The 288,358-nt window shown below is 45.0% G+C and overlaps 2 protein-coding genes across 3 annotated transcripts; both read left to right on the top strand.

Moving 5' to 3' along the window:
- The first annotated feature begins 294 nt into the window (after positions 1-294).
- LOC120989839 (alcohol dehydrogenase 1-like) lies at positions 295-60,746 on the top strand. Of its 2 annotated transcripts, none has more exons than XM_040418193.1 (9): positions 295-418; positions 4,879-4,980; positions 6,793-6,934; positions 8,970-9,057; positions 40,045-40,264; positions 43,429-43,689; positions 43,860-43,995; positions 56,712-56,850; positions 60,541-60,746. In XM_040418193.1, exons 1-9 carry the CDS (start codon positions 401-403, stop codon positions 60,563-60,565), a joined length of 1,131 nt encoding a protein of 376 aa, XP_040274127.1. In that variant the 5' UTR covers positions 295-400; the 3' UTR covers positions 60,566-60,746. The 2 variants fall into 2 exon arrangements, with proteins under 2 accessions (XP_040274127.1, XP_040274129.1); XM_040418195.1 differs by lacking the exon at positions 60,541-60,746 and adding an exon at positions 58,501-59,147 and having other exon boundaries at positions 56,712-56,887.
- A 31,360-nt stretch (positions 60,747-92,106) lies between these two features.
- LOC120989840 (alcohol dehydrogenase 1-like) lies at positions 92,107-212,855 on the top strand. The gene is made up of 9 exons (XM_040418196.1): positions 92,107-92,226; positions 102,846-102,947; positions 103,815-103,956; positions 116,889-116,976; positions 150,447-150,666; positions 184,232-184,492; positions 185,434-185,569; positions 188,430-188,568; positions 212,335-212,855. Exons 1-9 carry the CDS (start codon positions 92,209-92,211, stop codon positions 212,357-212,359), a joined length of 1,131 nt encoding a protein of 376 aa, XP_040274130.1. The 5' UTR covers positions 92,107-92,208; the 3' UTR covers positions 212,360-212,855.
- The last annotated feature ends 75,503 nt before the right edge of the window (positions 212,856-288,358 follow it).

A 288,358-nucleotide genomic window follows, 5' to 3' on the forward strand; every position in this document is an offset into this window, starting at 1 on the left:
TAATAGTGAGCCATAAAACATGAGACGTTGCATGGCTTTTATGCCTTATTCACACAGTGTTCGGTCAGTGATTTTCATCATTGGTTGCCAGCCAAAACCAGGAACAGGTCTAAACGCAGAATAGGTGTAGAGCTTCCCATTATACCTGATCTGTGTAGTCTCCACTCTTGGAAATCATTTACCAACTTATCGTTGTCCTATCACCGAATCTACACAAATAAACAAAAACATTCTGCAACTACATGTAAGTCTATAAATGCTGCTTTCAGGCATATGTCCTAGGCACTTAGCCATGTAGAAGGGGAGGGAATGGGAGGTGTAATTTGGATCTTTTAGTAAATGAAAAGTGTGAAAATGATTCACATTAACTCCTGGAAAGGTTTGTGGAAGGAAGTGTAATATGGCTACTGCTGGAAAAGTAAGTAGGAGTACTTATGTGTTTAGATTTTCCTAATTTATAAGTTATGACAAGACACTAACTGCTCACCTTTATATATTTGTATCTATGTTTTTTCAATTCATACATAAAGTGAAATTAGTTTTATGTTACATTGCTCGATGTTTTACATGTAAAATGTTGTTGGTTAATACACTTGCTTCTCTAAGTCTACGTCCAGTTAAATGTATTGCATGTTTTTGCAAAACTAAACAGCACTTTTCCCATTAGCAGTCACTACAGAAGACTAGGACTTTGCCATTTCTGCAAATTCTGGAAAAAAAAGGACAATAGAACATGTTATGCATTACTATTAAATGCTTTGTAGATAACATTGTGAAATTTTAACCAGGGATTTAAGCAGTCATGCTGTTCAGCAGAGGGTTTGAACCCCAGCCAAAGATTTCTCTTTCTCAAAATTTCAAAAATAGATAATTTGCTATTTATGGTATGGCTACAATGTCACTTGACAATAAGTCTTGCGATAAAAAGTGTACAACCTCGTACACTACTATATGTGTCGTGTGACCTATATGTCGCACAGCATTTTATGTAATATCAGTCTATGGTGTGGTGCTGCAACGTTTGACATGCTGCCACTGAGACCAACAGTATAAAAAAAATTGTACTTGGATTTTTGTGCAAGATTCAGATTGCAGTCACGTCACATGTGACAGTGTGATACCATAGACCAGGGATGCTCAACCTGCGGCCCTCCAGTTGTTGCAGGACTACAACTCCCAGCATACCCTAATAGCTGTAGGCTGTTCAGGGATGCTGGGAGTTGTAGTTTTGCAACAGCTGGCGGGCCGCAGGTTGGGCATCCCTACCATAGACTATTATTGCGCAACATTACTGTGACAAATAATCGTGTGATAAATGTTATTGTGTAACCCTGGCCTTAACCATTACAGCTGCTCTCTTTGGATTGTAAGTGTGTGGAGCTTTCAACTCATGGAACCGATCTAGGAACATATTACAATTGAGAATATGCATTGAAGAAAATGTTCGTTTTGCAACCAAAGCACCTAAAATAAAAAAAATAAAAAAAATAATGCCAATTGTCTTCTTTAATATTTCTTACATATACAGCTCCTATGCACAACTATGTGTCTCCTTGGTGTCAGATTATAAACAATCCCAGTGTGAGGTTTTATCCTTCAGCCATACATTACTTCATTCCTTCTGCCTCCCTACTTCATATGTTAGAAAAAGAGTTTTTAAGATTGTACATGAAAAAGATGGAGCGTCATGTCTGTGTTTAAAATACCCATATATTTCACAATCCAGCTCAAGCACTGTAGGCATTACCAAGTTCTTCTTTCAGACTTTAATTATTTTTTATCCCAGAATTGTAGCTAGGATTTCCTTCCTAGTTCCTACAGGGCAGATTTACTTAGATACACTAACCTACACTAATCAAATACCCTAGCCAAGGTAGCATTTCCTTGAGTTTAGGCCTTATGAATCTTTTTAAAATTTAAAGGCTATGTACACCTTCAGAGGCAATTTTTGTTTACTGATGCATTTTACTAATTTTTGGCTAGAAATCATATTTTCAATTAGTCTTTATTAAAAAATATTGAGCCATTCTGTCACAAAGAGTTAACTGTTTGTCTAACTGTGTGACTGGTACTTACACTTTGTGCCGGTCATCCAATAACCCTCTTCTCTAAACTAATAAGAGGTCATAACCACTTATTTAAACCACATTCTTATCAGTAAAATAAGAACTGAGCTATAATCAGTGTTTAAAGAATTCACAGTTCTGACAAATTCCCGTCAGGGGATCCAAATAATAATAGTGGTGAAAAGCAATCTAATTATTCACAGACCGCCACCATTAAGACATCCTTTATTGGATACATTAAAACATACCATAAAGTACCTTCTAAAATAGGGCTCAGAGTATAGGGAAGAGGGAAATAAATCTGAACCCTGATGTTTGCCTAATCTTTATACCCTGCCTACAAACGTAATGGCCGCCCGATAGATGCGATCCTGTATCAGAAGCCTCCTATATACCCTAAGAATGCCCTGACATCAGGATAGAACCCACCACCGTTTATACAGGTGAATATGTGATTATAAAAAATAATTTAAAAAAACAGGTGAATATGTGAAAAACAAAAAAAAACTGACCCGAACTATCTAGGAGACACTCGCTCCACCGGCACCGGAGGCTCCTCTACCTGTTTTCCTTCCACTCTGTTACAGGACAATGCTGCAGACCGAGCTGAGTAACATGTTTGGGGCACGCAAGAACCATGTTATTTAGGATGTACCCCCTCTGTATTGAATATCTATTGGGGATCATTTACAACTATCTACAGTTAATTGGAGGGCTATTACCAATACTGGTGATGTGATTATGGCCTACATTAAGCATCTATAGATGTCAATTTGTATATGATATGGGTTTTAGAGGTATGGTGTGAGTAGGTTAAGGTTGATATATTGGTACACCTATTTAGCATTGATCCATGTAAAATCATAATAGTCCCCTGATGAGCCATTAGAGATGATGGAGGTGAAACGCGTTGGAACGACTACATCACATGAGGTTAATTGTTGATATCTAAGGTAACCACCTGGGACAGACTAAATTATTGACTAAGTGGATCTATTTTCATTCTGTATATCTTTACGCTCTCTGACATATAGATTTTTTTGGGTATTGGCAAATTGTGGGACTTTGTCTCCTTTTTAAATATTTTTTGTAATCACATATTCACCTAATTAAGCGGTGTTGGATTCTATCCTGATGTCAGGGCCTTCTTAGGGTATATAGGAGGTTACTGATACGGGATCGACCCATTCCGTTTGTAGGCAGGGTATAAAGATTAGGGCAACATCAGGTTTCAGATCTCTTTCCCTCTTCCCTATACTCTGAGCCCTATTTTAGAAGGCACTTTATTATTTTTATATCCAAATGCAATAATAAAAAAAATTGCCTCCAAAAGGTGTACATAGCCTTTAAAGAAACATTCTAGGCAAAATTTATAAATTATGTTATGTCAACTGGAAGTCCTAAAAGAACTGTATGTATTAAAAAATAAATATATGTTTTCAACATTTGGCATTTGGGAGAAATACCAAAAGTAGAGACTGACTAAAGAGCGTAAATCTGTACTGTAACACATTAATCTGGTGCCACCTACCGACAACTTATTGAACAGTAATTTCTTTTTTATGGGCAAATAATAAAAAATATCTCAATATACAGTACAGACCAAAAGTTTGGACACACCTTCTCATTCAAAGAGTTTTCTTTATTTTCATGACTATGAAAATTGTAGATTCACACTGAAGGCATCAAAACTATGAATTAACACATGTGGAATTATATACATAACAAACAAGTGTGAAACAACTGAAAATATGTCATATTCTAGGTTCTTCAAAGTAGCCACCTTTTGCTTTGATTACTGCTTTGCACACTCTTGGCATTCTCTTGATGAGCTTCAAGAGGTAGTCCCCTGAAATGGTTTTCACTTCACATGTGTGCCCTGTCAGGTTAATAAGTGGGATTTCTTGCCTTATAAATGGGGTTGGGACCATCAGTGGCGTTGAAGGAGAGTGATTGGGTGCTGCGCCAGATGACCTGGCCTCCACAGTCACCGGACCTGAACCCAATCGAGATGGTTTGGGGTGAGCTGGACCGCAGAGTGAAGGCAAAAGGGCCAACAAGTGCTAAGCATCTCTGGGAACTCCTTCAAGACTGTTGGAAGACCATTTCAGGGGACTACCTCTTGAAGCTCATCAAGAGAATGCCAAGAGTGTGCAAAGCAGTAATCAAAGCAAAAGGTGGTGAAGAACCTAGAATATGACATATTTTCAGTTGTTTCACACTTGTTTGTTATGTATATAATTCCACATGTGTTAATTCATAGTTTTGATGCCTTCATAGTCATGAAAATAAAGAAAACTCTTTGAATGAGAAGGTGTGTCCAAACTTTTGGTCTATACTGTATATATTTACTAGTTACAATTTAAGTTCACCATATTTGTGGTGTCCAGTGTATACCCCAGGAAAATCTTCCTATTCATGCCCAAAATTGCTCATTCACTTTTAATGCATGGTCATACAATATATTATTAGGTGTATAAACTCTACAGGAATGCATCAGACTAATATAAATCTATCACCATACTTGCCATATTGGCCATGAATATTCCCTGGTATATAGACCATTAGAAAAATGGTTCAAAATAGAGCTAATTGTGTGTACCGGATTAAAAAAAGAAAAAAAAAAACAGTAGTCTGGCAGTAATGTTTTTTATTTTCTACTTATTTGTTCTTGCACAAAATATATGATTTATCTTACAACTCTACAATTATACAGAAAATGGGGTGACCAATGTGAATAAAAAAGTAAGTGGATACTATTCTCAACTTCTGCAGCTGAAGAAGTTCAGTCTTATTATTATTTCACATTCAGGTAATCAAATGTAAAGCTGCGGTGTGCTGGGCACCTAATCAACCGCTCAGCATAGAAGAGATTGAAGTTGCACCACCAAAGGCTCATGAAGTTCGCATAAAGGTGATATTTCTACTTGAAAACAACTTTATTTTATTTATAAGATTTATTATAACAATTTAGTTAAAAGATATTCCAAATCTGCAAGGAATGTGCAGAAGTTCTAATATTGCAATATCAGCAAAGAATGTTCTAAGTATAGCCTTAGGGCACATGCACACAAAATTTTTGGTCTGCAACCGATCTGCATTTTTTAAATTAAATAGGGCTGTAAAAGATGTGGACAGCACTCAGTGTGCTGTCTGCTTCCACACATCCGTTCTGTGCCGTTCGCAAAATTATAGAACATGTCCTATTCTTGTTTGCATTATAGACAAGGATAGCACTGTTTATTAGGGCCAGTCGTACCGTAAAATGCGAAATGCACACAAACGATATCGATGCAATTTGCAAAGCGCAAAACAGCCAACAGTCGTGTGCATGAGCCCCTAAAGTGGTTGTACAGGCCATACATGTTAATGACCTATCATCAGAATAGGTCATCAATATCTGGTCAGCGGGGGTCCGACACCCAGCACCCCCCATGATCACCTGTTTGAAGAGGAGGCGGCACTCAATGCGAGCACTGCTTCCTCTTCATTATTCTAAGCATCATCTCCCTTGTAGTGGCGGCATAGTGTAATTACAAGTACTCGCTCCATTTAGGTGAATAGGTGATAGCATATTGCTAGTATATACCGTCATTTTATGTTTTGGTGGATTCCAACCTCAGTGTTATAATGGTAGCTCATGTCTGTCACTGCCCCACTATTTCGATTTGCCACAAATCAGAATTACCTAGCGATTCATGGTAACAAATCAATTTTTCCTGAAATGGTGATAAAAAAAATAAAAAAAAACACTCACCTCATCCATTTGAGTGTGAAGAGGCTGTCGTGGCCATCTTCATTGAAGAAAATGCACCAATTCTCACATCACACATCATTACGGGGAAGAATTGGTGCGTTTTCTTCAATCAAGATGCCCACGATGGCCTCTCCCCGACCAAATGGATGAGGTGAGTGTATATATTTTTTATATAGTTTTAACCCCTGATTATCCCCCCTGATTGATGAATGTGACTCTCAGATGCCACAATCAGCATTAAAGGTGGCAACAGAGGGTTTAAATGCCAGGAGGTGGCACAATCACCGTTCCCAGTCATTGCACCTGCTCCATACAATGGAATATGATTTGTTACAAAGTAATTCGTAACAGATCCAATTTTTTGATGAAGTTCGGCAAAGAAGCCAAATAAAATTTTTGAAAACTTTGCTCATCTGTAATCACCAGGATAATGTCCTTAGGATTAGACCGAACGCAAACCGGTTAGTTGGTGTAGTGGGTCAATAACTCCATACCCACTTCCCGTTACACTTTGATTTGGTAGGATTCAAAGAGGTCAGTCACCCACTCCCCCTCAATTATAAAGGTATTGCATCTTTTTGTGCTATGCTATCACTTTAGCAGATGGGTATACCACTTTATAGGGGTGCAAAATTTTGAAAAAAAAGTATGCTTTCTTCCACAATCAGCACTTCACCAGTACCAGGAGCTCCACTTATAGATGGGGCTTCGCTGACAATTTAGATTACATGTGAATTTTGATGTGGATTTTGTTGCAGATTTCATTCTTTGCATTGCAACATATCCACAATGTGTGGATGTACCCTTAGGGTGTTATTACAAATTGCACCCAAGTGATTGTAACAGCAAGTGGTTTATCTTTTACCTGTACTGCACCCGTGCTTCATGTGAAACCACATCAAGGAGAAGCATGACAATTAGTGGTAATCCACTCGTGGTTAAAATGTTAAATCTTTTGTGTTCCTACAGATTGTGGCAACTGGAATTTGTCGTACAGACGATCATATTTTAAAAGGGGAAATAAGTGGCATAAAATACCCTCTCATACCTGGCCATGAAGGTGCTGGGATTGTAGAGAGTGTTGGTGAAGGAGTAACAGATCTGAAACCTGGTAAGGCTTGTAATAAAAAGAAATATAAGCATAATGGTAAAAAGTTGATATGGTTTGTCAAGGAAAGCTTTAAAAAAAAAAGTACACCTTTATGACAGATTTTATTATTGCTTAAAGTTACAGTAATTAAATCTTTGATTAAAGATTTTGTTTATGAGTAGAGGTTTTGGGAGCACTGTGCTATACCCTATACAGAGATCTGGATATCACTGCAGGGGAGCCACTAGGCCAATACCTCTTAAAATGGTTGATTGCTGACCCACATTGGTCAGAGAAACCAATGCAAAGCATTGAGGGATCAGGCTATACTTAAATTCTTTAACAGGCAGAGTTCAGGGCAGGCAAAGTTCATGTGAAACTGTGAAACTAGTCCATGAAGGGCAGGAAGCAAAGGCTCAATATGATAAACATGCACAGGTCAGGTAAGGCAGCAGAAGGTCAGAATCGGTAAACAAGCAGAGGTAGTTACACAGGGAGATGAACAGAATAGCAAATTTTCACAGTTATCTAGCAAACTAGACCTTGCCAGTTAACTAACAAACCCTATCAACAGACCTGAAAGGCCTGGCGGGAAAGCTCAGGCCACAGCCTGCAGCAGTGAGAAACATGTGAGATGCTGGTGGTTGGATCAGCTACTGGTGGGTAGAGGAGGGAAAGTGAGTCTGGATCGTGGGGACTTTAAAGGGACCAGATGGGTTAGTAAGTTGTGGCCTATGCCCACTTGGTGGAGCAGGACAGTGGCAGGCACATTAAATATGCGTTGTCTAAAGGGCACTTTTCCTTATTATGGAGAACCCTTAGTATTCTGAGTATGTAATTATACTTGCTGCTGCACACCAAGTGGGTAAACAGTAAAGAGAACACAGCAGCAATTTTCATTATTTTCACACAGCAGATTGGCAGAGATGCCTTCCTTCCTTCCTTTTCAACATGCTTATGTAGCAAAGCTGGAAAAATACCTTATTCAGTCTCAATTCTGCAACTAGTTCTTTCAGGACAAAAACGCTTTAAAAAAGCAGATGAGAACAACATTTCTATTTGCAAAGCCTTAGGGGGAACCTCTGGGTGGGTACTATTTCTATTATGGAGTCCAGTTGATATACAAGATATCTATTGTAGGCTAGACAATGCTCCTCTGGGTTTCTGGATAAAATATATGAAAATTATCATGTCTAACATCTGCCAGCATCAATTAGGTTTAGGCAAGCTAAATTGAATATGTTTTCCAGAAACCCAGAGGGGCATCGCCTGGCATACTATACTGTGCGCACATAGTCGGCATACTGGGGGCATCGCCTGGCATACAATACTATGCATATGTACTAATGGTTCTCCATAAAGAGAAAGAGTACCCTTTAGACAATGCATATATTGTTGAGAAAAACACTAAAGGGCACTTTTTCTCATTATGGAGAACCCTTAGTATTCTGAGTATGTAATTATACTTGCTGCTGCACACCAAGTGGGTAAACAGTAAAGAGAACAGAGTCTTTGACTCTCTCTCTATTTCACCCTGTCTCTCTCTCTCACCCTGTCTCTCTCTCACCTTCCCAAAGCCATAATTATTTTATTTTTCTGTTCACATTCTCTTCACAAGGGCTTGTTTTTTGGCAAAACATGCTGTACTTTCTAATAGTACTAGAAGTTTATTACTGAATCAGATTCCACCTTTAATTTTCCAAATGAGCTCAGAAAAATAAAAGATAGAATCTCATTGGTTGCTTTGGACAACTAAGCCAGTTTTATTTTACATCAGTTTTGGAAAAAATAATAATTTTGTGTACTAAACTGTAAATGTAAGGGGCTGTGCCAAGTTTAGAAGTTATCCATTACCCACAGAATAGGGGACAACTATTTGCTGGGGGTCTGACGCCTAGAACCCCTACTGATCCTGATAAGAGGCATCTGATGAAGAGGCAGGTGAAGCATATGACTTTTCGCTCCATTCATTCTCTATGGAAACATCACTCCCAGGATTGATGGGGGACCGCCTTAACAATATACAGTAGTCATTCTTCTATCACCTTTCTTACAGGAGACAAAGTCATCCCATTGTTTATGACTCAGTGTGGAAAATGCAAATGTTGTGTAAGTTCTGACACAAATCTTTGCAGCAAAAATGAGTAAGTGTTTACTTCAGAATATATGAAATATTTTTTAATATGGTTATTCTCATAATAAATGTACAGTATGTCATATATATCTTTGTGTACAGAAGTTATATAGTTATTAGGAAGTTAAAGGATAACTGTCGTATATTTTTTTTTTGGTCGATTGGATTGTGGTGATTAATATCACCTTGGTGGCCCTATTTCAACCTTTCACTGTGTATTCAATTACCCCTTAATTCCACATTTTTGTTCCCTGTACTGCCTACTTTTACCTGTGCTTAAAATAGGGTTGCTAGGCATGGTCCGTCTATCTGTTGAAGGACGGAGCACGCAGCGTGCAGGCTCACATTACTGACAGCCAGGGACTGTAAGTAAATGATTAAAGCCAGGTCCTACCCAGCAGCTGATAATGGTGCCTGGGCTGTGTGCACTTCTCCCTGTCCCTGCGCTTGGCAGACGCTCCCTCACTCAGCAGAGCTGGAGAATGCAGAATTGGAGTAGTGCACACCAGGGAAGGGAGATCTGCCATCTGCTCAGTGTATAAATGAAAGCAACATGTGGTAAGAGGACCCCTTTGTGCTGCAGGAGATTAACCCTTTAGGGGGGAGGGCTCTGGTTACTGACACTTTTGGGGGGCTATTGTTACTGGCTAGTGAGGGCAGGCGGGATTAGCCTCAGGGTGAGGGCAGTGGCGGCCATCTTAACTGAATAGTGAAATTGCAGTTTTATGCAGACTGGTTGCTAAGGGCTGAATCTTATTAAGTATGGGGTAAGTCAGTCTAATAGTAACTGATTTTGGAATATCATATTATTAGTAACTACATATATGAAAATTGAAATTAGGGTCTAAATGTGACAGTTATCCTTTAACGTAGTTTTGTAGTTATTGCCAGTGGCATAGCCATAGGGGTTGCAGAGGTAACAATTGACACCAGGACCTGGTGCCTGATAGGGTCCAAAGGTGTAGGAGCGTTAAAAGGGTTTTTCGGTTGTTTGAAGTTATCCCCTATCCACAGAACCATTACATCGCATCACTATCTACCGTAATTAGGAGATTACCAATGGTATAACTTAAAGAGGTAGTCTGGTTGTTTGAAGTTATCCCCTATCCACCACTGATCATGAGAACTGGAGTCCCATACTTCCTGAAGCTCCCCCTGAAATAAACAGAGCAGCGGCTTACACATGCGAGTGGCCACTCCATTAATTTCTGTGGGAATTCCTTTAGAAATGAATGTAGCGCTAAATGCATGTTCGTCAGGCCCTTCCGTTTATCTTAGGGTGCTGCAGGGGTTGCGGGGCCCCCATTATCATTATTGTTGGAGTCCTCCCAGTAGGATCCCCATCAATCTACAGTAATAGGGGATGAGAGGGCAGGGAAAAAAAAGACCTGCTTGTGATATAAACTCCTATAATACTAAATCTGCATGTTGGTTATGTGAATCACACTGAGCCTAATAATTTAAGCCGACACAACCAACACTATATATATATATATATTGTAAGGATTCGCTCTGGTAGGCAGATTAGTGGACGCAGTACAGAGGCAAAAGCAAAGTCTTTGACTTAAACAATGCAGTGTTTATTCACACATAAACAAAAATGACAGTCATCTTGGTGTTCATTCACACCATGGCAATTCCACAGAACAAAAAGCATTCACCTTGTCAGCGTTTTTTGGTAGTAGCAGTCCCCAACAGGCTTTAGGGCCTGCTTCCCAGAAATGCGGCTCTCAGCCCTTTAGCACGGCCCACCTCAGGCAGATCCCAAAACCACAGAGTCTCCACAGCTTCACTGTGAAATGGAGGATAATCCACACACCTGAGACTGCTGGCTGGGCTTTATATCCCTACCCAAAACCCGGCCTGGAACGTGAGGAACAGCCACCCACCCTGCACTTTGGCTGCTCCCAGTAAGAGCCGGCCCGGATCGGCTTTACAGCCACACTAAATAACCAATAGTGTCAGTCAGCACTAGCTGCCGCTGACACCTAAAATTACCGGCTCTTACCTCACCGAGGCCAGGAACCTCGGTGACACATATCTTCCTTGCGCTTTTCTACAATATACACTCACCTAAAGAATTATTAGGAACACCATACTAATACGGTGTTGGACTCCCTATTGCCTTCAGAACTGCCTTAATTCTACGTGGCATTGATTCAACAAGGTGCTGATAGCATTCTTTAGAAATGTTGGCCCATATTGATAGGATAGCATCTTGCAGTTGATGGAGATTTGAGGGATGCACATCCAGGGCACGAAGCTCCCGTTCCACCACATCCCAAAGATGCTCTATTGGGTTGAGATCTAGTGACTGTGGGGGCCATTTTAGTACAGTAAACTCATTGTCATGTTCAAGAAACCAATTTGAAATGATTCGAGCTTTGTGACATGGTGCATTATCCTGCTGGAAGTAGCCATCAGAGGATGGATACATGTTCTCATTCTGTTTACGCCAAATTCACATTTTTCCAGTCTTCAACAGTCCAATTTTGGTGAGCTCGTGCAAATTGTAGCCTCTTTTTCCTATTTGTAGTGGAGATGAGTGGTACCCGGTGGGGTCTTCTGCTGTTGTAGCCCATCCGCCTCAAGGTTGTGCGTGTTGTGGCTTCACAAATGCTTTGCTGCATACCTCGGTTGTAACGAGTGGTTATTTCAGTCAACGTTGCTCCTCTATCAGCTTGAATCAGTTGGCCCATTCTCCTCTGACCTCTAGCATCCACAAGGCATTTTTGCCCACAGGACTGCCGCATACTGGATGTTTTTCCCTTTTCACACCAGTCTTTGTAAACCCTAGAAATGGTTGTGAGTGAAAATCCCAGTAACTGAGCAGATTGTGAAATTCTTAGACCGGCCCGTCTGGCACCAACAGCCATGCCACGCTCAAAATTGCTTAAATCAACTTTCTTTCCCATTCTGACATTCAGTTTGGAGTTCAGGAGATTGTCTTGACCAGGACCACCCCCCTAAATGCATTGAAGCAACTGCCATGTGATTGGTTGACTAGATAATTGCATTAATGAGAAATAGAACAGGTGTTCCTAATAATTCTTTAGGTGAGTGTGTATATTTATATATATATACAGGTGAAACTCTAAAAATTAGAATATCGTGCAAAAGTCCATTTATTTCAGTAATGCAAATTTATAGGAATTGCATTAATGCAGCTTAAAATTTGAATTTTGTGAAAAGGTTCAATATTCTCGGCTCAAAGTGTCACACTCTAGTCAGCTAATTAATCCATACCCCCTGAGCAAAGGGTACCTCAAAATTGAGAATTTGGGGTTTCATAAGTTGTAAGCCATAAACATCCAAATTATAACAAATAAAGGCTTGAACTATCTCGCTTTGCATGTAATAAGTCTATCTCATATATTAGTTTCACCTTTTAGGTGACTTTTAACTTTGCACGATATAAATTTTTTTGGAGTTTCACATATATATATATTATAAGAAGGGACAAGGAATCATCGTGGATGATAGGTACGTGTCACCGAGGTTCCTGGCTTTAGTGGATTAAGATCTGTTTTTTATGTGTCAGCAGCAGTTGCTGTTTGACACCTTAATAGCTAGTATGGCAGTATAACTGATTCGGGACGGCTCTTACTGGGAGTAGTCAAAGTGCTGGGTGGGTGACTACTCCCCATGTTCCAGGCCGGTTTTGGCCAGGCCTTAAAACCAGCCAGCACTGCTAGGTGAGGGGGATTTCCTCAGTCTGACAGTGGAGCTCAGGAGGTGTGTTTGCTGGGATCTGAGGCTTGTGCCGTGCTAAAAGCCTGCTATAGACTTCTGGAGGCAGAACTGCCAACAAGGTGATTTTTTGCTATGTGGACTTTCCATCGTGTGTGAACTGACACAAAGACTGCAAAGTGATGTTTTGTTTTTGCTTTATGTGTGAATAAACACAGAAGTTTGATTTAAGAACTGGTAATTTGCCTCTGTACTGCATCCGCACACCCTGTCTACCAGAGCGAATATATATATATATATATATATATATATACAGTACAGACCAAAAGTTTGGACACACCTTCTCATTCAAAGAGTTTTCTTTATTTTCATGACTATGAAAATTGTAGATTCACACTGAAGGCATCAAAACTATGAATTAACACATATGGAATTATATACATAACAAACAAGTGTGAAACAACTGAAAATATGTCATATTCTAGGTTCTTCAAAGTAGCCACCTTTTGCTTTGATTACTGCTTTGCACACTCTTGGCATTCTCTTGATGAGTTTCAAGAGGTAGTCCCCTGAAATGGTTTTCACTTCACAGGTGTGCCCTGTCAGGTTTAATAAGTGGGATTTCTTGCCTTATAAATGGGGTTGGGACCATCAGTGGCATTGAGGAGAAGTCAGGTGGATACACAGCTGATAGTCCTACTGAATAGACTGTTTGAATTTGTATTATGGCAAGAAAAAAGCAGCTAAGTAAAGAAAAATGAGTGGCCATCATTACTTTAAGAAATGAAGGTCAGTCAGTCAGCCGGAAAATTGGGAAAACGTTGAAAATAAGGGCTATTTGACCATGAAGGAGAGTGATGGGGTGCTGCGCCAGATGACCTGGCCTCCACAGTCACCGGACCTGAACCCAATCGAGATGGTTTGGGGTGAGCTGGACGGCAGAGTGAAGGCAAAAGGGCCAACAAGTGCTAAGCATCTCTGGGAACTCCTTCAAGACTGTTGGAAGACCATTTCAGGGGACTACCTCTTAAAGCTCATCAAGAGAATGCCAAGAGTGTCCAAAGCAGTAATCAAAGCAAAAGGTGGCTACTTTGAAGAACCTAGAATATGACATATTTTCAGTTGTTTCACACTTGTTTGTTATGTATATACAAACCGGATTCCAAAAAAGTAGGGACACTAAAAAAATTGTGAATAAAAACTGAATGCAATGATGTGGAGATGGCAAATATCAATATTTTATTTGTAATACAACGTAGATGACAGATCAAACGTTTAATCCGAGTAAATGTATAATTTTAAAGGAAAAATACGTTGATTCTAATTTTCACGGTGTCAACAAATCCCCAAAAAGTTGGGACAAGTAGCAATAAGAGGCTGGAAAAAGTAAATTTGAGCATAACGAAGAGCTGGAAGACCAATTAACACTAATTAGGTCAATTGGCAACATGATTGGAAATAAAAAAGAGCTTCTCAGAGTGGCAGTGTCTCTCAGAAGCCAAGATGGGTAGAAGATCACCAATTCCCACAATGTTGCGCAGAAAGATAGTGGAGCAATATCAGAAAGGTGTTACCCAGTAAAAAAATTGCAAAGACTTTGCATCTATCATCATCAACTGTGCATAACATCATCCAAAGATTCAGAGAATCTGGAACAATCTCTGTGCGTAAGGGTCAAGGCCTTAAAACCATACTGGATGCCCGTGATCTCCGGGCCCTTAAACGACACTGCACCACAAACAGGAATGCTACTGTAAAGGAAATCACAGAATGGGCTCAGGAATACTTCCAGAAACTATTGTCAGTGAACACAATCCACCATGCCATCCGCTGTTGCCAGCTGAAACTCTACAGTGCAAAGAAGAAGCCATTTCTAAGCAAGATCCACAAGCTCAGGCGTTGTCACTGGGCCATGGATCATTTAAAATGCAGTGTGGCAAAATGGAAGACTGTTCTGGAAGACGAGTCACGATTCGAAGTTCTTTTTGGAAATCTGGGACGCCATGTCATCCGGACCAAAGAGGACAAGGACAACCCAAGTTGTTATCAACGCTCAGTTCAGAAGCCTGCATCTCTGATGGTATGGGGTTGCATGAGTGCATGTGGCATGGGTAGCTTGCATGTCTGGAAAGGCACCATCAATGCAGAAAAATATATTCAGGTTCTAGAACACCATATGCTCCCATCCAGACGTCATCTTTTTCAGGGAAGACCCTGCATTTTTCAACAAGATAATGCCAGACCACTGTCACGAGGGTGTCAAGAGCCACGTCTGACTCCGTTATACCCGGGGTCAGGAAGTCGCAGCGGGTGGCTGCGCGTTCTATGTATAAAGACAGTGCTGTTTCGTAATGGGAAGGCCCTGTCCAAGGGAGAGGGAAAGGTGGTGACCCCTGACTCACCTTGCGGCTGGCACCTGACTGCCCTGACGTCCCTAGACGGGTTCCTCACCCGTACGCCGATCACGTGCCTAAACCCTGGCTTTCCCTAAGAGGAGCCCTATGTAGTGAACGGGGCGGTGGGATCACTAGTCCGCACCACTGACACTAAGAGGAAAACACCAAGGAGAGGACAGACAATACAGACAAACATATAATCCCAGGTGGGCGACAACAGCAGACCACCAAGGCCCACAGGGATCCGGAGGGTAACGTTCTGGAACAACAACCAGGGAACACAGCTACACAGCTCCAGTGGGTCAGTATAGAAGTCCAGGCAGGAAGCTCTATATCTGGCAACCAGAGAAGTGAGAGAGGGGAATATAAGGAGGTTAGAAGTGCTGGACAAGAAACAGCTGAGGAGAAGAAGCTACGGATCCCTGAGTGAGCCAAAAAGGGTTGCAAGGCAAACCCAGAAAGCTACCATTACGAAACAGCACTGTCTTTATACATAGAACGCGCAGCCACCCGCTGCGACTTCCTGACCCCGGGTATAACGGAGTCAGACGTGGCTCTTGACACCCTCGTGACAACCACATTCTGCATCAATCACAACATCATGGCTGCGTAGGAGAAGGATCCGGGTACTGAAATGGCCAGTCTGCAGTCCAGATCTTTCACCTATAGAGAACATTTGGCGCATCATAAAGAGGAAGGTGCAACAAAGAAGACCCAAGACGATTGAACAGTTAGAGGCCTGTATTAGACAAGAATGGGAGAGCATTCCTATTTCTAAACTTGAGAAACTGGTCTCCTCGGTCTCCAGACGTCTGTTGAGTGTTGTAAGAAGAAGGGGAGGTTCCACACAGTGGTGAAAATGGCCTTGTCCCAACTTTTTGGGGATTTGTTGACACCATGAAATTCTGATTCAACATATTTTTCCCTTAAAATGGTACATTTTCTCAGTTTAAACTTTTGTTCCATGATTTATGCTCGATTCTGAATAAAATATTAGAAGTTGGCACCTCCACATCATTGCATTCAGTTTTTATTCACGATTTGTATAATGTCCCAACTTTTTTGGAATCCGGTTTGTAATTCCACATGTGTTAATTCATAGTTTTGAAGCCTTCATAGTCATGAAAATAAAGAAAACTCTTTGAATGAGAAGGTGTGTCCAAACTTTTGGTCTGTACTGTATATATACAGTACAGACCAAAAGTTTGGACACACCTTCTCATTCAAAGAGTTTTCTTTATTTTCATGACTATGAAGGCATCAAAACTATGAATTAACACATGTGGAATTATATACATAACAAACAAGTGTGAAACAACTGAAAATATGTCATATTCTAGGTTCTTCAAAGTAGCCACCTTTTGCTTTGATTACTGCTTTGCACACTCTTGGCATTCTCTTGATGAGCTTCAAGAGGTTGTCCCCTGAAATGGTCTTCCAACAGTCTTGAAGGAGTTCCCAGAGATGCTTAGCACTTGTTGGCCCTTTTGCCTTCACTCTGCGGTCCAGCTCACCCCAAACCATCTCGATTGGGTTCAGGTCCGGTGACTGTGGAGGCCAGGTCATCTGGCGCAGCACCCCATCACTCTCCTTCATGGTCAAATAGCCCTTACTTTCAAAGTTTTCCCAATTTTTCGGCTGACTGACTGACCTTCATTTCTTAAAGTAATGATGGCCACTCGTTTTTCTTTACTTAGCTGCTTTTTTCTTGCCATAATACAAATTCTAACAGTCTATTCAGTAGGACTATCAGCTGTGTATCCACCTGACTTCTCCTCAACGCAACTGATGGTCCAAACCCCATTTATAAGACAAGAAATCCCACTTATTAAACCTGACTGGGCACACCTGTGAAGTGAAAACCATTTCAGGGGTCTACCTCTTGAAGCTCATCAAGAGAATGCCAAGAGTGTGCAAAGCAGTTATCAACGCAAAAGGTGACTACTTTGAAGAACCTAGAATATGACATATTTTCAGTTGTTTCACACTTGTTTGTTATGTATATAATTCCACATGTGTTAATTCATAGGTTTGATGCCTTCAGTGTGAATCTACAATTTTCATAGTCATGAAAATAAAGAAAACTCTTTGAATGAGAAGGTGTGTCCAAACTTTTGGTCTGTACTGTAGGTCTATCCTGGCTTGCAGTTAAACTTTAGGGACAATGTATCTCAGTGTACATCTCTGTGCAGTGCAGCAACATGCATAGCTAGTTCCTTCTGAAAGCAAAACAGTTACTGTGTGTCAGAACGACAGGCAGGACACATACATGGACATGCCCATCAAGGTTCTTTTAATCCATGTTGTGACAGTGCAAACACATGTGTTTGACTCCCTTCTGTTAGCTGTTAGCTGTAGAATAACTGTGTGTCACTATTAGGCCGAATGCACACGGCCGTGTTTCACGGCCTGGATTCCTGCTGAGAGCGTACGAGTGTATTACTGTAGTGCAGTGGCGGTATGAAGCGCACGGCGTGCGCTCCTGCTCTCAGCCGGAATCCAGGCCGTGTTACCACGGACCGCTCACGGTTCACACTTCACTTATTTGATAAGTTAGTCTAATCAGTTATTGTCAGCTCAAAGCAGGTGCAGGTCAGAAGCACAGAACAGGTGCAGATCTATTCATGATACCTAATCCAAGAGTTGGCTTTACTCCTGAATTTGGCTCAAAATTAGTGATGGAAATAACTGACAAAATAACAGAAGTGTGAACTCACAGGTCAATGAGCCTTACAGGTCAATGTTAGGCCTCCTGAACACCACCGTATTTTTTTCCCGTGTCCGTTTAGTTTTTTTGCGTTCCATTTGCGGTCCTGATGCGGAACCATTCACTTCAATGGGTCTGCAAAAACATCGGAAGGTACTCCGTTTGCATTCCGTTTCTATATTTCCGTATTTCAGTTCCATTTAAAGATAGAACATGTCCTATTATTGCCTGCAAATCACGTTCCGTGGCTCCATTCAAGTCAATGGTTCCGCAAAAAGAACGTTTCCGTTTTTGCAGAACCATCTATTGAAAATTTTATACCCAGCCCAATTTTTTTTTGTACTTACTGTTTAAACATTATTGTATGCATTATTGTAGGCGCCACATCTTCTGTCCCCTCGCCAATCAGATTTATCAACATCCCCTCAAGGACGTGAAGTAGTGGAATGACATCATTCATCCCGTAGTCCTGGTGACTGACAAATAAAGTGGCCTCCTCAAAGGGCCTGAGCAAACAGCAGGAGTCACACATGAGCTGCCACTGTCTAACATCAAAGTTACACCGAGGAGTAGTCCTGTCCATCTGCATCATCAAGACATGGGTCATAGGTTTCCTCTGCTCATACAGTTGGTCCAACATGTGGAGCGTGGAGTTCCAATGTGTGGAAACGTCACATATGAAGCTTTGTTTTGGAGCCCCATTCTGCCTTTGCAGGTCCAAGAGGGCATGTTTTGCACGGTAAGAGTGGCTGAAGTGCATGCACAATTTACTTGACATTTTCAAGACGTCTTGCAGTGGCTGGAAGACTTCAAGAATCGGGTGACAACCAGATTGAAGACGTGCACCATGCATGATGCATAGGTCTGCCCTCCCTGACACAGTGCAACAGAATGTTCTTCCCATCTGTGACTATGGTTCCTATCTCCAGTTGGCAAGGAGACAGTCAGAATTCGATATCTTGGTTGATGATGTGGAGGAGTTCCTCCCCGGTGTGACTCAATTTGCCCAGGTTGACCAGGTGTAGAACAACGTGACAATGCCATGCTCTGTATAGGTGGTATGCTGCAGGACCACTCTGAACTGTGCCTACGGTGGAGGCTGAGGACAAGGTGGAGGATGAGGAAGCAGAGGAGGACATTGGCACAGAAATCCGAAGATTACAATGCAAAGACGGCATTGCGATCACCTTGTGCCTGGGCCAAAACCATATTTATCGAGTGAGCTGTAAAGGACATATATTGGCCATAGTTACAGCAATATACATCAACGGTGGCATGAATTGTACCAGACACTGACAGGCTTGGGACTTTCCATCTTGAGTGGGCAAAAGCTCTGAGTTTTCTGAAATGTTCAGAGTCCATGATATGGAAAGGGATGGACTGTATTACCAGCAACTTGGCCATGTACACGTTCAGCTTCTGCGCAGTTGGATGAAAACATACTGTTTTCTCTTTGCAATCACCTCGGTGATCGATTGGTGGCAAAACACGTGATGAGGAGGAAGAGGAGCATCAGGAGCAGTTAACAAAGGGAAGGAACGACAGTTTCCTTCTGCTGAGGTTGAGGAATCCTTACTGCTGGAGAAGGCATGCGGGCCGCTGGCAGATGAAGCGGTTGCTGGGTCAGGCTGTACCACTACATTAGTGCCACAGTTTTACCAAGGCACTTTATGGTGACGCTCCACATGTTAACACAGTACTAACATTAGCACCCTGACTGTGCTTCAACTTCTGCCCACATATCCTGCATACTGCCACAGTAACGTCCTCCAGCGACTTGATAAAAAATTCCCACACTGCTGAGTATTGCATTTTACTCCCACCACTTCATGCTGACAGCCTGCTGCTTCCTTTATGAATCCGTACACTGCTAGTTGTTTCCTGACAAGTAGGCTCCTGAGTATCAGACAGTCTACCCTGGGCGCGTTTGGCTCCAGATCTCCAACTAATTCCACCCTGCTGAAACATAAGCCCGCTGCAACCCTGCTGTTGTCTTACTGGCCTGCTGTCACCCTCACCCCTTGGCACACCATTTTTTCTTCATCAGAGAGTGTTTTTACATCATTTTTTTGTTCCATCCAAAGCAAGTGACAATGCAATATAATTGGCCAAAAAGTAAAACCCCAACGTTTCAGTCAGCAGTCGACCTTTATCAAGGGATCTGTGGCCTAAGTCGTTTCAAATTGTGCTCTGGCATTTCCAGAGCACAATTTGAAACGACTTAGGTCACAGATCCCTTTGATAAAGGTCGACTGCCGACCGAAACATTGGGGTTTTACTTTTTGGCCAATTATATTGCATTGTCACTTTCTTTGGATGAAACAAAAAAATTATGTAAAAACCACTATGTATTAAAAACACTATCTGATGAAGAAAAAATGGTGTGCCGTGGATTTCTCCTAGGAATCAATTGACGCATGTCCTCTACGAGCACCCACTACCCAGGGTGTGCAGATCTCATCTCTCTCTTTTTACCCTCACCCCTTGATGATGATGATGCCCCCTCTTCCTCTAACTCCCACGTGTGATCGGCTACATTATCATCCAGTACTAACTGTTGGTCACTTATGTGACCCTCACCAGTTTCATGGCCACGTCCCTGATTGCTCGTAACATGCGATCCCACCTGCCTGCCATCATGGCTAGTTGCACACCTAAGGGAGGATGCATCAGACCTCTCCTCCAAATCTTTGCTGGCCTATAACTGCTGACTCTCCCCACTAAGCTTGCCCTTGCTGAAGAGTGGAGCAGACCCTGCAGCATGCATTACTTCCTGAACAAAAGGAGCAGCAAAAGAAAGAAGCAGTTGCAGGACATATGAGGGCACAGAGGGTATTCCTGGGCCATGACAACTAGGTGTGGTGTCAGAGGAACCCACCCACCAATTCCTGGCTATGTGTATCTGTTGTCACCTGAGATGATGTTGAAGAGTTAGTCAACCATTCCAGTACAGCTGGATTGTTGGTCAAAACATGACCACTGGAGAATAGTAGCAGCTCTGGCTTGTTGCTTCGGCTACTGTTACTACCACTCTTTTTTCTGCTGCTATTTGTGCCAGGTATAGCAACATTTTTGCCACGGCCCGTTCCTTTTGAGTGCCCAGGCAACTGTCTGTAGGCCATAGTGTACAGTAATTGAATCAGTAATTTAACAGAGTAAGTATGAATGGTGCAGCAAATGTACTAGTTAAACGCACCTATATATTAGACTGCCTGTCGAAACTAAGTCTGATGCACAGTAAGTCTATGTATAACAGAACAGATTGAGTATTAATAGAGCAGTAAGTGTACTAGATAAGCATGCCTATATATTACACTGCCTGGTGACAATGAGTCTCTCATGAACAAAGTAAACTTGCCTATACATTAGACCACCTGTTGAGAATAAATCTGATGTACAGTAAGTCTACAGTATGTATAACAGAACAGATTAAGTATAAATTGCGTAGCAGATGAACTAGATAACCGTGCCTATAGATTAGACCGTCTGTTGACAATGAGTCTGATGCACAGTAAGTCTATGTATAACTGAACAGATTAATAATTAATGACACAGCAGATAAACTAGGTAAATGCACCTATATATTAGACCGCCTCTTGACAATGACTCTGATGTTCAGTAAGTCTATGTATAACAGAACAAATTAAGTATAAACGGCGCAGTAGGTGAACTAGGTAAACATGCCTATATATTAGACCATCTGTTGACAGATTAATTCTTAATGGAGCAGTAGGTGAACTAGGTAAACAAAAACTCACAGAAAAAAGTGGCCTAAACGGGTGAAAATGCTCCAAACCCAGACACTGTGGCGTGTCTATAACCAGGGGAGCAATTCATCCGCATGTGGTCCGCAGACAATGGCAATCCCCAGCAAAAAATGCGTACAATGGAGGATGCCGGTGCGGACCGCATGCACCACAAGAACATCTTACACAAAATGATACATTGTGCAGATGAAAAAATATACATACACAAATCACTGCAAAAAATGCACCAAAATGATACGCAACTGACAATACTAGCTAATCCCTCAGGCCGATGTTAAAAGCTGAGAACTTTAACTTTATTATTTAAAAGAGGACAATTGAATACATAATACAGCAAAAAAAAATGCATATAGTGGTAGCAGTGCAGGAATGTAATGCGACAAGTATAAAACCACTATCCCTCCAACAATTATAACTCCTATGGTTCGTTTTGCGCAGTCAATGGAAAGACTGCACACCAACAATTAACACAAATGTTGTGTAGAAATCACATATAAAAGGTATAAATAGTGAGCAATCTGAGACCTTGACCGTTATGTCATAATAACTAATCACTGAAAAAAATGCACCAAAATGATACGCAACTGACAATACTAGCTAATTCTTGAGGCCGATGTTAAAAGCTGAGAACTTTGCCAATATCTTCCAGTCAGGAACATATCGGAGCCCCTTTGCATTTTTTGCAGTGATTTTTAAATGTATATTTTTTTCATCTGCACAATGTATCATTTTGTGTAAGATGTCCTTGTGGTGCATGCGGTCCACCCCGGCATCCTCCATTGTACGCATTTTTTGTTGGGGATTGCCGTTGTCTGCGGACCGCATGTGGAGGAATTGCTCCCCCGGTTATAGACACGCTACAATGTCTGGGTCTGGAGCATTTCCACCCGTTTTTGTCTCTGTGTATGGAATGTGCCACTTTAATTTGTTGGTAACATTCTTTTGCACCTGGTAGCTTCTGTGTCACATGGTCTGTTGTCGGTGCGGCTCACAGCTTTATCCTACCTCACAGTGCATTGATGATACCAATATGGAGGCATGTGAGAGTCTGGCTGTGAGTTGGTTTCTAGCATTTGTTCAGACCTTGTTCACACACTATGGGTAGTTGAGTGGTAGGACCCCATGCGTGCTGAGACACTGTGATGTGGTGCATGAGGGGCTCCGATATGTTCCTGACTGGAAGATATTGGCAAAGTTCTCAGCTTTTAACATCGGCCTGATGAATTAGCTAGTATTGTCAGTTGCGTATCATTTTGGTGCATTTTTTGCAGTGATTTGAACTAAGTAAACAAGCCTATATATTAGACCGCCTGTTGAGTCTGTTGCACAGTAAGTCAATGTATAACTGAACAGATTAAGAATGAATGTCGCAGCAGATGAACTAGATAAACACGCCTATGTATTAGACCACCTGTTGATGCTGAGTCTGATGCACAGTATATCTATGTATAACAGAACAGCAAAGAAGAAAAGTGCACTCTGAACACTATATAGTTAAAAATATCAGCTTTATTGTACATCATAAGTAAAAATCACACATATTTGGTAAAGACAAAAAAAAAAACACATGACAAAACACCTACTATGGTCAAAATAAACACAATTGGACCAATACAATACAATACAGATACTTCATACAATGCAGGTAGCATAAGTAACAAGGCCACAATGGAGGAATACAGACACACAGACCAAGTAGGTGTCACAGACACCTGTGCCAACACATGTTTTGGCTGCTTCCTCAGGGGAACAGAGACAGAGTGAGGAGCACATACCTCTTTTATACCCAGACCTGGCAACTGGATCATGACGACACAGCTTCTGTGTAACAAATGAGTATTCAAGTCCAAGGAAAACCAGTACATTTACTAATTCAAGGCATTAGGATACCAGATGGCAGACACTCATTTTATCGCAACGTGCAGTTCTAGGAGTACACATAGGCATTAGGCATTACATGACATGGGCATCTTCATTTTAAAAAAAAAAATCATCATATAAATAAATAGGGAAAAAACTTTTCGAATGTCCAAAAAGAAGGGGAAGACCCGGAAAACCAGGAAAAAAAAAGGATGAAAAAAGAAAACAAAATGGTACATAGTCCAAAAAACAGGTGTCGTTCATCAAAACAAATGAAATAATGAAGATTTGTGTACTCATACCATCTTATATTACATTAATCGGATATATATTTATACCGTCCCTAAGTATTATCTACACACACCCATCAAAAATTCCCTCTCCCCTCCTCCTTGACACCTGTTTTTTTTTTTACTCACCTTGCACTGTACACTGCAAATGTCACTTGTCTTCAAATGATGTGCACTTAAATTATAAATTTTATATTTATATGTACGTACACATGTATTTTTTTATTTCGCCTCCCCTTCCGCCAGCTTGGAGAGGCTTCTGGTGCAGTTCCCTATTAGACAATATAGATGACATGCTCGTCTGGGCGGCATCTGGTAGGCTAATGCTTGTAATTAGTAAATGTCCTGGTTTCCTTTGGACTTGAATACTCATTAGTTATACAGCAGCTATTTCGCCATGATCCAGTTGGCAGGTCTGGATATAGAGGTGCGTGCTCTCACTCTGTCTCTTTCCCCCTGAGGAAGCAATGTGAAACATGTGTGGGTGATGGTGTCTGTGGCGCCTACTGGGTCTGTGTATCTGTATCCCTCCATTGTGGCCTTGTTACTTATGCTACCTGCATTGTATGATGTATTTGTATTGGTCCAATTGTGTTTATATTGACCATAGTAGGTGTCTTGTCATGTGGTGTTTTTTGTCTTTACCAAATATGTGTAATTTTTTACTTATGATGTAAAATAAAGCTGATATTTTTAATTATATAAATCTTCCCTCCTGCACCTGCAAGGATTGTTAAAGGGCCCATTCTTTATAGGTGTTTCACTATGTATAGCAGAGCAGATTAACAATGAATGGCGCAGTAGGTGAAAAAGATGCACAGGGTGATTACACTGAGCCTGCACTGTCCCTGCAGTCTCTCTATGCTCTCCCTATGCTCTCTCTACAGAATCTAAAAACTCTCCCTATGATCTCCCTACACTGTCCCTGCACTCAACCTATTCAACAATTAAAACCTTGCTAAAAATGCTGTCCCTGGCGCTTGCCACGTCTCTCCCGATGCCCAGTTCACAGTAAAATAGCGACGACAGCTCGAAATGAGGCTTTTATAGGCCTGCGACATCACAGAGGATGGCTATCTGGATGGCATTATGGTCATATTTAGAGTTGAGCGAACACCTGGATGTTTGGGTTCGAGAAGTTCGGCCGAACTTCCCGTAAATGTTCAGGTTCGGGATCCGAACCCGAACCGAACTTCGTCCCGAACCCGAACCCCATTGAAGTCAATGGGGACCTGAACTTTTGGGCACCAAAAAGGCTGTAAAACAGCCCAGGAAAGAGCTAGAGGGCTGCAAAAGGCAGCAACATGTAGGTAAATCCCCTGCAAGCAAATGTGGATAGGGAAATGAATTAAAATTAAAATTAAAAAAATAAAAATGAACCAATATCAATTGGACAGAGGTCCCATAGCAGAGAATCTGGCTTCACGTCAGCAGAGAATCAGTCTCTTCATGCCATAGCAAAGAATCTGGCTTCATGTCAGCAGAGAATCAGTCTCTTCATGCCATAGCAGAGAATCTGGCTTCATGTCAGCACAGAATCAGTCTTCATGTCATAGCAGAGAATCAGGCTTCACGTCACCCACCACTGGAACAGGCCACTGTCACACATTTAGGCCCCGGCACCCAGACAGAGGAGAGCGGTCCCGTAACAGAGAATCTGGCCTTATGTCAGCGCAGAATCTGTCTTCATGTCATAGCAGAGAATCAGGCTTCACGTCACCCACCACTGGAACAGGCCACTGTCACACATTTAGGCCCTGGCACCCAGACAGAGGAGAGCTGTCCCGTAACAGAGAATCTGGCCTTATGTCAGCGCAGAATCTGTATTCATGTCATAGCAGAGAATCAGGCTTCACGTCACCCACCACTGGAACAGGCCACTGTCACACATTTAGGCCCAGGCACCCAGGCAGAGGAGAGAGGTCCCGTAACAGAGAATCTGGCCTTATGTCAGCGCAGAATCTGTCTTCATGTCATAGCAGAGAATCAGGCTTCACGTCACCCACCACTGGAACAGGCCACTGTCACACATTTAGGCCCCGGCACCCAGACAGAGGAGAGCGGTCCCGTAACAGAGAATCTGGCCTTATGTCAGCGCAGAATCTGTATTCATGTCAAAGCAGAGAATCAGGCTTCACGTCACCCACCACTGGAACAGGCCACTGTCACACATTTAGGCCCCGGCACCCAGACAGAGGAGAGAGGTCCTGTAACAGAGAATCTGGCCTTATGTCAGCACAGAATCTGTCTTCATGTCATAGCAGAGAATCAGGCATCACGTCACCCACCACTGGAACAGGCCACTGTCACACATTTAGGCCCAGGCACCCAGGCAGAGGAGAGAGGTCCCGTAACAGAGAATCTGGCCTTATGTCAGCGCAGAATCTGTATTCATGTCATAGCAGAGAATCAGGCTTCACGTCACCCACCACTGGAACAGGCCACTGTCACACATTTAGGCCCCGGCACCCAGACAGAGGAGAGAGGTCCTGTAACAGAGAATCTGGCCTTATGTCAGCACAGAATCTTTCTTCATGTCATAGCAGAGAATCAGGCATCACGTCACCCACCACTGGAACAGGCCACTGTCACACATTTAGGCCCAGGCACCCAGGCAGAGGAGAGAGGTCCCGTAACAGAGAATCTGGCCTTATGTCAGCGCAGAATCAGTCTTCATGTCCTAGCAGAGAATCAGGCTTCACGTCACCCACCACTGGAACAGGCCACTGTCACACATTTAGGCACAGGCACCCAGGCAGAAGAGAGAGGACCCGTAACAGAGAATCTGGCCGTATGTCAGCGCAGAATCTGTCTTCATGTCATAGCAGAGAATCAGGCATCACGTCACCCACCACTGGAACAGGCCACTGTCACACATTTAGGCCCAGGCACCCAGACAGAGGAGAGAGGTCCTGTAACAGAGAATCTGGCCTTATGTCAGCACAGAATCTGTCTTCATGTCATAGCAGAGAATCAGGCATCACGTCACCCACCACTGGAACAGGCCACTGTCACACATTTAGGCCCAGGCACCCAGGCAGAGGAGAGAGGTCCCGTAACAGAGAATCTGGCCTTATGTCAGCACAGAATCTGTCTTCATGTCATAGCAGAGAATCAGGCTTCACGTCACCCACCACTGGAACAGGCCACTGTCACACATTTAGGCCCAGGCACCCAAGCAGAGGAGAGAGGTCCCGTAACAGAGAATCTGGCCTTATGTCAGCGCAGAATCTGTCTTCATGTCATAGCAGAGAATCAGGCATCACGTCACCCACCACTGGAACAGGCCACTGTCACACATTTAGGCCCAGGCAGAGGAGAGAGGTCCCGTAACAGAGAATCTGGCCTTATGTCAGCGCAGAATCTGTCTTCATGTCATAGCAGAGAATCAGGCTTCACGTCACCCACCACTGGAACAGGCCACTGTCACACATTTAGGCCCAGGCACCCAGGCAGAGGAGAGAGGTCCCGTAACAGAGAATCTGGCCTTATGTCAGCGCAGAATCAGTCTTCATGTCATAGCAGAGAATCAGGCTTCACGTCACCCACCACTGGAACAGGCCACTGTCACACATTTAGGCCCAGGCACCAAGTCAGTGGTGTAGTACAGTCGATATGAACCACATGAAGTTTTACCAAATATCTAGTCTGCAGGTTTGCAATAGGGTCATACCAATATACAGGAGCTGCAGCAATGATCACTTGTTAAATATAGTTCCATATATTCATAAGCTGTTAGCAGAGAGTCAGGACATGCTAAATAAACCTCTTCAAATGTGCTATTAGATAACTGAGGAAAGTTTTAACAGACAGAGTCTTTACAGTGGACTCTTCCAGAAAGCCCCCTGTGTATTCTGCTACTTGGTTTGGTCTCCTCAGTGCAGACATTTACTGTGAAGGAGGTAGGATCTCTGTCTAAGTTCTCTAAAGCTAAAGTTCATTTATCTATTGTAAAAAGTTATAATATATACCCATAATAGTTCTGTAGAATGTAAAGAGGTGACTGTATGTTTTTTAGCAGCCTTTAAACCCTGCAGCACATGCTAGGCTGAGTAGATGATGTACAGTTAAAGAGACATGTGTTCTTCCTAAAATGGCTGCAAGACATGCTGTATTCCAGGTCACCCTGCTGCAATATCTTTGTAAATGATTTTCTCTTGTTCATTTTTCTGTATGCTTTGTTATATCCTGTAACATGTATGTGGGAATGTAATATAATGACTGCCTGTTATGATATAGGTGGGCTGGTGACCTGGCTGTATACCACATAGTGGCAGTGTTTCCCTGTTGTATTACAGGCTCCAGCCAAGTGCACTACACCTCAATAAAGCTTTAAACCACAGAAGACCTGAGTGTCGTCCCTTGGAGTCCACTTAGAGTTTATGCCTGTAGGAGCTGGTGACCGAGTGAGTGTGAAAGCTGGAGGTGTCGCAGATGGTGCAAGGAAAAGAGGGTTACATTTGGTGCCGTGACTCGGATGTCATCATTCTGCTCAAAGTGACCAGTGAAGATACCTAAAGTCACCAGTGTGCGAGTTCTGAGGTGATTGTGCCACGGCGGAGCTGCTAGGCGGCAGATTGACCTTATTAGCGGTTTATATCCTCTCAGGAATAGAAGATGAGTGGACGAGCCAGAGCCCGCGGAAGAGCACGTGCCAGGGGGAAGCCCAGCCAAGGACAGCCTGGACAGGAGCAAGAGGCTCAAGAACCTAGACGCATTGAAAGACCCCAGCAGCCACCAGCCGAGCCTTTGCTTGTGGGAAGAGGGCGCCAGAGAGGCCCGCCAGTAGTGGAGAGACCTCCGACTGATGTTCTGCAGCTTTCAGCTGGATTTCAGGACATATCCCTCGGAGAACGGGGTGGCCGCAGGCGTGACTTCCATGACCTTGGAGTGAACACCCGGCAGACCATTGAATAGAAATGTGAGACCTGTTTTTTTTTTGCACTGTGTGACAGGTTAAGGTTTAAACACAGAATCAGACTTCTATCTGCACGGTAGCGTGTGTCTTAGGTTTTTCTGAATGACACTATCAGTACCTTCAATGTAAGATATCCTTTTTGGGATAGATTTCAAGTAGGCCTCAAATACCAGAAACTAGTTATTTTGAGAGTGGCAAATTTGGGAATAGTTTTTCAACCCAGAAAAAAAATAGGGCTTTTACGGTCGCTACAAATAACTTGACCAGATTAAACAGTACAGATTTGCTTGAATAGAAATGGGAGACCTGTTTTTTTTTTGCACTGTGTGACAGGTTAAGGTTTAATCTCAGAATCAGACTTCTATCTGCACGGTAGCGTGTGTCTTAGGTTTTTCTGAATGACACTATCAGTACCTTCAATGTAAGATATCCTTTTTGGGATAGATTTCAAGTAGGCCTCAAATACCAGAAACTAGTTATTTTCAGAATGGCAAATTTGGGAATGCTTTTTCAACCCAGAACAAAAAGTCTGCTTTTACGGTCACTACAAATAACTTGACCAGCTAAAACTGTGCAGATTTGGTTGAATAGAGATGTGAGACCTGTTTTTTTTTGCGCTGTGTGACAGTTATAGGTTTAATCACAGAATGACACTTCTATCAGCACGCTAGCGTGTGTCTTATGTTTTTCTGAATGACACTATCAATAACTTCAATGTAAGATTTTCTTTTTGGGATAGATTTCAAGTAGGCCTCAAATACCACAAACTAGTTATTTTCAGAATGGCAAATTTGGGAATGCTTTTTCAACCCAGAACAAAAAGTCTGCTTTTACGGTCACTACAAATAACTTGACCAGCTAAAACTGTGCAGATTTGGTTGAATAGAGATGTGAGACCTGTTTTTTTTGCGCTGTGTGACAGTTATAGGTTTAATCACAGAATGACACTTCTATCAGCACGCTAGCGTGTGTCTTAGGTTTTTCTTTTTTTTTTGTATATTCTTTATTTTTGAATTTTCAATGAGAAGAACAATGTAATATGACATAATATGACATACATGTATGGCCTTGAAGAATCAACATCTGTTATTACAGCTGGTCATCAGACGGTGGTCTGAATATTAACAATTCCGGATTCTTTATCTTGTACAATCATGAGTACTTCTCACAGCAAGGGAGGCTGAGTACAGAAATAGCGTAGGATGGAATAATACATTCCCTCAACCCCCTTTGCTGGTGTTATTAAAGAGAAATATAGATAACAGGCCAGGGCATTAAAATAAATTAGACAATAATGAAGGAAGAAAGACTATAGAGGGGATAGACAGGGAAGACAGGGAGGGGAAGAGGAGGGGGGGGGGGAGACATTGATCCATTGTGTTTTCTCCTAATTTATAGAGTTGCTGTTGCTGTCCCAGGGGTCGCCTCTTTCAGAGATATCCATGGGCCCCACATATCCAAATACCTATCATGAGTCCTGTTGATCCAACTGCTCATCTCTTCAAACTTACAGATTTGATTAACCTTGGCCTTCCATTCAGATACGGAGGGGGGATCCGCGTCTAGCCAGTGTAGAGGAATTATTATTTTTGCAGCTGCAAGAAGATGAGATACTAGGTTCCTCTTGGATGGTTTATATTCAGATGTGGGGAGAGACAAAACTATGGTTTCTAGTTTAAGCTTGAAGTTTGGTGTTGTAAATTTTTGGATTATTACTTCTATTTCTCCCCAGTACTTTTTTATGCGGGGACATTCCCACCAAATATGTGATAATGTACCTACTCCCTCTCCACATCTCCAGCACTCTCTTGCATCCGTTAATCCCCTCTTGAAGAGAAAATCAGGGGTTCTATACCATCTTGATAGCATTTTGAAATGATTCTCCTGTAGGCGAATACATGTTGAGAATCCATGCGAGTGTGCTAGCACTCTTTTGACCTCAGCATCATTAAGAACCTTGTTCAATTCTTTCTCCCACTCCCTAAGATATATTGGTTTTGGTGATTCGCCCAGGCCTACTATCAAAGGATAGAGCTTTGCAATCTTCCTTGTGCCAGCAATTGGTGAACATATCAATTTCTCAAATTCAGTCAAATGCCCACGTACAGAGTACTGCTCTTTCAATTCCCCGCACACAGCTCTGATATGTGACTTCGTAAGGAAAAACCCAGATGAGTCTACGACTGCGCTTGGGAGCACTTCAAGAATGGAAGATTCCACTTCAGGTGTGACATCTCTAAACCTGACTGATGTAAGGTGCGACCATACCTGCGGTTTGTCCCTACTACTTTTATCTAGAAGGTCCGGGATAAGGCATACTGGCATCAGGGGAGATGGGTTGGGTGCAAGTATTTTGCTCAATTCTCTCCAGACCTCTCCTAGCCCTCTAAGCATGGGATCTATCTTCATGTCTCTGTATGAATGTTTATCTGGTAGCCACAAGTGTTTCTGGAAGCTTTGACCTGTACTATGTCTGCAAATAGCATGTACCTCAGGTTGCCTTGCAGGATCTACTAGTTCTAGCCACCTATTAAGCTGTATTGCTTTATAATAATTAGCAACATCAGGTAGTCCTAGTCCTCCCTGTTTCTTACTTCTGATCAGAATTTTATGCGAAATACAAGGTTTCTTCCCGTTCCATAGGAATTTAGAGAACATACTCCTTACACTCGCAAAGAAGGATTTAGGGAGCCATATTGGGACCAGTTGCATAATATATAAGATTTTGGGCATAACATAAGCTTTTAAGATGTTTTTCCGACCCATCCAAGAAAGGTAAGGTAGGTTATAAGTCTGAAGTAGGCTTTGTATTTCTTTTAAGAGAGGGGTATAATTATGCAGATATAGGTCATTGGTGTCTTTGGGGATTTGGATCCCCAAATACTTAATCGGCCCTTTAGTCCACTTGAATGGAGTCTGGCTGCTTAGGGTAGAGGCTTTGGCTGTCGGAAGGGATATATTAAGGAGTTCGGATTTGGCATGGTTGACTTTAAAATCTGAAAGTAAGCTATAGGTGTCTATTCTGTCCATCAAGGGACCCAACCCTTTTTCCGGATCTTTTACCAAGAATAATAAGTCATCTGCAAAAGCAGTACATTTCAGTTCTTTTTGATCATAGCTAACTCCTGATATGTCTGGTGATTGTCTAACTAGTTGCAGAAGTGTGTCTTAGGTTTTTCTGAATGACACTATCAATAACTTCAATGTAAGATTTTCTTTTTGGGATAGATTTCAAGTAGGCCTCAAATAACACAAACTAGTTATTTTCAGAATGGCAAATCTGGGAATGCTTTTTCAACCCAGAACAAAAAGTCTGCTTTTACGGTCACTACAAATAACTTGACCAGCTAAAACTGTGCAGATTTGGTTGAATCGAGATGTGAGACCTGTTTTTTTTTGCGCTGTGTGACAGTTATAGGTTTAATCACAGAATGACACTTCTATCAGCACGCTAGCGTGTGTCTTAGGTTTTTCTGAATGACACTATCAATAACTTCAATGTAAGATTTTCTTTTTGGGATAGATTTCAAGTAGGCCTCAAATACCACAAACTAGTTATTTTCAGAATGGCAAATTTGGGAATGCTTTTTCAACCCAGAACAACAAGTCTGCTTTTACGGTCACTACAAATAACTTGACCAGCTAAAACTGTGCAGATTTGGTTGAATAGAGATGTGAGACCTGTTTTTTTTTGCGCTGTGTGACAGTTATAGGTTTAATCACAGAATGACACTTCTATCAGCACGCTAGCGTGTGTCTTAGGTTTTTCTGAATGACACTATCAATAACTTCAATGTAAGATTTTCTTTTTGGGATAGATTTCAAGTAGGCCTCAAATACCACAAACTAGTTATTTTTAGAATGGCAAATTTGGGAATGCTTTTTCAACCCAGAACAAAAAGTCTGCTTTTACGGTCACTACAAATAACTTGACCAGCTAAAACTGTGCAGATTTGGTTGAATAGAGATGTGAGACCTGTTTTTTTTTGCGCTGTGTGACAGTTATAGGTTTAATCACAGAATGACACTTCTATCAGCACGCTAGCGTGTGTCTTAGGTTTTTCTGAATGACACTATCAATAACTTCAATGTAAGATTTTCTTTTTGGGATAGATTTCAAGTAGGCCTCAGATACCACAAACTAGTTATTTTCAGAATGGCAAATTTGTGAATGCTTTTTCAACCCAGAACAAAAAGTCTGCTTTTACGGTCACTACAAATAACTTGACCAGCTAAAACTGTGCAGATTTGGTTGAATAGAGATGTGAGACCTGTTTTTTTTTTGCGCTGTGTGACAGTTATAGGTTTAATCACAGAATGACACTTCTATCAGCACGCTAGCGTGTGTCTTAGGTTTTTCTGAATGACACTATCAATAACTTCAATGTAAGATTTTCTTTTTGGGATAGATTTCAAGTAGGCCTCAAATACCACAAACTAGTTATTTTCAGAATGGCAAATTTGGGAATGCTTTTTCAACCCAGAACAAAAAGTCTGCTTTTACGGTCACTACAAATAACTTGACCAGCTAAAACTGTGCAGATTTGGTTGAATAGAGATGTGAGACCTGTTTTTTTTTTGCGCTGTGTGACAGTTATAGGTATAATCACAGAATGACACTTCTATCAACACGCTAGCGTGTGTCTTAGGTTTTTCTGAATGACACTATCAATACCTTCAATGTAAGATTTTCTTTTTGGGATAGATTACAAGTAGGCCTCAAATACCACAAACTAGTTATTTTCAGAATGGCAAATTTGGGAATGCTTTTTCAACCCAGAACAAAAAGTCTGCTTTTACGGTCACTACAAATAACTTGACCAGCTAAAACTGTGCAGATTTGGTTGAATAGAAATGTCAGGTCTATTTTTTAGGCGCTGGGTGACAGGCTCAACTTGCCCCTGATGTAATATATGGCCAAAAAATAACCACACTGTTGATGGTTAAATGCACTTGGGTGACACAGGCTCAGCCTGCACCAGATGTAGGATATAGCACAAAATAACCACACTATCGATGGTTAAATACACTTGGTGATAGCTCGTGCTGGCGCACCACAAGTCACAAAATGGCCGCCGATCACCCCAGAAAAAAAGTGATCTAAAAACGCTCTGGGCAGCCTCAAAAAAGTGAGCAAGTCAATATTAGCACTTCAATGATCCACAGCTGCAGATCGATCACAGAATGAAGTCTTTTGGAGGAGTCAATCTGCCTAATCTCGCCCTAACGTCGCAGCTGCAACCTCTCCCTATACTGATCATAGCAGAGTGACGTGCGGCGCTACGTGACTCCAGCTTAAATAGAGGCTGGGTCACATGGTGCACTGGCCAATCACAGCCATGCCAATAGTAGGCATGGCTGTGATGGCCTCTTGGGCCAAGTAGTATGACGCTTGTTGATTGGCTGCTTTGCAGCCTTTCAAAAAGCGCCAAGAAAGCGCCGAACACCGAACCCGGACTTAAATGTTCGGGTTCGGGTCCGTGTCACGGACACCCCAAAATTCAGTACGAACCCAAACTATACAGTTCGGGTTCGCTCATCCCTAGTCATATTCCTTTCTCAGGCTTTTTACTTTAACTTTGTAACAGATGTAGCTGCCATTTTAGAAAAAAAAAAAGATTTGTTACCATGAAGCGAGAGGAAATTCAGATTTGTGGTGAATTGAATTTTCCCTGAAATTTGGATCAAAGTCAATCCGTTTCACCAGGCTCGGACTGGCCCACCGGGGAGGCGGGGGATTCCTCGGTGGGCCCCCAGTCTCCTGCGTCTGAGATAAGATGGAGGAGTAATTATTTCTCCTTTTTTTAGGAGAGATAATTATTGTAACCACTATCTACCACAGATCTATGAATGTGTGCTGCTCGCTGCAGAGTTCAGAGTGTAATTGCGGGGACTCTGCCCTAGGCTACCCCCAATGCCTCTGCTTTAGGTGCACTGCCATAAGTGCGCGAGCTTCAGATGCCCCCCAATGCTCCCACTCCAAAAGCACCCCTAATATTGAATCTTCTCCAGTTGCCACCCTAATACCCATGCAACTGCTCCAGAAACCCCACTATTACCCTGCCTCAGGCGACCCTAATGCCTCTGCTTTAGGTGCACCCCCATAAATGCCCCAGCTTCAGATGCCCCCACTCTAAATGCACAACTAATATTGCCTCTTCTCCAGTTACCCCTGCTCCAGGATCTCGACTATTACCCTGCCTCAGGTGACCCTAATGCCTCTGTTTCAGTTATGACCATCCGTTTGTGCTCTTTGCTCACATTGCTCCTCTAGCACCTTTAATTGGGCTTTGGTAAAGGTTGTGACCTGCAAAGGGGGTTGGACTTATGCCTAACAAAAATGCTGCACAGTGCGTCATATTCTCCAGTATTGACACATATGGTTTACATGGCGGCAGTGATGATATTCAGTATTTACAGGCATCACTGCTGGAATGTAAAGAGATACTGGTGGTGGAGTGGTGGAGGATTTAAAGGGGTTGTGCAGGTTTTCAAGTTATCCTCTCCACACCATAGGGCATAAATATATGAATAGTGGGGTCCAATTCTGCGACCCCCACTGATCCCAGGAACGTGTCCTGTTCCCCCTTTTTATGCTGTGACAGGCTACACATACACCCTGCTGCTCCATTCCTTCTCTTTGGGACCACTGGAATTAGCCAGCGCTGTACTCCGCTATCTCCGGCGACCCCATGGAGAATGGATGGAGAGGCAGGGCATATGCTTGACCTGCCAGTCAGTCAAGAAGGGGGATCAGTGGGGGCTCCAGCGTTCAGACCCCTACGGATCACTTAGTTATACCCGATCCTGTGGATAGAGGATAACTAGAAAAGTGGACACAGGCCCTTTAACGGGCGACCATTTCTATTTTAGTTTGACACATATTTTGGGCCAGATTTGTAATTTTTATTTACATTTTTTTTTACACTCAAAGAAAACCTTTAAGGATAGGGAATATGAAAAGGTGAAACAGCTATGACACGACAGGTGCTAAGTGTCTGATTGGTAAGGGTTTGACTGCTGGGACCCCCATGATCAAGGTAACGTGGTCTTAAAGGGGTTGTCTCGCTTCAGTAAGTCGGATTTATCATGTAGAGAAAGTTAATGCAGGCCACTTACTAATATATTGTTATTATCCATATTGCTTCCTTTGCTGGCTGGATTAATTTTTCCATCACATTATCACTGCTCGTTTCCATGGTTACAACCACCCGGCAATCCATAAGTGGTGGTGGTGCTTGCACCGTAAAGAATAAAGCACTAGCCTATGTGCGCTCCCATGGTCCTGGCCACCAGAAAGGTTGACGCTTTTGCCTATAGTGTGCAAGCACGACCACCACTGATGGATTGCAGGGTGGTCTGTAACCATGGAAACGAGCAGTGTATAATGTGATGAAAAAATGAATCCAGCCAGCAAAGGAAGCAATATGGATATTAACAGTATATTAGTAAGTTGCTCGTATTAACTTTCTCTACATGATAAATGCCACTTACTGAAGTAAGACAACCGCTTGTGTACATAGATTGGCGGTAATGTAATTAAATGTCTCAGGACCCCTTTTTTTAATGATGAGTGGGTGTTCCGGCAGTCAGACCCCAGCAATCTAATATTTATCACCTATCCTGTAGATAGGCGATAGGTCATTATGGTAGGATAACCCTTTTAAATATACTGTAGATCAGGCATGCTCAACTTGTGGCCCTCCAGCTGTTGCAACACTACAACTCCCATCATTCTTGCACAGCCTACAGCAGGGCATGGTGGGAGTTGTAGTTTTACAACAGCTAGAGGGCCACAGGTTGAGCATCCATGCTGTAGATCATGTGCAATCTGAGGAGGTTAAGATTTGATAAATTTCATGCCAGACATTTATGCTTAAAGGGGTTAAAGGGTTTGTCTTACTTCAGTAAATGGCATTTATCATGCAGTTAATACAAGGCACTTACTAATGTATTGTTATTATCCATATTGCCTCCTTTCCATCACATTATACACAGCACGTATCTGTGGTTATTACCACCGTGTAATCCAGCAGTGGTGGCCGTGCTTACACAGTATAGGGAAAGGCTGGAAGTGTGCATAGGCCAACACCTTTACCAATAGTGTGCAAGTACGGCAACCACTGCTGAATTGCAGAGTGGTCAAAACCATATATATGCTGTGTATAATGTAATGGAAAGGAGGCAATATCGAGAATCAGAATACATTAGTAAGTGCCTTGTATTAACTTTCTCTACATAATAAATGCCATTTGTTGAAGTGAGGCAGCCCCTTTAAGTGTTCTACACTTAATAGGGTGAGGCAAAAAATGTCTTGGTGCGTGCATTGCATGTTTCCTATGTGTGATAGGAACTGCATGTGTCTTGTTTCTGACTGACTTAAGAGCAGGATATCCATATATGTGTAAGGGCTCATGCACGCGACCGTATGCCCTCCGAGACATACGGTCCGTGAGCGGGCCATATGTCCCAGAGCGGCATACATCATGCGCACGGGAGTGCACAGCATCATAGGTTACTATGATACTGTGCGCATCGGGCCACCTGCGGGACTATTGTCCCGCGCTCATATGATCTTATGCGTGCAGGACAAAAGCCCCGTGGGCGGCCCGATGCGCACAGTATCATAGTAACCTATGATGCTGTGCACTTCTGTACGCACGATGTATGCCGCTCCTGGACATATGGCCCGCTCACGGACTGTATGTCTCGGAAGGCATAAGGTCGTGTGCATGAGCCCTAAGGCTACTTTCGCACTTGCGGTAAAAGGGTCCAGCAGGATATTCCAGTGGGGGAACAGCCTGCCAGATCCGTGCTTACGCTAGCCCACCATGCCGCCGGAGTTCTGCTCCGGCCCTATTCACTATAATGAGGGCGGGCCGGAGGTCCGGCCGCAGCGCGGCAAACATGCCGAGAGGCGGCTGGAAAAAAACTACAGCAGACTTCTGGCGGCACAGTTGTCTAGCGTTAGCACGGATGCGGCAGGCTGTTCCCCCGCCGGAAAATTCTGCCGGACCCTGTTACTGCAAGTGTGAAAGTAGCCTAAATTCTGCCACATGTATGTTTGCATTTTGCTGTGAGTGTCTACCATCATACTTTATCTTTAATATTTCTGTTATCACTGTAAGTGCTCATGAACACGACTGTTGGATGTTTTGCAGTTTGAAAATTGCGGATCCGCAAAACATGGAAGCCGGGTGTGTGCATTCCACATTATGCGGAACAGAACAGCCGGCCTCTGATAGAACAGTCCTATCCTTGTCTGTAAAGCCAACAATAATAGGACATGTTCTATAATTTTGTGTAACGGCCAAGCGGACATACAGACACGGAATGCACATGGAGTCATTTCCGTTTTTTGCAGACCCATTGAAGTGAATGGTTTCACATACAGGCCACAAAAAAAAAAGTTTGTTTGTGTGCAGGAGCCCTAAGGTGGGCCCCCAGAATCAGTTACACTGGTGGGCCCTCGGTAACCCAGTCCGACACTGCGTTTCACTTTGATTCACTCAACACTAATGTTATTGCATACATTTTTTTGTTCCTGGACTCTCCAGGATGGAAAAAGCGTAGTATACTACTCTTTTGCATCCCTTTTTTTTAACTATACAGGGAGTGCAGAATTATTAGGCAAGTTGTATTTTTGAGGATTAATTTTATTATTGAACAACAACCATGTTCTCATCGAACCCAAAAAACTCATTAATATCAAAGCTGAATATTTTTGGAAGTAGTTTTTAGTTTGTTTTTAGTTTTAGCTATTTTAGGGGGATATCTGTGTGTGCAGGTGACTATTACTGTGCATAATTATTAGGCAACTTAACAAAAAACAAATATATACCCATTTCAATTATTTATTTTTACCAGTGAAACCAATATAACATAGCAACATTCACAAATATACATTTCTGACATTCAAAAACAAAAAAACAAATCAGTGACCAATATAGCCACCTTTCTTTGCAAGGACACTAAAAAGCCTGCCATCCATGGATTCTTTCAGTGTTTTGATCTGTTCACCATCAACATTGCGTGCAGCAGCCACCACAGCCTCCCAGACACTGTTCAGAGAGGTGTACTGTTTTCCCTCCTTCTAAATCTCACATTTGATGATGGACCACAGGTTCTCAATGGGGTTCAGATCAGGTGAACAAGGAGGCCATGTCATTAGATTTTCTTCTTTTATACCCTTTCTTGCCAGCCACGCTGTGGAGTACTTGGACGCGTGTGATGGAGCATTGTCCTGCATGAAAATCATGTTTTTCTTGAAGGATGCAGACTTCTTCCTGTACCACTGCTTGAAGAAGGTGTCTTCCAGAAACTGGCAGTAGGACTGGGAGTTGAGCTTGACTCCATCCTCAACCCGAAAAGGCCCCACAAGCTCATCTTTGATGATACCAGCCCAAACCAGTACTCCACCTCCACCTTGCTGGCGTCTGAGTCGGACTGGAGCTCTCTGCCCTTTACCAATCCAGCCACGGGCCCATCCATCTGGCCCATAAAGACTCACTCTCATTTCATCAGTCCATAAAACCTTAGAAAAATCAGTCTTGAGATATTTCTTGGCCCAGTCTTGACGTTTCAGCTTGTGTGTCTTGTTCAGTGGTGGTCGTCTTTCAGCCTTTCTTACCTTGGCCATGTCTCTGAGTATTGCACACCTTGTGCTTTTGGGCACTCCAGTGATGTTGCAGCTCTGAAATATGGCCAAACTGGTGGCAAGTGGCATCTTGGCAGCTGCACGCTTGACTTTTCTCAGTTCATGGGCAGTTATTTTGCGCCTTGGTTTTTCCACACGCTTCTTGCGACCCTGTTGACTATTTTGAATGAAACGCTTGATTGTTCGATGATCACGCTTCAGATGCTTTGCAATTTTAAGAGTGCTGCATCCCTCTGCAAGATATCTCACTATTTTTGACTTTTCTGAGCCTGTCAAGTCCTTCTTTTGACCCATTTTGCCAAAGGAAAGGAAGTTGCCTAATAATTATGCACACCTAATATAGGGTGTTGATGTCATTAGACCACACCCCTTCTCATTACAGAGATGCACATCACCTAATATGCTTAATTGGTAGTAGGCTTTCGAGCCTATACAGCTTGGAGTAAGACAACATGCATAAAGAGGATGATGTGGTCAAAATACTCATTTGCCTAATAATTCTGCACGCAGTGTATATGTTACACAAAGGGCATAAAGTTAATGTGAACGCACTCTGACATGTAGTAAGAACAACGTAGAAACTCAATATTTTTTTGGTCACAGTAATTTACCTACCAAATTTTCTTATTCTGGACAATTAATAGTGACAAGCACAATACAGCAGATAATGGCTTCAAGACAACTACTGTATTTCCTTCCATTTTTTAAACAGCATTGGAAAATATAGTGGAGTGCTATTGGACAACACCACCAGATTTACCTGCAAGGGGAAACCTGTTCATCACTTCATCACTACCAGCACTTTTACCGAGTACACAGTGGTTGATGACATTGCTGTTGCTAAGATACGCCAGGATGCCCCGCTGGATAAGGTCTGCCTCATTGCCTGTGGATTCTCCACCGGATATGGCTCTGCTGTGAAAGTTGCTAAGGTACAGTAAGTACTAGATTTAGCTCTGTCAATCTTCACTGTACAGTGGCAGGCAAAAGTTTAGGCACACCTGGTCAAAAGGGGTTGTGCAGTGATTTATATTGATGACCTGTTCTCAGGATAGTTCATTAAAGTGTAACTGCCGTTTCATTTTTTATTCCCTAATGGTATAGTAGACCCTGCTGTATAAGTGCTTTTGTGCTTTAAAATTTGATCATTTTCAGTTTTACCTGCTAATAACTCCCACAAATGCATGGTACTTTCCTATTCAGCAGCTCTAATCTCACAGCGTTGCCATGTGCAGTCCGTCTTCTCAGTATTATAACAAGAGACGGATGAGCTCTGGGAGGAGGAGCTCAGCCCTGACAGCCTGGAGCTGGGCTGAGGCAGAAAGTGGAGGGGATAGGGCTGCTTTAGATGGTGATATTTTCTCAATGGTAGCAGCTAGAAATATGCAACTGTTCTTTTTTGAAAGTCCAGGCTTTCATACAAGACCAGAATGACAGCTCTAGCCCAAGCAACAGAGGAAAAATCACTGTGAGAAACAGAGTCTGGAATAATCGCCGGTAAAATCTGCTTTTACTTTCACTTTCAGCTTCATTCACAGCATCCCAATTTCTATAATTGATATCTTCCCCTGTGCTGAACAGATTTATGTCATTCTAGACTGAAAGCTTGGAATGTCAGCTTTCAGACAATACAAAGCCCATATTTCTAGCTGGTACCAAACCAGAGATATAATTAGCCAAAATAGCTTCCCCCCTCCCTGTTAGGCTGGAAGAGAATGCGGGACAGCTGGCTATTAAGAGGTTAAAAGAAATGCTTACTAATTTAATGTAATTTCATGGCTTGTCTCTGGTTACCTGTATGTGAGGATACACACTGATCTGGGTACTCCGGGAAGTTATCTGCGTTCTGATTGGTCCTGCTAGTTCATGTGAGGAGAGCAAGGGCTTATTGGAAGTGAGGGAAATATAGAATGCCTCAAGGAATGGCAAAGATTATCAGAGGAAGAGCAGCAGAGGCCATCTTAGGAAGTTGCTGAAATAGAGGCACAGAGAAATATGGTTGCTAAGGGCTGAATGCAGATATCAGAAAGATACAATTAGCAGAAAAATGCAGCTTCATGAATATCTTCCCTTCAGCATCACATATGTTAGTAATTTCATTTTTGGTAGTGAAATGGCAGTTACACTTTAATATCTGGTTGGTAGGGGACTGACACCAGGTACTCCCCCCCTGATCAGATGTTTGAAGATCTGGCTGCCCTCCATGCCAGCACTGCTTTCTGTTTATTACACTACCCGTCGTCTTGGAAGTGCAGTGTAATTACAAGTACTCCCTCCATTCACTTGAATGGAAAAAGTGCTTGTAATTACACTACGACGCCCCTTAGGAGACAACATGTAATGTAAAGACTAGGAAGTTGCACTCACATGGAGTGCTGCCTCCTTGTCAAACAACCGATTGATGAGGTGCCGGAAGTCGGACCCCCACTGATTAGATATTGATGACTTATCCTAATCACTGCACAACCCCTTTAAGCAAGTTGAAGGTGAAATGATCTCCAAAAGACGTAAATTTAAAGATGAAACTTACTTTTTAACATTTTAAGCAATAGCAGTTAATTATTTTGGTTTTGTACAATTTAAAGTAAAAATAGAAAGTGAGTCTTGCAAAAGTATGGGAACTCAAGAAGATTTGTGCACTCAGATAACATTGATCAAGGTCTCAAACCTGTATTACACTGCCCGATTTTTTGCAGATAATCGCTAATGAGTCCTAGTCATCTCGTAGTGTAATACTGCCGCAGATTTCCGGTTGCACAAGTAAATGCTCAATCATCAGGCAATCCAAATCTTTTGACGTTAAATGATTGTCGTTTTCAGGTGGCAGATCGTGGTGTCTAATAATGATCTGCCGCTAGCAAACCACTATACAGCATGGGGACAAGCGATGGCATAGCGATCGCTCCTCCCCATGCTGTGAAGAGAGGAGATCGCTGCATGTAATAACAGTGGTCTCCTCCAATAGCAAGAAGCCGATTGCCAGGAGGAAAGCCTTCCTTTCGACAATCGTCTGCCACATCGGGTTGTGTAATACGGCCTTCAGACATTAAATAGCCTGTTAGGGTTAAGGTTTGTTCAAAATCATTATTAGGAAAGGCCAGGTGATACAATTTTCAAAGCTTTTGAAAAGCCCAGGCTGTAACCTTGTTCCAAATACATTCCTTGGGTTGTTCTAAGTAGCTGCCTAACACTCTGAAAATGAAAATGGTTGAGGCCCACAAAGCAGAAGAAGGCTATAAGAAGATAGCAAAGCATTTTCAGGTTGCCATTTTCTCAGTTCGAAATGTAATTAAGAAATAGCAGGAAGTCAAGAAAAAATCTGGAAGAAAATTTTTAGAGACAGCTACTCTTAGGGTTGCTAGAAAGGCATGAATTTCAGAAAATTCTGGAAGCAAAAACAACACAGATTATAAAAAAGCTGAAGTTGAAAAGACAATGGCTAAGGAAGAAGATATTTGTCAAAGGGGGTGCTAATAGGTACTAAACATTAAGGGTGCCCTAAGTTTTCCTTCGGGCCCTTTTCCTTTTTTGTTATTTAGAAAATGTAAAAGATGAAAAAAATGAAAAAGGTTTTTGCTTAAAATATTAAGAGAATGTGTCATGTTTTGCTTTATGCCTTTTGGAGATAATTCAATCTGTAACTTGCTTAACTGTTTACAGTAACAGTAATTTTGACCAGGGGTGCCCAAACTTTTGCATGCCACTGTAGCTAAAAGGTGCTAGAGCTAATCAAAAATTGTTGGCAATGTAGTCATGAGGACTTTAAACATAAAATAAGTGGCGCTCACCTCCATTGATCCAATATTTTAATAGCAGAGAATTACTAGCTGCCTTTATGTGATGTCCCTATTCATTGTATACCCTAAGATGTATTGATACCAAAAGGTCACAGAAAATTGTAAGATATGGCAATCACAATGACTGGTGAAAAACAAAGTCTTGTGTATTAATTATTGCCTATATAGTGTGTTCTTTGGGATCATGAAGCAGTTTTCTGAGACAGCTAAAAGTGAAGAGAAATAGAAGAAGGTAATGTACAGAGTTCTATCTTTATACCAATAGTTACAGCAGTGATTCTACTGTTTATTTATTTCAGGTTAAACCCGGATCTACCTGTGCAGTATTTGGCCTGGGAGGAGTGGGTTTGTCTGTGATTATTGGATGTAAAGTAGCTGGTGCTTCCAGGATTATAGCAGTTGATTTAAACAGTGACAAATTTGCAAAAGCTAAAGAGTTTGGAGCCACTGATTTTATCAACCCTAAAGATTATGACCGTCCCATCGATGAAGTGCTGACAGAGATGACTGAGGACGGAGTGGACTATGCCTTTGAGGTCATTGGAAACACCGGAGTCATGGTACGTTGATGACAAAAACATTTGGAAAAAATTACATAATTATAAAGTACACAGTACATTTTAGCCATCTTTCTCTGAAAATGTGGGTCTTGAACCAATATTGTCTGCACTGTAACCATATTGTCATATTTCTCAATGCTGATCTGCATTTTATTGTGTCTTTCCATTAGACATCTGCTCTCAAATCCACTCACTTTGGCTATGGAAAAACTGTGATTGTAGGTGCTGCTCCTTCCACCGCTACCATGACATTTGATCCAATGCTAATTCTAACTGGACGTGTTCTGACTGGAGCTTGTTTCGGAGGTATAATATTCAGTTCTGGAGAACATGTACTATATAACCTGTTTTTAAAGACTTTTAAAGATATTTATTTGTACTGTATTATGCAGAAGACCTTCAGTCTATGTTGGCCATAGTGTGGGGTAACAGCATGTGTCACTCTGATTGCCAATTCAGTGGGCAACAGTGAAGCAGGCCACTAAATCATTTAAATCATTGGGGTACACACCTATCAGCTGGCACAAATAACTGAAATTGACCAAATATTCAAAGCATTAGAGCAGATTTTTCACAGATATCTGCTTTCAGTTTGCACCTGCCATGAGCTTTGTGTTACAAAAGTCACCAGCAATGTGCAGGAAATTGTCTAAATCTGCATTTTTAGCTATCTGAAATCTCTGGTGTATTGTAAAATGAACCTTAAACTACCAATATATAAGTAAGCTAGCCCACCTTTTAAATTTTACATTTATTGTACAGATTAGAGATGAGCGAATATTTAAAAAATTTGATTCGGCTGGTTCGCCGAATTTTCTTAAAAAATTTGGTTTGATCCGAATCTATTCGCGGCAAATCACATTAAAAACTGCTATTTCCTGGCTGCAGAGAGCCTTTATAGTGGTGTAGAACACTGTTCCTTGCAGTAACATGCATAGGGATTCTGCTGTAGTAGTGAAACAATACTGTGAGTCAGTATGACATGCAGATGACAGGCATCGCTTTTAGAATCACTGCAAACTTCACTTATTTGGGCAATCACGGGGCCAAAGCTGACCAAATAACTCAAGTATGAACTCAGCCTTACAGGTCGATGTTAGCGTCAAGAAGAAGCGCACTCCTTTTACACCGTTGTCAGCTGATTCCATATAGAATCTAAGCGTTCTGTTAAACGCTTATACAAGTAGAGCCCCCCCGACAGAGTGGAGAGGGTGTCAGCAGTAAGTTTGTGTTGACGTCACTGATTATTTTGCCCTTCCTCTTATCCGTCAGAGCAATAACCCCCAAAAAACGGATCCTGTCTTTTGAGCATCCGCTTTCACTCGGTCAGCATTTGGTCAGTAATCCATCAGTATTGCTAATGCCCAAAAAAATTGTAGTGGATCCAAAACAGAGATGACACGTGCATGTCTTCTGTGTTTTGTACCCACTCCTGCTTTTGGCTACCAAATCACAAGCCAATTCTGATGGGAACATACAGGCCTTGCTACACAGACAGGATCCATTGTGTGTCTAATTTTTACTTCCTTCTGACAGATCAGAAGAAGATTCAAATAAATGATGATGTCAGCCAGGACGAAAGGCAAAATAGTGGCCCAGTTATGAAGTGGGGAGGGTGGAAACAGCATGAGAAGTCCACAGAGTGGCCTTATGACAAAGTGGTAAGGTGGAAGCAGCATGAGGAGGCCACAGAGTGGCACAATGACAGTGTGGAGGTGGCGGCAGCAGAATCAGGAGAAAGTCACAGAGTGGCACAATGACAGTGTGGAGGTGGCGGCAGCATGAGGAGATCACAGAGTGGCAAGGTGACATAGTGTGGAGGTGGCAGCAGCATGAGGAGGCCACACAGTGGAAAGGTGACATAGTGTGGATGTGGCAGAAGCATGAGGCGACCACAGAGTGGCAAGGTGACATAGTGTGGAGGTGGCAGCAGCATCAGGAGGCCACAGAGTGGCAAGGTGACATAGTATGGAGGAAGCAGCAGCATGAGGAGACCACAGAGTGGCAAGGTGACATAGTGTGGAGGTGGCAGCAGCATCAGGAGACCACAGAGTGACCCTGTGACAGAGTGGGGAGGTGGGTGGAAATAACAGTACCCGCTGATGATGGTGGGTGTAAGAAGGAGTACTTGGCATCAGATGTGTGGCATCAGGCGGGTGGCAGCATCAGAATAGTAGCTGAGGCAGGTAGCCAGGTTGCCAAAGAAGGTCTCTTTTGTCAAAGTGTTGGTGTGGCACCATGGATGATCTAGTCTGATGCATCAGACATTGGTGGGTGGAAATCCTGGCTGATCCACGCCTGATTCATCTTGACAAAGGTCACTCCACATTTTGGGTGGACAGGCGAGTTCTTCTTGGAGTAACTATGGCCCCTGCCGCACTAAAAACCTGCTCTGATGCTACATTACTGGCCGGGCAGGACAGCTTTTCCATGGCAAACTCTGCCAGTTGCGGCCACCAATCCAGTTTGGCTGCCCAATAGTCCAGCGGATCTTCAATGTGGGGTGGCAGGGTGCTGTCCAAGTATGCCATCACCTGCTGGCACAGGTCCTGCTCTATGTTTAGCTGCTGGTGAGTAGTTTCTTCACTATGCGGGTGAAGAAAGCTGCTCATCAGCGACTCTAGACTCAGGCTGCTGCTGATGGAGCTGGTACTGCTCCTGCCACCCCACCTCTCCCTAGCAGCCATAGCAGTGGAACGTGAGCGCAGAGGGCCCCCCGGTCATACCTGAGTGATGATGGACGATGGCGCAGATTGGCAGCGGACAACTGACTGCAAAGAATATCCCTATAGTCCCTTTCAGCGGGTGTAAAAAAGGCCCCCATTTTGGACCGGTAGCAAGGGTCCAACAAGGTGGAGAGTCAGAAGTCATCCCTCTGCCGAATGGTGACAATTCTGCTGTCACTACTCAAGCAAGTGAGCATGCATCGGGCCATTTGTGCAAGTGACTCGGAGGGAATCCCTGCCTCCATCTCCACTGCATACTGCCACGGTGTGTCTGGGTCCTCTGCCTCATCTTCCTCATCGTCCTGTAGCTCCTCTAACTGCTCCTTCTCTCCTGTCACCTGTGTAGAAAAACCACCCATTTCACTACACATTGCTTGCGCTCCAATGTCCTCCTCCTCCTCCAGTTCAGCCCCCACAAGGCTCATGTGGCCATGAGATCTAGACGCCACGTCTCCAGTCCCCTGACCAGCCAGATTTACCAGCATCTGTTCCAGGACATGAAGCAGTGGAATGACATAGTTCATCCCGTAGTCCTGGCGACTGACAAATAACATGGCCATCTCAAAGGCCTGAACAAACGGCAGGTGTCACGCATGAGCTGCCACTGGCAGACATCGAAGTTATACAGGGGAGTACTCCTGTCCGCTTGGATCATAAACAAATCATTTATGGCCTTTCTCTGTTCGTATAGTTGGTCCAACATATGGAGGGTGGAATTCCAATGGGTGGAAATGTCGCATATCAGCCTATGTTGGGGGATGCTGTTCTGCCGCTGCAGCTCAAGGAGGGTGTGCTTTGCGGTGTACAAGTGGCTGAAGTGCATGCAAAGTTTCCTGGACATTTTTAGGATGTCTTGCAGATGGGTGGAAGACTTCAGGAACCGCTTGACAACCAGATTGAGCACGTGTGCCATGCAGGGCGCATGGTTCAGCCCTCCTTGACGCAACGCCGAAACCATGTTCTTACCGTTGTCAGTCACCATGGTTTCAGATTTTTAGTTGTCGCAGAGAAATCCAGGATTCGATTTCTTGATGAAGGACACAGAGCAGTTCCTCTCCTGTGTGACTCCGTTCGCCCAGGCAAACGAGGTGCAGAACAGCACATGTGGTACAGTATGCTGGAGGGGCACTGTGAATTGTGAATTCTTTTGCCAGTAATACACGCCACAAAAGGCTTTAGAACATATAACTGCACCGCTGAATGGCAAATATATTTGACTTTTGCCATTAATCCACGCCACAAAAGGCTTTAGAACATATAACTGCACCGCTGAACGGCAAATATATTTTACTTTTGCCACTAATACTGTACATGCCACAAAAGGCTTAAGAACAGGCATCCTCAAACTGCGGCCCTCTAGCTGTTGTAAAACTACAACTCCCACAATGCCCTGACGTAAGCTGATACCTGTAGGCTGTTCGGGCATGATGGGAGTTGTAGTTTTGCAAAATCTGGAGGGACGCAGTTTTTAGGATGCCTGCTTTAGAACATATAACTGCACCGCTGAACTGCAAATATATTTTTCTTTTGCCACTAATACATGCCACAAAAGGCTTTATTTAGAACATATAACTGCACCGCTGAACGACAAATATATTTAAATTTTGCCAGTAATACATAGATATGGTCTTGCAGTTCACCCGGCGGTCGGTCCGCGGCGAACTTTGCGCGTTCGCGATTTGCCGAACATGTGAACATATAGCGATATTCGCGCCCGCCATATTCTTTTACATTGTGAAGAACTTTGACCCATGACACATCCATCAGGTGATACAGGGCAGCCAATTGAGACGTTTCAGCACATGGACATACCCCCTACCTTATAAATAAACCTGATCTGGGCACAATTTTACATTCAGTCTTTTGCCAGTGTAGGGAGAGGTTGCTGTGTGAAGCATGGACAGACTGTTAGGGACACAAATCGCTAGCTAATAGGGCCACAAAGTCCTTTTAAGGACTGGTATAGGTGTGCTATCGATAGATGTGACATACTGAGGGGTGTAATATACTTTGCTGCGTTTTACCACATCTACACAGAGTGAAAAACACTATTTGAATAAAATTATTTCTACTGGTGTGATTTACCAGTTGCCCCCAAAACACTGATTGAAGCAGGGGTGTTATATACCAATATATATGTTCTATATAGTGCATTTAGGTAGTGCAGCATTTGTCTGCGGTTTTGCTGCGTTACCGCATCTACACAGAGTGAAAAACACTATTGGAACCAATAATTACTAGTGTGATTTACCAGTTGCCCCCCCCAAAAAAACTGATTGAGGCAGGGGTGTGATATACCTTCTTCCACAAATACTGCTCTTCTATAGGGACTTTTGTCACAGAGTAATTTTGAAAATGACAGACAGAGGAAGAGGTAGGCCATTCCGCAGGGGTGGTAGGGGTTGGACAGGTGCACCAGGCCGGAGCCTAAGTGGGAAGTTGCAGAAGGTGCGTGCGATTGCGTCAAAGGACGCACCAGACTTGGTTGAGTGGCTCACTGAGCCTTCCGCTTCTGCACCCTCCTCATCCTCTCTATCTGCACCCTCTTCACTCTCTGCTGTGTCCACCTCCAAAGACACCACCACCACCACCATATGCCCTCCGCTCGAGTCAGAGGAATTATTTTCCCATACATTCCAAGACCTTACCGATGCACAGCCATTCTTGGCATCGGATCAGGAAGAGGAGGTATCAACGGTCGCCACCCAGCAGTCTGACGACAGTACCCAGATCATCCCAAGGAGGGTGGGCCCCGCTGTTGCTGCCTACTCTGAGATCTCTAGTGTCAGTGGTGGTGAAGGTGACGAATCCGGTGGTGACGTGTCGATGGACGTCACGTCGGTGCCCACAAGAGATGAAGAGGAGGGGAGTTCAGAGGGAGAGACGGAGCAGCAGATAGGAAGGACAAGCAGACAGAACCTACAGTGCACAGGAGGCAAAAAGCAGACTGCTAATGTATCTGGAACGAAACAGCCACCATTCACGGTCACATCTGGTGCTCCCAGGACGCCGGCACATGGCTCCGCAGTGTGGGCTTTTTTTTATGTGTTAGCTGCTGACAATAGTGTTGCCATCTGCAGCCTGTGCTGTCAACGCATAAGTCGTGGTAAGCCCAACACTCAACTAGGGACGACCACCTTAAGAAGGCACCTGGCCTCCCATCACCGAGCCCAGTGGGAGCAACACTGTCAGAACCCACAAAGCCACACTCCCGGCGCTCACCATCCTGCCTCTCCTCCTTCTCTTCTCTCCTCCCAATTATCCTCCACTCCACCTTCCACAGTGCCATCATCGCGTTCATCTGGCACAAGGCAGGCTTCCTTGCCCCAAATGTTTGAGCGAAAAAAGATGATGACGCTGGATAACCCTCTTGCCCAACGGCTGACCGCTGGCTTGTCAGAACTGCTAGCCCGCCAACTACTGCCATATAAACTGGTGGACTCGGAGGCCTTTAGAAAATTTGTGGCCATTGGAACACCGCAATGGAAGGTCCCTGGAAGGAAATATTTCTCCCAGAAGGGCATCCCAGAGCTATATGGCCACGTTCAGCGGCAAGTGAATGTATCTCTGGCACACAGTGTCAGTGCCAAGACACGTGGTCTAGCAAACACGGGCAGGGAAGGTACATAACTTTTACTGCCTACTGTGTGAACCTTCTGACGGCCGTCAAGCATGCAACCTGTGGCACCAATGTAGATTTAGTGTTACCGCCACGGATTGCATGCAGGCCTGCCTCTTCTTCTCCTCCTCCTACTCCATCCTCCCTCTTCTCCTCGGGTGACTCCTCCTTTTCCGCTGCTACTGTCTCTTCCTCTGCGCCCCCCAATATCCTCATAACCTATTCGACGTGCCAGGTGAGGCTTTGTCATGCTGTGCTGCGTGTGTTGTGCCTGGAAGCCAAGAGCCACACCGGTGCCGCACTCCTTTCAGCTTTGCGGTCACAGGCAGATTAGTGGCTAACCCCACTCAATTTGACAGTTGGTAAAGTGGTGTGCGACAACGGTGCCAATCTACTGAGCGCGCTGAAACAGGGCAAAATGACACATATCCTGAACTCAGTCGTGCAGCGATTTGTTGCCAAATACCCCGGGGTCCAGGACGTCTTGCGGCAGGCCAGGAAAATCTCTGGCCATTTTAGAAGATCTTACACAGCCATGGCTCGCCTTGCTGACATTCAGCGGCGATACCGCCTGCCCATCAGACGTCTGATTTGTGACTGCCCGACGCAATGGAACTCCACCTTGTATATGCTTGATAGGCTGCTCCAGCAGAAACGTGCAGTTATTGACTACCTGTATGAACTCTGCGGCAGGACAGGTTCTAGGTAACTTGTTTTTTTTTCACCGCGCCAGTGGCTGCTCATGCGCGACTCATACAGACTTCTGCGGCCATTTGATGAGATCACCAAACTGGTCAGTCGCAGCCAGGGCGCCATTAGTGACATCGTACCTTACGCCTTCTTTCTTGTCATTGATCAAGCCGTCAAGGAACAGGAGCAGGAAGATGAGGAAGTCGCAATTCTGGATGAATTCCCAGGGGGGGGCTACTCCATCTGAGACAAGTCAAAAACAGGAGTCTGAAGAGGAGTCAGATGAGGATGGTGCCGGAGCGGAGGAGGAGCAAGAAGAGCATGCTTTAAAGTTTCTGGGATCCCTGGTGTTGTCCGTGGATGGGGGGAGGAGAACGAGGATGACATTATCCTGGATGATGAGCAGGAGCCAGGCCACTCCACCACTTCCAGTTTAGTGCAAATGGGGGCCTTCATGCTCCAGTGTATGAAGAGGGACCCCTGTATAAAAAGCATAAAGGGCACGGACCAGTACTAGGTGGCAACGTACTTAGACCCCCGGTACAAACACAAAATGGCACTTCCAGGCCTTGCTTCGAGAAATGCTGCATTCTGCTTTTGCGGGCGCTGGCAGAGGAATTTCCACTCGCAGAGAAACAGTTGCGGGTACCAATTCAACAGCGCATGGAAGAAGAGGGCAGTTTGAAGATGTGTTGGTCACTTCGGATATGAGATCATTCTTGCAGCCAATCTATCGACAGCCGTCCTCCGGATCCAGCCTCATGGAATGCCTAGACCGACAGGTGTCCGACTACATCGGGTTAACGGCCGATGTGGATGCTCTGAGAAGCGATGAACCCCTGGACTACTGGGTGTGCAGGCTTGACCTGTGGCCAGAGCTGGCACAATTTGCCATGTAACTCTTGGCTTGCCCCTCGTCCAGTATCCTGTCCAAAAGAACGTTCAGCGCAGCAGGGGGGATCGTGACCGATAAGCGCACTCGCCTAGCTCACGACAGTGTGGACTACCTCACATTTCTAAAAATGAATGAGGCATGGATCTCGGAGGAATTCAACACGTGACGAGTCGACCATGTTTGATTGAAATTCCTCATGACAGCCCACAAATATCCGCCACCACCCATAACAAATCATGGTCCCTGTCTTAGGTAAACACAGCGGCATAAAAGGCCTTTTATGTCCATTAAATGCCTAATTTTTTGGGCCTGTACTGACCTACAGTTACATATTTATCCTGTGAACGCCTAATGTACCTTCAGCCACAGAATCCCAAATTCTTTGCCGTCCGGTGAACGCCTATTGGCTAATTCTTTGGGCCTGTACTGGCCTACAGTTACATATTTATCCTGTGAACGCCTAATGTAACTCCAGCCACAGAATCCAAAGTTCTTTGCTGTCAGGTGAACGCCTATTGACTAATTTTTTGGGCCTGTACTACTCGACAGGTATTAAGGCATTTGCCTGGATTTGTGGGAGGGGCTGAGGTCCGCCTCCAGCCTATTTAGGGCACCCCCCTTACCTGGCTCCTGCACCGTCTGAGGTCTGAGCTTTGAGAGAGGAAGTCGCTTGTGGAGTTTCTGAAGAGTTACCTGCGAGCCGCTGAATTTCTGAGAGTTTTTCGTTGCCGTCTGTTTCTGGATTTGGAAGCATTTCTGTTCTATTTTCCGGCTTCACTCGGTTCACTGTGGGTCGCGTTTGCCCGTTAAACTGTGAGTCATTCATACAGTGCAGCAGGGCCTCACGGTTGCCCCTGTACCGGTTCATATCATTTCACCAAACGCTGCACCAATGTCACGGTTTCTCGTACAAGTCACCAGTATTTCAATTCTGTCACGCCTTGTTCATGCAATTTGTACACACCGTACCACTATTCCGGTCGACACCCCTGCTCCATGCGGGCAGTGGTTCTGGGCTAATCCCCCATTTCTGTTCATTTCATTTCATCAAACGCTGCACTGATGTCACGGCTTTCTCGCATAAGTCACCAGCATCTCATTTCTGTCATGTCTTGTTCAGGCATAATTCCACCTACACCGTACCAACACTCCGGTCAACACCCCTGCACTCCAGGCAGTGATTCCGGCCTCATCCCCAATTTTTTGTTCATTCCATATCACCCCAAGATCGTTTACATTCATGCCCCCCCCCCCCCCTCCTCATGCTTCATGTTGCCGCTAAACGGCTAAACGGCAAATATATTTTTCTTTTCCACTAATACACGCCACAAAAAGCTTTAGAACATATAACTGCACCGCACAAGGGCAAATAAGACGTAGAAATATTTACTTGTAATAAACCCTGTTAATGACTTTAACACCCCAATGCCAAGAACGGTTTGCTGGAATTACATAGCTGTACAATGGCAATTTGGGTCCCCAGTCAGTGCAGCAAGTTGTAATAGGATTGCTCCTGTTACCCAGGCTGTAACTTCCCTTACTGAATCCTGTTCAACATTAATGCTGTGGAATGATCCCTCCCTACCCTTTCCCTACGCCTTGAATAATCTTTCCCTGAACTTGTAAATTGTTTTTTTAGCACAATGAAGTTTTTTCTAGCACTGTCCCTGGCGCCTGCTGACCTCTCTCTCTGCACTAAGTACACTGGAAAATGGCAAAATCCAAGATGGCTGAGGCTATTTATAGGGCTGTGACATCACAGGGCTGGCTGGCTGCTGATTGGCTGCATGCATGGTATTATGGGTGATCCCACCTTCCCAGAGTTCCTTGCACCATGTCCTCACATGTGCAGCAGCCATTTTAGGAAAAAATGCGATTCGTTACAACGAAGCGTGAGGAAATTCGGATTCGGTGCGAATCAAATTTTTCCTGAACTTCAGATCGAATTCCACTATGTCAACTTCGATTTGCTCATCTCTAGTACAGATCATAAAAAATTATGCTGGCGGACACACGCTCAGTCACTCTCCCCACTGCCAGATCCTCTTTCCTTTTCTTGGCATAGAGGTTTTCTGTTTACTGAGGAGCAGGCCATGCAAAGAGCATCTTTACTGCTTGTCAATAAAGTACTGTACCAGAGCCTAGACTTTAACTCAACAGAATACAGCAAAGCTGAGAAGACTGCTTTGAGAGCAAAGAATTACTACTGGGTACTATATTTACAGCTGTCAGAGGGTAAAGGAGACTAACTAGGAAATTTACTGAGGACTATATTTACAGCTACAAGAGGGGGAATAAAACTGACTGATAGTGATGTAGAGTATGAAGGAGTTCATGCCAGGGTTTTGAGTGCTGTAGACAGAAAACATGTGTCATATAACAATGCTTAGCAGTTACCCACAAAAACACAGATTAGCGGGGGGCTGGGCAGACATAAGTAAGATAAAACATCTCAGCACTTCAATGGAAATTCCATAAAACAATCTGGATAGGTCATCAGTATCTAACCAGTGGAGGTCTGACACCTGGGATCCCCATGATCAGTATGATCAGTTGTTTGAGAAGGCCATGGTGCTCACAGTAGTGCCATGGTCTTTTCTCTGCTCATCAAGCACAGTGTCATACTGTATATTGTATAGCAGCTGTGCTTGGTATCTCAGCTCAACATTCATTTCAATGGGGCTGAGCTGCGCTTAGGCCATGTGATGAATATGATATCATATGGCCTAGGCAAAGCTGTGAGAAGGCCACTGTGCTATTGCGAGCGCCGGTGCCTTCTCAAACAGCTGATCAGTAGAGTCTCGGGTGTCAGACCCCTATGATCAGATACTGATGACCTACTGTATCCATAGGACAAAAAAAAATCATCAAAGGTTATGGACACCTTTGGCAGCAATTTTGTTAATTACTGCATTCTATTCATTTTGGGCTAAAAATAATTTTTTAATTGTTCTTTATTAAAATGAGTGAGTTGATAGACCAGCTGTCTGACAGATTCTCTGTGAAGCAGAAAGCAATTGCCTGCCGATGCCCTAAAAGTGAAAGCTATAGAGCATGGGTGTCAAACATGCGGCCCGCAATGAATATCTTTGCGGCCCGGCAGTCTAGTATCTCTGAACATGAGCGCTGCTATCGGCGCGCTCATGTTCTCTCAGCAGCACGGGGAGAAGGAAGCTGTCCTCCCTCCCCCTGTGCTGCTGCCGCTGCCACCAATGAGAAGAGAGGGGGGGGGAGGGGCGGGCGCACTGCGCCACCAATGAGGAGAGAGGGGCGGAGGAGGGGCGGGCGCACTGAGCCACCAATGATAGGACTATTCCCATTTCCCACACAGAGCGGCGCCCAGCGATGTCTCAGCACTCACCATTAGTCCTGGGCGCCGCTCCGTTCGCCCGCAGTGCCCCATTACTGTCTCCTCTCCTGCTCCACATGCTGCTGATTACTATCGGAGCGATGGGAGGAGACATCAGCTTCACTAGTGGGCGTTCCTTCTCCCTGCGCTGCGATTGGACAGCGCTACAGCCAGGAAGAAGGAACGCCCACTAGTGAAGCTGATGTCTCCTCCCATCGCTCCGATAGTAATCAGCAGCATGTGGAGCAGGAGAGGAGACAGTAATGGAGCACTGCAGGCGAACGGAGCGGCGCCCAGGACTAATGGTGAGTGCTGGGACATCGCTGGGCGCCGCTCTGTGTGGCCTGATAGTGAAAGTCAGTCTTTAACACAATACAGGAGGCGGGTGCCGGCAGCAGAATCGCATTGCCGGCACCCTGCCGCTGACAGGGAGCTGCGATCAGAGGCAGTTAACCCCTTAGGTGCCGCACCTGAGGGGTTAACTGCTGATCTGCCAGTACCAGCCTCCTGTATAAAGGGGAAATTTATCATTGGTGGTGCAGTGTGCCCCCCTCAACCCCCCATCCCATTAAAATCATTGGTGGCACAGTGCGCCAGCCCCTCTCAACCCCCCAGTATTAAAATCATTGGTGGCAGTGGCCACAGGGACCTCTCCCCTCCCCCTCATTGGTGGTGCAGTGGCAGCTTCTGATCGGAGCCCCAGCTGTGTAAGCCTGGGGCTCCGATCAGTTACCATGGCAGCCAGGACGCTACAGAAGCCCTGGTTGCCATGGTAACATCCCTGATGCTGTGTGCACAAGGCACAGAGCAGCAGGGACAGTGTGAAGTCCTATTCACCCTAATAGAGCTGAATAGGACAAGGGATGAAAGATCCCAGGTTCTCGCCCCTAAGGCTACTTTCACACTTGCGCTCAGAGCGGATCCGTCTGAGACGGATCCGCTCATATAATGCAGACGGTGGATCCGTTCAGAACGGATCCGTCTGCATTATATTGTAAAAAAATTATTTTTTTTTTGATGCGGCCCACATAAACTTACATTTTTTTTTGGCCCATGTTAGCCTTTGAGTTTGACATGCTTGCTATAGAGGAATAACTGTTGACATTTGTAATAAGCTAAAAAATAGCTTTAATCTTGGCTATTTCCTTTAAACCTCTGGAATTTCTAGATTACTACTGTGACCCAGGGTTACCAACCAGACTTTTTCTTTTTTCTGGACAACTTATCACAAAATCATGGACAACCAACATTTTTTACGGACGAATAGGAAAACTATAATGAATGATAAAGATTCTAAGTGATACATGTCTATAGCTCAATATACTGATACAAACTCATTACCAGCATTTTCCGGGAGCTGTTAAATGAAGATAATTACCACTTAAATAATCTAGTCAAATACCACCAGACAAAAAAAAAATCACAGACAGATCTATTTTTTTTCATGGACACAGGAAAAAAGTTGCCTATTTTATGGACTGTCCAGTAATTTCTGGACGGTTGGCAACCCTGCTGTGACCCCACCTCTTCAGGACTTTCTGTGCACATGGAAAGTATAGTAGATGAGCGGTGAGCCAGTGATATAATGAATGTGTTTAAATTAATATAACTTTTTATATGGACTTGATTTTTCTGAATACCCGTTATTTACTATAATCTCTTTCTCATATTAATACAACTTTAAAACAGAAATCTAATAGTAATAATATTATACTTAATAACAACTTCTGTTATTTGGGGCAGGATGGAAGGGTAAAGATGATGTACCGAAACTTGTGTCTGATTATCTGAATAAGAAATTTAACTTTGATGGGCTGATAACACACAGATTACCATTTCTGAAGATCAGTGAAGGATTTGAACTTCTGCATAAAGGAGAGAGGTAGGCTTTATGTCTTAAATTAGAAATTATGTAAACATACAGGTTCTTTTCAAAAAATTAGCATATTGTGATAAAGTTCATTATTTTCTGTAATGTACTGATAAACATTAGACTTTCATATATTTTAGACTCATTACACACAACTGAAGTAGTTCAAGCCTTTTCTTGTTTTAATATTGATGATTTTGGCATACAGCTCATGAAAACCCAAAATTCCTATCTCAAAAAATTAGCATATCATAAAAAGGTTCTCTAAACGAGCTATTAACCTAATCATCTGAATCAACTAATTAACTCTAAACACCTGCAAAAGATTCCTGAGGCTTTTAAAAACTCCCAGCCTGGTTCATTACTCAAAACCGCAATCATGGGTAAGACTGCCGACCTGACTGCTGTCCAGAAGGCCATCATTGACACCCTCAAGCAAGAGGGTAAGACACAGAAAGAAATTTCTGAACGAATAGGCTGTTCCCAGAGTGCTGTATCAAGGCACCTCAGTGGGAAGTCTGTGGGAAGGAAAAAGTGTGGCAGAAAACGCTGCACAACGAGAAGAGGTGACCGGACCCTGAGAAAGATTGTGGAGAAGGACCGATTCCAGACCTTGGGGTACCTGTGGAAGCAGTGGACTGAGTCTGGAGTAGAAACATCCAGAGCCACCGTGTACAGGCGTGTGCAGGAAATGGGCTACAGGTGCCGCATTCCCCAGGTCAAGCCACTTTTGAACCAGAAACTGCGGCAGAAGCGCCTGACCTGGGCTACAGAGAAGCAGCACTGGACTGTTGCTCAGTGGTCCAAAGTACTTTTTTCGGATGAAAGCAAAGATTGCAGGTCATTCGGATATCAAGGTGCCAGAGTCTGGAGGAAGACTGGGGAGAGGGAAATGCCAAAATGCCTGAAGTCCAGTGTCAAGTACCCACAGTCAGTGATGGTCTGGGGTGCCATGTCAGCTGCTGGTGTTGGTCCACTGTGTTTTATCAAGGGCAGGATCAATGCAGCTAGCTATCAGGAGATTTTGGAGCACTTCATGCTTCCATCTGCTGAAAAGCTTTATGGAGATGAAGATTTCATTTTTCAGCACGACCTGGCACCTGCTCACAGTGCCAAAACCACTGGTAAATGGTTTACTGACCATGGTATTACTGTGCTCAATTGGCCTGCCAACTCTCCTGACCTGAACCCCATAGAGAATCTGTGGGATATTGGGAAGAGAAAGTTGAGAGACGCAAGACCCAACACTCTGGATGAGCTTAAGGCCGCTATCGAAGCATCCTGGGCCTCCATAACAACTCAGAAGTGCCACAGGCTGATTGCCTCCATGCCATGCCGCATTGAAGCAGTCATTTCGGCAAAAGGATTCCCGACCAAGTATTGAGTGCATAACTGAACTTAATTATTTGAAGGTTGACTTTTTTTTGTATTAAAAACACTTTTCTTTTATTGGTCGGATGAAATATGCTAATTTTTGGAGATAGGAATTTTGGGTTTTCATGAGCTGTATGCCAAAATCATCAATATTAAAACAAGAAAAGGCTTGAACTACTTCAGTTGTGTGTAATGAATCTAAAATATATGAAAGTCTAATGTTTATCAGTACATTACAGAAAATAATGAACTTTATCACAATATGCTAATTTTTTTTTAAAGAACCTGTATATTTATCCCCCCCTCCCAATATGTGCCTAGTCTGTAACAAGTAAAAAACAGGTTACAGATGGTAAATGTTGTCTTAAAGAAGATCTCCAGCTAACTCATCATCAATATTCTAGCAGGGTGTAACTTGCCTCATCCCAGCTGAATTGTTTCTATTCATTATCGGCATATGTTGCAGTATGACCACCAGTCCTGAGTTTTCTTTCCTGTGTAGACAGGGGTTCAATCTCTCTGTATAGCTTACTTCCTGTGAAGATGTTTGCTACGGTATGTCTATTTCAGTGAGATGCTACTTCATACTGCTGTTCCCTGACTCCAGCTTGTAAGCGCTTATACAGATTTTCAAGTCTTTAAATATTGATAAACTATCCTCAACATAAGTCATAACTATTAAATAGTTAAGGCTCCGATACCCGTACCACTATCAATCAGCTATTTTCAGCAAGTGCCAGTAACTAAACAGTGGAGAGAGCTGGAAGCAGTAGGCTCCATATACACCGATCTGTTATTGATAGGTCATCGATATTGGGGGACTGGAAACTCCCTTTAAAAAGGCATAGCCTATCAATAGCACTAAGGCCATGCAGTGTGAAGAAGGCTAGGGCTACTCAGTGACATGTTGCTTGACAGCAAATCTCATACAAGACAAAAAAAAATTGGGGAGCTTGTCTCTAAAACATCCTGTCAAATGACTTTTTCTGAGCTGCGATTTGGCTGTAAAACCTGCCAATTCACAAACAGGTCACAAGAAAGTAGCAGCTGCACATGATTAGCACTGAGGTCTATGAAGGCAAAATTGTGTACGACTTTCATTTAAAAATCAAAGAAAATTGCATTCTTGCGATTGTTGTGGTCATGCCAGGTCAAGAATTGCAACGTCACTCCACTGACATTGCAATCTTAGATAGCACCAGAGTAAAAGCAGTGTGATGTAAGTCACCCTCGGTCTCTGAGAACCTAAAGGCATAATGGGAAATGTAGGTACCATAAGGGGAACTAGTTGGCAGACAAATGGCACATCAAATTAAACACGTATACAAAAAGCATGTACAACAGGCTCTACATTAATCTTTATTTATAGCCTACAGTATACTGCATTATAGGCAAAAAAGAATTGCTGTCTTTTTTTGTTAGTAATAATTATTAGAGATGGGCAAAGTTTAGAAACATTCGATTCGGCAGATTCGGCAAAGCTTGATAAGAAATTTGATTTCTTACGAATCGCTGTGTTAAAACGCCATTCATGCCTATCAATCAATAAATCAATCAATGGGACTTTTTAGAATCAAATTTTTCCTAAAATTCTGACTGAATTTTACTTCGGAATTTTTGCTTCACTCAACACTATTAATTTTTTAAAATATAAAAAGTTAAGGCTATGGGAATTTTTTTTTATTATTGTGTTGAAATCATTTTGAGCTAAAATACTTTCTTTTTCTATTGGTCCTTATTAAAACTTTGGAACACTTTTCTCTGTACAGCTTTGAGATCCTGTAGTAGCCTGCTGACTGTTTTCGCTCTGTTCCATCACGCAGCTCAGCTGACTGTAATTTATCTCTGATCTCGTAAACACTCATTAGAGCTTATTTCTTGTCTTACTGATAAGAATGTGGCTTAAAGAAGTGCTTCTAACCTTTTAGTGATTTAGAGTTAAGGTTTATTAGATGACCCGCACAAAGTGAAAGTGAAAGTACGATTCACACAGCTAGACAAACCCCTTGTGACAGAACAGCTGAATATTTTTAATAAAGACCAATTCCAAAAAATATTATTTTTAGCCCAAAAGGAGTACAATACAATCTTAAGAAATTTTTCCCGAAAGTGTACATAGCCTTCAAAGCTTAAAATATTTTATTACCATATTCTTAAAATAATTTTTTTTCTTATTTCCTCTGAACAGGTCTAAAATACTTCACAGATTAATGTCTTAATATAGTTTTTAAGCTGACCGCTATAAAGATTTAATAACAAATAATGGATATAGATAGTTTGATATTGTATGTACCGTAGAAGTCAGTAACTAATGCATTTTCTCTTTAGTATCCGTACAGTGCTGTCTCTATGAAGAGCCAAATCCTGATCGTTATTAAAGAAATCCCTAATATCGTCTTCTTGCAAGATGCAACATACTTGATTTATCACAAGACAGTTTTATTAATTTCTGCTATATGACTGAAATGTCTAATGCTACAGAATATATTGGGTGTATATTTTATATTAAATATATCATTTTATTTAGATACACATTAGTAAAATATGCTTACAGGGGTTGTCCAGTCTTTTCTTTTCTTTTTTTTATTTTATTATTTTAACCCTCATCTGCTGTATCTGTGGAATAAACTATACTCATATGCTACCTGCTCTTCCATTTTGACCCCTTGGCTTCCTTCACTGGTCTTCCAGTCCCTGTCTGTCAACTTCCAGATACAGATGGCTTACATATGCCACTGCAGCCAATGACTGGCCCCAGGGATGGCATCTCTACAAGCAGCATGTCACTGCTGGGTCATGTCTCAGGGGCACTTCACTAATGAGATAAATCACTGTCTATAACAGCTCACATGACCTCACCATCCAAAAGCTACAGACAGACACCGAAAGACAAGGGAAAGGAGCCAGGAAGCTGGAATGGAGCAGCAAGGAGCAGGTAAATATGATTTTTTCCAGGTGCAGCTGGCTGGAGTTAAAATTTGAATGAAAGTAAAGAAACAAAAACAAAAAAAAAACCTGAACAACCCCTTTAAATATGTGAAAAAAAAGCCCTCATTCAGCTATGTGAAAGAAAAAAGAAAAAAGTTATGGCTTTGGGAGGTCAGAGAGTAAAAAACAAACATGGAAAAAATGGAAAATCATCTGGCTAGTCTCTGTCCCTCTATGCAAAAAAAAAATCACAGATACAAAACATCCTGCACAATATAATAACTACATAATGGAAAAATACTTATGTGTCACTGTCTCTGACTGCATTTGATCCCATTTTGCCTTACCATTACAGAGCTAATTCCCACAGTACACATACCATAATATCTGTAGATACAGTTGCAAGAAAAAGTATGTGAACCCTTTGGAATGATATGGATTTCTGCACAAATTGGTTATAAAATGTGATCTGATCTTCATCTAAGTCACAACAATAGACATTCACAGTCTGCGTAAACTAATAACACACAAAGAATTAAATGTTACAATGTTTTTATTGAACACACCATGTAAACATTCACAGTGCAGGTGGGAAAAGTATGTGAACCCCTAGACTAATGACATCTCCAAGAGCTAATTGGAGTGAGGTGTCAGCCAACTGGAGTCCAATCAATGAGATGAGATTGGAGGTGTTGGTTACAGCTGCCCTGCCCTATAAAAAACACACACCAGTTCTGGTTTGCTTTTCACAACAAGCATAGCAATTCACAAGTGCTACCACAGATTCTCAATGGGATTTACATGAACTGGGCCATTCTAACACATGAATATGCTTTGATCTAAACCATTCCATTCTAGATCTGGCTGTATGTATAGAGTTGTTTTCTTATTGGAAGGTGAACCTCTGCCCAAGTCTCAAGTCTTTTTCAGCCTCTACCAGGTTTTCCTCCAGGATTGCCTTGTATTGAGCTTCCACTGCAAAAAAAACAAAAACATTAACTCAGTGGGACGTGAAAGACATATACTTTCACTATATTTTCACTGCCCATAACAGCTGCTCCAGTCATCCAGGGTGAAGTGCAGCTTGCCGCACAGGGAGAATCGCAAGGAGTGGCCTGCGTTCTCCACCACGCGAGAGTAGAAGGCACTACTAGAAAGATATTGCAGTGACTGCACCACCAGCAAAGTGGCCAGGTGGGGGTTCAGCTTGTAAACGAGTTAATTGTGGGTGGAGAAAAGTTTCATGGTCAAACATTCCATTGTAGATGTCTCACGATGGGGCGGAGGACAAGGTGAAGGTTGTAGCAGGATATAAAGAAGGATGATGATGACAAAGATACAGTATTACTTGGGGATGCTGTTTGGCTGCCACAAAGAAGACCAGGAGAAAGAGGACAAGCTTGTACTTATTGGGAATGCTGGCCATTTTCCCAAAGGATCCAGTGATGCCACCTCATGTGCTGCAATAGACATCTAGTACCTATGATTGTGTTTGAATGGCCATGGCTTATTTTGTGTGCCTGCTTTGTGGAGAATAAAACATCATATGGCAGTTGTTCGCACAGAGATAAAAGCAGCCGAGCTCAGCTTAGTTCTGGCACATTTTGGGCCTAACCCACCCACAGTGTCAGAAGAAGAAGTGAACCTGTCTGTTCTTTGGGAGGTACGTCGCCTCTACTCTTTATTGCTGCCGCCAGCACCCTTCTCCACTGATGTTGCCGCCTCAGTACCCCAATCCGGCTCCAAGGTCATGTCTAGCACACAATCGTCATTGGAGTACTCACCCTTCCTGCCGCTTTTATCAGACTGTGAGAAATCATAGTGGGCTCCTGGACTCCCCTCCCCTGCTCTGCGTTTTTCCAAACTGCCACTGTCTCTGTCCCCCACCACCAATGCTATGGCTACAGGTGCCACTTTTACCACCACCATCAACACAGCTATGCATGGGGTCCCCAGCTTCCTCCTGAATAGTGTTGGGTGCGAATATTTTAATCGCGAATATTTTTTTTTTTTTTTGTTAGTGACATTTTTTATTTTTGTTTATTTTTTTTTTTTTGTATTAATAATTTTTATTTTCATAAAAAACATACATGTAGAAAGAACGTATAACATGTAACAATACAGGTACACATATCTCATTTACAAAATGGTTTTAAGAGAATTCAGTGAAATAAAGACGTTGTCATTTATATACTACTTCAGTAGTACTATCGCGAATATTATTCGTGAATATCGGCACTTCGAGAATTAGGGAATATTTAGAATATAGTGATATATATTCGTAATTTCGAATATTCTAGATTTTTTTTCATCAGTAACCTCCCTTCTTGCTTGTGGGCCAATGAGAAGGCTACAATGTCTTTGTCTGAGCTTAGCAACATCCCTAGCAACCAATAGGAAAGTTGCCTACTCCTTTAGTATATAATAACCTCCCCAGCAGCCATTATATGCAGTATTTTGCAGATCTGAGAGAGACAGCAGTGTTATTGCTGTGCTCTCTGCTTTCCTGTGGTATAACATTAGATAGTTAGTTAGTTAGATAGTTTATACATAAAATTAGAGATGTCGCGAACATAAAATTTTCCATTCGCGAACGGCGAACGCGAATTTCCGCAAATGTTCGCGAACGGGTGAACCGCCATAGACTTCAATAGGCAGGCGAATTTTAATACCCACAGGGACTCTTTCTGGCCACAATAGTGATGGAAAAGTTGTTTCAAGGGGACTAACACCTGGACTGTGGCATGCCGGAGGGGGATCCATGGCAAAACTCCCATGGAAAATTACGTAGTTGACGCAGAGTCGGGTTTTAATCCATAAAGGGCATAAATCACCTAACATTCCTAAATTGTTTGGAATAAAGTGCTTTAAAACATCAGGTATGATGTTGTATCGATCAGGTAGTGTAAGGGTTACGCCCGCTTCACAGTGACAGACCAAACTCTGACAGACCAAACTCCCCGTTTAACGCACCGCAAACAACCGCAAACAGTCCATTTGCACAACCGTAAACTCCCCATTTGCACAAGGTTGGATACCAAGCTAGCCATGTCCCGTTCCTTGTCCTCACTGACGTCATTGAAGGTCCCTTCCTCCACCCAGCCACGTACAACACCAAGGGTCCCCGAAAGGTGACAACAAGCCCCTTGGGATGCCTGCTGTGGTTGGTCTTCCACCTCCTCAAAGCCACCTTCCTCCTCTGACTCCTCTTCTTCAGACTCCTCTCTCTGCGTTGCCGCAGGTCCAGCAATCGACAACGACAAGGCTGCTTATGGTGGTGATGGTGACCACAACTCTTCCTCTTCATGCTCATCTACGGCCTGATCCAGCACTCTTCGCAGGGCACGCTCCAGAAAAAACGCATATGGGATGAGGTCGATGATGTTGCCTTGGGTTTGACTGACCAGGTTTGTTACCTCCGCAAAAGGACGCATGAGCCTACAGCCATTGTGCATGAGCGTTCAGTAACGCGGCCCAAAAATACCCAGCTCTGCAGAGGCTGTCCTCTTTTTTTTAATAAAAAAAATCTGTTCTTACCAGTTTAATCTCTGTTTTGTCCCCTATCAGGGGCCGGTGTATGGAATAGATTTTAGGAACCGGGAGATTGAAAAAGATGCTTGGTCGGTCCTCTTACTTCCAATTTGGGGCACTGTGTGTGCGCCGTGCAATGTACTGTGCTACCCTATATGAGTGGTATGTTAAGTAGTACTATTCCTATCAGTTTAATCCCTGTTACGTCCCCTATCAGGGGCCGGTGTATGGAATAGATTTTAGGAACCGGGAGATGGAAAAAGATGCTTGGTTGGTCCTCTTACTTCCAATTTGGGGAACTGTGCGTGCGCCATGCAATGTACTGTGCCACCCTATATGAGTGGTGTGTTAAGTAGTACTATTCTTATCAGTTTAATCTCTGTTACGTCCCCTACCAGGGGACGTGTATGGAATAGAGTTTAGACAACAGCAAAGAGTTGTCAATAGTTGACACACTCATGACATAAATTTTATTCCTCTATGCGTCAATCTTGGTGTAGTTATGACTGTGCTCGTGCGCACTTTTGGGAGATTGCAGGCAATGGCGGTTTTTCAAAGCCTATGGTCATGCTGAGGTAGTTCAGTGACAGTTAAGTGACCCACAAAACAATGATTCTGCAGTGTGGGCCCATTGTTGGCCTAGTAGGCTTTAATGATCACCTTAGTTGATCACAAAGAAAATGTATGTTTTTTCTATGCAAAATGATCCAGCCGATCGCTTTTGGTCTGTTCACAATGAAGCAATGACCTTATCATCTGGGGTGTGCCAACATTGCCATTGCCAACACACTCATAGAGGTGATAGCTTCATTGTGATACGCAAGCCCCTTCACCACAACAAGGTAACGATCACGAAGGTGAATTGACACATGTATGTGCCTTTTTTTGGGTTTTGTTTTTGCAGCCACAGTGCAGCACCAGAGGCCAAAAAAATTAGGCATGTACACATGCCTGAAAAATTAGGCATTGTTCCAGCCGCTGTAGCAGCGGCCGGAAAAATTGATGTTTTCCAGGCAGAAAGTGCACTAAAACATTGCGGCTTGAACCCTAGTTGGTGGCGGAGAAGTCACGCAAGTCATCCGGCATGCAGAGATTAAATACAGCAGCGTGTGGACCATTTTTAGCCCAAGGCATCTCATCAGGCCTTTTTTAGTCAAATGCATCCCCCACTGTCAGTCCCTTCGGGATCCATGCCTCATTCATCTTAATAAAGGTGAGGTAATCTAGACTTTTTTGACCTAGGCGACTTCTCTTCTCAGTGTCAATACATCCTGCTGTGCTGAAGGTCCTTTCTGACAGGACACTTGAAGCGGGGCAGGCCAGAAGCTCTATCGCAAATTAGGATAACTCAGGCCACAGGTCAAGCCTGCACACCCAGTAGTTAAGGGGTTCATCGTTCCTCAGAGTGTCGATATCTGCAGTTAAGGCTCGGTAACATTTCAGCCACTTTCTGCTTATACCGGGGGTCTAGTAGCGTGGCCACCCAGTACAGGTCGTTCTCCTTCAGCCTTTTTATACGAGGGTCCCTCAACAGGCATGACAGCATGAAAGACCCCATTTGCACAAGGTTGGATGCCGAGCTTCTCATGTCCTGTTCCTCGTCCTCACTGATCTTATTGAAGGTCTGTTCTTCCGCCCACCCAAGTACAACAACACGGGTACCAGCTAGGTGACAACGAGCACCCTGGGATGCCTGCTGTGGTTGGTCTTCCTCCTCCTCAAAGCTACATTCCTCCTCTGACTCCTCTTCCTCAGACTCCTCTTCCAGTGTTGCCGCAGGACCAGCAAGCGATGCTGAAAAAGCTGTTTCTGGTGGTGATGGTGACCACAGCTCTTCCTCTTGACGCTCATCTACGGCCTGATCCAGCACTCTTCGCAGGGCACGCACCAGGAAGAAAACAAATGGGATGATGTTGCTGATGGTGCCTTCGGTGCGACTGACTAGGTTTGTCACCTCCTCAAAAGGACGCATGAGCCTACAGGCATTGCGCATGAGCGTCCAGTAACGTGGCAAAAAAATACCCAGCTCCGCAGAGGCTGTCCTAGCACCCCGGTCATACAAATGCTCGTTGATGGCATTTTCTTGTTGGAGCAGGCGGTCGAACATTAGGAGTGTTGAATTCCAACGTGTCGGGCTGTCGCAAATCAAGCGCCTCACTGGCATGTTGCTTCGCCGCTGAATACCGGAAAAGTGTGCCATGGCCGCGTAGGAACGCCTGAAATGGCCACACACCTTCCTGGCCTGCTTGAGGATGTCCTGTAAGCCTGGGTACTTATGCACAAAGCATTGTACAATCAGATTCAACACATGTGCCATACACGGCACATGTGTCAACTTGCCCAAATTCAATGCCGCCAACAAATTGCTTCCGTTGTCACACACCACTTTGCCGATCTCCAGTTGGTGCGGAGTCAGCCACTGATCCACCTGTGCGTACAGGGCGGACAGGAGTGCTGGTCCGGTGTGACTCTCTGCTTTCAGGCAAGTCAACCCCAAGACGGCGTGACACTGTCGTATCCGGGATGTGGAATAGCCCCTGGGGAACTGGGGGGGTGCCGTTGATGTGGAGCAAGACGCAGCAGCAGAAGAGGACTCAGCCGAGGAGGTTATGGAAGAGGATGGAGTAGGAGGAGTAGAGGAGGTGGCAGCAGGACTGCCTGCAAGTCGTGGCGGTGTCACCAACTCCTCTGCACAGCCACGCATTACATGCTTGGCAGCCGTCAGCAGGTTTACCCAATGCGCAGTGTAGGTGATATACCTTCCCTGACCGTGCTTTGCAGACCAGGTATCAGTGGTCAGATGGACCCTTGCCCCAACACTGTGTGCCAGACATGCCATGACTTCCTTTTGCACAATCGAGTATAGGTTGGGGATTGCCTTTTGTGAAAATAAATTTCGGCCGGGGTACCTTCCACTGCGGTGTCCCAATAGCTACAAATTTTTTGAAGGCCTCAGACTCCACCAGCTTGTATGGTAAAAGCTGGCAGGCTAAGAGTTCCGACAAGCCAGCTGTCAGACGCCGGGCAAGGGAGTGACTCTGTGACATTGGCTTCTTACGCTCAAACATTTCCTTGACAGACACCTGACTGTGGGCAGATGAGCAGGAACTGCTGAAGGTGAGAGGCGGAGTGGCGGGTGGTTGAGAGAGGGCAAGGAGGACAGCAGTGGTTGACGTGGCTGAAGATGCTGGACCAGGAGGAGGATGGTGGCATTGAGTTTGTGTGCTGCTTGTACTCATCATGTGTTGATCCCATAGGCGTTTGTGATGTGAGATCATGTGCCTTCGCAAAGCAGTTGTACCTAGGTAGGTGTTGGACTTCCCACTACTCCGTTTCTTTTGGCACAGGTTGCAAATGGCATCGCTGTTATCAGAGGCAGACACACAAAAAAAATGCCACACTGCTGATCTCTGCAATGACGTCATTCTGGTGGTGGCAACAGCATGCGTTGATTGGCGTGCTGTCTGGCTGACCCCGGGTGCCGATACATGCTGTCTGACTGTGCCACTAGCTCCTTGCGACGACCTCCCCCTGCTTCCAACTCGTCTCCTCCTCCTTTCTGTCTCCCCATCTTAACTTTCCCCCTGTTCTTCTTCTCTTCGAGCGGGCACCCACGTGACATCCACGGACACATCGCCATCATCAACCGCTTCACTTGTATCTGACAACTCAGCAAAGGAAGCAGCAGCGGGTACAACATCATCATCATCACACCGTACGTCCATGTGTGTAATGCTGCCTGACTGAGACATATCTCTGTTATCTACATCCTCTGGCAATAATGGTTGTGCATCACTCATTTCTTCCAACTGATGTGTAAATAACTCCTCTGACAGATCAAGTGAAACAGCTGTGGTGCTAGTGTTGGTGGTGGCGGCAGGCGGGCGAATAGTAACTTGAGAGGTGCCCGAAGCTGAGCTGGAGGAGGATGGTGCGTCAAGGTTCCAAGTGGAAGCTGTAGAAGATTGGGTGTCCTGTGTTAGCCAGTAAACTATGTCCTCAGAACTTTTCGAGTTCAGGGTACGTGGCCGCTGAACACTGGGCATTATTCTAGGGCCAAAGGGAATCACAGCACCACGACCACGACGGCCCCTGCGGGGTGGCCTGCCTCTGCCTGTCATTTTTTTACATTAGTTTAGTTGTACTATGCGTGCAAGCTACTGTGACACCAGATATGAGTGGCACTGTGCACTGGCAGAAGTTGGCAGAGTAGATGCTGTAGGCCTGACACACACGCTTGCAGACAACTAACTGCTATTCAATCTATTACAGTCAAAATTGTTTTTTGTTATGTAATCTACTGTGACACCAGATATGAGTTTCGCTGGTGACACTATGCACTTGCAGGGCCTGAAACACACACACGCGTGCAGGCAACTGACTGCTATTTATTCAGTCAAAACTGTTTAAATTTTTTTTTATGTAATCTACTGTAACACCAAATATGAGTTGCGCTGGTGACACTATGCACTTGCAGGGTCTGAAACACACACACGCGTGCAGGGAACTGACTGCTATTTATTCACAGTCAAAATATATATATTTTTTATGTAATCTTTTTTTTTTTATTAAATATTTTATTTTATTTTATAAAAAAACACAATATAGATACACAATACATTATAGTGATCAAGACATTGAACACCTGCCCTATAGAAGAAGGCAGGCCCTTATCTAGATTATACAGATCACCATAAATTCAAAGTTAATATATAAAAAAAAATATTGTAGAATTATACAGTCGCCCCCCCCCCCATTGGCTGTCGTCAAACCCAAACATAACCACAATGAGAATATTAGATATCGCTAAGCAGTCATACGTGCCGCTCTCCGTTTCCTTTCAATATCCTCATATATTCTAATTTGTCGAAGATATAGGATCCATTCTTTTATCGAGGGCGGGGAGGCAGAGCCACAGTGTTTAATCAACATAACTTTTGCCACCATTTGGCCCCTCATCCAGATCTATCTGACCCGGAGTGGGACTTCCATTTCTAAGGCATAATGACCCAAAATCACTGTCAATATCCCCGGGTTGTATATCATAGAAGACTCCTTTTGTAGAGTTATAAAAACCTGCCCCCAGTACTTTTTTAATTTAATACAGTTCCAAAGCAAATGGCCATAATCCGCATTCACAAATCCACATTTAGGGCAGCAGCAATCCCGTCCTTTATTTTGGGGGAATTTCGCTTGCATTTTTGGCGTATAATACAGTCGGTGCAGGATCTTGAATTGGATTAATCTATGAGTAGAGATGTCCCGACTAGTTTGCCGGCGAATAGTTCCCGGCGAACATAGCTTGTTTGCGTTCGCCGCGGCGGGCGAACATATGCGATGTTCGGTCCGCCCCCTATACATCATCATTGAGTAAACTTTGACCCTCTACCTCACAGTCAGCAGACACATTCCAGCCAATCAGCAGCAGACCCTCCCTCCCAGACCCTCCCACCTCCTGGACAGCATCCATTTTAGATTCATTCGGAAGCTGCATTCTTAGTGAGAGGAAGGACAGTGCTGCTGCTGCTGATCTAATAGGGAAAGTGTTAGCTAGGGCAGTGTTCTGTGTCCACAGACTCACCTGCTGTAAGGACAGCATCCTGACAGCACCCCAAAAAGCCCTTTTCGGGGCTGGTACACAGGGCCGTCTTCAATATTGATTGGACCCTGGGCAAAAATTTACTTGGGCCCCCTGGATCCCGCTTTCCCACACCTTAGCAGGCAATCACGCCCTCCACCACAATACACACACAAAAAATCCACACCCCTGGTAGAGTCCAGTGAATTACTGTAAATACTTCCAGTTCTGAAGACTCCAGCGGGTCAGGGTCAGTGCTCTGGGCAGCTGGGCTCAGGCTGGAAGTGGGCACCGCTCTGCAGGAAGGAGACCAGGGCTCGGCTCACCCTAGTGTTACAGTGCACCCCAGCACCCCACAGTATGCAGTATAGCACCCTATAGTATACAGCAACCCACAGTATGCAGTATAGCAACCTATAGTATACAGCACCACACAGTATGCAGTTTAGCACCCCACACTATACAGTACCCCACAGTATATAGTAGAGCAGTATAGCAGCCCACAGTATACAGCACCCCACAGTATACAACACCCCAAACAATACACGATACAGACCCCCACAGTATACAGTACAGCAGTATAGCACTCCACACTATACCGCACCCTCAGTATACATTATACAGACCCCCACAGTATACAGTACAGCAGTATAGCCCCCCCCCCCACACTATACAGCCCCCACAGTATACAGGCCCCCACAGTATACAGCCCCCCCCCCATAGTATACAGGCCCCCACACAGTATACAGGCCCCCACACAGTATACAGGCCCCCCACACAGTATACAGGCCCCCCACACAGTATACAGGCCCCCCACACAGTATACAGCCCACCACACAGTATACAGCCCACCACACAGTATACAGCCCCCACACAGTATACAGCCCCCCACAGTATACAGCCCCCCACAGTATACAGCCCACCACAGTATACAGCCCCCACACAGTATACAGCTCCCCACAGTATACAGCCCACCACACAGTATACAGCTCACCACACAGTATACAGGCCCCCACACAGTATACAGTCCCACACAGTATACAGTCCCACACAGTATACAGGCCCCCACACAGTATACAGTCCCACACAGTATACAGGCCCCCACACTATACAGGCCCCCCACACAGTATACAGCCGCCCCCCCCCACAGTATACAGCACCCCACTATACAGTAGTTTACAATATATTAACATAACAGCCCCTGTCACCTTTTTCTGATGTAATCTTCACACAAAAAAGCTCCACAGTTAACTTCTGCAACACTCCACAGGACCTGTGATGACCTCATAGCCATGTGACCAGTAATTGCTAGGTTACTGGTCACATGGTGATGATGTCATTAAGGTCCTAAATCACAACTTTAACACAGTACGATCATGATGCCTGGAATCCTGGTAGAGCTGACAGCCTGACACCCGGGGCAGTGGCTAGCAGGGCTCAAGAGGCAGCTGCCTTGAGCCCCCCAGGAGCAACTGGGCCCGGGGCAGCTGCCCCTTTTGCCCCTTGGTAAAGACGGCCCTGCTGGTACATCAGTCTGCTTTTTTTTTATTTTTTATATTTATATATATTTCAGTTGCCTGCCCGTGTGTGAGAGGCTGCAGGCTCAGTCACAGACAGTACTGTGTGCACACCATTCATACTGGGTGTGACAGAAAATACCTTGCAGATATAAAAAATTCGAATTATTATTTCTCTGTGATATAATAGCAGTTGCAAGCCAGTGAGTGACTGTCTGACCTACAGACAGTACTGTGTGCACACCATTCATACAGGGTGTCACTCACTCACACATACCTTTTAGATAAAAAAAATTATATTTAATATTTTTCTGTGATATAATCCCAGTTGCAAGCCAGTGTGTGTCTGGCCCACAGACTGTACTGTGGCCACTGGCTAGCCCACCACTCATACCGTTACAGGGTGTCACTCACTCACAAATACCTTGCAGATAAAAAAAATTATATTTAATATTTTTCTGTGATATAATCCCAGTTGCAAGCCAGTGTGTGTGTGGCCCCCAGACTGTACTGTGGCCACTGGCTAGCCCACCACTCATACCGTTACAGGGTGTCACCCACTCACAAATACCTTGCAGATAAAAAAATAATAATTTTATATTTTTCTGTGATAAAATCCCAGTTGCAAGCAAGTGTGTGTATTGCACATAGACTGTACTGTGGCCACTGGCTAGCCCACCACTCATACCGTTACAGGGTGTCACTCACTCACAAATACCTGGCAGATAAAAAAAAATTCAATTTTATATTTTTCTGTGATATAATCCCAGTTGCAGGCCAGTGTGTGTCTGGCCCACAGACTGTACTGTGGCCACTAGCTAGCCCACCACTCATACCGTTACAGGGTGTCACTCACTCACAAATACCTTTTAGAGAAAAAAAATTCTATTTAATATTTTTCTGTGATATAATCCCAGTTGCAAGCCAGTGTGTGTCTGGCCCACACAGACTGTACTGTGCCCACTGCCCACCACTTATATAGGGTGGCACAGTACCTTGCACGCATAGTACCGCTTATCTAAAAAAAAAAATGACAGGCAGAGGCAGGCCACCCCGCAGGGGCCATCGTAGTCGTGGTGCTGTGATTTCCACTGGCCCTGGAATAATGCCCAGTGTTCAGAGGCCACGTACCCTGAACCCCAAAAATTCGGAGAAAATAGTTGACTGGCTTACACAGGACATCCAATCTTCAACAGCTTCCGCTAAGAACCTTGACGCACCATCCTCCTCCAGCTCAGCTTTAATCACCTGCTCTCAAGTTACCACTCTCCCGCCCGCTGCCACCACCACCACTACCACCACAGCCACGACAGCCTCTTCAATGGATCCCTCAGAGGAGTTATTTACACATCAGTTGGATGAAATTAGTGATGCACAACCATTATTGCCAGAGGATGTAGATAACAGGGATATGTCTCAGTCAGGCAGAATTACACACATGAACGTACAGTGTGATGATGATGATGATGTTGTACCCGCTGCTGCTTCCTTTGCTGAGGTGTCAGATACAAATAAAGTGGTTGATGATGACGATGTGTCCGTGGATGCCACGTGGGTGCCTGCTCGAAGAGAAGAAGAACAGGGGGAAAGTTCAGAAGGGGAGACAGAGAGCAGGAGGAGACGAGTTGGAAGCAGGGGGAGGTTGTCGCAAGGAGCTAGTGGCACAGTCAGACAGCATGTATCGGCACCCGGGGTAAGCCAGAGAGCACGCCAATCAACGCATGCTGTTGCCACCACCAGAATGCCGTCATTGCAAAGCTCAGCAGTGTGGCATTTTTTTTGTGTGTCTGCCTCTGATAACAGCGATGCCATTTGCAACCTGTGCCAAAATAAACTGAGTCGTGGGAAGTCCAACACCCACCTCGGTACAACTGCTTTGTGAAGGCACATGATCGCACATCACAAACGCCTATGGGATCAACACATGAGTACAAGCAGCACACAAACTCAAAGCCACCATCCTCCTCCTGGTCCAGCATCTTCAGCCACGTCAACCACTGCTATCCTCCTTGCCCTTGCCCCAGATGTGTTGTTGATGGAGGACATGCGGAGCTTTTTAAGTCCTACGCATCGCCACAGCCCTTCGGGGTCCACCCTCAGAGAACGACTCGACCGACAGGTAGCAGACTACCTCGCCTTAACTGCAGATATCGACACTCTGAGGAGCGATGAAACCCTTGACTACTGGGTGTGCCTGCTTGACCTGTGGCCTGAGCTATCCCAGTTTGCGATAGAACTTCTGGCCTGCCCCGCTTCAAGTGTCCTGTCAGAAAGAACCTTCAGTGCATCAGGAGGCATTGTCACTGACAAAAGAAGTCACCTCGGTCAAAAAAGAGTTCATTACCTCACCTTCATTAAGATGAATGAGGCATGGATCCGGAAGGGACTGACAGTAGGGGATACGTTTGACTAACAAAAGGCCTGATGACATGCCTTGGCCTCAAAATGGTCCCCACGCTGCTGTATTTAATGTCTGCATACCGGATGACTTTCGTGAATTCTCCGCCACCAACTAGGGTTCAAGCCACAATGTTTTAGTCACCTTTCTGCCTTGAAAACATACATTTTTCCGGACGCTGCTACAACAGCGGCTGCAACAATAACATTATTTTTCAGGCATGTGTACATGCCTAATTTTTCTGGCCTCTGGTGCTGCACTGTGGCTGCAAAAACAAAACAAAACAAAAAAAGGCACATACAAGTGTCAATTCCCCTTCGTGATCGTTACCTTGTTGTGGTGAAGGGGCTTGCGTATCACAATGAAGCGATCATCACCTCTTTGAGTGTGTTGGCAATTTTGCCACACCCCAGATGATAAGGCCGTTGCTTAATTATGATCAGACCAAAAGCGATCGGCTGGATAATTTTTCATAGAAAAAACATAATTTTTTTTTTTTTAAGTTGTATGGGTGGGTTTTTAATACATAAAATAAAAAAATCATAATAAAGTCTCTTAATAGTTTATTAGAAATAATGCAGACAATTTTAAAAATCCCCATCAATTCCAATACAAAGCAAGTACAAAGCTCAGAACTAAATTATTCCAGGATGTCGTAATGGTTCGTTAATTTGACAATGGTTAATCAATTCGACACACGTCCCCGAATAGTACTAGTTAAGACACCACTCATATAGGGTGTTACAGCACATTGCTCCGTGCACGCGCAGTGCCCCAACTTGGGAGTAAGAGGACCGACCAAGCTGCTTTTTTCATCTCCCGGTTCCTAAAATCAATTCAGTTTGGTGTATCAGAGTTTGGTCTGTGACTGTGAAGGCAGTCGAAGGTACCCGGCCTAAATTTTTTTTCACAAAAGGCAATCCCACCCTGATATGGGATGTAACAGGGATTAAACTGATGAGAATAGTACTACAGAAAATACCACTCATATCGGGTGTGACAGTAAATTGCACGGCACAGACGCAGTGACCGTGGCGTGGATTCAAACAAAGGGGAGGGAGCCAGCGTTTTTTTAACCATCTTCCCGTTCGAAAAATCAATTCAATTCACCTTTCGGGGACCCTTGGTGTTGTACGTGGCTGGGTGGAGGAAGAAACCTTCAATGACATCAACGGGACATGGCTAGCTTGGTATCCAACCTTGTGCAAATGGGAAGTTTGCGGTTGGGCAAATGGACTGTTTGCGGTTGTTTGCGGTGCATTAAAAGGGGAGTTTGGTCTGTCAATGTCTGTGAAGCGGGCGTAACCCTTACACTACCTGATCGATACAACATCATACCTGATCGTATACACACACTGGATGTTTTAAACCACGTTGTTCAAAAAAAAATTGGATTGTTAGGTGATTTATGCCCTTTATGGATTAAAATCCAACTCTGCGTCAACTATGTAATTTTCCATGGGAGTTTTGCCACGGATCCCCCTCCGGCATGCCACAGTCCAGGTGTTAGTCCCCTTGAAACAACTTTTCCATCACTACTGTGGCTAGAAAGAGTCCCTGTGGGTTTTAAAATTCGCCTGCCTATTAAAGTCTATGGCGGTTCGCCCGGTTCGCCCGTTCGCAAACATTTGCAGAAATTCGCGTTCGCCGTTCGCGAACGGAAAATTTTATGTTCGCGACATCTCTATCTATGAGCATTGGAAACTGTAGCCTTTCTTACGTTCCTATACAAGGTAGGCCAATGTAGTGGAGAGAAATTCAACTCTTGCTCCCACTTATTTGGGCTTTTAAAAAGTATCACAGTTGCCAATGCCATTCGGAGTTTACCGTATAATCTAGATATCTTCACCTTCTCATCTTTCTGGGCATAGCAATAATCAAAAAATGTATTCTCTCGTGGAAAGATGTAGCCTTTATTTCTAGAGGCCACATATGTATGTTTTAGGCGTGAATACATAAACACATCTAATGGTAAACTATCAGTGAGGCCACATTCCATAAGCGATTTAAAGTGTCCCAAATAAAAAAGGTGGGTCACATTCCTAACACCCTTACGTGACCAATATCCAAAATCTGTAATTTTGAAGAATTCCACCAGATCCCTGTTCTCCCACAGAGGGGTGAAGGCAAAAGGGGAAACAACTTTCAGAATCTCCTTAAGCTTATTCCAAACCCTCTGTAGTGACCAAGGGATCAGCAAATCCTTCCTCATTCCCATATATCCAGTCTCCAAACATTAAAAAATATTGTCTATTGGTTTCTCCATAACTTTTGCCAAATATCGTGGAAGTAAATTCTCTTTCAAGTGACAACAACGCTGAATCTGTGCACATAGATAATACCCTTGAAAAAAAGGAAATGATAACCCACCATCTGACTCCGATAACCATAGATATCTCTGCTTTATACGCACCCTCTTCCTTCCCCATATTAGATCATTAATAAGAGTCTACAATCTATAAAATAAAATGTCAGCAATCCAGATAGGGGAAGCACACATCGGATACATCACGATAGGCAAAATAATCATCTTAAATAGTGCTATTCGATCTGTCTGTGCCAATATCAATTTCTGTCAAGCACCTATCTTGGACTTAACTTTATTCAAAACCAGGACCAAATTGAGCTCATAAAACCTATTCATGGGAACCCCAATCTTAACCCCAAAATAATCCAACTTATCGTTAGGGGTGAGAACACGTACTTCACTCCCTTCATCTACGGCTTTACGGTTCAGCGGGAGGAGCGATGACTTTGTCCAGTTGATCAGGTAGCCTGATAATTTACCATAATCCTCTATTGCTTCTATGACATAAGGAAGGATTTTCCATCCCTGATCCAGGAACAGAATCACATCATCGGCATATAGGCTTATTTTATCGCTCATTCCCGCTACCCCGAAGCCATCTATACGATTATCTAAGCGGATCTTACAGGCCAATGGTTCAATGAATAAGGCAAAGAGAAGGGGGGACAGGGGGCATCCCTGTCTCATCCCTCTCCGCATCATAACAGGAGGAGAACTAATACCATTGATATTAATACAGGCGACCGGCTGTTCATATAGCATTTGAGTCATTTCCATGAATATATTCCCCAGACCAAACTGGGACATAGTAGCCCAAAGAAAAGGCCACTCCATCCTGTCAAACGCTTTGGCGGCGTCTAAAGACAGGACGGAGTGGTCTATACTACCCCCAACCGAGAGGTTCAAATACACCCTGTATTGAATCATCTGTATTTGCCGGCCGGGGATAAATCCCATCTGATTGGGGTGTACCAGAGAAGATATAACCCTCTTCAAGCGGTTAGCCAAAATTTTAGCAAATATCTTCTAGTCCATATTTAACAGCGATATGGGTCTATATGACCCCATATCGCACAGATCTTTCTCCTTTTTTAACACAAAGATAATCACTGCCTCTCTAAATGATGGAGGTAATGTGCCAGATAAACAGGATTCATTCAAAACCCGGAGAAGAATCGAAAGAAGCGATTTAGCATGGTATCTATACAATTCAAACGGCAAGCCGTCTGGCCCGGGGGTTGAATTGTACTTTAAGAGTGGAAGTATCGCTTGCAATTCCTCCAAACGAATAGGGCGATCCAGCATCTCTCTATCCTGAACAGCTAACTGGGGGAGATCCAATTGTTGAAGATAGTGATCCATATCAGAACAACTAAACAAAGAATCCGACTTATAAAGGGTAGAGTAATATTTCACAAATTCATCCCTAATCTCCTCTGAGGACCTCACCCTATTTCCTTGTGCATTCCTAATTTCCCTAATACTGGTAGCCTCTCTCTGATTGGCCACCAATCGTGCAAGGAATTTGCCAGTTTTACCCGATTCACAAAAGCGATTTTGACCTTGGAAAAGAAGCTTATGTTGTGCTTTACTATACAAGAGTGTCTTGATCTGCGAATTAGCCTCCTTTAACTGGTTGATATATTGCTACTTATGGCAAGCAATTAATGCAGCGCAAAGATTCCTTATTGAGTCTGTAAGCTGTTGTTCCCTTCGACGAAGTTCAGATCTGAACCTATTAATTTTATTAAAGTATAAGCCCCTTATATGGGCCTTCAAAGCATCCCATACATAATGTATATGTGTTGAACCTACATTGAAGCCCCAAAATTCCTGTATATCCTGGTCGATTCGGCATTGCTCCCCTATCACATCAAGCCAGTGAGAATTCAATTTAAAGGGTTTTAAAGGGACATTGACCCATAGGACTGACTAAAGCAAGAAAATATTTTCTTATTGCCATAGAGGTGGCGCCAGATATCAACCAGCGCCAGCTCCTGGCAAATAATACTTAGAGGCAATCCAGTCCGACCCTGCCCAGAGATGGCGGAGAAACGATCCAACTCAGGATCAAGAACTGAGTTGAAATCTCCTGCCACAAATAATGCACATTGATTTTTTGTTGCTATATATTTTGCTAATTGAGAGAAAACCATTGATTTGTATGGTGGAGGGATATATATAAAAGCCAATATCATCTCCTGGCCTTTCCAAAAAACCATGGAGGAATACATATCTCCCTTCTTTATCTGTCATATCATCTACAGGTCGGAACTCCATCCCTCGATGGATATAGACGCTATATCCCTGCATGGTTGACAAGGCATTTCACAATACCCATCAACCTCTCTCCTTCCACCAAACCTCCCCCTCGCCATCTCCCCTCATTAACCTCCCTCCTCGCCACCTTTCCATGCTATTTCATAGACCCCTTGAATCCAGCCATTGCACCGCATCCGCCTGTGTGGAAAAGAAACGGACAGAATCATTATGTACCACCCTCAATTTGGCGGGATATAGCATTGAATACTTAATCTTGGCTGCAATCAGTCTTTTTTTCACATCAAAAAAAGATCTTCTTTTACTTTGGGTCTCTCGCAAGAAGTCGGGAAATATTGATATCAGGTTACCATCAAAATGTGTTTCTGTTATTTCTCTTTTACGTCTAAGAACCCAGTCCCGATCCTTTGAGCACACAAATTTTGCCAAAATTGCCCTAGGAGGAGCCCCTGGAGGAGGTTTTTTAAAGTGGATTCTGTGGGCCCTTTACACAGAGAAGGTAGATGCATCCTAATCTGGCCCTAAACGTTCTACCAACCATTTTTGGATAAAATTCGACGGGTTATCCTGTTCTACCCCTTCTGGGAACCCTACTAGCCGCAGGTTATATCTGCAGGACCTATCCTCCAACTCTACCACTTTCCTTCTTAACCAAGAACGGTCTTCATCTACTTCTTCTAGTCTCTTCTTTAATACACCATTCTCTACATTGACAGAGTTAACTGCAGATACAATTCCTTCACCTTTAGTCTCAGCTTCATCATTTCGTCTCTTATTATACAGGGAGTGCTGAATTATTAGGCAAATGAGTATTTTGACCACATCATCCTCTTTATGCATGTTGTCTTACTCCAAGCTGTATAGGCTCGAAAGCCTACTACCAATTAAGCATATTAGGTGATGTGCATCTCTGTAATGAGAAGGGGTGTGGTCTAATGACATCAACACCCTATATTAGGTGTGCATAATTATTAGGCAACTTCCTTTCCTTTGGCAAAATGTGTCAAAAGAAGGACTTGACAGGCTCAGAAAAGTCAAAAATAGTGAGATATCTTGCAGAGGGATGCAGCACTCTTAAAATTGCAAAGCTTCTGAAGCGTGATCATCAAACAATCAAGCGTTTCATTCAAAATAGTCAACAGGGTCGCAAGAAGCGTGTGGAAAAACCTAGGCGCAAAATAACTGCCCATGAACTGAGAAAAGTCAAGCGTGCAGCTGCCAAGATGCCACTTGCCACCAGTTTGGCCATATTTCAGAGCTGCAACATCACTGGAGTGCCCAAAAGCACAAGGTGTGCAATACTCAGAGACATGGCCAAGGTAAGAAAGGCTGAAAGACGACCACCACTGAACAAGACACACAAGCTGAAACGTCAAGACTGGGCCAAGAAATATCTCAAGACTGATTTTTCTAAGGTTTTATGGACTGATGAAATGAGAGTGAGTCTTGATGGGCCAGATGGATGGACCCGTGGCTGGATTGGTAAAGGGCAGAGAGCTCCAGTCCGACTCAGACGCCAGCAAGGTGGAGGTGGAGTACTGGTTTGGGCTGGTATCATCAAAGATGAGCTTGTGGGGCCTTTTCGGGTTGAGGATGGAGTCAAGCTCAACTCCCAGTCCTACTGCCAGTTTCTGGAAGACACCTTCTTCAAGCAGTGATACAGGAAGAAGTCTGCATCCTTCAAGAAAAACATGATTTTCATGCAGGACAATGCTCCATCACACGCGTCCAAGTACTCCACAGCGTGGCTGGCAAGAAAGGGTATAAAAGAAGAAAATCTAATGACATGGCCTCCTTGTTCACCTGATCTGAACCTTATTGAGAACCTGTGGTTCATCATCAAATGTGAGATTTACAAGGAGGGAAAACAGTACACCTCTCTGAACAGTGTCTGGGAGGCTGTGGTTGCTGCTGCACGCAATGTTGATGGTGAACAGATCAAAACACTGACAGAATCCATGGATGGCAGGCTTTTGAGTGTCCTTGCAAAGAAAGGTGGCTATATTGGTCACTGATTTGTTTTTGTTTTGTTTTTGAATGTCAGAAATGTATATTTGTGAATGTTGAGATGTTATATTGGTTTCACTGGTAAAAATAAATAATTGAAATGGGTATATATTTGTTTTTTGCTAAGTTGCCTAATAATTATGCACAGTAATAGTAGTCACCTGCACACACAGATATCCCCTTAAAATAGCTAAAACTAAAAACAAACTAAAAACTACTTCCAAAAATATTCAGCTTTGATATTAATGAGTTTTTTGGGTTCATTGAGAACATGGTTGTTGTTCAATAATAAAATTAATCCTCAAAAATACAACTTGCCTAATAATTCTGCACTCCCTGTAGTGACGTCCCCTTGTACTACTGCGAGGGAAGAGGCCAACTCTGCAACCGAGGTACTAGTAGAGTTTACTACTCCCAGTATATCCTCAAGTTTTTTATTAATACTCTCAAAGCCTTCACTCTGGGAGGAACTGGTCTTTGATGAGCCCTGTGCTAACCGGTCCGTATTGTCTAGTCCTAGCTCAACCTGAGGAGCAGATCTCTGCACACCTCCTCTGGTTTTGGGTGGTGGTGACTTCAAAAATTTGTCTAATCAGGCCTGTGGGCTCCCCCCTGAACCACCTTTTGGAGAGGACAATCCTCCTGATTTACGATATTTTGGCGGCATTTTTATATAAGTCAATAGATTGCAACTATGAACACAACTTAGCGCCCCAGAAAGAATGGTGGAGTACTCTTCAGGGGGAGATCATATAAATTTCTGAATAAATTCCCCTACATATCAGAACCACCCAAAACAATACCTCTTTTCACTATAAATCCCAATTTTTATTTATTTTTGCCGGATATTGAGCCGGATGCCTATGGAGAAGAGACGTAAATAATGCGTCACTATAACATAAGAACACCCAAGCTAAGATGCCTACATCCCCTAATTACCCGACTAAGTCGAGTTGCCAGAGACCATACAGAGGTCATATAGGGAAAGGCAGGCACAACCACCAAATATCTAATAAATCTGAGTAGCGTGTTCAAATCAGTGAATATCTCACAAACTAATATCTCATATATATACAGAACGCCAATCACAAATATTACCAGATACACATAGGATAAAGAGGTAAATACTGGTTAGATATACACATAGGAGAGAGAGGTAAATACTGGGTAGATATACAACAAAAGCGCACAGGTTAAGTTCTTTAAATGTAATCTAATGTGACACCAGATATGAGTTGTGCTGGTGACACTATGCACTTGCAGGGCCTGAAACACACACACGCGTGCAGGCAACTGACTGCTATTTATTCACAGTGAAAATTGTTGTTTTTCTTTAAATGTAATCTAATGTGACACCAGATATGAGTTGCGCTGGTGACACTATGCACTTGCAGGGCCTGAAACACACACACGCGTGCAGGCAACTGACTGCTATTTATTCACAGTCAATTTTTTTATTATTTTTTTAAATGTAATCTACTTTGACACCTGATATGAGTTGCGCTGGTGACACTATACACTTGCAGGGCCTGAAACACACACACGCGTGCAGGCAACTGACTGCTATTTATTCACAGTCAAATTTGTTGTTTTTTTTAAAATGTAATCTACTGTGACACCAGATATGAGTTGCGCTGGTGACACTATGCACTTGCAGGGCCTGAAACACACACACGCGTGCAGGCAACTGACTGCTATTTATTCACAGTCAAATTTTTTATTTTTTTTTAAATGTAATCTACTGTGACACCAGATATGAGTTGCGCTGGTGACACTATGCACTTGCAGGGCCTGAAACACACACACGCGTGCAGACAACTGACTGCTATTTATTCACAGTCAAAATTGTTGTTGTTTTTTTAAATCTAATCTACTGTGACACCAGATATGAGTTGCGCTGGTGACACTATGCACTTGTAGGGCATGAAACACACACGCGCGTGCAGGCAACTGACTGCTATTATATTACAGTCCAAAAAGTTTTTTTTTTTAAATGCAAGCTACTGTGACACCAGATATGAGTGGTGGCACTGGGCAAGTGGGCACAGTATACGCTGTGAGCCTGACACACACGCTGGCAGGCAACTGCAATTAGATTACACAGGGGGAAAAAAAGCAGACTGATGCTCTAGCCCTAAAATGGGCTTTTTGGGGTGCTGTCCTTACAGCAGAGATCAGATGAGTCTTTCAGGACTGTAGTGGACACTGAATACACTAGCCTAGCTATCGATTTCCCTATTAAATCAGCAGCAGCTACACTGTCCCTCCTTTCACTAAGAATGCAGCTTCCGAATGAATCTAAAATGGATGCTGTCCAGGAGGTGGGAGGGTCTGGGAGGGAGGGTATGATGCTGATTGGCTGGAATGTGTCTGCTGACTGTGAGGTACAGGGTCAAAGTTTACTCAATGATGACGAATAGGGGCAGAACAAGCGATGTTCGCCGGCGAATAGTTCGGGACATCTCTATTCTTAACGTGCAATTTGACCCTCTACTGCCGCCTTACTGTTTTATTACTGTTTATGTTTATCTTTTATGTTTTTGTATTTGTGGAACACTTGGATATTATCCGCACTACTACAGGTTGAGTGCGGGGGGTGTACTCGCTTCTCTGGAGGCCGCCAACAAATCCCACTCATCAAGTCATGAGTGACCTCAAACTAGTGTCCTTTAATGTAAAGGGCCTTCGATCTCCATCTAAAAGATCCCAAATTTTTTCCCTCCTTTGGAAGGAAAGATGTTCTGTTATATTCTTACAGGAAACTCACTATAAACATGGTAACTACCCTGATCTTTCATTCTCCAAGTATCCGAATTGGTATCACTGTGGGGCAAATGGTGCGGCCTCTAGGGGAGTGAGTATTGGATTTTAAAAAATGTTCCCTTCACTTATTCTGCACATACACAAGATCCTGATGGCAGATACATCATTCTAAAAGGCCTTATTGGTCATAAGATGTATACATTTGTCAACATTTACGCTCCCAACACTGACCAGATTGACTGGCTAATGTCCCTTTTGACCTTGGTGGAGGACTTGCGGGAGGGAACCCTTATCTTGGCAGGTGACTTCAATGTAGCTCTACAGCCCCTCGTTGATACATCTTCCAAGAGATCTTCTTTCTCTGCTAAATCCCTTAGAAAGCTGAATTGGGACTCATAGATATATGGAGGTGCCTTAACCCGAATTGCATTGACTATTCTTTTTACTCTGCTCCAGGACACTCCTATAGCAGGATAGTCTACATATTCGTACCGAAGGACCAAATTCCCCTTTTTACGGACGTGAAAATTGGTAACATCACCATCTCATGAATATGTGCTGAGCAACGATGGCCTTAAAAAACATTTCAAATCACTTAGAGGAATATTTTTCCCTCAATAACAATCCAGATATTTCCCCCCAGATCCTCTGGGATGCCCACAAAGTTTTTATGAGAGGTCACTTCATTAGCAAATGTTCCTTTCTAAAGAAGCAAGCAGACAAGCATCTCTCCTCTCTTCTGGATCAGATTCACACTTTAGAATCTCTCCATAAGAGATCCCTTGCTGCTCAACACTTATCAGACCTCACCACTCTTAGAACGGAGCTCAAAAATCTCCTCAATGCTAAAGTCGCCAAATATTACCTATCTTCCCAACATAAGTTCTTTGCTCAAGGTAACAAGACCTCAAAGTTCATGATGCAGCACATTAAACGTAGAAAACTAGCTAGGCATGTACCTTCTATTAAAACTAGAGGTGGGACGAATCCAATTTTTTTCAAATCCGAATCCGAAAAGGTTCTCGAATCTTTTGAATCTTTCAAATCTCGAATCCTACGAATCCTACCTTGGCATTAGGCATGTATAAAGTTATTGGTTTGGAGGGGTTAATGGAAACACCTTGGCATTAGGCATGTATAAAGTTATTGGTTTGAAGGGGTTAATAACTTTATACATGCCCATTGCCAAGGTGCTTCTATTAACCCCTCCAACCAATAACTTTATACATGCCTAATGCCAAGGTGTTTCCATTAACCCCTCCAAACGAATAACTTTATACATGCCCATTGCCAAGGTTCTTCCATTAACCCCTCTCCAAACCAATAACTTTATACATGCCAGCCTAATGCCAAGGTGCTTCCATTAACCCCTCCAAAACAATAACTTTATACATGCCCATTGGGTTTGGAGGGGTTAATGGAAGCACCTTGGCATTAGGCATGTATAAAGTTATTGGTTTGTAGGGGTTAATGAAAGCACCTTGGAGGTGCGTTCATTAACCCCTCTCTAAACCAATAACTTTATACATTCCAAGGTGGTGCCTGCAGCCTCCATTAACCACTCTCTCTCCATCTGCCTTTCATTTCAATATCAATTTACAGTGACTCAGTGCCCCCGATTCCCCCCTGGCGTGCCTTAAGTGCTGTTAACTTAAATTACCTAATGGCACTGGCACTAGTGAGGTGGGCGCAGCCGCAGACACATGGGGTCCGAGACCGTCTTCATCCCAGCATGCACTGGGACCTTACATGACGTCAGACACACATCGTTAGCCGGCGTGATGACGATGTATAAGCGCAACTGCGCATTACGCAAAGTCCTGCCTCTCTGGCCTCCGGAGGACACGGAAGCGGTGAGTGAGACGCTTAATTTCACTCCCACTCCGTGATCATGTGATGTAACGATTACTCGATGCAGGGAAACTGCATCGATTAATTTTTGGACTCGATTTAATCGAGTTATTCGAATAATCGTTTCAGCCCTACTCGGCGGGATTCGTCAGATTCGAATTACGGAAATGACGCCGGGATTCGAGTCCACGAATCCCACGAATCCAGCAAGATTCGATGGATTCATGGATTCGACGAATCCCCCGTCCCATCTCTAATTAAAACTCCTCAGGGCCAACAACTTTATTCCTCAGAGGCTATCGCTGAACAGTTTTGACTTTTTTATGAAGCTTTATACAATTTACCTCCCCCTACTGGGGACCCAATCACTTTAAATAGAGAAGCATCAGTCAAAGCCTTTCTGGACACATTGAACTTTCCTAAGCTGTCCCCGAATCAACGAGATACCCTAGAAAAACCTTTCACCCTTGCTGAATTTACCGCAGCCCTTAAAGCCTCCCAAAAAGATAAATGCCCGGGCCCGGATGGCATCCCTGCTGCTTACTATACCTCTTTCCAAGACTCTCTAATCCCTTATTTCCTTCCCGTCTGCAATCTTTCCCTCCGCAACCAACCTCTATCAGTTAATATGACTAATGCATTAATCACAATAATACCTAAAAAAGGCAAAGACCCTACCTCTTGCGCTAACTATCGTCCCATATCCTTACTAAATACAGATTTAAAAATCCTAGCGAAAATGTTGGCCACTAGACTCCAATCCTTTCTTCCTAACCTGATCCACCCTGACCAGGTGGGATTTGTGAAAGGGTGGGAGGGAAAGGATAATACCACCAAAGTTCTTGATGCCCTCTTCTATGCCTCTCACAAGAAAAGGCCCTTGGTTTTACTTGGCACTGATGCTGAAAAAGCATTCGACCGAATAGACTGGTCATATATAAGGTATACCCTGCACAAATTCCATTTTCCCACCCTTTACATCAATGCTGTTTTTGCAATGTACACAAATTCCTCTGCTTCAGTCTTGGTCAATAACCTTATATCCGCTCGTTTTTCGATCAAAAACGGTACACGTCAGGGATGTCCCCTCTCTCCCCTCATATTTGTCTTAGTGATGGAAACCCTTTTGCAGGCCTTGAGGCAGGAAGAGGGCATCATTGGACTAAAAATAGTCCCACGAGAATTTAAATTAGCTGCCTTTGCTGACGACTTGTTAATTCTCACGACAAATCCCACTAAGTCTATGCCCCTAACAATATCCCTCTTAAAAAGATTTGGTCTCCTTTCAAACTTTAAAATTAACCCTCAAAAATCCCAGATCCTCCATATAGGTTTTTCCATGGCCCAAATTTCAGCTCTACAACTAAACTCTCCATTCAACTGGTCTAACAAACACCTAACTTACTTGGGCATTAAATTAACCTCTAATCTCGCAGAACTATTCCATCTTAACTACACTCCCCTTCTGGCGGCCATTGTTGCTCAGCTGGATTCTCTGGACTACCCCTACCTGTCCTGGTTTGGCAGAAAAAATTTAGTGATGTCTCTGGTGATCCCAAGACTTACTTATCTCCTGCAGGTTCTCCCAATCGCTATCCCAAGGTCTTTTTTTAGGTCTTTGAACTCCCAGATTCGGAAATTTATCTGGCAGGGCAAGAAACCTAGAATACCCTTTTCTACCTTAACGAAACCTAAACACCTTGGCGGGATAGGTCTACCTGACCCTGAACTATATATGAAAGCTATACATCTAACTAGAGTGATTGATTGGCTCAGACCCTTAAATCACAAACAATGGCTACCGTTAGAAAATATTTTTTTCCCCTCCACTATCAGAGCCCTGTTGCTGTCGGACAGACCACTCCCCGCCATCTCCTCTATTCCGAACCCCTTAATTCGCACTACTATGAAGGTGTGGGAGTGGTTCTCCTCCAGCTACTGTGCCCTGTCCCTGCCCTCACCTCTCTTTCAGGTAGGGGATATCATTTCACTAGCTCCAAAAGAGCTGAAAGATTCCTGCCCTCTAGAAATCAGATCATCCACAAAGCTAATAACAGATCTGTTAGACAAGGACGGATGTGTCCTCTCTGAAGCGTCTCTTAAAGAAAGTCTAAATATAACTTCCTCACATGCCCTATTCCTCACTTTTCTTTAAAAAGTGCCAAATCCCTCAATATACAGAAACCCCCTAATTGGTTTGTGAATTTGCTGACGCCCACTAACTACCCCTCCAAGTTGATATCCGCTCTTTACAAAAAACGTATCCTCTCCCCTTTGAATGTCAAACCGGCGGTAATAGGTTTATGGGAAAGAGACCTGGGAAGACAATTTTCTCACACAGACATAACCAGACTTTTTAATACCCCCCACAAACTCTCACGCTGTGTCCGAGTGCAAGAGAATGGTTATAAGGTATTATCTAGATGGTATAGAACACCAGACAAAATCTCCCTGTACTATCCCAATGTTCCAGATAAATGTTGGAGATGTGAAAAGAGCAAAGGCTCTTACTTTCATATCTGGTGGGAATGTCCTCTGTTAAACCCCTGGTTCAGAACAATATTCAGCCTCAGCAATGTTATATGCAACACCAACTTCCCTAGCTCCCCCAAAATTGCTTTATTATCTTTTGGCATCCAGGGGACAGACATTCACAAAAAAAAACTCTTTTCCTTCCTGATCTCAGCAGCATGACTTCTTATTCCCACATATTGGCGTACCTCAGACATTCCCACTATAGATCAGTGGAAAGCTGAGGTTGACCAATTTTATTGCCTCGAAGAGCTCTCACATTGGGAACTAAAATCTAGAAGTACTTTCCTTCATATTTGGTCTCTATGGAAATCGTATATAAATTTTGCTTAATAACTTACACTTTATACCCTGGTGTTCCCGCATTTATTTCTCATGTTTTGTTCTATTCATAAAACAATATCTGTAATTTATGTCAACAAAATATTCATAACCAGATTTTGTGATTGTAACTAAAAATGTATAGTGTTTTACACTAAGCTATATAAGCTTTACAATCATCTACTGTACAGATATTTTAAAACAATAATAAAAAAAAAAAAGTCACATGTCGTGATCGGGCTTGGTGGGTATATGATGTGTGTGCAAAGGTCTATTGAGGAAGTGGAGAGAATAGGAGTGGTAGTGCAGATGGGTGTTGTAGTGGTCATGGTGGTTGTCCTCCCCGGGGTTTCCTGAGGCCATGTAGTGAAAATTATTAAGTAAACTGTAGTATAATGCAATACAATGATGAGACCAGGTTTTAGTGCAACAAATGGCAGTACTTTACTGAAGGCAGTCAACAGATAATTCACACACGCAATGTATACATGAAATACAGTCTTTACATTTGACACAAATACTTCCCAAGGTTGTACATGGAGGATAGTTTCTCTACTATAATCAGGCAGTACAATCTTTGTTTTTTCCTGTCTAATGGGGTGCACTGTCTTTCTAGTTATAGATATATAGTTATGCAACAGGCGCCTCCCCCCCAGGGCCATCTCTATAGCACATCCCAGGTGTAGGAATGCCAAGTGGTATAGTTCGGCCTAAAACGTCTCTTTATGTGTGTCACGGTTAAGCTACCTGGATACTGCTGGACCCCAGGCTTTCGCTCCGAAGCAATAAAAAGGGGGGATAATTGAAGGATTTGTAGGAATAATTGAGTCCAGACCTCAAGATAAATTTCAATGGCAGCTTTACTTTGAATAAATGTTTCTTCAAAACGGTTTACAGGTTTTGTCTTGGTTCCAGCAGGCTTTAACATGAAACTGGCAGGCAAACTCAACTCTGCTTTGTCTCTGTTTATCTCTGACTCTGCTGTACTGACAGGCTGGCTGTATAACTCAGCTTCACTTTTTAGCCGGGCTTAACTTCAGCCAAGGAACTAATCTCCTGGCTCCTGAGGCTTCAGGCTTTAGCCTCTATGGCCAACAGAGATTAAGGTGCTTTGGCTGGTGTAGGCACGTCCAACAGAGACGCGCCCCTGCACACCCTTCCCCATGCTAGGCATAAACTGCAATTGACTCTAACTGGTCCCCACCCTTCCTGCAGGAAGTAGGACTAGCCCACTTCTCTCCAGAGGGGGGGTTAGAATGGAATGGAAAGCTGCATTCTACCTAAGTACAGCTCTGCCATGTTTGCTGCCACCTTCTGGTGAACCAGGCATATTACATGAACATAACAGTTGCAAAAAGATTAGGAATGCACAGTGTATAGGACCTGGACAGAAATACATAAGATTACGTTTTGCTAGCCCAATAAAGACAGTAGCAGGGTGCAGGAGTGGTAAGACCACTCTGGGGTGTTACAGTTACATCCACACTATACTCAAGTTAATATAGGGGCATACTCATTAAGAACGGGGTTTTAGACACCAGTCTTAATAAAGCCCCATAGCTGGCGGAGAATCCATCAAAGTTATGAAGAGGCCCATTGCTAAATGGCTTGCATAGTAAAATATCAATTTTCGCAGATGACACTAAACTGTGTAAAGTAATTAACACTGAAGAGGACAGTATACTACTACAGAGGGATCTGGATAGATTGCAGGCTTGGGCAGATAAGTGGCAGATGAGGTTTAACACTGACAAATGTAAAGTTATGCACATGGGAAGGAATAATGCAAGTCACCCGTACATACTAAATGGTAAAACACTCGGTAACACTGACATGGAAAAGGACCTAGGAATTTTTATAAACAGCAAACTAAGCTGCAAAAAACAGTGTCAGGCAGCTGCTGCCAAGGCCAATAAGATAATGGGTTGCATCAAAAGGGGCATAGATGCCCGTGATGAGAACATATTCCTACTACTTTACAAATCATTAGTCAGACCACACATGGAGTACTGTGTACAGTTCTGGGCTCCAGTGAACAAGGCAGACATAGCAGAGCTGGAGAGGGTCCAGAGGAGGGCAACTAAAGTAATAACTGGAATGGGGCAACTACAGTACCCTGAAAGATTATCAAAATTAGGGTTATTCACGTTAGAAAAAAGACGACTGAGGGGAGATCTAATTACTATGTATAAATATATCAGGGGTCAGTACAGAGATCCATCATCTATTTATCCCCAGGACTGTGACTGTGACGAGGGGACATCCTCTGCGTCTGGAGGAAAGAAGGTTTGTACACAAACATAGAAAAGGATTCTTTACGGTAAGAGAAGTGAGACTATGGAACTCTCTCCCTGAGGAGGTGGTGGTGGCGAGTACAATAAAGGAATTCAAGAGGGGCCTGGATGTATTTCTGGAGTGTAATAATATTACAGGATATAGCTACTAGAGACGGATCGTTGATCCAGGGAGTTATTCTGATTGCCTGATTGGAGTCGGGAAGGAATTTTTTATTCCCTTAAAGTGAGGAAAATTGGCTTCTACCTCACAGGGTTTTTTTTTTTTTTTTGCCTTCCTCTGGATCAACTTGCAGGATGACAGGGCGAACTAGATGGACAAATGTCTTTTTTCGGCCCACAGTTTTAGACTTTGCATTTGCGGGTAGAAGTCACAGATGGAGACGCAACTAACCATTGCACCACCATCTGCGCCTGAGGTGCACCTAATCACCCCCACAGTCTCTGAACAGTAGCTTTGATGGGCAATCTGTAGCTTATATTATTCCCACCACATGCACAGGAGGCTATATCCAGGGTGGAGGCAATTACCTTCTGCCAAAGTAGTCCACAATCCCTTGCACAGTTTGTGGACTTTTCGCATACTGCTGTGGTGAAAGTGTATTTTGAGTGGACAAATGGCACCATTGGGAATAAGCGATATGGAAAATGCAGAGCACCACATGCCACTGAAATGAGAGGTGAATGTCGGCTACTAAAGTGCATGAGAGTGAATAGACACGCTACAGTGGAGAAGCTCATGTCCAAAATGAACTATGGGGCTCCCAGAAACATGTAAAAACCAACAGTTCAGCAAACTATACGCCGTACGAAGCTCCGAACTAGACAGTTGGTCACTGGACCTCTGGTATCGAAGTTGCATCTGTAGAAAATACTTTTTTCACTGCAGTATCGGAATTGGACCTCTGCTTGGCAAAAGGTTGCCTTCTCTGAGTCACGTTTTCTGCTTCATTTTAAGGATGGATGTTGGTGTGGCATTCTCCGCTGATTTGGGTATGAATTCACTGATTCAGATCACCTACACCAATACATGCTAATTGTTTTCCGTGGAGCAGTTAGGATCTTCCCGCAAGACAATGTAACATGTCACATTGCAAGTAATGTCCGACATTGTTTTGAAGAGCATGAGCAAGACTTATAAGTGCTACACTGGCACCCTAATTCCCCAGACAATTGAGCATCTGTGATACCACGTCTATCATCATGTTTGCTTCATGCATCCTTCCCACACACCTCCAGAATCTATGAGATGCACTACAGTCAGCATGGCTCTAGATACCTGGACAACCTACCAGGACCTCATAGCCCATCTAGCTGCTGTCCATGCTACACACAGAGGTTACTCTGGATATTAGCTGGTGGTCATAATAATGTGACTTGACAGAGTTATGAATATGTGGTTACTACATAAAAAGCAATGTAAATAAAGTTCACATGTATGAGAAACTAATATTTGTTTAATTAGTAAGTACATTTTTTGTGTGCCTTATCTTTGTCCTATCACCAAATCAAAAAATAACATTGTGTAACTAAGTCTACAAATGCTGCTTTTAGGGGATGTGTCATAGGCACATAGCCATGTAGAAGGAGGTGGGCAATGGGAGGAGGAATTTGGAACTTTTAGCAAATGAAAAGTGTGAATATGATTCACGTTAATTCCTGGAAAGGTTTGTGGAAGGAAGTGTAATATGGCTACTGCTGGGAAAGTAAGTCAGAGTTCTTAAGTGTTTATATTTTCTAAGATTTTTTTTTAAATTAATAGATGATGTGAGAATATTTAATGTTACATTGCTTCATATTTTACATCTAAAATGTTCTTATTTAATGCAACTGCTTCTCTAAGCCTACTTCCAGTTTAATGTATTGACTGGATTTGCAAAACTGAAAAGCACTTTTCCACTAGCATTGAATACAGAAGACTAGTACTTTGCTAATTCTGTGAGTTCTGCTAAAAATGCATTACTATTACATGTTTGTAGATAACTTTGTGGGATCATAACCATGGATTCCTAACGTGAAGTGGTCATTCTGCTCTGAAGAACATTTGAACTCTCTAGTATAGATTTTCTCTTTTAGAATTCCCAAAACATATCACATGATATTTAACCATTACAGCTGCTCTCTTTGGAGTGGAAGAGTGTGGTGGTTTCAACCTATGGAACCAGTCTAGGAACATATCACAAGTGAGAATATGCATTGAAAAATGCAAAATGTGCATTTAACAACCAATGCATCTAAAATAAAAACAAGAATGTGATAGTCTTGTTTAAAAATATGTCACCATTTTACGTATACAGCTCCTATGAACACCTATGTGTCTCCTTAGTGGCAGACTATAATCCCAGTGTGAGGTTTCATCCTTGAGCCGTACATTACTTCCTTCCTTCTGCCTCCCTACTATTCATATGTTAGAAAAAGATAACAGAGGGTTTTTAAGATTCTACATGAGAAAGATTGAGGGTCATACTTGGGTTTATAGTACCTTATAGATATATTTTACAATCCAGCTCATATAAAGTAGGCATTGCCAAGTTCTTCTTTACATACTGTAATTGTTTTTAATTGTCTCAGAATTGTAGGCAGGATTTCCATCCTTCAGGGCAGATTCAGTTTTGTACACCACCCTACAGCAGTCAAATACTCTATCAAGAGTTTCTTTGTGTTCAGGCCTCATGAATCTTTTTAAAACGTTATGAAACACTGCAGGCAAAATTTTGACACTGTGCCATATCGATTGGATGTCCTTACTAACCCCTATGTCCTTAGAAAATCTGTACAGTAACACACCACGGTGGTGCCACCTGTTGACAATTTACTGAATAGCAATCTGTTGTCTAAAGGTATTTTGTCTTTTTTTTTAAAACTAGATACAGTTCAAGCTCACCATATTTGTGGTGTCCAGTGCACACCAGCAATATCAACCCAAGCACCCCCCCACCACCACAATTTGGCTACATTATGTAGGCAATTATCAATGTGGAGGGGTTAGAAGCACCTTATGGACTCATATGCTAAAAATACCACATTCACATCTATGAAAAAAGGTTACAGCTATCCCATTAAAACTTGTGTTTGTTGCAGCAACATGTATGTTGTATATACTGTTATTTGTTTGAATTGCAAACAGCAATATGTAGGTCGTGCATCTCGACCGCTAAAGAAACGCATTAGTAAGCACATCACTGGAGCGCGTCTATATTCAAAGAATTACAACCACAACGTGTCAGGTGTATGACAACATTTTAAAGGCAGGCATCAAGGAGATATTAGTAATTTTTCAGGCGATAGACATTTAGAGGGTTAACAAACCCCAGTGTGGAGGGGGCTGGAAAAAAAATAAAACATTCGTTGACACATGAAGCGTACTGGATTTTTAAACTGGATTCAGTGAAGCCCCATGGCATGAATCAACGTTCAGAATTGGTGTACGGTTACTAATGATTTTACAGTTTGCTGTCTGATATATGTGTTACCTAAAATCCTGTTTGTTTTATTTTTCCATTATTTTTTTCCTACCCTGTCACGGCATCTGGTGTAACTATCATTATTTAGTATCCTCTGAGTTCTATTACAATGAAGGAGTCACCTGACTTCACAGTTTGCTGTATGATATATTGAGATTTTCTTCTGTGTTTCATCCAATGTCTTGCTTTTTTTAACTCCTTCCCTGCCACGGCGTCTGGCATTACTATGATTAATTAGCATTTCCTGAGTGCTGTTAAAAGAGAGAACTTTTATGATTTCAAAGCTTGTTGTATGATGTATATGGATTTGCTTCTGTGTTTTATCGAACATCCTGCAGGGTTTTTAACTCCTTCCCTGCCAGAGAATCTAGTGAATTCATCTTTATTCAGTATTCCCTGGGTGCTGTTACAGGGGAGGAGTCACACATATGCAGCACGCCAGACCTGCAGGGTATTGCGAAGTGAGGTCACGTTATGGGAAATCGAGGGTTACTCACTGTATTGGAGAACCCTGGGCAGGCATGCGGCAGTGAAGGAGAGGTAGACACAAGTTCCTCTGGGGCACACTCTGTATGTAGGGACCAGGCCTGATGGTGGATGAGGTGCCCTGGATGTTGCAGGTGTTTTGAGTGCCGGGGGCAAGGTCCCTTTAAGGATCGTGACGCCAGTGCCTGTAAAGGTGGCACACCGATTTATAGGAGCAGTAATTGAGGTACACAGATGATATGGTGAACCAAACGTTGCTTTACTTGGAAAACAGTTCAAACGTTATACAGAGATGATGATGCAGTTCCTTATATCAATGTTCCACAAGCAGGCTTACATTCAATAATATGGCAGGTATAATCTTGCAAGATACTTGGAGGGTAATACAATTAATGCTTCACAGCCCCGGCTGCACTATCTCCACAGCTATTCTGGCTGGCTGTATCCCAAGGCCCGGATGCCTAAATGCTGGCTTTAATCCTTGGTAAAAATAATCTTCCTCCCGTATTGACCCTTGCTTTTATCTTATAATACTTCTGCCCATCAGCTTACTTGTCTGAGCTGGTTGTATTGTCCTTGCTTTGCTGGAGGATAACTGCAGGTTTCTCCCAGGTGGTAGATCCTTCTTCTGGGGTAATCTTCTGAGCTAAGCTTAGACTCAGGAACTACAGGCTGACTAGGATACTCTTCTAGCCACCTGGACTGAACTAACTCTCCCCTGTCTGGGCCTACCTATATATACTTAGTGCTCTCCAGCTCCCTCTAATGTCTAGGAGGCTAAACTACTCCCTAACAGGCCTGACACCCAGATAACACAGGGAAATGCATATTAAACATCACAATAATGCAAAAGACATGTTAACCCGTGTGGAGTGCCCACCTTTACCTAGTGGGACACTACATACTACAACGTTGCCCGTCCTCGGCGCAACATGGAGGGGCCCTGCCCAGCTGGATACTGCAGCCTGAAAGACAAAATGGAGAACAGGCCTACACAGTAATCACCACATTACAGTTTCACTGGAATATGCGGTGAAAAGGGGCGTCATTCTCTTCTCTCAGGATAGTATAAGGGAACAGGGGCGCTGACCTGGTGCAGCGTATCAATAATACCAGGATAGTCCATAATAAAACAGTAGTCCCATAGAAAGTGTAGAACAAAATAAGTTCTTGGAGGCTCAGAGAACAAAATGAGTCCGTACCCAAGGCTTGTAGAGGGTTAAACAGGGGTTTCCCGTGAGGGGCCACCTGGGCCCATAATGTAGTCTACAAATCTCACAGGTGGGTGCCCCTTGGTAGACCGCGTGGACCTTCTGACTGGCGGAGATTCCTCCTGACTTGGTTCAGGAGGATTGGAGGAGTCCACAGGCTCTGGTTTTAACCGATTTCTATGTACAACTTGAGAGCCTTTACCTTCTCTGGAGATTTGGTAGATGTGAGCCTCAGCGTTAGGAATGGCAGAAATGACATAGGGAATCCTTTCCCATTTGCTGTCCAATTTACTGGTTCTATGGTTGTTCTTCAACCACACCAGGTCTCCCAGAGCTAAGGGTTCCGCATGAGCAGCCAGGTCATAGTCTCTTTGTTGTCGTTCCCGGGCATTTTCCATGCGTTCCTGAATGATCTCTTTGGCATTGAGGAGACGTCTTTGGTGCTCCACTACCCAATCAGTCTTTGGAAGTGGGTTAATGACATCAGGCACTTGTATATCTAGGGAGTGATCAGCAGGCAACCTCCCTTGACGGCCGAACATCAGATAGAAAGGTGTGTAACCGGTGGAGCAGTGAATTGTGTTGTTATAGGTATACATGAGTTGTGGCAGCAGAGTAGGCCAGTTACCCCTTGTCTCAGGGGGTACTGCTCTCAGCATTTCGATGAGAGTTTGATTCATCTTTTCACAGAGTCCGTTACCTTGTGGATGATAGGCGGTGGTCCGGACTTTCTGGCAGTTATGCAGCAGGCACATCTCTTGGAACAGCTGTGACTCAAACGCAGACCCTTGGTCGGTGAGGATTATCTCTGGACAGCCGTAGGGCAGAAGGAAATACTTCCAGAACGCCTCTGCTGTAGTCTTAGCTGTCAGGTCTTTCACAGGCACTGCTACGACAAACTTAGTGAAGTGATCAATAATGGTCATGGCATAAGTATACCCTGAGCGACTCGGCTCCAACTTCACATGATCAATAGCAACAAGTTCTAAAGGAGTTTTACTTACGATAGGATGGAGAGGCGCCATCTGGTCATGGTGTTCAGTTCGCCCCACAGCACAGGCATTCTCGGCACCATTTCTCAATATCATTTCTCATCCCAATCCAATAGAATCTTCTGCGAATGGTTGCCTCAGTCTTCTGCACGCCGAAGTGTCCGGACTGGTTGTGATACATTTCTAGCACCAGCCTGGCATCTCGGCGTGGTAGGAGGATTTGATATATCCTATCACAGGACACTGGGTCCAGGCTCCTTCTAAGCAACAGGCCTCTTTGAAGGAAAAGTAGGTGGCGATGTCTCCACAGTCTCATCAGTTCTGGGTCTGCACTCTTCCTGCGGACTCTCTCAGGAGTTCACTGGTAAGGAAGTCGAGCAGTTCACTGAGGACTCTACTTTCAGACTGGAGCTTAATCCACCTTTCTTGGTAGCCTCTGGACTCAGGAATATCTGGTGAGGAAGGATCAGCAGCAGGATGGTTTTCAGTGCGGATATTATCCTGCTGGGAAAATTTATTGTAGAACGCTGGCATTTCCACTTCTTCCCAGGCATCTTTTGGTTCATCTGGGGCTTCTGTAATGGGTAGCCGAGATAGGGCATCAGCATTGTCATTGGAGCGGCCTGCCCGGTATTTCACAGTGAAGTCATAGATGGCAAGGCGGGAGGCCCATCTTTGTTCCAGAGCCCCCAACTTGGCTGTATTCAGATGCGCCAGGGGGTTATTGTCCGTGAAGGCCACAAATGGCGTGGCAGCGAGATAGTCTTTGAACTTCTCGGTCACAGCCCACACTAAGGCAAGAAACTCCAGCTTGAAGGAACTGTAGTTCTGGTCGTTCTTCTCAGCTCCCTTCAGGGATCTGCTGGCGTGGGCAATTACCCTCTCTTTATCTTGCACTTGAGCCAACACAGCCCCCATGCCTCTTTTACTGGCATCTGCGTAGAGGTGGAACAGCTTTTGATAATCTGCGTAACCCAGAACAGGGGGTTTGGTCAGCTTCTTCTAGAGGAGCTGGAAGGCAATCTCCCGTTCTTCGCTCCACTCAACAGGAATAGGAGTCTTTGGACTCTTCTTAGGGTGCCCCCTCAGGAGTTCCTGGATTGGATCCGCAATTTGTGCGAAATGGGGGATGAAACGCCTGTAATACCCTGAAAAGCTGAGAAAGCTTCTCACCCCTTTTACGGTGGTAGGAGTAGGCCAATTGCGGACAGCAGCAAGTTTATCAGGATCAGGCTGTACTCCTTCGGCACTGACAACGTGCCCTAGGTATTTTACCGCTGGTTTCAGCAGGTGGCACTTAGATGGCTTGATTTTGAGGCCATATTTGGTAAGGACTTGGAACACTTCCGCCAGGTGTTCTAGGTGGTCCTCATACGTCTTGGAGTATATAATGACGTCATCTAGATATAACAATACGGTTTCAAAGTTCCTATGGCCTAAACAACGTTCCATCAGCCGTTGGAATGTCCCTGGAGCGTTACACAGTCCAAACGGCATGTAGTTAAATTCAAACAGGCCCATAGGTGTAGTGAAAGCAGTCTTTTCTCGATCTTCTGGGGCCATAGGTACTTGCCAGTACCCACTAGTTAAGTCCAAGGTGGAGAAATAGGCTGATGACCCCAGGGCAGTCAAGGACTCCTCTATGCGTGGTAGTGGATAAGCATCTTTGTGGGTGATTTCATTGATCTTTCTGTAATCCACGCAGAACCTTATACTGCCATCTTTCTTTCGCACAAGGACTAGGGGCGCAGCCCAGGGACTGTGACTGTCCCGGATTATATTAGAGTCTTTCATCTCTTGTATCATCTCTTTCACAGACTGATAGGTAGTAGGTGGTATGGGTCTGTGTCTCTCCTTGATAGGAGGATGAGAGCCAGTGGGTATGGTGTGTTTGATTACACTGACCTCTCCGTAGTCCGTGGAGTGCTTGCTGAAAGCCTTGTGGTGCTCTTTCACCAGATTCAGAACTCCCTCTATTTGCTCCTTCGGGATGGATTCGTTCCCCACATGAAGTTCTTCCCACCAGGATACTGTAGAGGCGCTGGCAGGGGCGCTGCTGCTCTGTGTGGTCTGGAACGTCTCCGTGGCAGGCAGATGGATCACATCCTGGAAAGACACTTGGAAAAGCTGAGTAACGGGGCAGTGCTTAAAAAGAGTAACGGGGTGATCACCAAAATTAATTAAACGGACAGGCACTTTACCTTGGGACACGGTCACCAGACTCTTGGCTGCCCGTACGAAGGGATGATTCTCAATATGGATGGGTTCCACTAGGGCTTGATAGTCCTGACCCTGGATCCCTAACACCGCACGGCACCACAGGATGATCTGGGAATTTGGAGGCAGGATTACTGGCCGGTTGTCCCGGATCCGAACAGTACAAATTTCCCCTTTTTTGTTGGCGAACCTTTGTTGAGCGCACAGCACGCTGATAGTCTTTTGAATGACCCTTCTGGAAGCAGGCGAGGCTGAGGATATAGTTTGATTCAATGCTTCAAGCACTTCGGAGTAACAGTTTTTAAGGACATTAGTCCCTAGGATCACAGGGTGTCCTCCTTTATCTCCTGCTTGTACCACAATTACACCTTGCTGTGGTAAGGTGGCCTCTCCCACCTGAAGAGTAGGTTCCCAGTACCCATGGACTTTCACTGGCTTACCGTTGCTGGCAATGATATCTAGCCAGGACTCTGGTGGCTGGGTGAGGAGACTTGGATCCCAGAACTTGTCAAAGACAGGTCGTTGGATGGTGGTGACCTGTGACGTATCCAGCAGGGCTTCAAAGGGTATCCCGTTGATACATATTTAAATTTTCGGACGGGATCCCACGTTTTTAGGCATCCAGCTTGGATCCTTTGGACCTACTGTTCTACCTCCCGAGGGGCGGTCCTCTGCCTCAGGGGTTGCCCGTTTAACTGCCAGCACATTGATTCAGTATGTCCATATTTTTTGCAATCTAGACCGATAATTTTGCCGTCCATCAGGTTCTTTTGGGTAGACATCACTATATGCAGGTGGGAACCTTGGAGGAAAAGGGCCTTCATCTTCCAACAGTATTGGTCTTTCCCACTCCTCTATTTTCTTGCATACTTTCTCTAAGCTCAGAGTGAGATGGTTCACTTGCTCCATTAGTGCTGCCACTACATCTGCTACTGGAGCCTGAGTGGCTTGACTGACTCCAGCCGGCCCCACATTGACAGTCTTTGATTGACAAACCTGAGACTCATGCAAGGTTGCTGGCCCTGCGGCCGGGTTTTGGCCTAGAATGCTGATGGCCAGCTCTTTAAAGTCCAAGAATGCACAATTGGGATGTTGGGCTGACAGCATCCTCAGTTGGCCCTTTAAATGCTCCGTACTTATACCTGCAATGAACTGTTCTCTAAGAGTCCTGTCCTGATCCTCAGCTACCTTGGGGTCCACTTGGACTACAGCCCTCAGGGTCTCTTGCAAGGACAGAGCAAAATCGCGGAGCGACTCCCCAGGTTGCTGCTTCCTGCTGAAGAATCGCATTTTAACTTCGGACACCGTTCTGGCCTCAAATGTGGTGCAGAGGCGATCAAAAATCTGCTCCAGGGTACTCTTTTCAGAACGGGGCCAGGACATGACTTCCCTGCGGGCGGCCCCTTCTAACTGAGCTAGGAGGATCTCCATTTGTTGTTCAGCAGATATAGGATAGAGCCGGAACAAGGCCAGTATCTGGTCCCTAAAGTCCTTTAATTTATGGGCTTCCCCTGAATATTGTGGAAACCAGGGGGCCCCAAAATAATACGCCATGGTTAATGGCATCAGGCTTGATGCTGCCGCGGCGGCAGGTGCCCTATTGTCAGTTGCGGGCACTTCAAAAGGCATTTCTGGGCCGCCTGCCCTGCTCCTTCAGGTGCGGACATAGTGTTACTAGGTGGGTATGGCCCTTTAAATGACAGCGGAGCGGACCAGAGTCCCTTTTTTTTTTTTTTTTTAAAGTAAAGTCTCTGGCTGCTAAGGGAGGACCTTTCCCGGTACCCTAGCAGGGGTCGGAGCTGCTCCGGTATAGTAATCAGAAGGGGGCCGGTGAAGGGTAAAGTTAGTACTTACTCAGGCGGTGCTCGCTCCAAGTCTCGCGAGATGCGTGGCTACGTCAGACGGGAGTCCCACGTTCAGCGTCAGAAGGTAGGCGCGGCCTCTTGCAGCTCCGGGATTCAGGTAGGCGGTACTTTTTCCTGACAGGGCGGCATTTCTTCCTCCTTGCAGGCTGGGCGGTAACTTCACCTTGTCCTTATTCACGCCAAACGAGTACAACGAGGCGCACTTTTAATCTGGTTAAGTTAAGCGGCCATCTTTGAGCAAAACGCTGTCTATTCACTGATGGCTTTACAACAGCAAAACAGTCCACAAAAAGCACAGTTTCACACCGCAACTTGGTACAGTTCTCTGGCCCAGCAATTTTCAATAAACAGTGGGGCTTAGTCACTTTTTAGGTGGATAATGGCACACAGTTTTCTAATCCAACAATGGCGCTGATATGATCGTATCCTGTTCGTGACGCCAATTTATGCAGCACGCCAGACCTGCAGGGTATTGCGAAGTGAGGTCACGGTTATGGGCAATCGAGGGTTACTCACTGTATTGGAGAACCCTGGGCAGGCATGCGGCAGTGAAGGAGAGGTAGACACAAGTTCCTCTGGGGCACACTCTGTATGTAGGGACCAGGCCTGATGGTGGATGAGGTGCCCTGGATGTTGCAGCTGTTTCGAGTGCTGGGCGCAAGGTCCCTTTAAGGATCGTGACGCCAGTGCCTGTAACGGTGGCACACCGATTTATAGGAGCAGTAATTGAGGTACACAGATGATATGGTGAACCAAACGTTGCTTTACTTGGAAAACAGTCCAAACTTTATACAGAGATGATGATGCAGTTCCTTATATCAATGTTCCACAAGCAGGCTTACATTCAATAATATGGCAGGTATAATCTTGCAAGATACTTGGAGGGTAATACAATTAATGCTTCACAGCCGCGGCTGCACTATCTCCACAGCTATTCTGGCTGGCTGTATCCCAAGGCCCGGATGCCTGAATGCTGGCTTTAATCCTTGGTAAAAATAATCTTCCTCCCGTATTGACCCTTGCATTTATCTTATAATACTTCTGCCCATCAGCTTACTTGTCTGAGCTGGTTGTATTGTCCTTGCTTTGCTGGAGGATAACTGCAGGTTTCTCCCAGGAGGTAAATCCTTCTTCTGGGGTAATCTTCTGAGCTAAGCTTAGACTCAGGAACTACAGGCTGACTAGGATACTCTTCTAGCCACCTGGACTGAACTAACTCTCCCCTGTCTGGGCCTACCTATATATACTTAGTGCTCTCCAGCTCCCTCTAATGTCTAGGAGGCTAAACTACACCCTAACAGGCCTGACACCCAGATAACACAGGGAAATGCATATTAAACATCACATTAATGCAAAAGACATGTTAACCCTTGTGGAGTGCCCACCTTTACCTAGTGGGACACTACACATATGATGTGGTTTAGCAATTATCTTATGTATATGTATTTGGGGGCATTGCCCCAACATATATGCTATGACTAAGGGCTGCATTATAGTCTGAAATGCGTTAGTATTAAACAATGTACACATCTGGATTTTAATTATTGAACAAACAACGCTTATGATATTACTACTACTGATGGCTGCTGGATGCTCTGCTTGTGTAACTATTGGATTCACTGTATTTGGGAGTCGACCTAGTATTTCCGTGCAGCTCTGCATTACGCAAGGAGTGTTTGAGGAGATGAGCTGTGACTGGCCTTTTTATTGTGTCCAGTGTCTACCCTAGAATAATCTTCCAATTTATGCTCAGAATTGCTCATTAACATTCAATGCATGATTATGCAGTATATTATTAGGCATATAACCTTTATAGGAATCCATCAGAGTAATAGAAATCAGTGAAGATGCCATATCGGTCATAAAAACATTTCCCGGTCGGTTTATAAACCAAAGATACACATTAGAAGCCGAAATTTGGAGTGAATCAAAATGGAGCATATAGCTTCAGATAATATAAACTGAATTAAAAAACACTGGCTCTTATGTTTTATAATCCTGCAATTGTTGACAAAATGTGGATAAGGAAGATAAGTAAATGCTACTCTTGACTTTTGAATATATTCAGTTTTAAATTATTTCACTTTCAGGTAATCAAATGTAAAGCTGCGGTGTGCTGGGCACCTAAACAACCGCTCAGCATAGAAGAGATTGAGGTTGCACCACCAAAGGCTCACGAAGTCCGCATTAAGGTGATATTTATACTTGAAAACCTTTATTACAACTGCTACTTACTTACCTGTCCGGGCTTGCCTCTTACCTTCCTCTGTCTTGTGATTTTATACTGTGATACCCATCTGATTCGGACTTTGGCTTGGCTATTATAACTACCCTCCATCCTCTAATTTTGTACTGTATTTTCCTCCCAGTTTTGACCTATTCCTATAAGACCCTTCTCTGTGTGGTTGTGTCTGTCTGTTTTGCACTTAGCAGAACAGAAAACGTTGACTAGTTGCAGACTTGTTGCTTAGGGCTTGCACTGCAAGTAGACAGGGAAAGTGGGTTAGGTTACAGTCGGGGCTCACTGTGTGTGTGTTTCCTGCCTACAGTGCTGACAATAAGTATTTGGTTAGAAAAAACATATTCCAAATCTACTATGGATGCTCAGTAGTTCTAAAATTGACATATTACCCAAAAGTATGCTTTTACAGCAGCAAGTATAGAGTTATGGCGACCTTATATAAATGATTATAATCACAAATACTGATATTACTAGCAGGCACCTTCGTTTTATGTTCTGTGGACTTTTAACCTCCGGTTTAGTGGGAGTCCCAGCGTCAGAATCCCACCGCTATTAAAGGTTCTTGCAGTATACCGACAGTTTATCAGCTGGGAATACCAGTGCTGCTTTCTTCCATAATCAACACTATAGGGGCACATTTATTAAGACTGGTGTTTTAGACTTTAAGTAGATGTGCAGGCCTCTACATAACTTCAGCGTATCTGTAATATCTTTGCTGCACCCATGCTTGATGTGAAACCGGATTATGTACAGGAGAAGCATGAGAATTTGTGGTAATCCACATGGTGAAAATTTTAAATCTTATGTGTTCCTACAGATTGTGGCTACTGGAATTTGTCGTTCAGATGATCATGTTATAGAAGGTGAAATAAGTGGTATAAAATACCCTCTAATCCTTGGCCATGAAGCTGCTGGAATTGTAGAGAGTGTTGGTGAAGGAGTAACAGATTTGAAACCTGGTAAGGCTTACAGGTATAATATGAAGGACTGTAAGCATAATGGTAAAAAGTTGCCATTGAAGTATACCTTTGTGTGAGATTGTATTACTTCTTCAAGTTACAGTAGCTAAAATAAAAACTGAAACAAATTTGTGAATAGTTTTGATTAGTGATATTCTAGCATTTTGTGTCTACTGGTACCATGAAGATCTATGTTCTTTCATGGCTACAGACTGCAGCCTGTATGTCTGATCCTGCAGACATAATCCCGTCAGTCTGTCACTTACTCCTTGCAAATACGCACTCTTTAGTAATGTATTCATTTAAAATTATCTTCCCAATGACTGACACCTGTATCTGTGTCCATGCTCATACAGAAAAGGCTGTAAATCATTGATTAGGACTTCCCAGTAGACCCATAAATTTTAAAGAGGACCTTTCACTACTCTACAAACTAAAAACTAACTATATCAGTGGGCAGAGCGGCGCCCAGGGGTCCCCCTGCACTTACTAGTATGTCTGGGAGCCGGCTATGAGCTGTGCGCTGCGATTGGCTAGCGCTGCAGCAAGGGACACGCCTCATACAAGAAATCACTCCAGTACAACAGAGGGAGCGCAGACACCGGAGCCTATACCGGGCGAACGGAGCGGTGCCCAGACATACTAGTAAGTGCAGGGGGACCCCTGGGCGCCGCTCTGCCCACTGATATAGTTAGTTTGTAGAGTAGTGAAAGGTCCTCTTTAAATAATTAAAATCTATAAATTACAGTTTTTGCGGCTCGGGTGCGGACCCATTCACTTCAATGGGGACGCAAAAGATGTGGACAGTACTCCGTGTGCTGTCCGCATCCGTTGCACCGTTCCGTGGCCCCGCAAAAAAAAAATATAGCATGTCCTATTCTTGTCCATTTTGCCGACAAGAATAGGCATTACTACAATGGGCCGCCCGTTCCACAAATTGCGGAAGGAACACGGGCGGCTTCCGTTTTTTGCGGATCCGCGGTTTGCGGACAGCAAAAAATGGCACTGTCGTGTGCATGTAGCCTAATACTGATTTTCTTTCCTCAACACTGTACAATTGCAACAAAAAAAGTGAACCCTTTGAATTCACCTAGAGTATTGCATTGATTACTAAAATGTGGTCTGATGATCAATTTAAAGGGCTTCTGTCACCCCACTAAACAGTTTTTTATTTTTTTTTGTGTACTTATAATCCCTATACTGCGATTTATCCATACATAATGTGATTAATCATTTTGGTTCAGTACACCTGGCGCAGGCGCATTGAGAAAAGAGCGGCCGAGCGAGCGTCCTTCTCTCAGTGCGCCTGCGCCGACTTAAGACAGGTCCGGCGCAGGCGCCAGATTTTGAATGCAAACAGGGCCAGCAGAGAAAGATCCCATCCGCTGGCCCTGTCAATCAACATGCGGAGGGGGCGTCATTATGATAGGAGGATGCGGCTGCTACCAGCAAGTAGCCGCCCTACTTGCTGGTAGACAGGTAATTTACATATAATAAAAGTATGTTTTTAGCAGAATCTACTGAACCAAAATGATTAATCACATTATGTATGGATAAATCGCAGTATAGGGATTATAAGTACACAAAAAAAACTGTTTAGTGGGGTGACAGAAGCCCTTTAAGTTACAGGCCCAAATTTTAACGCTGCATTACGGAGACATTCCAATAAGAATATGTCACATCTCTGGCTGCAGAGAGCCTGTATAGTGGTGTAGAACACTGTGCCTTGCAGTAACACGCATAGAGAGTCTGCTGTGATAGTGAAAGAATAGTGAGAGTCAGTATGACGCGCACATGAAAGGCGTCGCTCTTAGAATCACTGCACACTTCACTTATTTGGGCAGTTATGGGGCCAAAACTGACCAAATACCTGTAACTTAAGTGTCAACTCAGCCATACAGGTCAATGTTAGCGCTAGGTATAAGGAACTGTCATCAGCGGATTCCACATAGATGTCTACAGAACCTGTTCTATTAAACGCTAATACAAGTAGAGTCCCCCTGACAGAGTGGAGAGGGTGTCAGCAGTAAGTTTGTGTTGACGTCACAGATTATTTTGCCCTTCCTCTGATTTGTCAGAACAATAACCCAAAAACGGATCCTGTCTGTGGAGCATCCGCCTTCATTCGATCAGCATTTGGTTAGTAATCCATCAGTATTGCTAAAGCCCAAAAAAACCAGGAGTGGATACAAAACAGAGATGACACGTGAATGGAATATTTGCATGTCTTCTGTGTTTTGTAGCCACTCCTGCTTTTGGCTACCAAATCATAAGCCAATTCTAATGGCACCATACATGCCTTACAGCTGCTACACAGACAGGATCCGTTGTGCGTCTCATTTTTCCTTCCTTCTGACAGATAAGAAGAAAGGGCTAATAAAATGATTGTCAGCCATTCCTAAAGCCAAAATAGTGACCCAGTCATGAAGTGGGGAGGGTGGGAGGACAGCTTGAGAAATCCACAGAGTGGCCAAATGACCTAGTGCTGAGGTAGCAGCAGCATGAGGAGACTACAGAGTGGCCCAGTGACATAGTGGGGAGGTGGCAGCAGCATGAGAAGACCTCAGAGCAGCCCATTTACATAGTGTTGAGGTGGCGGCAGAATGAGGAAGTCACAGAGTGGCAAGGTGACATAGTGTTGAGTTAGCAGCAGCATGAGAAGGCCACAGACTGGCAAGTTGACATAGTGTGGAGGTGGCAGCAGCAGCATGAGAAGGCCACAGAGTGACCAGTGACATAGTGTTAATTTAGGAGCAGCATGAGGAGGTCACAGAGTGGCAAGGTGACATAGTGTGGAAGTGGCAGCAGAAGCAAAATGAGGAGGCCACAGACTGGCAAGGTGACATAGTGTGGAAGTGGCAGCAGCAGCCTGAGGAGGCCACAGAGTGGCAAGGTGGCATTGTGGAGGTGGCAGCAGCAGCAGCATGAGGAGGCCACAGAGTGACCCAGCGACATAGTGTTGATTTAGCAGCAGCATGAAGAGGCTACAGAGTGGCAAGGTGACATAGCGTGGAGGTGGCAGCAGCAGCAGCATGAGGAGGTCACAGAGTGGCACAATAACAGGATGTGGAGGTGGCAGAAGCAGCATGAGGAGACCTGAGTGGTGAGGTGGCAGCAGCATCAGGAGACCACAGAGTGACCCGGTGACAAAGTGAGGAGGTGGGTGGCAATAACAGTACCCGCTGATGATGGAATGTAAGAAGGAACACTTGGCATCAGATATGTGGCATCAGGCGGGTGGCAGCATCAGAAGGTAGCCAGAAGAAACCAGTCTCTTTTGTTAAGGTTTGGGTGAGGCAGCATGGATGATATAATCTGATGCTTCAGGCATTGGTGGGTGGAAATCCTGGCTGATCCACGCCTGATTTATCTTCACAAAGGTCAGTCTCTCCACATTTTGGGTAGACAGGCGAGTTCTTCTTGGGGTAACTATGGCCCTGGCCGCACTAAACACCCACTCTGATGCCACACTACTGGCTGGGTAGGACAGCTTTTCTAGGGCAAACTCGGCCAGTTGCGGACACAAATCCAGCTTGGCTGCCCAGTAGTCCAGCGGATCTTTAATGTGGGGTGGCAAGGTGTTGTCCAAGTATGCCAACACCTGCTGGTTCAGGTTCTGCTCCAGGTCTAGCTGCTGCTGCTGCTGGTAGTAGTTTCTTCACTATGCTGGTTAACAAAGCTGGTCATCTTCGACTCTAGACTCAAACTGCTGCTGATAGAGCTGGTACTGCTCCTACCCCACTCCGCCACAGCAGCCATGGCAGTGGAATGAGAGCGGAGAGGGCCCCCTTGGTCAGACCTGCGAGAGGATGGATGATGGCGCAGAGAGGCGGCGGCCAACTGACTACATAAGATGTCTCTATAGTAGTTCAGTTTGTCCTCCCTCTCAGCGGGTGCGAGGATCCAACAAGGTGGAGAGCCAGAAGTCATTCCTTGCTGAATGGTGACAATTCGGCTGTCACTACCCAAGCAAAGTGAGCATGCAGCGGGGGATTTGCTTAAGTAACTCAAAGGGACTCCTGTTTTGGATCTGATCAATGGTCAGCAAAGTTGATGTGCTGGTCCAAATTGTGGAAGTAGGTTTACAGACCTGGAGATAAATGACATCAATGCATATCTCTGGTTTATTGCAGAGCAGCAGACAGTTTATATGTTGACAGGAAATATAACAGAAAGATATTGGGGAGGCAGCGTGGCGTATGTCTTTTACTATATGCTATAAGCTATGTATTTTCTGTCACATCTGTGTGCAAGAGGAAGTACACCCCTCCTCCTCCCAGATGGGTGAAGCCGTTACTTTCTGTCTCTTTGAAGCTGCTTGCTTGAGCTGAACGAAAACCGTCTTGAGGCAAATAAAGTAGAAAGCAAGGTTCTTGTTATAGGCGTTGGTTGGGTGCCTGGCCGCCATTTTAGCTAAAACAGTTCTAACAAGCAAGTATCCATTTTGTCTTAGTATTCCATAACACTCCCTGCCTCCATCTCTATTGCATACTGCCATGGTGTGCCTGAGTCCTCTGCCTCATCTTCCTCATCTCCCTCTTGCTCCTTCACCTGCTCCTGCTCCTCCTCTCCTGTCACCTGTGTAGAAAAACCACCCATTTTGCTACACATTGCTTGTGCTCCAATGTCCTCCTCCTCCTCCAGTTCAGCCCCCACAGGGCTCATGTGGCCATGAGATCTAGGCGCCACGTGTCCAGTCCCTTGACCAGCCAGATGTACCAGCATCTGTTCCAGGATATGAAGCAGTGGAATGACGTTGTTCATTCCCTAGTCCTGGCGACTGACAAATAAAGTGGCCTCCTCAAATGGCCTGAGCAAACGGCAGGTGTCACACATGAGATGCCACTGGCTGACATCGAAGTTACACAATGGAGTACTTCTGTCTGCTTGGATCATCAAGAATTAATTTATGGCCTTTCTCTGTTTGTATAGTTGGTCCAACATATGGAGGGTTGAATTCCAAATGGTGAAAACGTCGCATATCAGCCTATCTTGGGGGACCCCGTTCTGCCACTGCAGCTCAAGGAGAGTGTGCTTGGCGGTGTACGAGTGGCTGAAGTGCATGCAATGTTCCTGGCCATTTTTAGGATGTCTTGCAGATGGGTGGAAGACTTCAGGAACCGCTTGACAACCAGATTGAATACGTGCGCCATGCAGGGCACATGGCTCAGCACTCCTTGACGCATCGCCGACACCATGTTTTTCCCGTTGTTGGTCACCATGGTTCCGATTTTGAGTTGTCGCGCGAAAGCCAGGATTACATTTTTTGATGAAGGATATGGAGCAGTTCCTCCACTGTGTGATTCCATTTGCCCAGGCAAACGAGGTGTAGAACAGCATGACACCGCCTTGCCCTGCACATATGGTATGCTGGAGGAGCACTGTGAATTGTCCCTGCAGTGGAGACTGAGGACACGGTGGAGGATGAGGAGGCAGAGGCGAACATTGTCGCAGGACCAACAGCGTGAGAACGCGGAGGGGGAAGCGGAGTCACCTGGCCAAGTTGCTGGTTTGGCTGGGCAGGAACCACATTTACCCAGTGGGCCGTAAAGGACATATATTGTCCTTGACCGTAGTTACAGCTCCACACATCCGACCTGCCATGCACTTTGGCAGACACCGACAGGCTCAAGAACTGGCCCACCTTCTGTTCCACATATTTGTGCAGGGCTGGTACTGCCTTTTTGGCAAAGAAATGATGGCTTTGGACTCTCCATCTCTGCTCAGCACAAGCCATCAGTTCTCTGAAAGGTGCAGAGTCCACCACTTGGAAAGGGAGGGACTGCAGCACCAGCAACTTGGCCAGGAGCACTTTCAACTTTTTCACCGTTGGATGAGTGCACGCATACTGTTGTCTCTTGGAAATCGTTTTGGCGATCGATTGCTGACAAAATGACTGACGAGGAGTACAAGGAGGATCAGGAGCATCAGGACCAGCAGATGATGGGAAGTACAGACAGCTCCCTTCGGCTGAGGTGGTGGAGGCTTGACTGCCTGAAAACGGGTGCGTGCACTGGGTGATGCAGCGGTTGCTGCGGCAGGCTGGACCACCACATCGAAGCCACGGTTCTCCAAGGCCACTTTATGGTGAGGCTGCATATGTTGACGCAGGGCCGTGGTGCCAACATTGGCACCCTGGCCACGCTTCACCTTCTGTGCACAGAATCTACAAATGATCATATTATGGGAGATTTCAATCTTCCAGATATAAACTGGAAAACCAAAATAGCAAGTTCTACCAGGAGTACAGATATTCTAAATTCCCTACTGGGGTTATCTCTACAACAAGTGGTTGAGGAGCCAACTCGGAGGGAGGCCATTTTGGATTTGGTATTCACAAATGGGGATTCGGTATATGATGTCATTGTAGGCAAAACCTTGGGATCTAGTGATCACCAGTCAGTGTGGTTTAATATAAGAACTGTGAAAGAGTCCCACCACACAAAAACAAAAGTTTTAGATTTTAGAAAAACAGACTTTTCAAAAATGAAATTAGTCATAAATGAGTCCTTATCAGACTGGAACGGATTACATGGAGTCCAGGAGAAATGGGACTACTTAAAAGGTGCATTATTGAAGGCAACAGAAAATTGCATTAGACTTATCAGTAAAAGCAAAAAAAGGAAGAGACCACTGTGGTACTCAGCAGAAGTGGCCCAAATCATTAAAAATAAAAAGCTAGCATTTTGGAATTATAAAATTACCCAGAGCAATGAAGATAAGGAAATCTACAAGATTAGGCAGAGAGAGGCCAAGCAAGTTATAAGAACTTCTAAAGCGCAGGCAGAAGAAAAACTAGCTCAGTCTATGAAAAAAGGGGATAAGACATTCTTCAGATATATAAATGAAAAAAGGAAATTAAAACAAGGAATAACTAAATTAAAAACAAAGGACGGAAGGTATGTAGAAGAGAATAAAGGGCTAGCCGACTGCCTTAATGAATACTTCTGTTCAGTTTTTACAAAAGAAAAAGGAGAAGGACCTCCACTAGAAAGGATGACTAATAAATCATTTGATGCATGTATCTTTACAGAGGAAGATGTTCTAAGTTTGCTGTCTAAGGTGAAGACAAATAAGTCACAGGGGCCTGATGAAATACACCCAAAATTATTAAAAGAGCTTAGTGGTGAGCTGGCAAAACCGCTAACAGATTTATTTAACCAATCATTAGTAACAGGAGTCGTCCCGGAAGATTGGAAATTTGCAAATGTCGTGCCCATTCACAAGAAAGGTAGTAGGGAGGAATCGAGCAACTATAGACCAGTGAGTCTGACATCAATAATAGGCAAATTAATGGAAACCCTATTAAAGGATAGGATTGTGGAACATCTAAAATCCCATGGATTGCAAGATGAAAAACAACATGGGTTTACTTCAGGGAGATCATGTCAAACAAATCTTATAGATTTTTTTGACTGGGTGACTAAAATAATAGACGGTGGAGGTGCAGTAGACATCGCATATCTAGATTTTAGTAAGGCTTTTGACACTGTCCCACATAGAAGACTTATCAATAAACTGCAGTCATTGAGCATGGACTCCCATATTGTTGAGTGGATTAGGCAGTGGCTGAGTGACAGACAACAGAGGGTTGTAGTCAATGGAGAACATTCAAAACAAGGTCATGTTACCAGTGGGGTTCCACAGGGATCTGTACTGGGACCAATTTTGTTTAATATCTTCATAAGTGATATTGCAAAAGGCCTCGATGGAAAGGTGTGTCTTTTTGCTGATGACACAAAGATATGTAACAGGGTTGATGTTCCTGGAGGGAAACGCCAAATGGAAAAGGATTTAGGAAAACTAGAAGAATGGTCAGAACTCTGGCAACTGAAATTTAATGTGGATAAGTGCAAGATAATGCACCTAGGGCGTAAAAACCCAAGGGCAGAATATAGAATATTCGACACAGTCCTGACCTCAGTATCTGAGGAAAGGGATTTAGGAGTAATTATTTCAGAAGACTTAAAGGTGGGAAGACAATGTAATAGGGCAGCACGAAATGCCAGCAGAATGCTTGGATGTATAGGGAGAGGTATAAGCAGTAGAAAGAGTGAAGTGCTTATGCCGCTGTACAGAACACTGGTGAGACCTCACTTGGAGTATTGTGCGCAGTACTGGAGGCCATATCTCCAGAAGGATATAGATACTCTAGAGAGAGTTCAGAGAAGAGCTACTAAACTAGTACATGGATTGCAGGATAAAACTTACCAGGAAAGGTTAAAGGACCTTAACATGTATAGCTTGGAAGAAAGAAGAGACAGAGGGGATATGATAGAAACTTTTAAATACATAAAGGGAATCAACTCGGTAAAGGAGGAGAGCATATTTAAAAGAAGAAAAACTACCACAAGAGGACACAGTTTTAAATTAGAGGGGCAAAGGTTTAAAAGTAATATAAGGAAGTATTACTTTACTGAGAGAGTAGTGGATGCATGGAATAGCCTTCCTGCAGAAGTGGTAGCTGCAAATACAGTGAAGGGGTTTAAGCGTGCATGGGATAGGCATATGGCTATCCTTCATATAAGATAGGGCCAGGGGCTATCCATAGTATTCAGATATATTGGGCAGACTAGATGGGCCAAATGGTTCTTATCTGCCGACACATTCTATGTTTCTATGTCATGTTCACCAACTCCGTCGGCTTAACAAAAAACTGCCATATCGCCAAGTAGGTGATTTTACCCCCAACACTACGCACTGACTGACTGCTACCGCCGCTGCCTCCGTGTACCCCTGCACCACTACTTTCTGGGCAGGTAGGCTTCTGCAAAGCGGGTGGTTTACACCAGGAACGTTTGTCTCCCAACCTCCCACTGCTGCCACCCTTTTGACTCCCGGCCATGCTAACAACTTGCTGGCTCTGCTGCTCCTCATGCACAAGCTGCCACCCTCTTCTCCCGATGATGATGAAGCCCCTTTTTCACCCGGCTCCCATGATCGGCTACATCATCATCGAGTACTGTCTGCACGTCACTTATGTCCTCCTTAACGGTCACTGAGCCAAGAGCCTGACCGCTCGGAACACCAGCTCCCACGCCACTCTCCTCATCACTACTTGCCCGCCTACCGGAGAAAGCGTCGGATGTCTCCTTCACATCTTGGCTGGCCAGTAGCTGCTGACTGTCCTCTAGTAGCTTGACCTCACTGTATAGTGGAGCTGAGCCCATAGCATATAATACTTCTCTGGCTAAAGGAACAGAAAAGGACAGATGCAAGTTGAGGACAGGTGAGGGCACAAGGCCTACTCCCGGGCAATGCCAACTAAGGGTTGTGTCTGACGAACCCACCGACTCTTGGCTGGGGGTGTCTGATGTCACTTGGGACAAAGTGGATGATCGAGTCAACCATTCAAGAACCGCTGGGTTGCTGGTCAAGACACGACCGCTAGCTGACACTGGAAGCTCAGGCCTCTGGAAGTGACCCCTGCTGCAAATGCCCCCTTACTCTGCTGCGACCTGTGCCTGAGCCAGAAACATTTAGGCCTCTGCCCCTCCCTGTGCAGGGCCTTTAACTTCTCTGTCTTACATACTGTTAGATCAAATAGGTAAATAAAAGGAAATTAATACACCCCAAAAAAGGTAGCAATTTTGTCACTTCCACCACACGATGCAAATACTTTTTTTGCCACTAATACACAGCAAAAAAGGCTTTAGAACATATAACTGCAAATAATACTTTTTTTGCCACTAATACACGACAAAAAATGGCTTTAGAACATATAACTGCACCTCTGAACGGCAAATAATACTTTTTTGGCCACTAATACATGCCAAAAAAAGGCTGTAATTTTCAGACTTCAGCACACAACGGCGAATACGCCCTTTTTATTCCCACTAATACACGACAAAAAAGGCTTTAGAACACTTTTTTTTGCCACTAATACATGACAAATAAGGCTTTAGAACATGTAACTGCACCCCTGAACGGCAAATCAATACTTTTTTTCCCCACTAATACATGCCAAAAAAGGGCTTTAGAACATATAACTGCACCTCTGAATGGCAAATAATACTTTTTTCCCCCTCTAATACATGCCAAAAAAGGGGCTTTAGAACATATAATTGCACCTCCGATCAGCAAATAAACTTATTTTTTTCCACTAATACATGCCAAAAAAGGCTTTAGAACATATAACTGCACCGCTAAACTGCAAGTAATACTTGTTTGCCACTAATACACTCAAAAAAGGGCTGTAATTTTCTCACTTCATCACACAACGACTAATAGGCCCTTTTTTCCCACTAATACATGCCAAAAAAAACTTTAGAACATATAACTGCACCGCTGAACGGCAAATAATACTTTTTTTTGCCACTAATACACACCAAAAAGGGCTGTCATTTTTTCACTTCACCACACAACAGCTAATAAGTTATTTTTTCCCATTCATACACGCCAAAAAAGGCTTTAGAACATATAACTGCACCGCTAAACTGCAAGTAATACTTGTTTGCCACTAATACACTCAAAAAAGGGCTGTAATTTTCTCACTTCACCACACAACGACTAATAAGCCCTTTTTTCCCACTAATACGAGCCAAAAAAGGCTTTAGAACATATAACTGTACCGCATAACAGCAAATAATACTTTTTTTTGCCACTAATACATGCCAAAAATGGCTGTATTTTTCTCACTTCACCACAAAAAGGCTAATGAGCATTTCCCCCCCACACTTTTACATGCCAAAAAAGGCTTTAAAACATATAACTGCACCGCTGAATGGCAAATAAGCCCTTTTTTCCCACTAATACAAGCCAAAAAAGGCTTTAGAACATATAACCGCACCGCACGAGGGCTAATAATACGTAGAAATATTTCCTAGTAATACACCCTGTTAACGGCTGTATCACACAGCACTTGCACCCCAATAAAAAGAACGGTTTGCTGGAATTACAGATGTATCATCTATTGAAAATCTGAAAGCAGCAGTATAATAGCAATTTGGATCCCCAGTCAGTGCAGCAAGGTGTAATAGGATTGTTCTTATTACCCAGGCTGTACACTCCCCTATTGGACCCTGTTCTTCTTTTATAGTGTGGAATAATTCCTCCCTATCCTTTCCCTACACTTCTAATGATCTTTCCCTGAACTTCTTTTCAGCAAAATAAAAGTTTTAAAGTCTTTCCTAGTACTGTCCCTAGTGCCTGCTGACATCTCTCCCTGCACTAAATACACTGGAAAATGGCAGAATCCAAGATGGCTGAGGCTATTTATAGGGCTGTGACATCACAGGGCTGGCTGGCTGCTGATTGGCTGCATGCATGGCATTGTGGGTAATCCCTCGTTCCCAGAGTTCTTTGCTTCATGTCCTAACATGTGCAGCAGCCATTTTAGGCAAAACTGTGATTCGTTACCACAAAGTATGAGGAAATTCGGATTCAGTGAAAATCAAATCTTTCCTGAAATTCGGATCGAATTCCACTTCGTCAACTTCGATTCGCTCATCTCTAGAGACCATGTATGGAGTCAAATGACCAAAAGCGAGTAAATCAACTTTCTACCTGTCATGAATAGTGATTGTAGTGCGTGTACAGTTGTTATCCAAGCCATGATTATAGACAAACACAATAAAGCTAAACTATCAACGCACAAATATTTGTACCAAGCAAGTCTTTTATTGGGCACATTAGTAAACATTCACAATACAGGGGGAAAAATTTAAGAGGACTGTGTTAATGACTTCTCTAACATGTAATTGGCAAATGGTGTTTCAATAAATGACATGAGTCTGGAAGTGTGAGTTTCACAGGTGCTTTTACCTATGAAATAAAGGCTCAGAAAGACTGGTCCCTGACAAATCCATTCTTTTAAAGGAAAATTGGTTAATGTGGACCATGCCTTGAAGAAAAAACATTCAGAAGACGTTTTAGAAATGTATTATGCTGGAAAAGACCTGGGTGTACATCAAGTCACAGTTAGACATAGCTATAAATTCAGGAACTGTTGTGTTGATATGTAATATCCCTAGCAGCAGGAATTCTGTTAATATCACTCCAAGAACACAAAAAGCCATCTTGAAACAGATAAGAAAGAACCGAAAGGCAACAGTAAAAAATATGCAAAAGCCTCTGTTTATGTGTCCACTATTAGAAAAAAGCTGAATAAAAATGGAAGGATGTTCACGGAAGAAAACTGAAGTGGAACTTTGTAGAGCAAATGCACAGCACTATGTTTGGGGGCAAAAGAACACTGCATCGACACCAAAACCTCATCCCAAAGGTGAATCATGGTGGAGGGGGCATCATAGTTTATGGCTGCTTTGCTGCACCAGGTCCTGGTCACCATGGACTAATTGAGGGAACTGATTTTAATGCATATTAAACATTTTACAGGAGAATGTCAGGGCAGCAGTGCTTGACCTCAGGAGAATTGAGTCTAATGTATATCAAAACATTTTACAGGATAATGTAGTAGCAGCAATCCATGACCTCAAGCTGAAAAAAACATTGGGTGAGGCAACAAGACAATGGCCCAAAGCAAACAAGTAGATCAATTAGAGATTGGCTAAAAAAGACAAAGATTGGTGTTTTTGAATGTCAAAGTTAGAGTCCTTACCTTAAAATGTTCAAGATGTCGTGGCAAGGGCTGAAGAAGAATTTTTGTGCCAGAACATACTCCATAATGTTGTGCAAATCTTATTCTCAGCTATAGGAAACATTGGATGGAGAAGACTGTTACTAAAGCAGGCTTAACATGTTATTAAATCACATCATATTTTATTAGTAGTAATCAATGAAGAAATTCACGTAATTCTAAAGGGTTCGCTTATTTTTTCTTTCAACTGTATATCAATCTGGTTCTCGTTCAACATAGCAGTTCCCCTTTAAATGTCAAAAACGGTTATGTGCTTGAATGTACAATTAAAATTATTTTGCACACTAAGCAGTCAATTAACGATAGACTCATTTTTATATCCTTTTTCTTACAGGAGACAAAGTCATCCCATTGGGTATTCCTCAGTGTGGAAAATGCAAATGTTGTCTAAATCCAGACAGTAATCTTTGCTACAAAAACGAGTAAGTGTTTGGTTAACTTTAGAACAAGAGATGAGCAAACCTTTTGAGATTCAGACCCGTATCAATTCTAACTGAACCAAAATTGCTCTAATTGCCTTGACAATTGGTAGATAACCCCCTCTAGTTCTCTAGCACAATTTTTAGGAAAAGTGTTTATCTCTTCTGGTTAATTTTTTTTTACAAATTTTTGCATATTTTCTCTACCCTACCTCCTCCTTAAGCTCTTAAACGCAATGACAGCAGAACCAAATAATGTTAAGGTGACACTGACTAAGTGTTACTTGTCGAGGGCAGATGGTGTGTAAACAGGGTGTTATGGGATCAAAAAAATAGTGGCTTGTCCAGAAAGGGGGTAGGAATTCCTTGATGCCTTGACGGGGTCGGAATTTCTGCCCAGAAGTCATGCACAAGTGTTAAAGGAGTTGTCCAGGTTCAGAGCTGAACCTGGATGTAACGAATACTGCAACTCACAGCCCTGCCTGACCTCAATTACGTTGAGCTCACGTGGTACGGTTCCATCACTGGTTACCAAGACGTGATGTTACAGTCTCCCTGGGAGTACGTAAGGTCAGCTTGGCACAGTTTACATAGACACCTCCCATCCACACAGGCACAGGGAGGAACAGGGAGGGAGAGAGGGTGGTCCACGCTACTTCCAGCGTGACTCCACATTCGCTCACAACACTTACAAGCTGATAGGGCCTTTTCACTAGTGATGAGCGGCAGGGGTCATATTCGAATTTGCAATAATTTTCGAATATTTTGTAGAATATTCGGCGAAAAATCGTCAATGTAATGATCGCATAATATGTGAATATTACTCGATCAATACAGGCGTGGGTCAAAAAGGAATATATAGCACTATATTTGACATACCGTATTTTTCGCCCCATAAGACACACTTTTTTTCCCCCAGACTGCAATGTATCAGCTGGAGGGGGAGGAAGGAGGGGTCGGTGTCATGCAAATGCGGCGGGGCCGGTGCGGTCACTGTACTCCGGCCCCGCCGCTCACTCACTTCCTTAATGCCTAAACCTTTTATAATGATAACTTTAATTGAAGTTCCGATCCCCAGCCCCATCTGCACTACTTACTAAATGTCCTGTAGTAGGCAGAGCTGGGAGGGCGGCCGGCCGGAACTCAGTGATGTCACGTGCCTGCGCCGCCTACTTCATTCATTTGCATGCCACCGGCCCCTCCTCCCTCCCCACTCCCACAGGTTTAGCTCCGGTATATTAGGGCATCTGTGGATGCCACTATTATGGGGTGGGGGATATGTGGATGGCACTGTTATGGGGTGGGGGATCTGTGGGTGACACATATATAGCAGTGCCATCCACAGATCAACCCCCCATAACAGTGTCATCCACAGATCCCCCTCCATAACAGTGCCATCCACAGATCACCCCCGCCATAACAGTGCCATCCACAGATGACCTCCCCATAACAGTGCGATCCACAGATCACCTCCCATAACAGTACCATCCACAGATCACCCCCATAACCGTACCATCCACAGATCAACCCCCCATAACAGTGCCATCCACAGATCTCCCCCCATAACAGTGCCATCCACAGATCACCCCCCCATAACAGTGCCATCCACAGATCCCCCCATAACAGTGCCCCCCTCAGATCACCCCCCATAACAGTGCCCCCCTCATATCCCCCCTCATAACAGTGCCATCCACAGATCCCCCATAGTAGTGTCATGCACAGACCACCATTAGTTAAAAACCCACCAAAAGCACACCTTTTGGTAAAAAATAATTTTTTCTTATTTTCTTCCTCCAAAATCTAGGTGCGTCTTATGGGCCGGTACGTCTTATAGGGCGAAAAATACGGTAGTGCTATATATGTATTTTTAGAATATTCATCTTTTTTTTTTCATCTGAAGTTATGATTCCTCCCTGCTTAAGTTGCTTGTCAAGCAACTTAAGCAGGGAGGAATCATGGAGGAATCATGACTTCAGATGGAAACAAATGACGAATATATAAAAAAAACTAATATATAGCACTATATTGAATATAGTGCTATATATTTTTTTTTTAGAATATTCGTCATTTTTTTTCCATCTGAAGTCATGATTTCTCCCTGCTTAAGTTGCTTGACAAGCAACTTAGGCTACTTTCACACTAGCGTCTTTCTTTTCCGGCGCTGAGTTCCGTCCTAGGGGCTCAAATCCAGAAAAGAACTGATCAGTTTTATCCTAATGCATTCTGAATGGAGAGAAATCCATTCAGGATGTCTTCAGTTCAGTCTTTTTGACTGATCAGGCTTTTCAGAAAACCGTAGCATGTTGTATTTTTACCTCCGGCCAAAAATCCGGAACACTTTGACTGAACGCCAGATCCGGCCTTTTTCCCATTGACTTGCATTAACGCCGGATCCGGCGCTGTGTGTTCCGTCAAAACGGATCCGGCTTTTGCATGTTAAACCGGAAAAATGTGAAGAAAAGTTAAAGTCCATAAATGGCGGATCCGTTTTTTCCAATGCATTTTTTCATTGTGATCAAAATCCTGATCAGGATTCAAATGTAATAAGTTTTCACACATTTCTCCGGATCCGGCGGGCAGTTCCGTTGACGGAATTGAACGCCGGATTCAAACAACGCTAGTGTGAAAGTAGCCTTAAGCAGGGAGGAATCATAACTTCAGATAAAAAAAAAATGTTGAATATTCTAATAAACGAATATATAGCACTATATCGAATATAGTGCTATATATTCCTTTTTGACCCACGCCTGTGTTGATATTATGCAATCATTACATTGCCGATTTGTTTGAGTAAAAAAGATGAATTTTCAAAAAAAAAAATATAGCACTATAGTCAAAATATTAGCGAATTCTCGAAGTTGCAATATCTGCAATAAATATTCGTAATTCTCAACACTACTTTTTACTGCCCCAGTGAAACAGCGCCCTGCCAGCCGTGTAGACTACCACCAGTTCTTCATTAGATATAAGCTGGTCAGTAACAGGATTATATTGGGTCAGGAACCAGCCTGGGTAGCTTATAACTATGCCGAATCATGGACGTGGAGATTCGTGGATCGAGATACAAGAACAGCGCAAGATTAAATTATATATTTAATTGCCTTAGGGGCGCACTAGTGTCACGGTCCCTCCCATGACAGAGGTGAGAAAATCTGAGAGACTGGTGGCACGTAAGGGTATCTGACAGTCTCTCTGTTTTCATCTTGCAGTATTGTTGTTTGGTAATGACCACACCTCTTGTCAGGTGCAGCTTGTGGTCATTACTGAGGCTCTATTTAGTTCTAATTAACACTGCTTACCATGCAGTTGATATTTCCTGCTGGAGTTGGTTGAGATGGTGTGTTGTTCCTTTGGATCTCCTGCTCCTCCATTCTTCTTTAAGCTAAGTACATTTTGTTTTGCATTTTGTTGTTCGCTTGTGTGTGTTGTTGTCTAGGCCTCAGGGAGACGCTGGTTCCTTCATCTGGGGAGGAACCAATAGTCTTATTCCCTGCCACCACTTCTAGGGCCTTCCAGGGTCTCCAGGGCTAAGGTTCCGGTGTATGAGTATTTCACCTTCAGAGTATACTCATACTGGCAGGAGTCAGGGAGAGGTCTAGGGATTCCGAGTAGGTCACCATCCCTCTCCCTTAGTTTTGAGGCCTAGACTCCGGTATATTTCTTCTGTGTGTTATCTGGTGTTATCCCCTAAACCATTACTCGTGACAACTAGACATAACACTGTATAAACACAGAATATATACAATGGTCAGGCGTGCAAATACCGATGATGTGGTACAAACAGAGTTAAACAGAGCAAAAGTCAGTTAACAGGTAGATGAGTAATCCTTTGGGTTATGATCCCCCAAAAACTGTATTAGCTGGCTCCTGCTATATAAACCCATGCGTGGTTTCAAACAAATAGCATACACCAATAATATGCCAAATACAAACACACCGAATTACCAATTCTAGAATAATCAAAAAACTTTATTAGTACATATTAAATCATCCTAAAATTTATCACAACAGCGGCATACATATACAGCTATAGCTATACTTATTTTGGCATTGCACTAAGCACTTTACTTACATGAATTGTGTGTGTTAGTTAATAGGATAAGGCGCCACATTATGATGTACTAAGTCCATGTGAGATATGATGCTTTTATTACTACATGCCCAGTGTATCTTCTTATTTGCTGTATATGTCTGCCGCTGTTGTGATTAATTTTTTGATGATTTAATGTGTACTAATAAATTCAGAGGGGATGCCTGGGTGAAGAGGATATGTCCATGTTTAGCTCTGAACCCAGACAACCCCTTCAATTGTCAGAAGAAAAAGTGGCTCATTTGGAACGAGCCTAGAAAAATTTTCCCTTTTAATTGGGAGTAGGAGCAGTACAGTATGGATATGGAAAGGGTAGGGTAATAAAAATCATGTAGCTGCAATAGTAGCAGCAGCAGAAGCAGCATAGCATGAAGCATACAAGACAGTAGATCGGCAGTCTATGGGTAGTAGTAGTAGTACTAGTGGTAGCAGTAGTAGTGGTGGGTGTGTAGCATTAATATGGGTGGCAGTAGGGGATTAGCAGCAAAGAGTACCAGCTGTGGCGATGGTAGCAGCAGCAGCCATATATAGTATATATGAGTAGTGGCATGATGGTGACAGTGGCATGATGGTGGCAGCAGAAGCAGTATGGAACATGATGGTAGACAGGAAACATGATGGTAGGCAGGAATGCAGGCAGACAGCAACATTGGCAAGATGGGGCACCATCAGCAAGGCCAGATCTATTCAAAACCCTCAGGCGGAAGAGTGTGAAAATCCTCCTGAATCTAGGCTTGGTTTATTTTGACAAAAGTGATGTTTTGGATACTGGTGGAAGACAACTTTGGGGGGGTGTCACCACACCCCCTGTGGGGCTGAAAATCTTCTCCGAGATGAGAGTGGAGACCAGGCAAGAGAGATGACAGATCGCATACTGTGCCAGTTCGGGCCACTGTTCTAATCTGCCTGCCCAGAAATCCATGGGGTAAAGGAAGAGTGTATGCACCAGAGACAGGAGTCTAAGCAGGTTTGAACCTGGGCATTGAGGCAGGAGGTCTCGGCTTGCTGATTTGCTACAACCTGGCACGGCATGTGAAAAAACTGCGCCATCGTGTTGAGGAGACTGCTTCTGGTGCTTCTGGTGGCAGAAGTTGGATGAGGGGCAGGGGGCATAGAGGGGCCCTTTCAGACATGCTGGCGGCAAGGGTTTGCACGCTGAAAACTATGGCAAGCTGCATACACAGTGTTTTCTGGTAATAACATATTTTTTCTTCATTTCTGTGGGAGGAAAACATTCCCCATTTTGTTTTGATAGCAAGGGTCTACAAACATGGCTGTCCAGTAATCATAAGACTGCTTAATATCAATGATACGTCTTTAACTGCATAAGCAAGTGAGCATACAGCTCAATATTCTGGTCAGCATGCCTGAGGAGTCTTTGCTTTTTTGCTCTGTCCCCCACTCTGATTATAGGGTGTCGTAGCCAGTGCCATTATCATTCTCTTGCTCCTCCACCTTCGACTTCTCCAGTGGCAATTCCTCATCCTTCTCATCCTTCATGGGACTTTCTCCTTGTGGGTCGCTAACAGCTATAGGGCAGGCAGCAAGATGCATTAGCTGTTTTTCTTCTGCCATTGTCCACTGTTGCACAAGTGTGAGTGTCTGTTCTAAAATAAATATCAGAGGGATGACATCGCACAGATGACAGTTGTCCCTACTGATAAATTTTGCGGGCTCTTCAAAGGGATTCATCATGAGACAAACATTTCTGATGATCTGACACTGCTTGACTTTGAAAGAACACATGCTCATTCCAGAGGCGGTATTGGGCATCTGAAAATCGTTCACCACTATACCCTGCTCATACAGATGGTCTAGCATAACCAAGGTGATATTTCAGCGAGCAAATGTCGGGAATCAAAAGGTGCAATGATAGACCGTTCTGATGCTGCAAGTCCAGGAGTTTGTTCCTTGCCACATAAGAATGGCTGAAATGTGAGGACAGTTTCCTGGAAATGGTCAGTGCCCTCTGCAAGCCAGTGTACTTTTTCTAAAAGCATTACATGGCTAAATTGATCACGTGCACCATGCAGAGAGTATATGTTATTTTCCGCAAAAGCAGCATGGCCACAATCTTCCTGCCATTGTCACTGACCACTTTGCCCAGGTGAGACAGCTGGTTTGATGTTTGCTGCTTGATGCTCTTTAGCAAGTGATCGGCTCTGTGGCTACTCTTGCATAGGTCGATGAGCTCTAACATGGCATGGCAACACTTTACTTTACACATATGATAGGAGAAAGGGGGAGAGGTAGCAACACTCTGCTCTGCTTCACTTGGGGACAGGAGGATGTACATGGAAGGGGACATGTGGGAGGCAGATAATTCCCTGGTGTGGGAACCAAATTGACTCAAACTTGTTGCTGGGGTGCTGATTCACCACTGTTGTGAAAAACATTGACCCATTGGGCCTTAAAAGACATGTACTGTCCCTGCCCATAACAGCTACTCCAGGAGTCCACCGTGGAGTGCTCTTTGCCGTACAGTAACAATTGCAAAGAGATGCTTATGTTCTCTGCCACATGACAGTACAAGATAGGGATGGCCTTTTTGAAAAATAATGCTGGCTAGGTACCTTCCAGCAAGGTTGAACGCGCTCAATCAGCTCCCTAAAAGTAATAGAAGCCACTAGGTTGTAAGTCAGCGCCTGCACTGCCAGGAACTTGGCCTGAAGAGAATTAAGCTTGTACATGAGCAGATTGCCTGGTATATGGAGTTGTTTCTTGATGATGGAGCAGAGTAGGAAGAGAAGGAGTTGCCTTAGAAGGAAAAGCAGTAAGTGATGACGATGATGACAAGTAGTGTTAAGTGAATCAAAGCATCCGAAGTGGAATTCGATCTGAAGTTTAGGAAAAATTTGATTATCAATGAATTAGAATTTCCTGGTGCTTCGTGGTAATGAATAATTTTTTTTCTAAAATGAAGGCTACTTGTGTTACAAAGTGAAAGTAAGCTCAGGAACAAAAGATCACCCAAAGGTGTCCAGTTTTGCCATTTATCAGTGTAAAACTGATAGCATTATACTTTACAATTCAAGAGCATTGCAAAGTCAAAGTCTTCAAGATACAAGCGGGACTTGATAAAAAAAATTGCAAAAAGAAAAAATAAAGTAAAAAAATTAATGTAAAAAAATAAATAAATAAAAATGTAAATTAAAAATAAAATGAATTGACTTTTCTCAAATCCGCTTTTTTATAAGAGATAAAAAAAATGAAAAAAATAAAATAAACTGCACATAATTGGTATCGCCGTGTCCGTAATCTATAAAATTATCATGGTACTAATCCCGCGTGGTTAACGCTGTACAAAATAAGGCTACTTTCACACTAGCGTTCAGGTGTCCGCTCGTGAGCTCCGTTTGAAGGGGCTCACAAGCGGCCCCGAACGCAGCCGTCCAGCCCTAATGCATTCTCAGTGGAGGCGGATCCACTGAGAATGCATCCGTCTGGCGGCGTTCAGCCTCCGCTCCGCTCAGCGAGCGGACACCTGAACGCTGCTTGCAGCGTTCGGGTGTCCGCCTGGCCGTGCGGAGGCGAGCGGATCCGTCCAGACTTATAATGGAAGTCAATGGGGACGGATCCGCTTGAAGATGACACCATATGGCTCAATCTTCAATCGCTCAGGCTACTTTCACACTTAGAAATTTTTCTAAGTTATAATGCAGACGGATCCGTTCTGAACGGATGCAAACGTCTGCATTATAGGAGCGGATCCGTCTGATGAAACATCAGACGGATCCGCTCTGAACGCTAGTGTGAAAGTAGCCTAAAAATACAAACGGAATTGCTGTTTTTTTGTCTTACCTCCCAAAAAATGTTATAAAAGTGATCAAAAAGTCATATGCATCCCAAAAATGATACCAATAAAAACTACAGCCCATCCTGCAAAAAATAAGCCCTCATACAACTATATTGACAAAAAAATAAAAATAAAGTTATGGGTCTTAGATTTTGATGATGCAAAAGAAAATGCTTAACAAAAAGGGATTTTATGATATAAAGGTGGTAGAACATGGAAAAAAAAATACAAATTTGGTGTCGCCATAACCATATCAACCTACACAATAAAATTATCATATCAAATATACCACATAGAGAACCCATAAAACAAAAAACACTGAGAGAAATGCAATTTTTGCCAACTTCACCTCCTAAAAATGGAATGGAAAGCGCTCAAAACGTTATATATACCCCAATTATATCAATAAAAATTACAGCCCATCCTGAAAAAAACAAGCTATTACACAGCTACATTGACAGAAAAATCTAAAAGTCATAGGTCTTTGATTTGGTAATGCAAAAAATAAAAAAAAGTTTAAAGTGTAACTGTCATTCTTTTATTTTTGTAATGTGTAGGGGCAGTATATAAACAGAAGACAGAGGAGCGTTGCTAAGGCTCAAAATTGGCCACTTTAGAGCTATTTTTCTAATAGAAATGTACGATTTTAGTTATTAAAGAATATTACAAAAATTATCAGAATCACTGCCTCTATACATTACAAAAATATAAAATGAATGGCAGTTACACTTTAATAAAAAGTGATTTTATGATATAAAAATGGTAGAACATGAATAAAATATAAATTTGGCATCATTGATAAAGTCACAGAACATAATACACTATAGTAATAGATGCAAACATAACATATGGACTAAGCCCTCACTCTAATGATAAAATCTGAGACTCTTAGCCAATATATTTTGATCAAAACACATCTATGCCCACCTACCCAGTGCCATGGGGATCTCAGGTCAGGCAGTTCCTACTCTATACCTACTCTATACCTACCTATGCCGTTGGGCATCTATGTTCAGGAGAGCAGACCCTGCACATATAGTGCGTTGCTCCTAGTTACCTCTATGTGCATCAGCAACCAATGAGAGGAGCACACACACCTATATGTACCACCATAATCAAGGTCACCTAATAGATAGGTGGGGCAAAAGTGCACATGAATGCTACTCCCAAGATAAAAGCGCATTCACACCTGAAGGTGCCACTCCTTCAAGACAAATAGATAAAAAATCACGGAAAAAAATATAAAACATCCTGCACAATATGATAGTAAATATGCTGATGTGCATGGCTACATTTATACAGTCACAGAAAATAATGCACTATAGCAATAGATGCAAACATAACATATGAACTAAGCCCTCACTTTAATGAGAAAATCTGAGACTCTTAGCCAATATATTTTGATCAAAACACATCTGTGCCCACCTACCCAGCACCACTATGTTCAGCAGACCCTGCACATTATTTACTATCGTGCAGGATGTTTTGTATCTTTTTTCCGTGATTTTTTTAAAATTTGTCTTGAAGGAGTGGCACCTTGAGGTATGAATGCGCTTCTATTCTGGAAGTAGCATTCATATGCACTTTTGCCCCAGGGACCTTGATTAAGGTGGTACATATAGGTGTGGGTGCCCCTCCTCTCAGTGGTTGCTGATGCACACAGAGGTAACTAGGAGCAACATACTACATGTGCAGGGTGTGCTCTCCTGAACATAGATGCACAACTGCATAGGTAGTTTTTTTTCTGTAAATTTTCAGTAAATTTTGGATTTGTTTTTAATAATATAAAGGTAAAACATAACAATGTAAGGCTGGGTTCACATAGGTGTTATAGAATTTTGTTATAGGTTCCGTTATAACAGAATATAACGGAATTCTAGGATGGAATGCAAAACGTAAGTCTTTAAGAGGCATTCCGTTTTGCTACATCCTAATATATGTCTCTGGAGGCACATATAGGTTCCGTTTCTTTCCGTTATACATGACGGAAAAAATAGTCCAGTCGACAGTACTATTTTTTTCCATTATGTTTCCATTTTGTTTTCATCGTAGAATTCCGTTATAGTCCGTTATAACTCTGTTATAACGGAACCTATAATGTAATTCTATAATGCCGATGTGAACCCGACCTAAGTCAATGGTGACTGGGGTAAACTGTCTGCTACTTAGGATCCTACCTGTTCGAAAAACAACTGCAGAGCCCGGACACCATAGGGGTATAGTGTGAGTGAGCGTGTACTGTTGATGTGCCGAGTGGGGGTAGTAGTACTCACAGTCCACCTATCCCCTGGGGCTGGCGTGCAGTGGATGGGAAGACAGCACTAAATCCTTTGGGGCACTCTCTATTGCAGGGAACACCAGCCAGATGTTGGTCGAGGTGCCCTTGATGGCAATGTATAGGCTTAAGGTGCTTTGGCGGCTGGGCCCTGTGTTCGTGATGCCAGCACATTGAGGTGCAATGAAAAGATTAAATAGAATGATGAGAGAGGCAGTAGTTGAACCAGTAGTAGTTGAACCAAACAGGAACTTTACTTGTCAGTTGTAGTCTTGCAGTAAATAGCAATTGATAGCAGTACTTTGTATTACATGAAGTTGACAAAGATGGCAAAGCTGCAAATTCCAATTAGCAGGCTCTGTGAGGTGTAGTATGTAGGCTCCAGCTCAACTTATCCAGGAGTGGTAAGAATACTCTACTTGGTTTCTGATCTTGCTCAGGATTTTTAGTCTTGCAATACTATGGACTCTGGTACTAATAATATACAACCCAAGGGCGGTCTCCCTCATGGCAGGCAAACTCTCTGCTCCATTCTTTGAAAAGGTTGTCTGAACTATAGTCCTTAAAGAAATGATAACTCACAACTTTGTACTTAGTTGTCAGGCTGTGTCCAGGTGCTTTTAGGCTTCTCCCGGTAACTTGGTGCTGTGGAGTCCATAAGCTGGGATTGCTCTAATCTCCACAAGTTCAAGTAGATTAACTCCTGGGGCAAGGCCCAGGAGAACAGAGACAAGTCCTCTCCTCCCTCAACTTCTCCCCTAACTTCCTGTAGCTGACCTATATATATATATATATGTTATAGTGACCTCTAGTGTTGGAAGTGTGGAATGCATTCTACCAGCCTGTGATAGGAATTTAGCAGCATTTAAAAAGGAAATTACAGGGATTTATGCAAAATGACATGAAAGGGCATATAGCAATTTGGAGTAGCCCTTACACACATAAGTGGGACACTACGCAACTAGCAGTGTATGGCTTCATAGAGGCAGTGGCAGGCAGTCAGCAGTGAGTTGTGGAGGTAAAATGCCATAGTCACTGGTGAGCGAATTTTTCATCAAGTTGCCTTGGACTTCAGTGTGGCCATATGTAGGATCTGTGGACAGAAGGTGAAGCATGGCCAGGGTGCCAATGTTGGCACTGCAGCCTTTGCCAATACTTGGAGCATCACCATCAAGTGGCCTGGGAAAACCGTGGCACTAATGTAGTGGTACAGTCTGATGCAGCAACCGCTGCATCTCCCAGTGGCCCAAACCCATTTTCCAGCAGTCAAGGCTCCACCACATCAGCAGAAGGGAGCTGTGTTTCCTTCCCATTGTCTACTGATCCTGATACTCCTTCTCCTACTCCTACTCCTAGTCAAGAAATTTGCCAGTAATCGATCACCGAGGCGGTGTGTCCCCCGATTACACTGAACTGGTAAGGGCACAAAGGCAATAACAACAAATTATAACCTTGATGCCTTACTCATTCACTTCAGTGTGGTCTAAACACATGGTCTCCAGATGCTTCTGTCTTCCTACTACCTATTCCTCCTCCTCTTATACTGCGGCATAGTATCTGAAGGCCTGCGCGCCAAAATGTTATACGTAGTGATGAGCGAACCCGAACTGTATAGTTCAGGTTCGTACTGAATTTTGGGGTGTCCGTGACACGGACCCGAACATTTACGTAAAAGTTCAGGTTCGGTGTTCGGCGCTTTCTTGGCGCTTTTTGAAAGGCTGCAAAGCAGCCAATCAACAAGCGTCATACTACTTGCCCCAAGAGGCCATCACAGCCATGCCTACTATTGGCATGGCTGTGATTGGCCAGTGCAGCATGTGACCCAGCCTCTATTTAAGCTGGAGTCACGTAGCGCCGCACGTCACTCTGCTCTGATCAGTGTAGGGAGAGGATGCAGCTGCTGTTAGGACGAGATTAGGCAGGGATTTACTCAGCAAAAACACTTAATAAAGTGATCGATCTACAGCTGTGAATCATTCAACTTCTGCTAGTTAATTGCTCACTATTTTTAGGCTGCCCAGAGCGTTTTTCTGTCACTTTTTTCTGGGGTGATCGGCAGCCATTTTGTGTCTTGTGGTGCGCCAGCCAGTCAATTTAACCATCAATAGTGTTTTTTTTTTTGCTATATCCTACATCAGGGGCTTGGCTGTGCTTATTGTCACCCCTTGAAACTCAGGATAGAATTTTCGATATTTTATTGAGGGGTGAAATTCCCTTCAAAAATAGCAATCCCCTAAATCTGGTGTTCCAGCTGTGGCTACCCAAGTGTAATACTGTCTGCTGTCTGGCAAATTATATATTTTTTTCTGGGGTGAAATACAATTGCCAAAATAGCAATACCTTAAATCTTGTGTTTCAGCTGTGGCTAGCCAATTGTAATACTGTCTGCTGTCTGGCAAAGGATATATTTTTTTCTGGGGTGAAATTCAATTGCCAAAATAGCAATACCCTAAATCTGGTGTTCCAGCTGTGGCTGGACAAGTTTTTTAGTGTCCGTCAAAGCATAGTTTTTGTTCTGGGTTGAAATTCAATTCCCAAAATAGCAATACCCTAAATCAGTGGTTTCTGCTGTTGCAGGCCAAGTTTAAATCTGTCCGTAAAAGGGTATATTACACTCAGCGTGCATCTCCAATTGTATTTTTTTCCGTAAAAGGGTATATTGCACAAACTGTTAAAATACAATTGCTGAAAGCATAAGCCTTTAAATTTGCATGCAATATTGTGCATCTCACATAGTGTATTTCTGTCCGTAAAAGGGTATATTACATACAAGGTGCAAATTCAAGTGCTGATAGGGTTTTACTCAATAACTTCACACGCTACCGTGCATCTTCAAGTCTAATTCTCTCCGTAAAAGGATACCTGTCATCCAAGACCTAAATACTAGGCCTACAATTTATATTCAGCTAAATCTGTGGTTACTGCTGTGCCTGTATTAGTGTAATACGGTACTTAAATAGATAGCCAGATAGTGTTAGGTGCCTGTAAAAAAAGGCCTGAATTTGAATTCAATACATTGGGCCAAATAATTTTTTTTTTATTGTGGTGAACGGTAACAATGAGGAAAACATCTAGTAAGAGACGCGGACATGGTCGTGGTGGTGTTAGTGGACCCTCTGGTGCTGGGAGAGGACGTGGCCGTTCTGCCACAGCCACACATCCTAGTAAACCAACTACCTCAGGTCCCAGTAGCCGACAGAATTTACAGCGATATTTGGTGGGGCCCAATGCCGTTCTAAGGATGGTAAGGCCTGAGCAGGTACAGGCATTAGTCAATTGGGTGGCCGACAGTGGATCCAGCACGTTCACATTATCTCCCACCCAGTCTTCTGCAGAAAGCGCACAGATGGCGCCTGAAAACCAAGCCCATCAGTCTGTCACATCACCCCCATGCATATCAGGGAAACTGTCTGAGCCTCAAGTTATGCAGCAGTCTCTTATGCTGTTTGAAGACTCTGCTGGCAGGGTTTCCCAAGGGCATCCACCTAGTCCTTCCCCAGGGGTGGAAGAGATAGAATGCACTAACGCACAACCACTTATGTTTCCTGATGAGGACATGGGAATACCACCTCAGCACGTCTCTGATGATGACGAAACACAGGTGCCAACTGCTGCGTCTTTCTGCAGTGTGCAGACTGAACAGGAGCTCAGGGAGGAAGACTGGGTGGAAGACGATGCAGGGGACGATGAGGTCCTAGACCCCACATGGAATGAAGGTCGTGCCACTGACTTTCAGAATTCGGAGGAAGAGGCAGTGGTGAGGCCGAGCCAACAGCGTAGCAAAAGAGGGAGCAGTGGGCAAAAGCAGAACACCCGCCGCCAAGAGAGTCCGTCTGCTACTGGCCACTGCCATCTGGGACCGAGCACCCCAAAGGCAGCTTCAAGGAGTTCCCTGACGTGGCAGTTCTTCAAGCAATGTGCTGACGAGAAGACCCGAGTGGTTTGCACGCTGTGCCATCAGAGCCTGAAGCGAGGCATTAACGTTCTGAACCTTAGCACAACCTGCATGACCAGGCACCTGCATGCAAAGCACCTTAAAAACAAGGAACTCACTCAGGCTCCCCCTGCTACCTCTTCTGCTGCTGCCGCCGCCTCGGCCTCTTCCTCCGCCTCTGGAGGAACGTTGGCACCTGCCGCCCAGCAAACAGAGGATGTACCAGCAACACCACCACCTCCGTCACCAAGCATCTCAACCATGTCACACGGCAGCGTTCGGCTCTCCATCTCACAAACATTTGAGAGAAAGCGTAAATTCCCACCTAGCCACCCTCGATCCCTGGCCCTGAATGCCAGCATTTCTAAACTACTGGCCTATAAAATGCTGTCATTCAGGCTGGTGGACACAGACAGCTTCAAACAGCTCATTTCGCTTGCTGTCCCACAGTATGTTGTTCCCAGCCGCCACTACTTCTCCAAGAGAGCCGTGCCTTCCCTGCACAACCAAGTATCTGATAAAATCAAGTGTGCACTGCGCAACGCCATCTATGGCATGGTCCACCTAACCACAGATACGTGGACCAGTAAGCACGGCCAGGGACGCTATATCTCCCTAACTGCACACTGGGTAAATGTAGTGGCGGCTGGGCCCCAGGCGAAGAGCTGTTTGGCGCACATCCTTCCACCGCCAAGGATCGCAGGGACACATTCTTTGCCTCCTGTTGCCTCCTCCTCCTACTCGGCTTTCTCCTCCTCTTCTTCCACCTGCTCATCCAGTCAGCCACACACCTTCACCACCAACTTCAGCACAGCCCGGGGTAAACGTCAGCAGGCCATTCTGAAACTCATATGTTTGGGGGACAGGCCCCACACCGCACAGGAGTTGTGGCGGGGTATAGAACAACAGACCGACGAGTGGTTGCTGCCGGTGAGCCTCATGCGACTACATGCTGCAGTGAATGCGCAACGACAGCAGAGTTGCCCACATTTTAACGTGTGCGGACTACTGGGTTGCCACCCTACTGGATCCCCGGTACAAATGTGCCCACCTTACTTCCTGCACTGGAGCGTGATAGGAAGATGCGCGAGTACAAGCGCACGTTGGTAGACGCGCTACTGAGAGCATTCCCAAATGTCACAGGGGAACAAGTGGAAGCCCAAGGCGAAGGCAGAGGAGGAGCAAGAGGTCGCCAACGCAGCTGTGTCATGGCCAGCTCCTCTGAGGGCAGGGTTAGCATGACAGAGATGTGGAAAAGTTTTGTCACCACGCCACAGCTAACTGCACCACCTCCTGATACGGAACGTGTTAGCAGGAGGCAACATTTCACTAACATGGTGGAACAGTACGTGTGCACACCCCTCCAAATTGTCCACTTGGCCAGAGCTAGCCTTTTATGCCTTGGAGGTGCTGGCCTGCCCGGCGGCCAGCGTTTTGTCTGAACGTGTATTCAGCACGGCGGGGGGCGTCATTACAGACAAACGCAGCCGCCTGTCTACAGCCAATGTGGACAAGCTGACGTTCATAAAAATGAACCAAGCATGGATCCCACAGGACCTGTCCATCCCTTGTGCAGATTAGACATGTATAACTACCTCCCCTTAACCATATATTATTGTACTCCAGGGCACTTCCTCATTCAATCCTTTTTTTATTTTCATTTTACCATTATATTGCGGGGCAACCCAAAGTTGAATGAACCTCTCCTCTGTCTGGGTGCCGGGGCCTAAAAATATCTGACAGTGGCCTGTTCCAGTGTTGGGTGACATGAAGCATGATTCTCTGCTATGACATGAAGCCTGAATCTCTGCTATGAGACCTCTCTCCTCTGTCTGGGTGCCGGGGCCTAAAAATATCTGACAGTGGCCAGTTCCAGTGTTGGGTGACATAAAGCATGATTCTCTGCTATGACATGAAGCCTGATTCTCTGCTATGGGACCTCTCTCCTCTGTCTGGGTGCCAGGGCCTAAAAATATCTGACAATGGCCTGTTCCAGTGTTGGGTGACATGAAGCCTGATTCTCTGCTATGACATGAAGCCTGATTCTCTGCTATGGGACCTCTCTCCTCTGTCTGGGTGCCGGGGCCTAAATATCTGACAATGGCCTGTTCCAGTGGTGGGTGACGTGAAGCCTTATTCTCTGCTATGACATGAAGCCTGATTCTCTGGTATGACTTGAAGCCTGATTCTCTGCTATGACATGAAGCCTGATTCTCTGCTATGGGACCTCTCTCCTCTGTCTGGGTGCCGGGGCCTAAAAATATCTTACAGTGGCCTGTTCCAGTGGTGGGTGACGTGAAGCCTGATTCTCTGCTATGCCATGAAGCCTGATTCTCTGCTATGGAACCTCTCTCCTCTGTCTGGGTCCCGGGGCATAAATATCTGACAATGGCCTGTTCCAGTGGTGGGTGACATGAAGCCTGATTCTCTGCTATGGGACCTCTCTCCTCTGTCTGGGTGCCGGGGCCTAAATATCTGACAATGGCCTGTTCCAGTGGTGGGTGACGTGAAGCCTGATTCTCTGCTATGACATGAAGCCTGATTCTCTGCTATGACTTGAAGCCTGATTCTCTGCTATGACATGAAGCCTGATTCTCTGCTATGGGACCTCTTTTCTCTGTCTGGGTGCCGGGGCCTAAATATCTGACAATGGCCTGTTCCAGTGGTGGGTGACGTGAAGCCTGATTCTCTGCTATGACATGAAGCCTGATTCTCTGCCATGAGACCTCTCTCCAATTGATATTGGTTAATTTTAATTTATTTTATTTTTATTTTTATTCATTTCCCTATCCACATTTGTTTGCAGGGGATTTACCTACATTTTGCTGCCTTTTGCAGCCCTCTAGCCCTTTCCTGGGCTATTTTACAGCCTTTTTAGTGCTGAAAAGTTCGGGTCCCCATTGACTTCAATGGGGTTCGGAGCGAAGTTCGGGTCGAGTTCGGACCTCGAACCCGAACATTTCCGGGAAGTTCGGCCGAACTTCTCGAACCCGAACATCTAGGTGTTCGCTCAACTCTACTAAAGAGAGCAAAACTAACCCTAAAATGTTCTACAATTATATAAATGGTAAAAAGTATAAATCTGAAGGTGTTGGCCCTTTACAGAGTAATGAGGAGGGAGTTGCAGAGAGCGATGAGGAGAAAGCAAAGCTGTTAAATATTTCTTTCTACACTGTATTCACTGGGGAAAATAAACTGTCAGATGAAGTGCAGAATGTTAAAGTAAATTCCCCATTAAAAGTGCCCTGTCTGACCCAGGAAGAAGTACAGCGGCGTCTTAAAAAGGTTTTAATAGACAAATCGCCAGGACCGGATGGCATACACCCCCAGTATCCTAAGACAATTAAGTAATGTCATAGCCAGACCCTTATTTCTGATATTTAAGGACTCTATACTGACAGGGAGTGTTCTACAGGGTTCAGAGGAGGGCAACTAAAGTAATAACTGGAATGGATGGATTACAGTACCCTGAAAGATTATCAAAAATGGAAAAAGCAATGAAACAATAAAAGCTAAGTTCATTAGGAAAGAAACTATTAACAATGCAACATGTTTCGGGAGGATGCCGCTCTTTCTCAAGCACATAAAACAGAACAAAAACTTCCACAATAAATATGCACTAACAGGAAATGACATACTGAGATTGAAGCCAAGACAGGCATACTGATTAACAAATCAAATGACATGCTGACATTTTTTCTGTGATGGACAGAATGGTTGGCCAAAGAAATCAAACAGGAAATGACATGCCTAAGGTGATGCTAAGCTAGGCGTGATGATTGACAAGTTAAATGACAGATTTAAGATTAACCCTTTATTAGATGTATACATTACAATAAAATCACAGTACTTAAAACAGTGTCGAGCAAAAGCACAGTATTCAAATAAAGTACAATAAAAGACATCCTACAAAAATACAGTGGTTCCTCAAGTTACAATATTAATTGGTTTCAGGACAACCATTGTATGTTGAAACCATTGTAAGTTGAGTAATTGGTTTCAAAGCTCCAAAATGTCATCCAAGATAACAGAAAATTAAGATTTAAGAAAAATAGGCAGATAACTAAGGCTACTTTCACACCTGCGTTAGGTGCGGATCCGTCTGGTGTCTGCACAGATGGATCCGCACCTATAATGCAAATGATTGTATCCGTTCAGAACGGATCCGTTTGCATTATGAATAGAGTTGAGCGAACACCTGGATGTTCGGGTTTGAGAAGTTCGGCCGAACATCCCGGAAATGTTCAGGTTCGGGATCCGAACCCGACCCGAACTTCGTCCCGAACCCGAACCCCATTGAAGTCAATGGGGACCCGAACTTTTCGGCACTAAAAAGGCTGTAAAACAGCCCAGGAAAGAGCTAGAGGGCTGCAAAAGGCAGCAACATGTAGGTAAATCCACTGCAAACAAATGTGGATAGGGAAATGAATTTAAAAAAAATAAATAAAAATTAACCAATATCAATTGGACAGAGGTCCCATAGCAGAGAATCTGGCTTCACGTCAGCAGAGAATCAGTCTCTTCATGCCATAGCAAAGAATCTGGCTTCATGTCAGCAGAGAATCAGTCTCTTCATGCCATAGCAGAGAAACTAGCTTCATGTCAGCGCAGAATCAGTCTTCATGTCATAGCAGAGAATCAGGCTTCACGTCACCCACCACTGGAACAGGCCACTGTCACATATTTAGGCCCAGGCACCCAGGCAGAGGGGAGAGGTCCCGTAACAGAGAATCTGGCCTTATGTCAGCACAGAATCTGTCTTCATGTCATAGCAGAGAATCAGGCTTCACGTCACCCACCACTGGAACAGGCCACTGTCACATATTTAGGCCCCGGCACCCAGACAGAGGAGAGAGGTCCCGTAACAGAGAATCTGGCCTTATGTCAGCGCAGAATCAGTCTTCATGTCATAGCAGAGAATCAGGCTTCACGTCACCCACCACTGGAACAGGCCACTGTCACATATTTAGGCCCAGGCACCCAGGCAGAGGAGAGAGGTCCCGTAACAGAGAATCTGGCCTTATGTCAGCACAGAATCTGTCTTCATGTCATAGCAGAGAATCAGGCTTCACGTCACCCACCACTGGAACAGGCCACTGTCACATATTTAGGCCCCGGCACCCAGACAGAGGAGAGAGGTCCCGTAACAGAGAATCTGGCCTTATGTCAGCGCAGAATCAGTCTTCATGTCATAGCAGAGAATCAGGCTTCACGTCACCCACCACTGGAACAGGCCACTGTCACATATTTAGGCCCAGGCACCCAGGCAGAGGAGAGAGGTCCCGTAACAGAGAATCTGGCCTTATGTCAGCACAGAATCTGTCTTCATGTCATAGCAGAGAATCAGGCTTCACGTCACCCACCACTGGAACAGGCCACTGTCACATATTTAGGCCCAGGCACCCAGGCAGAGGAGAGAGGTCCCGTAACAGAGAATCTGGCCTTATGTCAGCACAGAATCAGTCTTCATGTCATAGCAGAGAATCAGGCTTTATGTCACCCACCACTGGAACAGGCCACTGTCACATATTTAGGCCCCGGCACCCAGACAGAGGAGAGAGGTCCCGTAACAGAGAATCTGGCCTTATGTCAGCGCAGAATCAGTCTTCATGTCATAGCAGAGAATCAGGCTTCACGTCACCCACCACTGGAAAAGGCCACTGTCACATATTTAGGCCCAGGCACCCAGGCAGAGGAGAGAGGTCCCATAACAGAGAATATGGCCTTATGTCAGCACAGAATCTGTCTTCATGTCATAGCAGAGAATCAGGCTTCACGTCACCCACCACTGGAACAGGCCACTGTCACATATTTAGGCCCCAGCACCCAGACAGAGGAGAGAGGTCCCGTAACAGAGAATCTGGCCTTATGTCAGCACAGAATCTGTCTTCATGTCATAGCAGAGAATCTGGCTTCACGTCACCCACCACTGGAACAGGCCACTTTCACATATTTAGGCCCAGGCACCCAGGCAGAGGAGAGAGGTCCCGTAACAGAGAATCTGGCCTTATGTCAGCACAGAATCAGTCTTCATGTCATAGCAGAGAATCAGGCTTTATGTCACCCACCACTGGAACAGGCCACTGTAACATATTTAGGCCCAGGGACCCAGGCAGAGGGGAGAGGTCCCGTAACAGAGAATCTGGCCTTATGTCAGCACAGAATCTGTCTTCATGTCATAGCAGAGAATCAGGCTTCACGTCACCCACCACTGGAACAGGCCACTGTCACATATTTAGGCCCCGGCACCCAGACAGAGGAGAGAGGTCCCGTAACAGAGAATCTGGCCTTATGTCAGCGCAGAATCAGTCTTCATGTCATAGCAGAGAATCAGGCTTCACGTCACCCACCACTGGAACAGGCCACTGTCACATATTTAGGCCCAGGCACCCAGGCAGAGGAGAGAGGTCCCGTAACAGAGAATCTGGCCTTATGTCAGCACAGAATCTGTCTTCATGTCATAGCAGAGAATCAGGCTTCACGTCACCCACCACTGGAACAGGCCACTGTCACATATTTAGGCCCCGGCACCCAGACAGAGGAGAGAGGTCCCGTAACAGAGAATCTGGCCTTATGTCAGCGCAGAATCAGTCTTCATGTCATAGCAGAGAATCAGGCTTCACGTCACCCACCACTGGAACAGGCCACTGTCACATATTTAGGCCCAGGCACCCAGGCAGAGGAGAGAGGTCCCGTAACAGAGAATCTGGCCTTATGTCAGCACAGAATCTGTCTTCATGTCATAGCAGAGAATCAGGCTTCACGTCACCCACCACTGGAACAGGCCACTGTCACATATTTAGGCCCAGGCACCCAGGCAGAGGAGAGAGGTCCCGTAACAGAGAATCTGGCCTTATGTCAGCACAGAATCAGTCTTCATGTCATAGCAGAGAATCAGGCTTTATGTCACCCACCACTGGAACAGGCCACTGTCACATATTTAGGCCCCGGCACCCAGACAGAGGAGAGAGGTCCCGTAACAGAGAATCTGGCCTTATGTCAGCGCAGAATCAGTCTTCATGTCATAGCAGAGAATCAGGCTTCACGTCACCCACCACTGGAAAAGGCCACTGTCACATATTTAGGCCCAGGCACCCAGGCAGAGGAGAGAGGTCCCATAACAGAGAATCTGGCCTTATGTCAGCACAGAATCTGTCTTCATGTCATAGCAGAGAATCAGGCTTCACGTCACCCACCACTGGAACAGGCCACTGTCACATATTTAGGCCCCAGCACCCAGACAGAGGAGAGAGGTCCCGTAACAGAGAATCTGGCCTTATGTCAGCACAGAATCTGTCTTCATGTCATAGCAGAGAATCAGGCTTCACGTCACCCACCACTGGAACAGGCCACTTTCACATATTTAGGCCCAGGCACCCAGGCAGAGGAGAGAGGTCCCGTAACAGAGAATCTGGCCTTATGTCAGCACAGAATCAGTCTTCATGTCATAGCAGAGAATCAGGCTTTATGTCACCCACCACTGGAACAGGCCACTGTCACATATTTAGGCCCAGACAGAGGAGAGAGGTCCCGTAACAGAGAATCTGGCCTTATGTCAGCACAGAATCTGTATTCATGTCATAGCAGAGAATCAGGCTTCACGTCACCCACCACTGGAACAGGCCACTGTCACATATTTAGGCCCCGGCACCCAGACAGAGGAGAGAGGTCCCGTAACAGAGAATCTGGCCTTATGTCAGCGCAGAATCAGTCTTCATGTCATAGCAGAGAATCAGGCTTCACGTCACCCACCACTGGAACAGGCCACTGTCACATATTTAGGCCCAGGCACCCAGGCAGAGGAGAGAGGTCCCGTAACAGAGAATCTGGCCTTATGTCAGCACAGAATCTGTCTTCATGTCATAGCAGAGAATCAGGCTTCACGTCACCCACCACTGGAACAGGCCACTGTCACATATTTAGGCCCCGGCACCCAGACAGAGGAGAGAGGTCCCGTAACAGAGAATCTGGCCTTATGTCAGCGCAGAATCAGTCTTCATGTCATAGCAGAGAATCAGGCTTCACGTCACCCACCACTGGAACAGGCCACTGTCACATATTTAGGCCCAGGCACCCAGGCAGAGGAGAGAGGTCCCGTAACAGAGAATCTGGCCTTATGTCAGCACAGAATCTGTCTTCATGTCATAGCAGAGAATCAGGCTTCACGTCACCCACCACTGGAACAGGCCACTGTCACATATTTAGGCCCAGGCACCCAGGCAGAGGAGAGAGGTCCCGTAACAGAGAATCTGGCCTTATGTCAGCACAGAATCAGTCTTCATGTCATAGCAGAGAATCAGGCTTTATGTCACCCACCACTGGAACAGGCCACTGTCACATATTTAGGCCCCGGCACCCAGACAGAGGAGAGAGGTCCCGTAACAGAGAATCTGGCCTTATGTCAGCGCAGAATCAGTCTTCATGTCATAGCAGAGAATCAGGCTTCACGTCACCCACCACTGGAACAGGCCACTGTCACATATTTAGGCCCAGGCACCCAGGCAGAGGAGAGAGGTCCCATAACAGAGAATCTGGCCTTATGTCAGCACAGAATCTGTCTTCATGTCATAGCAGAGAATCAGGCTTCACGTCACCCACCACTGGAACAGGCCACTGTCACATATTTAGGCCCAGGCACCCAGGCAGAGGAGAGAGGTCCCGTAACAGAGAATCTGGCCTTATGTCAGCACAGAATCAGTCTTCATGTCATAGCAGATAATCAGGCTTTACGTCACCCACCACTGGAACAGGCCACTGTCACATATTTAGGCCCCGGCACCCAGACAGAGGAGAGAGGTCCCGTAACAGAGAATCTGGCCTTATGTCAGCGCAGAATCAGTCTTCATGTCATAGCAGAGAATCAGGCTTTACGTCACCCACCACTGGAACAGGCCACTGTCACATATTTAGGCCCAGGCACCCAGGCAGAGGAGAGAGGTCCCATAACAGAGAATCTGGCCTTATGTCAGCACAGAATCAGTCTTCATGTCATAGCAGAGAATCAGGCTTTACATCACCCACCACTGGAACAGGCAACTGTCACATATTTAGGCCCCGGCACCCAGACAGAGGAGAGAGGTCCCGTAACAGAGAATCTGGCCTTATGTCAGCGCAGAATCAGTCTTCATGTCATAGCAGAGAATCAGGCTTCACGTCACCCACCACTGGAACAGGCCACTGTCACATATTTAGGCCCTGGCACCCAGACAGAGGAGAGAGGTCCCGTAACAGAGAATCTGGCCTTATGTCAGCACAGAATCAGTCTTCATGTCATAGCAGAGAATCAGGCTTCACGTCACCCACCACTGGAACAGGCCACTGTCACACATTTAGGCCCCGGCACCCAGACAGAGGAGAGGTTCATTCAACTTTGGGTTGCCCCGCAATATAATGGTAAAATGAAAATAAAAATAGGATTGAATGAGGAAGTGCCCTGGAGTAGAATAATATATTGTTAAGGGGAGGTAGTTAATATCTAATCTGCACAAGGGATGGACAGGTCCTGTGGGATCCATGCCTGGTTCATTTTTATGAACGTCAGCTTGTCCACATTGGCTGTAGACAGGCGGCTGCGTTTGTCTGTAATGACGCCCCCTGCCGTGCTGAATACACGTTCAGACAAAACGCTGGCCGCCGGGCAGGCCAGCACCTCCAAGGCATAAAAGGCTAGCTCTGGCCACGTGGACAATTTGGAGACCCAGAAGTTGAATGGGGCCGAACCATCAGTCAGTACGTGGAGGGGTGTGCACAGGTACTGTTCCACCATGTTAGTGAAATGTTGCCTCCTGCTAACACGTTCCGTATCAGGTGGTGGTGCAGTTAGCTGTGGCGTGGTGACAAAACTTTTCCACATCTCTGCCATGCTAACCCTGCCCTCAGAGAGCTGGCCGTGACACAGCTGCGTTGGCGACCTCTTGCTCCTCCTCTGCCTTCGCCTTGGGCTTCCACTTGTTCCCCTGTGACATTTGGGAATGCTCTCAGTAGCGCGTCTACCAACGTGCGCTTGTACTCGCGCATCTTCCTATCACGCTCCAGTGTAGGAAGTAAGGTGGGCACATTGTCTTTGTACCGGGGATCCAGCAGGGTGGCAACCCAGTAGTCTGCACACGTTAAAATGTGGGCAACTCTGCTGTCGTTGCGCAGGCACTGCAGCATGTAGTCGCTCATGTGTGCCAGGCTGCCCAGAGGTAAGGACAAGCTGTCCTCTGTGGGAGGCGTATCGTCATCGTCCTGTGTTTCCCCCCAGCCACGCACCAGTGATGGGCCCGAGCTGCTTTGGGTGCCACCCCGCTGTGAACATGCTTCATCCTCATCCTCCTCCACCTCCTCCTCATCCTCGTCCTCCTCTTCCTCCAGTAGTGGGCCCTGTCTGGCCACATTTGTACCTGGCCTCTGGTGTTGCAAAAAACCTCCCTCTGAGTCACTTCGAAGAGACTGGCCTGAAGTGCTAAAAATGACCCCTCTTCCTCCTCTTCCTCCTGGGCCACCTCCTCTTCCATCATCGCCCTAAGTGTTTTCTCAAGGAGACATAGAAGTGGTATTGTAATGCTGATAACGGCGTCATCGCCACTGGCCATGTTGGTGGAGTACTCGAAACAGCGCAACAGGGCACACAGGTCTCGCATGGAGGCCCAGTCATTGGTGGTGAAGTGGGTCTGATCCGCAGTGCGACTGACCCGTGCGTGCTGCAGCTGAAACTCCACTATGGCCTGCTGCTGCTCGCACAGTCTGTCCAGCATGTGCAAGGTGGAGTTCCACCTGGTGGGCACGTCGCATATGAGGCGGTGAGCGGGAAGGCCGAAGTTACGCTGTAGCGCAGACAGGCGAGCAGCGGCAGGGTGTGAACGCCGGAAGCGCGAACAGACGGCCCGCACTTTATGCAGCAGCTCTGACATGTCGGGGTAGTTGCGAATGAACTTCTGCACCACTAAATTCAGCACATGCGCCAGGCAAGGGATGTGCGTCAAACCGGCTAGTCCCAGAGCTGCAACGAGATTTCGCCCATTATCGCACACCACCAGGCCGGGCTTGAGGCTCATCGGCAGCAACCACTCGTCGGTCTGTTGTTCTATACCCCCCCACAACTCCTGTGCGGTGTGGGGCCTGTCCCCCAAACATATGAGTTTCAGAACGGCCTGCTGACATTTACCCCGGGCTGTGCTGAAGTTGGTGGTGAAGGTGTGTGGCTGACTGGATGAGCAGGTGGAAGAAGAGGAGGAGGAAGCTGAGTAGGAGGAGGAGGAGACAGGAGGCAAAGAATGTTGCCCTGCGATCCTTGGCGGCGGAAGGACGTGCGCCAAACAGCTCTCCGCCTGGGGCCCAGCCGCCACTACATTTACCCAGTGTGCAGTTAGGGAGATATAGCGTCCCTGGCCGTGCTTACTGGTCACGTATCTGTGGTTAGGTGGACCTTGCCACAGATGGCGTTGCGCAGTGCACACTTGATTTTATCGGACACTTGTTTGTGCAGGGAAGGCACGGCTCTCTTGGAGAAGTAGTGCCGGCTGGGAACAACATACTGTGGGACAGCAAGCGACATGAGCTGTTTGAAGCTGTGTGTGTCCACCAGCCTAAATGACAGCATTTCATAGGCCAGTAGTTTAGAAATGCTGGCATTCAGGGCCAGGGATCGAGGGTGGCTAGGTGGGAATTTACGCTTTCTCTCAAATGTTTGTGAGATGGAGAGCTGAACGCTGCCGTGTGACATGGTTGAGATGCTTGGTGACGCAGGTGGTGGTGTTGGTGGTACATCCCATGTTTGCTGGGCGGCAGGTGCCAACGTTCCTCCAGAGGCGGAGAAAGAGGCCGAGGCGGCGGCAGCAGCAGCAGAAGAGGCCGAGGCGGCGGCAGCAGCAGAAGAGGCCGAGGCGGCAGCAGCAGAAGAGGTAGCAGGGGGAGCCTGAGTGACTTCCTTGTTTTTAAGGTGTTTACTCCACTGCAGTTCATGCTTTGCATGCAGGTGCCTGGTCATGCAGGTTGTGCTAAGGTTCAGAACGTTAATGCCTCGCTTCAGGCTCTGATGGCACAGCGTGCAAACCACTCGGGTCTTGTCGTCAGCACATTATTTGAAGAAGTGCCATGCCAGGGAACTTCTTGAAGCTGCCTTTGGGGTGCTCGGTCCCAGATGGCCGCGGTCAGTAGCAGGCAGAGTCTCTTGGCGGCGGGTGTTCTGATTTTGCCCACTGCTCTCTCTTTTGCTACGCTGTTGGCTCGGTCTCACCACTGCCTCTTCCTCCGAACTGTGAAAGTCAGTGGCACGACCTTCATTCAATGTGTTGTCTAGGACCTCATCGTCCCCTGCATCGTCTTCCACCCAGTCTTGATCCCTGACCTCCTGTTCAGTCTGCACACTGCAGAAAGACGCAGCAGTTGGCACCTGTGTTTCGTCATCATCAGAGACGTGCTGAGGTGGTATTCCCATGTCCTCATCATCAGGAAACATAAGTGGTTGTGTGTTAGTGCATTCTATCTCTTCCACCCCTGGGGAAAGGCTAGGTGGATGCCCTTGGGAAACCCTGGCAGCAGAGTCTTCAAACAGCATAAGAGACTGCTGCATAACTTGAGGCTCAGACAGTTTCCCTGATATGCATGGGGGTGATGTGACAGACCGATGGGCTTGGTTTTCATGCGCCATCTGTGCGCTTTCTGCAGAAGACCGGGTAGGAGATAATGTGAACGTGCTGGATTTACTGTCGGCCACCCAATTGACTAATGCCTGTACCTACTAGGACGTGTGGCTGTGGCAGAATGGCCACGTCCTCTCCCAGCACCAGAGGGTCCACTAACACCACCACGACCATGTCCACGTCCGCGTCCGCGTCCCTTATTGTATGTTTTCCTCATTGTTCCCGTTCACCACAATTTTGAGAATGGCAAATTTGGGAATAGTTTTTCAACCCAGAACAAAAAATGTGCTTTTACGGTCACTACAAATAACTTGACCAGCTAAAACAGTACAGATTTGGTTGAATAGAAATGTGAGGCCTGTTTTTTTTTGCGCTGTGTGACAGGTATAGGTTTAATCACAGAATTAGACTTGTATCTGCACAGTAGCATGTGTGTTAAATTTTTCTGAATGACACTATCAGCACCTTCAATGTAAGATATCCTTTTTGGGATAGATTTCAAGTAGGCCTCATATAGCAGAAACTAGTTATTTTGAGAATGGCAAATTTGGGAATAGTTTTTCAACCCAGAACAAAAAATGTGCTTTTACGGTCACTACAAATAACTTGACCAGCTAAAACAGTACAGATTTGGTTGAATAGAAATGTGAGGCCTGTTTTTTTTTGCGCTGTGTGACAGGTATAGGTTTAATCACAGAATTAGACTTGTATCTGCACGGTAGCGTGTGTGTTAAATTTTTCTGAATGACACTATCAGCACCTTCAATGTAAGATATCCTTTTTGGGATAGATTTCAAGTAGGCCTCATATAGCAGAAACTAGTTATTTTGAGAATGGCAAATTTGGGAATAGTTTTTCAACCCAGAACAAAAAATGTGCTTTTACGGTCACTACAAATAACTTGACCAGCTAAAACAGTACAGATTTGGTTGAATAGAAATGTGAGGCCTGTTTTTTTTTGCGCTGTGTGACAGGTATAGGTTTAATCACAGAATTAGACTTGTATCTGCACGGTAGCGTGTGTGTTAAATTTTTCTGAATGACACTATCAGCACCTTCAATGTAAGATATCCTTTTTGGGATAGATTTCAAGTAGGCCTCATATAGCAGAAACTAGTTATTTTGAGAAAGGCAAATTTGGGAATAGTTTTTCAACCCAGAACAAAAAATGTGCTTTTACGGTCACTACAAATAACTTGACCAGCTAAAACAGTACAGTTTTGGTTGAATAGAAATGTCAGGCCTGTTTTTTTTTGCGCTGTGTGACAGGTATAGGTTTAATCACAGAATTAGACTTGTATCTGCACGGTAGCGTGTGTGTTAAGTTTTTCTGAATGACACTATCAGCACCTTCAATGTAAGATATCCTTCTTGGGATAGATTTCAAGTAGGCCTCATATAGCAGAAACTAGTTGTTTTGAGAATGGCAAATTTGGGAATGCTTTTTCAACCCAGAACAAAAAATGTGCTTTTACGGTCACTACAAATAACTTGACCAGCTAAAACAGTACAGATTTGGTTGAATAGAAATGTGAGGCCTGTTTTTTTTTGCGCTGTGTGACAGGTATAGGTTTAATCACAGAATTAGACTTGTATCTGCACGGTAGCGTGTGTGTTAAGTTTTTCTGAATGACACTATCAGCACCTTCAATGTAAGATATCCTTTTTGGGATAGATTTCAAGTAGGCTTCATATAGCAGAAACTAGTTATTTTGAGAATGGCAAATTTGGGAATAGTTTTTCAACCCAGAACAAAAAGTGTGCTTTTACGGTCACTACAAATAACTTGACCAGCTAAAACAGTACAAATTTGGTTGAATAGAAATGTCAGGTCTATTTTTTAGGCGCTGGGTGACAGGCTCAACTTGCCCCTGATGTAGTATATGGCCAAAAAATAACCACACTATTGATGGTTAAATGCACTTGGCTGACACAGGCTCAGCCTGCACCAGATGTAGTATATGGCCAAAAAATAACCAGACTGTTGATGGTTAAATGCACTTGGGTGACACAGGCTCAGCCTGCACCAGATGTAGTATATGGCCAAAAAATAACCAGACTGTTGATGGTTAAATGCACTTGGGTGACACAGGCTCAGCCTGCAGCTGATGTAGTCTATGGCCAAAAAATAACCAGACTGTTGATGGTTAAATGCACTTCGGTGACACAGGCTCAGCCTGCAGCTGATGTAGGATATAGCAAAAAATAACCACACTATTGATGGTTGAATACACTTGGTGATAGCTTGTGCTGGCGCACCACAAGCCACAAAATGGCCGCCGATCACCCCAGAAAAAAAGTGATCTAAAAACGCTCTGGGCAGCCTCAAAAAAGTGAGCAAGTCGATATTAGCACTTCAATGATCCACAGCTGCAGATCGATCACAGAATGAAGTCCTTTGGAGGAGTTAATCTGCCTAATCTCGCCCTAACGTCGCAGCTGCAACCTCTCCCTATGCTTGAATCAGCAGAGTGACGTGCAGCGCTACGTGACCCAAGCTTATATAGAGGCTGGGTCACATGCCGCACTGGCCAATCACAGCCATGCCAATAGTAGGCAAGGCTGTGATGGCCTCTTGGGGCAAGTAGTATGACGCTTGTTGATTGGCTGCTTTGCAGCCTTTCAAAAAGCGCCAAGAAAGCGCCGAACACCGAACCCGAACCCGGACTTTTACGAAAATGTTCGGGTTCGGGTCCGTGTCACGGACACCCCAAAATTCGGTACGAACCCGAACTATACAGTTCGGGTTCGCTCATCCCTAATTATGAAGAACAAAGTCAAACAAAGTCAAAATGGATCCGTCCTGACTTACATTGAAAGTCAATGGGGGACGGATCTGTTTTCAATGGCACCATATTGTGTCAGTTAAAATTGATCCGTCCCCATTGACTTACATTGTCAGTCAGGACGGATCTGTTTGGCTCCACATCGCCAGAGCGGAATGGAGGTGGAACGGAGCCAAACTGATGCATTCTGAACGAATCCTTATCCATTCAGAATGCCTTGGGGCTGAACTGATCCGTTTTGAACCGTTGTGAGATCCCTGAAGATCCCTGAGATCCCAGAAGCGGATCTCACAAACGGAATTTAAAACGCCAGTGTAAAAGTAGTCTAAGACAGATAAAGCAAGTCCTTCCATATAACAGTCAGGAATAGCTGCTAACTACTGTAGCAACTAATACAGCTATTTCACCGGAGAAGTGGCCTTGATTGGTTGGGTCTGAGGCATTGTATGTTGAGTCTAGTTTCAATATACGATGGGTTAGAAAAGACCATTGTATGTTGAAAATATTGTATCTTGAGGCCATTGTATCTTGAGGGATCACTGTATATATAAAATGATTTCACCAATTTGTATAAAACACCAATAGGTAAAAATTACCAATATAAATAAATGTAATAAAAAAACAAGTATAATTGGCCAAGCGGTCTTCCATCTAGATGTAACACATACTCAAAGCTTTAGCTATCAAGATCAAACAGGATCAGGTGCATACAGAGTATGTTGAGGTGACTGTTGGACTAAACTATTTGATATGTTCTATCATCTTTTCAACCCATCAGGAAATAAAGTATTGAGTTAAAAATCCAATAGGTTTCACAGCTAATAACGGAATGATAGCTTTTCTTTAATTGATTGTAAATCTGTTCTATCCGGATTAATTTAAGGTGAGATGGGTCTTTATTATAAGAATTTAAAAAATGTTGTGAAACATTATGCTGAGAGAAACTATTTGAGATGTTGGCCCTATGTTTATTGTGTGATTGCGCAGTGTCTGAATAGGTAACTGGGTGAAAATTAGAATGTGTGAACAGTGACATGCTAATCCAGTCTATTGGATATTGCATAATACAATGTAAGAGTAAGTTTTCTGTCATAATCATTCAAATCAACAAATAAATAAAAAATATTAGGTGTGGAAGGGCAAAATAATAATTCCTTAGCCAATAATGATAATTAAAAATGATCTAACAAATGACTAGATAAATTAAATATTTTCAAAGTTTTAGTTTTATGTGCTTTGCACTGTTACACTGTTGTTTATCTCCTCACGCACTTAGCTTTTATTTTTTTATGTTTATTTTTTCCATTAAACCAGTCTTATAGCTGTTGCACCCCACTTTATCTCCATTTTTTAATCCTCGTCATTTAGGGTTGAGCAAAGCAAAGTATCCAAAGTGACTTTGATCCGAATTTCAGGGAAAATTAGATTCTCTGCAAAGCCGTACTTCACCGTGCTTCGTGGTAACAAATCAATTTTCCCTGAAATGGTGGTTTAAAAAAAAGTTTACACTCACCAAGAGATTTTGAGTGGGATCTTCAGTCAAGATGGCCGAGGCGGCCTCTTCGGACTCAAATAGATAAGGTGAGTATTATATGTTTTTTTTAACTGACTAACCTCTGAAAGCCCTCATTTTTTATCTCAGAGCGGTTCAATGACTGGGGCGGCCGTCATTGCGCCCGCTACTTACAAAGAAATTAGCTTCATGATGAAGTAATAGTAAACTTTACTCATTACAACTCATCATCTCTGCATTTGTTAGTGGGATTCGACTGAATTCCATGGAGGGGAGCTGCAGTGATGCTACCAGTTTAAAGCCACTAACACGTGTTGTCTGGAGTGGTGTCTAAGAATACAAAACCCCTTCTGGTAAGCCTCTGTGCTTGTCGTATGGATACCATTATTTAGTCGGGTTTCACACAGGATAGCATGTGGCAGGCGCAGCATTATGAAGTGCCTTTTGCAATGTGGCATTAGAAGAATTTTGATATCTCTGACGTTTTAGTCTAACCAGACTGTCTATTACTCTGTAATTCCTCTAGCGCCGTTCTATGGAAACAGTAGGTTTAAAGAGCACACCAAATGCTTGAAATAACTTCTTTATTAACTTCAACTTTTCTTCATACATAACACTGCCGCCTCTGTAGCTGATAGTCCATGTACATAACACGTGTTGCATAAAGGTTCATAAAATGGCGGTATACATAAGATAGTGGTTCTACTGTTCAATCTTGTCATTCAGCAAAAATGGTGGATATATTTCTCTCTTCAATATCTGTACTCTCACTTTCAGTTATTTAAGCACTTTATGATCTCTCTGAGAGATATATCTGAGATCTAACTAATAGTTCTACTTGGTCAACTTGGTTTTCAGTTTGCAGTATGCAGTTAGCAGTAACTATTTGCAGATTGGTTGAGTATGATCTGGTATGGTTGTATGCAATTTGGATTGCAATATAGAATTTGTATGGAATTTTCAATTGGTCGCAATTTGGTGGAACTGTAAGTAAACACATATAACTGGTTCACTATACAGTTCTAATCACAATACGAACAATAGGAACATTATATAACTGTCCTAAATACCTATTTTGGCCTCTCTGCTTCCATAAAACACAGCTCTTAGTGAAGTGAATGTCTGTTCAGCTCCTCTCCTCTGGTGTAATGATTCTAGCAGCTCCTGCTAGGGCAATTCCCCACACAGACTGTGTGTGAGGCTGGCTGTGATTGGTCAAAACTCTTGCTGTGTGTGAGTCTGGCTGTGATTGGTCAAGACTCCTGCCCAGCAACAACAGTTTAACTCTATGCTTTCTGTTGTTTCTGCTATGTCATTGAGCTTACCTTACATTATATAATGAACCTTAAAGGCATATTATATTTTCAGCTTCTGTGAACACAATATATAACAGTTATATGACATCCAAAAATGAAGTCACTGTAAATAACTCTGCTTTTGTCTTCAACACACAAACATAGGAACTGTATTAATGTTATTGGCATGTCTAGCTGTATACACATATAAGCTATATTAGCAACCTAGGACAGGTCTTAGCCAGCACCCTTGTATCCTCTTTTAAATTCAGTGAATTAAACTGTTATAATGACGCCAGAAAATGTGTTCAATTACACTGGTATATTGATTCCAGAAATGTGTCTATTGACGCACTAGAATGTGCAGTATTGAACTGGTATATTGATGTAATAAAATACATTGAATTGCACTAGTATAAATGCTAGAAAAATTGCTACTGTTAGAAAACAAGAAAAAGGTGGAATTACACAGCATATCTAGATAAATATATGCTGCTGGAGGTGTTGGGAATATGCCTATAATCCACCTAGGAAATGTAAAAGCTTGAGGTTCTTGAAAAGAAAAAGCTGTCTACTCATGCACAAAAAAGGTCTTTGTGCAGGACTTTGGTGCCTGAATTGCAGTACATGAACAGCTTTCCACTTTCCAGCAGCTTCTCTCACAATTCCTATATGTTCTGCCTACTGATAAAACTATTGTTTCTATCTATTAATTCAATGTGTCTATATATATATATATATATATATATATATAAACTATCCCTGCAAAATACAGTCACATACCCAACAAGGTGCCATGTTGGGAAATATATAAATTATGAAAAGGGAACTAAGAGCGCAGTGTAAACCAATTGCAACCCACCCAAAGCAGCACTAAATAAAGAAAACACTGAGCAAGTACTGTATCTTACAAATACAATAAATAGAGGTAAATACCAACCCTGCCCTAACGCTTCTTCAGAGACTGCAAAATGTATTTATACTTCTATTTAGAAGCTTGTTATTTTATTGGGTTACAGTTATTTACCTATACTTACCAAATAGTCTAATTCTGTTATCAATCTTTTAATACTTGTAATGGAATTTAATGGATAATTAAAAGTGACAAGCACAATACGGAAGATCATTTCTAACTATTTGCTTCTTTTTCTTACACAGCCTTGAGAAATATACTGGCATGCTACTGGACAACACCAGCAGATTTACCTGCAAGGGAAAACCAGTTCATCACTTCATTGGTACCAGCACTTTTTCCGAATACACTGTGGTTGATGACATTGTGGTTGCTAAGATACACCAGGATGCACCGCTGGATAAGGTCTGCCTCTTTGGCTGTTCATTCTCCACCGGATATGGCTCTGCTGTGAATACTGCTAAGGCAAGTGCTAGATTTAGTTCTATTACTGTTCAGAGTAGCTAAATAGATAACAGCTAATTAAAAATTATTGGCGATGTGGTGAAGGGCTTTAAAACATAAAATATGTGGTATTTATCTCAACTGATCCCTCACCACTGCCATTCCAACACTACACGGGGCTTTACTGCTTTCTACCTGCAACTGCCATCTCCACACAGAGGAAACACCTAGAAATGACCTCTCTGCCAATCATTGGCTGAAATCAGTCACTGCTGCGGCCAATGATTGGCTGAGAGGGTGGAAGAAGAGAGCGGCAGGAACCAAGATAGTGTTGAAACACAGTGGTGGGAGATCGGTGGAGGTGAATATCTATTCTTTCATGTTTTTAGGCCCCTCTGACCCAGCTGCCAACTAATTTTGTTAAGCTTGAACACCTGTTTAACCACTTCCTTGCCAGCACTATACATGTATGGTAGAAGGAGAGGTTTAAAATATATTGCCTGCTTATTATATTCAAAGATAAAAAGTGACCTTTCAGCAGGTGCGTATAGTCGACTAAGAGGTACTGGGATTACGGAATTATCATGGATCGTGCTAAGGAAGAAAACATTTTTCTTATCTCCGTATTTTACAGCCAACGATTCTGAACTGGACATAGATGATGATTCTCCTCTTTTTAGATTTTTTTATTGACAAGTGACTGTGGGATTTTCTCATGCTTTTTTCAAATTGTCCTACAAGACACTGTACCCTTCTCATAAAAGTGTTTGAATAGTGGAATACTTGTATAGTAGTTGTCCACATACAGATCTTAGTAGCAGATTCATTAGATCCAAGACAAATTTCCTTTTTGAACCCATATAGCACGGGTACTCAAGTACTTTTTGTAAAGGTCCATATACCTGAGCCTTCTGTAGGATGAAGGTCCGAGCTGCAAAACAAAAAAAATATATAAGGAGGGACAACACCATTGGCGCGTAGCACTGCATTATTATAATTTTTTTTACAATAATCCACACCTTCAAGCCCACCTAATCACCTTTCTGCCGACCAAACAGTAAGAATGTCCTTTCAGTGCCCCCTAACAATAATGATGCCCCTTTAATGCCCCCCAGACAGTATGATATCCCTTTAGTGCTCCACAAAGTATGATACCCCTAAGTGCACCCTCACAGCAGGGTGATCCCTTGGTGCCCCCACCCATTATGATGCTCCTTGGTGCCCCTGATATATTGCAGTACCTTCTTAGTTCCTCCCCAGAGAGTGTGAATACTCTAAGTGCCGCCTCACAGTAGTAATGCCTTATCTGTGCCCCTTCACAGCTGTAATGCCCTCTCTGTGACCCTTTGCAGTAATAACTCCCATTGTGCCCCCTTCACAGTAATAACCCCCATTTTGCCCCCTTCATAGTAATAATCCCCATTGTGCACCCGTCATAGTAATAATCCCCATTGTGCCCCTTTCATAGTAATAATACACACTGTGCCCCCTTCATAGTAATAATCCCCATTGTGCCTCCATCACAGTAATAATGCCCCTTAATAGTAGTAATGCCTATTGTACCCCCTTCAAAGAAATAATGCCCATTGTGCCCCCTTAATAGTAGTAATGCCATCTATGATAGTAATGCCCATTGTGCCCCTTCACTGTAATAATGCCCTCTGTGCCCCCTTTATAGTAGTAATGCCCTCTGTGCACTGTGTCCCCTTCAGAGTATGTCACGGCCTATGGTGTACGCCGTGACACTGTTGCCATGATTGCTGTTGCCGGTGGCAACATGTTGCTCTTTTGGCATGTTGTGGCAGTGTCATGGGCTTTTGCTGTGTGCGCCGTGACTTGCTTGCCACACATGCTGTTGCCTGCGGCAACCTGTTGCCTTTTGCTTGTGTGTGCAATTCTCCTTCAGTTGCTTCTTCCTTGTGTTTGGTTAACCTGGGGTTAATGTGTGTTCTTGGTGTGGGTGTGGTCGCTTTAGGCTATTTAGCTTCTGCTGGATGCCTGTAGCTTAGTGTTCCTCCAGGCTTGGTGTGTGCTGGTGGTTCACTGCTACTGGCTTTACTATCTGTCCAGTGAGGGCCACCCTTGTGGTCATCAAGGTTTTCCCAGTTTCTCCTTCCCATCTTACCTTTTGTTGTTTGGTGTGGGTTTTGTCCAGGGTGTATTTATGTCTAGTGTGTTGGGACTGTCTGGTCTGTTTATGTTGTTTCCAGCATGTTTTCTAGATATTCCCCTGTTGTATGTTGTACCTCCAGGAGGGGGCTGGTTTCCCGGAGGGGTGAACCATAAGCCTGTATGCAGCGCTGCCTGGGGCTGCCATGCACCTTGCTGCATGGGGGTCAAGGCAGTAACTTGTATGCTGGTTTCCTGTATGCGTTGTTTGTGTTCTGCCCTGTTTGTTGTCTGGGCTCCGGTTCGTATGCACGGATTCCAGTCGTGGTGGCAGTGGCAGGTAAGTGAGTTTTCCGGTGTTCTTACCTGCCGATCCAGTTGCTGCATATGGTCTTTTCGCTTACACCTGTTACTAGGCAGCTGGAGACTCCGGTTCGTCTGAGTCCCTGAGGAACCGCTTGTCTCCTATTCCTTACCCCTATGCCAGGGACCGTCAGGATCAGCAGGATCCAAGTTCCAGTGCATGAGCCCTCCCAACTTCAGGGTTCGCTCATGCGGTCAGGAGATCAGGGTCAGGATTAGGGCGGCTGTAGGTTGTGGCCTGCTCCCTTCACTGTAGTCTGGCCTAGTACAGTTCCAACTATACGGTGGGGAGTTTCCCCCACTCCCCATCATGACAGAGTAATAATGCCCTCTGTGCACTGTGCCCCCTCCATATTAGAAATTCCAATTGTGCTCCCTCCATAGTAGAAATGCCCATTGTGCCCCATCCATAGTAGAAATGCCCATTGTGCCCCCTCCATAGTAGAAATGCCCATTGTGCCCCCTTCACATTAGCAGTGCCCATTGTGCCCCCTCCATAGTAGAAATGTCCATTGTGCTCCCTCTGTGTTAAAAAAAAACAAAAAAAAAACACAGTAACTACTCCCCTTGTCCCGTTCCTGCAGCTCAAAGTCCTCTCTTTCCTGCAGACACAGATCGCTCTGCAGCACTGTGTGGACGGATCTTATGCAGATTTTAGGGCTGCAGGCTCCACCCACACAGGCTGGCAGCGCGATATGTGCCTTCAGGCTGAATGGTGGAGCAGGGAGAAGTCTTCCTGCTTCACCATTCAAAGCGCCACCGGCCTGAAGGAGAGGAGGAGCGCAGGGAGCTGAGTGGTGAGTGACAGAACATCAGCTCCCAGTGCTCCAGCATTAAGCGCTTCTATTTATATTGATAGAAGTTCTCATTGCTTCTGGACTCTGGCACCCCTTAAGAGTGGCACCCGGGGAGGACCTCCCCCCACCTTAGCACACCACTGCAGGGGTCCGACAGCTGGAAACTGTGGTATGGATTCAGACCGCGGTCCACCTGTTGGGTGCCCCTGCCATATAGGATGGGCAGTCAGGGGACTCTGACTTTTCCTTCTTTTTTTTGTGCTCCCTAAATGTATACGTGTAACTGGTACCACTTTCTCATAGCTTATACTGTACATCTTGACAACATATCTAGCATGTTTACTTGCACTTATACTGTTTCAACAACAGTCAGCCAGTAAATAGGATCAAGGAATCATCAACTGCAAAAAATTTTGGGGGTATAGATTTCTCAAAATTTAGCATTAAGATATGAGATAAAGGGCCTTACTTTAAAAAGTCTGCCTTGCCGAAATTAATTGTCTCTAACTAGTGTAGGGACAGGATGCTGCTGCACTGAGAGAAAATGTTAGGGTTTTCATCTATCTGTTAAGTCTGTGGATGACCTGTAGGTATTTTTAAGTGTTGGGCGCGAATATTCGAATCGCGAATTTTAATTGCAAACATCGCCACTTCGAGAATTCGTGAAGATTTAGAATATAGTGCTATATATTCGTTTTCGCAAATATTCTAGATTTTTTTTTCATCAGTAACCTCCCTTCTTGCTTGTGGGCCAATGAGAAGGCTGCAATGTCTTTGTCTGAGCTTAGCAACATCCCTAGCAACCGATATGAAAGTCTCCTACCCCTTTACTATATAAAAAAACTCCCCAGCAGCCATTTTCTGCAGTTTTTTGCAGTTCTTTGCTGTGCTCTGTGCTTTGCTGTGTCATTACATTAGATAGTTAGATAGCTTATATACACTGCTCAAAAAAATAAAGGGAACACTTAAACAACACAATGTAACTCCAAGTCAATCACACTTCTGTGAAATCAAACTGTTCACTTATGAAGCAACACTGAGTGACAATCAATTTCACATGCTGTTGTGCAAATGGGATAGACAACAGGTGGAAATTATAGGCAATTAGCAAGACACCCCCAATAAAGGAGTGGTTCTGCAGGTGGTAACCACAGACCACTTCTCAGTTCCTATGCTTCCTGGCTGATGTTTTGGTCACTTTTGAAAGTTTCCGGTGCTTTCACTCTAGTGGTAGCATGAGACGGAGTCTACAACCCACACAAGTGGCTCAGGTAGTGCAGCTTATCCAGGATGGCACATCAATGCGAGCTGTGGCAAGAAGGTTTGCTGTGTCTGTCAGCGTAGTGTCCAGAGCATGGAGGCGCTACCAGGAGACAGGTCAGTACATCAGGAGACGTGGAGGAGGACGTAGGAGGGCAACAACCCAGCAGCAGGACCGCTACCTCCGCCTTTGTGCAAGGAGGAACAGGAGGAGCACTGCCAGAGCCCTGCAAAATGACCTCCAGCAGGCCACAAATGTGCATGTGTCTGCTCAAACGGTCAGAAACAGACTCCATGAGGGTGATATGAGGGCCCGACGTCCACAGGTGGGGGTTGTGCTTACAGCCCAACACCGTGCAGGACGTTTGGCATTTGCCAGAGAACACCAAGATTGGCAAATTCGCCACTGGCGCCCTGTGCTCTTCACAGATGAAAGCAGGTTCACACTGAGCACATGTGACAGACGTGACAGAGTCTTGAGATGCCGTGGAGAATGTTCTGCTGCCTGCAACATCCTCCAGCATGACCGGTTTGGCATTGGGTCAGTAATGGTGTGGGGTGTCATTTCTTTGGAGGGCCGCACAGCCCTCCATGTGCTCGCCAGAGGTAGCCTGACTGCCATTAGGTACCGAGATGAGATCCTCAGACCCCTTGTGAGACCATATGCTGGTGCGGTTGGCCATTGGTTCCTCCTAATGCAAGACAATGCTAGACCTCATGTGGCTGGAGTGTGTCAGCAGTTCCTGCAAGACGAAGGCATTGATGCTATGGACTGGCCCGCCCGTTCCCCAGACCTGAATCCAATTGAGCACATCTGGGACATCATGTCTCGCTCTATCCACCAACGTCACGTTGCACCACAGACTGTCCAGGAGTTGGCAGATGCTTTAGTCCAGGTCTGGGAGGAGATCCCTCAGGAGACCGTCCGCCACCTCATCAGGAGCATGCACAGGCGTTGTAGGGAGGTCATACAGGCACGTGGAGGCCACACACACTACTGAGCCTCATTTTGACTTGTTTTAAGGACATTACATCAAAGTTGGATCAGCCTGTAGTGTGTTTTTCCACTTTAATTTTGAGTGTGACTCCAAATCCAGACCTCCATGGGTTGAAAAATTTGATTTCCATTTTTTTATTTTTGTGTGATTTTGTTGTCAGCACATTCAACTATGTAAAGAACAAAGTATTTCAGAAGAATATTTAATTAACTCAGATCTAGGATGTGTTATTTTTGTGTTCCCTTTATTTTTTTGAGCAGTGTATATAAAATACAGATAGTTAATGGGAGATAGTCAGTGTAGGTTAGATGGTGATATAGTATAGCTGTATACATACATGCTACATAGTGCTGTGATGTCACATGTTCACAACAATACTTAGTGCACCAATCAGTAATATGTAGTCAGACCTGCTAAAATGTGTAGTTGCACATATTGCGCCAAAATATGCGCATCATTAATTGCCGATTTGCGCAATTGCGAATATATTGGAGCACTCTATCTGCATATAAAGCTATTGAAATGTTCTGCCGTGCCAACCATTTTCTCCAGTCTCAGGAAACTTCTAGCAGCTTGACAAATGTAGCAACAGTGACCCACGCCTGTATTGCACACGCAATACGCGCATATTACATTGCCGATTTTCACACAAGAAAATAATCGCGAATTCTCGAATGACAAATATTCGCCCAAATATTCGCGAAATATCACAAATTCGAATATTGCCCCTGCCGCTCATCACTAGTATTTTTTATCAGTGTAATAAACTTCATTTGCGACTGTGGGTGACCTATATCCATTTTATGGGGTTCCAAAGTCTGCCATTGCATCCATCTTACTGTAATAGGAGAGTTAATCAGTCTGTTAATTGTGTAGCTGACATAAAGCCATTTTTGGGGGTTCCAAAGTCTGCCATTGCATCCGTCTTACTGTAATAGGAGAGTTAATCAGTCTCTTAATTGTGGCGGTGACATAAAGCCATTTTTGGGGGTTTCAAAGTCCACTGTTGCTTCTGTCTTACTGTAATAGGAGAGTTAATCAGTCTGTTAATTGTGTCGTAATATAAAGCCTTTTTTGGGGTTCCGAAATCCACTGTTACATTAGTCTTACTGTAATAAGAGACTTAATCAGTCTGTTAATGGTGTCGGTGACATAAAGCGTTTTTTTATGGTTAAAAAGTCTACCGTTGCATCCATCTTACTGTAATAAGAGAGTTAATCAGTCTGTTAAATATGAATGGTGACATAAAGCCATTTTTGGGTGGGAGATACACCTCATCTGCATCCGTGACACGGAAATACAATAGTTAATCTGTCTGTTAATTATGTCGGTGACCTATAGCCATTTTTGAGGTGCAAAACACCTCATTTGCATCTGTGACACGGAAATACAATAGTTGATCAGTCTATTAATTGTGTCACTGGCATAAACCCATTTTAGGGGTGGAGGATATACCTAATTTGCATCTGTGACACAGAAATACGATAGTTAATCTGTCTGTTAATTCTGCTGGTGACCTATAGCCATTTTTTGGGGTGCAAAACACCTCATTTGCGGGCCGTGACACAAAAATACAATTGTTCGTCTGTCAGCCTATTTTTTGGTTGAACGTAAAAAAAAAGAGCATCAAATAGGGGACGTGGCCGCGGTCGTGGTGCTGCTGGTGTTGGTGGTAGTGGAGATCCTGTTCCAGGGAGAGGACATTGTTGATCAAAAGCCCAGCAAACAGTTTGATTGGTTCCAGGGGTTTTCACTAGTGTTGAGTGAATCGAAGTGAAACAAATTGACTTCAATCCGAATTTTTGTCAGTGTTTTGCATCAGTATATGATCAGAATTTTCAAGCTAAAAGCAGTAGTGGGTCCAAAACACAGATGAGATGCAAATAATTCCATTATATTTTATCTCAGGTTTTTGCTTATAATTACTGATCAAATACTGATGCAAAATACTAATCAAACACTGACAGCCTGAAAGCAGCTTTATGGATGCTCAAAATACAGGATTATATATTTTTTGTTTTATGTTCTTCTGACAGATCAGAAGAACGGAAACATAAACAGTGATGCTAACACATCCTTACTGCTATTGCTGCTGCACCCCTCTTCACTCTGTCATGGGGCCACTTTTGTCATACTGCCAATGCTACTGCTTCCACCGTCATCCCCACTTTGTCATGGAGTCCCTACTGCCACCTTCCCCATTCTGTCATGGGGCCACTACTTAAAGGGTTTCTGTCACCCTGCAAAACTCTTCTTTTTTTTTTTGGATAGTTAGATTCCTCATAGCGCGATATAGGAGAATATAATAGTCTTACTTACTTTCATGCGGCCGATTCTTTATAAAACGAACTTTTATAATATGTAAATGAGGGCTCTACCAGCAAGTAGGGCGTCTACTTGCTGGTAGCTGCTGCAGAAATCCGCCCCCTCGCCGTGTTGATTGACAGGGCCAGCCGTGATCTCCTCCTCCGGCCGGCCCTGTCAGTAATTCAAAAATCGCGCGCCTCGCGTCATTCGGCGCAGGCGCTCTGAGATGAGGAGGCTCGTCTCCTCAGCACTCCCTCAGTGCGCCTGCGCCGATGACGTCTTCTCTTTCAGTGATGTCATCGGCGCAGGCGCACTGAGGGAGTGCTGAGGATACGAGCCTCCTCATCTCAGAGCGCCTGCGCCGAATGACGCGAGGCGCGCAATTTTTGAATTACTGACAGGGCCGGCCGGAGGAGGAGATCACGGCTGGCCCTGTCAATCAACACGGCGAGGGGGCGGATTTCTGCAGCAGCTACCAGCAAGTAGACGCCCTACTTGCTGGTAGAGCCCTCATTTACATATTATAAAAGTTCGTTTTATAAAGAATCGGCCGCATGAAAGTAAGTAATACCATTATATTCTGCTATATCGCACTATGAGCAATCTAACTATCCAAAAAAAAAAAAATGAGTTTTGCAGGGTGACAGAAACCCTTTAAATCTTGGGGCACTGCACATTTAACCACCTCCAGACCGCCTAACGCAGGATCGCGTTCCGGAGGTGGCAGCGCTGCGCACAGTCACGCATATACGCGTCATCTCGCGAGACGCGAGACTTCCTGTGAACGCGCGCACACAGGCGCGCGCGCTCACAGGAACGGAAGGTAAGAGAGTTGATCTCCAGCCTGCCAGCGGCGATCGTTCGCTGGCAGGCTGGAGATGTGTTTTTTTTAACCCCTAACAGGTATATTAGACGCTGTTTTGATAACAGCGTCTAATATACCTGCTACCTGGTCCTCTGGTGGTCCCCTTTGTTTGGATCGACCACCAGAGGACACAGGTAGCTCAGTAAAGTAGCACCAAGCACCACTACACTACACTACACCCCCCCCCGTCACTTATTAACCCCTTATTAGCCCCTGATCACCCCTAATCACCCCTGATCACCCCATATAAACTCCCTGATCACCCCCCTGTCATTGATTACCCCCCTGTCATTGATCAACCCCCTGTAAAGCTCCATTCAGACGTCCGCATGATTTTTACGGATCCACTGATAGATGGATCGGATCCGCAAAACGCATCCGGACGTCTGAATGAAGCCTTACAGGGGCGTGATCAATGACTGTGGTGATCACCCCATATAGACTCCCTGATCACCCCCCTGTCATTGATTACCCCCCTGTCATTGATTACCCCCCTGTAAAGCTCCATTCAGATGTCCGCATGATTTTTACAGATGCACTGATACATGGATCGGATCCGCAAAACGCATCCGGTCGTCTGAATGAAGCCTTACAGGGGCATGATCAATGACTGTGGTGAACACCCCCCTGTCATTGATTACCCCCCTGTAAAGCTCCATTCAGATGTCCGCATGATTTTTACGGATGCACTGATAGATGAATCGGATCCGCAAAACGCATCCGGACGTCTGAATGAAGCCTTACAGGGGCATGATCAATGACTGTGGTGATCACCCCATATAGACTCCCTGATCACCCCCCTGTCATTGATTACCCCCCTGTCATTGATTACCCCCCTGTAAAGCTCCATTCAGATGTCCGCATGATTTTTACGGATGCACTGATAGATGGATCGGATCCGCAAAACGCATCCGGACGTCTGAATGAAGCCTTACAGGGGCATGATCAATGACTGTGGTGATCACCCCATATAGACTCCCTGATCACCCCCCTGTAAAGCTCCATTCAGATGTCCGCATGATTTTTACGGATGCACTGATACATGGATCGGATCCGCAAAACGCATCCGGTCGTCTGAATGAAGCCTTACAGGGGCATGATCAATGACTGTGGTGATCACCCCCCTGTCATTGATTACCCCCCTGTAAAGCTCCATTCAGATGTCCGCATGATTTTTACGGATGCACTGATAGATGGATCGGATCCGCAAAACGCATCCGGACGTCTGAATGAAGCCTTACAGGGGCATGATCAATGACTGTGGTGATCACCCCATATAGACTCCCTGATCACCCCCCTGTCATTGATTACCCCCCTGTCATTGATTACCCCCCTGTAAAGCTCCATTCAGATGTCCGCATGATTTTTACGGATGCACTGATAGATGGATCGGATCCGCAAAACGCATCCGGACGTCTGAATGAAGCCTTACAGGGGCGTGATCAATGACTGTGGTGATCACCCCATATAGACTCCCTGATTACCCCCCTGTCATTGATTACCCCCCTGTAAAGCTCCATTCAGATGTCCGCATGATTTTTACGGATGCACTGATAGATGGATCGGATCCGCAAAACGCATCCGGACGTCTGAATGAAGCCTTACACGGGCGTGATCAATGACTGTGGTTATCACCCCATATAGACTCCCTGATCACCCCCCTGTCATTGATCACCCCCCTGTCATTGATCACCCCCCTGTCATTGATCACCCCTCTGTAAGGCTCCATTCAGATATTTTTTTGGCCCAAGTTAGCGGAATTTTTTTTTTTTTTTCTTACAAAGTCTCATATTCCACTAACTTGTGTCAAAAAATAAAATCTCACATGAACTCACCATACCCCTCACAGAATCCAAATGCGTAAAATTTTTTAGACATTTATATTCCAGACTTCTTCTCACGCTTTAGGGCCCCTAGAATGCCAGGGCAGTATAAATACCCCACATGTGACCCCATTTCGGAAAGAAGACACCCCCAGGTATTCCGTGAGGGGCATATTGAGTCCATGAAAGATTGAAATTTTTGTCCCAAGTTAGCGGAACGGGAGACTTTGTGAGAAAAAAATTAAAAATATCAATTTCCGCTAACTTGTGCCAAAAAAAAAAAATTTCTATGAACTCGCCATGCCCCTCATTGAATACCTTGGGGTGTCTTCTTTCCAAAATGGGGTCACATGTGGGGTATTTATACTGCCCTGGCATTCTAGGGGCCCCAAAGCGTGAGAAGAAGTCTCGTATCCAAATGTCTAAAAATGCCCTCCTAAAAGGAATTTGGGCACCTTTGCGCATCTAGGCTGCAAAAAAGTGTCACACATCTGGTATCGCCGTACTCAGGAGAAGTTGGGGAATGTGTTTTGGGGTGTCATTTTACATATACCCATGCTGGGTGAGAGAAATATCTTGGTCAAATGCCAACTTTGTATAAAAAAATGGGAAAAGTTGTCTTTTGCCAAGATATTTCTCTCACCCAGCATGGGTATATGTAAAATGACACCCCAAAACACATTCCCCAACTTCTCCTGAATACGGCGATACCACATGTGTGACACTTTTTTGCAGCCTAGGTGGGCAAAGGGGCCCATATTCCAAAGAGCACCTTTAGGATTTCACAGGTCATTTACCTACTTACCACACATTAGGGCCCCTGGAAAATGCCAGGGCAGTATAACTACCCCACAAGTGACCCCATTTTGGAAAGAAGACACCCCAAGGTATTCCGTGAGGGGCATGGCGAGTTCCTAGAATTTTTTATTTTTTGTCACAAGTTAGTGGAAAATGCTTATTTTTTTTTTTTTTTTTTTTCATACAAAGTCTCATATTCCACTAACTTGTGACAAAAAATAAAAACTTCCATGAACTCACTATGCCCATCAGCGAATACCTTGGGGTCTCTTCTTTCCAAAATGGGGTCACTTGTGGGGTAGTTATACTGCCCTGGCATTCTAGGGGCCCAAATGTGTGGTAAGGAGTTTGAAATCAAATTCTGTAAAAAATGACCTGTGAAATCCGAAAGGTGCTCTTTTGAATATGGGCCCCTTTGCCCACATCGGCTGCAAAAAAGTGTCACACATCTGGTATCTCCGTAATCGGGAGAAGTTGGGGAATGTGTTTTGGGGTGTCATTTTACATATACCCATGCTGGGTGAGAGAAATATCTTGGCAAAAGACAACTTTTCCCATTTTTTTATACAAAGTTGGCATTTGACCAAGATATTTATCTCACCCAGCATGGGTATATGTAAAAAGACACCCCAAAACACATTCCTCAACTTCTCCTGAATACAGAGATACCAGATGTGTGACACTTTTTTGCAGCCTAGGTGGGCAAAGGGGCCCACATTCCAAAGAGCACCTTTCGGATTTCACAGGTCATTTACCTACTTACCACACATTTGGGCCCCTAGAATGCCAGGGCAGTATAACTACCCCACAAGTGACCCAATTTTGGAAAGAAGAGACCCCAAGGTATTCGCTGATGGGCATAGTGAGTTCATGGAAGTTTTTATTTTTTGTCACAAGTTTGTGGAATATGAGACTTTGTATGAAAAAAAAAAAAAAAAAAAAAAAAAATCATCATTTTCCACTAACTTGTGACAAAAAATAAAAAATTCTAGGAACTCGCCATGCCCCTCACGGAATACCTTGGGGTGTCTTCTTTCCAAAATGGGGTCACTTGTGGGGTAGTTATACTGCCCTGGTATTCTAGGGGCCCAAATGTGTGGTAAGGAGTTTGAAATCAAATTCAGGAAAAAATGAGGAGTGAAATCCGAAAGGTGCTCTTTGGAATATGGGCCCCTTTGCCCACCTAGGCTGCAAAAAAGTGTCACACATCTGGTATCCCCGTACTCAGGAGAAGTTGAGGAATGTGTTTTGGGGTGTCTTTTTACATATACCCATGCTGGGTGAGATAAATATCTTGGTCAAATGACAACTTTGTATAAAAAAATGGGAAAAGTTGTCTTTTGCCAAGATATTTCTCTCACCCAGCATGGGTATATGTAAAATGACACCCCAAAACACATTCCCCACCTTCTCCTGAGTACGGAGATACCAGATGTGTGACACTTTTTTGCAGCCTAGGTGGGCAAAGGGGCCCATATTCCAAAGAGCACCTTTCGGATTTCACAGGTCATTTTTTACAGAATTTGATTTCAAACTCCTTACCACACATTTGGGCCCCTAGAATGCCAGGGCAGTATAACTACCCCACAAGTGACCCCATTTTGGAAAGAAGAGACCCCAAGGTATTCGCTGATGGGCATAGTGAGTTCATAGAACTTTTTATTTTTTGTCACAAGTTAGTGGAATATGAGACTTTGTAAGAAAAAAAAAAAAAAATCATCATTTTCCGCTAACTTGTGACAAAAAATAAAAAGTTCTATGAACTCACTATGCCCATCAGCGAATACCTTAGGGTGTGTACTTTCAGAAATGGGGTCATTTGTGGGGTGTTTGTACTGTCTGGGCATTGTAGAACCTCAGGAAACATGACAGGTGCTCAGAAAGTCAGAGCTGCTTCAAAAAGCGGAAATTCACATTTTTGTACCATAGTTTGTAAACGCTATAACTTTTACCCAAACCATTTTTTTTTTACCCAAACATTTTTTTTTTATCAAAGACATGTAGAACTATAAATTTAGAGCAAAATTTCTATATGGATGTCGTTTTTTTTGCAAAATTTTACAACTGAAAGTGAAAAATGTCATTTTTTTGCAAAAAAATCGTTAAATTTCGATTAATAACAAAAAAAGTAAAAATGTCAGCAGCAATGAAATACCACCAAATGAAAGCTCTATTAGTGAGAAGAAAAGGAGGTAAAATTCATTTGGGTGGTAAGTTGCATGACCGAGCAATAAACGGTGAAAGTAGTGTAGGTCAGAAGTGTAAAAAGTGGCCTGGTCTTTCAGGGTGTTTAAGCACTGGGGGCTGAGGTGGTTAAATACACGGCGATAAATTAGACACTTTTAGACACTTTTATTGACCTGTAATACTGACACACAGTAATTCTGCAGCTAACAGAAGGGATTAGCTATGAGTCTTGGTGCCCTGTACAGTGATGTAGACAGTGATAAATTATAACTGCCTGTAATAATGATGGCACAGTTGTAAGCCATGTACCAGGGTAAGCTCCCCGGGATACAGCGAAGTCACAAACGAGGAAAGCAACTCAAACACCAGTTTTGCCAAAACCGTATTTTTACTTAAACATGATCATGAACCCAACCACAGATGCTGGTTGCACACAAATAATTTACATACACCCAGCCAAGGGGATGAGGCCCTTGTGCTGTACAGCGCAGTGCCCTCTGGTGGATGCTGGAGGTATTAGACATATATTTACCTACTAGATGCCTGACCTGTTATTACCCTAGAGTCAGAAACAATTATTTGGGTGCGTAATGTGGGATAGCTTGCAGTATAACACAACAGCTTACAATTAGAGTTGAGCGAACACCTGGATGTTCGGGTTCGAGAAGTTCGGCCGAACTTCCCGTAAATGTTCGGGTTCGGGATCCGAACCCGAACCGAACTTCGTCCCGAACCCCATTGAAGTCAATGGGGACCCGAACTTTTGGGCACTAAAAAGGCTGTAAAACAGCCCAGGAAAGAGCTAGAGGGCTGCAAAAGGCAGCAACATGTAGGTAAATCCCCTGCAAACAAATGTGGATAGGGAAATGAATTAAAATTAAAATTAAAAAAATAAAAATGAACCAATATCAATTGGACAGAGGTCCCATAGCAGAGAATCTGGCTTCACGTCAGCAGAGAATCAGTCTCTTCATGCCATAGCAAAGAATCTGGCTTCATGTCAGCAGAGAATCAGTCTCTTCATGCCATAGCAGAGAATCTGGCTTCATGTCAGCGCAGAATCAGTCTTCATGTCATAGCAGAGAATCAGGCTTCACGTCACCCACCACTAGAAAAGGCCACTGTCACACATTTAGGCCCAGGCACCCAGGCAGAGGAGAGAGGTCCCGTAACAGAGAATCTGGCCTTATGTCAGTGCAGAATCTGTCTTCATGTCATAGCAGAGAATCAGGCTTCACGTCAGCCACCACTGGAACAGGCCACTGTCACACATTTAGGCCCAGGCACCCAGGCAGAGGAGAGCGGTCCCGTAACAGAGAATCTGGCCTTACGTCAGCGCAGAATCTGTCTTCATGTCATAGCAGAGAATCAGGCTTCAAGTCACCCACCACTGGAACAGGCCACTGTCACACATTTAGGCCCAGGCACCCAGGCAGAGGAGAGAGGACCCGTAACAGAGAATCTGGCCTTATGTCAGCGCAGAATCTGTATTCATGTCATAGCAGAGAATCAGGCTTCACGTCACCCACCACTGGAACAGGCCACTGTCACACATTAAGGCCCAGGCACCCAGGCAGAGGAGAGAGGTCCCGTAACAGAGAATCTGGCCTTATGTCAGCGCAGAATCTGTATTCATGTCATAGCAGAGAATCAGGCTTCACGTCACCCACCACTGGAACAGGCCACTGTCACACATTTAGGCCCAGGCACCCAGGCAGAGGAGAGAGGTCCCGTAACAGAGAATCTGGCCTTATGTCAGCGCAGAATCTGTATTCATGTCATAGCAGAGAATCAGGCTTCACGTCACCCACCACTGGAACAGGCCACTGTCACACATTTAGGCCCCGGCACCCAGACAGAGGAGAGCGGTCCCGTAACAGAGAATCTGGCCTTATGTCAGCTCAGAATCAGTCTTCATGTCATAGCAGAGAATCAGGCTTCACGTCACCCACCACTGGAACAGGCCACTGTCACACATTTAGGACCAGGCACCCAGGCAGAGGAGAGAGGTCCTGTAACAGAGAATCTGGCCTTATGTCAGCGCAGAATCTGTCTTCATGTCATAGCAGAGAATCAGGCTTCACGTCACCCACCACTGGAACAGGCCACTGTCACACATTTAGGTCCCGGCACCCAGACAGAGGAGAGCGGTCCCGTAACAGAGAATCTGGCCTTATGTCAGCGCAGAATCTGTATTCATGTCATAGCAGAGAATCAGGCTTCACGTCACCCACCACTGGAACAGGCCACTGTCACACATTTAGGCCCAGGCACCCAGGCAGAGGAGAGAGGTCCCGTAACAGAGAATCTGGCCTTATGTCAGCGCAGAATCTGTCTTCATGTCATAGCAGAGAATCAGGCTTCACGTCACCCACCACTGGAACAGGCCACTGTCACACATTTAGGCCCCGGCACCCAGACAGAGGAGAGCGGTCCCGTAAAAGAGAATCTGGCCTTATGTCAGCGCAGAATCTGTATTCATGTCATAGCAGAGAATCAGGCTTCACGTCACCCACCACTGGAACAGGCCACTGTCACACATTTAGGCCCAGGCACCCAGGCAGAGGAGAGAGGACCCGTAACAGAGAATCTGGCCTTATGTCAGCGCAGAATCTGTATTCATGTCATAGCAGAGAATCAGGCTTCACGTCAACCACCACTGGAACAGGCCACTGTCACACATTAAGGCCCAGGCACCCAGGCAGAGGAGAGAGGTCCCGTAACAGAGAATCTGGCCTTATGTCAGCGCAGAATCTGTATTCATGTCATAGCAGAGAATCAGGCTTCACGTCACCCACCACTGGAACAGGCCACTGTCACACATTTAGGCCCAGGCACCCAGGCAGAGGAGAGAGGTCCCGTAACAGAGAATCTGGCCTTATGTCAGCGCAGAATCTGTATTCATGTCATAGCAGAGAATCAGGCTTCACGTCACCCACCACTGGAACAGGCCACTGTCACACATTTAGGCCCCGGCACCCAGACAGAGGAGAGCGGTCCCGTAACAGAGAATCTGGCCTTATGTCAGCTCAGAATCAGTCTTCATGTCATAGCAGAGAATCAGGCTTCACGTCACCCACCACTGGAACAGGCCACTGTCACACATTTAGGACCAGGCACCCAGGCAGAGGAGAGAGGTCCCGTAACAGAGAATCTGGCCTTATGTCAGCGCAGAATCTGTCTTCATGTCATAGCAGAGAATCAGGCTTCACGTCACCCACCACTGGAACAGGCCACTGTCACACATTTAGTCCCGGCACCCAGACAGAGGAGAGCGGTCCCGTAACAGAGAATCTGGCCTTATGTCAGCGCAGAATCTGTATTCATGTCATAGCAGAGAATCAGGCTTCACGTCACCCACCACTGGAACAGGCCACTGTCACACATTTAGGCCCAGGCACCCAGGCAGAGGAGAGAGGTCCCGTAACAGAGAATCTGGCCTTATGTCAGCGCAGAATCTGTCTTCATGTCATAGCGGAGAATCAGGCTTCACGTCACCCACCACTGGAACAGGCCACTGTCACACATTTAGGCCCAGGCACCCAGGCAGAGGAGAGAGGTTCCGTAACAGAGAATCTGGCCTTATGTCAGCGCAGAATCTGTATTCATGTCATAGCAGAGAATCAGGCTTCACGTCACCCACCACTGGAACAGGCCACTGTCACACATTTAGGCCCAGGCACCCAGGCAGAGGAGAGAGGTCCCGTAACAGAGAATCTGGCCTTATGTCAGCGCAGAATCTGTCTTCATGTCATAGCAGAGAATCAGGCTTCACGTCACCCACCACTGGAACAGGCCACTGTCACACATTTAGGCCCCGGCACCCAGACAGAGGAGAGCGGTCCCGTAACAGAGAATCTGGCCTTATGTCAGCGCAGAATCTGTATTCATGTCATAGCAGAGAATCAGGCTTCACGTCACCCACCACTGGAACAGGCCACTGTCACACATTTAGGCCCAGGCACCCAGGCAGAGGAGAGAGGTCCCGTAACAGAGAATCTGGCCTTATGTCAGCGCAGAATCTGTCTTCATGTCATAGCAGAGAATCAGGCTTCACGTCACCCACCACTGGAACAGGCCACTGTCACACATTTAGGTCCCGGCACCCAGACAGAGGATAGCGGTCCCGTAACAGAGAATCTGGCCTTATGTCAGCGCAGAATCTGTATTCATGTCATAGCAGAGAATCAGGCTTCACGTCACCCACCACTGGAACAGGCCACTGTCACACATTTAGGCCCAGGCACCCAGGCAGAGGAGAGAGGTCCCGTAACAGAGAATCTGGCCTTATGTCAGCGCAGAATCTGTCTTCATGTCATAGCAGAGAATCAGGCTTCACGTCACCCACCACTGGAACAGGCCACTGTCACACATTTAGGCCCAGGCACCCAGGCAGAGGAGAGAGGTCCCGTAACAGAGAATCTGGCCTTATGTCAGCGCAGAATCTGTATTCATGTCATAGCAGAGAATCAGGCTTCACGTCACCCACCACTGGAACAGGCCACTGTCACACATTTAGGCCCCGGCACCCAGACAGAGGATAGCGGTCCCGTAAGAGAGAATCTGGCCTTATGTCAGCGCAGAATCTGTATTCATGTCATAGCAGAGAATCAGGCTTCACGTCACCCACCACTGGAACAGGCCACTGTCACACATTTAGGCCCAGGCACCCAGGCAGAGGAGAGAGGTCCCGTAACAGAGAATCTGGCCTTATGTCAGCGCAGAATCTGTCTTCATGTCATAGCAGAGAATCAGGCTTCACGTCACCCACCACTGGAACAGGCCACTGTCACACATTTAGGCCCCGGCACCCAGACAGAGGAGAGCGGTCCCGTAACAGAGAATCTGGCCTTATGTCAGCGCAGAATCTGTATTCATGTCATAGCAGAGAATCAGGCTTCACGTCACCCACCACTGGAACAGGCCACTGTCACACATTTAGGCCCAGGCACCCAGACAGAGGATAGCGGTCCCGTAAGAGAGAATCTGGCCTTATGTCAGCGCAGAATCTGTATTCATGTCATAGCAGAGAATCAGGCTTCACGTCACCCACCACTGGAACAGGCCACTGTCACACATTTAGGCCCAGGCACCCAGGCAGAGGAGAGAGGTCCCGTAACAGAGAATCTGGCCTTATGTCAGCGCAGAATCTGTATTCATGTCATAGCAGAGAATCAGGCTTCACGTCACCCACCACTGGAACAGGCCACTGTCACACATTTAGGCCCCGGCACCCAGACAGAGGAGAGCCGTCCCGTAACAGAGAATCTGGCCTTATGTCAGCGCAGAATCTGTCTTCATGTCATAGCAGAGAATCAGGCTTCACGTCACCCACCACTGGAACAGGCCACTGTCACACATTTAGGCCCCGGCACCCAGACAGAGGAGAGGTTCATTCAACTTTGGGTTGCCCCGCAATATAATGGTAAAATGAAATTAAAAATAGTATTGAATGAGGAAATGCCCTGGAGTAGAATAATATATTGTTATAGGGAGGTAGTTAATATCTAATCTACACAAGGGATGGACAGGTCCTGTGGGATCCATGCCTGGTTCATTTTTATGAACGTCAGCTTGTCCACATTGGCTGTAGACAGGCGGCTGCGTTTGTCTGTAATGACGCCCCCTGCCGTGCTGAATACACGTTCAGACAAAACGCTGGCCGCCGGGCAGGCCAGCACCTCCAAGGCATAAAAGGCTAGCTCTGGCCACGTGGACAATTTGGAGACCCAGAAGTTGAATGGGGCCGAACCATCAGTCAGTACGTGGAGGGGTGTGCACAGGTACTGTTCCACCATGTTAGTGAAATGTTGCCTCCTGCTAACACGTTCCGTATCAGGTGGTGGTGCACTTAGCTGTGGCGTGTTGACAAAACTTTTCCACATCTCTGCCATGCTAACCCTGCCCTCAGAGGAGCTGGGCGTGACACAGCTGCGTTGGCGACCTCTTGCTCCTCCTCTGCCTTCGCCTTGGGCTTCCACTGGTTCCCCTGTGACATTTGGGAATGCTCTCAGTAGCGCGTCTACCAACGTGCGCTTGTACTCGCGCATCTTCCTATCACGCTCCAGTGTAGGAAGTAAGGTGGGCACATTGTCTTTGTACCGGGGATCCAGCAGGGTGGCAACCCAGTAGTCCGCACACGTTAAAATGTGGGCAACTCTGCTGTCGTTGCGCAGGCACTGCAGCATGTAGTCGCTGATGTGTGCCAGGCTGCCCAGAGGTAAGGACAAGCTGTCCTCTGTGGGAGGCGTATCGTCATCGTCCTGTGTTCCCCCCCAGCCACGCACCAGTGATGGGCCCGAGCTGCTTTGGGTGCCACCCCGCTGTGAACATGCTTCATCCTCATCCTCCTCCACCTCATCCTCGTCCTCCTCGTCCTCCAGTAGTGGGCCCTGTCTGGCCACATTTGTACCTGGCCTCTGGTGTTGCAAAAAACCTCCCTCTGAGTCACTTCGAAGCGACTGGCCTGAAAGTGCTAAAAATGACCCCTCTTCCTCCTCGGCCACCTCCTCTTCCATCATCGCCCTAAGTGTTTTCTCAAGGAGACATAGAAGTGGTATTGTAACGCTGATAACGGCATCATCGCCACTGGCCATGTTGGTGGAGTACTCGAAACAGCGCAACAGGGCACACAGGTCTCGCATGGAGTCCCAGTCATTGGTGGTGAAGTGGGTCTGATCCGCAGTGCGACTGACCCGTGCGTGCTGCAGCTGAAACTCCACTATGGCCTGCTGCTGCTCGCACAGTCTGTCCAGCATATGCAAGGTCGAGTTCCACCTGGTGGGCACGTCGCATATCAGGCGGTGAGCGGGAAGGCCGAAGTTACGCTGTAGCGCAGACAGGCGAGCAGCGGCAGGGTGTGAACGCCGGAAGCGCGAACAGACGGCCCGCACTTTATGCAGCAGCTCTGACATGTCGGGGTAGTTGCGAATGAACTTCTGCACGACCAAATTCAGCACATGCGCCAGGCAAGGGATGTGCGTCAAACCGGCTAGTCCCAGAGCTGCAACGAGATTTCGCCCATTATCGCACACCACCAGGCCGGGCTTGAGGCTCACCGGCAGCAACCACTCGTCGGTCTGTTGTTCTATACCCCGCCACAACTCCTGTGCGGTGTGGGGCCTGTCCCCCAAACATATGAGTTTCAGAATGGCCTGCTGACGTTTACCCCGGGCTGTGCTGAAGTTGGTGGTGAAGGTGTGTGGCTGACTGGATGAGCAGGTGGAAGAAGAGGAGGAGGAAGCTGGTAGGAGGAGGAGGAGACAGGAGGCAAAGAATGTTGCCCTGCGATCCTTGGCGGCGGAAGGACGTGCGCCAAATAGCTCTCCGCCTGGGGCCCAGCCGCCACTACATTTACCCAGTGTGCAGTTAGGGAGATATAGCGTCCCTGCCCGTGCTTACTGGTCCACGTATCTGTGGTTAGGTGGACCTTGCCACAGATGGCGTTGCGCAGTGCACACTTGATTTTATCGGACACTTGTTTGTGCAGGGAAGGCACGGCTCTCTTGGAGAAGTAGTGGCGGCTGGGAATAACATACTGTGGGACAGCAAGTGACATGAGCTGTTTGAAGCTGTGTGTGTCCACCAGCCTAAATGACAGCATTTCATAGGCCAGTAGTTTAGAAATGCTGGCATTCAGGGCCAGGGATCGAGGGTGGCTAGGTGGGAATTTACGCTTTCTCTCAAATGTTTGTGAGATGGAGAGCTGAACGCTGCCTTGTGACATGGTTGAGATGCTTGGTGACGCAGGTGGTGGTGTTGGTGGTACATCCCATGTTTGCTGGGCGGCAGGTGCCAACGTTCCTCCAGAGGCGGAGGAAGAGGCCGAGGCGGCAGCAGCAGAAGAGGCCGAGGCGGCAGCAGCAGAAGAGGTAGCAGGGGGAGCCTGAGTGACTTCCTTGCTTTTAAGGTGTTTACTCCACTGCAGTTCATGCTTTGCATGCAGGTGCCTGGTCATGCAGGTTGTGTTAAGGTTTAGAACGTTAATGCCTCGCTTCAGGCTCTAATGGCACAGCGTGCAAACCACTCGGGTCTTGTCGTCAGCACATTGTTTGAAGAAGTGCCATGCCAGGGAACTCCTTGAAGCTGCCTTTGGGGTGCTCGGTCCCAGATGGCGGCGGTCAGTAGAAGGCGGAGTCTCTTGGCGGCGGGTGTTCTGATTTTGCCCACTGCTCCCTCTTTTGCTACGCTGTTGGCTCGGTCTCACCACTGCCTCTTCCTCCGAACTGTGAAAGTCAGTGGCACGACCTTCATTCCATGTGGGGTCTAGGACCTCATCGTCCCCTGCATCGTCTTCCACCCAGTCTTGATCCCTGACCTCCTGTTCAGTCTGCACACTGCAGAAAGACGCAGCAGTTGGCACCTGTGTTTCGTCATCATCAGAGACGTGCTGAGGTGGTATTCCCATGTCCTCATCATCAGGAAAAATAAGTGGTTGTGCGTTAGTGCATTCTATATCTTCCACCCCTGGGGAAGGGCTAGGTGGATGCCCTTGGGAAACCCTGGCAGCAGAGTCTTCAAACAGCATAATAGACTGCTGCATAACTTGAGGCTCAGACAGTTTCCCTGATATGCATGGGGGTGATGTGACAGACCGATGGGCTTGGTTTTCATGCGCCATCTGTGCGCTTTCTGCAGAAGACTGGGTGGGAGATAATGTGAACGTGCTGGATCCACTGTCGGCCACCCAATTGACTAATGCCTGTAACTGCTCAGGCCTTACCATCCTTAGAACGGCATTGGGCCCCACCAAATATCGCTGTAAATTCTGCTGGCTACTGGGTCCTGAGGTAGTTGGTTCACTAGGACGTGTGGCTGTGGCAGAACGGCCACGTCCTCTCCCAGCACCAGAGGGTCCACTAACACCACCACGACCATGTCCACGTCCGCATCCCTTATTAGATGTTTTCCTCATTGTTCCCGTTCACCACAATTTTGAGAATGGCAAATTTGGGAATGCTTTTTCAACCCAGAACAAAAAGTCTGCTTTTACGGTCACTACAAATAACTTGACCAGCTAAAACTGTGCAGATTTGGTTGAATAGAGATGTGAGAACTGTTTTTTTTTTGCGCTGTGTGACAGTTATAGGTTTAATCACAGAATGACACTTCTATCAGCACGCTAGCGTGTGTCTTAGGTTTTTCTGAATGACACTATCAATAACTTCAATGTAAGATTTTCTTTTTGGGATAGATTTCAAGTAGGCCTCAAATACCACAAACTAGTTATTTTCAGAATGGCAAATTTGGGAATGCTTTTTCAACCCAGAACAAAAAGTCTGCTTTTACGGTCACTACAAATAACTTGACCAGCTAAAACTGTGCAGATTTGGTTGAATAGAGATGTGAGACCTGTTTTATTTTGCGCTGTGTGACAGTTAAAGGTTTAATCACAGAATGACACTTCTATCAGCACGCTAGCGTGTGTCTTAGGTTTTTCTGAATGACACTATCAATAACTTCAATGTAAGATTTTCTTTTTGGGATAGATTTCAAGTAGGCCTCAAATACCACAAACTAGTTCTTTTCAGAATGGCAAATTTGGGAATGCTTTTTCAACCCAGAACAAAAAGTCTGCTTTTACGGTCACTACAAATAACTTGACCAGCTAAAACTGTGCAGATTTGGTTGAATAGAGATGTGAGACCTGTTTTTTTTTGCGCTGTGTCACAGTTATAGGTTTAATCACAGAATGACACTTCTATCAGCACGCTAGCGTGTGTCTTAGGTTTTTCTGAATGACACTATCAATAACTTCAATGTAAGATTTTCTTTTTGGGATAGATTTCAAGTAGGCCTCAAATACCACAAACTAGTTATTTTCAGAATGGCAAATTTGGGAATGCTTTTTCAACCCAGAACAAAAAGTCTGCTTTTACGGTCACTACAAATAACTTGACCAGCTAAAACTGTGCAGATTTGGTTGAATAGAAATGTCAGGTCTATTTTTTAGGCGCTGGGTGACAGGCTCAACTTGCCCCTGATGTAATATATGGCCAAAAAATAACCACACTGTTGATGGTTAAATGCACTTGGGTGACACAGGCTCAGCCTGCAGCTGATGTAGTATATGGCCAAAAAATAATCAGACTGTTGATGGTTAAATGCACTTGGCCATAAATGCACTTGACTGTTGATGGTTATTTTTTGGCCATATACTACATTAGCTGCAGGCTGAGCCTCAGCCTGCAGCTGATGTAGTATATGGCCAAAAAATAACCAGACTGTTGATGGTTAAATGCACTTCGGTGACACAGGCTCAGCCTGCAGCTGATGTAGAATATAGCACAAAATAACCACACTATCGATGGTTAAATACACTTGGTGATAGCTCGTGCTGGCGCACCACAAGTCACAAAATGGCCGCCGATCACCCCAGAAAAAAAGTGATCTAAAAACGCTCTGGGCAGCCTCAAAAAAGTGAGCAAGTCAATAATAGCACTTCAATGATCCACAGCTGCAGATCGATCACAGAATGAAGTCTTTTGGAGGAGTTAATCTGCCTAATCTCGCCCTAACGTCGCAGCTGCAACCTCTCCCTATGCTTGAATCAGCAGAGTGACGTGCAGCGCTACGTGACCCAAGCTTATATAGAGGCTGGGTCACATGCTGCACTGGCCAATCACAGCCATGCCAATAGTAGGCAAGGCTGTAATGGCCTCTTGGGGCAAGTAGTATGACGCTTGTTGATTGGCTGCTTTGCAGCCTTTCAAAAAGCGCCAAGAAAGCGCCGAACACCGAACCCGAACCCGGACTTTTACGAAAATGTTCGGGTTCGGGTCCGTGTCACGGACACCCCAAAATTCGGTACGAACCCGAACTATACAGTTCGGGTTCGCTCATCCCTACTTACAATCTTATTTCATGCTGTAATATTCCCCCAATAACTGAATAGCACATGCCTATAGTGTTTCTTCTGAGTGAACACCAACCTGGCTTGAATTTGTCATCATCAGCTCTCCGGTGTGAACTGCAACTTTAACTGTGAAGTCAACAATGCTTATGGCCTGTCAGAAACAGAAAACCTAACTAACTGAATATAGGCCTGGTCTCATTCTCTAGGATCTTAGGCACCAAAACTGTATGAGATGCATATCAGTGTTACTGACCTGGGTCTGCTCTGTATAAGCTGGAGACTGTGGAGGGAACCAGGGTTTCTCCAACAAGCGTGCGGTACCGCAGTGTCTGTGGCTTTACTCCTCAGCTGTCATCTGAGTTCCTGGCAGCAGTTTTACTTCCTCTGGACAAGATCAGTGTAATGGACACGATCAGCTCCCCTTGGCTGCAGCTCTGGTCCCTGGAGAATACTCTTGGATGTTGAGGGATTCTCCTCACACAACTCCTGTATGCCCCTCCCAAGCTCCCCAGGCTTTGTAACTCCACCCCTAAGAGTTTTCAACATCAGATGAATCTAGAAAAGCAGTCCTTTTAGCTATGTTCAGGAAACAGCGGCCTCTTGTGGCCAAACAGCACAGTCCAAATCATTTAACTTCATTGACACAAATACAATGTCCAGACAATGAGTGCTGTTTCCTCATCTGACACAGTACCTACAGAACAGATTAATAATGAATGTGGGTGCACTAGAATGTAAAGCACATGGCGATATACTCTCCTTGCACTGTATCTGTACTTTCCCTGCAGTTTAAGTACCAAGCCTTGACATTGAGTTTGGGCCACCAAGTGGGATGCATATAGTTAGGCAGAGTGACCTGGGTATAACAGAGTTATCATGATTCGTGACTAATTAATTCGGAACAAATAGAGTTTCTTGAAGAACTTTGGCAAATCGTTCGACTCTAATTTTTCCAAACTTCGCTCATCTCTAGTTTTCACCATCTGTGTATCTGTAAAGTAACAGAGCTGTCACAACCATCTACAGCTCAGCCAACGGTTACATTTAACAGCATACCTCCTACCTTGTGGTAGGCAAGTGGTTAATAAGTTTAAGGCTATGTACACCTTTGAGGGCATTTTTTTAAAATTATTATTGCATTGTACTCATTTTGAGCATTTTTTTTATTTTATTGGTCTTTAATAAAAATATAGCATCCTTTTTTTCTGTACAGACCTGACATGCTCTAGTAGCACCCTTTTCTGTCTTTTCTGTCAGACCAGGAGTAGATGGACTCTTATATCTGCTCTCTCTTATAAACACTCACTAAAGCTCATTTCTTATCTTACTGCTAAAAAATGTGGGGTAGGTGTGGCCAGATGCCAAGCATGGAGGACGCTTAAACAGAGAGCACCGTAGCAAACTGCACAGTGGCTCACATAAAGCACCACAGACAGTACTTTTTACTGCACAATGGGACCCAAATCAACCCTCAGGCATTCTAGCGCCATGACCAGAGGAAGAAAAAAGGGTGCAAGCCCATCTAAACTTACAACGTTTTTCTTGACAGCTCAGACAACTGCTCAAGATTCCCGCCATTCAGAATGCGCTTCTTCGCCCTTTGTCAGCCAGAAAAGCTCTCCCTCCAAACTATCTCCGAAAACGCTAGTGAATACATCTCAACAACGCTTCCTAGACTTACAAGATCACACCTTCAAACTGCGAGTAACTACCGTACCTCCATTTATGCAGCACAAGGGCCTAACCAATGTATCTTACCAGAACCACACATCCCTATTCAAGAGGTGAAATCCATGTTCCAAGAGCTAAAAAACTCCATACATCATGGTATCAAAGATGCTATCTCTGCCATTCAAGTAGATCTAGTGGCAATTGGGGAGCGCACTCTGCATTTAGAAGACAAAATGGAGGAATTTATTGTTGCCTACAATAACTTGAAATATACAAATAATGCCATGGAAGACGATATAGTAGTAGAGTTGAGCGGACACCTGGATGTTCGGGTTCGACGGGTTCTGCCGAACTTCGGAAAAAAGTTGACCCGAACTTGACCCCGAACCCGAACCCCATTGAAGTCAATGGGGACCCGAACTTTTGAGCACTAAAATGGCTGTAAAAATGTCATGGAAAGGGCTAGAGGGCTGCAAATGTCGTCAAAATGTGGTTAAAAGCATGGCAAGTGCTCTGCAAACAAATGTGGATAGGGAAATGACTTTAAATAACATAAAATACATAAAAATAAAAAATAATAATCTTTATCTAGAAGGACCAGGTCCATATGGAGTAGGAGGTTGAGGAGGCGGTGGATGTGGCGGTGTAGGTGGAAGTGGCAGTGGAGAAGGAGGAGGTAGCCTACACTGCTTTTTGTTTTAAAATTGATTTTTTTTTTTTTTAATTAGGGTACACCCCAAAACATTGGGAAATATAACCCTCCAGTCATGCTAAACACACGTTCAGACAATACACCGGCTGCAGGGCAGGCCAGCACCTCCAAGGCGTAAAGGGCAAGCTCAGGCCATGTACCCAATTTGGAGACCCAGAAGTTGCAGGGGCTGACCCCTGTCAGTTAGTTTGTGTAGGCGTGTGCATACTTACTGCCCCACCATGTCGCATGTCCCCGTGATGTTCACGATCCATATTGATATCTGCTCTATCAACTTTCGATGTTCTATTATGCGCCTACCATGGTGATTACGGGTGGCGGAGAATCAGGGTTCCAGGCCGGAGAGGGAGCGTGAGAAAAAGAGACCAAATTTAAGGGAGATAAATTTATTTTAAAAAATTGGGGATCGAGAAGAAATGTGGGAAAAGCTATTGAGGCGCAAATGTGGGACAAATTACAGAAGCCCAAATGTGGGCCAAAAGAGTCGAGCGGAATTGTGGGAAAAGCTATTGAGGCGCAAATGTTGGCCAAAAGAGAATAGCGGAAATGTGGGACAAAGTATTGAAGCTTAAATGTGGTACAACTTGTTTAAGTTTAAGCATTGAATCAAAGGAAGTGGCGCGCATCGATTAAAGAAGCATTTCAGAGATTTTATTCCCTGTCACCTATACAGAGCAGGGGTTTATTCACGTCTAAAACTGTATAATGTCAACCCAAGAATGTAACAGAAAAATTACTGAAATTAATTAACCTGTCTACTTGGTAGAGCAGGGGTCTATGACAGAAAACAATTGTTTATTGTCACCCGAAAATGTAAAATAAAAATTATTTATTAAGCTGTCAACTAGGTAGAGGAGGGGTATATTACACCCAAAAATTTGTGAATTTGACCATAAAATGTAACTGACAAATGTTTTGTTTTTTTTCCACCGGTCTAATAGGTAGAGCAGTGGTACATCACACCAGAAAATTGCTGAATTTCACCAGAAAATGTAACTGCCAATTTTTTTTTTTTTTACCGGTCTACTAGGTATGGCAGTGGTACTTTACACCCAAAAATTGTTGAATTTCAACTGAAAATGTAACTGACAATTTTTTATATTTTTTTTTAAACGGCCTACTAGGTATAGCAGTGGTACTATACACCCAAAAATTGGTGAATTTCACCAGAAAATGTTAATGACAATTTTATTTTTTAACCGGCATACTAGGTATAGCAGTGGTACTATACACCCAAAAATTGGTGAATTTCACCCGAAAATGTTAATGACAATTTTTTATTTGTTTTTTTAACCGGCCTACTAGGTATAGCAGTGGTACTATATACCCAAAAATTGATTAATTTCACCAGAAAATGTTAATGACAAATTAGTGAAATTATATAAAATAAAACACGTACAAAAAAAAAATTTGATTTAAGAGGTGGAGTTCCATATGGAGTAGGAGTTTGAGGAGGTGGTGGACGTAGTGGAGTAGGTGGAAGCAGCGGTGGAGGAGGACGAGATAGCCAACACAGGTTTTTGGTTTTAATTTAATTTAGTAAAATTAAAGTATACTCCAAAAGAGTGTGAAATATCCAAAATACAAACATGAGCAATTGCGCTGCAGTATAACAATGGCTGCTTAGTGCCGGTATACATGTCTATTCTGCACAAGGTACGGACAAGTCCTGAGGGATCCATGCCTGGTTAATTTTAATGAACGTGAGCCTATCCACATTGGCTGTGGACAGGCGGCTGCGCTTGTCTGTGATGACGCCCCCTGCCGTGCTAAACACACGTTAAGATAATACACTGGCTGCAGGGCAGGCCAGCACCTCCAAGGCGTAAAGGGCAAGCTCAGGCCATGTGCCCAATTTGGAGACCCAGAAGTTGAAGGGGACAGACCCGTCATTCAGTACGTGTAGGCGTGTGCATACATACTGCTCCACCATGTTGGTGAAATGCTGCCTCCTGCTAAGACGTTCCATATCAGCTGGTGTTGCTGGTTGTTGTGGCGTGCTGACAAAGCTTTTCCACATTTCGGCCATGCTAACCCTGCCTTCTGAGGTCCTCTGCCTTCGCCTTGTGCTTCCACTGTGCCCCCGCTGTCAGGTGGGAATGCCACCAGCAGAGCGTCTACCAGCGTGCGCTCGCATCTTACGATCACGCTCCAGTGACGGAATTAAGAATGGTACGTTGTCCTTGTAACGGGGATCCAGCAGCCTGGCCACCCAGTAATCAGTACAAGTTAGAATGTGGGCAACTCGGCGGTCGTTGCGGAGACACTACAGCATGTAAACGCTCATGTGTGCCAGGCTGCCCAGAGGCAACGAAAAGCTGTCCTCTAGGGAAAGTGTATCGAATGTGTCCTCTGTATCCCTCCATCCACGCACCAGTGATGGCCATGAGCTGGTCTGGGTGCCACCCTGCTGTGAACATGGTTCCTCCTCCTCCATCTCCTCATACTCTACCTCGTCATCCTCCAGAACTGTGCCCTGGCTGAACAAATGTGTACCTTGGGTTTGTGGGTGCAGGAACCCACACTCGGAGCCACTTGGGAATGACTGGTCGGAAACGCTACGAAATGATCCCTCTTCCTCCTCCTCCGCCTGTGCCACATCCTCTTCCATCATCGCCAGGAGCGTTTTTTCAAGGAGGCATAAAAGTGGGATAGTAACGCTGAGAACAACGTTATCGGCACTGGCCATGTTGGTGGAGTACTCAAACCGGCGCAACAAGGAACACAGGTCTCACATGGAGGCCCAGTCATTTATGGGTTTTTTTTGTAACAGAACATTTAAGCTGTATATATTAAACTTGAATTTAACACTTGCAGATCTGGAAAATACTGTTTTTTGAAGAAAAAAAGTGTTTTTCAAAGCCTAGAAAATGATGGGTGTATTTCTAGCTTAAATTGCACACTGACTAATCAAGATGTTGTAGATTGCCAAAAAAGTGTTTTTTTTGTAACAGAATATGAAATCTATATATCAAACTTGAATTTAACACTTGCAGATCTGGAAAATACAGTTTTTTGAAGAAAAAAAAGTGTTTTTCAAAGCCCAGAAAATGATGGCTGTATTTCTAGCTTAAATTGCACACTGACTAATCAAGATGTTGTAGATTGCCAAAAGAGTGTTTTTTTTGTAACAGAATATGAAAGCTGTATATATTAAACTTGAATTTAACACTTGCAGATCTGGAAAATACAGTTTTTTGAAGAAAAAAAAGTGTTTTTCAAACCCCAGAAAATGATGGCTGTATTTCTAGCTTAAATTGCACACTGACTAATCAAGATGTTGTAGATTGCCAAAAAAGTGTTTTTTTGGTAACAGAATATGAAAGCTGTATATATTAAACTTGAATTTAACACTTGCAGATCTGGAAAATACTGTTTTTTGAGGGGAAAAAAGTGTGTTTTTCAAACCCTAGAAAATGATATTGAAAACCCTCTATAAAAGAATTATTGAGAGGGTATTAGAGGAAGTAAGAATGCCCAGTTTAGTGAATGGCCACATATTCCCAGTTGTTATTCATATATAGCTGGGTCAGGTAACTGCTGCCTCATAGATGAAATGTTATAATGGCTGACTATAGAAAACATGAAAAATCTGTATTTTTATTAATATCAGCTGGTGAAATGGTATTTAACACGTAAATCCAGTTGGATTCCTTTTGTTTTAAAATGTTATCAAAGACTCCTCCCCTGATGGCGTGTTTTATTGTCTCAGTCATGGAAAATTGCAATGTATTAGGATTGCCCCCATGATGGAGTACTATATGTCTTGAGAGCAGTTTTTCGCGTTTGTTGCGAACATCCCCAACACGTTCCAAGATCCTTTTCTTGAAGGCTCTACAGGTCTTGCCGACGTGTTTACTTCTGCACTCACATTGAGCCAGGTACACTAAGCCTAAAGTATTACAATTTGCAAACGTACGAGCAGTGTACCGTAGGTCCGTTCTTGAGCACTGTTCGAGAAGGTATCGCCCACTTCAATGAATGGGCATGCCTTACATTTTCCGCACCTATGAGTACCACATCTCCTATCCAACAGTCAGGTATTTCATGTGGGGGCTTCAAAATGGTGTACCAGTGCCTCCCCTATACTTCGTCCCCACCTGAACGTTATGGCCGGGTAGTCTGGGAGAAGATTGGTCAGGTCTGGATCAGTTTTAAGAAGGGACTAGTATCGTCCAAAAATTTCCCAAACTTGTTGGGATTCTGTGTCATCTGAGCCGATAATTCTGATCACTTCTCGTGAGCCTTTTTTCCCCTCCGACTGGAGTAATGTGGACCTATCTATGGATTCAGCATTACACCAGGCCTCATACAGACATGAGTCCGGGTATCCCCTCTGTTTGAAACGATGAAATAATAGTGAGGCCTGCTTAGTGAAATCCCTGTGGTCCGAACAATTTCTGCAGACCCTCATAAATTGTCCTTTTGGAATGCCCCTTCTCAATGGTCTAGGGTGGAAGCTATCCCACCTGAGAAGGCTGTTGGTTGATGTTTTTTTACGAAATAATGTGGTTTTTAAGGTTATAGAGGAATAATAGTGGCTCTCCTGGATCTCACCCTGGGGTGGTGCTCTGTCTAAAGTGGTTCACCCAACCACTAGTAGGTAAAGGAATAGTAAAAGTAAAAAATAGGCAGGCACTCTATATCTGGTTTTATAGGATATTTATTTATTTATAGTTGATTATTACAGAGGTTATTATTATTTCAAAAATATTAAATAATTATTAAAAAGGTTATTATGATGGTTGCTTTCCTATTTTTAAAAAGTGAATTAGGGGGATAAAGTGTGGTTGGTTATGGTAGGTATCCGAACTACAGTTGGTTTAAAAGTATTAGTTCATGGGAAAAAGGGGCAAAATGGTTGTGCGTGGTGCTGGAAAAAATTTGGATGGTGGTGAAGGGAGTAGTGGTGGTAGTATTAGGTAAAATACGTAAGGATAGGTATAGTAAAAATAAATGGAACAATCCGAAAAAGATCCGAAAATGTCCGAGATATAATGGTATTAGTCCAAAAATATAAAAATATAATATAAAATAGATAGAGAATAGTAGTCCAGAAAGGTGGTGGATTGGTCCAATGTCACTTGGTAGTATTACTTGGTAATATTAGGTACTGTGGCGCTCGTTAATACAGCTGATGTTTTATGCCAGCAGAGGGGTTATAGTACAGTGTCCACATTTTAGTGTTTACTTATTGCCGGTGGCGTCCCACACGGTGATTGTTTTTTACTCAACCCGCGGTCCAAACTTAGTTAATGTATGAGTGAAGCGGCAGCCGGTGTAGTCCTCCGGAGACTTGCTTCCTCACGCTGTATGTTGCGCGCTCTTTGTGGCTGGTCCGGCGTCTCACGTGATCCAGCACGTGGTAGCTATGTTGCTGATCAGCTGGTACCTCTTATTCGTATGGTGTGTTTTTCGCATAGGATTTCTTCTGTTGTTGCGGCAATATTCCAAGGCTCTTTAGCAAAGGCGTGGGTATTGGTGGGTAGTATCAAGGATGATGCCAGGTAGCCAGACGCGTTTCGAGGTGTTCCGACCTCTTCCTCAGTGGCCACTGAGGAAGAGGTCGGAACACCTCGAAACGCGTCTACCATCAAGCCATAATCCTAGATGAAATTAGAGCTCTTCTTTTAATTGATTGCTCAAAAAAGTGGGTTCAAATTGAGGCAAACACTTTGAAAAATCACTAATTTTCTTCCTTTATGCCTCACAATCCTTTTTTAAAGCCAAAATCCATACCTCATTGGTAACTCTTAAAGCAGTTTTTCATACTTGGAACTCCATTCCAGCTAACACTAAACCACTCTCTCACTCACCTGTCACTTTCAACTTGGAAAATCACTGGCTTTACCAAAATTGCCCACCTGTGGGTAGACAATAGCTTTGTCACCTTTACCTATCTCAGAGATAAATATAATATCCCAAGAAGAGATTTTTATAAATTTCTACAGCTTCACCACTTACTACAATCACCCAAATTGCCCATCTCAAATACTATAAAGCCTATATTGGGAGAATGGATCCGCTAAAACACCTCGGCCAACAAGGGTATTTCCAGAGGCTATCAACTGTTGAAGGGACCACCTGAAGATCCTCTTGATCACTTGAAGGATCTCTGGCAGAAGGATCTCCAAACTTCTATATCTCCTGACCAATGGCTTGAATCCTTTACCATTACTTCTAAACTTTCTAAAAACATTGTCCACTTAGAGAATACCACAAAGATATTTTACCATTGGTATTATACACCAGTGTACCTAAATAGATTTCTCCCTGATATCTCCATTGAGTGCTGAAAATGCCATTCTCAAGAGGGTTTTTATATACATTTATGGTGATCTTGTCAATTAGTCCAAGACCTTTGGAAGAAGGTTTTTGGCCTTATCCCACCTGTGTGCCTCCCCATTTAGTCCTACACTTGTGTTGTCTTTACTCTCTATGGTCTCAATGACTTTTCATTTCAATCTCAAACAATAGTTGCCCACAATTTATTTACCACTAGACTAAAAATACCCTTTTGTTGGAAACATGAGAGTGTTCCTTCGCTTCAAAAAATTATTAGAGAAGTCAACAATTGTTGACAATAGACTTGATCACTTCTGATGCAGATGGGAAATGTGGCTGAAGTGCCAACACTGTCTCCTCCCGGCTAAGCTGTTTTAGCCCAGTTATTTAATTATCAGGTTTTTATTTATTTTATTTATTTCTAATTATTGCATATTTAGCCATTTTCTGAGACAGCTAAAAGTGAAGAGAAATTGAAGTGATGGTGATGTATAGAGTTCTCTCCTTATACCAATAGTTACAGCAGCCGTTCTACAGTTTTTTTTATTTATTGCAGGTTAAACCCGGATCTACCTGTGCAGTATTTGGTCTGGGAGGAGTGGGTTTGTCAGTGATTATTGGATGTAAAGCAGCTGGAGCTTCCCGGATTATAGCCGTTGATATAAACAGTGACAAATTTGCAAAAGCCAAAGAGTTTGGAGCCACTGATTTTATCAACCCTAAAGATTATGACCGTCCTATCCATGAAGTGCTGACAGAGATGACTGAGGATGGAGTGGACTATGCCTTTGAGGTCATTGGAAACACTGGAGTCATGGTACATTAATGACAAAAACATTTGGATATTCTAATTACTAGTGATGAGCGGCAGGTCCCATATTCAAAATCGCGATATTTCGCGAATATGTGGTAGAATATTCGTCACATATTCGCGAATATTTGAGATTTTTTTGCGATTGCGAAAAATCTGCAATGTAAAAATCGCGTAATGCGAAGTTGGTCAAAAATGAATATATAGCACTATAGAATATAGTGCTATATATTAATTTTTTTGAATTTTCGTCATTTTTCTCCATCTGAAGTCATTGTCCCTCAAGCAATTTAAGCAGGGAGGAATCATGACTTCAGAAAAAAATGACGAATATTCGAAGAAACGGAATATAGTGCTATATATTAGTTTTTAGAATATTTGTCTTTTTTTTTTAATCTGAAAACATGATTCCTCACTGCTTCTTGCTTGTGGGCCAATTAGTCATTGGCCCACAAGCAACTTAATCAGGAGGGAATCATGACTTAAGACAGAAAAAAAAAAATGAATATTCAAAAAAACTAATATCTAGCACTATATTGAATATAGTGCTATATATTCGCTATATATCGAATATTCATAATTTTCTAACATCTGAAAACATGATTACTCCCTGCTTAAGTTGCTTTTGGGCCAATGACTCATTGGCTCACAAGCAAGAAGCAGGGAGTAATTATGTTTTCAGATGTTAAAAAATGACAAATATTCGATATAGCAAATATATAGCACTATATTCGAAATATTAGCGAATTCTCGAAGTTGCGATATTTGAGATAAATAGTCGTAATTCAAATATTCGCACTCAACACTATTAATAAAATCATTATAAAATATTACATTTTGTCCATCTCTCTTTGAAAATGTGGGTCTCAAAACCAATATTGTCTGCACTGTAACCAAATTGTTATATTTCTCAATGCTGACCTGTGTTTTATTGCATTTTCTATTAGACATCTGCTCTCAAATCCACTCACTTTGGCTATGGAAAAACTGTGATTGTAGGTTTAGCTCCTTCAACTGCTACGATTTCATTTGATCCAATGCTAATTTTAACTGGACGTGTTCTGACTGGAGCAATTCTTGGAGGTATTCAGTTTCAGGGGACATGTACTATATAACTTGTATATATAGGATGTTTCATTGGTGAAAAATTGTATTAGTATTGTACAGCAGATCTTCTGCCTATCATAGCCATAGTGTGAGGTAACTGCATGTGTCACTTTGATTGCCAATCCAATTGACAACAGTAAGGGTGCTGCCATACATTTAGGTTTTTATGTGCCATTTTTGAAGCCAAAATCAGATGTGAATCCTAACAAAAGAGAAGTATAAAGGACAGATACAACTTCTCAACTTTTTTTTCAGTCCACTCCTGGTTTTGGCTTCAAAAACTGCATTAAAAAGCCTGAATATGTGTCAGCACCCTAAAGCAGGCCATACACCAGATAATTTCTATTAATGGGGTACAGGTCATGTGGCACAAATAACTGAAACTGACAAAATATTTAAAACATCAGATCAAGTTTTTCACAGATATCAATGTACATCTGTCATGAGCTTTATGTTACGAAAGTCACCACCAAAAGTTGTCAGAAAATGGTCTAAATCTGCATTTTCAGATATCTGAAATCCCTGGTGTATGGTCAACTAAACCAAAAACTACCAATATGTAAATGGTCTATCCCGTTAATTTTATATTTATTGTAAAGATCATGAGAAATTAACCATTTTTATCACTTTCATCCATTAAAAATGTTAGAGTTACATTTACTTCCATAGTATGGTTCAATCTGATGTTAACAGTGTATATCAATATGTGCTTCTACTGTATCTACCATGCTAAATGATGGTGGACACATATCAGAGGTATAGCCAGGTTTGCAGCACCCGGGGCAAGGATTCGCCAAGGCAATGTCCCTCCACACTTGCCTCACAATTTTATTATATCAGAAAGAGGGACAAAATCAATGTGGCATGCTGCAGTAATATTTTTTCAGGCTAAGCCATACCTCTAACTCCACCAAGTAAATAACTGTACTCAACCAATCCCACCCAGTCCCCTTACAGTTATGGGTAAATAGCTTAAAACCTAACTTTTAATAATATCTTTATGAATATTTTTACACCAGTTTTAGGAGTAAAAACAGTCACAAGCCCCTTGTTTGCAACTATTTAGGAGTGGCGAGGGTGTGAGGCAGGCCTAGACTCCAGCCCTAACACATTTACTATCTTTTATGCTGGAAAACAGACATAAAAAAGGACCTAATCCAGGGGGCCGAGTAGTTTTTACTCCAGAGGCATGGACTGCCAGAGGTACGCCTAATTAATAAATTAGGCTAATCCTCCGGCAAAGCAAAGGGGGAATAATGATCGGTGTAAAAAGGCTGTCTTTTTAAATGACCCCCGGTATCATACCCGATAAAGAGCAAAAAGAATATTCACATAAGAAAGAGATGGTAACTGCCCCTGTTATATCCACAGCAGGGGATGCTGTGCTGACCCTGTAAGACCTAGCCATTCCAATGTATAACAGGGTAATCTAGGGCATTTACTCTTAATGCTGCCACACAGTAGTAATGCCCACAATGTGCCCCCTCACAGTAGCTATGCCCACACTGTGCCCCCTCACAGTACTAATGTCCACATCATGACCACCTCACAGTAGTAATATCCACATTCTGCCCCTTTACGGTAATAATGCCCATATTGTGCACTCTCCACAGTACTAATGCCCACATTGTAACCCTCCACATTGATAATGTCATTGTGCCCCTCCCACAGTAATAATGCCCACATTGTAGCCCCTCAAATTAATTTCAAGCAGAGCCCTTGTAGCACACAGTGGATTTTCTGCTGGAGTAGGGTTCCCACCCCTATCAATAATAAATTCAAAGACTCCAGCCAAGTTTGTGTAAAGTGCAATTTCTGTTTATTTTAGCAAACAATGGTGGTTGCTACGGCAAAGTAAGTTGTGACGTTTCGCCACATCCGTGCCTTCATCAGACCAGTGCCGCTTGTAGTGCAGAAGATCTCAGGTGTGGACGCAGTAGAGGGGAAAACATGCGGTTGTACCGCTGAAGAGAAGAGGCGCCTCTTCTCTTCAGCGGTACAACCGCATGTTTTTCCTCTACTGCGTCCACACCTGAGATCTTCTGCACTACAAGCGGCACTGGTCTGATGAAGGCACGGATGTGGCGAAACGTCACAACTTACTTTGCCGTAGCAACCACCATTGTTTGCTAAAATAAACAGAAATTGCACTTTACACAAACTTGGCTGGAGTCTTTGAATTTATTAGCCCCTCAAATTAGTTACAGTAGTTGTCACCTCACTTTAGTAATGCCCGCCTTGTGCCACGCTCACTGTTGTTTATCCCACCTTCAGCTCCATTAATAAAGTAAAAAAAAAAAATGAAATACTTACCTGTTTCCCTGATGATCAGGCACATGCAGCATTCCCCAGCAGCTGAAGCAGCATGATGTGGTCACACACACACTGCTGCTGGCTGTGTAGGGGTATGATTCCCAGGCTTTCATCACTTCTCTCACACAGCCAGGCAGCACAATGTGTGAACTTTGTCCAGTGCCAAGGGGGCTTATCCCGACAGCAGGAGTGCTTTTGGAATGCTGGGTCTCACCGCCTGAGGGTGCTGTGTTCCAGCGGCAGTGGCCACCATGTGGCACCACACCAAATTAGAGTAGGGACCCAATCACAAGAGGCCATCTTGAGTGAGTGGGCTTATGCATTTTAATTAAAAAAAATATACAAAGGCCTCAAAATGATTCTGAGAAGCAATAGATCAATACATAGTGTTTGGATGTGCGATCCATGTTCTTTTTTAATTTTCCTTTAATTACTATAATCTCTTTCTCATATTAATACAACATCAAATCAGAAATGTAATAGAAATATTATAATTAATAATAACTTCTGTTTGTTGGGACAGGTTTTAAGCCTAAGGATGATATACCAAAACTTGTGTCTGAATATATGAATAAGAAATTTGAGTTTGATGGGCTGGTAACACACAGATTACCATTTATGAAGATCAATGAAGGATTTGAACTTCTGCATAAAGGAGAGAGGTAGGCTTTATGTCTTAAAACAATAATAATTAAAAATAATAATACATAAATTTAATTTTACCCAACCCCCAACATAGACCTAGCCTAATACAGTACAATGAATAAAACATGTTAGGGATTTTAAATATTGTTTTAAAGATGCACTCTGGCTAAGGCTACTTTCACACTGGCGTTTCTGGATCCGCTTGTGAGATCCGTTTCAGGGCTCTCACAAGCGGCCCAAAACGGATCAGTTTAGCCCCAATGCATTTTGAATGGATAAGGTTCCATTCAGAATGCATCAGTTTGCCTCCATTCAGTCTCCGTTCCACTCTGGAGGCGGACACCAAAACGCTGCTTGCGTAAGTCAATGGGGACGGATCCGTTTTCACTGACACAATATGGTGCAATTGAAAACGGATCCGCCTCCCATTGACTTTCAATGTAAGTCAAAACGGATCCGTTTGCATTATCATGAACAAAAAAAAATATATATATATATATTATTATTTTTTTTGTTCATGGTAATGCAAACTGATCCGTTCTGAACGGATACAAGCGTTTGCATTATAGGTGCGGATCCGTCTGTGCAGATACCAGACGGTTCCGCACCTTACGCAGGTGTGAAAGTAGTCATACTCATCAGCAATATTCTAGCAGTGTATATTGCCTCATCCCATCTCGGCTGTTTCCATACATTTCGAAACCCTTTCATTATGGGCTTGCGATCAAATTCGGATCACTAGTCCAGACTTTTTTCCATCCTTTGTAGACAGGAGGACAGTCTTTCCTGTATGGCTCTGATTTTCATACACTACTCACAAAAAGTTAGAGATATTTGGCTTTTGGTTGAACTTTCAGGATGAACCTAAAATGCACTCTAACCTTTACAGGTGAACTTAATGTGACCTTCTCTAAACTTTTGAATGCACATGTCCAACTGTTCAATGTTTCAGTACTTTTTGCACAACTTGCTGTTCTCTAGCAAGGAGCTTTAAAGGAAAATTCACAACAGGTGTTTGATCTATGAATCGCCCAAAACATTTCAATTACAATTGGCATTTAAACAGTTCTCCTTATCTTGCTTTTCACATTTAGACATCATGAGACCAAGACGACACCTAACAATTGATCAACAGTACCTCACCATTGTGAGGCTTCAAGCAGGATGTTCTCAGATTTAAGTTGTCACTGAGCTTAGAGTGTCACAGAGTGTAATCAGCAGGTTGCAACAGAGATACAGAGAAACTGGAAGAGTAACAGGAAGGCATAGAAGTGGGCGTCCTTTGGCCACATCCAACACTGATAACCTCTTCATTGTGAACAATGTACATGTCTGGATTTTAGCACCTTTTTCATTAAAGCATCTATATGTTATTTGGAAGCTGGATCTCCCTCTTCACTTATATTTCTACTATTGCTTAGTTCCTGGCGAATATCCGTGCTTCCATTTCAACCTGGGACCAGGTGAGCCTCGACAATTGCTTTTCATAAATGCCACACAACTCCATGCACATTTAAGGGAGGTGTGAGGCACCCAAGTGTCATGTCAGACCATTAGAAACTGTTTACTGCTTGCTAGACAACCTGCAAAGGTACCTGACTAAACCACCATGCACAGGCATCATTGTCTTGCAAGGGCCAAGGAGCATTTATGGACGAGGGACCAGTGGGCCTCAGTGCTGTTCACTGATGAAAGTTGATTCACGCTGCCCAAATGCCTGGGGTAAGGACATTTGGACGCTGCGCTGGGACACGTAAGTGGATGTGGTCGCTGATGGTGCTTGCGAAGGTCCAGGTGCAGGGTAGGGGGCATCCGGGCCTACGCCTTTGACAGGGGATTGGCTAGCACGTAACACAGGGGAAGAGGAGGCATCCCACTTATTATGGAGCTTGTATGCCATGTGGTGGATTATGCTGGTGGTGGTGAGGTTGCTAGTGTTCACGCCCCGGCTCATTTTGGTACGGCACAGGTAGCAAACTACGTCCCAACAGCAGCACATCTGGGGTATTTCTGCCCCTGTGGACAATCAGGACAGGTGGAACTTTTATAAATTAAATTAAAAAAAATGAGACAAATGGCCCCTATAAAGACCTCCCCCAACACAAACACTGTGCAATGTTTTTCTGTGCTGCGGACAGAAGGAACAGGTGGTGGTCTTTTGGAGACCAATTTCTTCTATATGTAATCTAATTTCTATTTTCTGTTCCTGCAGTTTCAGGCGTGCGGTTTCCACTTGACTACGATCCCCTTGTGCCTTAAGCTGCCCGTTCCTTAACACAGACAGGGTCTTTAGGGTTTACCTGTATGTAGAGCAGTTTAGGTAGCATTTTCTAAAACTACCATGCGCCACCGCCGCCAGTTTGGTTCTAGCGTCTCTCTCCGGTCGGCGGAACTGCCGGCTCCGGATTGGAAGTAGTGTTTTAAACTAAAGTTATTAATCACTTTCTTACCTCCTTGACAGAAAACCAGGGGAAGTTCTACTTTGAACTTCCCCTGCATAGTTTTTTATTCTCCTTTTTACTCTGTGCTGTAAGGCTCTCTGATGTCAGAGTGAGGCGGAAGATTGTTCTCCTCCCCTCTCTGCTATTTAAGAAGCTCATTGCAGCGTACTCAAGTTAGGTGTAGAAATGTTCCTGGGTGTTGTAGTGCAATAGACACTAACCTGAGACGGCTGACTCTCTGCAAGAGCAGGTGATGATGAGAAATGTTCGTGACGCCAGTGCCAATTAAACGGTGGCACGCCGTTTGCTGATAGCAGGAATAACTGAGGAACCACGTGATGTTAAAGCAGAACTCAAACTTTAGTAGTCATCATATAGGGACAATAACGGAAACGCAGTTCCTTTGCAGACAGTTGATTTTCGGTACAGTTGATGCAGGCAATATATGTATAGCAAGGGGACTTCAGAGTGTTAAACACAGGACTTGTAGTACAGGCAGCTTGCACTCTATTCCTGACTGATCCTGGAACATATAAACTCTTCTCCAAGGTCCAATGCCCTAGCTCTGGCGTATATCCTTGGTTTTATCTTTATCAAGTACCTCCTCTGTTGTCTTGAGTACCTCTTGCTTTCCTTGACATGCCTCTGTCTCTCTCTCAGCTTCCTCAGGCTCTTTAACTGAGGTGTTCCTGCTTCTGCATAGGTGAACTCAGGAGGGGAACCTTCTCTTTGAATCTGGAACCCGGTTACAGGGACAGCAATACCCTCTCCTGGTCTGCAGGCTTCCGGCCTGGACTTGACTCTGACATAGTCTAAACTCCAACTGCTGTAGACTGACTTTTTAGACTCCCACTACAGACTCTAGACTAGACTGACTTTTCCTTCCCTGACTGGGCCTTATATATACTAGGGCTCCCTAGCTCCCTCTAGTGACTAAGAGCTGGAATGACACCCCTAGCAGGCCTGTACATGCAAATCTCACAGTAACAGGAAAATACATAGCATTACATTACATTTTATAAAGATGACTTATACCAACTTCCCCATAAATAAGGGGGGGGACGACAGCACACAAGTGACCCCTCTGTAGTGACGGGCCTTACAGTCCCCGTACACTACATACCCCACTGCTTTAAGCTGAGTACGACCTCGTACTCCATCAGGGCTCGCCCAACTGGAATCTTTACCTGAAACAGAAAAAGAGACATGCAGGCATACATATATGTCACTTATCTGCATTTACATTCATATCAGGTCCAATTGGCAAAGGTGAAGTGTGGTGACAAGGGGCGTCGTTCTCTTCTTCTCAGGATAGTGAATGGAACTGGGGCGCTGACCTGGCACAGCGTAACATTATAACCAGGATAGTCCATGACAATGAATAAGTCCATAATAGAACAGCAAAATAGATAAAACAGTATAAAAGTTCTTGGAGGCTCAAAGAACAAACATGAGTCCGTACCCAGGTTATTTTCCTATTAAATCACAGAGGCTCTCATGCGGTGGAGTCCATCTCTGGGCACATTTCCTTTAAAAAGAGTAAGAATCTCAGAGGCTCAGGTTCTTTTGAGTCTATCTCCGGGCACGGTTCCTTAGTATCAAGTTGCACAATATAAAACAAGTGCTGTAATACCCCTGATCAACCTGAAAAGGGAGGTAAGGGTAAAAGGTGCAACAAAGGAACAGGCACAACTTGGCGTGGGATAGCAAAAGCAGGCAGGAGATCCTGGAAACAAACTTGGCTTTGTTGACCTTGTGATTTCAGTGGTTAACACCTACCACTGAGCCGTGGATGAACTGGCAGCAGCAACAAAGAACCAGAAAACATAGGACTCCTGGAAGGGTTAACAACATCATTCTTTGGTGAAATAAATCAAAGGTCTAGCAGGCTGATTCACAGTGGCATGTCATAATCACCCGGCTCTGCTGGCAAATATGGCCTGTAGTAGTCCTCTACAGGAGGATGTGCCCACATCACGGTGTCAGGGGGCAGCTGTAAAGTGAAGGGGCCCCTGATAGGTATTGGCCCCATAGGCCTAGGGGTAAACACTCTTGTGGACCGTACCGGTCCCGGCATAATGATTGTGGGTTGTGCTGCATTGGGTACCGCCGCCGCAAGCGGTCCGGTGGGCTCTGTGCAGCAATTCCCAGGAATAGTGGGTCTTCTTTGGGGCCTGGACGGAGCAGTGTTAGCAGACGGTGTTTTACGGGTGGTGACAGGCACCCTTACCTCGTCTCCTTTAGGCGGCGTCTGGATCCTGGTGGTGGCAATCTTGCGCAGCTCCCGCAACTTTTCCTCCAGCCGGACAATCTGGTCACCGATGCTTTCCGTGTCGGAATCGCTGTCCTCTGCTGGCGCCGCCGGCGCAGGTACAGTACACGATGCGTCGGACGCGGCCGCTGCAGGCTCCGGTGGAGCATCTGGTCTCCGACCTTTACGGATATTTTCCAGGGTAACGCTGAGTCCTTTTAAATTTTCTAAGTCCTGGATTGTCTTCTCCCGTCGAGGCAGCTCGGGGGAAGGATAGGGGCTCACCCATTTTTCCAACACGGTTGGCTGCCAGAAGACATTAGGCCCAATGAAGGAGCCCCGCTCTTGGAAGGCGTGATGGGCCGGCTCTGGAGAGCGTTCAGGTTCCCGCTCGCAGCCAGAGTAGTCTTCTACTGCCTCCCAGTCCTCAGGTTCTCGCTTGGGACGGGTCACGGCAGTTGCATAAGGGCCTCTCAGGCTCTCGGCAGGGGTGAACTCCACTTCCTCTCCCTCGCGGAGGCTGTGCTGATAGGAAGGGAGGTAGTCTCTCTTGACAGATCTTCTGTTAACATACAAGTCTCTGCCAGTCAGATAATCTTGGATGAACCCGTAGCCACGGGTTTTGTCAAAGGACACCACCAACCCCTTTCTCCTTTCCAGGCGGGGCTGGGTGTCGGTGTGTCGTTCATGGATAGTCTTGGTCAATTCCTCATAATAGATTTTAGTCTTTGTATTCCGCTTTATAGCGGCCTCCCGGATCTCTGCCATTAGTGAAGACCACTTGAAAGAGGGCTGAAAGAAGTCTCTCCAGGAGCCATAGCAGGGCTCCGGTTCTTTCTCCCGTGGCGGGCAGGCGGGTCTCTCCGGTCCCGGAGAGTAGGCCGGCGGAGCCTCCTCTGGCTCTACACCAATATCAGTCATCTTTGGTATTTCAGGCGTGGACGTTGCAGCAAAGCGGTGCTCACTCTCCAACATGCTCGATCCTTCTCTGGAGAGCTATAGGGTGGCGCCAATAAGATCAGCCAGCTCCTCCCATTGCACTGGGAGGCCGCCCCCCAGGTATTCCAGTATGGGGAAGGCGGAGTCCATGCTGGCCGACATGCAAATGTCCAGATAAGCAGTGGCGCCTGACCTTGAACTCCTTCCCTCTATTTCCTCAGAAAGGCGCCAATTTTTCCCGCTTTTTCGGGATGAAGATGACGCAGCAGCTATTTCAGTAGCCTCAGCGGCCATCTTTGGTAGAAACGCTGTCTATTCACTGACAGCAAGCAGGATGGTAAAAAGTCCATAAAACCACACTCCGGTGTGGCGATTTCTTTCCTCTTGATAGCGCAACACTGCACAGCGCTTTTTAGAGGTGTTAGGCACACTTTGGGTATGTTTTTCAGTCCACAAAGTCCACTTTAATAAAACAGGCAATTTGTCACTTTGGTCACAGGGCAACTGTATAAGGCACAAAGTTCACGCTTCTTACACTAGAAAGCGTGCGTATCCTGTTCGTGACGCCAAAAGAGAGGTGCAGCGTACTCAAGTTAGGTGTAGAAATGTTCCTGGGTGTTGTAGTGCAATAGACACTAACCTGAGACGGCTGACTCTCTGCAAGGGCAGGTGATGATGAGAAATGTTCGTGACGCCAGTGCCAATTAAACGGTGGCACGCCGTTTGCTGATAGCAGGAATAACTGAGGAACCACGTGATGTTAAAGCAGAACTCAAACTTTAGTAGTCATCATATAGGGACAATAACGGAAACACAGTTCCTTTGCAGACAGTTGATTTTCGGTACAGTTGATGCAGGCAATATATGTATAGCAAGGGGACTTCAGAGTGTTAAACACAGGACTTGTAGTACAGGCAGCTTGCACTCTATTCCTGACTGATCCTGGAACATATAAACTCTTCTCCAAGGTCCAATGCCCTAGCTCTGGCGTATATCCTTGGTTTTATCTTTATCAAGTACCTCCTCTGTTGTCTTGAGTACCTCTTGCTTTCCTTGACATGCCTCTGTCTCTCTCTCAGCTTCCTCAGGCTCTTTAACTGAGGTGTTCCTGCTTCTGCATAGGTGAACTCAGGAGGGGAACCTTCTCTTTGAATCTGGAACCCGGTTACAGGGACAGCAATACCCTCTCCTGGTCTGCAGGCTTCCGGCCTGGACTTGACTCTGACATAATCTAAACTCCAACTGCTGTAGACTGACTTTTTAGACTCCCACTACAGACTCTAGACTAGACTGACTTTTCCTTCCCTGACTGGGCCTTATATATACTAGGGCTCCCTAGCTCCCTCTAGTGACTAAGAGCTGGAATGACACCCCTAGCAGGCCTGTACATGCAAATCTCACAGTAACAGGGAAATACATAGCATTACATTACATTTTATAAAGATGACTTATACCAACTTCCCCATAAATAAGGGGGGGGACGACAGCACATAAGTGACCCCTCTGTAGTGATGGGCCTTACAGTCCCCGTACACTACATCATTCTCCTTCAGCTGTCTCTCTGTTCACTCCTTGTTGTGAGAGTTGCTGATGCCTTAGTGCTGACATGGTTGTGCTCACGCACGATTCTGTGCTGATGCTTCTGAGAAACACTCCTAGCTGATGCTACCTGCTAATTCTCCAGCCGCCTCGGCTGCTGCAGCTATCCGCTATTTTCTTCAATAGTTTTTTCTGAATTCTTTTAAATGTCTTCTCCGGGCTCGGGGGAGGTGCCCTATTCGGGACGGAAGACCTCCAAAACACAGGCACCTGACGTGTTGGGGCTGTAGCGCCTTGCTGCCTGACGACTATATATATAGCAAATTTCAAAGTTGTTGCCCCCCTTCAGATCCTGAGCCCCATTCTCTGGACATGATAACCTGGGTAAAAGAATTCATGGGCAAGTCCATAACTGACGCATTAGCCCAGAAAAGGCCTAGACATGGTTCTCCTAGGAGATCTTCGTCTTTTGGAGAAGACCTGATGATTGTTGATGAAGCCCATTCCTCGGCTTCAGATAGTGAGGAAGATGAGGACACTACCACCCAGATATTCCCGGTGGAAAAGGTTTAGCGACTATTGAGATCCATCAGGTCAAGGGACCAGGATGTTGATCAAGGGGAAGCTTCTACATCCAACTTTAGGGGGCCTAGGGCCTTCAAAGTGGAAGAGTCGCTCAGAAGTTTGATGACAACTGAATGGAAGCATCCAGAGAAGGGACCGGTAATATCTAAAAGGTTCAGAACCTTATACCCCCTAGTCCAAAGTCAGCTGGACCAATGGGTCCTTCTCCCAAGGTGGATTTAGCCATATCCAAGCTGTCAAGATGCACAGTGGTTCCCTCTGAGGATAGTTCTAATCTACAGGATCCACTAAATATAAGAGTTGAATGCACTTTAAGAAGAAACTATTCTGCTGCATCCGCCTCTGCCTCAGTTGCGTCCTTCGAGGTTGCTAATTTTCTCAGGAAGAAGCTCCTGGAAATTCAAACAGATGTAAACTCATAGCTAGAACTGATATCAGTTCTCAGTTCAGGTCTGCTCTTTTGGGAGCGGATTTCTTGAGTGAGGCAGCATCTTAACAGCTTAGGTTGGCTTTAAAGTCGATGGCTCTTTCTGTAGCCAGTAGGAGGCCCCTCTGGCTCAGACCCTGGAAGGCAGACAATGCCTCTAGGTACAATCTCTGTGGTCTCCCTTACGAACCAGGGAGACTATTTGGGTCTGAGCTAGATAGGATTATGGAGGGACTCTCTGATATAAAAGGAATGTGTCTCCCTCAGCAATCCTCTAGGGGGAGAGATAGGCAATTTAGGGTACCCAGATCCCAATCCTACCATAGATCTCACAGAGGACAACGCTCTCGTGGCAGAGAAAATCCTCGCACCCAGGACCCTAAGGAGAAAAAGTTGAGCCTTTGACGCCATCTCTACTCCTCTGGCAGATCTTATTGTAGACCAAATTATTCCCCCAGGCTTGCTCACTCCTGTAGGCGGACGTCTCCGCCATTTCCCCAAAAAATGGGAACAAAGACTTTCTGACCAGTAGGTCTTTCAAGTTATAAGAGAGGGGAACAGAATATGCTTTTTTAGCTCCTCCTCCTTCAAGGTTTGTGAGGATCTCACTCCTCTCTTCTGTAAAACAGGCGTGCTTAGAACAATCCATCATTCTTTACCTACAAAAGGAAGCGCTAGAGGAAGTGCCCTCTGCAGAAAAAGGATCCCGAGTGTATTCCCCCGTGTTTCTTGTACCCAAGCCGGACAGGAGCTGGCAAATGATAATAGATCTCAGTTACCTGAACCACTTTATAACCCAAAAGCGGTTCAGAATGGAGACCATTTGCTCGGTCATAGAAGCTCTTCAAACAAGGGACCTCATGGTCACCATAGACCTCAAGGATGCATATCTTCATGTACCCGTTCATCCGGATCACAGAAGATACCTACGGATTGCTGTGTCTTTGAGGGGCACTGTCAGACATTTTCAGTTTGCTGTCCTGCCTTTTAGAATCTCTTTTGCCCCCCACACCTTCACAAAGACTGTGGTCGCTATAGTGGCAGCCTTGAGGCTAGAGGGTTTAGAGATTATTCCTTATCTAGACGACTAGCTACTAAAAGCCGCGTCTCTAGAGGTGTTGCAGAACCATCTTCATTGGGCTTTTACTTTTCTCCAGCATTTAGGCTGGATAATAAATTGTGAAAAATCTGAAATCGTACCTGCAACATCAAGAAGATTCTTGGGGTTCATAATAGACTCCTCTCGGATGACTCTCTCCCTCACTCCGGAGAGACGCCAAAAGCTAATCAGAGCCGCAGTTTTTCTAATGGTCCCCCGTGTGGTTTCCATCAGAACCTTAATGAAGATGTTGGGCCACATGTCAGCAACTGCAGAGGCAGTCTCTTGGGCCCTAGCACACTTGCGCCCTCTTCAGTCAAAAGTGTTGGGTCTGTGGAACCGCAACCCTACTTTGTTAGACAAGAAATGCTCCCTGTCTCCTCGGGTATGCTGTGGAAGCAGCTTAAAGATGGGAGGTCCTTGATTCCACCCCGTTGGATCATGTTGACCACAGATGCATCCCTTCTAGGTTGGGGAGCCTATCTGGAAGAAGTTCCAGTACAAGGTACTTGGACTCCCCAAGAGAGCCAAATGTCATCAAACTTAAGAGAATTAAGTATACAATATGTGAGAGAGAATCTAAATCGCACATCCTTATTACTATGCTTTTGATATAACAACTGTTCTAAATTTCAGCATGATAAAACATGGCTATACAGCACTATAATAAATAAATTGCTATGCACTATTAGGAGGCATTAGTATACAGTTTGATCAAAGAGCATAGGCCTACTTACCACGACAAGGTTGCCTCTTTTAAGTGGGGACCTACTCTAACTTTGGCGCGGCGCAGTGCGGCAACCATCGCGCCCCCACACCGCTCCAGCAGGCAATGGGACCCGGTAGCCACACAGCGCCCACTGTGCGGCAAAGCCATCTAGGCCCCGGGTCCCACCACTTCACCAGCACAGCACAAAAGCAGCGACGGCCACCGTCCAGCACCGCATAATGTGAACTGGTGCAAAGAGCTCACCTGTTCACTGCCTCTCAGGAACACCAACTGAGATTTGGTAGGAATTTTAAACCCTATGCAGACTTCTGCTAATTAAAAGCACCTGAGCCGAATGGGGAGGAGTGCTGATCCAGAGGGGGGGGAAGAAAAGTCTAAGAGAATTAAGAGCGGTCCGGTTGGAGCTCCTACACTTCGTGCCTCAAGTCCAGGGCAAGGCAGTGAGAGTTTGCTAGAACAATATGACGACAGTATTCTACATAAACAGACAGGGAGGAACGAGATCTCAAACTCTCCTCCAGGAAGTGGGATGGATCCTGTCTTGGGCAGAAAAAAACCTTACCCACCGGGCCACAGTTTACATCAGAGGAACTCTCAATGTGGTGGCGGATCGCCTAAGTCGAAATCTTCCGGTGCCAGGAGAGTGGTCCCTAAGCAAAGAAGTCTTTCATCAGATTATGCAACGGTGCGGAATGCCAGAGATCGATCTTATGGTGACAAGGTTCAACGCCAAGGTGGACAGATTCTGCTCCCTCTACAGGGAGGACAATCCTTGGGCGGTGGATGCTCTGTCCATTCCATGGAGGTTCAGGCTGGCCTATGTATTCCCTCCAGTTTCCATGATACCAACAGTATTGATGAAACTCAGGCAAGACCAGACTTCAGTGATCGCCATAATATCTTTCTGGCCGAAGAGGTCTTGGTTCACCCAGCTCAGGCACATGAGCCAGGGCCAATATTGGAAGCTTCCCCTGAGGCAGAACCTAGTACATCTGGCAGGGTCCTGCCTAGACTTGAAGAGTCTCAACCTGACCGTCTGGAGGTTGTTCGCCCCCTTCTAGAGTCTAGAGCAGGGGTACTCAACTAGTTTTATTAAAGGTCCACATACCTGGGTCTGCAGTCAGGTGAAGGTCCGAGCTGAACGCCAACAGTAAAGATGCCATGCGATCATGTGATCCATGCGCGTGGGGCGCTCTGACGTTATAGTGGAGCGCCCCGGGTAAGTCCCAGAATTAGTAATGGCCACATTAGTGCCCCAGTAAGAATAATGCCCCCAGTAAGAATAATGTCCCCATTAGTGCCCCCAGTAAGAGTAATGCCCCCATTAGTGCCCCCCTTCTCTGCTTTTGCAAAAAAATAAAATAAAATTTGCATTCACCTGGCTGCGGTGAACATTCGCTGCTGACTGCAAGCTCAGGATGACGTCTTGTAGGTCCTGTCTTGAGCTTTTAGTCAGCAGGGAGTGCTCTCCACAGCGTGAGCAAATGGAGGTGGAGGTACCGTAATTTTATTAATTTTTTTACTAGCACAAGTTGCGGTGGAGGTAACGGCTGTACTAATGGGCATTCCATGATGGAAGCGCTCATTAGTAAGGGTACTTTCACACTTGCAGAAGGACGGATCCGACAGGCTGCTCACCCTGTCAGATCCATTTTGCCACTACTTCGCCGTGCCGCTGCTCTGTGCCCATCGACTATAATGGGGATGGGGGCAGAGCTACGGCGCTGCACCGTGAGAGGCCGCCAGACTAAAAGTACTACATGTCCGACTTTTTCGTCTGGCGGCCTCACGCCGTGCACTGCCATGCTGCACCGTAGCTCCACTCCCGCTATAGTCAATGGGGAGTGGCAGTCCGGCGAAATAGCGGCAGGACGGATCTGACAGGGTGAACAGCCTGTCGGATCCGTCCTGCCGCAAGTGTGAAAGTACCCTAACAGTCCTTACAGGAAAATTCTGGCACCGGCAAGGGAACTAAAATACCAGCCTTGCTGGTGAACTACTGGCCGGGTGGCAACCCAAGCCACAGAACAGACATATGATAGTTTTGTTCCGCATCCAATTCCCATTATTGGGGGATTGGATGCGGCCCCTTAATTACAATGGGGCCCCAAGAGATGCAGACAGCACACTGTGTGCTGTCTGCATCTTTTTCCGCTCCATTGAAACTAAGGGGTCCGCATCCAATGCCCCAATAATGGGAATTGGATGCGGAACAAAACTATCATGGTTTGATGGGGCTTAATCACTTTATTTAATCAGGTTACCTAAAGAAGATGGCCCAGGGGAGATGGGAACATGACACTGGAGTCAGTGACGTGTTCCCGCCTCTCTGTAGCCCTCTCCACGCACCCCTTACTTTCCAAATGTGACATTTATTTCATAGGTGGCAGTGGTGATGTCCCTCCCCTCTCCAGCAGCACGTAAGTGTCCTTTGGAGCTTGAAGCTCCCTTATGTGCTGCCGCTGCTGCAGGGGAGGAGGGACCTGTGAGCGCACTGAGGGAGAAAGCGCTGGTGCCTGCATGTGGAGGGAGCCGTCTCTCACTGCGCCCCTGGGAAGGAGGAAGTTTGCCGGTAAGCTCCGCCTCTTGCACGTACCAGAGTGTGCAGGAGGAGGAGCGCTATATGTGGAGGGAGCCGGCCTGTCTCACTGCGCTCTGGGACAGGAGGAAGTGCGCCGGTAAGCTCCTCCTCCTGCACGGCACAGTGTGCAGGAGATAGTGATGGGAAGTTCGGATCTTTTAGGTGAATCGGTTCATTTGAATCAGCTCATTCGGATCAGAATCGGATCTTCGGTTCACTTGGCGAGTCAGACTGCTGAGCTGACTCGCAAGTGAACTGAAGACTCTAGGTGCCGGTGCGCATGCGCAGCTGCTGACTCAGTCAGTGACACTGCAGTGAGTCGGCTCTTCAGCTCTCTGAAGTTGAACTCGTCTCTGATTAGTATTGAGTGAGTCAGGAAGAGTGATTTTTTTATAGTAAAGGGAAGCTGAGGCTGACGTTGGACAGGCGGACAGGAGGAAGCTGTCACTGTGGTGTGCAATGTGAATTGTTGTCTGTTGTGCATTGTTCCCCACAGTGACAACAGTCTGACACTGACAGTAGTACAACGAACCAAGTGATGTGAAATGTGAATGCACAGGGAAAACTATGTGCTGAACTGTGTCATCTGTCCCTTCTCTTATCTCTCTGCTCCTTATCACTGCTGCAACAAGAGCCGACAGCCTCAGTGTGACCTGTTCTACAGTCTGACTCACGGCCTCAGTGTGACCTGTTCTACAGTCTGACAGCCTCAGTGTGACCTGTTCTACAGTCTGACTCACGGCTCTTTTAACTCAATGAATCGAATGAGTCACTGACTGAGTCGGATCTTTAGGTTCTTGTGACTCATTCCATTCATTTAGACTCCCTGACCCTGCACTAAGAGAGGACTGAGTCAGAGCTGCTAGTGTGCTGTGCTTGCCTCGCCCCCTCAGCTCTGGTCGGTGATTGGTTGGTGGGCGGGGAGGGGAGGGGCTGGCAGAAGCAGCTTCCACTCTAAGATCATATTACTGACTCCTCCCAGTCCCGCCCTCAGGCTCCTGCTGCCAGCGTGAGGTGAGCTGAGCGTCTCTGTCAGCATTGCTGTGTGCTGTGACTGAGCTGAGCCGGTTCAAACGGATCGGATCACTCTGAACTGAATCGATTGGAGGAGCGCTCTGAAGGATGGCCGGGGTCCGGACAACTGGCGGCCGCGGTCCGTATTTGGACCGCGGTCCGCCAGTTGAGTACCCCTGGTCTAGAGGGTTTTCTGCGAGGGTCCCGAGGACTTTATCTCATTACAGATCGGTATCTACCAACAAAGCCTATTCCAAAATTGCAAGGATTTTTCTGCAGTGATGTGCCCTAAATGTGGTGTCCTTTTGGATCCCCCTCTTTCTTCCGTTCTTCAGTTCCCTCAGGATGGATTAGACAAAGGTCTCAAACCCTCAACCTTAAGAGTGCATACCTCAGCTTTGTCTGCAGTTTTGGGAAAGCCGTTTTCTCAGGACCCTCTAATCAAAAGGTTCCTTAAAGGAGACGAAAGACTGCAACCTAGGATCCTGACTGAGCCATATACCTCAGTGGGATCAGTCAGTTGTGCTCAGGGGGTTATGCTCTCCCCCCTTTGAGCCCCTTCAGAGCGTGGCTTTAAAGTTTTTGTCTTGGAAAACCAGTTTTTTGCTTGCCATTACTTCATCAAAGAGAATCAGAGAATTGCAGGCCTTGTCTGCTGTGGAGCCATATACTCTATTCTTACCAGATAGAGTCCTCCTGCGGTTTCTCCCTACCTTTGTTCCTAAGGTACCTTCTTTCCACAATTTAAACCAGGTCATTTCTTTACCAGTTTTTTTATCCATCTCCAGTGTCGGAAGAAGAGCAGGTCCTACAGACCCTAGATGTTGCCAGAAGTATGAGGATATACCTAGAAAGAACTAAAGACTTTTGAAGATTTGAGAATTTTTTCATTTTTTTTGCCGGAATGAACCAAGGTCTTAAAACTTCTAAACCGACATTAAGCCATTGGATCAAAGAGCCCTTCAGAGTAGCTTTTATCGATCAGGGATTGGCGCCCCCTGCTTTTATCCACGCTCATTCTACCGGAGCTGTAGCTGCCTCTGTGGCTCAGAGGAGCCTAGTACCTTACAGCACATTTGTGCTGCTGCCTCATGGAGTTCCCACTCTACATTTGTATTAAGGCTGGTTACAGCCTGCATTTGTGGGCGGGGCTGCGGGCCTACTTATTCCCTCGCGACCTCACCTCCAGGACGGTCGCTTCAGGCTGGCTTCTCCGTTCCGCCCTGTCACTTTCGGTTCGCGGTCGCGTCACTTCCGGGTAAGTCTCGGCTCCCTGGGCTGCCTCGGCTGGGGGCAGCGTTCGTGCATCGCCCGGTCGGGCTCGGCCGGTCCTTCTCTTCTCTCCAGCTCCGGGGGAGCCTCCTCTTGTCAGGTCTGTTTTGGTCCACAGCGGGGTTTGGCGGGTCCGGCGCCCGCAGCGCTTCAGGTGGTGGCGGACTGTTCCGCTCGGCTCCCCTGCGCCTCAGGTCTTCAGCGGTGTAGCAGAGCTGGAGTATGATAAAAAAAAAAAAAAAAAAGCACGCACTGCTCTGCTGCCTATGTTCAATTTTCTTATGTCTTTGTTTTATCCAGCAGGTTCCTCAAATGTTATGTGGTTCCCTATATGCATATAGACATATTCCTCAATGCCATCCCCATCTGACTCTCATTGCCATGTCCATAACACTTGTTGTGCCGCCCTCCTGTGCACGCGTGCACCTCTGCATCCCTTGCTGCCTTCCTGTGTGCTCATTTGTGGCGCGGTGGTGTGGTGTCGCCTCCCGTGCACGCGTGGTCGGCTCCACTCGTGTGTCACCCTCCGGGCACATTACAGGGCTTAGTAGCATGGGGCTGTCCTCCGTGCTCGGGTTCCTGGCATTGCTGCCGTGCCGCCCCTTTGTGCACAGGCGCGGGGCTCTGCCAGCTTTCCGGACTGGCGCGTGCATGGAGGAGGGCGGTATAGCTCTTAATCAGGCCTTCCTTTCGTGCTCGGAATGCTGTTTTCAGGCTGTCTCGTACCATGTCGAGCTCAGGGTTTTCTTGTTTCTCTGGTCATGTCTGGGTGCTGATAAGTTTTTTCCCATATGAACAGGACTGCGGTTTCAGGGTTTCCAGACTTCCCGTTCAGCCAGGTAGCGACTCTTCAAGTTTCTGGGTTCTCCAGGTATCTTGCATATGTTATTGTACTATCTCCACAGTGTCGTTTTGCTCTCACATGTCATAGGTGGTCTACCGCGACCGCCCAGGCTCGTTTTTTGCTATCTTCCTGGTTCGCCCAGGCTCTTTTTCTGTCATCCTGGGTCGCCCAGACTTATATCATTCCAGTCTTCTTGGTTCGCTCGGGCTCGCCTTATCGCTGTCTTCCTGGCTCGCGCCCAGGTTCACGCTGTCTCTGTCGTCCTGGATCGCCCAGGCTCGCTCTGTTCCTGTCGTCCTGGATCGCCCAGGCTCGCTCTGTTCCTGTCGTCCTGGATCACCCAGGCTCGCTCTGTTCCTGTCGTCCTGGATCGCCCAGGCTCGTTCTGTTCCTGTCGTCCTGGATCCCCCAGGCTCGCTCTGTCTCTGTCGTCCTGGATCGCCCAGGCTTGCTCTGTCCCTGTCGTCCTGGATCGCCCAGGCTCGCTCTGTCCCTGTCGTCCTGGATCGCCCAGGCTCGCTCTGTCCCTGTCTTCCTGGTTCGCCCAGGCTCACGCTGTCCCTGTCATCCTGGATCGCCCAGGCTCGCTCTGTCCCTGTCGTCCTGGATCGCCCAGGCTCGCTCTGTGCCTGTCGTCCTTGATTCACCCATTCACGTTCCTTATAGGCGCTCTTGAGCACGTCAGGTCCACCTGGTCAGACACCTCTCAGTTAACTCCTGTTGCTAGGGTCATTTTCCTTCCGCTTTGCACAGGCATCTGTTCCGGTCTGCCTCTACCTGGATCACCAGGTCCCGTTTCTCGCCTTCCGTGCTCCTGCTCGCTCGGGTCACCTCGTGGTCACGGCACGTGCCTATTCTAGAATTTCTTCACTCGACTCACCCAGGTCCTTACAGCAGGCACCAGAGGCGTTCAGTTCCTCTTGTCGCCTGTTCACCCAACCCGCCCTCTGCACTTTCCGGCCTTTTCCCAGCACTCGGCATTTCGCCCGTGGTCTCTCTCTCGTCCACGGTCCTCTCCCATCTTTGCTCCCCACCTTGGTCCTCCTTTTCTTTTCTTCTTTCGCTGGTCGGCTCCTAAAGCGGTGTTTATTCGTTCCTGTCTTTGCTTACGTCCACAGGTAAATTTTTCCCCGTACTCTCTCCAGTACCCTCCTGTAGCGAGTTCCGGTTCTGCGCGATTCGGGTTCAAGATGTCACAACCATCGGATATTGAGGACTCCTTCTCGGGTCCCGGCTCATCAGTTTCAGGGCACGCTGGGAGCCCATCTCTCAGGCGTTGGACTGTCCCTAAACTCATCGCTGAGCTGAATAAGAAGGGTATTCCCCATCCAGCTTCGGCCCGAAAGGCGGAACTCTATCGCCTCCTGAGGACCGAGCCAGGGAGCGGCAATTCCCAGTCCTCCCTCTCTTCCATCCAGCTTTCGCTGCACCAGCTGCAAGCCACCATCAGCAGCCTCGTCGGTTCTTTGGCGGACGTCCAATCCAGAGTTGCGGAGCTGGAGTCTCGTGGCTCAGATGATCCCCCGTCCGCAATCACTGCGATTGTTCCCTCGTCTTCCCAGGAGCCTGCGTTGGGTACGCTCAGCGCTGGTCCTGTTGTTGCCCCAGCCTACTTTGTCCCTGAGGGTATTAAGAAGGACATTTTAGCTGGGAAGGACATCAACTTGGCGTCCATCCTGATAGCTTCCCAGGATGTGGCCGAAAATAGAGTTATTAACTGCGGGGAGGTTGCAGTGCTACTCAGGGCCAAAGATGCCCGCCTGAATAGAAAGCTTTCTATTCCAGAGTTCGTGCTGGCATTTAGCCTTTATCGCGATGTGGTCTGCTCAGCCCATCCGCTCAGGCGGGAGGAACTGGATACATATCTTTACCGCCTGACGGATCTGGGATACAAATATGGCGGCTTTAATTTTTACGATTATCATCGTTCTTTTTCCGCCAAGGCTGCGGCAGCCTTGGTCCAGTTTCAATTTGTCACCAACTGGGCCATATTGGACATGGAGCTCTTTTTCCGACACTTTGCCGGGCTGAGAGCTCCCACCTGCACGACATGCCAGTCCATCTTGCACACGGCCGACTGGTGCCCCCTGCTGGCCACTCCGGGTCTTGACCGGGCCCTTCCGGGTCCTTCCGGCCAAAGAAGCCAGCCGTCCGTGGACAAGTTGGGCAGGCCCATCGTGTTCCTAGGACAGAGCCAGGTCTGCAACAATTTTAATGCAGGCGGGTGCGGTTTCGGCAGCTGCAGAGCCTTACACGTCTGCTCCCTGTGCTTTAGGGCTCACCCCCGTTCTTCCTGTCCTAAGAAACCCTCTAAGTCGTGACTAGCCGACATCAACGTCGACTTGCTGGCTGTCCTCTTACAGGAGCACCCCGATCAGCATCTGGTCCAGTTCCTCCTTTCAGGATTCAGGAGGGGTTTCCACACTGGGTTGATTGCCCTCCCTCTTGAGTCCTGGGAGGGGAAAAACCTGCAGTCAGCCATGCACGATACGGGCGCAGTCGACAGCTTGTTGTTGACAGAAGTCCAGAAAGGGTTCCTGCTGGGCCCATTCGACTCCATCCCTTTTGATGTCTGGAGGATTAGCCCGATCGGGTTAGTCTCCAAGCAATCCTCAAATAAAAAAAGGTTAATTTACGACCTGTCTGCGCCCCATATGTCCTCCACACCCAGCTTGAATTCCCTGATTCCATCAGAAGAGTTCACAATGTCCTATTCCACCATAGGGAAAGCAATCAAATTCATTTTGCAGTCAGGAAGAGGGGCCCTTCTCGCTAAGGCACATATAGCGGATGCCTTCAAGTTGCTTCCTATCGCACCTCATCTCTGGGGATTTTATGGCATTAAGTGGGGTCATAAGTATTATTTTGCCAATAGACTTACCTTTGGCTCCAAGAGCAGCCCTTGGTTATTTGACCAGTTCGCGGGCGCTCTGCACTGGATCTTGGGTCACCACGGGGGTTTGGATATGGTCATCCACTATCTCGACGACTACTTAATTGTCCAAGACCCCCGGGGTGAAGCCTCCGGGCTGGACGTCCTCCTCCAGCTGTTTTCCAGTCTCCAGGTTCCAGTCGCTACTTCCAAGACCGAGGGCCCTAGCACGAGGGTCACCTTCCTGGGCATCGTGTTAGATTCCGTCGCCATGGAGGCTAGTCTTCCGGAGGCGAAATTGTCTAGGATCAGGGCTGCAGTCTCCACCGCGGCTTCCTCCCGGGTTCTTACCAAGCTGGAGTTGCAGTCTCTCCTGGGTTCCCTCAATTTCGCCTCCCGGATCATGCCCCAGGGGAGATCCTTCATGTCTAGGCTGCTCTCTCTTCTCCCCTCGGCACAGGACCAGGATTCCGTCGTCCATCTTGACAACCAAGCGGTCGCGGATCTCCTCATGTGGCACTCCTTTCTGACTTCCTGGAATGGCATTTCCCTTTTCGTGCCCTCCTTGGATGCCTTTTCCCCAAGGATTCAGTCCGACGCCGCCGCCTCTCGCGGGTTTGCGGCCATTTTTCACCCACACTGGCTGGTTGGCAAGTGGCCGGCGGAATTCTCCCTCGATGGCGAGTCCCTCAAATCTTCCCCTCTTCTGGAGCTGTACCCGCTGGTGGCGGCCGCCCAGGTCTGGGGCCCCCTCTGGGCCAACAAACCCGTAGCTTTCATCACGGGTAGCCTAATCCTGGTAGAGGTTCTCTCCAAAGGCAGGGCCAAATCACCTAGGATCATGTCCCTCCTCCGCAGGTTGGTTTGGCTTTCCCTACGGCACAACTTTCATATATTCCCTTCCCACATCGCGGGGGCTGAGAATGTGGCAGCGGACGCCTTGTCCCGTTTTAACTACACCGTCTTCTTCCAGGCAATGCCAGACGCAGATCCGGTGGGCACGCCTGTTCCCCCCCTGGGCCTCCTGACCATGGACTAGGACAGCTGGTGGCATCCGCAAAGAAGTTGGTCCAGGGATCCTTGGCTAAGAACACCGCCAGGAACTATCTCACGGGCAACAAGGCGTTCCGGCGCTTCATGCTCAGCCACCCGCAGAACGGCCAGGACTATGTGACCTTTGTCATGGCATTCATCGCCCACTGCCATCTCCACCTACACCTCACTTCCAATTCCATCAAGGGGTACCTAGCAGGTGTCCAGCACTACAGACTGCTTGCCGATCCCACCTGCCAATCAATCTTGGCCAACCAGGCGGTGAAGGCAACCCTTAGGGGCATACAAAAAATCAGCCCATGCCCAGTAGCGCGGAGATTTCTGGGGAGTTATCTCAAAGTCTGTCACTAGCCCTAGACGGTTCCCCCTTTGGGCACCCAGCAAGCCTTGTCATCAAGGCTGCAATATATCTCGGGTTTTATGGCTTCCTAAGACCAGGGGAATTTACTTCCAGTGCCTTGATGCGCTCCACCCTCCTTAAACGCCATCTCGTCCGTCAAGGTGACCAGTTTCCCTTTTTCTCCCTTCGTCCAAGACTAGTCAATCAGGTCCTCCCGTCGAGATTAGGTTCTTTTCCACATCAAACTCCTGGTGCCCCGTCAAGGTACTGGGGGCCCTGACCGAGTTTCTCCTTCCTCTAGCACCAGAGGATCCGCTACTTCCCCTCCAGGGCAGACCTCTCTCCGCGTCCCAGTTCATGTCCCACATTCGCGCATTAGCGGCAGGGCTAGGGCATAACCCAGACACGATTTCAGGGCATTCTTTCCGTATAGGAGCCGCCTCTGCGGCCTCTAAACACCGGGTTCCCGCGCATATTATCCGCAGGATGGGGCGCTGGCGTTCTTCATGCTTTGCCAGGTATATACCTAACCCGCAGGTCGAGATTGCCAGGGCTTTTGGTTCACTGGCCTTGTAAGTTGTCCCGTTTACTCAATAAACATTTTTCACTCCTAACACGTTGGTAATCTTCTTGCCCACATATACAGGCCTACCCCGCTCTGGCTGCGGGCACAGTTCAGCCATAATAGATCTTGGAGGGTGGTAGCCCCCCCCCCCAACTCCAAGCTGACGTACACCTCAGCCCCTACCACAAGTATTAAGGCTGGTTACAGCCTGCATTTGTGGGCGGGGCTGCCGGCCTACTTATACCCTCGCGTCCTCACCTCCAGGACGATCGCTTCAGGCCCCACCCTCCCGACCCTTCTTTCTTTCATTCCACTCTCTTGGGTGGCCCACATATACAGGCCTACCCCGCTCTGGCTCCGGGCACAGTTCAGCCATAATAGATCTTGGAGGGTGGTAGGCCCCCCCCCCCCCCCAACTCCAAGCTGACGTACACCTCAGCCCCTACCACAAATAAGCCATTATAGGCTTGACTTAAGGAGTTCAGAACACACCGCCTTTGGCAGGTCTGTCTTGAATTCAGCTCAGCTGGAAGACCCTGCCTCATAGGTTCTCTTCTTCCTAAGTCCCCAGTTGTGCTGATGTTGGGACGTAAGGGAATCGTTAATTTCTAACGATAATTTGTTTTCCTTTAGTCCTAACAGCAGCACACGTATATCCCTCCCTTAAATTTTTTGTTTGTGTATTACTTAACAGTTTGCACAGTGTTTGTGTTGGGGGAGGTCTTAATAGGGGCCTATTTGGTTAATTATCACTTTATTTTGATTTAATTAATAAAAGTTCCACCTCTCCTGATTGTCCACAAGGGCAGTAATACCCCAGTTGTGCTGCTGTTAGGACTTAACGATTCTTTCAGCAAAAAAGCGCCATACTGCGGAAAACCTACCCCTTGGCAAGGGAGATTTCCGCAAGGGGGTGCTTCTTGGAACAGTTGCGGGCCTGTTTGGTGTGGCCCGCCTTCTCCCTTTTGCCACCCTACTGCCTCTTCCAGCCTGTTGCGGTGCTGCAGATCCCTTCCCCTCTGTACTGCTGTCCTCGCTCGGCTTTCAACCTTCCTAGGTTGGGTCAGTGACTTCATCGTCCACCACCTCCTCTTCCACTTCCTCACTCTGCTCATCCTCCTGACTTGTTGACCTTACCACAACCTCAGTGATTGACAACTGTGTCTCATCCTCTTCCTCAACCTCTTGAGACAGTAATTGCTATTGAATTATTGGCAATTGTGTCTCATCATTATCCATCTCATTAAACAGTAATTGTCATTCCCCACCGTTATTTTCTTGTGACTGTTGATGCTCAAGAGTTTGGGAATCAGGGCACAAGATCTGTCCCTCTTCAAGCGTGCTTGGCGAGAGGGCCAAATCAAGGAATGGCACTGAAAAGAGGTCCTCGGAATATCCAAGTGTGGGATCACTTGTTTGTCCAGACTCTCCATGGTGGGAGGAAGAAGGATCAGGGTGGGGATTGTGTTGTGCAGACTCTTGGCTACTGAAACTGTACTTGGTGGAAGACAGGGTGGTGCTTAACCGACTGGAAGCGTTATCTGCTGCAATCCAACCGACTACTGGTCGCACTGGTCTGACTTCAAGAGTGGTGTCCTGCGCCACCCTGCAAACTGGGACATGAAGCTAGGTATCATGGATGACTGTTTTTCTTGTGCTCTGGCAGCAGGCACAGTTTCAACGTGCCCAGGGCCACGGCCTCTGCGTGCACCATCAGCATCACTTCCACTTCCCTGTTCCTTACTGCTCACCTTCTTCATTTTAAATGTGATATATGCTTGAAAGTATGTCACATGTACAGTAGCGTAGGATTTGGGATTTAGAAATGTCACACAGGAGATATTCCGCAGATAATGTCAATGCTGTCACCAGCGGCTAATAAAAAATTACAGGGAATGTCACAGGTATTTGGGATGAGGAAACGTTACACAGGAGAGGTACCACCGGTAATGTCACTGTTTAAAGGGTCTACGTAAAAAGTACACTGTATGTAACAGCTAATCTCACTGTCAGAAGCGGACACCGTCTATTGAAAAAGCACACTGGATGTCACAGATACATTTTTTCAGTGCACACGTTACACTGCATATGTGGCGCTGGTAATGTCACTGTCCGAAGCGGGCACCGTCTATTGACAAAGTACACTGAATGTCACAGATATTTTTTGGATGCGCACACTTTACACAGGAGATGTGGCGCAGCTAATGTCACTGTTACTTAAAAGGACTTTTGGGTCTCTGAAGAGTTTTTCTAAAAAAAAAATTCCTATATCACTCCCTACACTGTCTGTCCCTTCCTCAGCACAGCTCTTCCTAAGACTGAGCCGAACTCGCATCATCGTTCCGGCCAGCCAATCACTGTAATGCCAGTAAACAACTTACCTGCACGTTTTTTGGCTGCATAGCAGCCAAGAAACGTACGGGGAGGAGACTCGAGCATTGCGTTCGAGCACATTCGGCCGAATACCGCCATGTGCAGAGCATCGAGATGCTCTAGCCGAACTGGTGTTTGGCCGAACATGCTCGATCAACACTACCCACCACTGTTGTTGGCTTTTTGTTGCATTCTTCTACTTAAATTACCTACTTTCATGATATAATATCACTGTAGCATGAACCTTTTACGTTTTACATAAATTTCAACCAAAAGCCGAATAGTGTATATTGTCCTAAACTTAAAAATAAATCAATAAATACATTTAAACTGTCTGGAGAAGCACCGAAATGTTAGGAATAGTATTTCACATTAGCACTCAGATATAAACCACCACTCTTTGTATTGTAAGACACATGTATGTGCTATTTTTCCAAACCCCCTTCCCCCCCCCCCCCCAAAAAAAAAAGAAGAAAGAAAAAAAAAAAACTGTCTAACCAGGGGCGGGATAAGTCCATCACCCTGGTAACCTAACCAAGTCTTCCAGTTTCAACTATTTGTTGCCCATACATTGCCAGTAGGTATTCAAAGTCCTTAAGTAAATGTGATTCAACAAAAAATAACATTTAACTCAGTGGTATTAAATTAACTATTTTAGCAATAATTAACCCTTTGCAGTGGTCCCCTGAGGCACTGCATAAGCAAGTACAATTTCAGCAGTTGAGTATTTCTTTATGCATGAATAATTATATTCAGACTGAATAGGTAATGCCATGATCTTTAAATGGAACAAATAACAGATATAGATTGCTCATGTAAATACCTAACATGTTTATGACTAATGTGTTTTCTCTTTAGTATCCGTACAGTGTTGACTGTTTGAAAAGACTGGTCCCAGTGAACATCTAATGAAGAAATCCTTAATGATGTCTTCTTGCAAGATGCAACATTCATTTATCACAAGAAATTTGATTAAATTCTATATTATAATTAAATGCTCTAATGCTACAAAATATGGTGGGAGTACACTGTATCCTCAATATATATCATGTTATTTAGATACACATCAGAAAAAAAAATGCATAAAGGGATTGTCAAGTCTTTTCTTACTTTTTCAAATTTCATTTTTAATTGTTTTCTCCTCCCGATCATTTGCTTCCTGGGAGCCTGTGTATGACAATGAGATTCAAAAAATACTATAGAGAGAATCCATGTGTCATGCACCACCCCTTTGGCCCTGTAGTAGGCATAACTCAGTGTATTAATTTTTGCCTGGAGTGATCTTTTAATTCATTGCTGGGACCATATCATAAAATGAGGACGGTGTTTCTGTCTCATTGTAATAAATGTCACTTGACCAATAAAGATCTCTGTGCTTATTTTTTCTGTCGGTTTTGCTTGCACCATGGATACTCTTACTAGAGATACAGTGTTCTTAAAGGGGTTGTCTTTCAGAAAGTAGGGAATGTGATAAAATCACAACTATAGCTCATTTACACTCCAGTGCAGTCACTCAAATGCTTCCATCTGGCTTTGTTGTTGACCTGGAGTGATGACATTGTGACTACTAACACATGACATAAAAAACCGAAATATCGCCAACAGGGGCATAACCCTATGACTCATGTGTGAGCACATAAAAGCCACACATGAACAATAAACACGTAAAATCATGCGGATGAGTACTGTGATAGAGACCCCACTAGAGACCCCACTTGGCCAGTAAAGTGCATCCAATCTATATATATATATATAAAAAAGGACGTGCATATGTGTGTATGTATGTGTGTATGTTCCATGAAAACTCAAAAACGTAACCATCCATTTCAACTAAACTTGGTATGCACATCCCTTGCTACCTGGAAAGAAATCTTGTGGGGGGTCTTAGCTCTCTAGGATGCACCGTTACCGAGATATTCCCCAAAAATGACCTGCATTAGCCAATTAAATCCTTAATAGAAACAATTGCTGCACACAGCTGATTCAATTTGCCATTAATCAGTGAAATGTATTATTCACAACTTGTTTTATGTTGCATACATGATCCAGTGGATGCCCATAGATCAGAGTCGATATAGGCCGAAACGTTCTGTACTTATACAATGTGACTCTGATCTATGGGCATCCACTGGATCATGTATGCGACATAAAACAAGTTGTGAATAATACATTTCACTGATTAATGGCAAATTAATGGCAAATTGTTTCTATTACGGATTACGACTAACAAGTCTTTTGCGAGCACCAGCGACAGCGGTGCTTCACTTTGTGATTACTTTCACTTAAATCCTAACTGCCATACACACGGCACATGTCCCTTATCAGTCAATAGAAGCTTGCAGGTCCTACTCCAGGTTGCCATAACAACTGATCACAGGTTTTAGCAGTTGGTAGGTCCTTAAATATTCAGACGTATGACGGCACAACTACACTGCTACATGCATGGGGGGCAGGGGCCACTATTAAACGGATGGGCGCGGTGGAGTACACTGTTAAAGGGGCGGGCGCTGTGGAGTTCACTGTTAAAGGGGCGGGCACCATGGAGTTCACTGTTAAAGGGGCGGGCAGTGTGGAATTCACTGTTAAAGGGGCGGGCACTGTGGAGGTCACTGTTAAAGGGGCGGTCACAGTTAAAGGGGCGGCCACTGTGAAAGTCACTGTTAAAAGGGCGGTCACTGTTAACCACCTCCGGACCGCTGTACGCACAGACGCGTCCTGGAGGTGGTTGTTTAATTCCTCCTGGACGCGCCGGCGCGTCCTCTCGCGAGACGCGAGATTTCGGTCACAGCCGGCCCGCGCATGCGCATCGCGGGCCGGCAAAAGTTCGAGGAGTATTTCATCAGCAACCTGCCAGCCAATGATCGTCGCTGGCAGGTTGCTGATTTTTAAAAAATCGAATCACAAGCCAGATAACAGATCATATTAGTAAATATGATCTGTTATATGGCTTCTCTGCTCCTCTGCTGGTCCTTTTCGTCGGTTGGATCCAGCAGAGAAGCAGACATCACTGTGAGTACACACCAAACACTGCCCTTAGCCCCTGATCACCATCCATCACCCCCATCATCCAAATTAACCCCTTGATCGCCCCCTGTCAATCACTTAGTGAAAGACAAAAAGTGATCAGTGTAAACTGACACTTTTTTTTTTCACTAGTATTGGCTGTTAGGTTTTAGGGATAGTTTAGGCCCCTTGGTTAGGTAGTTAGCGTCAGTTAGCGCCCACCCCACCGCACCGCAGTCACTTTTATTCGCTGTTTAGCGTATCGCTAATCAGCATTTGGACTTTTATAGTATCTGTAAGTGATCAAAACTGATCACGGTCAGATCTATAATAGTATTAGTGTCACTTTAGTTCGCCCTCCACCCAAAACGCAGTGTTTGCCCGATCAGGCCTGATCGGTCGCCCACACGTGCGTTCACCCACGCCCGCCCCACCGCAGTGACAAAAAATTATTATTTTTTGATCACTGCACATTCACTTTACACGCTCTGCTGCGATAAAAAAATCAGTTTTGATATTTTTTATCAACCGCAGCGGCCTCCGGTACTTCGCTAGCCTCCCCTTTGTAAGACAGGCTTGCTTTTTTTCTTGGGTAGTCTCAGGGAATACCCCTAAATTCAGTAGTCCAAATGTCAAACAGGGGGTATTATTCTGAAGAGGCCTACAGGATTCTGACCCAGTCGGATGAGGAGTGGGAACCCTCATCTGACGAATCTAGCGGGTCAGAATATGAACCTGTAGAAAGCAGTGGCTCTCTGACCCAAAGTTCGGACGAGGAGGTTGAGGTCCCTGGCAGCACCAGGCGTACCCGGCCCCGTGTCGCTAGACCACAGGTTACGCAGGATCCGTTTCAAGAGCAGCAGAGTGGGGCTGTCGCTGCCGGATCACGTGGTGAGGCATTCACCAGCAGCGCAGCCCTTCCTGGACCTAGTACCAGCACTGCCGTACAACATGGTGAAGTAGCGAGCACCAGAAGGGCAGTTGAAGCTGGTACGGTGGCACGTGCACTAGTTACCCCGTCGCAGCCACCGCACAGACAGGCCCGTAGAGCCCCTAGAATCCCTGAGGTGCTGGCAAATCCTGATTGGCAGTCACCAACTTCAGCCGCACCAGTAGTTCCCCCTTTCACCGCCCAGTCTGGAGTTCGGGTTGAGACGGCTCAGATCAGTACGGCCCTGGGATTTTTTGAGCTGTTCTTGACTGCGGAGCTCTTGGACTTAGTCGTGGCAGAGACCAACCAATATGCCACACAATTTATAACCGCAAACCCGGGAAGCTTTTATGCCCAGCCTTTCCGGTGGAAACCAGTCCAAGTTTCCGAACTTAAAATTTTTCTGGGCCTTCTCCTCAACATGGGCCTGACAAAAAAGCATGAATTGCGGTCATATTGGTCAACGCACCCAATTCATCACATGCCCATGTTCTCTGCTGCTATGTCCAGGACACGATTTGAGGCCATCCTGCGTTTCCTGCACTTTAGCGACAACACCACCTCCCGTCCCAGAGGCCACCCAGCTTTTGACCGGCTCCACAAAATTCGGCCCCTCATAGACCATTTCAACCAGAAATTTGCAGATTTGTATACCCCTGAGCAAAACATCTGCGTAGACGAGTCCCTAATACATTTTACCGGGCGCCTTGGCTTCAAACAATACATCCCAAGCAAGCGTGCCCGGTATGGGGTCAAATTGTATAAGCTCTGTGAAAGGGCCACAGGCTATACCCACAAATTTCGGATCTATGAGGGAAAAGATCAGACCCTGGAGCCGGTCGGTTGCCCTGACTACCTGGGGAGCAGTGGGAAGACAGTCTGGGACTTGGTGTCACCCTTATTCGGCAAGGGGTACCATCTTTATGTGGACAATTTTTACACAAGTGTGGCCCTCTTTAGGCATTTGTTTCTAGAACGGATTTGCGCCTGTGGCACCGCGCGAACTAGTCGCGTGGGCTTCCCCCAACGGCTTGTAACCACCCGTCTTGCAAGGGGGGAGAGGGCTGCCTTGTGTAACGAAGAACTGCTCGCGGTGAAATGGAGAGACAAGCGTGACGTTTACATGCTCTCCTCCATTCACGCAGACACGACAATACAAATTCAAAGGGCAACCCGTGTCATTGAAAAGCCCCTCTCAGTCCACGACTATAATGCGCTCATGGGAGGGGTGGACTTCAATGACCAGATGTTGGCTCCCTATTTAGTTTCCCGCAGAACCAGACGCTGGTATAAGAAGGTGTCTGTATATTTAATTCAATTGGCGCTCTACAATAGTTTTGTTCTCTACAGTAAGGCTGGGAGAACACGATCCTTCCTCAAATTCCAGGAAGAGATCATCGAGAACCTCCTTTACCCAGGAGGTTCCGTGGCCCCATCCACCAGTGTAGTTAGCCGTCTACACGAGCGACATTTCCCCAGTGTCGTTGCTGGTACCTCAACCCAACCGCCACCCCGAAAAAAATGTCGTGTCTGTAGCAGGAGTGGAATAAGGCGTGACACCCGCTATTTCTGTCCTGACTGTCCGGACCACCCTGCCCTATGCTTAGGAGAGTGTTTCCGGAAGTACCACACACAGGTACACCTAGCATAGGGATCACATCTCACCAGGACAGGCACACAGGGCTATTAGGGCCCTTTCTCTCACAGCTGCTGCAAACCTCTCCTTTCACCTGGGATAAAGTGCATAACGTACTTCGCCACATCTTTGGGCGATTTGCGCTTTGCACATTGTCCCATGGGCAAGGAGAGGTTTGTTCTATAAAGGTAAAAAAAAAAAAAAAAAAAAAAAAATTACTGGTAAGTAAAAAAGTTTAAAAAGTTTAAAAAAGTTAATATGTTCTGTTCTAAAGTTAATAAAGTTATTGCTTTGCGGCCTGGTTTTTTCTTTTTTGTTTTGTTTTTTTTACCTTCCAGGTGGACCATCCGATCAACCAGCTGCAGCACTGATGTGCATTCGGACAGAAGCATTGCGCTGCTGTCAGATTACACGCAAGTCGGTGTATGTGGCGCTGCAAGACGAGATTTCTCCTCTGCAGTAAAAGATATGTTTGCCGAGGCATATGAGCTGAGGAGGTGGCGGTGTTCATATACTTTGGCAAACACTTTGTATATATTAAAAAAAAATCCCGGCAATGATTTATTCATCCACATCGATTGATGTGAATGGAGAAATCTGGTTTGCCAGGGCATACGAGCTGAAGTGGGTATGGATGTTGGGCGGAGCTCCTATGTCCTGGCAGACGCCTTGCCCCTCCTTTTTCTTTTTTTGGCAGAGATTTTTTCATCCACATTGATCGATGCGAATGAAGAAATCTGTGCCGTTCATTTTTTTCTTTCAGCCCAGAGGCTGAACGGAAAAAAAAAATCTCATTACCCGTATGCTCAATATAAGGAGAATAGCAGAAACTCCTAATGCTGGCCATACATGTAATGATTGCGGAGACCCTCAAATGCCAGGGCAGTACAAACACCCCACAAATAACACCATTTTGGAAAGAAGACAAACTAACTTGTGCCAAAAATTTTTTTTTTCAATGAACTCACCATGCCCCTCATTGAATACCTTGGGGTGTCTTCTTTCCAAAATGGGGTCACATGTGGGGTATTTATACTGCCCTGGCATTTTAGGGGCCCCAAAGCGTAAGAAGAATGCTGGTATCCAAATGTCTAAAAATGCCCTCCTAAAAGGAATTTGGGCCCCTTTGCCCACCTAGGCTGCAAAAAAGTGTCACACATCTGGTATCTCCGTACTCAGGAGAAGTTGAGGAATGTGTTTTGGGGTGTCTTTTTACATATACCCATGCTGGGTGAGAGAAATATCTTGGTCAAATGCAAACTTTGTATAACAAAAATGGGAAAAGTTGTCTTTGCCAAGATATTTCTCTCACCCAGCATGGGTATATGTAAAATGACACCCCAAAACACATTCCCCACCTTCTCCTGAGTACGGAGATACCAGATGTGTGACACTTTTTTGCAGCCTAGGTGGGCAAAGGGGCCCATATTCCAAAGAGCACCTTTCGGATTTCACAGGTCATTTTTTACTGAATTTGATTTCAAACTCCTTACCACACATTTGGGCCCCTAGAATGCCAGGGCAGTATAACTGCCCCACAAGTGACCCCATTTTGGAAAGAAGACACCCCAAGGTATTCCGTGAGGGGCATGGCGAGTTCCTAGAATTTTTTATTTTTTGTCACAAGTTAGTGGAAAATGATTTTTTTTTTTTTTTTCATACAAAGTCTCATATTCCACTAACTTGTGACAAAAAATAAAAACTTCCATGAACTCACTATGCCCATCAGCGAATACCTTGGGGTCTCTTCTTTCCAAAATGGGGTCACTTGTTGGGTAGTTATACTGCCCTGGCATTCTAGGGGCCCAAATGTGTGGTAAGGAGTTTGAAATCAAATTCTGTAAAAAATGACCTGTGAAATCCGAAATGTGCTCTTTGGAATATGGGCCCCTTTGCCCACCTAGGCTGCAAAAAAGTGTCACACATCTGGTATCTCCGTACTCAGGAGAAGGTGGGGAATGTGTTTTGGGGTGTCATTTTACATATACCCATGCTGGGTGAGAGAAATATCTTGGCAAAAGACAACTTTTCCCATTTTTTTATACAAAGTTGGCATTTGACCAAGATATTTATCTCACCCAGCATGGGTATATGTAAAAAGACACCCCAAAACACATTCCTCAACTTCTCCTGAGTACGGAGATACCAGATGTGTGACACTTTTTTGCAGCCTAGGTGGGCAAAGGGGCCCACATTCCAAAAGAGCACCTTTCGGATTTCACAGGTCATTTTTTACTGAATTTCAAACTCCTTACCACACATTTGGGCCCCTAGAATGCCAGGGCAGTATAACTACCCCACAAGTGACCCCATTTTGGAAAGAAGAGACCCCAAGGTATTCGCTGATGGGCATAGTGAGTTCATGGAAGTTTTTATTTTTTGTCACAAGTTAGTGGAATATGAGACTTTGTATGAAAAAAAAAATAAAAAAAATCATCATTTTCCACTAACTTGTGACAAAAAATAAAAAATTCTAGGAACTCGCCATGCCCCTCACGGAATACCTTGGGGTGTCTTCTTTCCAAAATGGGGTCACTTGTGGGGTAGTTATACTGCCCTGGCATTCTAGGGGCCCAAATGTGTGGTAAGGAGTTTGAAATCAAATTCAGCAAAAAATGACCTGTGAAATCCGAAAGGTGCTCTTTGGAATATGGGCCCCTTTGCCCACCTAGGCTGCAAAAAAGTGTCACACATCTGGTATCTCCGTACTCAGGAGAAGTTGAGGAATGTGTTTTGGGGTGTCTTTTTACATATACCCATGCTGGGTGAGATAAATATCTTGGTCAAATGCCAACTTTGTATAAAAAAATGGGAAAAGTTGTCTTTTGCCAAGATATTTCTCTCACCCAGCATGGGTATATATAAAATGACACCCCAAAACACATTCCCCACCTTCTCCTGAGTACGGAGATACCAGATGTGTGACACTTTTTTGCAGCCTAGGTGGGCAAAGGGGCCCATATTCCAAAGAGCACCTTTCGGATTTCACAGGTCATTTTTTACAGAATTTGATTTCAAACTCCTTACCACACATTTGGGCCCCTAGAATGCCAGGGCAGTATAACTACCCCACAAGTGACCCCATTTTGGAAAGAAGAGACCCCAAGGTATTCGCTGATGGGCATAGTGAGTTCATAGAACTTTTTATTTTTTGTCACAAGTTAGTGGAATATGAGACTTTGTAAGAAAAAAAAATAATAAAAAAAAAATCATCATTTTCCGCTAACTTGTGACAAAAAATAAAAAGTTCTATGAACTCACTATGCCCATCAGCGAATACCTTAGGGTGTGTACTTTCCGAAATGGGGTCATTTGTGGGGTGTTTGTACTGTCTGGGCATTGTAGAACCTCAGGAAACACGACAGGTGCTCAGAAAGTCAGAGCTGCTTCAAAAAGCGGAAATTCACATTTTTGTACCATAGTTTGTAAACGCTATAACTTTTACCCAAACCATTTTTTTTTTTACCCAAACATTTTTTTTTTATCAAAGACATGTAGAACAATAAATTTAGAGCAAAATGTATATATGGATCTCGTTTTTTTTTGCAAAATTTTACAACTGAAAGTGAAAAATGTCATTTTTTTGCAAAAAAATCGTTAAATTTCGATTAATAACAAAAAAAGTAAAAATGTCAGCAGCAATGAAATACCACCTAATGAAAGCTCTATTAGTGAGAAGAAAAGGAGGTAAAATTCATTTGGGTGGTAAGTTGCATGACCGAGCAATAAACGGTGAAAGTAGTGTAGGTCAGAAGTGTAAAAAGTGGCCTGGTCTTTCAGGGTGTTTAAGCACTGGGGGCTGAGGTGGTTAAAGGGGCGCCCACTGTGAAAGTCACTGTTAAAGGGGCGGTCACTGTGAAAATCACTGTTAAAGGGGCGGCCACTGTTAAAAGGGACGCAACTGTGAAAGTCACTGTTGAAGGGCCGGTCACTGTTAAAGGGGCGGCCACTGTGAAAGTCACTGTTGAAGGGGCGGTCACTGTTAAAGGGGCGGCCACTGTGAAAATCACTGTTAAAGGGGCGGTCACTGTTAAAGGGACGGACACTGTGAAATGCACTGTTAAAGGGGCGGCCACTGTTAAAGGGACTCCAGCAATTGAGTTGCAAGAAAAGGATTTTTTAATTGGTATTGCGGCTGTGTACAATGTGACGTTTCGGCCACACAGCGCTTTCCAGTCAGTGCTAATGCACTCTTACCCTGACGCCCGCATCCTGGCCAATGTGTGGCGAAACGTCACATTGTACACAGCCGCAATACCAATTAAAAAATCCTTTTCTTGCAACTCAATTGCTGGAGTTTCTATATTTATTATAAGACTGGGTGGGAACCCGACTTCCAGCGGCAAATGGACGGCAGAGTGCCACGAAGTTTTGCTTATATGTTGAGATCTGCACACCCTAGGTGGTGGGTGCTCGTAGAGGACATACGTCAATCATGCTTTTAATACATAACGTTTTTAGTCTACATCATTTTGTTCCATCCAAATAAAATACAAATGTAAATATAATAGGCCATATAAGAAACCCCCAACGTTTCGGTCAGGAAAGGGATCTGCGAAGAATATAAAAAGATCACTTATAAGGTGTCCTGGATTACAAAATGGTAGAAGTAGTGATAGCTTAGATATAGCTTTTATATACATATATATATATATATATATATATATATATATATATATATATATATATATATAGAATGATAGTAAACGCTGTTTTTTTTAAAAATTAGAACAAATTGGAGCATAAGTATAGACTAAATAAACAAACATGAGTCACCTGCATCCAAGTGATATAGTACAAGTAATATAGTGCAAGCTAAAGAAACATGATTGAAGTAAGGAATACATAGGTATATGAACGATATAGACATATAAACACCAATGGTTGGTGTGTATGTACATATGAGGCAATATAGCATGAGTAGGAGGTGGTATAACATAGAGGAGGGAGGCATGGTGGAGGTCAATAGAAGAAGACAGTAAAAGAGGCGGCCACTGTGAAAGTCACTGTTAAAGGGGCGGTCACCGTTAAAGAGGCAGCCACTGTGAAAATCACTGTTAATGGGGCGGTCACAGTTAAAGTGGCGGCCATTGTGAAAGTCACTGTTAAAGGGGCGGCCACAGTGAAAGTCACTGTTAAAGGGGCAGTCACCATGGAAGCCACTGTTAAAGGGGCGGTCACCATAGAAGTCACTGTTAAAGGGGCGATCACCATTAAAGGGGCGGACACTGTCAAAGTCACTGTTAAAGGGGCGGTCACCGTTAAAGAGGCGGCCACTGTGAAAGTCACTGTTAAAGGGGCGATCACCGTTAAAGGGGCGGCCATTGTGAAAGTCACTGCTATTTAATATAAAATTGCAATAAATAAATACCCGAGCAACGCCGGGTCATCAGCTAGTATTAGATAAAGTGACCAGTCAAAATGGCAGGAACCAGGAATTACTGTAGGGAAAACAACTCAGACTACCAACTGAGTAAAAGGTTGAACCCACATTAGTTGGCCCATACAGGTATCAAAATTCAAATAGTGATCAATACAGTCTACTGGTGCAGCCATAATTAATTAAATATTCTTCTGAAATACTTTGTTCTTTACATAGTTGAATGTGCTGACAACAAAATTACACAAAAATAAAAAAATGGAAATCAAATTTTTCAAACCATGGAGGTCTGGATTTGGAGTCACACTCAAAATAAAGTGGAAAAACACTACAGGCTGATCCAACTTTGATGTAATGTCCTTAAAACAAGTCTAAATGAGGCTCAGTAGTGTGTGTGGCCTCCACGTGCCTGTATGACCTCCCTACAACGCCTGTGCATGCTCCTGATGAGGTGGCGGATGGTCTCCTGAGGGATCTCCTCCCAGACCTGGACTAAAGCATCTGCCAACTCCTGGACAGTCTGTGGTGCAACGTGACGTTGGTGGATAGAGCGAGACATGATGTCCCAGATGTGCTCAATTGGATTCAGGTCTGGGGAACGGGCGGGCCAGTCCATAGCATCAATGCCTTCGTCTTGCAGGAACTGCTGACACACTCCAGCCACATGAGGTCTAGCATTGTCTTGCATTAGGAGGAACCAATGGCCAACCGCACCAGCATATGGTCTCACAAGGGGTCTGAGGATCTCATCTCGGTACCTAATGGCAGTCAGGCTACCTCTGGCGAGCACATGGAGGGCTGTGCGGCCCTCCAAAGAAATGCCACCCCACAACATTACTGACCCAATGCCAAACCGGTCATGCTGGAGGATGTTGCAGGCAGCAGAACGTTCTCCATGGCGTCTCAAGACTCTGTTACGTCTGTCACATGTGCTCAGTGTGAACCTGCTTCATCTGTGAAGAGCACAGGGCGCCAGTGGTGAATTTGCCAATCTTGGTGTTCTCTGGCAAATGCCAAACGTCCTGCACGGTGTTGGGCTGTAAGCACAACCCCCACCTGTGGACGTCGGGCCCTCATATCACCCTCATGGAGTCTGTTTCTGATCGTTTGAGCAGACACATGCACATTTGTGGCCTGCTGGAGGTCATTTTGCAGGGCTCTGGCAGTGCTCCTCCTGTTCCTCCTTGCACAAAGGCGGAGGTAGCGGTCCTGCTGCTGGGTTGTTGCCCTCCTACGTCCTCCTCCACGTCTCCTGATGTACTCGCCTGTCTCCTGGTAGCGCCTCCATGCTCTGGACACTACGCTGACAGACACAGCAAACCTTCTTGCCACAGCTCGCATTGATGTGCCATTCTGGATAAGCTGCACTACCTGAGCCACTTGTGTGGGTTGTAGACTCCGTCTCATGCTACCACTAGAGTGAAAGCACTGCCAGCATTCAAAAGTGACCAAAACATCAGCCAGGAAGCATAGGAACTGAGAATTCGTCTGTGGTCACCACCTGCAGAACCACTCCTTTATTGGGGGTGTCTTGCTAATTGCCTTTAATTTCCACCTGTTGTCTATCCCATTTGCACAACAGCATGTGAAATTGATTGTCACTCAGTGTTGCTTCCTAAGTGGACAGTTTGATTTCACAGAAGTGTGATTGACTTGGAGTTACATTGTGTTGTTTAAGTGTTCCCTTTATTTTTTTGAGCAGTGTATATTAGAATCCATGTTAAAAACCCAGACAAACAATTGCGGTGGCAACGGTCATAAATATTGTGTTTAGAGATGGGCGAATTTCTCAAAAATTCGATATGGTCGGTTCGCCGAATTTTCGGAAAAGATTTGCTTCGATCCAAATTTATTTGCGGTGAATTGCGTTAAAAACTGCTATTTCCAGGCAGAGAGCCTTTCTAGGGGTGTAGAACACTGTGCCTTGCAGTAACATGCATAGGGAGTCTGCTTTGGTAGTGAAATGATACTGTGAGTCAGTAAGACATGCAGATGACAGGCGTCGCTATTAGAATCAATGTTCACTTCACTTATTTGGGCAGTCATGGGGCTAAAAAAGACCAAATAACTCAACTATGAACACAGCCTTACAGGTCGATGTTAGCGTCAAGAAGAAGCGCACTCCTTTTACACACTTGTCAGCTGATTCCACATAGATATCTACAGAACATATTCTATTACCGTATTTTTCGCCCCATAAGATGCACTCCCCCCCCCCCCAAAAGTGGGGGAAAAATGCCCCTGCATTTTATAGGGCGAATGCTGCCATTTTGCATTGCAGTCTGCGATGCTACAGCATCGCAGACTGCGATGTATCAGCTGGAGGGGGGAGGGAGGAGGGGCCGGTGTCATGCAAAGGCGGCAGGGCCGGTGCGGTCACTGTACTCCAGCCCTGCCGCTCACTCACTTCCTTAATGCCTAAACCTTTTATAATAATAACTTTAATTGAAGTTCCGATCCCCAGCCCCATCTGTACTACTTACTAAATGTCCTGTAGCAGGCAGAGCAGGGCGGGCGGCCGGCAGGCTCTCACTGACGTCACGTGCCTGCGCCGCCTACTTCATTCATAAAGAGTGAGAGGCTGGGCCGGAGTACAGTGACCGCACCGGCCCTGCCACATTTGCATGCCACCGGCCCCTCCTCCCTCCCCACTTCCACAGGTTTAGTTTCGGTATATTAGGGCATCTGTGGATGCCACTATTATGGGGTGGGGGATATGTGGATGGCACTGTCATGGGGTGGGGGATCTGTGGGTGACACATATATAGCAGTGCCATCCACAGATCCACCCCCATAACAGTGTCATTCACAGATACCCCTCCATAACAGTGCCATCCACAGATTACCCCCCATAACAGTGCCATCCACAGATCACCCCCCCATAACAGTGCCATCCACAGATTGTTGTGCATTTTCATACGTATACAATATTATCTAATGACATTATAATTAAAATGAATGCTCATCTCATTGCCTTTAAGAATAAGATCAGCCTGAACCAAAATTATATTATGTGGCTGAGGAGGCCAAGATGAGTTCATGGCAAGTTCAGTCTATATAAAAAAAAAAATAATAATTGTGAACATAGATGGACATTGTATTTAAAAGTTATTACTAAAGATATGAGATCATCTGGTAAGGAGTATGCCAACTCCCTACAACATGTCTCTCTGGAGGGAACATGGTTACTTGATAAGGACTCATGTCCTTGGAGCACACCTGCTGTATGAGGTTCAATTTATATATTCATAATTATATTACATATATCTTTGCATGGTATATTTAGTTTACAACATATGTTAATCAATAATTCATATAATATGTTATCTATGTGTAGCAATGTATCGATTTATATATATGTTATACCATGTATTTACCATTTAGAAGAAACAACTACAGAAATAAGTAAGTTTAAGTTAATTGGATTTCAAGACAATAGTTATTCATGGGAATAGATAAGTGAAATGTTCAAGTTCCGATGCCTAGCATCAAAGCCGCTATATAAAATTTTCATCAAGTCAACCTATATTTCAAAAAGATAGGAGAAGACAGTCAACTCTAACAAGTCCAGGATATAGGTAATTAAAAGTGTAAGGAAAAGACCTTCCTCAGTGATTTATGGTAAGATAGGTCATCGAAAGTCATGAAAACATATTATTAGATATTTAATTTTAATGCTTAAAAGTTGGGATGTTCACCTACAGTACCGCAGTGCCATCTGGAGGCAGATGGGCAACATTATATTATTTCATTATTTGTCCTATACCATATTAGGAGTCGAGATAACGTCATGAGGTTATTAGCATGCGAATACACCCACCCTACCTGATTGGGAATCCATAATCTAAAGGGGATGATTCTTAGATAAGGGGGGGAATAATTACTCGTGTGCAGGGTAGCATAGTTAGCAAGAGAAAAAAAAAGAGCTAGAGAAAAGATCCATATATCCATTGATCCATCCATTCATTCAATCAAAAAGAAAACTTTACCAGAAGAAACTTGGATTACTCTTTTTGGATTACTAGGAAAGTTCTTCAGAACTGGTCCCATCTGAACTCTGTCTACCTTTGACCCGGTAAAGTATATTTTGTTTACTACTCGTGATATTAATAAGATATTTCTCTCGGTATATAGTCAAGCGTTCCCATATTGTGGGAATATATAGTGTTAGGCGCCTCCATAATGCTGATTATTCTCTTAGCAAAGATGCATATTGTTAATGGAAGGTCTGACATTATTTGAAAAGAGGACTAAAACCCTTGGAAAGTTATTTTCCTTAGTCTGATTACCGAGCTGAATATTTTATCATATTAATATCATATATTTTTGGTTGGTCATAGGAAAACAGAGTCAAGGGATAACAGTTATTTTCCTGTAAATCCGTGTTTTATTGTTATAACCTGTTTGATAACAGAAGATCCTAAGTTTCTCTTGGTATATGAGTCCCGTTTGTTAAAAGTATGACACTGGTTGTCATGAATCAATAAATCATACTGTGCTGATCAGATAGGGGTGTGTTCACACCACCGTGTGGTACATTTTGGATGTTACGTTGTAACTTCATCATTTGCTTTACAGTTGTATTGTTTTTATATTCTTTGTTTTTATAATAAACGATTATATATTTTTGCATATACAATTGTTCCTTTGTTTCACTGCTTGCACAAATCAAATTAAGATACTTGATAAAAAGAACTTAGAGGCGTTTTTTATGTCCACCTGAAGGAGAATATATTTTTATATTTTTTTATCCTCTCTTTTATATGAAGATTCTTTTTCATATAGAAGATATATGACAAGATCACCCCCCATAACAGTGCCATCCACAGATCACCCCCATAACAGTGCCATCCACAGATCCCCCCCCATAACAGTGCCATCCACAGATCACCCAACCATAACAGTGCCATCCACAGATCACCCCCCCATAACAGTGCCATCCACAGATCTCCCTCCCATAACAGTGCCATCCACAGATCCCCCATAGTAGTGTTATGCACAGACCACCATTAGTTAAAAACCCACCAAAAGCACACCTTTTGGTTAAAAATATTTTTTTTCTTATTTTCCTCCTCAAAAACCTATAGGGCGATAAATACGGTAAACGCTTATACAAGTAGACCCCCCCCGACAGAGTGGAGAGGGTGTCAGCAGTAAGTTTGTGTTGACGTCATTGATTAATTTGCCCTTCCTCTGATCCGTCAGAACAATAACCCACAAAAAACGGATCCTGTCTGTAGAGCAAACGCCTTCACTCAGTCAGCATTTGGTCAATAATCCATCTGTATTGCTAATGCCAAAAAAAAAACAGGAGTGGATCTAAAACAGAGATGACACGTGAATGGAATATTTTCATGTCTTCTGTGTTTTGTACTGATTTTGGCTACCAAATCAGAAGCAAATTCTGATGGGACCATATAGGCTTTACAGCTGCTACACAGACAGGATCCGTTGTGCGTCTCATTTTTCCTTTCTTCTGACTGATCAGAAGAAAGGTCTAATAAATGATTATGTCAGCCAGTCCGAAAGCCAAAATAGTGACCCAGTCATGAAGTGGGGAGAGCATGGGAAGTCCACAGAGTGTCCCTATGAGAGAGTGGTGAGGTGAAAGCAGCATGAGGATACCACACAGTGGCCCAATGACAAAGTCTGGAGGTGGGGGCAGCATCAGGAGGCCACAGAGTGGAAGAATGACAGTGTGGAGGTGCCAGCAGTATGAGGAGGCCACCGAGTGGCACAATCACAGAGTATGTAGTTGGCAGCAGTATGTGGAGGCCATCGAGTGGCCAGGTTAAATAGTGTAGAGATGGCAGCATCAGGAGGCCAGAGGGGCAAGGTGACATAGTGTGGACATGGCAGCAGCATGATACAACAGAGTGGCACGGTGACATAGTGTGGACATAGCAGCACCAGGAGCCCACAGAGTGTCAAGGTGACATAGTGTGGACATGGCAGCATCAGTAGGCCACAGAGTGGCAAGGTGACACAGTGACCATGGCAGCATAATTAGGCCACAGAGTGGCAAGGTGACATAGTGTGGAGGTGGGTGGCAATACTAGTAATCGCTTAAGATAGTGGGTGAAAGAAGGAGCACTTGGCATCAGATGTTTGGCATCAGGCGGGTAACAGCATCACAATAGTAGCTGAGGCAGGTAGCCAGAAGAAAATGGTCTCTTTTGTCAAAATGTTGGTGTGGCACCATGGATGATCTAGTCTGATGCATCAGGCATTTGCAGTACGACAGTCCTTCAGGGGGAGCGAGTGTGAGGTCACGGGGGTCAGTAGACAGACCGAGGGTTGCTCTTAGTACTCACAGATTGTAGTATACCCTGGGCAGGCGTACAGTCAGTGATGAAGAGGCTGGCACGTAGATCCTCTGGGGCACTCTCTAGATATAGGGACCAGGCCGGGTGATAGGTGAGGTGCCCTGGGTGTTGAAGGTTTAGCGTGCCTGTGGCAAAATCCCTTACAGTTCGTGACGCCAGTGCCGGTAACGGTGGCACACCGATTGTTAGGAGGAATAATTGAGGTACACACGATTGCAGTGAACTAGAATTCTTCTTTACTGAACAGTTCAAACTATGTACAAACTCCAAACAGTTCCATATGAAGAATATTTAGTAGCAGGCAGGCTTTACCCAGGTGGCAGGTAGAATCCTAGCAAGATAACTCAGGGGGAATTAAACTCACAAATCAGGCTGTACTTTCTGCAGAATCCTGTCTGGCTTTCTCCAAGGCCAGTATGCCTAATAGCTGGCTTTATCCTTGGGTAGGGAAACCTCCTCTGGTATCAATTCTCTTGCTGACAATAAACTTCTGCCCCTCAGCTTTCCACTGGGATGTATAGGATTAGCACTGCTCTGTACTCTGCAGGGTGCAGGATAACTCAGGAGGAACTTCTTCTCCTGGACTCAGGTGGAGAACCTGGACTATCTAGCTGCATGTTCTTGGCTGACCCTCAGCTACTCTATGACTAGAGTCAACACTGGCCTCAACCCCCCCCCCCCCCCCCCCTTCCCAGCTGGACTGGGCCTGTCCCTCTACAGCTTAGGAGGAGAAACTACACCCCTAGCAGACTGGGTACACAGGAAATGACAGGGAAATATGCATTACAATGCAATACAAAATACCATGACCATGCTCCACAGGAGGTGGGGAACAACATGACCCAATTGACCCTTAAGTAGTGCCCACCTTTACGTAGTGGGACACTACACATTGGTGTGTTGAAATCCTGGCTGATCCACGCCTGATAAATCTTGATGCAGTGTCCCACTATGTGCTATATGTGGGCACTTTAAACTCTTGCTAAATGTCATATCAAATGTATTGTGGCATCATGCTGTAGTTCCCTTTAACAGGCTGGCAGTATCATTTACCTTTATTTGCTCCTAGGTGGTGCAGGAACCACTTAGATATACAGTCAGGTCCATAAATATTGGGACAGGGACACAATTGTAACATTTTTGGCTCTATACACCACCACAATGGATTTGTAATGAAACTAACAAGATGTGCTTTAACTGCAGACTGTCAGCTTTAATTTGAGGGTATTTACATCCAAATCAGGTGAACGGTGTAGGAATTATAACAGTTTTCATATATGCCTCCCACTTGTTAAGGAACTAAAAGTAATGGGATAATTGCCTTCTCAGCTGTTCCATGGCCAGGTGTGTGCTATTCCCTCATTATCCCAATTACAATGAGCAGATAAAAGGTCTAGAGTTAATTTCAAGTGTGCTATTTGTATTTGCAATCTGTTGCTGTGAACTCTCAAGATGAGATCCAAAGAGCTGTCACTATCAGTGAAGCAAGCCATCATTAGGCTGAAAAAACAAAACAAACCCATCAGAGAGATGTCAAAAACATTAGGCTTGGCCAAAACAACTGTTTGGAAGATTCTGAGCCGGTGAGCTCAGCAACACCAAAAGACCCGGAAGACAACGGAAAACAACTGTGTTGGATGACCGAAGAATTCTTTCCCTGGTGAAGAAAACACCCTTCACAACAGTTGGCCAGATCAAGAACACTCTCCAGGAGGTAGGTGTATGTGTGTCAAAGTCAACAATCAAGAGAAGACTTCACCACAGTGAATACAGAGGGTTCACCACAAGATGTAAACCATTGGTGAGCCTCAAAAACAGGAAGGCCAGATTAGAGTTTGTCAAATGACATCTAAAAAAGCCTTCACAGTTCTGGAACAACTTAATATGGACAGATTAGACCAAGATCAACTTGTACCAGAGTGATGGGAAGAGAAGAGTATGGAGAAGGAATGAAACTGCTCATGATCTAAGCATACCACCTCATCAGTGAAGCATGGCGGTGGTAGTGTCATGGTAGCTGCCAATTGAACTGGTTCTCTTGTATTTATTGATGATGTGACTGCTGACAAAAGCAGCAGGATGAATTCTGAAGTGTTTCAGGCAATATTATCTGCTCATATTCAGCCAAATGCTTCAGAACTCATTGGACGGTGCTTCACAGTGCAGATGGACAATGACCCAAAGCATACTGCAAAAGCAACCAAAGAGTTTTAAGGGAAAGAAGTGGAATGTTATTCAATGGCCAAGTCAATCACCTGACCTGAATCCGATTGAACATGCATTTCACTTGCTGAAGACAAAACTGAAGTGAAAATGCCCAAAGAACAAGCAGGAACTGAAGACAGTTGCAGTAGAGGCCTGGCAGAGCATCACCAGGGATGAAACCCAGCGTCTGGTGATGTCTATGCGTTCCAGGCTGTAATTGACTGCAAAGGATTTGCAACCAAGTATTAAAAAGTGAAAGTTTGATTTATGATTATTATTCAGTCCCATTACTTTTGGTCCCTTAACAAGTGGGAGGCACATATGCAAACTGTTGTAATTCCTACACAGTTTACCTGATTTGGATGTAAATTGCCTCAAATTAAAGCTGACAGTCTGCAGTTAAAGCACATCTTGTTTGTTTCATTTCAAATTTATTGTGGTGGTGTATAGAGCCAAAAATGTTAGAATTGTGTCAATGTCCCAACATTTATGGACCTGACTGTATATCGGGGGGGGGGGGGGGGGGGTAAAGTTAGTGTGTCCAATGTTAATGAAGAGATGAGGAAGTTATTGGAGAAGGTGGAAATTTTTATTTCCACCTAAATAATTTGCAAAAGATTTTACTGCATATAAGTGCAGCGTTTAACACAGAATCCAAGTTTTTTTTCCACTCAAATATTTTAAAAGATATTTTAGCGCATATCAGTGCAGTGCTTAACGCCAAATACAAGTTTTTTTTCCAACCAAATATTTCAAAAGAGATTTTATCGCATATCAGTGCAGTGCTTAACGCAGAATACAAGATTTTTTCTGAAGTGAACTGGACGTAGTGGAGGAAGTAGGTCCACGATGGAACAGCGAGACGTGGACCTTGTGCGTTTTCTGTGCTGCAGAAAAGTCCCCATAGTGTCCAGTAAGCAATACCGTAAATAGATGCGGGATGGTGTGAATTATTTGCATTTTTGTGCAGGGTTAGTGTATATTGTATTCACCTGTATTGGTGTGCCGCTCTTATGGATGTCGTCACGTAAGTGTACAGTGTGTGAAACATAAATACAAAATTTCAACACAACGTAATTCAGTCCATACCGCAAAAAGGACTTTCCCACATATAACTTCAGCGCTGAACACTGAATATATTTAGATTTTTGTACAGAAATATGCCACTAAAGGCTTTACCTCATAACACTGCAACAGGGAACGCTGAATATATTTTAATTTTTCTACTGATATACGTCAATAAATGTTTTGAAGATACAAGTGCAGCAGCGAATGGCGAATGTATATTTCTTTTTCTACTGATATACGTCAATAAAGCTTTTTCTACATATAAGTGCACCAGCGAATGGCGAATGTATATTTCTTTTTTTACTGCTATACGTGAATAAAGTTTTTTCAAGATATAAGTGCAGCAGCGAATGGCGAATGTACCGTATTTTTAACCCTATAAGACGTACCGGCCCATAAGACACACCTAGGTTTTAGAGGAGAACAATAAGAAAAAAAAAATTTCCATTACACCTTAGGTCAGACCCCCAATGTTAATCAGACCTCAGCTTATAGCCCCAATCAGACCCCCAATGTCAATCAGACCTCAGATCAGACCCCCAATGCCTCAGATCAACCCCCATATGTCAGCCATCTATCAGCCCCATATGTGAGCTATCGATCAACCCCTATATGTCAGCCATCTATCAGCCTCCATATGTCAGCCATCTATCAGCCCCATATGTCAGCCATCTATCACCCCCATATGTCAGCTGTCAGCCCCCATATGTCAGTTGTCAGCCCCCATATGTCATTTGTCAGCCCCCATATGTCAGCCATCAGCCCCATATATAAGCCCCTATATGTCAGCCCCCATCAGCCCCCAGCGCAAATAAAAAAAAAATACTCACTTACCTTGCCTGCACCTGGACGCCACCGCTCCTCACCATCGCAATACTCTTCATCCTGCTGTTGGCTGTGTATCGTGGCGCGCAGTGTGAGGTCACAGAGTGCTCTCACGCTGTGCGCAGCCCTGTACAGCCGATAGCCGAGCCAAGGACCAGGTCCTCAGGTACTAATAAAGCGCTTCCATAATGGAAGAACTTCATTAGTATTCACCCCATAAGACGCAGGGGCATTCTTCCCGCACTTTGGGGGGGGAAAAGTGCGTCTTATGGGGCAAAAAATACGGTATATTTCTTTTTATACTGCAATACACCAGTAAAGGCTTTACCAGATATAACTGCAACAGTGAACTGACAATATATTTTTCATGTAGTACTGAAATACGCCCATATACACTTTCACCAGAAATAACAGCAGAAGTGACCTGAGAATATATATTTCTTGTTGGACTCAAATAGGCCACTATACGTTTTCAAGAGAAATAACTGCAGAAGTGAACTGAAAATGTATTTTTCTTGTTGGACTGAAATAGGCCACTATACGCCTTCAACAAAAATAATGGCAGAAGTGAACTGGAAATGCATTTTTCTTGTTGGACTGAAATAGGCCACTATATGCTTTCAACAGAAATAACTGCAACAGTGCAGTGCGTATCTATTTTTCTTTGTTTACTTAAATACGCCCCTATACGCTTTCAAAACAACGCTATTAAAACAAAAAAAAAACATTTTGGGCAAAATACTTAATTTGCAGCCTTTACTGCATCTGTCAGTGTGAAATACACGCGTTAGATACAGCTGTTATGTTTGAGGCCAATTATTGGCCGGATTAATGGGAGGAGCCCCGCACATTTAAACCCCTCTGGTTCCGCCACTCACCCGTCGGGACAATCGAGTCATCTGAAGCTTCGTTCAGGCTTCCGGCTTCCGACCCGTGACGTCATTCGGCTGCTGCTGTCTGGCCTCGGCTGCCTTCGGTATTGATCAGCCGTTTTTCGTTCCTCTCCGTGCGGCGGGAGATTCGAATTTTCAGGGCTTGTGAGTATGCCTTTGAGCTCTGCCGTTCGCAGTTTCCATACAATACAATGCTTTGTTTCATTTCAGGCTGCACGGCCACTGCCTACCCTTGCTTTAGCTCACCTGCAACTGAGAGAAAAGTAAATAAAATGTGTGTTTGAATTATTATTTTTTTTTTTAAAGGGGAAGTGACATCCATTTCTGGTGATTTTGTTTTTGTTCATTTACCCGCGGCGTCTCAGGTGCCGCCACTTGCATACAGTGTAATTTATGGGTACCTTATTATACGTTTGCCCCCCCTTTTACACACGCACCTTGCACGCCGAGACCTCAGTGTGACATGCCTGTTCTTTCCAGGCTTCAGTCACGTCTCGGTTAGTTAGCCTACACCCGTCACGGGCCTCATTCTGCCCCACGTCTGTGTTGCCATTACGTTGTTCACGGTCTTTCTGTTGTCTGGTTTGTCGGGTGTCTGGTGGTGGGTCAGAGCACGTTGGCTTTGGCGCTCGTTACATTTTTTAGCTTCTCTCATTCGTATTCACAGGATGTCTCGGCCTTCGGATTTAGATGAGTTGGTCTCCGTTCCGCCTTCCACTGCCAGGGGCTCCGAACACGGCAGTACTCCGTCCCTGCGAGCATGGATCATCCTCCGTCTGACGGCTGAATTACGGCATCGTGGGGTTCAGTTTCCGGCGACTGCCCGCAAAGCTGAACTGTTTCAATGATTGTTTCCTGCCCCAGCTGCGGCCGATGCTGCGGCCGATGCTGCGGCCTCCGGAGTCGAACAGGTCTCTCTGCAAACTGTGGCCACTTCCCTTACGCAAATCCATACATTGTTGAACTCCCTTAACTCCTCTCTCCAGGATTGGCAACAGCGTATGGAGTCGGTGGAGGTGGCTGCCTCCGGCCCCCCGGCTGTCCCGGTGGTTCCCGCAGCCCCCCCCCCCCCCCAGTGCTCTCAGGTATACCTGCTTCACCTCCCTCTGTTACTCCGGCTCACTTTGTGCCTTCTAGCATCAGGAAGGACATCCTGGAGGGGAAGGATGTGAACCTCGCTTCCTTGCTGTTGGTGTCGCAGGACAGGACCGAGAACAAGGCCTTTGCCTGCGGGGACGTTTCGGTGATCCTTAAAGCGAAGGATCCTCGTTTCAACCGTAAGCTGTCCCTGCCCGAGTTCATGCTGGCGTTCAACGTGTACAGAGAGACGTGGTTAGCTCGGTGGCACTCAACAGGAGGGAGGAGTTGGACCTGTATCTGTACCGAGTGGTGGAGTTGGGTCACAGGTATGGTGGTTGGGTGTTCTACGACTACCACAGGTCTTTTTCGGCTAAGGCAGCGGCCACCCTGGCTCAGTTCCAAGTTGTGACCAACTGGGGCGGCGTGGACATGGAGCTGTTCTGCTGTCATTTTGCAGGTTTAAGGGCACCGGTGTGTGCCATCTGCCAGTCCTCCTCCCATGCCACCACTTGGTGTCCCTCCGCCGAGATCCCGTCCATCCCGGGTTTTTCCAGATCGGCTGCAGCCTCTCTCCCGAATCCTAAGCAGGCGGTGCAGCTGGATAAATTGATAAATATGCAACAACTTCAATCATACCGCCTGCTACTTTGGGCAATGCCGTCTCCTGCACATCTGTGCCTTGTGCTTTCGGGCCCACCCCAAATCGGATTTTAGGGGGGATTCAGCGTGACTAAGCAGGGTTAACGTGGGGTTCCTGAGTCACTGTCTGGTGGGTCAACCATCCCCGTCTTTCCGTGACTTCCTGGTACAGGGGTTCACCCTGGGGTTCCACACAGGGTTCATCACCTTGCCCACCTCCTCTTTTGAGTGCAGGAATCTGCTGTCATCCTCCCTGGATCCGGACGAAGTTGACGGATTGCTGGCTCAGGAGCTGGAAAAGGGTTTTCTCATTGGTCCCTTTGCTGCTCCCCCCTTTCCGAACTTGGAGGGTGAGCCCTATTGGATTGGTCAGAGGTAAATTTTCCAATAAACCCCGCTTAATTTATGATTTGTCTGCGCCTCACTCATCCAGTGTGCCTAGTCTGAATTTGCTGATCCCGTTGGAGGAGTTTTCGCTTAAATATTCCTCTGTGGATCAGGCGATTCAGACAATCGGGCAGGCAGGGGTGCCTGGTTGTCCAAAGCGGACATTTCCAACACTTTTAAGCTTCTCCCGATCATGCCTTCTCTTTGGCAGTGGCACGGTGTCAAGTGGAGAGACGGGTATACTTTGACACAAAGCTTACTTTCGGGTAAGAGTAGCCCGTGGCTGTGTGACAGGATCGCCCGGGCTTTCAATTGGATTCTCACCAACGTAGTGGGCTGCCAGTCGGTAATCCACTACCTGGATGACTTTCTTCTGGTTGAGAATCCGGCTCAGCCCCCTGTGGATCTGCTGTCACTGCTGGCCGTTTTTTTGCCAAATGGAATGTCCCTCTAGTGGCCCATAAGATGGAGGGTCCGGATACTGCTGTAATTTTTTTGGGTGTCCAGCTGGACACGCTGCGCATGCAGGCCAGTTTACCCCAGGATAAATTGGACAGGATCAAGCTCGCCAGCTGCGCCATGCTCCGTGCCGGCTCTGCCACCAGGAGGGAGCTGCAGTCTTTGCTAGGCATGCTTAATTTTGCCATGCAGATTATACCGCACGGCAAGTCCTTCATCTCCAGGTTGCTTGCGCTACTGCCATCGGCTCCTGATGCAGAGTCATTGGTTCGCTTGGAACCATGCGCACGAGCGGACCTGGCGATGTGGGAGGAGTTTCTAAATCGATGGAATGGTGTGTCCATGTTTATCCCGCAGGCCTCCGTGAATTCGCCTCGTGTGGTTACCGACGCCGCAGCCTCAAGGGGCTACGCTGCCATTTTTGGCCCCCACTAGCTAGCAGCCCTCTGGTCGGAAGAGGTTTTGGAGATTCCAGAATTTTAAAGGACCTCTTCCCTTTTTCGAAATTTACCTATCGTGGCTGCGGCCACAGTTTGGGGACATTTGTGGTCGGGTCAAACAGTAAAGTTTCTCACTGATAATCAGGCTACCTTCGATATCATCACTAAAGGCAGATCCAAGTCCCTAGTCATTATGTCCTTCCTGAGAAGCCTGGTATGGTTGTCTCTGCAACATAGTTTCAATATAGCCTGTTCGTTTATCCCCGGTAGGGGAAACACTGCTGTGGATGCACTGTCACAATTTAATTTCCCCCTTTTTTTCCAACAGCATCCAGAGGCTGACGTTACAGCCACTCCGGTGCCACCTTTCTCTCTGCTAATTCTGGACTTACCTCTCATTGGGCCACCACCTGCCACATCACTGAGAAGTCGTTATCCAAGAGCACAAGGAGGGCTTACTCCTCAGCCTGGCTCAGGTTTCTAGAATTTCAGGAGAGGTACCCGAGACTTGACTCGGGCAACATCAAATACATACTGTCATTCGTATCGTATTGCTACACCAACCTAAGTCTTTCACATAGTACCATCAAGCTGTATTTAGCGGGGGTGCAACATCACATGTCCCTCCTGGACCCCGACAGGCCATTTCTCTTTTCAACGCATCCGGTTAAGGCCATACTCAGGGGAATCCAGAAGCTACAGCCAGGGCCAAGACTCACCCGCCTTCCCATTAAGGCGGGCATTTTCCGGGATCTTGATCGAGGGCTGTCGCAGGCACCTTTCGGTGTACTGCCCAGCCTGGTTTTGAAGGCGGCAATCTACTTAGCCTTCTACAGGTTTCTAAGGCCCAGAGAGTTCACGGTTACCAGGCCGGAGGGTCACGCTCTTGCCAGGAGACAGCTGGTTCGTCACCCCACCTTCTTCTCACTTTGTTTGGAACACTCGACACCTGGCAAAAGCGTTGAGGTCAAGTTCTTCCCTTCACAGAATGCCTGGTGTCCAGTCAGAGTTCTGGACCAGCTGCTAGCTGCTCTCGGTAATTCCTCTCTGGACAGTCCCCTGTTGCCTTTCTCAGGAGGTCCACTCAGTTTCGCACATTTTATTAGATATGTCCGCATCCTCCTAGCCAACAGGGATCTCAACCGCGAGCAATATTTCGGGCATTCCTTCAGGATAGGGGCAGCTTCTGCGGCATCCAGGCAAGGTGTTCCAGTGCACGTCATTAAGCAGTTGGGAAGGTGGAGTTCAGGGTGTTATGCTAAGTATTTGCCTGATCCACAGCTGGAAATGGTGCAGGAATTCTCCACACTTCTGCTGTAGTTGTTACTTTAATAAATGTATGCCCTTTCCTACTGAGTGGTTTGTGGCCCCTTATTACATACTGACCATAGTGACCGTGGCACACCTCAGGTCAAGGTTAGGTAGGGCCATTACCTGCATGTTACAGGTACGTATCAGTGGGGCTCAGACTACAAATTATGTTATATAGCAAACAAAACAACCATTTTGGGCCAAATACAACATTTTCAGCCTTTGCTGCATCTGTCATTGTGAAATACACACGTTAGATACTGCTGTTATATTCACCCATTATAAAACACCCATTTTGGGCAAGATCCTAAATTTGTGGAGAATGAGGAGAGCGTCGAATAAGGGACGTGGCCCCGGTCGTGGTGCTGCTGGTGAAGCTCCTGTTGCAGGGAGAGGACGTGGTTGAACTGTGCCAGCTACACGCACAAGTAAAACACCTTCCTCAGGTGCGAGTAGGCGACAGAACCTTCAGCGTTATTTGGTCGGGCCTAAAGCAGCTCTACGAATGGTGAGGCCATAACAAGTACAGGCGATAGTAGATTGGGTTGCTGACAGTGCCTCCAGTTCCTTCACATTGTCTCCCACCCAGTCTCCTGCTGAAAGATCAGAGTTAGCACCTGCAGCCGATGTTCATCAGTCTTTCACCTCACCCCCTTGAAAATCAGCCAAGCAGTTTGAGCCCCAAATCATGCAGCAGTCTCTTCTGCTTTTTGATGACTCTGCTAGCAGGGTTTCCCAGGTCCATCCACATAGCCCTACCCCAGAAGTGGAAGAGATTGAGTTCACCGATGCCCAACCACTTATGTTTTAGGATGAGTACATAGGAGGACCACCGCAGCACATCTCGGATGATGATGACGAAACACAGGTACCAACTGCTGTGGCTTTCTGCAGTGTTCAGACCGACAAGGAGGGCAGGGGTGAACACTGGATGGAAGATGATGTGGAGGACGATGAGGTCCTCGACCCCACATGGAATCAATGTCATGCGAGTGACCTGTGTAGTTCGGAGGAAGAGACGGTGGTTGCACAGAACCACCAGCACAGCAGAAGAGGGAGCAGGGTGCAAAAGCGGAGCGGCCGTCACCTAGACAGTACGCCTGCTACTGCCCAACGCAGCAAGGGACCGAGCACACCAAAGCCAGCTCCAAGGAGTTCCCTGGTGAGGCAGTTTTTCAGACAATGTGCTGATGACAAGACACAAATTGTTTGCACGCTGTGCAATCAGAGCCTGAAGCGAGACATAAACGTTCTCAAACTGAGCACAACCTGCATGACCAGGCATCTAAGTGCAAAGCACGAGCTGCAGTGGAGTAGACACCTCAAAAACCAAGAAAGGTCTCTGGCTCCTCCTGCTTCCTCTTCTGCTGCAGTCTCGGCCTCTTCATCCACCTCTGGAGTGACGGTGGCACCTGCCACCCCACAAACAGAGGATCTGCCAGCAACACCAAGACCTGGGTCACCAAGCATCTCCACAATGTCCCACGGAAGCGTTCAGCTCTACATCTCCTAAACACTGGAGAGGAAGAGGAAGTACCCCCCTACCCACCAGCGATCCCTGGCCCTGAATGCCAGCATTTTCAAAATTTCTGGCCTTTGAAATGCAGTCATTTCGTCTGGTGGAGACGGAGAGTTTTAAAAGCCTTATGGTGGTGGCTGTCCCACAGTACGTAATTCCCAGCCGCCACTACTTTTCCAGGTGAGCCATCCCTTCCCTGCACAACCAAGTGGGGGACAAAATCAGGTGTGCACTGCGCAATGCCATCTGTGGCAAGGTCCACCCAGCTATGGATACGTGGACCAGTAAGCACAGTAAGGGATGTTATATCTCCCTAACAGCACACTGGGTAAATGCAGTGGTGGCTGGGCCTGAGGCGGATAGCAGTCTGGCGCATGACCTTCCACCACCGAGGATTGCAGGACGCTTCAGTTTGCCTCCTGTTGCTTCCTCCTCCTACTCCGCTTCCTCATCCTCTACCGACTCCTCATCCATAACACCTTTACCACCAACTTCAGCACAGCCAGGGGTAAACGACAGCAGGCAGTTTTAAAACGTATCTGTTTGGGGGACAAACCCCACACCACACAGGAGCTGTGGACGGGCATGGAACAACAGACCGACGAGTGGTTGATTCCAGTAAGCCACAAGTTGGTGTGCGATAATGTGCAAAATCTCGTAGCCGCTCTGGGACTAGCCGGTTTGAGGCACATCCCTTGCCTGGCGCATGTGCTGAATTTGGTGGTGCAGATGTTCCTTAAAAATTACCCCGATATGTCAGAGCTGCTGCAGAAAGTGCGGGCCGTCTGTGTGCGCTTTCGGCGTTCTCACCATGCTGCTGCTCGCCTGTCAGCGCTGCAGCGAAACATCGGCCTTCCCGCTCACCACCTCATATGCAACGTGCCCACAAGGTGGAACTCCATAATGGACAGACTGTGCGAGTAGCAGCAGGCGATAGTGGAGTTTCAGCTGCAGCACGTACGGGTGAGTCGCTCTGCGGTACAGCACCACTTCACCACCAATGACTGGGCCTCCATGCAAGACCTGTGTTCCTTGTTGCGCTGTTTCGAGTACTCCACCAACATGACTAGTGCCGATAACGCCGTTCTCAGCGTTACTATTCCACTTCTATGCCTCCTTGAAAAAACGCTTCTGGCGATAATAGAAGAGGATGTGGCACAGGAGGAGAAGGAGGAAGAGGGATCATTTCATAGGGTTTCCAGCAAGTCATTCACAAGTGGCTCCGAGGGTGGGTTTCTGCACCCACAAACGCCAGGTACACAATTGTCCAGCCAGGGCACAGTTCTGGAGGATGACGAGGTGGAGGATAAGGAGAAGGAGATGAAGGAGGAGGAACTGTGTTCACAGCAGGGTGGCACCCAAACCAGCTCGTGGCCATCACTGGTGCGTGGATGGGGGATTGTCTCCGCAACGACCGCCGAGTTGCCCACATTCTAACTTGTGCTGATTACTGGGTGGCCACGCTGCTGGATCCCCATTACAAGGATAACGTACCGTCCTTAATTCTGTCACTGGAGTGTGATCGCAAAATGCGTGAGTACACGCGCATGCTGGTAGACGCGCTGCTGGTGGCATTCCCACCTGACAGCGGGGGCACAGTGGATGCACAAGACGAAGGCAGAGGAGGAGGAAGAGGTCGCCAATGCAGCTGGGGTACTGCCAGCACCTCAGAAGGCAGGGTTAGCATGGCCAAAATGTGGAAAAGCTTTGTCAGCACGCCACAACAACCAGCACCACCAGCTGATATGGAACGTCTTAGCAGGAGGCAGCATTTCAGCAACATGGTTGAACAGTATGTGTGCACACGCCTACACGTACTGAATGACGGGTCTGTCCCCTTCAACTTCTGCGTCTCCAAATTGGGCACATGGCCTGAGCTTGCTCTTTACGCCTTGGAATTGCTGGCCTGCCCTGCAGCTAGTGTATTATCTGAACGTGTGTTTAGCACGGCAGGGGGCGTTATCACCGACAAGCGCAGCCCCCTGTCCACAGCCAATGTGGACAAGCTCACGTTCATTAAAACGAACCAGGCATGGATCCCACAGGACTTGTCCGTACCTTGTGCAGAATAGACATGTATACCAGCCTTAATCAGCCATTGTTATACTACAGCACAATTGCTCATTCTTGTATTTTGGATATATATATACAGTGCCGACCAAAAGTTTGGACACACCTTCTCATTCAAAGAGTTTTCTTTATTTTCATGACTATGAAGGCATCAAAACTATGAATTAACACATGTGGAATTATATACATAACAAACAAGTGTGAAACAACTGAAAATATGTCATATTCTAGGTTCTTCAAAGTAGTCACCTTTTGCTTTGATTACTGCTTTGCACACTCTTGGCATTCTCTTGATGAGCTTCAAGAGGTAGTCCCCTGAAATGGTCTTCCAACAGTCTTGAAGGAGTTCCCAGAGATGCTTAGCACTTGTTGGCCCTTTTGCCTTCACTCTGCGGTCCAGCTCACCCCAAACCATCTCGATTGGGATCAGGTCCGGTGACTGTGGAGGCCAGGTCATCTGGCGCAGCACCCCATCACTCTCCTTCATGGTCAAATAGCCCTTACTTTCAAAGTTTTCCCAATTTTTCGGCTGACTGACTGACCTTCATTTCTTAAAGTAATGATGGCCACTTGTTTTTCTTTACTTAGCTGCTTTTTTCTTGCCATAATACAAATTCTAACAGTCTATTCAGTAGGCTGTGTATCCACCTGACTTCTCCTCAACGCCACTGATGGTCCCAACCCCATTTATAAGGCAAGAAATCCCACTTATTAAACCTGACAGGGCACACCTGTGAAGTGAAAACCATTTCAGGGGACTACCTCTTGAAGCTCATCAAGAGAATGCCAAGAGTGTGCAAAGCAGTAATTAAAGCAAAAGGTGGCTACTTTGAAGAACCTAGAATATGACATATTTTCAGTTGTTTCACACTTGTTTGTTATGTATATAATTCCACATGTGTTAATTCATAGTTTTGATGCCTTCAGTGTGAATCTACAATTTTCATAGTCATGAAAATAAAGAAAACTCTTTGAATGAGAAGGTACAGTAGGTGAACCCGATTTTGTGTCAATCTCGCTGTATTTCTCGGCGAGATTGAGCACATACGAGCCCCATCGCGGGAGCCAGCGCCGAGCTGGCTTGCCGCGATGGAGACAGAGCCGTCATAGAAGCGACGGGAGATCCGACTTGGATTCCCGCCAATTCTACACGTGTGCGGCGTTTGTTATGAATCCTGAGGGGGAAGTCCCCGCCGGATTTTAAATAAAAATCCGGCCTGGGTCCCGCCCTCAGGAGCATACCGGGCCCTTAGGTCTGTTATGGGTTGTAAGGAGAGCCCCCCCTACGCCGAAAAAAACGGCGTAGGGGGTCCCCCTACAATCCATACCAGACCCGTATCCAAAGCACGCTACCCGGCCAGCCAGGAAGGGAGTGGGGACGAGCGAGCGCCCTAGCCCCCCCCCCTCCTGAGCCGTACCAGGCTGCATGCCCTCAACATGGGGGGTTGGGTGCTCTGGGGCAGGGGGCGCACTGCGGCCCCCCCACCTCAGAGCACCCTGTCCCCATGTTGATGAGGACAGGGCCCCTTCCCGACAACCCTGGCCGTTGGTTGTCGGGGTATGCGGGCGGGAGGCTTATCGGAATCTGGGAGCCCCCTTTAATAAGGGGGCCCCCAGATACCGGCCCCCCACCCTAAGTGAATGAGTATGGGGTACATCGTACCCCTACCCATTCACCTGCAAGAAAAGTGGTAAAAACACAAATAAACCACACAGTGTATTAAAATATTTTATTTTTCTGCTCCGGAGGCCGCCCCCTGTCTTCTTTATTAGCTCTTTTACCAGGGGGGGGCTCTTCTTCTTCCGATATCCCGACGGGTCTTCTCCGCTATCCGGGGGGTCTTCTCAACTCTCCGGGGTTCTCCTTCTGTCTTGTTGTCTCCTTCTGTCTTCTGTCTCCGGGGTTCTCCTTCTGTCTTCTCCGCTATCCGGGGGGGTCTTCTCAACTCTCCGGGGTTCTCCTTCTGTCTTCTCCTTCTGTCTTGTTGTCTCCTTCTGTCTTCTCCTTCTGTCTTGTTGTCTCCTTCTGTCTTCTGTCTCCGGGGTTCTCCTTCTGTTTTCGATGTACCCCATACTCATTCACTTAGGGTGGGGGGCCGGTATCTGGGGGCCCCCTTATTAAAGGGGGCTCCCAGATTCCGATAAGCCTCCCGCCCGCATACCCCGACAACCAACGGCCAGGGTTGTCGGGAAGGGGCCCTGTCCTCATCAACATGGGGACAGGGTGCTCTGAGGTGGGGGGGCCGCAGTGCGCCCCCTGCCCCAGAGCACCCAACCCCCCATGTTGAGGGCATGCAGCCTGGTACGGCTCAGGAGGGGGGGGGGCGCTCGCTCGTCCCCACTCCCTTCCTGGCTGGCCGGGTAGCGTGCTTTGGATACAAGTCTGGTATGGATTGTAGGGGGACCCCCTACGCCGTTTTTTTCGGCGTAGGGGGGGCTCTCCTTACAACCCATAACAGACCTAAGGGCCCGGTATGCTCCTGAGGGCGGGACCCAGGCCGGATTTTTATTTAAAATCCGGCGGGGACTTCCCCCTCAGGATTCATAACAAACGCCGCACACGTGTAGAATTGGCGGGAATCCAAGTCGGATGTCCCGTCGCTTCTATGACGCGCTTGCTGGGATGTGCTGTCACTATCCCAGTGAGTGCGAGATCTCGGCACCATGTCGCCGAGTATCAGCGCGACGCTGTCGTGCTAAAAACACAATGTCAGAAACACCTACTGTATGTCCAAACTTTTGGTCTGTACTGTATATATATATATATATATATATATATATATAGTGTATATAGTGGTCCCTCAAGATACAATGCCCTCAGGAGCATTTCTCAAGCTCTATTGTTGAGCTGAAACATTGTTGTTACCACATTTGTGAATAAAGAACTTACTTTTTCTTTTTAAGAGTGTTGCCCTCCTTTCTTTTTTCTACTTTGGGTAATAGCTTCTTAGGCTTGCACCTGCTCGTTTTGTTTTAGTGCTAGTGCTGCAATTTTTTATATGTATATATGGTGTATTTATATACACCATATACCACTGAAGCCCCATTCACTTATATTGGGCCAGGGCTGCGTAAAAAACGCAGAATATAGAACATGCTGCATTTTTCACGCAACGCAGAACTTATGCGTGAAAAAAAAAAGCTCATGTACACAGACCCATCGAAATGAATGGGTCAGGATTCAGTGCGGCTGCTATGCGTTCACGTCATGCATTGCACCCGCGCGGATAACTCGCTCGTGTGAAAGGGGCCTAAGGCATATTGGTACACCATAGACTTTTTCCAGGGTGCTGGTGCCCATAGATAGGGCTCTGAGTGCTGCCTCTGCCATAGTTTCGCCACCACTGGTCTAAAGGGAGCTACTCGTGTTGGCGTTTGGCAGGAGTCAAAGTGCCATCTTTGTCAGTGTCACATTGTGTAGGTGCCTTGCAGTTAATCATGGCAGTTTAACATTCTTCTCTCCACACACTTATATAATCCTGCATATTCCTGTTACATAGCCTTCTATGCTGACAGATTCCTCCCTGTTTCCTGGAAATGTGATATTATTGTACTTAGTCCTATGTCTTCTCTTCCAATTTATGTTATCTCTGTAACTGTTGTAAAGCCTGTGATCTATAGTGATTTATTTGCCCATCCATGCCTTTGTTTATCTACACATAGCATTTCTTCTCAGGTGTTTTGTTTAATTGATTAATAGGTTAGTTAGCTAAATTACCCCTAAATCTATGGTCACACTCCTCTACAGATAGGGGGTCATTTATTTAGACCGGCGTTTTAGACTCTATATCTGGCGGTGGATTCGCCGAAAGTGCCTCTCCATAACGTCAGTGCATCCAGCTCCAGTCTAAATGTAAGACAGCTTCCTAGCCTAAAACAATCGTAGAATATGATAAATGAGATCGGCCTACCGGCCTGTCCCCTTCCCTGCTCATGCAAAACCCACTTATTTATACCTGGCGTAAGTGGGGAAAAGTCATAGATTGCGGCTCAACTAACCGTTGCGCTGAGGGGTGTGTGGCCGAGCATGTGAGCAGACGCACTGAGGAGAGCTCCCGCACAACATCCTTCTGACAAACTAAGACCTACCAGAGCGCATTGGTATCATCTCCGGTACCAGCATGACCGGCAAAAACAAAGAGAGAGCTTGGGATAGAGAACCCAGGGAGAAGAGCCTCGCTAGGCCTGTGCAGCTGCCCGGGAAGCATGGAGCAGAAAAAGTGGCGGAGGTAGCATTTAAACTGATGCATTTTGCCAGGACAGCTAGCCAAGAACCCGGAGGTGAGGCTGCTACTGAGGAATAAGGGGGGGGGGGGGGGGGGGGGGGGGTAGCAGGTGACCCTGCAGAGGACTGGAAGTTATAACAAGCAGGCCCAGTTATCCGCGCGGGTGCAATGCATGACGTGATAGCAGCTGGGTAATTTCGATGGGTCTGTGTACATGAGCGTTTTTTTTTTTCACGCATAAGTTCTGCGTTGCGTGAAAAATGCAGCATGTTCAAAAGTCAAATGAAAGAGAAAGCCCATCTGAATTTTCATTTTAACGTTGTACTAACATTCAGATTCATTTAAATGAGCAGTTGTGGGTGTGGTGCAGCATGCAATATGTTGTTATTTAATTCCTGACTAAACAGACAGTGACTCTGTATGTCCACTAGAGGGTGCTGTGCTTCTCCACATTTCCAACAGCTAACACAGGATCAAGGTTATCATTCCAATAGATGGCGCTGTGACAGTGAATTCTTAGCACTGTGCTGAATGCATAGGATAAGATTATGAGTCTAATAGATGGTGCTCTCTTTTTAAGGAGTGAATCAGGGGTCAAGTCCTGGGAAAAAAAAGTGTGGGAACTCACCCAAGATCCACTGCAAACCCCCCCCCCCCCCCCCCCCAAAAAAAAAAAAATATATATTTTGCTGAAAATTCAGTGCAACATTTATTGTAAAGTGCCAGTTTACACAAACAACTGCAAAATTAACATGAAATAAACAAATATATATAGGGACCCGCACCTATCAGACAATGGGGCATATCCTAGCGATATGCCCCCATTGTCTGAGATGGTAAAACCCCTTTAAAATACAATACATGTGAATGGGCTTTTGAAAGCTACGTGTCGCTGCGGACTGAGCCAAATGTACACATTGTGATCAAAACAAAACAAAAACTCCCCTTATATATAATTTACTTACAGTTCTGAAGACTCAGGGGTGCTGGCTGGTTTTGACTCAGGGGTGCTGGCTGGCTTAGCCTCAGGGGTGCTGACAGGCTTGGCCGAGCAGAAGGAGTGTGGGACTGTGAGGCCTTTTTTCTCCAAGCTGCTCCGGATCAGTGCTCTAGGCAGCTGGGCTCAGGGCTGGAAGTGGGCACCGCACAATAAGAAGAAAAAAAATTTCATTACACCTCAGGTCAGACCACCAATCAGACCCCCAATGTTAATAAGACCCCAATAAGACCCCAATAAGACCTCAGATCAGAACCCAATATGAATGACCCCCAATCAGACCTCAGATACATTACAGTTTGGATCAGTATTAGAGCCAGGGGTCAGTTTTCAGGCATATGAACAGAAAAGGGAAGGACGGTCTCAACTAACCTGTCCCAGCGGGGTCCCACGATGATCATGCAGTGATGCAGACAGGCCTCTTCTGGCAGGCGGCGCAATGACATCATCTACATCACAGAGAAGCGCCCCGGAATGGAGGGACAGGGAACCAATCGTTCCCTTCTTCTGCTGAAGCTGCCAGATGCTCAATTGTATTTGCGTTCAGTGGACGCAGATACAATTGAGTGCAGGAGCTCCAGAAACCAAGTGAATTCACCTGGTGCCTGGGGTCATTGTTGGACTGGGGTGCCTAGGGCCCACCAGAAGAACTGATTCTGGGGCCCACCCTATAGCTACATGGAAATATTAGGGTACATCATGTCACACTGGACATAAACGCCGTATATTTGCTGCACACAAGTACATGGTGGCAGGTCCACAGCATTTATGTGCCAGCAAAGTGGATATGATTTTAAGAGGTCTCAGCCACATGTTACAAACAAAATTCACTGCACAGATTGGACTGCGGTGCGGATTTAATTCAGTGGCATTATTTGCTGTGGATTTTACTGCTGCAGATTTACAAAATGACGGGCCCTCACCTGTTCTTTTGTACGGACTTCACACACATGAAGACGGCACCGCACAGAACTGTATTGTGCACTGCCATATATCAATATCGTAGGCTGGAGATCAGCAACCTCCGGAGCTCCAACTGTTCTGAAACTACAGCTCCCAGAATCCTCCTTTCACATCTATGGGAGTTACAAGAATAGCTGAGAAAATGTGTATGCTGGGAGTTGTAGTTTCTCAGCAGCTGGAGTGCCAAAGGCAATGGCATAGCTAAAGGCTCATGGGCCCCGATGCAAGAGTTCTGCTTGGGCCCCCTTACCCCACTGCTTTGTGGCCAGGGGCAGGGAGGCAAATAGCCTTTGCGGGGCCTGAGGGCAAAAATTGAAATGGCAACACCTACTCCCCATGCCAAATTTTTGACCTAACCCCTTCTCTTCAGCCAGAGGAGTGACTTGACCAGCATGTACAGTGGGATGCGAACGTTTGGGCAACCTTGTTAATCGTCATGATTTTCCTGTATAAATCGTTGGTTGTGACGATAAAAAATGTCAGTTAAATATATCATATAGGAGACACACACAGTGATATTTGAGAAGTGAAATGAAGTTTATTGGATTTACAGAAAGTGTGCTATAATTGTTTAAACAAAATTAGGCAGGTGCATAAATTTGGGCACCACAAAAAAGAAATGAAATCAATATTTAGTAGATCCTCCTTTTGCAGAAATTACAGCCTCTAAACGCTTCCTGTAGGTTCTAATGAGAGTCTGGATTCTGGTTGAAGGTATTTTGGACCATTCCTCTTTACAAAACATCTTTAGTTCATTCAGGTTGGATGGCTTCCGAGCATGGACAGCTCTCTTTAAGTCACACCACAGATTTTCAATTATATTCAGGTCTGGGGACTGAGATGGCCATTCCAGAACGTTGTACTTGTTCCTCTGCATAAATGCCTTAGTGGATTTTGAGCAGTGTTTAGGGTCGTTGTCTTGTTGAAAGATCCAGCCCCGGCGCAGGTTCAGCTTTGTCACTGATTCCTGGACATTAGTCTCCAGAATCTGCTGATACTGAGTGGAATCCATGCGTCCCTCAACTTTGACAAGATTCCTAGTCCGTGCACTAATTTCAATGGGTGCGCAAAATAAACTGAAGTTTCTACGTCTGCATTCCGTTTATGTATGTCTGTTCTGCAAAACAATAGAACATGTCCTATTATTGTCCGCATTACGAACAAGGATAGAACTGTTCTATTGGAGGCCAGCTGTTCCGTTCCACAAAATACGGAATGCACACAGACGCCATCCGTATTTTTTGCGGATCTGTTTTTTGCGGACTACAAAATACGTACAGTCATGTGCATGAGCCCTTACTCTAAGGGCTCATGCACACAAATGTATGTATTTTATGGTCCGCAAAACACTGATCTAATAAAAATACGGATGACGTCTGTGTGACATCCGTATTGCATCCATTTTTATTTTATTTTTTGCGGATCCATTGTAACAATGCCCGTCCTTGTCTGCTCCATGGACAAGTATAGGAAATAGCTATGCTAAAGCTCCGTTCCTGGCCAAAGGTTGCTGAGCACTATTGTAGGCCATCAATAGTGATCATTGGGGTCTGAACTATCCCACAAATCAGCACAGTGATGCCAAGGATGCTCCGCGTTTCTGCAAGTCATGCACCCTAATTTTTGGTCACACAGACACAATGGAGGACATTTACTCACTGGCATAACTATAGGGATCGCAGCGGTCCCCTTGCCAGTGTACTGTACTTTTCCCTTTGTAAGATGCAGCGGGAATACTAGCGAGGAGGGGGAGAGAAGCTCTGTGAGCGCTGTCCAGTACTTACCCCTCCTTGCTCTTCTCGGGGCCCGATCTGCTGTATCCTGGCTGCTTGCAGTGTCAGGAGGTACAGAGCGCACTCTGACCTGATGCGGCAGGAGGTCAGGTGACTTCAGCGCGGGCCCTGAGAAGAGAAGACAGCCAGGACAAGGAGAGTGGCGGCAGGAGAGGTAAGTTACTTTGTTATTTTACAATATGATCTGGGGTCTGATATGGAGATCTAATGGGGGGTCTGAAGAGGTCTCACCAGGGGTCTGGAGAGTACTAATGGGGGTCTGTAGTGGTCTATGGGGGTCTGGAGGTCTGAATGGGGGGGTCTGGAGGTCTGACTGGGGGTCTGAAGTGGTCTAATGGGGGGGGTCTGGAGGTCTGACAGGGGGGTCTGTAGAGGTCTGACAGGGGGGTCTGGAGAGGTCTGACAGGGGGGTCTGGAGAGGTCTGACAGGGGGGTATGGAGAGGTCTGACTGGGGGGTCTAGAGAGGTCTGTGGGTGTTTGGAGAGGTCTGACTGGGTGTCTGGAGGTCTAATTGGGGTCTGATTGGGGGTTTAGAGGTCTAATGGGGTCTGATTGGGGGTCTGGAGGTCTGATTGGGGTCTAGAGGCTTAATGGGGATCTGGAGGTCTAATGGGGGTCAGATATGGGGGTCTGGAGGTCTAGTGGGAGTCTGGAGGTCTAATGGGGGTCTGGAGGTATGATATGGGGGTCTGGAGGTCTAATGGGGGTGTTATCTGAGGTCCGATATTAGGTCGGGGTCTTATATGGAGGTCTAATGGGGGTCTGATCTGAGGTCTAAAACTGGGGTCCTATATGGGGTCTGACATAGAGGTCTAAAGGGAGTTTGGTCTGAGATGGGGATCTCATTTAGGGTTTTATAAGGGGGTCTGATCTAAAAGGAAGGGGGGATTTTTGTGTACTAGCGCACAATATAAAGGGGTGTCTGTGTGGTACCAGTATTTTCAGGGGGACTGTTTCTGCAGGAAAGTATTGGGGAGCACAGTGGACACAGTATTGGGGGTGGGCAGGATGGGGTGTTGAGAAGGTGAGGAGGAGGATGGAAAAGTAGGAAAGTAGGATGTCTGTTTGTTAAACTCTGCAGAGGCGAGGCACGGCTGAAATAAGTTACCATGGCGGTCTGGTCTGACAGGAGAAGAAGAGGAAAGAGAATACCTACATCAGAGAAGAGAAGTCACTGGATGTAAGAGGTACATATGTGGCGCTGTATTACCCTGTATGTTCTGGAGCTCTGTATGTAATGTTTTCCAAGTATGTCTTTAACCTCTTGCCGTCACACTAACGCCGATAGGCGTCAGTGCGGCGGCACTCTCAGGTCTCAGCGACGCCTATTGGTGTCATCTCGTGAGACCCGAGATTTCCTGTGAACGCGCGCTCACAGGAGCGCGCGTTCACAGGATCGCACAGTTCACAAGTTGATCTACAGCCTGCCAGCGCTGGTCATTCGCTGGCAGGCTGTAGATGTTAAAAAAATCGCATCAGAATGGTATATTAGACGCTGTTTTGTTAACAGCGTCTGATATACCTGCTACCTGGTCCTCTGGTGGTCCCTTTTGCTTGGATCGACCACCAGAGGACACAGGCAGCTCTGTAAGTAGCACCAAGCATCACACTACACTACACACACACCCCCTGTCACTTATTAACCCCTTATTAACCCCTGATCACCCCATATAGACTCCCTGATCACCCCCCTGTCATTGATCACCCCCCTTTAAGGCTCCATTTAGACGTCCGTATGTGTTTTGCGGATCCACGGACACCGACAATGTGCTTTCCGCATTTTGCGGATCCGCACATTGCCAGAACTATATAGAAAATGCCTTTTCTTGTCCGCAATTGCGGACAAGAATAGGACATGTTCTATATTTTTGCGGAACGGAAGTGCGGACCCGGAAGTACAGATCCGCAATTCCGGATCCGAGCGGGACAAAGTCTGTCCCCATAGAAATGAATGGGTCCGCAATTCCGTTCCGCAAAATGCGGAACAGAATTGCGGACGTGTGAATGGGGCCTAAGGGTCCCTTATCCCCGCCAGTTAGTTAGCTACTTGTTAGGTAGTTAGCGCCCACCGCACTGTAGTCACTGATTAGTCACTGATTAGCGTCATCGCTGTCGCTAATCAGCACTAGTACTATATAGTATCTGTAAGTGATCAAGACTGATCGCAATCAGATCTATATAAGTACATTAGGGTCACCTTCTACAAAAAACGCAGTGTTCGCCCGATCAGGCCTGATCTTGTGCGCACACTTGCGTTCAGTCCGCCCCACCGCAGTGACAGAAATTAATTTTTTCTGATCACTGCAAAAACACCGTAAAATCGCTTTGGCGCTATAAAGATCACTTTTGAGCTTTTTGGATCTTTATTAGCGATCGCAGCTTTACTTTGCAAGCACTCCTATGTCCTTTCCCCTCTTTTTTTTTTTTTTGCACATTTTTTGGCAGAGATCTTTTCATCCAAATTGATCGATGCGAATGAAGAAATCTGTGCCGTTCATTTTTTCTTTCAGCCCAGAGGCTGAACGAAAAAAAAAAATCTCATTACCCGTATGCTCAATATAAGGACTCATGCACACAACCGTGTCGTTTTTTGCGGTCCGCAAGCCGCGGATACACAAAAAAAGGAAGGTGCCCGTGTTGCCTTCCGCAATTTGCGGAACGGAATGGGCGCCGGCAATATAAATGCCTATTCTTGTCCGCAAAGCGCGGACAAGAATAGGACATGTTATTTTTTTTTTTGCGGGGCCGCGGAACGGAGCCACGGATGCGGACAGCGGACATCTTTTGCGGCCCCATTGAAATGAATGGGTCCGCATCCGAGCCGCCAAAACGGCGGCTCGGATGCAGACCCAAACAACGGTCGTGTGCATGAGGCCTAAGGAGAATAGCAGAAACTCCTAATGCTGGCCATACATGTAATGATTGCGGAGACCCTCAAATGCCAGGGCAGTACAAACACCCCACAAATGACCCGATTTTGGAAAGAAGACACCCCAAGGTATTCGCTGAGGGGCATATTGAGTCCATGAAAGATTGAACTTTTTGTCACAAGTTAGCGGAAATGGAGACTTTGTGAGAAAAAAATAAAATAAAATAATTTCCGCTAACTTGTGCCAAAAAATAAAATCTTCTATGAACTCACCATGCCCCTCACAGAGTACCTTGGGGTGTCTTCTTTCCAAAATGGGGTCACATGTGGGGTATTTATACTGCCCTGGCATTTTAGGGGCCCTAAAGCGTAAGAAGAAGTCTGGAATCCAAATGCCCAAAAATGCCCTCCTAAAAGGTACTCGTTGGACTTTCGGCCCCTTTGCGCATCTTGGCTGCAAAAAAGTGTCACACATGTGGTATCGCCGTACTCAGAAGAAGTAGGGCAATGTGTTTTGGGGTGTATTTTTACATATACCCATGCTAGGTGAGAGAAATATCTCTGTAAATTGACAACTTTGTATAAAAAAATGGGAAAAGTTGTCATTTACAGAGATATTTCTCACACACAGTATGGGTATATGTAAAAATACACCCCAAAACACATTGCCCTACTTCTTCTGAGTACGGTGATACCAAATGTGTGACACTTTTTTGCAGCCAACGGGCCCAAATTCCAATGAGTACTTTTAGGATTTCACAGGGCATTTTTACGCATTTGGATTCCAAACTACTTCTCACGCTTTAGGGCCCCTAAAATGCCAGGGCAGTATAAATACCCCACAAGTGACCCCATTTTAGAAAGAAGACACGCCAAGGTATTCTGTGAGGGGTATGGTGAGTTCATGTAAAAAAAAAAGTCACAAGTTAGTGGAATATGAGACTTTGTAAGAAAAAAATAAAGAAAAATCTATTTCCGCTAACTTGTGCCAAAAAAAGAAATCTTCTATGAACTCGCCATGCCCCTCACGGAATACCTTGGGGTGTCTTCTTTCCAAAATGGGGTCACTTGTGGGGTATTTATACTGCCCTGGCATTTTAGGGGCCCTAAAGCGTGAGAAGTAGTTTGGAATCCAAATGCGTAAAAATGCCCTGTGAAATCCTAAAGGTACTCATTGGAATTTGGGCCCCTTTGTGCACCTAGGCTGCAAAAAAGTGTCACACATGTACTGTAGTATCGCCGTACTCAGAAGAAGTAGGGCAATGTGTTTTGGGGTATATTTACATATACCCATACTGTGTGTGAAAAGTATCTCTGTAAATGACAACTTTTAAAAAAAATTTATACAAAGAGGTGTGACACTTTTTTGCAGCCTAGGTGCGTAAAGGGGCCGAAAGTCCAACAAGTACCTTTAGGCTTTACAGGGTTGCTCACAATTTAGCCCCGCCCAAAATGCCAGAACAGTAAACACACCCCACAAATGACCCCATTTCGGAAAGTAGACACCCCAAGGTATTCACTGAGGGGCATAGTGAGTCCGTGGGAGATTTTATTTTTTTTGCCAGAAGTTAGCAGAAATGGAAACTTTATTATTATTTTTTTTTTTCTCAGAAAGTGTCATTTTCCGCTAACTTGTGAAAAAAAATTAAATCATACATGAACTCACCGCGCCCCTCCGCGAATACTTTGGGGTGTCTTCTTTCTAAAATGGGGTTATTTGGGGGGTATTTATACTATCCTGGCATTTTAGCACCTCAAGAAACATGACAGGTGCTCAGAAAGTCAGAGCTGATTCAAAATGCGGAAATTCACATTTTTGTACCATAGTTTGTAAACGCTATAACTTTTGCGCAAACCAATAAATATACACTTATTGGATTTTTCAAATCCATCAAAGACATGTAGCACAATTTATTCTGACACAAACTTGTATAGAAATGTAATTATATTCGAACAATTTAACCAGAGAAAGTTAAAAATACACTTTTTTTGAGAAAATTGCGGTCTATTTTGATTAATATCAGAAAAACGAAAAATCTCAGCAGCAATCAAATACCACCAAAAGAAAGCTGTATTTGTGAGAAGAAAAGGAGGTAAAATTCATTTGGGTGCCAAGTTGCATGACCGAGCAATAAACCGTTAAAGTTGTGAAGTGCCGATTTGTAAAAAAGGGCCTGGTCACTAGGGGGGTATAAACCTGTGGTCCTTAAGTGGTTAAAGGGGTTGTCTGCTTTTTTTTTTTTTGTATAAGCGCTGCCTTCTCTGCTCTGTTTTTACCTGCTCATTACTGCAAATGCTACGGCAAGCAGGTGAACAGAACAGAGAAAGCAGCTCTTATATGAGCGCAGCCCTCTCTTCAAATAGCTGATCGTCAAGGGTGCCGGAGGACCCCAGCTGATCTGATATTGATGACCTATCCTGAGGATAGCAGTAATTAATTGTTTAGAGCAGCACCAATGTACCTTGTATGACTCCCTCGGATGCAACAGCTTGCCCAAACCACCAATCCTCAATGGTCAACAGATCAGCGTAAAAATAGAAGATGACAGCAGCATATCCAAATGAGGGTCCTTTATTCACCGAACATCCATGAAACAATGTACAAAAAAGTGCACAGTTTTGGTTTATTAACAGATACACAATGGTCGGAAGTGCTATCTAGGGGACCTTCATTGTCACTGTGCGAGGCACACAGACTCTCACAACTATATTTGATACATAGGGTATATAGGACACCCCGTTCCTTCACAGATTGGGTATACGTGACACGTCTAATTGCCCTAAATGTGGTATCCCTGACACACACCTCCTTCATATATTCTGGGAATTAACCTCTCTAGGCACTTTCTGGCGAGCAATACTGGATGTTATTTTTGAGGTATATAGAATTAGACTCCCTTCTGAACATTTAACATGTATATTGGGTCTACTGCAGAATGATTCCACAAAGGGACCCAACATTGGAATAAGTAGATTATTATACCAAGCCAGGAAACTAATAGCCAAATACTGGATCAGCGCCAATATACCAACCAAAGAGGAGTTCATTGCACGCATGAATGTGATAATCGGGTTAGAGAGGCACCGTCAAAACGTTGGTTGGGGAGGGGTATTACTCAGTAAAGACAGGGTGGGTTGGTTAAGGTTTGTTGGACCTTTAGGATCTTAATGTGATAGAAATGCATGATTATAGGTCGGGAAAAGAGAGAGTTATTGTGAGGTTCAGGGGAGGGAGTGGGGGTTGGGTTAGGAAATTGGGTATGACTGTGGATGTACCCAATTTGTGTCTCTGTATATTTTTGCACATAAATCCGTGTCATCTTTGTTTCTGTATAAATGCTAAAAAAAAATCAATAAAAATGTTTTAATTAAAAAAAAAACACATTGCAAATATAGGCATATTTCAGTATAATAAATGACCCCCATACTCTAAGGGAAGGTAGTTATTTTAAGGTTTGGCACCAAAGTGCCATCTCTGTCAAAGTGCCAGAATAAATATGTGCCTGGCACTTAATCATGACATAAACATTAATAAGGAAGTTGCACTACTGTGGATGCAAACAAACAAGTCTGACTAAACCCTCAAACTGGTGTTAAAATTGAGAATTTAGCCAATATATCCTTATATGAAGGACATATCTGAGCCCGAGCACCGCGCCAAGGTATCTCAAGTAGCTCGGGACCTAACGCTAACCTACCTGTGCCGTATGGGCAATACCAGGAGCCAGTGGACAAATTACAGATATATAGAGATATAGCAGAGCTGAGTGTGCTGGGGCAGCTGTCATGTGTATAGATGTAGCAGGGCTTGATGTGCTGGGGAAGCTATCATATATAGAGATATAGCAGAGCTGAGTGATCTGGGGCAGCTGTCATATAGAGATATAGCAGTGCTGGGTGTGTTGGGGCAGCTGTCATGTGTATAGATGTACACTGGCTATAACAGCTATAACAGAGTCTACAGTAGAAGTCTCATATTTTTTCAGTCAGTGGCCATGCAGCTCTTATAGCTGTGTGGTTAAGTGCCTTGCCTCTGATACAGAAGGTCGTGGGTTCGAGTCCCAGCAGAAACTTTTCTGAAATACAGGCTAAATTAGAATACACAAGCACTGACTCCATATATGGACATACAGCGTGGTACACAGGCCGGAAGAGGCTCCATCGCATCGCTGACATGGAGTAGGTATAAGTGTTTTTTGTTTTGTTTTTAATACCCGACTGTTACTGCCACATGGGGGGAGCGGGAGGCACTTGATACTGGCACATGGGGGGGGGGGGGGTTTGCACCTGATACTGGCACATGGGGGGGGGAGAGGAGAGAGGCACTTAATACTGGCACATGGGGGGGTTGGCACTATGATACTGGCACATGGGGGGGAAGGAGAGAGGCACTTGATACTGGCACATTGGGGGGGTGGCACTATGATACTGGAACATATGGGGGGGTGGGAAGGAGAGAGGCACTTAATACTGGCACATTGGGGGGTGGCACTATGATACTGGCACATGGGGGGGGTGGGAAGGAGAGAGGCACTTGATACTAGCACATTGGGCGGTTACTGGCACATGATAGGAGGCTACTGGCACATAAGGGGGACTACTGGCACATAAGGGGTGCTACTGGCACATAAGGGGGGCTACTGGCACATAAGGGGGGCTACTGGCACATAAAGGGGTTATTGGCACATAAGGGGGGGCTACTGGCACTTGATAGGGGGGCTACTGGCAGATGATGGGGGGGGTGACTGGCACATAAGGGGGCTACTGGCACATGATAGGGGGGCCCTCTGGCTACTGGCACATGATGGTGGGGGGGCTCTTATTACTGGCACATGATTGGGGGGCATCTATGGGGGCTCTTATTACTGGCCCATGATTGGGGGCATCTATGGGGGCACATCTTAGTGGCACATGATTAGGGGGCATCTATGGGGCACATCTTACTGGCATCTATTGGGGCACTTATTACTGGCACATTATTGGGTGGCACTATAGGGGCATCTACTGAGGCTAAAAAGAAGGGGTATTTTATATGGGGGGCTCTGTATAGGGGCATTTTTATACTGGGACACATTATGGTGGGTACTATGGGGAAGGGGGGAGAGGAGCACTATGGGGTCATCTACGGCGGCACTGAGAAGGGGTATTTTATATTGGCACATTATGGCAACATTAGCTCAACTGGGGGCATTATGGTGGGCTTTATTACTCCCCCATGGTATGACCCCCTAGTAGTAGCACCAGCCTCTCCCTGCTCTGCTATCCCTCTGCCCCTTCTTCAAATCCTTATTATGAAATCTTTCTCATTAGGATAAAGCACATCAGCTCCGCCGAGCCCCCGGCCAAAGTGTTGAAGTGGTGTCCGAGATCCCCAAGGGCCAAGCCGAGTAACTGTAAGTTTTTATGTGGAGTATGTCTATGTTATACACATATAGCCTACACTGTGCCACACAATATACAGTATACCGCTACACTGTGCCACACAATATACAGTATACCTTTACACTGTGCTACACAATATACAGTATACCTCTACACTGTGTACAGCATGGCACAGAGGTTATATTGTCCGGCATGGTGTAACCTCCATTCATTTTATGTACAGTATACAGTAATCCGCCTTGCCATCTATGCTTTGAATCTGGTTTTATATGTTACTTGGTTTTTGTACATTTACTTGCGTGTGCTAGTTGAGACCTGCTGTGATTGGGTTTTAGTTAGTTATTAAATGCTAACATGACAGTTTTTTGGTTTTGCATATTATTGATGATTGTATTTCATGACTACTTTTCTAAAGGTATTGCCTTCCTTTATACTGCAGTTCTCCTGTACCACTCTGCCCGAGACTTTTAGCAGTTTAAGCAGTAATTTATGATTTTCTTTTGCTCTCAATAAATCTTGTGTTAAGCATAAAAGAAAAAAATGGTGAGACGGTTGCAAGTACTCTTCTGATATGATTTCATCAAGCAGTTTTGATGGGGGGGGGGAGTTTTTTGGACACTCGCCCTGAGAGAAATTTTGCCCGATTTGAACAGTGATATCCTAGATTGCTATGCCATGGAGCCCATTCGGATAACGAAAGACTATGTGAAAGTAAAGACTTTGGCTCCATGGCGATTCTACTGTATTCGTGTAATCTGAGTGCCATTTACCTAATAATATGCACTCAGACCGGAGCTATCTGGGGATGTGTTACATGTCTATGTTTACTGTAATGGTTGTGAAATTGTATGTTTGAGTAGTGATTTCTGTCCTGTTGTCCCCACATGTATAGTGGCGATTTCCCTTTGTCCTGAGAGATAATGGAATTACTCCTCGGTTGTCTCCAGGGTACCTGTCTATGTTTACTGCAAGGGTTGTGACATTATATGTTTGAATGGTGATTTCTGTCCTGTTGTCCCCAGTGTATAGTGGCGATCTCCCTTTGTCCTGAGAGATAATTGAATTACTCCTTGATTGTCTCCGGGACAGAGAGGAGGAAACCAGGATGCATTGTGGGGATTTATTGTGTCTGTGTGTCCTGAATTGTTGTTTATCTGTCCTGTGTCACAGTCTTCCATCTGGTTCCCCCTAGGGGAGTGTCCACCAGATGGGGACCTGCATAAATACGTGCGGGTAGCCCTCAGTAAAGAGAGATTATGCTTCTTACCCTCAATTCGTGCTTTGACTCGTTTTGTAGAGCATCACTAATCACTAGCCCTTGTAAGAACTCTCTGGATTTCCTCTACACTTAAAGGAGCATGGATGACTGCTAAAAGGAACCTAACAGCGCTCTCTGGAATTCGGGGACAAGGACATCTAAGCGGTCCAACCCTCAGCCAGCCTGAGGCAACCATAACAAGACACATTTAAATATGGAGTTTATATACCTCCAAGCATATCTATATACAAAAAATGGCGTAGTGTCAAAAGTGCAGGATATGCTCCCCTGGGTATAGATGCACAACTGCATATGGGGTTGAGCACTTCCTGCCTTTTGACACCACACCATTTTTTGTAGTTTGTATATAGATATGAGGTTTTAGTCAGACTTGTTTGTTTGCATCCACAGTAATGCACCTTCCTTAATAATATTTATTTCATATAGCTATTTACATCCACAAATTTTTCTATCTTGTGTAGGATGTCTTTTTCTGGTACTTGTGGTCCGCTGTGGGCATTCTCCATTGTATGCATTTTTGCTGGGGATCGCCATTAGCAACGGGCCACAAGTGCAGGATCTGCTCCCCTGGGTATACATGCTCAGCTGCATATTGGCATGAGCGCTTCCTGCCTTTTGACACCATGCAATTTTTTGTAGTTTGTATATAGATATGTTTGGAGGTATATAAACTCCATATTTAAATGTGCCTGATTTTCATCCACAGGACACATTTAGGTGCACCTGTGAGGCCTGGGCCTTATCAGCCAGTCTTGGGTGGGACTCACAGCCTCCTCCCTCCTCCCATTGCAAGCATGGCTGCATGCTGAAGGTAACTGGGAGTTTGCTGTAAGTTGGACCTTACGCTCCTGTAATTTGCCCACTGGCTCCTGGTATTGCCCATACGGCACAGGTAGGTTAGCGTTAGGTCCCGAGCTTCTTGAGATACCTTGGTGCGGTGCTCGGGCTCAGATATGTCCTTCATATAAGGATATATTGGCTAAATTCTCAATTTTAACACCGGTTTGAGGGTTTAGTCAGACTTGTTTGTTTGCATCCACAGTAGTGCAACTTCCTTATTAATGTTTATTTCATATAGCTATTTACGTCCACACATTTTTCTATCTTGTGTAGGATGTCTTTTTCTCCATTGTATTCATTTTTTGCTGGGGATCGCCATTAGCAACAGACCACAAGTGCAATGAGCAGGACCTTGGTATGGTTACACGGACGCCAAATTGTGCAGTGGGTCAGGATATGTGTATAATAGTCTATTGTTTGTTCTTGACGCCAATTGCAGCGTGCACAGGGTACTAACACAGGGCCCTTTAAGGTGTTGTAACTCACGTACCAGGTTAGGAATGCCAGAGTGGTGTAATGTCTCTGTGTGGTAGTGGTAATAGTGTCAACGGTGTCTCCTACCTGGGTACGGCTCGACTCCTGGATCCTGGCTCACTTGCAATAAAATGAGTGTGGTGCTAGTAGGAGTAATTGAGGAATTTGCAGCAGTAATTGAGATCCAGACCTTGGGTGAAGTTCAAACTTGTCTTCACAGATAGTAGCTTTCATCCAAGCAAGGTACAGCATTAGTCTTTGGTCTCAGCAGGTATTGGCAAATGTGTGGCAGGGATTTATCTTCTGCTCTATCATGTACCTGGAGCTTTGCAGGAAAAGGAAGTCTGATTGTTGCTCTGTAATATGGCAGGAATTTGACTTCTGCACTGACTATCATCTGCTGTCTAGGGACTGACTAGCTGAGGAGGACTATGGCTTCTCGAGGGATTCTGGTCTCTTCTCACAGTTATCTTCACAAGGTATGGTTCTTCCTGAAACTGGAGTGATCTGCAGCTTTCTACTTGGTTTCGTCCAGCTGAGCTGCAAAGCTCAGACTGGGAATCTGATCAAATTTCAGGACGAGAATTGGTCCTTGCTGTCTTCCCCATGCAGGGAGAGCTAGAACTGTCTCTAACTGTTTTTTTCCTCCCTTGCTGCGGGATGTGGGACACTCCACTTCCCTTAAGCAGAGGGGCAGAACAGAACAGGAACGTTCCATTCTGAACGGCCATAACATTAAAACTATTCCTACCAATGATGCTGCCACCTGCTGGTAGACCTGAAACATTACAAGGAAAAAATTACATTTGAAATGGTTTTATCTGCACAGTTGTGAATAAAATAATCAAGATCACATTAAATGACAATGTTAATGCTCTCAGCAGGTTGTAGCGGGGTAAAAGAGTTTCGTAACACAACTCTGGGGGTGTTACACAAGTGCAGGATCTGCTTCCCTGGGTATAGATGCACAACTGCATATGGAGTTGAGCACTTCCTGCCTTGTAACACCACACCATTTTTTGTAGTTTGCAGTTAATCATGACAATGATAAAAGGGCAGAAGACAGGTGTGCTATGAGAGACACTGAAACACATTTCCAAAGAGTTTACAATGTTAATTGTATCTCTGTCCATTTAATTGTATGCTCTTCTCCTCCACACTTACTCCCTGTCGCTCCTCTATTGCATTCTCTCCACATTAGCCCCTCTCTCCTTCCCTCACCAATTTACAGCTCACATGCATTATTCACCTTTCTAAAGTAACTTAATCCATCATGTACCAGTTTGTAGTACAACAAAAACACTTTTACAAATCACTAAATCACTTTCTCTTTCTAGCCATTCACTTCAGGGGATAACCCTGGTCCATCTTCTTCTGCTAATTTTAATCTCTTCCACATCTCACATAGAAACCCTGGGAAGCTCATTAACATTTATTGCATGTCCCCTCTTTCTTCTTTCCTTCTTTATGGGCTCTGGAATCCACTGTCAGTGTGCAAAACAAACTCCCCCACATTAATTCCTTCTCACTAATTCTCTTGACCTGTTGGCTCTAACTTAAACATAGATTCAGCAATCTGACACTGCTTCTTTAGTTGCTCTGTCTTATGGTGGCTTACATTTTTCTCAAACCCCCATACCTGAGAACAGGGTGGTGGAATCAGAATACTTCCCCACAATACACATTCTAGGTCATTCCCCAGTTCCATCACTCTCATTCCCGTCTTTTGAGGTCTACAACCTCAGAGTGTTCCACCCACTCCTTGAGAGTGGCACTGGCCGCTAATATATCCCCCTGGCTCACCCACCTAGTTCCTGAATCACTTAGCTGCCTGGCTTCTAGATTTCCTGTCCTCGGAATTACCAACTCTCATTTTAGGTGACTTTAACATCATCATAGACAGCCCTATCTCCACATCTGCATCCCACCTTCTATCTATAATCTCCTCTCTTGACATTTCACATTTTTCCAATTCCCAGACGTACAAAGACACTAACACACTGTATCTGTTCTTCTTCTGGCTCTGCTTGGTTTCTGACTTTACTTACTCTTCTCTCCCGCTCTCTGACCACAACCTTCTCTCCTTCACTGTTGCATATTCTCACACACTTCAAAGGGGAAACTTGAAAACTTCGGGCATGAAATTAGCTCTCAGACACTAAGTGTTATGGATCCCCTTCCCCCACCTCCTATGGTGCACTTTCCACATTCGACCAGGTCACAGAAGAAGTCTCTCTTCTTCTCACCCTACCACATACCACCTATTCCCTCACACCTCCTACAGTCTCTCATTCTGGCTGTCACTGCTGCTAGTGTTGAGAAAATCGAAGTATCCGAAGTGGACTTCGATCCGAATTTCCTCTGATCCGAAATATACTCAACTCATCCATTTGAGCATGAAGAGGCCTCCGCAGCCATCTTGATTGAAGATCCCATGCAAAATGTTATGTGACGTAACCACGCCGGCCAGCGTGATGACGTTATCATGCACCATGTCTTCAATCAAGATGGCCGCGGCAGCCTCTTCGCACTTAAATGGATAAGTTGAGTATTTTTTTTACCAGATTAACCCCTGAAAGCCCTTACTTTTTTTCTCAGATGCCACGATCAGCGATGAATGCAGCATCTGAGGGGTTCAATTATGGGGGGCGGTGCAATCTCCATTCCCAGTCATTGCACCTGCTACTTACAAAGAAATGTGCTTCATTGTGAAGTAATTCATCACAAAGTGAATTTCTTTGTAAAATTCGGCGAAGCAGCCGAATCACATTTTTTCCAAACTTCACACTAGTCACTATCCACCTAAACTTATCAATCTTCCCCCTTATTCTGGGATCCTTCCCTTGTCTATCAAGCATTTTGACATAAACCCATTATTAAACAACCATCTCCTGAACTGTCCTGTGCAACTAACTACAGACCTATCTCTTAAGTCCTGGAGCACTTGGCCTATTCATCTACAAACTGTCTGTTAACTCTCTCCTTGATCTATTACAATGTGATTTCCGCCCTCTACACTCTACAGAAACTACCCTCACCAAAGTGACAAAAGACATTCTCACAGCTAAAGGCAACGGTGGCTACTCTCTGCTCATTCTTCTGGATCTCTGCAACATTTAACACTGTAGACCACCATCTCCTACTCACCATGCCCCAATGTATTGGCAACTGTCAGCAGATATGTACCTATAAAACTAGCTGACCTGTTGAATATGCGCCTAGAGGCTCCTCTTTCTCTGCAACTGACGCTCCCTCTGCACTTTGATTTACAGGACAAGGCAGTGATGATGTTTTCACTCCTTTGCCCTGTCAATCAAACTAGAGAGGGCATGGAAGTTGCAGATAAAGCAGAGCCCCTAAATGTAATGCCAACGCCCCGTTGCTCCTAGAGGATGAATTACATATATATAAACTTTATTTTTCTCAGCAATGTGGGCTCGTATGAACATGGGATCAACACAAATGCCTTCAGCTGCCAAATGCAAATGGAACAGGACAGCCACTTTACAGATACAAATGTGCTGACAGATGCACTTTAATGACACTGCTCTCTGTTGGTTTTCTTCCTATCTCTCTGCCCGCTCCTTCAGTGTATCATTTGCTGGTTCATCCTTCAAGGTTCACTCCTAGATCCTCTCCTCTGTTCTCGCTAAACAGCCCCAACTGGACAGACAGTCAGTAGATTTTATTTTCAGTACCATCTCTATGCTGATGATACCCAACTATATACTTCATCCCGTGACATCACCCCTCCACCTGAAACTGAATATTTCAAAAACACAACTTCTGTTCTTTTTCCCATCTACTAACCTACCTAAACCTGATATCTTCCTCTCAGTGTGTGGCCACAACACAACACCTAGGCAGCACGCCCACTTTCTCAGTGTTACATTTGATGTTGATCTTTCCTTCACTTCCTATATTCAATCGCTTGCGCACTTATGCCACCTGCATCTTAAAAACATCTCTATTAGAGGTGAGTGAATCAATTTGTAACGAACTGGGTTTCTGATGGCAGACGAACCCAAAGTCAGTAAGCACAATGCTATTTTACTGCATATGTCAGTGGAAAACAGCACAAGGGAGGAAGACCCTGAGAGGAAGTGAAGTAGGGGTCTTGCCCTAATTTGCTCACAGGCCAACAGACAGCCTAGATGAGCCAATCAGAGCTGCAACAGGCAGGGAGGTGCCCTTGCAGAATGAGCAGAACATTATTCTGTATTGGGATGTGAATGACGGTGGATGGGTGTAGCAGTGTCTGAAAGAAAACAATTTTAGAGACAGACAGACAGTGTACATGTAGTGTACGGGAACTGTAATACCCGTCACTACCAAAGTGTCACTTGGTGTGCTGTCGTCCCTCCTTAATTATGGAGAAGTTGGTATATGTCAGTTTTATAAAATGTCATGTAATGTAATGTTATGTATTTCCCTGTTACTGTGAAACTTGCATGTACAGGCCTGCAGGGGTGTCATTCCAGCTTCTAGTCGCTAGAGGGAGCTAGAGAGCCCTAGTTTATATAAGGCCCAGACAGGGAAGCAAAGGCCAGTCTAGACCACAGCTCAGAAGTTTCTAGAGCCTGAGGAAGTGTCCAGAAGTTCAGAGAGACAGAGAAGCAAAGATCAGGAAAGCAAGAGGTACTCAGAAAGACAGAGGAGGTACTGATTAAAGCTATAGCCAAGGATATAAAGCCAGAACTAGGTTAATGGGCCTTGGTGAAGATTGCTATATTCCAGGATCAGACAGAATTAGAGTGCAAGCTCCTGTGCTGCAAGTCCTGTGTTCAACACTCTGTAGTCACCTTGCTGTAACTGAATTGCCTGCATCGACCGAATTGCAAAATCGACTGTATGCCAAGGAACTGCGATTCCAATATTGTCTCTGCTTGAAAACTACTAAAGTTGGAGTTCTGTTTTAATACTACGTTTCCTCAATTTATTCCTGCATCCGCAAACGGCGTGCCACCGTTTACTTGGCACTGGCGTCACGAACTATTTCTACCTATACCTGCCCTTGCAGAGAGTCAGCTGTACCAGGTTAGTGTATATTGCACTACATCACCCAGAAACACCTATTGCACACAACTTGAGTACGCTGCACCTCTCTTTTGGCGTCACGAACAGGATACGCACGCTTTCTAGTGCAAGAAGCGTGAACTTTGTGCCTTATACAGTTGCCCTGTGACCAAAGTGACAAATTTGCCTGTTTATTGCAAGTGGACTTTGTGGACTGAAAATCGTACCCAAAGTGTACCAAAAACCTCTAAAAAGCGCTGTGCAGGGTTGCGCTACCCAGAGGAAGAAAATCGCCGCATTGGAGTGTGGTTTTGTGGACTTTTTACAATCCTGCTTGCTGTCAGTGAATAGACAGCGTTTGTACCTAAAGATGGCCGCTGAGCTTGCTGAATTTACTGCTGCGTCACCTTCATCCCGAAAAGGCAGGAAAAATTGGCGCCTTTCTGAGGAAAAAGCGGGAAGAAGGTCAAGGGCAGGCGCCACGGCTTATCTGGACATTTGCATGTCTGCCAGCATGGACACCGCCTTCCATATACTGGAATACCTGGGGGGCGGCTCCCCAGTGCAATGGGAGGAGCTGGCTACTCCAATTGACGCGACCCTATCGCTCTCCTCAGAAGGATCGAGCATGTTGGATTGTGAGCAGAGTGTTGCTGCAGCGTCCGCACCTGAAATTGAAAAGATGACTGACATCGGTGTAGAGCCAGAGGAGGCTCCACCGGCCTACGCTCCGGGACCGGAGCAACCCGCCTGCCGCCCAAGGGAGAAAGAACCCGAGTCCTACTATGGCTCGTGGAGGGACTTTTTCCAGCCATCTTTCAAATGGTCCTCCCTGATGGCGGAGATCCGAGAGGCCGCTATAAAGCGGAATACAAAGACTAAAATCGTCTATGAGGAACTAACCAAGACCATACATGAGAAACATACGCACACCCAACCCCGCCTGGAAAGGAGAAAGGGAGTGGTGCTTTCATTTGACAAATCCCGTGGCTACGGGTTTATTCAGGACTATCTAACTGGCAGAGACCTCTATGTTAACCGAAGGTCTGTCAAAAGAGACTACCTCCCTTCGTACCAACACAGCCTCCGCGAGGGAGAGGAAGTGGAGTACACCCCTGCCGAGAGCCTACGAGGCCCTTATGCGACTGCTGTGACCCGTCCCAAGCGTGCATCTGAGGACTGGGAGGCAGAAGAAGGAGAAGACTACTCTGGCTGCGAGCGGGAACCGGAACGCTCTCCAGAGCCGGCCCATCACGCCTTTCAGGAGCGGAGCTCCTTCATTGGGCCAAACGTCTTCTGGCAGCCAACCGTGTTGGAGAAATGGGTGAGCCCCTATCCTTCCCCCGAGCTGCCTCGTCGGGGGAAGACAATATCGGAGCTGGAGCAGTTAAAAGGACTTAGTGCTACCTTCCAGAACATCCGGATGGGACGGAGACCAGACGCATCGCCAGAACCTGCAGAGGCCGAGTCCGCACCATCGGTGACTGTACCTGCGCCGGCGGCGCCAGCAGAGGACAGCGACTCCGACACAGAGAGCATCGGTGAGCAGATCGTCCGGCTGGAGGAGAAGTTGCGGGAGTTGCGCAAGACATACACCGCCCGGATCCAGACACCGCCGAGGAAGGATGAGGTAAGGGTGCCTGTCACCACCCGTAGACCGCCTTCTGTTGCCACCGCTCCGTCAGTGCCCCAGACCGGACCCGCGATTGCCGTAAACTGCTGCACCCAGAGCACCGGACCGCTTGCTGCGGCGGTGCCAAACCCGTCACACCCTGCAGTGATCATGCCAGGGCCGGCACGGTCCATCAGAGGGTTCACCCCTAGGCCTATGGGGCCAATACCTATTAGGGGCCCCTTTACCTTACAGCTGCCCCCTGATACAGTTATGTGGGCACATCCTCCTGTAGAGGACTACTACAGACGGTACTTGCCAGCGGAGCCAAGTGATTACAATATGCCACTGTAATCAGCCTGCTAGGCCTTTGATTTATTTCACTGCAGAAGTTTGATGTTAACCCTTCCAGGACAGAAGTCCTACGTTTCTGGTCCTTTGTTGCGGCTGCCAGTTTGTCCACGGCTCAGTGGTAGGTGTTGACCACTGAAATCACAAAGTCAGCAAGGCCACGTTTGTTTCCAGGATCTCCTGCCTGCTTTTGCTACCCCACACCAAGTTGTGCCTGTTCCTTTGTTGCACCTTTTACCCTTCACCCCCTTTTCAGGTTGATCAGGGGTATTACAGCACTTGTCTTTGCTGTCCTTTTATTGTGCAACTTCATACTAAGGAACCGTGCCCGGAGACAGACTCAAAAGTACCTGAGCCTCTGAGATTCTTATTCTTTTAAAAGTATTGTGCCCAGAGATGGACTCCACCGCATGAGAGCCTCTGTGATTAATAAGAAATGACCTGGGTACGGACTCATGTTTGTTCTTTGAGCCTCCAAGAACTTTTATACTGTTTTATCCATTTTGCTGTTCTATTATGGACTTATTCATTGTCATGGACTATCCTGGTTATAATGTTACGCTGTGCCAGGTCAGCGCCCCCGTTCCATTCACTATCCTGAGAGAAGAGAACGACGCCCCTTGTCACTACCCTTCACTTTTGCCAATTGGACCTGATGTAAATGTAAATGCAGATGAATTACATGTATGTATGCCTGCATGTCTCTATTTTCTATTTCAGGTAGAGATTCCAGTTGGGCGACCCATGATGGAGTACGAGGTCGTACTCAGCTTAAAGCAGTGGGGTATGTAGTGTATGGGAACTGTAATACCCGTCACTACCAAAGTGTCACTTGGTGTGCTGTCGTCCCTCCTTAATTATGGAGAAGTTGGTATATGTCAGTTTTATAAAATGTCATGTAATGTAATGTTATGTATTTCCCTGTTACTGTGAAACTTGCATGTACAGGCCTGCAGGGGTGTCATTCCAGCTTCTAGTCGCTAGAGGGAGCTAGAGAGCCCTAGTTTATATAAGGCCCAGACAGGGAAGCAAAGGCCAGTCTAGACCACAGCTCAGAAGTTTCTAGAGCCTGAGGAAGTGTCCAGAAGTTCAGAGAGACAGAGAAGCAAAGATCAGGAAAACAAGAGGTACTCAGAAAGACAGAGGAGGTACTGATTAAAGCTATAGCCAAGGATATAAAGCCAGAACTAGGTTAATGGGCCTTGGTGAAGATATGCTATATTCCAGGATCAGACAGAATTAGAGTGCAAGCTCCTGTGCTGCAAGTCCTGTGTTCAACACTCTGTAGTCACCTTGCTGTAACTGAATTGCCTGCATCGACCGAATTGCAAAATCGACTGTATGCCAAGGAACTGCGATTCCAATATTGTCTCTGCTTGAAAACTACTAAAGTTGGAGTTCTGTTTTAATACTACGTTTCCTCAATTTATTCCTGCATCCGCAAACGGCGTGCCACCGTTTACTTGGCACTGGCGTCACAAACTATTTCTACCTATACCTGCCCTTGCAGAGAGTCAGCTGTACCAGGTTAGTGTATATTGCACTACATCACCCAGAAACACCTATTGCACACAACTTGAGTACGCTGCATACAGTCACAATCAATCTTCTATTCTACTGTCCAGGACAGTGAAGGGGAAAATCCTAGGAAGAAGAATTGTGTATAATAGGGAAAGGAAGGAAAGCTTTCAGCCAGGGAGTGAGAAGTGAGGACCTGAGGCTGGATGTAACTGCTAGCACAGCTGCAGCTGCAGCAGATTACTTTTTTTTTGTGAAGTATAGCAATACTGAATACATATGTGCAACAGTGCAACATGTGTCTTTTAATACAAAAGGTATCGGTTACAATCTCTGAGTGAAAGCATGTGAAATACTAGTCTGAAATCTGTGTCAGGACATCTCCAGATAGTTCAAGTTTGTTTTTGTTTTTTCTTGGCCAAATATAGCAATACAGAACACAAGTGTACAATGTGTGTCTTACAATACAGATGGCAGTGTTATAAATAGCGGCCTACCTTCTGTGTATGATTTTATGTATGTCTTTTGATTCTGTATAATTTGATGCCACTATTCTGAAATATTATTGTTTGTACGTTGCCGCTCAGTCCGAACCTGTGTGTTGAATGCACATTCTCCTTGGAAGAAGCCCCTTGGAGCTTTTCAGTTTGAATACTAGAGGATGAATAAAATATATCAGAAGCTATAACTCATTCCTGGTACAATGTACATATTAATCATGGTAATAATTGTGTTTGGTATAATGTGGACATCACATGGAGTCTAAACACCTCAACCCTGACAGGCAGCATTCCCATATAATGAGCATCTCACATTCTGGGACTCCTACATCAGTCATATTTGGTATTAGAATGATCAGCAAGATGAAACATGCATTATTAAAACACATTAACCCTCATATGTTGGTCACAGTGGACGAGAAGACATACTTTATAGATATTTCACATCTGCTAGCTGAGTAAGAGATGTGTAATGAATGCCTTCCCAATGAATGCTTTTATTTTTATAACTGTTTCTGCACATCTGTAAAGGGGGGAATATTAATCACCAATATTTAATAAATAGGAGGAGCCGTCTATTGATGACTTCGCCCATTTATACCTTTATATAACAATAATACAATACTTTGCCTTTACCTTACGCTAATCACTAAGCTAGCTGCAAGCGCCTTACTAAACTAACTATCGCTAATAAACACACATTACACAGATAGTTATAAATAAAACAGTATTTATTAATACCTAATACACTTAAGCACGCAATACACTAACAATACGGCACTATAACACAGTACTAAACTACACTACACGGTACCCAAATTCCACCCACAAACTAACTATACAATACACTCACACATATATATTAGCAGCCCACCCACCTGGTTCTACTTACTGTCCCTATGGGGTACGACAAGGGTAAACAGTGGCACTGCAGGGGTGTATGCAGGCCACAGACACTAATACAGTAATAGGGGTGAGGTACAGTGGGGGTTATCAGGGCTGCACAGCAATGCAAGGGTTAACACCCTGCAAGTGTTAATCAGGGGATCAGGGACACGGCAATGCAAGGGTTCAGCAAGGCAAGGGTTGATCAGGGAATCAGGGAGAGGGGGTATAGTAGGTAGGGATGAGGTACATGCAAGGGTTAATACCCTGCAAGTGATGGGGGTAGTGTGGGGGATATGGGAGGAGGTATAGGGCGTTGGTGGGATAGGGGATGTGGGCAAGTAGGGGTTAATAGGGATATGGGAGGAGGTATAGGGATCGTTGGTGGGATAGGGGATGTGGGCAAGTAGGGGTTAATAGGTATCGTTGGTGGGGTAGCGGTATAAGAAGAGGGGGATACTCAGTCTTAGATGCTCGTTCGTCTAGGGTGATCCTCGCCAGCCGGGGGGGGGGGTCGCTCCGTCTTTCTCCCTGAGCGCCGATTGCGCTCTCCTATCATGGTGGGCCGGCGTCATCACCGCGCCAGCCCGCGCGTCCCTGCACGCGCACAGCGGGGCCGCGCCTCTAGCAGACAGGTGGGAGAAGCTTTTGATCTCCCGCCTGCAGCACCTGGTATTCCGGACAGCGCGATAGTAATTGCGCTGTCGGAATGTGCATAATAGAAGGAGGGGAGGTTTCTCCCCCCCTTCTATCATGCATAATTATCTCCAGCAGCGCTGGAGATAATTAGAACAAGTGCCTCAGATTCTTTTAAATCGGAGTTCTTTGTATCCATCAGGATGACCGGACCCTTGTCCGGTCATTCTGATGCAATTAGCCAGATTGCATCAGTGTGAATGCTTGGGGCCCATTCACACTGATGCACCTGGTTTCAGCCTATGGAGATGGGGGGGGGGATATATGTATAATATACACATGTATACATTGATACTGGGATATACATACATCAGGGAGCATATATATTATAAAGGGGGATTTATATATATGTACTACAGACCTATATTATAAAGGGGGCACAGCTTACCACATATTTCCCACAGGGGCCACCATGAGCCCCTGTGGGCCACTAAGGGCAGATGTGCGCAGATGCTGGGCACATCTGCGCACATCCTCCTATAAAGTGTCAACTAATGCATGCACATGTTTCCATGCATATATGTATATATACTCACCTAAAGAATTATTAGGAACACCATACTAAAACGGTGTTGGACCCCCTTTTGCCTTCAGAACTGCCTTAATTCTACGTGGCATTGATTCAACAAGGTGCTGATAGCATTCTTTAGAAATGTTGGCCCATATTGATAGGATAGCATCTTGCAGTTGATGGAGATTTGAGGTATGCACATCCAGGGCACGAAGCTCCCGTTCCACCACATCCCAAAGATGCTCTATTGGGTTGAGATTTGGTGACTGTGGGGGCCATTTTAGTACAGTGAACTCATTGTCATGTTCAAGAAACCAATTTGAAATGATTCGAGCTTTGTGACATGGTGCATTATCCTGCTGGAAGTAGCCATCAGAGGATGGATACATGTTCTTATTCTGTTTACGCCAAATTCGGACTCTACCATTTGAATGTCTCAACAGAAATCGAGACTCATCAGACCAGGCAACATTTTTCCAGTCTTCAACAGTCCAATTTTGGTGAGCTTGTGCAAATTGTAGCCTCTTTTTACTATTTGTAGTGGAGATAAGTGGTACCCGGTGGGGTCTTCTGCTGTTGTAGCCCATCTTCCTCAAGGTTGTGCGTGTTGTGGCTTCACAAATGCTTTGCTGCATACCTCGGTTGTAACGAGTGGTTATTTCAGTCAACGTTGCTCTTCTATCAGCTTGAATCAGTCGGCCCATTCTCCTCTGACCTCTAGCATCCACAAGGCATTTTTGCCCACAGGACTGCTGCATACTGGATGTTTTTCCCTTTTCACACCATTCTTTGTAAACCCTAGAAATGGTTGTGCGTGAAAATCCCAGTAACTGAGCAGATTGTGAAATACTCAGACCGGCCCGTCTGGCACCAACAACCATGCCACGCTCAAAATTGCTTGAATCACCTTTCTTTCCCATTCTGACATTCAGTTTGGAGTTCAGGAGATTGTCTTGACCAGGACCACATCCCTAAATGCATTGAAGCAACTGTCATGTGATTGGTTGACTAGATAATTGCATTAATGAGAAATAGAACAGGTGTTCCTAATAATTCTTTAGGTGAGTGTATATGCATGCGTCTCAACCCTTTCTCAACAACATATATGTACAGTATGTCTGTTATTTTATTTATTGCACTTAAGTACTGTATATTTTTATTACATTAAAGTTACATCTTTAATGGTTTTGCCTTGTGGCCTGAACGAGAACATTAACCTCTATTTTAAGTGTTTTAGTGTGGTTTGTGTTACAGAGTGCTATAAGTGTGGCTAGTACTGCTGTGTGCCTGCTTGCAAGTGGGATGCTGTGGGCCCCTAATTAATTGGTATATTAATTTAAATATCATAGATGGTGGCAGCGTGGTGGGATGCACAAAAGACTGTGTCGGGTGTGATTTATGTTTAATCTGTCGCCTGTGTGTAGGGGTGTGCAAGACTGAGTGTGTTAAATAGATCAACCCTTGGCAGACGCACCCAGTTCAAGTGATGTGAGTGATTTATATCTCTGAGTGAAAACGTGAAATACTAGACTGAAATCTATGTCAGGCCATCTCCAGCATGTTCAAGTTTTTTGGAGGGTTTGGGAAAGTAGGAAAATATATGTGCAACATGTGTCTTACAATACAGAGGGTACCGTATTAAATCTCTGAGTGACAAGATGAAATTCTTGGGCAAAATCTGTGTGAGGGCATCTCCACACACTTTAAATTTATTTTTATTTTTTTAAGGGGTTGGGAATAGCAATACACTTGTGCAATGTGTGTCTTACAATACAGCGGGTAGGATTTAAAATTTCTGAATGAAAACATGAAATACTAGACCAAAATCTGTGTTATATCCAGACAGTTCAAGTGTTGGTGTGGGAGGAGGGGGAAGATAATTACATGGTAGGGTGACACTTAAGAAAGCCGTTTTCTGAATTTCACAGCCTTCCTCCTGCTCCTCCTTCTTGCAGCCCTAAAGAAGATTTTCAGTGGAGGCCTCTCAGTCTTCACTGCCCATTCCTAGAGGGTTGCCTTCCTTTTTCCTATGAAGTGGCAAGAAAACCCCACAATGCCCTATGGCAGATAGTCAAAAGAGTCTCCTTCTTGATGCATTGTGTGTGAGCAGTCAGCTTTAGGAGTGCCCTGATGAGGAGCTTCAAGAGGAGGCTGGAGAACTCATGCATAGATGTGATGGTGGTGGTAATTGTGGCATCTGAAGCCATGGTATTAGTCATGGGGGCAGCTACAGTGACAGTCGGGCAAATGAAGAGCTGGAAATAAGGAAAGGGACCAAGGTGCCCCCCAAGACAAGCTTGCCTGCCTCTGGCTCTGCACGAGTATCTCCCGTCTGGCAGTTTTTTATCCACGCTGCTGGAAGACAAGCCCTGCAAGATTAAAGTAATTGTTGGCAGCCAAATACAAACACCACAGCACCAGAGCTCTATTGAGCAACATGAGGTGGCATCACCCTATCCTGTGGGCAAACAAAGTTGGCTGAAGTTACCAAAAGAGTTTATTCTTTCTCTTGGTCTCACTTGTGGCAGACAGGCTGTATCCACTGGAAGGAATGTGTCTTTCACATCGTCATCATCCATTTATGCTATTCCTGTTGAGACTGCTCCTTCTCCTCCTTTGTTCCAGTCAGTCATCAGTAATGGAATGCATGGCCAGGAAATAACCCTACATGCCCAGCAATCTGATGGTGAGCCATCTTAATTCCCACCTGGCCAAGATAATAGCGTACAGTCGCTGCCGTATCATTGAGGGAGCTGATGGCACGCATTCAGCCTCCTTGTAAGATACCTATCTGGTATTACTTCTCCCGAAAAGCCATCTCTGCCTTCTACTCTAACATGGGGGAGAACGTGGGCTAGCTGCTACGGGCAGGGACAGGACATGTTTTTTATGGCCAACTGGGTCTATGTTTTTTGCAGCGAGTCAGGACCCCAGCAACAAGGCCGGGTCCTTTTGATTCCCCCTCTATAATTGTGTCTGTCTGTCTCTCAAACCAGGCACTTTTTTGCCTCCTCTACCTCCTACTCCATTGACTACCTCCTGTTCCGAACAACAGCAGGGCACAGAGTCGTTCCTGCTCCCTCCTCCTACCTATCATGTGTCAAGTGAAACATTGCCATGCAGTGTTGGAGATGATCGACCTGGGCGAGAGTAGCCACATAGGTGAGCAGTTGCTAAAGTATATCAATCAGCAAACATCCCGCTGGCTGTCACTTTTCCACCTTCAACCGGTGGTCAGTGTCAATGGCTACATCGTGGCCACCCAGAACCTGGGGTAAATAACACATGTTTTCTGCATGGTGCATGTCATTAACCTAGTCGTGCAATGTTTTTTAAAATAGTACATTGGCTTGTGCAAAGTGCTGGCAATGTCCAGGAGACAAGGAACGCTCTCCAGGACTTGCAGTGAAGGAACAGTATGACACTATACAGCTTAATCTGTGACATTCCAACTCACTGGAATTCAACATTGCACATGCTACATTGTATGTACAAACAGTGGAAAGCTGTGAACAATTTTGTCATGCTCCAGACCACCTCAGCAGGGAGCATGTGCTGTTTTGAGGTCAGACAGTGGCAGCTCAAAATGAGAAGCTGTCGGGTGCTGTAGCCCTTTGAAGAGACCACTGGTTTTGTCAGCAGGGACAACTGCATGAAAAATCTCATTGCCCTCATATTTATCTTTGAACAGACATTGACGCTCATGCAGCAGGTGACAATGACAGCTAACACATCTTGCTGTCCTCCCTGTAGCTGTCGGGGTCCCACATGGAGGAGGAGGATGAGGAGCTGCCACTGGTTGAGGAGTCAGAGGTGAAGGAGCAGGAGGATGATAATGACAATGGCACCATCCCCGACACCCAAATTTAATAAAAAAATGAACAAAAAGAGATAATATGTTTTCCTAAAAAAAAGTCATAGGAGACTAAAGGATGTTATATACCAATTCCCAGGGCAATGGGAGCCAATTTGATTTGGCCCAAATCAATTTGGATCAAAACAAAACATATTAAAAAATTCAGCCTTTTTAATTGGGTGATATGTATAGCTGACCATGTGCCTTCTGTTCATGGAAGGTTTACTGGAAAACAGTGACGTAACAGGTCACTGCCTGCTCACCCTCAGAGGTAATAATGGTAGCAGTCAGTGGTTTTTATGGGTTTAGCTTTCCTTGAAAGTAGATGCCCATCAATGGCATAGAAATAGGTTTAGAGTTAGGTACACATCCATATTGAGGTCATCTTGCTGCTAATGCATGGGTCCAGATGCTTTTTTTTTTTATCAAAAACTATATCTGCAAAGAACCTCTGATTGCCTATTAGATGAGTTTTTAGCTTGTATATAGATCATACAGAGTTTGAAGAATTATTCTATGCCTGTTTGACTTCCCCATTAATTGTGACTATTTACACCTGCATTTTGTTCTACCATGCAGGATGCACTGAATTATTCTGTTTCTATGTATTGTGTAATGATTACCATATTCTTTGAGCTGTACCAGTATTCACTACAATTCTATATTCATTATACAATGAGTTAAACTTTATGTTATTATACCCTGCCCCTCTAGTATTCTATTCATTATGTTCAAAGTACACACACCAACCACAATACTATGCAGAGAGATTACTATATACTGTGAACTGTGCCATTACATGTTACAATTCAGACACATTTGGTGTCAATAAATACCACACTTTGTTCTTGACATTTAAAATAATACATATTGATTTTTTTTCAGTGTGCAATGATTTCTGTATACTTTGAACTGTGCCAGTATTCACTACAATTCTGTATTCCGTATACTATAATTTAGATACACTTTGTGTCAGAATACACTGCACCTCTTCACTCCCACTCATACACACACACACAGGCGCAGAATCACACACACACAAACTTTTAGCTCTTTTCAAGCACTATGTATTCCCTTCAGGAAATGCAAATCAAGTTGATATTGATGCTCCCTCCTACAATGTTATCATACCTGTCTCTATTTATTTAGTTAGTTATTTTTGTTATGTCTATTTTGGAAAAATGAATTAAAAAAAATAAGGCTGGAAAAAGAGAAAAAATAAAAAAATTAATTTGAGTCCGATTTGTTGGAACCACTCTTGTGATTCAATTTAGTTAAACATCTCAAATCTACTGTACTTGATTGAAAAATACTTTGTCTGGAGAAGATTTGACCATGTTCTCTGCTAGATTTGACTGTAACAATACTTAGGTTTTAGTCAAAGTGTGACACTGTGCAAAATTGTATAAATATTGTTAGTACAAAGATTATAATATACCCATATATAGAAAAGGATGACTAGTAACATAAGTCCATCCAGTTTAGCTTGTTATGCATGAGGTAGAATTTTCCTCTTATTAGGGGTAAAGAAATTCCATCAGGCAAATCAGAATAAGGGCTCATGCACATGACCGTATGGCTTTTTCAGTGTTTTGCGGTCCGTTTTTCACGGACCCGTTGTTCCGTTTTTTGTCTCCATTGTGTTTCCGTTTCTGTTCCATTTTCCCGTTCCGTTTTTCCGTATGGCATATACAATATACTGTAATTACATAGAAAAAATTAGGCTGGGCATACAATTTTCAATAGATTGTTCCGCAAAAATACGGAAGACATAGGGATGCATTTCCGTATGTGTTCCATTTTTTTGCGGACCCATTGCCTTGAATGGAGCCAAGCACCGTGATTTGCGGACAATAATAGGACATGTTCTATCTTTTCACGGTACGGAAATGGAATGCAAATGGAGACACTTCAGTATTTTTTGCTGAACCATTGAAATGAATGGTTCAGTATATGTACCGCATACTGAACGGAAAAAAACGGCCAGTATACTGAACGTAAAATACTGTGGTGTGCATGAGCCCTAACTCTCTGGATCAATGACCCTAGAATTCTAGTAACTATAACATGTAATCTTATTTTACTCCAGTAACGTGTCCAGGCCCTTTATGAATTATTTTAGTGAATTCACCATCACCACCTCCTCTGGTAGAGAGTTTCATAATCTCACTACTCTTACAGTAAATAATATCCCATATGTAGCAATACTTTCCTCATTTGTGTTAAAGGGAGTCTGTCACCTCCATATGGCTATATACAGTGCTTACATGGCTCTGTAGCACACCTATACAGGATTGTAACGGTACCTTTGTTCTCTTCTTTAGACTTGCACCAGCAGGAAAAACGAAGTTTAATTCATATGCAAATGAGCACTCGCAAGTGCTCAGGGGCGGCGTTCAGTGTGTAGGTGCCCAGGCTGCTCTGCCTTCTTTTCACTTTACTCCTCCCCAGTCTCTGCCTTTGCCCGCCCTCCAAGTCTCTTGCCTCATCGATAGGGCAAAGGCAGAGACTGGGGAGGAGTAAAGTGAAAAGAAGGTAGAGCAGCCTGGGCACTTACCCACTGAACGCCGCCCCTGGGCACTTGCGAGTGCTCATTTGCATATGAATTAAACTTAGTTTTTCCTGCTTGTGCAAGTCTAAAGAAAAGAACAAAGGTACTGTTACAATCCTGTATATGTGTGCTACAGAGCCATGTAAGCACTGTATATAGCCATATGGAGGTGACAGACTCCCTTTAATTACTTTACACAATTTAGTATTGTCTGCAAAAATTGATATTTTACTGTGCATCCCCTCTACAGATCATTAATACATATATGGAAGACAATAGAGCCCAATTCTGACCCCTGTGGTACCCCCCTAGTGACAGTGACCCAATCTGAGTGTGTACCGTTAATAACCACCCTCTGTTTTCTTTCACTGAGCCAGTTACTTACCGATATATGCACATTTTCCACCAGTCCGAGCGTTCTCATTTTTTGTAGTAACCTTTTATGTGGCACAGTATCAAATGCTTTGGAGATGTCAAGATTAGGGTTGAGCGAACCCGAACTGTAAAGTTCGGGTTCATACCGAACTTTAGGATTTTTTGACCCCGGACCCGAACCCAAACATTTCAGTAAAAGTTCAGTGTTCGGCGATTTAATGGCGCTTTTTGAAAGGCTGCAGGACAGCCAATCAACAAGCGTTTAACTCGTATGCCTACTAATGGCATGGCTGTGATTGGCCAGTGCAGTATGTGACCCAGCCTCTATATAAGCTGAAGTCACGTAGCGCCACACGTCACTCAGCTCTTACTAGTGTAGGGATAGGATGCTGCTGCTGTGAGGGAATAGAATAGGAAAGAATCTATCTGATATCAGAACTTGTTGTAACTCTGCGATCTACAGCGATTTTGTTTTGTGGGTGCAACACAACATTTTTGTACCCTGCCCTGAGCCCAGTGACACAGAAAAATACGTTTTATTCGTCTGTTAGTTAGGTGGGCGTTGGCGGCCATTTTGTGCAAGTTCAGTGCACCAGCACTGCAAATGTGCCAGGGACAATAATTGAATCCTGTTCTTTTAGTTCAGAGGGCAACATATACCCATTTTTTAAGTGCACCTGCACTGCAAATGTGCCAGGGGAAGGGAAAATAATATAGGTAATCCGTCTGTGAGTTCAGGGACCCAGGGGGTTACATATTCAATAATTTTTCTGTAAAGTACCCCTGTGCTGCATATGTGAGTGTAATCAATTCAGTAAATCCATCTGTTAGATTCTGAGAAACCTTGGCGCGGTACTCCGGCTCAAACATGTCCTACACCGTAGGACATGTTGGCTAATCTCTCAATTTTAAAATCAGTTTGAGGGTTTAGTAAGACCGCAGAGTGCACCTGTCTTTGCTATTATTTTGTTATATTGCTAGATTCTGGGGGGAACAAATACATTTTTTTTTGCTAAAAAGTACATTTGCGCCCTGCACTGCATTTGTGATAGTGAAGGAAAATCTGTTAAATCCATCTGTTTAATTGTGGGTGAAAAAATAATATATATTTTTCCATAAAGTACCTTTGCGGCCTGCACTGCTAATCTGATAGTGAAATATAATCAGTAAATCCATCTTTTTCACTGTGGGTGAAAAAATCATATTTTTTTTCCATAAAGTACGTTTGCGCTGCATTTCTGACAGTCCAATTAAACCGTTAAATACTGCTGTTACATTGTTGGTAGAAAAAAAACACACTTTTTGTGCTAGATAGTACATTTGCGGCCTGCGCTGCATTTCTGACAGTCTACTAAAACTGTTAAATACTGCTGTTACATTGTCGTTTGAAAAAAGCACACTTTTTGGCCATAAAGTACCTTTGCGGCCTGCGCTGCAAATCTGATAGCGAAATTAAATCAGTAAATCCATCTGTTTCACTGTGGGTGAAAAAAACACTTTTTTGGGGGCATAAAGTACCTTCGCAGCCTGCCCTGCAAATCTGATAGTGAAATATAATCAGTAAATACAACTTGGACATTGTGGGTGAAAAAAAACACTTTTTTTGGGCCATAAAGTACCTTTGGGGCCTGCGCTGCATATCTGACAGCCAAGCAAATAAATACAGTAAATCCATCTGTAGGATTGTGGGGTGACATGTCCACAGTTATCAGGCCAGTCATTCACAAGGGGCTCGGAGGGTGGGTTCCTGCACCAACATAGACCAGGTACACAATTTCCCAGCCAGGGCACATGTGCAATACATCATTTTTACACCATGGTTACAAAAAGATCATTTATCTGTCTGTTCATTCTGTGGCTGACCTTCCTACAGCAATTTTTTGGTGGGCGTAATGCAACATCTAAAATAAATATGAATAATTTAATACTTAATCCGTCTGTTAGTTAGGTGGGCGACAAACCAGTTTTTGTGTGAAGTACACCTGCACCTGCATATGGGCCAGGGACAATAATATAGTTAATCCGTCTGTGAGTTCAGAGATTGACATATTTGCATTGTTGGCTGTTTTATACCTCTGCTCTACATAGCAGACAGGGAAATAATTGTAAAAAATGTGTCTGTTCCATTGGTGGGTGACATTAACCTATTTTTGGCTGTTTTATACCCCTGCTCTACATAGCAGACATGGAAATAATAAAAAAAAAAATCTTCTGTTCCATTGGTGGGTGACATTAATCCATTCTTGCCATTGAAAAACCCCTGCTCTGCATAGGTGACAGGGACCGAAATTTCTAAAAATCGTCTATTCCATTGGTGGGTGACATTGCAGCGTCCCACTCAGGAACACGTGGGAACTGCAAAATAGTTTTAAAACTGCAGTTTCATATTGTATGATATTTTGCACTGCAACACCTGTTGAAGCCCTGTTCATAGGCTGGTCTGGAGTAATTTATACATCCCACCACTAGATGGGGATAGAACTTAGGTCGTATAAATACCTAGGTCAGGCCTAGTTAGTCAGTGGAGATCAGACAGAATAGGACATTGATCTCAAGTTATGCTGCTGAGTTTGAGAGAGTGCAGATCTAGCGATTCTACTCAGTAACCCTCAGTTCACACCTGAGCGTTTTACAGCGCGTTCCTACGCGCTGTAAAACGCACAACAAGGAGAAACCAATGCTTCCCTATGGGAATGGTTCTCACCTGGGCGTTTTACAGCGCGTACGATCGCGCTGTAAAACGCCCGACGCTCAAACAAGTACTTGAGCTTCTTTGGGGCGTTTTGTCGCGCGTTTGTGGTTATAGGACACTGCTGTCAATCAAACAAACGCGCGTCAAACGCGCATTTACCATTGCAAAAAACGCGCATTAAAAACGTGCGAAAAACGCGCGTCTCAGAAACGCTCAGGTGTGAACCCAGGGTTAAAGTCTAGTCCAAAAAGGGACAAAGGAAGGAAAGGATTAACAGCCAAAGGATAAAAGCCACCAACCAGGCATTAAAGACCTTTGGATATTCAGGTGAAGGATACCATAGCCTCCGGCAACCTCACCAAATTACACTGATACAGAAATTTCTGGCTAAGCTAAATCCAGCCAAGAAAGCCTATAAACAGTGGATTCACAGATTAACTCTGCTGCTAACAAAAGACTGCATTTTGATTGATGTACCCACTGCAACTGGAACCAACATCAGTAAAAGTTGTGAGTTGAATCTTACCACTGTCTACCTCATTATTACTACTATTGGTTGTACCACCATTAACGGTACTGGCGTCACGACAAATACCATCAAGGGCCGCACCAAGCACCCTAAGCACCCCTAACATCAAGGGCACCTCAACCACCATCTTGGCTGATGTTTCCCTACCACAGAGTGTGCCCAGGAGGATTTCGTGCTGTCCACCTCAACACTGTGCTGCCAGCCCAGGGAGGCTTTCTGCTAACCGTGAGTAAACTGATGAACTGTGTGTTACACTATTTGGCCCCTCATCAGTCCACCGTGCACCTCACGTGTTGCCCCTGCGCTACTGGCTGGCTGCAACATTAACCCATATTTGCTGTTTAAAAACCCCTGCTCTGCATAGGTGACAGGGGCTTAAATTTCTAAAATTCGTCTGTTCCATTGGTGGGTGACATTAACCCATTTTTGGCGTTAAAAAAACCCTGCCCTGCATTGCTGACAGGGAACTAAACACAGGTGCCAACTGCTGGGGCTTTCGAAAGTGTGCAGACCGACAAGGAGGGCAAGGGTGAAGAAGACTGGGTGGAAGATGACGTGGAGGACGATGAGGTCCTCGACCCCACATGGAATCAAGGTCATGCGAGTGACCTGTGTAGCTTGGAGGAAGAGGCGGTGGTCGCACAGAGCCACCAGCACAGCAAAAGAGGGAGCAGGGTGCAAAAGCTGAGCGGCCGTCCCCTAGACCAGTGTTTCCCAACCAGCGTGCCTCCAGCTGTTGCAAAACTACACCTCCCAGCATGCCCGGACAGCCTATGGCTGTGCAGGCATGCTGGGAGGTGTAGTTTTGCAACAGCTGGAGGCACGCTGGTTGGGAAACACTGCCCTAGACAGTACGCCTGCTACTGCCCACCGCACCAAGGGACCGAGCACACCAAAGCCAGCTCCAAGGAGTTCCCTGGCGTGGCAGTTCTTCAGACAATGTGCTGACGACAAGACATGAGTGGTTTGCACGCTGTGCAATCAGAGCCTGAAGCGATGCATAAACGTTCTAAACCTGAGCACAACCTGCATGACCAGGCATCTAAATGCAAAGCACGAGCTGCAGTGGAGTATGTCACGAACGTACCTGTACGCAGACGGATACCGCACGTGACAAGGGGTGATTAACTTCCGGCTAACCCTTTATAGATACAATTCGGTATACTGCCACCACGTGTTTTAACGGCACACAAAACGACTACCGGTCCCTCACCCTCATGCAGAGCAGGGAATGAACCAGCTACCAAGCAACAATCAAAATGACATTTCTCACACAAAATGGTAACGTTACTCTCTTCAGAGACAGGATTCGTTAATTCTTTTGCTTAGAACATGGAAGACTTAGCAAATAAGATTTTTCAATCTTTCAATAAAAGGTGAAAGGAAAAACAGTGCATACTGTATATACATTTACAGAAAATGACTATTCTAGATATTAATAATTCAAGATAATAGTAATTCACGACAATGGATGGAATGGATGAAAATTATACTTAAGTTCCTCTGTTTCAGTCCTTGAAGCTGTTGTGCAATCCGATTGGTATAATATCAGTGGACCTTGAGCACTGACATTCAGAATGCGATACAAATACAGGTGTTAAGGCAAGGCAGGGTTGCCATACAATGCCCTGACAGCATCTTATAATAGTTCTAAATCAGGAGGTGCCAGCATTTCGGCCCACCAATGGTACGAACGTATGGGCAGGGTCAAGGGGGTGTCAGTAAGGTTTATGACCCAGCTAAGATCAGCCCAGAATGTCCTTATTCTGGCTGAGCCCACAGTTCTGTGGAAGTTGGAACCACTAAATATAGCTATGACATTCATGTATTAATGACCCTTATTTTTACTAGTGATGAGCGGCAGGGGCAATATTCGAATTCGCATAAACATTTTCGCATAAAAATTCGCATGAACTGGTATTTTTTTAAAAATCTAATATTCGCGATTACGAATACATTTTGGAATATTATAAATATTCGCGAATTCTCGAAGTGCCGATATTCGCGATTAAAATTCTCAATTCGAATATTCGTGATCAACACAAATTTTTTTACGAGTCTAACAAGACCAAACTTGACTCTGCTGGGGCTTGTGGTTCTCCAGGACGGCTTAAAGCTGGTTTTTCAGCCTTCCAAGAGCACAAGAACATACTGTTTAATATCGCAGTGATTGCACTGGTCCACGGAAGTTGAATCCTGCCTTAGCCAGTGCAGAATATACCTACGACCAGAGATATGAAAAATAACTATGTTTGAGTCCCTCAAAGGTTGAATAGGTCGCTTTCCCATCTCTCTCTGGTCCCCTGCTGGGACTGTAGTCAGAATGCCTGGCTAATGTTATCCCAGGAACCAGTATTTTACGATGAGCCTCGGCAGGGGTGCTTTTGAAGCTCCCATTCTTATCTTTATGACGGGGAAGTGTCATTTTCAATTACTAGGACACAGCTCCAAGCAAGGGAATATTTCTCTTTTAAAGCAGAATAAAGGGGGCCTCTAGGCCTGTGAGTGTGTGTGTATTTAAAAAGGGTACCCTCGTCACGGAGTAGACACCTCAAAAACCAAGAAAGGTCTCTGGCTCCTCCTTCTTCCTCATCTGCTGCAGTCTCAGCCTCTTCATCCCCCTCTGGTGTGACAGTGGCACCTGCCATCCTGCAAACAGAGGATGTGGCAGCAACGCCACCACCTCGGTCACCAAGCATCTCCACAATGTCCCATGGAAGCGTTCAGCTGTGTAGCTCCCAAACACTGGACCGAAAGAGGAAGTACCCCCCTACCCACCCGAGATCCCTGGCCCTGAATGACAGCATTTCAAAATTCCTGGCCTTTGAAATGCTGTCATTCCGTCTGGTGGACACGGACAGTTTTAAGAATCTGATGGTGGTGGCTGTCCCACAGTATGATGTGTGTGCCCAGCCGCCACTACTTTTCCAGGCGAGCCATCCTTTCCCTGCACAACCAAGTGGGGGACAAAATCAAGTGTGCACTGCGCAATGCCATCTGTGGCAAGGTCCACCTAACTACGGATACGTGGACCAGTAAGCACGGTCAGGGATGTTAAATCTCCATAACAGCACACTGGGTAAATGCAGTGGCGGCTGGGCCTGAGGCGGATAGCAGTTTGGCGCATTTCCTTCCACCACCGAGGATTGCAGGGCATTTCTCTTTGCCTCCTGTTGCTTTCTCCTCCTACTCCGCTTCCTCATCCTCTACCGCCTCCTCATCCGGTCAGCGTAACACCTTCACCACCAACTTCAGCACAGCCAGGGGTAAATGACAGCAGGCAGTTTTGAAACTGATCTGTTTGGGGGACAAACTCCACACCGCCCAGGAGCTGTGGACGGGCCTTGAACAACAGACCGATGAGTGGTTGGTGCCAGTGAGCCTCAAGCCCGGCCTGGTGGTGTACAATAATGAAGAAAATATAGTAATGAAGGGCAGGCACTCAATTTATGGGTTCATGAGAAAGTGAGATTTTATTTAGAGAACAATTAAAAATACTAAACATTCATAAAATTCATAAAACAATGATAATAACAGTCTTATAAAAATGGCAATAATTTTTCAATAGTTGATCGCAATAACTAAGTCACTTTTATAGCAGCACCTAGGTGATTTTATAACAGCAATTAAGTAGCAGCACTTGTTCACAGTAACAAAGATAATTTTGTAGCAGCAACTGGAATGGTTTTGTAGCAGCAGCTTGTTACAATAATGGTTTTTACAGCAGTTTATAGAGGGAATCTCTGTAGTTGATTGTTGATTGGTTTTAGCAATAGTTCATCCTTTAGAACGTGCAGTATATGTGCAATAAGAAAGTCTCAGCATGTCATGGCACCGATATTTAATAATGGTGGCTGTTGGAGATAATAATAACTCAATGTCTCCTTTATTAAACGGTGCAGATGAACGCACCCTTTAATTACAGTCACGTTTATTGTGTGGCCAGTGGTTCCTCTGTTATATAGAAAGAGATGATTTTACTCACGGTTGTCTCCTAATGCGGCGTCCCGCATAGATATTAAGCACAGACCGACCTTTATATTGATCCTTTAGAAAAACTCAGATCGCAGCTGTAGTGAGAAGTCAGCGTCCCTCGTGGTATGGCGGCGTCTCTGCTTGGTTCAGGTTCGCCCGTCCAGTATTCGGTTCGCTTTTATAATCAGCTGCCGGTGTTCCGCTTATATAGAAGTAGGTCAGTTTACCGTGGGTATCTCTTTGGAGCGCTCCAGTGCTGTGATCCTCGATTTGTATGCTTGTTCACCCAAACATGTTTCGGAGCGTAGACTCGCTCCTTCCTCAGTGGTCCAAAAATTATCACAGGACATAAAAGATAAAGATGCTATTATAAACTTGAGTGATACACAATTATCGGATGCACAAATCAGGGTATTAAACAAAGGGTTAAAATTTGCACCAACACCTAAAGTGAGTAAATTTGAGGCATATATAGGTGTAGAAAAATTTATAAGGAAAATCTGCTTGAAAAAGTATTTCCTGAAAAACCCAGTTCTAGATCAGGAACAAAAATATTATAATTATATACACACAGAATTAAAAGAAACTTCAAAAAAATTTCCAAGACAAGAGATAGGTCAAGAAATCATAGCATTTAAATTGAAAAGTGGACGAAACACTAAAAATAATATAACAAATCAGGAGAGACAGGCAATTAAACAGCTCCAAAAACAAGAAAATTAAAAAATACGGCCAGCAGACAAGGGAGGAGCGATAGTAATAATGAACGCAGAGAAATATAACAATGAATGCTTGAGACAACTGGCAGACTCAACAACTTATACTAAATTGAAAGGAGACCCAGGTGAACTATTCTATCAGGAGCTCCTACAATATTGTAAAAGTGGATTAGAAAGCAATATTTTATTACAACGGGAACATGATTTTATTTCCAAAACGCAACGTAGATTGCCAGTGTTTTATTGTCTCCCCAAAGTGCACAAAGACCCCGAAAATCCACCCGGTCGCCCCATAATTTCGGGCATCGGGTCTCTGACCTCGAATTTATCGCAGTACATAGACAGAATGCTGCAACCCTCAGTAAAAAAGAGTGCCTCATACATAAAAGGCACTACCCAAATTATTGAAATTTTGGAGAAATTGAAATGGAATCCAGATTGGATTATGGGGACACTGGATGTGAACTCCCTGTATACAATTATTAGTCATGAGCAGGGAGTCGCAGCAATGAAAAATCAACTAGAGAAAAATAGTGGACTATGTGCTGAACAAATACGTTTTATAGAGGAAAGGGTAAATTTTATATTGTCACATAATTATTTTTATTTTGGATCAGATTTTTATCTCCAAACAAGGGGGACGGCCATGGGCACCAGGTTTGCCCCCAGTTATGCTAATTTATTTATGACAAATTGGGAGGACATCCATATTGGCCCAAGACTGGGGACAGACCTGGTGCTCTGGCAACGTTTTATTGATGATGTTGTTTTTATCTGGAAAAGTGGGAGAGAGAATCTTATGAAGTTTTTAGATAATATTAATGTGAACTCCTATAATTTAAAATTCTCCAGCAATATTAATAATATAGAGACCGAATACTTGGATTTATTGATTAAGAAAGAAAATGGAAGAATCATATGCAGCACCTTTCAAATGCCGACATCAAGAAATAGTTATATACTATTTAGCAGTTGCCATCTCCCTAGATGGCTGCTAAATATCCCAACAGGACAATTTGGGAGGCTTAAACGGAATTGCACAAAGGCAGAACAATTTGAAAAAGAAGCCGAAGATATGAAAATACGTTTTTTAAATAAGGATTACCCATTAAAAATAGTGGAAGAATAATTATCGAAAATAAGAGATAAGGATAGAAATACCTTTTTCAAATCTGTGAATAAAAATGATAAAAATAAAAATAAAAATATAAATGATAACGGATGTGGGGATTTGAAAGATGGAACCCCACAAACCATTTTGCCCTTCAATTCAGAGTATAAAAAAGTGGAACGAATTATTAGACGCTACTGGCACCACATCCTAGAGGACAAAATTATAGGTACACTAATATCTAAAAATCCACAATTTGTGTACACAAAGGCACAGAATCTAGGGTGTAAAATAGCTCCAACGACAAAACAAACTATAAAAAAGAAAGGGATTTCACAACACTGGGACCACTTAAAACGGTTCTATAGGTGCGGGAGGTGTTCTAATTGCAAACAAACCACTTTTCAAAAAAAGACCACAGAAGTGCAATCGATCCAAAACAACTTCAAAATTGAAATAAATGAACTGCTGACATGCAATTCAGATAATGTGCTGTATCTGATCCAATGCCCTTGTGGCAAACAATATATAGGACGAACAAAGAGACTATTAAAAACTAGGATAGCTGAACACATTGGAAATATAAAGAAAGGCTATGAGAAACACATAATGTCGAAACATTTTAAATACCACCATAACCAAAACCCCTCTGGTTTAATGTTTGTAGCATTTGAGAAAATAAATAAACACTGGAGGGGGGGTGATCATATATCCAGGATGTCCCAACAAGAATCGAGAAGAATTTTCGAGTTCGATTCCATTCAACCAAATGGTTTGAATGCAGAACTCGAAATCTTCGGCTTCCTGTAAAATGGGACGCCCCTGGCTGACGGACAACGGTGGTTGCTGTTTGATATCAGCACCCCCGTTCTCCCTTGGCTAGGGGCCTCCCATATAACCCCTATATAACTACATATCCCAAAATTATCTTTGTTACTGTGAACAAGTGCTGCTACTTAATTGCTGTTATAAAATTACCTAGGTGCTGC

Source organism: Bufo bufo, chromosome 2 (assembly GCF_905171765.1).
Source record: "Bufo bufo chromosome 2, aBufBuf1.1, whole genome shotgun sequence".
Taxonomy (NCBI): domain Eukaryota; kingdom Metazoa; phylum Chordata; class Amphibia; order Anura; family Bufonidae; genus Bufo; species Bufo bufo.

What these genes read in the sequence shown, in the direction of transcription:
- LOC120989839 (XM_040418193.1), top strand. An exon ending in CTCATGAAGTTCGCATAAAG is followed by an intron (nt 4,981 to 6,792) that starts GTGATATTTCTA and finishes GTGTTCCTACAG; the next exon opens with ATTGTGGCAACTGGAATTTG. An exon ending in CTTCTGCATAAAGGAGAGAG is followed by an intron (nt 56,851 to 60,540) that starts GTAGGCTTTATG and finishes TTTTCTCTTTAG; the next exon opens with TATCCGTACAGTGCTGTCTC.
- LOC120989840 (XM_040418196.1), top strand. An exon ending in CTCACGAAGTCCGCATTAAG is followed by an intron (nt 102,948 to 103,814) that starts GTGATATTTATA and finishes GTGTTCCTACAG; the next exon opens with ATTGTGGCTACTGGAATTTG. An exon ending in GACTGGAGCAATTCTTGGAG is followed by an intron (nt 185,570 to 188,429) that starts GTATTCAGTTTC and finishes TTGTTGGGACAG; the next exon opens with GTTTTAAGCCTAAGGATGAT.